The sequence below is a fragment of the Oculina patagonica genome, chromosome 7 (assembly GCF_052425735.1).
Source record: "Oculina patagonica isolate OP01 chromosome 7, crgOcupat, whole genome shotgun sequence".
Taxonomy (NCBI): Eukaryota; Metazoa; Cnidaria; class Anthozoa; order Scleractinia; family Oculinidae; genus Oculina; species Oculina patagonica.
Window position 1 is genome coordinate 5,050,181 of NC_135764.1, and position 266,281 is coordinate 5,316,461.

General features: G+C 39.6%; 13 protein-coding genes and 1 pseudogene across 21 annotated transcripts; 5 read left to right on the top strand and 9 right to left on the bottom strand.

Annotated features, from left to right (window-relative positions):
• Positions 1-801: 801 nt before the first annotated feature.
• LOC144659655 (uncharacterized) lies at positions 802-48,298 on the bottom strand. 4 transcript variants are annotated; one of them, XM_078520144.1, is made up of 7 exons: positions 48,198-48,298; positions 47,935-47,994; positions 15,772-15,873; positions 13,850-13,954; positions 6,358-6,430; positions 1,383-5,885; positions 802-1,068 (listed from the first exon to the last, which is right to left on the bottom strand). In XM_078520144.1, exons 6-7 carry the CDS (start codon positions 5,852-5,854, stop codon positions 1,044-1,046), a joined length of 4,497 nt encoding a protein of 1,498 aa, XP_078376270.1. In that variant the 5' UTR covers positions 5,855-5,885; positions 6,358-6,430; positions 13,850-13,954; positions 15,772-15,873; positions 47,935-47,994; positions 48,198-48,298; the 3' UTR covers positions 802-1,043. The 4 variants fall into 4 exon arrangements, with proteins under 4 accessions (XP_078376270.1, XP_078376267.1, XP_078376269.1 ...); XM_078520141.1 differs by lacking the exons at positions 6,358-6,430; positions 13,850-13,954; positions 15,772-15,873 and adding exons at positions 24,998-29,759; positions 30,230-30,291; positions 31,540-31,620 and having other exon boundaries at positions 1,383-1,575; XM_078520143.1 differs by lacking the exon at positions 13,850-13,954.
• LOC144660862 (uncharacterized) lies at positions 35,218-46,479 on the top strand. The gene is made up of 13 exons (XM_078521590.1): positions 35,218-35,388; positions 35,488-35,538; positions 35,970-36,044; positions 36,137-36,223; positions 36,467-36,552; positions 36,746-36,812; positions 36,927-36,986; positions 37,085-37,129; positions 43,116-43,174; positions 43,296-43,354; positions 43,468-43,538; positions 43,665-43,727; positions 43,816-46,479. Exons 1-13 carry the CDS (start codon positions 35,218-35,220, stop codon positions 44,629-44,631), a joined length of 1,710 nt encoding a protein of 569 aa, XP_078377716.1. The 3' UTR covers positions 44,632-46,479.
• Positions 48,299-50,008: 1,710 nt separating the features above from the next.
• Positions 50,009-78,124, bottom strand: LOC144659658 (uncharacterized). Its single transcript, XM_078520150.1, has 7 exons — positions 78,040-78,124; positions 77,776-77,836; positions 69,242-69,347; positions 61,424-61,510; positions 57,876-57,937; positions 52,875-57,385; positions 50,009-52,332 (listed from the first exon to the last, which is right to left on the bottom strand). The coding sequence occupies exons 6-7, from the start codon at positions 57,344-57,346 to the stop codon at positions 52,308-52,310; spliced, it is 4,497 nt and encodes a 1,498-aa protein (XP_078376276.1). The 5' UTR covers positions 57,347-57,385; positions 57,876-57,937; positions 61,424-61,510; positions 69,242-69,347; positions 77,776-77,836; positions 78,040-78,124; the 3' UTR covers positions 50,009-52,307.
• On the bottom strand, positions 50,009-112,518 carry LOC144659661 (uncharacterized). Its single transcript, XM_078520154.1, has 10 exons — positions 112,414-112,518; positions 112,151-112,210; positions 106,543-106,644; positions 104,342-104,453; positions 90,570-90,635; positions 89,499-90,185; positions 87,286-89,199; positions 85,510-87,251; positions 81,562-82,211; positions 50,009-51,619 (listed from the first exon to the last, which is right to left on the bottom strand). Exons 6-9 carry the CDS (start codon positions 90,144-90,146, stop codon positions 82,193-82,195), a joined length of 4,323 nt encoding a protein of 1,440 aa, XP_078376280.1. The 5' UTR covers positions 90,147-90,185; positions 90,570-90,635; positions 104,342-104,453; positions 106,543-106,644; positions 112,151-112,210; positions 112,414-112,518; the 3' UTR covers positions 50,009-51,619; positions 81,562-82,192.
• Positions 61,832-64,869, top strand: LOC144659660 (uncharacterized). Its single transcript, XM_078520153.1, has 4 exons — positions 61,832-61,904; positions 61,990-62,148; positions 62,229-62,369; positions 63,000-64,869. Exons 1-4 carry the CDS (start codon positions 61,893-61,895, stop codon positions 63,582-63,584), a joined length of 897 nt encoding a protein of 298 aa, XP_078376279.1. The 5' UTR covers positions 61,832-61,892; the 3' UTR covers positions 63,585-64,869.
• On the bottom strand, positions 66,047-69,512 carry LOC144660863 (uncharacterized). Its single transcript, XM_078521592.1, has 8 exons — positions 69,448-69,512; positions 67,820-68,149; positions 67,663-67,739; positions 67,398-67,554; positions 67,195-67,269; positions 66,798-66,896; positions 66,377-66,568; positions 66,047-66,221 (listed from the first exon to the last, which is right to left on the bottom strand). Exons 1-8 carry the CDS (start codon positions 69,510-69,512, stop codon positions 66,170-66,172), a joined length of 1,047 nt encoding a protein of 348 aa, XP_078377718.1. The 3' UTR covers positions 66,047-66,169.
• Positions 79,657-165,806, bottom strand: LOC144659656 (uncharacterized). 3 transcript variants are annotated; one of them, XR_013571941.1, is made up of 8 exons: positions 165,726-165,806; positions 165,460-165,520; positions 164,063-164,168; positions 162,674-162,760; positions 160,305-160,369; positions 155,004-159,787; positions 153,711-154,517; positions 79,657-81,391 (listed from the first exon to the last, which is right to left on the bottom strand). XR_013571941.1 is itself a non-coding variant. In XM_078520147.1 (7 exons), exons 6-7 carry the CDS (start codon positions 159,746-159,748, stop codon positions 154,493-154,495), a joined length of 4,764 nt encoding a protein of 1,587 aa, XP_078376273.1. In that variant the 5' UTR covers positions 159,749-159,787; positions 160,305-160,369; positions 162,674-162,760; positions 164,063-164,168; positions 165,460-165,520; positions 165,726-165,806; the 3' UTR covers positions 152,303-154,492. The 3 variants fall into 3 exon arrangements, 2 of the variants coding, with proteins under 2 accessions (XP_078376273.1, XP_078376272.1); XM_078520147.1 differs by lacking the exon at positions 79,657-81,391 and having other exon boundaries at positions 152,303-154,511; XM_078520146.1 differs by lacking the exon at positions 79,657-81,391 and having other exon boundaries at positions 152,303-154,517.
• On the bottom strand, positions 118,561-119,707 carry LOC144660865 (uncharacterized). Its single transcript, XM_078521594.1, has 2 exons — positions 118,660-119,707; positions 118,561-118,576 (listed from the first exon to the last, which is right to left on the bottom strand). Exons 1-2 carry the CDS (start codon positions 119,298-119,300, stop codon positions 118,561-118,563), a joined length of 657 nt encoding a protein of 218 aa, XP_078377720.1. The 5' UTR covers positions 119,301-119,707.
• On the bottom strand, positions 133,572-138,225 carry LOC144659659 (uncharacterized). The gene is made up of 2 exons (XM_078520152.1): positions 135,674-138,225; positions 133,572-134,822 (listed from the first exon to the last, which is right to left on the bottom strand). The coding sequence occupies exons 1-2, from the start codon at positions 137,719-137,721 to the stop codon at positions 134,804-134,806; spliced, it is 2,067 nt and encodes a 688-aa protein (XP_078376278.1). The 5' UTR covers positions 137,722-138,225; the 3' UTR covers positions 133,572-134,803.
• A 4,765-nt stretch (positions 165,807-170,571) lies between the features above and the next one.
• On the bottom strand, positions 170,572-181,154 carry LOC144659657 (uncharacterized). 2 transcript variants are annotated; one of them, XM_078520149.1, is made up of 5 exons: positions 181,076-181,154; positions 180,803-180,856; positions 176,532-176,593; positions 171,325-176,027; positions 170,572-170,642 (listed from the first exon to the last, which is right to left on the bottom strand). In XM_078520149.1, exons 4-5 carry the CDS (start codon positions 175,986-175,988, stop codon positions 170,624-170,626), a joined length of 4,683 nt encoding a protein of 1,560 aa, XP_078376275.1. In that variant the 5' UTR covers positions 175,989-176,027; positions 176,532-176,593; positions 180,803-180,856; positions 181,076-181,154; the 3' UTR covers positions 170,572-170,623. The 2 variants fall into 2 exon arrangements, with proteins under 2 accessions (XP_078376275.1, XP_078376274.1); XM_078520148.1 differs by having other exon boundaries at positions 170,572-170,648.
• A 1,259-nt stretch (positions 181,155-182,413) lies between these two features.
• Positions 182,414-199,631, bottom strand: LOC144661776 (protein adenylyltransferase SelO, mitochondrial-like). Of its 2 annotated transcripts, XM_078522604.1 has the most exons (19): positions 199,190-199,631; positions 197,766-197,904; positions 197,143-197,176; positions 196,498-196,609; positions 195,639-195,762; positions 194,407-194,522; positions 193,865-193,968; positions 191,189-191,312; positions 190,784-190,832; positions 190,657-190,691; positions 189,986-190,096; positions 187,520-187,606; positions 186,704-186,830; positions 185,835-185,902; positions 185,405-185,447; positions 184,657-184,700; positions 183,966-184,032; positions 182,865-183,068; positions 182,414-182,834 (listed from the first exon to the last, which is right to left on the bottom strand). In XM_078522604.1, exons 1-18 carry the CDS (start codon positions 199,531-199,533, stop codon positions 182,889-182,891), a joined length of 1,908 nt encoding a protein of 635 aa, XP_078378730.1. In that variant the 5' UTR covers positions 199,534-199,631; the 3' UTR covers positions 182,414-182,834; positions 182,865-182,888. The 2 variants fall into 2 exon arrangements, with proteins under 2 accessions (XP_078378730.1, XP_078378729.1); XM_078522603.1 differs by having other exon boundaries at positions 182,414-183,068.
• A 5,174-nt stretch (positions 199,632-204,805) lies between these two features.
• LOC144661073 (uncharacterized) lies at positions 204,806-224,418 on the top strand. The gene is made up of 21 exons (XM_078521779.1): positions 204,806-205,064; positions 206,274-206,394; positions 207,629-207,700; positions 209,619-209,690; positions 210,197-210,268; positions 210,713-210,784; positions 211,150-211,221; positions 212,136-212,207; positions 213,375-213,446; positions 215,940-216,011; positions 216,457-216,528; positions 216,893-216,964; positions 217,863-217,934; positions 219,162-219,233; positions 220,289-220,360; positions 220,674-220,745; positions 221,459-221,548; positions 222,076-222,153; positions 222,496-222,570; positions 223,271-223,323; positions 224,243-224,418. Exons 1-21 carry the CDS (start codon positions 204,806-204,808, stop codon positions 224,416-224,418), a joined length of 1,860 nt encoding a protein of 619 aa, XP_078377905.1.
• LOC144659964 (uncharacterized) lies at positions 222,679-229,542 on the top strand. Its single transcript, XM_078520497.1, has 6 exons — positions 222,679-222,786; positions 223,271-223,473; positions 224,243-224,368; positions 225,587-227,146; positions 228,131-228,477; positions 229,168-229,542. Exons 4-6 carry the CDS (start codon positions 225,655-225,657, stop codon positions 229,276-229,278), a joined length of 1,950 nt encoding a protein of 649 aa, XP_078376623.1. The 5' UTR covers positions 222,679-222,786; positions 223,271-223,473; positions 224,243-224,368; positions 225,587-225,654; the 3' UTR covers positions 229,279-229,542.
• A 4,165-nt stretch (positions 229,543-233,707) lies between these two features.
• Positions 233,708-262,843, top strand: LOC144659963 (uncharacterized; annotated as a pseudogene). Its single transcript, XR_013571997.1, has 27 exons — positions 233,708-233,826; positions 235,887-236,027; positions 236,678-236,914; positions 237,519-237,639; positions 238,302-238,373; positions 240,174-240,245; positions 240,631-240,702; positions 240,821-240,892; positions 241,382-241,453; positions 242,804-242,875; positions 242,962-243,033; positions 248,438-248,509; positions 248,649-248,720; positions 248,824-248,895; positions 249,162-249,233; positions 249,375-249,446; positions 251,195-251,266; positions 252,223-252,294; positions 252,802-252,891; positions 253,424-253,501; positions 254,080-254,154; positions 255,924-255,998; positions 256,887-257,089; positions 258,288-258,413; positions 259,245-260,805; positions 261,510-261,895; positions 262,296-262,843. The product of XR_013571997.1 is annotated as an uncharacterized LOC144659963 (transcript).
• Positions 262,844-266,281: the final 3,438 nt, after the last annotated feature.

The following is a 266,281-nucleotide window of genomic DNA, read 5'->3' on the forward strand; positions in this document are numbered from 1 at the left end:
GAGAAACTCAATTCATATGTACATTAAAGCCACTATTTTCTCACAAAATCTTGTAGATTGCGAGACTGAAGGATCGCGAAGCGAGGGAATTCTCCCTCACTTGTCTCGTGCGCGTCACGCGCGATGAAGACCCGCGCATCTCACATGATCTTTTGTGAAGAAATCAAGAGGCTGTCGCCAGCCTAAAATACAACATTTAGACTAAACTTCTATTAACCGTTGTACTGTCAAGACTCTGTCCTTCTTGGGAAGAACGTTTTACCAGAAGTCTAAAAATACTTCTGATTTACAGTAAAAAGCACACTTTCAAATGTCTTTGACAGCTTAATCGCCTGCAACAAAAGACTCTTCAAACAAGCAACCTAAGCCTTGTTAGAGTTGCAGTTCTTGGTGTTATCTTTTCAGTATCCCAATGCCTTTAATTTTACGTGAGGAAACAATTTTCTTGAATTTCTCATGTCGCTATAGGATCGTGAAACTTGAACCCATGAAAAGCGTAAACTGTGACAGTTTTGAATAGCCTTGTTTTCAGAAATTGTGTACTAACAGCCGCACAACGTGGCAATGGTAGGCGGCAAGGAGGATCAAAGGCTCATTCTGCAAGAGGGGCGAGGGGCGGGGGCAGGTCTAGAAATATTAGAAAACTAGGTTACTGTTTCAATTTAAAGCTAATGAAAAGCAAATGACACACTTTGTGACTGTGCCTAAAAGTTTGCACCCTTCTGGTCTACCCTTCTCTCCTCCCCTCCATCCATTTTTTTTTTGCCCACTGCTTTCACATTCCTTTGTTTCCCCCCCCCCCCCCAAAACATTGATGTAATGAATCCTGGCTCACATGGCTGGTCAAAACTACTAAAAAAGGTTTTGTCATAGAAAGCAATCCTTCGTGTATTTGGAAAGAAACTTAGTTTTGTAGGTTTTATGCGTTCCGCGACACGCAATTCACTCCTCGCAAAAATAAAAGGCATTAGGATACTTGATTTGATACTACGGCATCGTCCAGTTAGCGGATTCCCGATATGTCAACCAACAGTATATACTTTTCACTCTTGAGGCTTGATCCCATCGCTAAAAAAAAAAAAATTAAAAAGTAAAATAAAAATATAAGAACACACTATGTTATTTACAACATGCAGGTTCAATGATGCTTACCAGAAATTTAAGAAATCGCAAATTTCTTAGCATTCTTAGCAAAATAAACTGGTTAAGGTTATCACAAAACTGACCACTGGGGGTGGGGGTGAGAAGGGAAATGTTGCAAGTGTGATCAAAACCACATGCCAGGTGTTAATGAGAAGCTCATGTGTGCTGAAATACGGGCTATCTCGAAACTGAACAATTTTCAACTTGGTGTTTTTTTATTGTTTCTAATAACAGCTCACTTTTTGTTCCTCCTGCTGCTTTTATCTTGTGGCAACTTCACATGAAGAAGTTTGAAACTGTGTTTGGAATTTCTAAGGCCCATGGCGACAAGACGCTTAAGAGGACAGGCTGCTAAACTGCACACTTCGCTTTCCATGGTAATTTCACTTAGCAGTTCACCGAACTTGACGTTAAACAGTCGAAGACATTGACCTCTGGATATATCAAAAATGCTGATAACGCATTCTTCGTTACTGACGAACTTGCAACAGGGTTCAAAGTTAAGATGGCAACCAGATGTGCATAACGTATGAAGTATTCTCCCTGAAACTGAATCGAGGACGTAAGGGGCTATGTAGCCTGGATGGTCAGCTTTAGATTGTCCAGCAACAACACAATACTGTTCAGTAGGAGAAAATGTGTTGCACCGAGAAAAGGGTTCCGTATCATATGGTTGAGATATTTTCCAGAGTACATCTTCGCCACACTGCATCTGCAACTCCTTCCTGGCTATCACTTTGGTTATCACATGACATTTACTGTTACATGCAACAAATATTCCAAGAATACTGATTGTTGACACAATGTCTTCATTAGTTGTATCCAGAATGATCACTTCCCTACTGCACCACACTTCACAGGCCACGCGTTCTTCTGATATGGGGATTACACGACTGATGTTCCTCATGTCAGTCCAACTTCGGATGCACTCAGACAACTCAAAATTCCACAGCTCTAAGGTGCCAGGTCTTGTTCTAAATAGAACACCTGCTCTTACAGCTACAAAAAAAGTAGCAAAACTTAAATTATATATGAAATCAACGCTTTTCTCAGCACTGGTCCTCCCACTCGAAATGTGCCAAGCTGTAAGTGTTGTTTGAGCAAAATTTTGTTCGGTGACAACATAAAGAATGTCACTATCCAATGAAAATACTACCTCCTTCACAGCAGTCCTTGAAAATCCTTTTTTGTCTTTCGTTAGTTCGTCGGGGTGCAACATCTCTATGACACTACTACAAGAAGAAACCATCAGTAAAGATTGTTTATTTAGTACAAACGCAAGTTCCGGCCTCCACGAAAAGGAACTCCGGTAAGAGAGAGAGCAAAACAGATCTCCTAATAAAAAGCCAGTGTCACTGGAGGTTTCGTATTCCCAAGGGTAATAACGGACTCTGTCTGTTAAAACACCTAACGAAAAGTTGTAATCATTTTCCATGTTGACGTGTAAACAAAACAGTTCGCAGTCGTCGTCACTACCCATTTTAGAATGTACGCAAAAAAGGAATCGACCGTCAGGAGAGAACTTAATCATTCCACATTCTTCTGAAGTAGTAGTCCAGGCTAGAGCTTTAAAACCATCCAGTACATCAACCAAACAAATCACACCAGAAGGGTGGGAAATTGCCAGCAGCCTTTCAGCGTGAGACCAAGCAAAAGATAAAATATCTTCAATGAAGGTGAAATGGGTAATCTCTGATCCATCTGTCAGACTCCAAATGATAATTGATTTAGCATTGCCGACGCAATCAGTTAGCATCTTGGTCTTGTCTGCAGAAATTGAACAAACCGAGAAACGGCACTTGCTGGAAGGAAAAAGTGGTTTCAGGTCTCCATTGATAGTATAGGCATGGCTAAGGATTCCTGGTAAGACAAGGTGCTTAGTAGGATGAAAAACTACCGAGCGATAATAGGTCATGACATTAGATGACGGACCCGTTCTATATGGTTTATAGTCAGGGGCAGTGGCGTCAAAGTCCGACACGCAGTGGTAATCTTTCCTTACCTTGACATGGCGTTTCCATAGCTGCTTCCCAGTATGGAGTGACCATAACTGAATCGTGTCATCTAGGCATTCACAAACCATGTAGTCTAATTGGGGTGAAACGTCAAAACAAACTACTTCAGCTGAACATGGAAACTTCGATTGAACAAGCACTTCCAGATCGTTCTTGTGCACAAATTCCATATATGGAATTTCAGAATATCTAGTCTCCAAGAGTTTTAATGCTTCAGAAGACAGCTCAGGTCCTCCTTCATTCAATAAGGTTTGAAAGATGGCGTGAGGAAGTTTTGTTAATGTGCTTATATGCTTCCTTATCAGATACAACAAAGTGCCAGTTGCTTTCTGCCATTCTCCATTCAACCGTTTCACACCCTCTTGCTTTTGAACGCAAAGAATATCTTCAGATGCTGTAACACCCACGCACAGCTTTGCATACACTAGCTCTAAGTCCAAACAATATTTCTTAGCAACGTCCTCAAGGCTGCATACTCTCGCATCCTCTTCCAGTTGTAGCATGTGTTGAACGCCATGCTGCAGAGCGTACTTTGTAGTGTCAACAAAATGTGCAGCGTCAACGCCTTTTCGTTTGACATCATCAAGTTCATCAATGCAGAGTTTAGAAAGGACATGATGGCCTTCTTTTTCGTCTACACTGAAGTGGTGCTGTCCGTAGTTAGACTTTTCAATCAACCAGTCTTTGACCGACTTGTGAAAAAAGTGTATACGGCCATCTTGGACAGGCAAAAGCGCCGAGACACAACCAATTGCCGCATTTACTTTTCGCTGAACAGCTGATGACAAATTATCTGACAGCAACAATTTAGAAACAAAACCCAGTGGTAATGGCTCTCTTGCAGCTGCGACTGCACTCAGGAAATTCATAAATTGTTCTTCGGTGACCTTAAGTTCCTTACAAAGTTCAGTCTCCAGGCGTTTGAAATATGAGTGGTAAACAGACGAAATACCTGATGGTAAGGTGCTGTCCAGCAGTTCAGGAGTTAGGAGTGGTACTTCTTCCTTTATGAAATCTACCAGGTAATGAGCATATAACATGACTCCTTCTGACTTTTCAACCAGCACTTGCAAGATGATTTCTTGATATTCAGATTGCAATACATTGCCAAGATGCATTTTAAAGCAAAGGTGAATATCCTTTAAGTTCTCTTCAACGTTTGGCTCCAGCTGCAGAGGCTGCAAGCGTTTCAGATTTTCTGCTATGTTTATTTCCGGTCGTGTTGTCACCAGAAAACGGATCCAAAGTGGAAGAGTTTGGAAGTAATTGCTAATCACATCAAGCAGCTCGTTGCGTCCTTGGTATTCACTCTCATCTAAGCCATCTATTACCAGGAGATACGTCACACCAGGGTCATTTAGGCTGGTTAGAGGTTCCTCAAGGAGTAATTCAAACAGATCCATCACTTCCATGTCGTTGATTTCTAGCCCCAGGTTTCTAGACAGCTTTTCCACAAGAGCTTTCTTGTAGTCTGGCAGAAAATCAGCAAGGTGACTGCCTAAGGACTGAAGCATCACTTTGGGATTCCTGTGGCGTGCCCTCTCATGCTGACAAAAGTGGCCTCCTGCTAGCCTCCCAGCTTGTAGCAGCTTTTCGCACATGGCCGCTGCGACCACTGACTTCCCCATTCCAGGAGTTCCACTAATCACCATCACACGATTTGCGGAACTTGTGTCATCCAACCAGCTCTGGACTTTTGCGAAGATTGACAAGCGGGTTCCCTCTACATATCTTTTTGCGTGATGTCTTACGTTTTTCAGGAAATCAATCTTTGCTAGATTCTTGAGGATTTCATCTCCTCTGTGCTTCAATCTTTCTCGTTCCAGGTTTTCACTCTTCTGCTGAAATCGCAGTTGCAAAGTTTCAAGACGCTCACTCACACCTTCTACTATGGCCTTGGTCTCTTGAATTACCTTCTCTGTGTTAGTTTGGCCTTGACGCATTTCTTGAATTACACGGCTGTCATGGAGTTGAGTTTGACGAGCTTCCGTAACAATGTCATGTGTTGTCTTCTCGATGTGGAGTACTTCTAGTTGGGTCTTGTGTACTTCATTAACAGTTTGTTGTACTTTGGTCTGAGATTGACGCACGTCCTTAAGCTGTGACTTGTTATCCTCTTCACTGTCAGCCCACTCAAGTAACATGTCAATATAGTCTTCCTCACCACAACGCTCTGCCTTCAGTCTGTCAATTTCGGCCTGATGGAAACCAAGAGCAACAAGAACAGCACTTATTTCAAGCCACAGAGCAGAGAAACTCGATGTGTTAACACCAGTAGTGGTGACATGGCCATACAACTCATTGCGGAAACACTTAATGCGAGCAAGGTTTGCCTCAAGAGAGGTGTCACTTGGGGGTGGCTTAGAGTGCCAAAATGATAGGGGACGGTATAGTCCGCAAATGTTGGTTAGAAGCAGGAATAACAAGGTTATATCAAATGTGTTGGAGTCAGGAGCGGCTCCACTGGGTGGAAACATAAGGCCCCACTGAGGTCTATGCAAAACTCTCTTCCTTAAGAGATTGTTCAGGGTGAGATAGTTTGCATTGAGATCAGCCAACAGATTTGCTGGGGGATGATATCGATCGAAAACCGCCCTCAGAACTGTTGTTCCACCATCAATGAGAAGTCTGCTGAGCTTTGCTCCATTTGTCTTCTCTACAGAGCTGGCCAGAGGTGAAGGTGCAGCAGCTGCCATCTTAATCCAAAGTACAAAGTAACGATTAGTCCTCCAGTTGTACCTGTTGACATAAAAAAAGCATTTTACATATGAAGCATATTAACAATATTATTTAAAGGCTGGAGCGTAATTGTCTTATTAAATCTAAGCCATTTTGTTGGCCTCTCAGTCACAACATTTGCCTGCAGTGAACTTGGCTCATTCTCACTGACTTTCTTCTGATTAACGATAATATTATCTACAGTTTAGCATCAGATTGCTGTAAAGCCGTGGCTACAGCTAAAGTCTTTTACATGCCTATCAAGTGCGACTGTTCCTGCATTTATAGGGTCGCAATGCATACAGAGACTTTTGTTGCTGCAGCTGTAGGGTATCACTCAGGAAGGTCTGTTATCAAATTTCACTAGTTTTCCCCCGTTATGTTTCCACTGTACTATTTTTGCATCAAATTTCTTTAGTACTGTTTAAGATGCTATCAACAGTAACCAAGTTAACATATGAAGTAATGCGTTTTTATAAACAATTATACCAGTGACCAATGTTCCTCCAGATAGTCAATTCTCTGTCCTTTCATGTCCATCTGATCCCCTTTTCCTGAAATCAAGATTACATGATGTTAACACAAGGTCTAAAGTGTTCATATAGCTAGATTCAACAGTAAATACCAGGAAAATGGTGTGATATAAATAAAGCCCAGAACTTTGGTTGAAAACAGTAGGATACCAATATAAATAGTACAGCTGTAGCATGTAATGCCCCATATCAGTTAGAGCTGACTGCCATGCTTGCTGGAATTCCCAGGGCCAATGTGGTATGGTTAGACTATGTGTCAATTTACATGTACGTCAAAACTGTTTGTGAGTATCTGAAGCTACAATGGTCTATCTCTTTACTATCTACCTCCCCTACCCCACAGGCTTACAACAAAACATAATTATAGTCTGGGCTCTACCTCCAAAATGTAGTACAAACCCCGACCCCACCCCACCCCACCACAAAACATAATATGGGCTTTACATCATTCAAAATGACCTCCCCCACCCCACCCCACCACAAAACATAATATGGGCTTTACATCCAAAATGTAATACCTCCCCCACCCCACCACAAAACATAATATGGGCTTTACATCCAAAATGTAATACCTCCTAATCCCACCACAAAACATAATATGGGCTTTACATCCAAAATGTAATACCTCCTAATCCCACCCCACCACAAAACATAATATGGGCTTTACATCCAAAATGTAATACCTCCCCCCACCCCACCACAAAACATAATATGGGCTTTACATCCAAAATGTAATACCTCCTAATCCCACCACAAAACATAATATGGGCTTTACATCCAAAATGTAATACCTCCTAATCCCACCCCACCACAAAACATAATATGGGCTTTACGTCCAAAATGTAATACTTCCCCCACCCCACCCCACCCCACCACAAAACATAATATGGGCTTTACATCCAAAATGTAATACCTCCCCCATCCCACCCCACCACAAAACATAATATGGGCTTTACATCCAAAATGTAATACCTCCTAATCCCACCACAAAACATAATATGGGCTTTACATCCAAAATGTAATACCTCCTAATCCCACCCCACCACAAAACATAATATGGGCTTTACATCCAAAAAGTAATACCTCCTAATCCCACCCCACCACAAAACATAATATGGGCTCTACATCCAAAATGTAATACCTCCCCCACCCCACCACAAAACATAATATGGGTTCTACATCCAAAATGTAATACCTCCCCCACCCCACCACAGAACATAATATGGGTTCTACATCCAAAATGTAATACCTCCCCACCCCACCACAAAACATAATATGGGTTCTACATCCAAAATGTAATACCTCCCCCACCCCACCACAAAACATAATATGGGTTCTACATCCAAAATGTAATACCTCCCCCACCCCACCACAAAACATAATATGGGTTCTACATCCAAAATGTAATACCTCCCCCACCCCACCACAAAACATAATATGGGTTCTACATCCAAAATGTAATACCTCCCCCACCCCACCACAAAACATAATATGGGCTCTACATCCAAAATGTAATACCTCCCCACCCCACCCCACCCAACCACAAAACATGATATGGGCTTTACATCCAAAATGTAATACCTCCTAATCCCACCCCACCACAAAACATAATATGGGCTTTACATCCAAAATGTAATACCTCCCCCATTCCCATCCCACCCCACCCCACCACAAAACATAATATGGGCTTTACATCCAAAATGTAATACCTCCCCCATCCCATCCCACCCCACCCCACCACAAAACATAATATGGGCTTTACATCCAAAATGTAATACCTCCCCCACCCCACCCCACCCCACCCCACCACAAAACATAATATGGGCTTTACATCCAAAATGTAATGACACCGCTGAAAAACGTTTGCGCATGTGCAGAACTTTTGAAAGATTATAAGGGAATGACTGAAAATGTGAACATTTTGGCGATTTTTAAGGAAACCCCTGAATATTTAAGGTCAAGATTTTAACTTAAGGTACATTCTTTTATGTTCTTTTACCTCTCAATTTCCAGTTTGATAATTTTTCTTCCAATTTTTGCTATAAGCATCGGAAGTTCGTACGCTCGGGCTAAAATTTTGTCATCGATGGAACAGTCTCCGCACGTAAGTGGATCCTGAACATGTTGCTCATTTGTAAGAAATCCCTAACATATCTAACGCTGATATTAAAACTATAGTGACACCTTACCTTGGTTGTGTTAACGCTAGTTTCTTATTTGTCGATCTTTCTTCTACTATCTGCCACACATCTCGAAAGTTCGCAATACACTGTTTAAATATCGATCTTTCTGAACGCCGGAAATGGCCCACGTTTTACTTGTAGGTGGCATCATCATATTTAAGGTTGAAATTCAAACCAGTAGATGTATCATTTTGTGTTAAGTTAAACTCTTGTTTCCACCCACAAAGTTTGTCTTCTAAATATTTTTATCAACACAATCAGCTTGCATGTTAGCTGAGGGCTGACAATGTGCGATTGCAAAGTACATCGATCGTCCTAGGCCTTAGTATACCGTAGAATTCCGGTTATAAGCCCTGGGCTTATACAACTTCGTAAGGGTTTTTGGGTGGGCTTATAAGCGGAGGGGCTTATATTCGGGAGGGCTTATAAGCGGAAGGAAAAAAACGTTTCGAAACGAGCCTCGGGAGTGTTGATCGAAATACGTTTTTAAGTTAAAAACGCACAAAAAAAGCAACATTTAGCCCTGTTCAGTACTGTCATCCGGTAGAGGGGGGCTTATATCCGGGGGGGGGGGGCTTATAACCGGATGTATTTTTTTGTTTCCAAGTTGATGGGCCTATAACCGGGGGGGCTTTTAAGCGGGGGGGGCTTATAACCGGAATTTTACGGTATCTAAAATTAATATAAAAATACCGGCTCATTTTCATATATTTGCCAAAATACTGTTTTCTACCCCGCTGATCTTTCTTCTTTGTTGCCTTACAAGCTTAAAACGTTTGCAATAAAGATCATTTAAAAGTATTCCATTACATTCGAGTCATTATATTGCTCCTAAAAACTATGCTTGTAGTATCCTGTATTTTATTTTCAGTAGCTGAGTTTCATAAAGCTCTAATAAAAACACATTGTACTTACTTTCCTGCATAACATGGAATAATAAAGAGAGAGAGAGACTGTTTCTTGCTTTTAGGAGCAGAATATTAAAACAGGCATTACTTGTTTTGCTTGGGAATAACTTAACTTATATTTAATTTGATCAATGTTTCCCAATCAATGGTCAACATGAATAAGGAAAAACTGTCATCGCTCACAAAAAAAATTGTCTTCATTTTGATTTCATGGTCATTTTGATTATTATGAGATTATAATTAGCAAGTCTTTTATTTTCATGATTCATTACATATTATTATACCTTGTAATAACAAAATAATACTTATCATTTTCAGGTCAGTTTAAGTTTTGCTTTATGCTACCTTAAAAAAACTAGCTAACCCTAACCTCAACATATACTTACTGTTACAGTATAAACCTATAATTTTGGAAAACTCAGTTGTGTTACAAACTTGCTCCCAGCTAAGTATTGGCATTCAAAGGAAAATAATTATTGTAGAGTTTGATTTTACTTTTGTAACTTTTCAATGAGGTTGTTAATATTTTTGGTTGTCCTTAATTTACTATAAAGATAATATAAAATGCTACTAAGCATAAGCAGTGCAGAAGAATTTTATACAAGAGAAGTAAAACCATGATTGATGTTTACATTATCCAGGATCATTGTTTATTTTTTTTGTCTTTCAAAGGGCATGGCATTTATATGTTGCTACTGTTATCCCTACTCCACAAGAAAAACTTAGAAAGGATCCCAAAAGTATGACCTCTTTTGATCTTCATCTAATATTCTAGCAGTCATTATCCAATTGGACAGCTCTCAGATGTCTTATAATAGGTGTAAGTCTGCATGAAAGGATCTGAGTAATTGAAATCAGTCACTCATTTGGGTTTTTTCTTGCTTTAAATATAACCATAATAGTTATATAGATAAACTGCACTTGTAATTTCTACAGCCGAAATTATGGTATTTGAATGCTATTTTTTAGTAAGGACAAATCTATTATGTGCAATTTTTTTACAAATCTGATGAACAGTCCCTTCATGAAAATAAAACACATTGAACTCATATGCATATGCATGCTAGCTTGAATTCAATAATGTAAATAACTTTTTCACAAATAGTGTGTTTTTCTCCAGAGTCAGTTATCATTAAAAATGCTTGCCATCACGTTTCTTATCCACTTGTGTTTCTTCTGAGTGAACATTTCATGAGGCACTGGAATTATTTCTGAATGTTTATAATGCAACCAATTAATCTGTGGCAAAGTAAAACTCCAAAATAAAGTAAATCACAGTCAAAGCGAACCTGAATTGTTTATTTAAAACAGTAAACAACATTGGTTCACCACTGGTTTCTTCCAAAGTAAATCAGAAACTGTCTAAAATGGCTGCAATTCATTGATTATCAGCAGTTGTAAAATATTCTTACTAGCATTCATGTCATTCATAAATAACAAATTTCACTGTTAATGTTATAACCCACACTGTGATGATTGATTAATGATTTCATTTTCGACGGGGTGACAAATACACTGATCAGTTTTGCTTCCCATAAGAAACTTTATAAATCAATAACCATATATAACATACTCAAATCTAGAATGTAAAAATCAATCAATCAATAAAATAAATAAGCTTACATCAAGCAAACGATATTCCAAAGTAGTGAAGTACAACTAGTCAATTATGTCGTTTAGTGAAAACGGGTGAACATCATTGTGGACATTTCTCGTTACGCTGGAAGGTGTCCTGGCAAATACATCACTCAGTTGCTTCTGTTTTCGGTGTATAAAAAGCAACAAACGTCCAAGATGGGAACTGCAGACTGAAGCATAATTTTAGCTAATTTTGACCGCGCCGCACGAGTTATCAGAGTGATTTGTCACCTAAAAATTCTGCTCCAGATCTTCAATGGTAATTTTCTCTTGTGCTCTCTGGACCAAACAAATCCAGAAGTTAAATTTCAATTATAATGCTACCTTTTCCATGCTAAACTCCATAAAATTCGAACTGTTCAGAAACGAAAATCCCTTTGTTTTCATTCCAGAATCGTGACATTGCAGGCATGCGCAGTGCGTTTTTCAGCGGTGTCAATGTAATACCTCCCCAACCCACCACAAAACATAATATGGGTTCTACATCCAAAATGTAATACCTCCTAATCCCACCCCACCACAAAACATAATATGGGCTTTACATCCAAAATGTAATACCTCCCCCACCCACCACAAAACATAATATGGGCTTTACATCCAAAATGTAATACCTCCCCAACCCACCACAAAACATAATATGGGCTTTACATCCAAAATGTAATACCTCCTAATCCCACCCCACCACAAAACATAATATGGGCTTTACATCCAAAATGTAATACCTCCTAATCCCACCACAAAACATAATATGGGCTTTACATCCAAAATGTAATACCTCCCCCACCCCACCACAAAACATAATATGGGCTTTACATCCAAAATGTAATACCTCCTAATCCCACTCCACCACAAAACATAATATGGGCTTTACATCCAAAATGTAATACCTCCCCCACCCCACCCCACCCCACCCCACCACAAAACATAATATGGGCTTTACATCCAAAATGTAATACCTCCCCACCCCACCCCACCCCACCACAAAACATAATATGGGCTCTACATCCAAAATGTAATACCTCCCCCACCCCACCCCACCACAAAACATAATATGGGCTTTACATCCAAAATGTTATACCTCCCCACCCCACCCCACCCCACCACAAAACATAACATGGGCTCTACATCCAAAATGTAATACCTCCCCCACCCCACCCCACCACAAAACATAATATGGGCTTTACATCCAAAATGTTATACCTCCCCACCCCACCCCACCCCACCACAAAACATAATATGGGCTCTACATCCAAAATGTAATACCTCCCCCACCCCACCCCACCACAAAACATAATATGGGCTTTACATCCAAAATGTTATACCTCCCCACCCCACCCCACCCCACCACAAAACATAACATGGGCTCTACATCCAAAATGTAATACCTCCCCCACCCCACCCCACCACAAAACATAATATGGGCTCTACATCCAAAATGTAATACCTCTCCCACCCCACTCCACCACAAAACATAATATGGGCTCTACATCCAAAATGTAATACCTCCCCCACCCCACCCCACCACAAAACATAATATGGGCCTTACATCCAAAATGTAATACCTCCTAATCCCACCCCACCACAAAACATAATATGGGCTCTACATCCAAAATGTAATACCTCCCCACCCCACCCCACCACAAAACATAATATGGGCTCTACATCCAAAATGTAATACCTCCCCCACCCCACCCCACCCCCACCCCACCACAAAACATAATATGGGCCTTACATCCAAAATGTAATACCTCCCCCATTCCATCCCACCACAAAACATAATATGGGCTTTACATCCAAAATGTAATACCTCCCCCACCCCACCCCACCACAAAACATGATATGGGCTCTAGGTCCAAAATGTAATACCTCCCCCACCCCACCCCACCACAAAACATGATATGGGCTCTAGGTCCAAAATGTAATACCTCCCCCCACCCCACCCCACCACAAAACATGATATGGGCTTTACGTCCAAAATGTAATACCTCCCCCCACCCCACCCCACCACAAAACATGATATGGGCTTTACGTCCAAAATGTAATACCTCCCCCACCCCACCCCACCACAAAACATAATATGGGCTTTACATCCAAAATGTAATACCTCCTAATCCCACTCCACCACAAAACATAATATGGGCTTTACATCCAAAATTTAATATCTCCCCCACCCCACCCCCACCCCACCCCACCACAAAACATAATATGGGCTTTACATCCAAAATGTAATACCTCCCCCCACCCTACCACAAAACATAATATGGGCTCTATGTCTAAAATGTAATATCTCCCCAACCCCACCCCACCACAAAACATAATATGGGCTCTATGTCTAAAATGTAATATCTCCCCAACCCCACCCCACCACAAAACATAATATGGGCTCTATGTCCAAAATGTAATACGTCTAATCCTACTCCACCAAAGAATGAAGACAAACAAACCAAAAATTATGGGCCACACTACAATGGAAACATTGTCACCTCCATGTGCAGAATTTGTCAACATATCTACTGAAGATAATATTCCCACGGCTTTTGTTATGTTATGACAGGAACTTTTCACAGAAGCCCCAAGCCAGAGAAAAATGCCTAAATTTACATGTATCTGATTTCAAATATCACAACAATGTGGATAACCAAAAAAGAATGCACCAGTTGATGTTTATTCTAGATTCCAGTACCTTAAGTTTACTTTAAAATAATCCATACCTGCAGTTCAAATTGTTATATCATCAATCTTATTTTCACTTTGTATATCACAGCTTGGCCATGGAACCAAAGATGAATGAATGTACATGTAATTTTCACAAGTGCCTGAAGAAATCAAAATGTAAAAAGGTAAATGTCAAGTCTGCATTGGGCCAATGTGATCCCTCATGCTGGAGCTTATATCTTGGGTTTCCATAGCATTTCCATAGCATGTTTATTCTGCTTGGATGGGCTGCTAGTTTAACTGCAGGGGTACCAGGAACATTGAATTCACCAGTACCCATTTATACACCTGGATGGAGAGAGGCATTGTGAGAGTAAAGTGTCTTGTTCAAGAACACAGCACAATGAATCTGGCCGGGAATCAATTCTGAACCCCTCAATTCCAATAATAGAGTCAAAAAGCAAATCCAGTAATAACCAAGTTTGAGCAAGCCTTAAAAATATATTGTTTGATTGTAACAACGTTTCAGATATTGAAAATGACTTTTCAGACTTTTCATAACCAGTCTCCTCTACTAACTATGTTCAGACAAAAAAACATTTTTCTTTTTTTAAAATTCAAAGGTCGCCCTCGAATCACAAAAAAAATTAATAAGCGCCACAGCGTTTAATCGAATAAATACGGTAGTTGTCACTGTGGGAATAAATCAATATCTACTGAATGCCATAATTTTGGTTGTTTGACCACTGAAATTGGTTGACATTTTCACAGAAAGGTCCTATACATGTATAGCTAAGTTTGTATTTGTGACAATTTGCTTGAATCAGTATGGTTTGCTTTTTCTTGGCTATCTCTATTGTAACACATGTTAATAAATGATCAGCAGACACTGGCTTGTGATATTTGACGAAAACCATTGCATTTTTGTGTTGTGGTTTCAATTTAACTTTGGTTTAAAAATTTTCACACCGGTTTGATTTCCTTTTTCTTTTGGTTTAAAAAATTGTAAACCAAAGATAAATTTAAACCACAACATATACAACTGAACACAGAGTTCATGTTTGTGTTCTTGATCCAATTACTTGAATTTTTTTTGTTTCTGAATGATTCTGTGAATGGTTTTAATTTTGATTCAATCACTTGTTGGTATTTGATTCCATGTGATGAATGCTTATCACAGCACCTCTTACATCCCCAAGAAGGTCAGGAGCCTTATAAACAAAGGTGATTTGAAGTTTTGGATTGAGAGCTGCTCTAATCTTTTCACCTAGGATGACCAGAGCACCAATGGCAAGTATTTTTTTTGTGGGTGAATTAATTTAAATAGGGATTTTTTTGTGAAGACAAACTAAAGTGCCTTTCTTGGGGTGGCCTTGGCATATTTCTGCAAATGAAGTACAAAGGCTACAAACGAACATGTTTTGCTGTTGTTGGTGTTGCTTTACAATGCATATGTGGTATTTTAAAAACTGGTTACACAATAATCTGCAAAGTATCCCGTGGTGTATCCAGGCTTTATCGCTATTGGAATTCCCTTTTCTGTAGTGTATTTTTGATTTCGCTTGTGACTTGTGGATTTTAAATGTGACGTTCACTGGGGTAATTTGACAACGGATTTTTTGGGGGAGTTATTTATGGTCCAGGGATTTTTTTTGGGTATTGTCGGAAGACATAGGGATTTTTTTGGGTTCTGGTTTTTCCCTCCATTCGATCATCCCCGTCATTTACAATCCAGAGTACCCCCCCCCCCCCCTGGGCAATTGACATCAGCATAAAGGGAGATTCAAACCTACTGCTACAGAGGTTGTCTTCTCTCGCTCACTTTGAATTCTACAACAGCTTTTTCACAGAGTATTCTCTCTTTCCAGCAGAGAGAAATGTTTTCTATGTCCAAGACAAATATCAAATGTGAAAAACCTGCTGGTTGATCTAGCCTAATTGCAGATTTGTACCTAAAGTTTACCAAAATAATTCCTACCTGCAGTTTGAATGACTACATCATGAATCACCACAAATTATTTAACTTTGAATTTCACAGCTCAGGACCAAAGATGTAATATTTACCACAAGTGAAAAATACCTGAAGAAAAAAAACAGTAATTAGAAATATATATTTTAATTTCATCTTGATAACTTATAAACATATCATATATTAATTCTTTTAGCTCTAAGAATGATTTCTATGCAAAATACAGAGTCAGACATACAGGCAAAAGGATGGGGGTGGGGAAGGTTCCATCAGGACGATCACAAAACTAACTCATTGTCCCCAGACTTAATATTAAAATCAAAGACCTGAGTGTATGAGAAGATGTAAGCTCAAGTCTGGTATAGAATGTGACTATATTTAACAGGAACAATTTTATAATGATTGCACGACTACCCTCTTGGAAACAATAAATATAGCTTTCCAATTCTAAAGTTGTTTTAATTTAAAACTTGCTTTTTTCAGCAAAGAGGACTTAATTTTTTTGTCCAAGGCGATCAAATGTGGAAAATCTGCAGCTGAACTTCATGGGCTTGATTCGTACCTAAAATTTATAATTCCTACCTGCAGTTTGAATTACTACGCCGTCAATTACATTTCCACGTTGAATTTCACAGCTCAGGACCTGAAACAGATGACAATTATACACTCCCAGGGGGGGTACTCCGGGATCCAAGTGACAGGGATGTGCGAAGGATTTTTTTGGAGTCGAAATTTTCGATTCCGGGATTTTTTTGGGTAGGAGAATTTGGCAGGTATTTTATTGGGTGACTTGATTTAAATAGGGGATTTTTTTGGGTATTAAAATCAAACTAAAGTGCCTTGGCGCGGCCTTGGCAATTAAGGGGCAATTTGACTAGGGATTTTTTGGGCGTTTTTTTTGGTCCAGGGATTTTTTTGGGTAATGTCGGGAGACTTAGGGATTTTTTTGGGTCCTGAGTTTTGCCCCCATTCGATCATCCCCGTCACTTTGATCCCAGAGTACCCCCCCTGGGAATACACTGAAGGCAAAAAATGTTTTGCACAAAAAACCCGAAATCAATATTCGATCGAGCAAAGCGGAAGTGAATAACAGGAGCTGCCTGAATGGTCCTTCAAAAAATGCATGTCACGCAAAATTTTAGCCAAATTTCAAGGGTCTCGTCGTCTTGATTTTTTTCTTTGACGCCTTCTCGGAGACTCGATTTCTTTTGCAAGGCTAAAAGGCTCTCAAAAGGTCTCGGGCTCGCAGAAAATATAGCAGTCATGTCGTCTCGCAAAGTCTTCGACATCCCTCATTAATGATCCAGAAATCAGTGTTCAAACAAACAAATAGAAACCTTGTATTACAGTTAAAAAGTCCCAAAAAACGATTTACACTGTATCTTCCTGAACGTACCTTGTTGCTGAAACCAGATCTACAGAAATTTTCAACTCAGCAAACAGCAAAACAACACCTCAAGTTAGAATGCAAAGCTATTAGTATGTGAAAGTAAACCCGCACAGAGATCTGGGACCGACCCAGAATCCCCGGGGCCTGGAAAAAATCAGGAATGGCGCTGGAATTTGAACCTTTTGAAGTGTGGAATGATGTCCATGGGGTGATGCATGATAGTTTCGCGAATACAATGCAATGCATTTTATTTCAGTAGTGTCGCAGCTCTCGAAACTTCTTTTTTGACTGGTGTTTATAGTGTAGTAACTGTGTTTAGGAAAAAATACCATGCCAGATATATAATCTCGTACCCAGATGTCTACTTACCACGGTAGTACACATCTAGTCAAGTGCGTTAAGTTCGTCAATCTGATTGGTTGATGAAAAGCTTCAGCATTTGCGCGCGGATGATGCAAACTTTGTTTCGCACGCGCGCACCGTACGTTAGCTAGTAAGAAAATATTTGGATTCAAAGGCTTTTCTAAACACGCGTTCGGGTTTGAACGTTAATAATGCGAACTAACTACAGATACAGTTTGTAGTCCAAGCTTGTAAATACAAAATGTTTTAAAAAGACGATAATTCGTGGGTAAAAAGATGAGTAAAAAAAAATTGCAAATCTGACGCGTACAGCTATCCTGTACGCGTCAAACACAGCGCGCGCTTTTCCCCGCCGTTAATTAATATAAAGGCTGGTTTGAGTGTTTTAATTTAGGAGCAAAACCAAAGTGGCGGCCTCTTTTTCTTCCCAAATCTATCTCAAGATTGTGTTACTTGTGTTTCCTTCTATAGGAAAGACGTTCATGAGCTATTTACAGTGGCCAAGGGAGCTTTTTATCTACTCAATTGCCGAGCATTGTCGCGTCGTGTGTCAGATTTCTGACACATTTGACGAAACTGTGACGCGTAACTGACCGGCACACGTCACAAATCACAGTGGTAGAGTAACAATACAGAGAGAAAGAATAGAGACAGTGCTATAAGTGGGCATAAAGTAACAAGCACTTACACCTCCAGTGAGGTCTGTATCAAAACAAGGTCAAACGTGCCGCAATTGTGTGGGGAAAAGTTCCTTATAGTGTCTGAAGGTTTGCATATCGAGAAAACGCTGCGGAATGCCCTTGGGGCTCTGTTGCGTGGTAGTGGTTGTGTAAATGATTTGAAAAAATCGGCAGATTAGTTTTTGGAAGCAACGCATATTACTCGGACATTACTAAAACATTGTAAGGCGAGGAAACTAGTGCAAGCGCACCTTAATTAACAGGAGGGGTTTACGAAAAGCTGGGGGCAAGATTACAAAAAAATGGCGACACGCAACGACAGTCTTGACAGAAACATGTGCAGAAACAGAAATAGTTCTGTTGGCATTGATACATTCGCACAGAGAACGAGACCTAAAGCATCTTAAAAAACGTACGTACCTCTTCTTTGCTTTAGACAACCACGTTAATTGCAGTCGCTGGGTTAGTTAGTGTCCAACATTTTCAGCATGTTATGAGTCATCCAGGAAACATCTATGCGGCTTTATGTGCTCCTAATCGATCAAGCCCACGAACAGAAAAAAGCCAAAGTCAAGAACACTGGAGGGGTTGTGGAGCTAACGGAGAACCCATCCCGTCTAATAGCGCACTATCAAAGAATCTGATTGGGAAACGGCAATACAATTCAATCACCCGACCATTAAGAGGAAGTCTTTTGTCAGCAAATTAAATCAAAGCAAGCGGGCATGACGTATGCCGGTATATCAGTAGCCAGCAACGTAAAGGCGACCTTAGCATATTTTTCGCCCATAAAAACCACGCTTTTCCACCTTTTATACGATTATGACAATTTGGACGTCGAGTCTACTCAAAGTAACGCAAGATACCGGGAAAGTGAAGTGTTTGACGGTAACGTCCTGATTTACAATCCTAGCCAAACGTTACACAATTGTTTTCAGAGTATTCAGAACAAATCTTTCTGCCATTTCTCAGGCGGGAATTGAAAACTGTCAATTGAGTGGAGGTAGTGTAGGATCGCAGTGTGCCAGACAGAGCGAGGAATGGCACAAAGGAGAAATATAGGCCTGGTGCTCAAGTAAAATTAAGTCCCCTATATGAAAGAACTGGAATGCCTTCTTCACGGTACAAAAACCAAAGATGAGTAGTTAAACTTTATTTCTAAAGATGGGACTCATGTTGAATGAGAACAATCAAAAGAAAGGGAATGGCACAAAAAGTACTTCGGTAGTTGCAAAGGGTAGCGACAAATTGATGATGGACTTCATTTATAAACATGTATAAAGAAGCGGATATCAGAGAAATAGTTTGTTTGTTAAACGCACTTGAAAATGGGCAGAGCAAAATTGAAATTTGAACAGTGGACACGGATATTGGTCTTGATGTTGCTGCACTGGTTGACCAATGCATTAATATACAAGGGGTAGTCTCTGCGAGTAAACTGGCATATCGGTGACGCGGTTTGGAATTGGAACATATTTTCTGAGAAGTCAATTACAATTCTTTGGAAATTTAGGCATGGAGCAATAAAAGTCAATTCCTGCTTTTAACGTCTTTTGTTAGGCTGCGATACAAATTTGTCCTTTTTGTGAAGCCTTTCCTTACTTAAAACAAAGCAAGTTCGTTACAGTTAGCTGTTCTTCAGCACACTCAGAAACTAAAGATAGATTGACAGTAAACAGTAAATAGTAAACCGGATTACAATTACATTTTTTTTAAAAATCTATTTTTTAACAGGAAGTAATTTGTTTTTTATGATGCTTTGTTAACAAAATTCAAAGAGCTGCATACCAGGCTGGGGTTTTGGCCGTGAGTACAGAGACAGAATAATAAATTATTCACTAAAAACCTGAAGGTGGAAGTGGAAAGAAAAGAGTTTGCAATTAAGTCAGCGCGTGGCAATTCCGGAGGAGGCAGGAATAGCGTTCAAACAGCCCCTTAAAATCAAGCTGTTCCTCAAAGTGTAGCTGGAGTGTGCGTTTTCCATCAATTTGATAAAAGTATCACAAAAAAGGTATCTTAACACTATCCAGACCAGGGTGGCGGAAAGTGCCTGCGCCGACTTTGAACGTTTCTAACTTTTTCAACATTCAACCAAACACTGCCAAACTTTGCAACTTTATCTAAAATATATTTGGCAATAATTTGAAATTACAGGTTGTTGTGTCAGAGACATGATGTTGCCATGGAAACGGCATTTTGAGAGATATGTTTTACCAAATTTGCAATTTTTGTGTTTTTATAGATGAAAATTAATTTTAATGCAGTTATTTTCACCTTTTGGGCAATTTTTTGCACCATTTTATGGTTTTCAATACTTTTTAGTAATTTTTGGCGGTTTTGTTACGTTTTGGAAAATTTTTCAAAACCAAGAGTGGCAGATCGAAGATAACAAATAAGGTGTCGATTTCTCGCGATCCATGTTCTTGGAGCATTGGATTTTCTTAAAGCTCATGCTTCAAAGACTACGTGTGCCAAATTTGGTTCTTTTGTCCGGCGTGTAACGATAATTTTGCTAACCCGCTAGACTATTAAGGGTATTCACCTTTTTTCAAAATAGCGGCTGAAAACGGAGAAGACCCTGGGGACGAGGTTGTGCGCATACTCCGTAAAAGAGAATTATTCTCGGGTTTCTCGGGACTACCCGTAACTCCTCGCGGAAACGAGCAAAATAAAATACATTAACATAAAAATAATTAATTTAATTTATGAATTTTGTTTGGCGCGGCAAAAGCACGACATTTTCGGGCAGCCAATTTACATTCCCACACTTGAAAGATATATAAAAGTGTGTCAGGATAATGGGTTAAAACATTTCGTTGAAAGTTTTAAGCTAGCCCTAACGACTTAACATTTGAGTCAAAGCACTAGCTTCATCACATCTGTAACAGCTTTGTTTCAAGCCTTAGGCTGGATTCACCGTGCGCAAACAGTCGAGCTATGGAGAATCCTAACTTCTGGTCACCCTCGCCAATTTCTTTCTTACTTCAAAATGATTGTATCTGAATCAAACTGCGGGGTAACACAAAATTTGCGAGAAGATTCGAACATACATGAGAAATCAGTTAGACTTTTTAAACATAAAGTTATATTTCCATTTTTTTTCGCGCTGGGGGGGGGGGGGGGGGCTGTAGCCTATATTAGATTATAAAATTAAGGTTCATAAACTTTATTACCGTCAGATTATGCTCATCAAATTCGCCAAGACGATGAAATCACCTTTAAATTGGTAAAGTACACTTGACCACCAACGTAATACAATACTTTCTTTTTAAAATTATCGTTTTTTTATTAAAATTTAATCGACGCTTTAGACTAAACGATGACTATTTTTCAAATATCACATGAAAAAATACTTTATCATGTCACAGGCTTACCGTTTTCTGTCTGTGTGGTTACAAGCTTTTAACATTTCAAAATTTCTCATAAATGTCTTATAATTCCCTCAAGGCATTATTTAGTGTTGTGCATATTTAACAAAGTTGGGTAAAAATACGTCTCAATTGTTTCCCATTGTTGCATGGTTTTGGTAACGATTTAAAGGCGTAAGACAAGGTGAAGTATTCTTGACCTTTGAAAACCCTGATGTTCACAATATCCGTAACTTTAATGGGAATATTATATCTTATTAGAAGCCTGTGACCACACAAACATAAGGGTGGTGAACCTGTGGTCTGCTTGTCGCTGTAAAACCTCGGTGTACGGAAACGTTTCGTAACAAACGTCTGTTCTATAAAGCCTATATTAATTGCATTTATCAATTTCTTTATACAAATTGCCTAATTGCATTATGTTTTTTCTTTTGATATTATACAAGTTCAAACTTTTGAACAGAATTTCATCCATGTCATTAAAAGCAACTAGGGATGACCTTTCTTATTGCCACAATAGCGACAGAATAATTCTATGTACACATTACACTGGATTCTGAGTTTATTATTCTTTACTTAACAATACAACATAATTCGAATCAGAAAATAACTCGGCAATTCGGACATGCTAAAGTCAAGGTCATTTTAGCTGTTGACAAATGTATTTGAACTTAGATTCAACCTTCTCTTTTGCAAACAAATTAAAATACTCGTCTTTTCAAGCATTACAAGGCTGTTTAATGAAGACGAATAGTTCTCGTTTCCAAACGAATTTTTAATCTTATACTACAAGGAAAATAAAATAATTATGAAATTGCCAGCACTCCAAAGGTTCCTCAATCAGCTTCTCAAGAAGACATCTGGATGCAAAATTGTCACGAATATTCTCACATACTGAGAGCATCAACACTCTGTTGCCATTCTCTTATTTAAACATCAGCTTCTACATTTTTGCGCAGGTTTTTTTCGTCTCATTCTCGAATTTTTAAAATTTGCGCTTAACATTTAATGTAACCAAATCTTAACAATCTTTATTTCAACTTCGGAGTTCGAAATATGTTTTTTTTACGCCACTACCGGCGAACATGGCGCAACTACTTTATATTTAGACTCAAATAAACTTAAACTTCTATTTAGCAAATAGAGAAATTCATTTCATATTTACAAGAAAGCCCCTTTGTTATTCTCTGAAAAACGTGTCAAGAGCGGTAGAACAAAGAATCGCACGCGAAGAGGGACGGTCATTCTCTCTCACTAGCCCCGAGCGCACGCACGCTCGCTCCACGCGCGATTCTTCCGTCCCGCGCACCTTGCACGATCTTTTAAAAAGAAATGACGAGGCTGTCGACAGCCTAACATATGACATTTTTACTTAGTCTATTAACAGATCTATCTACAAAAAACCTACTTTTTTTAAGAAAACAAGGTTTTACCAGAAGTAATAATATACCTCTGATTTTACAGTGGCACATCTACAATGTCTTTGACAGCTTGGCTGAATTGTACAAGACATTGGTAGCAGAAGAGTCCTGGAATAAGCAACCTAAGCCTTGTTAGCATTACAGTTCTTGTTATTATCTTTTAATATCCCAATGCCTTTTATTTTAAGCGAGAAAATAATCTTCGCCATTTTCCCGTGACGATATAGGATCGTGATCGTAAAAATTAAACCCGCGAAAAGCGTAAACACGAACAGTTTCGGAAGAAGATTTAAATTGTGTGTTAGCAGATGCACAACATGGCAATAATTAATAATATAATAATTTATTAATTTATGTTGCACTTTTTAACATATAAAATGAGCAAAAGCGCATTACAATATTAAAACTTAAAAATATTAAAATATACTAACTATATACACATTATTGACAAGATCTAAGAGTTAAAAAAGTTAATTAAAAAAGATATGTTTTAAGACGAGATTTAAAAATAAAAATAGAACTAATATTACGCAGGCTAGCTGGAAGCGCATTCCAAAGTGTAGGCGCAATGACACTAAAAGATCTGTCAAATCTGTCAAGACTTTTTAATTTTCCTTTCTGGGTGCACTAAAAGCGTGCCTGAATTTATAGAGCTGCGCAGTGAATAACGTGCGTGCTTTCTAACCTTAATTAAGTTACTAATATAAGTTGGAGCCATGCCATTAAGAGCCTTAAGAGCCATTAAGAGCCTTAAAAGTTAAGCAATCGTACGAAGGTTCATCCTGCTAGGGCATCAGGAATTTTTTGCAACTCTGGAATTGCGCTCCAACTTAATGAATGGTAATTGACACAATTTTCTAAACACTGCCTCTAAAGAACAAGTGGCTCTGCTTTAGCCTACAAAGTTCACACCCTTCCGGTCTCCCCTTCTCTCTGCTCCCATCCCGGTTATTTTTAGCTACTGTGTTCACTTTTCTTTTCTCTTCAAAATATTGAAGTAATTATTCCTGGATCAAATCAACTAAAATGGTTTTGTCCTACATGGCAATCATTCGTGTATTTTGCAGTATACTTTGATTTGTCGGCTTTTAGGCGTGCCACGGTACGAAATTAAATCCTAGCGAAATTAAAAGGCATTAGGATATTTGATCAGATACGACTGCATTGTTCAGTCAGCGGATTCGTATGATATACCAACCAGCAGTCTACAAATTTCACTCTTGAAGCTTGATCCTGTCCCTTACAAAATGGAAATGTAAAATTAAAATATGAAACCAATTAGCTGTATTTACAACATGCCCGTTCAGTGTAGTTTGTACAATGGGGCGGCACAGAAAATAACAAACCAAAAAATAATTGATGTATGGCTCCTGATGTAACAGGCCATTATACACGTGTTTAGACAATAACCGAGCTATTGCGCGCGTTGTGATTGGTTGATGCCTGTCATCTATTAGAGTACAGACGCACAGATGACGTCACGGGGTGGTGTGACTCGCGCGCGTGATCAGAGTTCATAATCCAAATCAGTGCTTTCGGCAAAGTTTTTCAAAACTCACGCGGCCACAACCGAACAAAAAGTTCTGCTAATTTATAAATCTACAGTGACAAACAATCCGACAAGTGTTGTTTACCATTCGAAAACATTTCACGATGCTAGTCAAGAGTATCACGAAACTGACCGCCCGGGGTTAGTTCTTGCAAATGTGATCAAAACCGGATACCAGGTGTAATGAGAAGTTCATGTACGTCGCTATGCGGATTATATCGGAACTTGACAATTTTGTGCGTTAGTTTGTTTTCTTTGTTTCTTAATAACAGCTCACCATTTGTTCTTAACGCTGTTTTTCTCTCGCGGCAACTTCACCTGAAGAAGTTTGAAACCGTGTTTGGAATTCTGGAAGCCAACAGTAACAAGACGCTTACGAGGGAAGGCTGCTAAGCTGCAAACTACGCTTTCCATGGTAATTTTACTTAGCAGGTCACCAGACTTGACGTTAAACAGTTGAAGACAATAACCTCTGGATACATCATTCATGTTGACAACGCACTCTTCGTTACTAACAAACTTGCAATCAGGATTAAAGGCACGCAGGCGACCAGATGTGCATAACGTATGAAGTGTTCTCCCTGAAACTGCATCAAGGACGTAAAAGGATGCTAAGTAATCTCGAAAGCCTGCTTCGGGTATTCCACCAACGACAAAATACTTTTCAGAAGGAGAAAATGTGTTGCAGTGAAGGCAAGGAATCGTTTTAAAGGGTTTAGATATTTTCCAGAGTACATTTTCGCCACATTGCATCTGCAATTTCCCGGTTCTCTCGGTGGTTATCACCTGACATTGACTGTTACATGCAACAAATTGCCCACGAATGGTGATTGTTGACACGATGTCTCCACTGGTTGTATCCAGAATGATCACTTTACTGCTGTCCCGTACATCACAGGCCACGCGTTCTTCTGACATGGGGATTACGTGTCTGATGTTCCCTATGCCAGTCCAACTTCGGATGCACTCAGACAACTCAAAATTCCACAGCTCGAGGGTGCCTGTAGTTGTTCTCAATAGAACACCTGCTCTTACAGCTACAAGAAAACTCTCGAAACCAACAGAATAACTGAAACAAACTCTTTTCTCAGCTTTGGAGCTCTCATTTAAAATGTCCCAAGCCAAAAGTATTGATTGAGTTGAATGTTGTTCAGTGACAGCATACAGAGTGTCACCATTCAATGAAAATACGACTTCCCTAACAGTAGTCCTTGAAAATCCGCCTCTGCCTTTTGTCAGTTCGTCAGGGTCCAACATCTCTACGACACTACTACAATAAGAAACTCTCAATAACGAGTGCTCATTTAGTACAAACGCAAGTTCCGGCCTCGATGTATAGGGACCTCTATTGAAGGGAGAGCAAAACGGATCTCCTACTAAAAAGCCAGTATCATTGCATGATTCAGATTCCCAGGGGTGATAATAGAGTTCGTCTGGTAAAACATCTAAAGAAAAGTTGCAATCATTTTCCACGTTGACGCGCAAACGAAACAGTTCGCAAATGTCCGTATAAAATGTATGTATTACCGAATGCATACAAAAAAGGAATCTACAGTCAAGAGAGAACTTTATCATTCCGCATTCTTTAGAGGTTGCCATCTCTGCTAGAGTTTTAAAACCATCCAGCACATCAACCAAAGAAATCGAACAAGGAGAGTGTGAAATTGCTAACAGTCTTTCATCGCGAGACCAAGCAAAAGATAAAACATTTTTATCACAAGCGAAATTAGAAATCTCTGACCCATCTTTCAAACTCCACATGACAATTGATTTAGCATTGTCTGGGCAATCAGTTAACATCTTGGTCTTGTCTGCAGAAATTGAACAAACCAAGAAACGGCACTTGCTTGAAGGAAAGAGTGGTTTCAGGTCTCCATCAAAGGTATAGGCATCGCTAAGGATTCCTGGTAAGACAAGGTCCTCAGTAGGATGAAAAACTACTGAACGGTAAAATGCAATTACACCTGGAAACAGCCTTAAAGATGTTCGAGCAATCCTATTTGGATCATTTAATAGTACCGTAATTTTTGTTACTATGACAGGTTTCGTCCACAAAAGCTTGCCTGTGTGAAGAGACCATAGCTGAATCGTGCCATCCTGACACTCGCACGCCATATAGTCTAACTGGGGTGAAACGTCAAAACAAACTACTTTAGCTGAACATTCAAACTTGGATTGAACAAGTACTTTCAGATCTTTCTTGTGCATAAATTCCATATATGGAATTTCAGAATATCTAGTATTCAAAAGACGTATCGCTTCAGGAGACAGCTCAGGTCCACCTTCATTCAACAAGGTCTGAAATATGGCGTGAGGAAGCTCTGTTAATGTGCTTTTATGCTTCCTTAACAGATGCAACAAAGTGTCAAGGGCTCTCTGCCATTCTTCAAACAAGGTTTTCACACCCTCCTGGCTTTGGACGCAAACAATGCCTTCAGAGGCCGCTGTAACACTCACACACAGTCTTGCATACACTAGGTCTAGCTCCAAACAATATTTCTTAACAACTTCTTCAAGGCTGCATAATCTAGCATCCTCTTCCAGTTGCAGCACATGTTGAACACCGTTTTGTAGAGCGTACTTTGTAGTGTTACCCAACTGTGTGGTGTCAACGCCTTTTCGTTTGACATCATCAAGTTCATCAATGCAAAGTTGAGAAAGGACGCGATGGCCTTCTTTTTCGTCTACACTAAAGTGGTGCTGTCCGTAGATAGACTTTTCAATCAACCAGTCTTTGACCGACTTGTGAAAAAAGTGAATACGACCGTCTTGAACAGGCAAAAGTGACGAGACACAACCAATTGCCGCATTTACTTTTCGCTGAACAGCTGATGACGATTTACCTGATAACAACAATTTAAAAACGAAACCAAGTGGCAATGGTTCTCTTGCAGCTGCCACCGCACTGAGAAAGTTCATAAATTGGTCGTCAGTGATGTTAAGTTGTTTACGTAGGTCAGTCTCCAGACGCTTGAAATATGAGTGGTAAACATCCGAAATACCTGATGGTATGGTGCTGTACAGCAGTTCAGGAATTAAAAGTGGTACTTCTTCCTTTATGAAATCTATCAGGTAATGAGCATATAACATGACTCCTTCTGAATTTTTAACCAGTGCTTGCAAAATGCTTTTTTGATATTCAGATTGCAATACATGGCTAAGCTGCTTTTTAAAGCAAAGCTGAATGCTCTTCAAGTTCTCTTCGTTGTTTGGTTCCAGCTCCAAGGGGTTCAAACATTTAAGCATGTCTTCGATGCTTTCTTCAAAGACAAGATGAATGTCCTTCAAGTTCTCTTCGTTGTTTGGCTCCAGCTCCAAGGGGTTCAAACATTTAAACCTGTTTGCGATGCTTTCTTTAAAGACAAGATGAATGTCCTTCAAGTTCTCTTCGTTGTTTGGGTCTAGCTCCAGGGGGTTCAAACATTTAAGCCTGTTTGCGATGTTTATTTCAGGTCGTGTTGTCACCAGAAATCGAATCCAAAGTGGAAGTTTTCTAAAGTAATTAGAAATCACCTCTAGAAGCTCACTGCGCCCTTGGTATTCACTTTCGTCTATGCCATCTATTACCATGAGATACGTCAAACCAGGGTCATTCAAAGCGGTTAGAGGTTCCTCAAAAAGCAATTCAAACAGATCTTTCACTTCCATGTCGTTGATTTCTACCCCCAGATTTCCTGACATCTTTTCCACGAGAGCTTTCTTGTAGTCTGGTAAAGAATCAGCAAGGTGACTGGCTAAGGACTGTAGCATCACCTTAGGATTCCTGTGGCGTGCCCTGTCATGCTGACAAAAATGGCTTCCTGCCAGCCTCCCAGTTTCTAGCATCTTTTGGCACATTTTGGCCGAGATTACAGACTTCCCCATCCCTGCAGTCCCAGAGATCACTATCACACGATTTGGGGAACTTCTGTCATTTAACCAGCTCTCGACTTTTGCAAAGATCGGTACACGGGTTCCCTCCACATATCTTTCTGCGTGATATTGCATGTCTCTCAGGGAATCAACCTTTGCGAGCTTCTTAAGGATTTCGTCTTCTCGATGCTTTTCTCTTTGTCCTTCCAAATTTTCCGTTCCCTGCTTTAACTGTTGTTGCAAATCTTCAAAGCTTTTTATAACTGTCTTATGGCCTTCCTGCTGACACTTCTGAAGTCTTGCAACACCTTTCTCTGTGTTCCGACACATTTGTTGAATTGCTCTGCTGTCGTCAATTTGAGTTTGACGAACGTCAGTTACAACTTGATGTGTTTTTCTGTCGATCTGATACACTTTTTGCAGCTTCATGTTGCTATCTTGAATTGCTTTACGATCTTGAAGTTGGCTCTTGCGAACTTCATCAATAGTTTCTTGTGTTATGGTCTGTAACTGATGTACTTCTTCCAGCTTGCCCTTGCCATACTGAAGTATTCCACAATCTTGTAGTTGGTTCTTGTGTAATTCATCTACAGTTTGCTGTGTTCTGGTCTGTGTTCGATGTACTTCTTCTAACTTGCGTTTGCTATCCTGAAGTATTTCACGATCTTCTAGTTGGGTCTTGTGTACTTCCTGGACAGTTTGCTGTACTTTGATCTGGGATTGATGCAAGTCCTTCAGCTGTGACTTGATATCCTCTTCACTGTCAGCCCATTCCAACAACGCGTCAATATAGTCTTCCTCTCCACAACGCTCTGCCTTCAATCTGTCAATCTCCGCCTGATGTAAGCCAAGAGCAACAAGAACAGCACTAATTTCCAGCCACAGAGCAGAGAAAGTTGGTGTGTCAACACCGGTAGTTGCCGCATGACCATACAACTCATTGCGGAAGAACTTAATTCGAGCAAGGTTTGCCTCGAGAGAGGTGTCACTTGGGGGTGGCTTAGAGTGCCAAAATGATAGGGGACGGGATAGTCCACAAATGTTGGTTAAAAGGAAGAATAACAAGGTTATGTCAAATGTGTTGGAGTCTGGTGTGGCTCCACCGGGTGGGAACAGTAGGTCCCACTGAGGTCTGTGTAAAACTCTCTTCCTTAAGAGATTGTTCAGGGTGAGATAGTTTGCATGGAGATCAGCCAACAGATTTGCTGGGGGGTGATATCGATCGAAAATCGTCCTCAGAACTGTTGTTCCACCATCAATGAGAAGTCTGCTGAGCTTGGCACCATTTGTCTTCTCTACGGAGCTGGCCAGAGGTGAAGGTGCAGCAGCTGCCATCTTAATCCAAAGTACAAAGGATTAGTCCTCCAGTTGTACCTGTATGACATCAAAGGAATTTACTGAATTAAATAGTTGGTGCATAATACTCTTATCCAGTTCAACCCATTCTTTATTAGGTCTTTTCACATAGAACATTTGCCTACAGTGAATTTGGCTTTCATTGAGAAGACTCATTCTCACTGACTTTCGTGTGATTAAGGATAATATTATATCTACAATGTAGCATCAGAGGTTGTAAAGCTGTGGCTATAGCTGGAGTCCTTTACGTGCCTATGCAGTTCGATTTAAGTTCCAGCATTATAGGGTTGCAATGCATGCAGAGACTCTTGATGCTGTAACTGTAAGATATTACTCAGGGTGGAAAATTATCAAATTTCACTACTCTTTTCTTGTTCTTTTAGCGCGGAACTCGCTGTATTTATTTTTGCATCACATATCTTTACTTTTTAAGATGCCATCAAAAGTAACCAACATATGAAGTAACCAGTTTACGTAAACAACCATACCAGTGACCAATGTTCCTCCAGATACTCAATTCTCTGTCCTCTCATGTCCATTCCCACTTTTTCTGAAATCAAGAAAGTACCAGGAAAATGGTGTGATATAAATAAAGAACAGATCTTTGGTTAAAAGCACCTGGATACCAATATAGATAGTACAGCTGTAGCATGTAATGCCCTACATCAGTTAGTGCTAACTGCGGTGCTTGCTGGAATTCCCAGGGCCAATGTGGTATGGCAACAGGAAGACTAGGTGTCAATTTACATGTACTTCAAAACTGTTTGTACCTAATTTATCTGAAGCTACTTTGTTTTATTCAGGTTAAATAGAGAATTTACCCTTCCAGAGTGAAAGGAGGCACGGTGGCAGTTAACAATCCTGAACCCTGTGCAGGACAGAACCCAAACCTTTTGATCCAGAATATTGATACCCATTTGGTCACCATACCACCTGCACCAGTCTAAAGTCCTGTATATTCCACCTTTACATACATGTATTCACCAAAATTAAGCTCAACTACTATCTACCTTCTCCATCCCACCCCACTAATACCTCCCCAACCCCACCACACAACATATGGGCTCTCATTCAAAATGCAATACCTCCCCCACCCCACCCCAAAACATAAAATAGGCTCCAAAATTCAATACTTCTCCCACCCCACCCACCACAAACAAAATATGGGCTCTACATTCAAAATGTAATACCTCCCCCCACCCCACCCCACCCCACCCCACCCCAACACAAAACAAAATATGGACTCTACATCCAAAATGTATTATCTCCCAATCCCACCCCACCAAATTATGAAGACAAACAAACAAAAAGTTATGGGCCACACCAGAATGGAAACATTGTCAGCTCCAAGTGCAGAATTAGTCGAAATACCTAGATAATATTCCCACAGCTTTTGTTATGTCATGATAGGAACTTTTTACCAAAGCCCAAAGCAAGGAATAAGACCCTTTTTCTCAATATAATATCATTTTTCTGTCCAAGCCAAATATCATAATAATGTGGAAAACTAAACTTAAAGGATGCCCTGACATCGACTAGTCTGTAATGCAGCTGAGAATTTCTGTTTAAATGCCCAACCCCAGGGCATTTGTGAATGTTAAAAAAAGTCACTAAACTTCAATAAAATATTGTAAGAAGTCCATTAACATGGTCAAAAGTCCCCACTATGGGCAAACAATTGCTGTCAAATCCCCTGCCTCAATGCCCGGCCTCCTGCCCCCAGTGTCTTAACATTCATTTTGATAGGTGCATAACACATAGATTCCTACCTTTAAATTTACTTTAAAATAATTCATACCTGCGGTTCAAATTGTTGTATCATCAATTACATTTTCACTTTGTATACTTGGAACCAAATATATTCACCAATAAAATGTACCTGAAGAAATCAAAAGGTCATTGAAAAGATTAACATTATGTCTGCATTGTGCCACAAAGAGGTGTCAAGTGGCGGTATTTGTTGATGGCGTTTGCTGGAGTTAAAACAACTCCCGTGAAAAAGGTTCCCAATTCAAAGTCTTCGTTGTCGTGTCGGTTATGTGAAGCTGGTGTTGTGTGCAATGGCGGTTATTACAGCCTTGTTTCGGAAAATGCACAATCTGTCTGTAGGGCCGCATATCCTTTGTAAGAAGTGCGACCGACGAATAGAAAAATTCGAAGCTACAGTAAAAGAAATAACAACTTTTGAGTGTTAACATGACTGTTACAAAGAAAATCTTGCCTGCTGGAAAATGAGAATACGCGTTCAAAGCGCTATTCCAGTAATTTTAAAAAACGTCTCATGGTTCGTCGACAGAGTTCACTAACTGGCGCCCTGTTGAGGAGACTAGACCGCCAATTCATCCTTTCGGCGAATAAAATTTGAAATTCCATCTAAATGCTCGGCGCTTAGATTATCAGCACCATTAGCTTGCAGAACAGGCGGTTTATTTTGCGGGTTCCGCGAAGCAGCTTCCTTTAGATCTTTGTCGAACATTTTCGCAATCTTTAAATCTTCGGAATCCCCCATTTCGGCGGCACTTACTATAAAAACCTCAAGACATTTCACAGGCGTCTTTCGATTTCACGCAGTGTTCGCTATATTTATACACCAATTACAGTGTTGGTTAGATTAAAAGACTCATGGGAGGCCATAAGAAGCCAATCAGCTTTCTAGTCCAGATTCTGGACTAAACTGATATAAACAGGCTTGTCATTGGCTCGGCGCTATCAAAGCAATAGCGCTCTGTTCCAGAGGTTTTTCGCGCGGGTCACAATAAAGACATGACTGACACCGGAAACCGCGCAAGAAAAACCTCTGGCACCCAGGGTAAGAAAGGCATTGTGAGAGTAAAGTGTCTTGCCCAAGAACACAACAACTCTGGCCAGAAATCAATTCTAAACCACTCAATCTGGAGTCCAGAGTACTAATCATTAGGCCACCACATCTCTCATAAACAAAAAGTAAAAAAAAAAACATAATAAAAAATAAATAAAATTTGATAACATACTTGGGTTTTAGAGGTTTCCACTTTTCTATTTCTCAACTTAACAAATCTGAACAGCATTCATAATGCAGTGGAAATGAGCCATAAGGCAATAAGCAAAACAATCTCTGGTAGCCATGGTTTCTCACTTCCATGCTTGAAGATCAAAACAAGACAAAAAACTGCTGGACAATGCAACCCAAGAACTCACATTACCATGATCACCAAACAGAACTAAACAAAAGAGGTTATAAATTTAAAACACGAAAATAGCTTTAAACAGCTCTCTTCTAATCAAACAAAAACATACAACACTTAAAACGGACAACCAAATCTTTAGCAGGGCAACTTAACTCAGGGGTTAGGTTGTCCGGCATTTCCGATAAGGACAACCTGGTTTGTTATAATTTCGAGCACTGTGATCAGTGTGAACTGTCATTTTAAACTGGATGCAGATTTCCTAGGACAATCAATGTGTGCCCATGGAAGATGTATGCTTCTGAAATCATCAGGAATGTAGTTTACAATTGCACTGTTAATTTTTTGGTAGAATATATCCTCTGCTTTCAGATGCGTTCTCATCACGTACATTATGCTTTAGGCAAAAGAAGAACTGCTTCAATGTGCAATTTTTGTTGAACTAGCTAGCTATTGTAAGCTCAAATGATTTTGGCTAGGGTATTTTTTGACGAAAAATAAATATGTACTGATATTTTAATTATATACAGTACCGCTCAAATGTAAGTTGACAGTCTCGACTCGATCCTCGAGACTCGATCCTCGACACTCGAGACTCGATCCTCGAGACTCGAAACTCGAAATGTTCGAGTTTCGAGTCTCGAGTATCGAGTCTCGAGTCTCGAGGATCGAGTCTCGAGGATCGAGAAACAAGCCGGTCTCGAATATTCATAACTCGAAAGGCTTTCGAGGAAACGATTTATTTCTCGAGGAAAGAACAAAAGCCGCTCGCACCTCATGTACAAGTGTATCGCGTCCAAATTCAGCGCATGAAATATAAACCTTCCCCGACGTGTAACATTCGACAGTAGGATATATTCGCGCCGATCGTAATTACGTTTACTTACTTAAAAGTACTGACACAAACTCGTCCTTGAAAGCCGTGATCGACGAATTAAATTTAGAAAAGGACGTGAAAAGAACTTGTAGTTCAAACTTGTGCTATCCCTTGTCAACCCGCCGTAAGTCAGCGTAAGTGCATATTTTCAACCACGAAGATATTTAAGTTATTGGTTTACAAGTTCATCCTGAGTTTTCGCAAATAAAACTACAAATTTAATTTCTTTCACAAAATGTTCTGTAATTCAGCATCTGAAGCATTCGATGCGAAACGATTTAAATGTCACGAATCTTGTAAGCTGAGCCGTAGAATTGCACCGACAAAATCGCGCAAGCAAGTTTCAGCAACTTTCAGAAGCCTGAATTTCAGACCTGGCTGAAGTTGTCTGCCAATTCACTGCCAATTCGCTATCTGCCAATTCGACCGGTTGAAGTTGTCTGCCAATTCGAAATAAGCATCGAAAGAAGAAACTATACATTAGGAACAGTTAAATAACATTACCTATTGACCAAAAACATCTTTTACGTACATTTGAAGCCTTTAAATTTGCGGCAAACTCTGTCTGAACTCTTATACAAGACGCCTCATATCTGCTCTGTTTCGGTGTTAATGATTTTTTACTTGGCTTTTCAAACTTGGAATATTTAGCATCATTTTAAAGCTTACCGTCTCAACAGTTCATCTCAATGTTTTCTATACCCATCTCAACGCAATAAATGGCGAAAAACACTCGCGAAAACCGTGTATTTATCAATTCACGCACTCTACATGGCATTTCCGGAAGTCAATAACTTATCACGTGACATTTCAATCGTCAACTGCGTGATATATTTTTAAAGCTTACCGTCTCCACAGTTCATCTCAATGTGTTCTATACCCATCTCAACGCAATAAAATGTCGATAAACACTCGCGAAAACCGTGTAGCTATTAATTCATACACTGTACCATGGCATTTCCGGAAGTCAATAACTTATCACGTGACCTTTCAATCGTCAACTGCGTGATATATTTTTAAAGCTTACCGTCTCCTCAGTTCATCTCAATGTGTTCCTTACCCATCTCAACGCAATAGATGGCGAAAAACACTCACGAAAACCGTGTATTCATTAATTCATACACTGTACATGGCCTTACCGGAAGTGAATAACTTATCACGTGACATTTCAATCGTCAACTGCGTGATATATTTTCAAAGCTTACCGTCTTCATAGTTCATCTCAATGTGTTCTATACCCATCTCAACGCAATTAAATGTCGAAACACACTCGCGAAAACCTTGTAGCTATTAATTCATACACTGTACATGACCTTACCGGAAGTGAATAACTTATCACGTGACATTTCAATCGTCAACTGCGTGATATATTTTTAAAGCTTACCGTCTCCACAGTTCATCTCAATGTGTTCCTTACCCATCTCAACGCAATTAAATGTCGAAAAACACTCACGAAAACCGTGTATTCATTAATTCATACACTAGGCACAAAGATGATTCCGCAACTCTTGTTAATGCAAGCGGTAGAATCGTTCGCAACTTCTCATATGAGGAAATTCGACGTCTCGTTGGCAAACCGGGCAAGACAAGAGAACTAAACGGCTTTGTAAGACTAAACGTTCATTTGTCATATCGGATATTGAATGAAGATGAAATTTGAAATTGCAAGATTGTGATTATGATGTCAATTTATGTTTCCTTTCAGGTAGTAAATGGTTATTTAGAAATACTCGTAAGAGACTACAACCTTTACACGGTAAGCTTTCCGCACAGACACTTGTAAATTTAAAATTCAGTTGACTCTCTCTTTCTGATGTAGAAAAACAGCCGTTGGTGAAATATGAAGTTTCTCCATCCATTACGTCTGTAACTAAATTCCCCCAAAAGGTAAACCGAAAAAAAAAAACGGATAGAGGACGCTTCGAACTTGTCCAAACTTCGAAGTACTTTTTTGTTTATTTTGCACTCACGACCAAAGGATTTCAGCTGATGAGCTCAAAATGGACAGTGCACAAGATAAGCGACAGCATTTTTTTTTTTTTTTGCTCGGACTTGCGTTATCATTCGGTCTTAAGAGCGCGCATAAACTGTATTCAGCCACAGTAAAGTAATATGTCTCGCGAAGGCTGCTAGTAAGCAATCCGGACGGTACTGAGAATAACCGTAGAGCCATTTGTTGTGTTACAGTTCGATGACACAGAAAAGTGTGCATTGGTGACCAGTTACCAATTCTCCCAACTTAGAACGAACGAAAAGGATGGGGTAGGCAAAACTTTCAATTGACAATTGCAATCATTTGGAAAAAAAAATTAAATGGAGTAATAAAATGTAAATACTTTATGCAAATATTGCAGAGCATACCTTCTATGAATCTGGGGGATGAGAATAATGTGTTTGTTGTCGTACATTTGCCCGGACCTCCAGCCCACTGGTGCTTACTGGTAGGGATGACAAGCTTTGTGCATTTATGATATTGTTTCTTGATATTTTAAAAGGATAATAACTTTTTTTTATTATTGAGAGATAAATCTCCATTGGTACTAAGAATTGCCGACATGTCCAGAAACTGTTCCCTTAAATGCGAAATAATAGGTTTAAATAGGTTGTTAATATGTTTAAATGGCAAAAAAAATTAACTTTTTAAGGAAATGAAATATTACGCTCTGTTTGGTTGTACTTTTTAGTACATCTGCAGGAAGGAAAAACGCATGGTCTACTTGGATCCTTTGGGAATCGGACTACAATCATCGCAAGCGTTTCAGGTCGCTCGGTATGTACCAAACTGGTCAACAACATTTCCCTTATTTTTTTCCTATCTTTTTTATTTTTTTGTCTGTTTTACTTTGATGTATCTATGACGTGGGTAGCCATACTAACTGATATTTCTGAAGCTTGAATTTCTGTGAGAATCTCTATAAATATATGTTGCGGGACTATTGAATAACGTTGCGCAACCATTTTAGAGTGTTCGCCGACAGTGGACATAAAGAAGATGTGGACTGGAACGCCTGGAGAATGGAAACATTAACGGTAAGAATGTCACTGTAATTGGTAACTCTGATTGTTGTAAACTTAAGGGTTTAAAACCACTCTGACAAAAACTGTAGTAATTGACAGAGACAACTGTTATTTAATTTCTTACAGGATAAAGGCATTTTACCAACTCAAGAAACCAGCAATGATTGCGGAGTTTTCGTATGCATGGTAAGCTTCCCGAATAATTAAGTAGAGATGTTTTACGAAATTGATGGAAAATAAAAAAAATATATTGGTAATTAATATTTTGTTTTGATCTCTACTAGTATGCATTGTGTTTAATCCTCGGAGGAGAGTTTGAATTCTCGCAGGTAAATTGCAACATTGCTAATTAAGAGAATGTCTCCTTTAGATCCACAAACTTAATTTGGCTCAGTAAATAGAATTCGCTCAAAATCCCTCCAGTAATTTCTTATTATAAGTAAGTAACAAATATGGAATTAGACTGGAGAAAAATTGTTTTCTTTATGAAATCTGGATGAAAACCTTTTACACCTTCTGGTGGCCTCGATGGCCATTGGCCGGATCGTGAAATTTGGTAAAGTCCAGCCATTCGCTCTAATACAAATATTGCAGCTACATCGCTTAAATACCGATACTTGTGAACATCAAGCCTTGGCCTTTTAAACTGGATAAACCGCATTGAACAACTTTGCTTATCAAGGAAGAGACGAGGATCTAAAGTTTGGCTATTTTGGATGTTAAAGGCCAGCTCAAATTTTCCTTAACTTTATGTAGTAAAATATCAAAAGTGGCTCGTACTCACAAGTTAAACTGCATATCAGCGGCAAGCTCCATCCTTCCGCTCTGAGAATATGTAAAAATATTTGGCCGTTCTCTACTCCTTCGGTTGTTGACAAGGGGCGAAACAATTGCTACTCGGCGGATTTCGTCATGTTGTCATCTTAACAATTCGAACCAACTTCAGTACCAAAAAGACGAGAATTTTGTTAAATCACTAGTACATTTATCTCGCAGTGAACGAAGAAATCACCTTGCAATCCGCTTTTATCTGAACGGAAATTATCACGTCGAGATAGTCCATTTTACAGCAACTTTTACAGCAACATATCGATCTTCTACTGTCAGCCATCTTGGTTTTAACATCCGCTGACCAGTTTAGTCGGTCAGTATAAAACACGGACTGCGGACTACGGACTACGGACTACGGACTGGGTATAAAACACGGACTACGGTATAAAATGCAGACTAAGCATGCAAAATGCTACCAAACGTGACCTGATGTTAAAAATAACTAGAAGCAAGGCTGAATAAACTGAGCATCAAAGTTGTCTCACCTTCTCGCTTAGCTCGATAAAGTTAGCCTTTTTCCTACAGAAAGCCTGCTCGTAGATTACAGCAAAGTACTGTCAAAACACATTAAAATCCCTCCAATTGTGAGGAACTTAAAATTTGTGTTTGTTTCATTCGCTTTAGTCTTTGATTCTTGGATCGGAGTTGCAGTGGAGACTCGACTCAAAACTTAATATAATGTTGTCGATTTCCTTACAGATAACTCGAACCTCCTGCTAAACTCGAACTTTCTCCGATCCTCCAGGTGTTTTTTCCCTAATAATTTAGTACCCTTGCTAACTCGAACTCCCGATATCTCAAACGTTTTTCGATCTCCTTAGTTAGTTATCGTTATTCAACTGCATATCTGGCCAGCCTCAAGCGGCAGGCACGTGGGAGTTTGACAAACAACCCTAATTTGCATGACAATGAAAACCGGGTTGCCAGTAGAATTTTTTAACTTCTTCAGTACTTGAAATTTCGTACCTCTTTTTTGGTATTACAGAAGTCCGAGGGGTGTTGAATAAGCGAATGGCGAAACGTTAAAACAAACCGTGTGTTAGTGTAGCGAAAACAAGCAAAATTCGGCAAAATTCGTACGTGTCTGCCACGTGAAGCCAGACGATAATCCTCTCAACATTCGAGTTTGGAACCGGAGTTTTGAATCGCAAAATCGAGCTGCCGTTTTCAGTCTGTGTCCGAGCCAAGTGGCCCATACAGCCGGAGCTTATCCCGGTTTCCGTAGCATTAAGCGACTAGGAGTGTTGCTACTCCCCCTGGATGGGATACTAGTCCACCGCAGGGTTACCCCCCAGCAGTAAATTCGCCGGTACCCATTTATACACCTGGGTGGAGAGAGGCACTGTGAGAGTATTGCATGCAGCCTCTTTTCGATTCTTGTTTCAAGTTTATCCGTGGCTCCACCCGATTTTTTTTTTATTTTCCTTGAAATTTAAAACTTAACGTTTTGAGCTCATTTGCATAAATTCATAAAAGTTGTTCTGCAATGTTCCCTTTCGTAAGCGGTCAACTAGATTTTTCAGGGGCTGTCCGTCGCTATTTTGTGCAGGCCTTTATCAAATATGTATTACCCATAAGGCAAATTGAAGAAAAAGTCACGCGATTTCCAGGTTCCCTAAAACTAGCATCCCACGCAGTCCTTTTTTACTGACAAAAGAAAAAATGCGGCGGTTTAAGGCTTGAAAAAATTAATTATAATATCCTAGACATGGGTGGATCTAGTGGCGTTAGATTGGGTGGCTAGCCACCCCCTTGATCCAAAAATTAACAGAAAAACATGAAAAATATAAAGAGAGTGAAACTCGATAAGGTGTTTATAAGGTGAAGGGATATTTTGCTCAGTATCAGTACAAGTGTCCTAGGTTGAACGCCCGTCTATTGTGAGTTAAAGCAAAGCATTGTCCGTCGGTGGCATCTTCTCAATGAACGTTCTTAAGACAGAAAAGTTCAAGCTTAGTTTGGTTAAGGAACAAGGACGAACTCTCTTTGTCATAAACGATAATAACCAGCCGTTCAGTTTTTCGGAAGTGCTCACAGTCGGCATCAAAGGACTCAATCGCATGGGAGGTTAAAGAGGGAAGTGTTTCTGTTTTCTCTTTAAATGCCTGTCAAGTCTGCCCTTTCCCCTAAATCTGGATGTGATATTACAACCAGACAAAGCGTGGAACAAGGCAGAGAGCTTTCTAGGTACAGATGGAGAAATCGTAACTGGTTGTGTACTTATACCTGGTTGGTTCTCAGTTGGAAACTGGAGGAGACTGATGCCGGTAACAAGAAAAGAGCCGCTTTTTGAAGGCTGTCTAAGGCACCAACAGTGAACAGACCTTTCGCAGGCAAGGGATACAACTCCATCCTCGTCAAAGTGCTCGCACTCTTCAAGTTGTGTGACCCTGACATAGGAAATAGAAATTTCCAGCTGGTGTAAATGCTGGATGATCCGCTTGCATCTCGTCAATCTATGCATGTTCAGGTCAATGTAGACAGGCAGAGGCGGTTCACGCTCCCTAAAGTGCCTTGTTTCTGTATCGGATTCCTTTGATTTTTTTCTATGTGTTGTAGACAATAGGCTGATCAACGGTAAGGCATGCTTTGGACTCGTGCTTATCTTTCTTTTTCAAACCGTCTCCATTGAAAATTAAGAACATTAAGGTTTTGAGGCTAGATGGTAACGACGCTTCTTGACTATTCTCTGGAAACGATCCATAAATTTATATGCCTCATTGCTGAAAATGTATTTTCTTTTTATTGAAGCTGCCGTAGCTTGACGAAAACCTTATGCGACCTCTGTGTAATCTCGTTTCTTCAAGGCTTCTTTAAGCATGTTCCGCTTCCCTGGGCGGCCACAAACTACAAGCGCATAATTACCATAATAAACATTTTAGATTACTGCATCTAAAAGTTGAAATTTTAGCGAAACCTTCAACAATGTCTTCAATTTATATATATTTTTACAACATTTAAGCATAGAACTGCAAATTACTTACGGAGTAGAGGAATATTTGCTTCTGTCCAACTGTCATTGCATCAATTCAAAATGACGTGGTAGCGGTGCTTGAGAGTTTGTTCGTGGTAAAAAACGTTTAGCAAATTTTGCAAATTGCAAGAAAAAATTCAGGTGGAGCCACGGATAAAATTATTGAATAGTCATTAAAGAATCATTCTGCAAAGTTTGGTGCTTTTATCAACCATGTAACGATTTCTCCAAACATTTGCGCTAAGCGACCTGACTATACGTTTTCGACAGTAAAAGGTAGCTTTTCACGTTGGTGATTTCCCTCAAGGTTTCTTCTCTTTTATTTTTTATTTTTTTTAGTTATCTCACGTATTGACGCTATAGATATCCGAAGTAGTTATTTGTCTAGACGGAGAGAAAAAATTCAAGTTGAAAGAGTGCAGATTGAGCATTGCGTCTTCTTTTGAAAACCAAGCAGTTGTATATGTCGCAAATCCAATATGGCGGCGGAAAGCTCGCAAGTAAATTCTCGGAATCTCACCGTATATTTCTCAGAAAACATCCAGTGGAACGGACGAATGTTTTGAAGGCGAACTAGTCAAATTTCAAGAACGATGCGAGCGTTAATTAAGGTAAGCCTCTTTTTTCACAGATACCGAGCAGAGCATTTTTGAGAGAATGCAGTGCCGTAGCAAGGGTAAAATAACTGGGGGGCACGCGAGCGCCGGAGGCGCTAGCCGCTAGGGGGGTGTGGGGGAATGCACCCCCCCCCCCCAGAAAATTTTGAAATCTAGAGGCTTGGAAATGCTATTTCCAGCGTTCTCCAAGAGCTATTTGTGATTTACGCAAATCGCAAAATTATTTTCTTCCTACACTGTCTCAGCAAACCAATGCACATTGAAGAGAGTATAACACTTGCAACGTCAATTACAAAATAGAAAACCGACTGTCTCTGTATCTTGAAACCAGCAAATGTTTCACTTGTCAGAGTCATTATAGTGAGTTCGTAGTTATCAAACTGTCTGAGTTGCCTTAGAGACAAACGTAGACTTCATCGGCAGGTCGTTTTTTGAAAACTTCCCAAAGTTTAGTTCGTTTAGTTTATTTTTTAGCTATTTAATATTGTTGTGCCTCACCCTACGTACGTTAAAAAATGAAAAGAAGTACAAATGTTATTGTTTCAAACCTTTTGGGAGATAAAATTTTATTTTCAACATTTCATACGGGTCTGTTTTTACTTTTTGGGAAAAAAACTGTTGGGGGGGGCACGACCCCCCCCCCCCGGCCCCTCCCCTTGCTACGGCACTGGAATTGTATTTATCGTGAAAGAAAAAATAAATTTTGATTTCGCTGTGAATCTTGACGAGCAGTTTGTGTGCTTTTCTTCGTGCCGACTTCAACAACCGTCGATAAAAAAAGTCGTTGTTTCTAGCCGTGGTTTGCATGTAAACGTATTTTATATGCTCAGTCCGCATTTTATACCGTAGTCCGTATTCTATACCCAGTCCGCAGTTTGAGTCCGCATTTGTGTTTATACCCAGCCCGTAGTCCGCAGTCCGCAGTCCGCAGTCCGCAGTCCGCAGTCCGCAGTCCGCAGTCCGCAGTCCGCAGTCCGTGGCAAAGTCCGTGGTGTTTTATACTGACCGACTAAACTGGTCAGCGGATGTTAAAATCAAGATGGCTGACAGTAGAAGATCGATATGTTGCTGTAAAAGTTGCTGTAAAATGGACTATCTCGACGTGATAATTTCCGTTCAGATAAAAGCGGATTGCAAGGTGATTTCTTCCTTCGCTGCGAGATAAATGTACTAGTGATCGAACAAAATTCTCCTCTTTTTGGTACTGAAGTTGGTTCGAATAGTTATGATGACAACATGGCGAAATCCGCCGAGTAGCACTTGTTTCGCCCCTTGTCAACAACCGAAGGAGTAGAGAACGGCCAAATATTTTTACATATTCTCAGAGCGGAAGGATGGAGCTTGCCGCTGATATGCAGTTTAACTTGTGAGTACGAGCCACTTTTGATATTTTACTACATAAAGTTAAGGAAAATTTGAGCTGGCCTTTAACATCCAAAATAGCCAAACTTTAGATCCTCGTCTCTTTCTTGATAATCAAAGTTTTTCAATGCGGTTCATCCAGTTTAAAAGGCCAAGGCTTGTTGTTTACAAATATCGGTATTTAAGCGATGTAGCTGCAATATTTGTATTAGAGCGAATGGTTGGACTTTACCAAATTTCACAATCCGGCCAATGGCCATCGAGGCCACCAGAAGGTGTAAAAGGTTTTCATCCAGATTTCATAAAGAAAACAATTTTTCTCCAGTCTAATTCCATATTTGTTACTTACTTATAATAAGAAATTACTGGAGGGATTTTGAGCGAATTCTATTTACTGAGCCAAATTAAGTTTGTGGATCTAAAGGAGACATTCTCTTAAAGATAATAAGAACAGGTATAGAGGCAAAGAACACAAATGGTAGAGGCAAAAACTCATTTAATTCTCTTTTCCAACATAACTTTCGTCCACAGAGGGATATAAAAAATCTCCGACTGCAGATGGCTCATGAGATATTGGAGGGAAAGATATCGTTAGTATGAATTCCTTTGAATAAAAGATTGTCATTACTAAAATCATATGAATGATGTCAATGTCATTTGAATCCATCTTGTATGATATTAATTAACCAGCTCATCTCACTCCTATAACAGGTTTCACAATGCAATAAGATTTGGTGACAAACGACCTTTCTGCCCGCATGGCGAAATGGGTAAGATTAAAAAACAACTTGCATTAAGCAAAAACTAATGACAACAAGGAGGTGACTAAATATTTGTTAACGAAATTAATTACACTTGATGTATTATTATACGGAATCCACAGTGATGGCAGAAACTATAGAACCCTACCAGCAGAGTAGAAAGATGCAGCTCAGGCGTCGCTCAAAGTTAAAGGTAGGTAATTAATGCTTTAGAAAACCGAGCATAAATGGAAGAAGCTGCACTGGGGCGCGCTATTTCACTTGTCACTCTACTCAACTCAATAGCTTCATGTACTGATCTCAGTTTCTATTTATTTAGAAACCACAGCCATACTCCCCATCATCGTCTCCAGATACGAACGAGGCAAAGACATCAAAGCAGGTGTGCGTTAGTTTACGTTATAAGTGACACACACTTTGAATTTTGAATTTTTTGCTAAATGAATGAAAAACATGTATTTTGTGAACAGCTGAAAAAAAGAAAACGGGATGACGATTACGATGATGAGCACGATGACGACGACGATAAAGAAACGAACAAAGGGGACTTGGCAGCAAGATTCAAAAAGATGTGCAAGTCCATAGAGAATGACGATGTCATTCTGATACCTGACGACGACAGCAACCAAGAGCCGGTGAAAAACAAAGGAGCGGATGATAAAAGGCAAGAGAAGGACAAGGCTGAAGTTAAGACGATTGTCTATGAAGTGACGCCCCAGATGGTTGAAGAGAAAGTAACGGCCATGAAGGGATATCTGCTGGATATAGCTAGTGCCCCGCCATCCGAGGATACTCCCCCTCCTCATTTAGAACGCCACCAAGCCTGGTTGTTACTTGGCGGTTACCAGAAGTGGTACAAGGACCTGGAAACGTTCACACTGGGCGGTGATACATTTTCATATGACATAATACCTGATGTGATGCGCCTCATTAATGATATGTTCCAGACACAACGAAAACCAACAGTTGGCTTTACACCACTTATGGCATGTATGGACACCTTTCTCAAGTACGACTTTCCCGATTTCGTCCTAGACAAATGCTATTATGTCACTCACGTTTTGACGTATGAAGCTTTGACAAAACTAATAATGGATATGGAGGACTGCTCCTATGAGGAGGCAACTGGTATTGGTCTGGACATAGGTGAGCCAACTAAAACACCGTATGGGCTCGAATGGAACAGGCTGATTAAAGAAAGAAATGAAAGACGGGAGCTGGCCAAGCGGAGACAGAGCAAGAGGAAACAGCAAACACCTAAAAGGCGCAAAACCCTAAAATTGTAATTTCAATTCTTTAGCATCTGGGCCAGGTTGTTCGAAAGACAATTAACGCTTACCCAGGATTAAAAGATGATCGAGATTTTATTTCTCTTGTTTTAAAGGGTTTTTCATTGCTAATGTTTTGTTAACTTTGCGATTGGTCCACATCAAAACCGGGGAACAGAAAATATCAGGAGAAAACCTCAACGAAATGTTATTAAATTAAATATAATTTCACGCTGATGCTGGATTAGCTTAATCACGCTGTGAACAACCGGACTCTGATTAGTAAATTTCAACGAAAATTATACTGGGTAAAGAACACATTGAGATAAACTGTACAGAAGCTTTAAAAATATACCACGTATTTGACGATTTCAATGTCACGCGATAAGTTATTGATTTTCGGAAAGGCCATGAAGAGTGCATGAATTGTCGCGAGTGTTTTTCGACATTTTTTGCGTTGAGATGGGTATAGAACACATTGAGATGAACTGTGGAGACCATCAGCTTTAAAAATATATCGCACAGTTGACGATTAAAATGTCACGTCATTAGTTATTTGCTTCCGGTAAGGCCATGTAGTGTTTGAATTAATGAATACACGGTTTTCGCGATTTTTTTGACATTTACTGCGTTGAGATGGGTAAGGAACACATTGAGATGAACTGTGAAGACGGTAAGCTTTAAAAATATATCTCGCAGTTAACGATTGAAATGTCACGTGATAAGTTATTCACTTCCGGTAAGGCCATGTACAGTGTATGAATTAATGAATACACGGTTTTCGTGAGTGTTTTTCGCCATCTATTGCGTTGAGATGGGTACGGAACACATTGAGATGAACTTTGCAGACGGTAAGCTTTAAAAATATATGACGCAGTTGAAGATTGAAAGGTCACGTGATAGGTTATCCACTTCCGGAAAGGCCATGGTACAGTGTATGAATTAATAGCTACACGGTTTTCGCGAGTGTTTTTCGACATTTAATTGCGTTGAGATGGGTAAGGAACACATTGAGATGAACTGTGGAGACGGTAAGCTTTAAAAATATATCACGCAGTTGACGATTGAAATGTCACGTGATAAGTTATTGACTTCTGGTAAGGTCATGTACAGTGTATGAATTATTAGCTACAAGGTTTTCGTGAGTGTTTTTCGACATTTAATTGCGTTGAGATGGGTAAGGAACACATTGAGATGAACTGTGGAGACGGTAAGCTTTAAAAATATATCACGCAGTTGACGACTGAAATGTCACGTAATAAGTTATTGACTTCCGGAAATGCCATGTAGAGTGCGTGAATTAATAAATACACGGTTTTCGCGAGGGTTTTTCGACATTTAATTGCGTTGAGATGGGTATAGAACACATTGAGATGAACTGTGAAGACGGTAAGCTTTAAAAATATGTCACGCAGTTGACGACTGAAATGTCACGTAATAAGTTATTGACTTCCGGAAATGCTATGTAGAGTGCGTGAATTGATAAATACACGGTTTTCGCGAGTGTTTTTCGCCATTTATTGCGTTGAGATGGGTATAGAAAACATTGAGATGAACGGTTGAGACGGTAAGCTTTAAAATGATGCTAAACATTCCAAGTTTGAAAAGCCAAGTAAAAAATTATTAACTCCGAAACAGAGCAGATATGAGGCGTCTTGTATAAGAGTTCAGAGAGAGTTTGCCGCAAATTTACAGGCTTCAAATGTACGTAAGAGATGTTTTTGGTCAATAGGTAATGTTATTTAACTGTTTCTAATGTATAGTTTCTTCTTTCGATGCTTATTTCGAATTGGCAGACAACTTCAACCGGTCGAATTGGCAGATAGCGAATTGGCAGTGAATTGGCAGACAACTTCAGCCAGGTGAATTTCAGACGTCTCTTTCTGGTCGCTACTGAAATTCAGACAAAAGTTTTCGTAAATAAAACCGGTTCTTAAATTTGAGTTGTAAAAATTCTGTAGACGGCAAACGAAACATTCCACGTGAAAAACATCGAAGCCGTGAAGCCTTCCGTAAATAAATGGCAAGACAGACTCATGTCGCGCCATTGCGTCTAGCTTGAAATGAGCGTGTTTTATTTTTTGTGAATTTGGCATCAAATTCTGAAAAACCTAAATTCTTCTTGAATGAAACTTGTCTTCATTTATAACACAGATATCGGCGCTAATTATTATTACAGCTTTAGAGAAGTTATACAAATTTTTCTTTTTTAAAACGGCGCAGTTATAAAAGTTGGCAAAATTTGCATATGTCAAAAGTAATTGGAAACCTTTCGAATAAACTCCAGCGTAAATAAATGTAACACAACGCCGCACGCAAGTATCCGATTTAGATTCTTTCATACACACGTAACTGCGTTTTTCAAAAGAAAACTAAATAACAGAGTGAACTTTAAGGTTAAATATTTGCATCCTAAATCATAACACAAAGAATCGTATGCGTGACATTGAACACGTGCTTCATGTTTGTCCTAAGATCGCCTGAACGCAGGTTGTATTTGTCCATGTTGATTCGGCGGGACCGCGCTAACTCCAACTCGGTTACTTCTGGTTCAATTTGCCCTCAATTCATTCACTATCGACGGTTTCGAGCTCCTATTTCGAACATTTTGGGACGGTTCGAAATATTAAACGACCAAGCGCGAGTTGTTACAGCAGAGATGAGTAGCCGGAACGCTGGCTTCGACCATAGTACAACACTCGAGAGTGCGGCCCGCTTGAGCAATTTTATTCTCGAGGAATCATTCAAGCGACAAGCTCATTATTTTTCTCGACTCGAGACTCGAGGATCGAGTCTCGAGGCTCGAGGATCGAGTCTCGAGTCTCGAGGATCGAGGCTCGAGGGACTGTCAACTTACATTTGAGCGGTACTGTACATGTTTTGCAGGAAGTGTTTACGGTGTTGACATGGCAAAAAAAAAAATCCATTTTTGGATTTTGCGTTTCTTTGGTAGCAAAGTATCTGTGCGATCAGAGACTCAAAACAAATCTTGGATTCTTCCAAAGAAATGCACCCATACCTAAATGATGGTCCCCAGTCTTATTAAAACCAAAGACCTGAGCTAGATGTGCTGTGTGAGAAGTCTGGTGTAGAATGTGACTTCTTTCTTCATCAATTTAAATTAAATAGCAACAATTTGACAATGATTGCACGACTTCCTCCGGAAACAATAAATATAGCTCTCGAATTTTTACATTGTTCTAATTAAAAACCTGCTTTTCTAGCAAGGAGGATCTATCTTTGTCCAAGGCGATCAAATGTGGAAAATCTGCAGCTGAACTTCATGGGCTAGATTCGTACCTAAAGTTTACTAATTCCTACCTGCAGTTGGAATTACTACGCCGTCAATCACATTTTTACTTTGAATTTTACAGCTAAGGCCTGAAACAGATGACAAAAATACACTGAAAACGAAGAATATTTTGCACAAATAACCGAAATGCACTCGCGAAAATTCGATCGAGCAAAGCGGAAGTGAATATCAGCTCATTTAATGAACCAGAAATCAGTGTTCAAACAAACAAATAGAAATCCTGTGTTACAGTGAATAGCTCCCGAAAAACGATTTATCATCCTGGACTTACCTTGTTGTCGAAACCAGATCTACAGCTCTGCAAAGCTGGGAAATTTTCAACTCGGCAAACAGCAAACAACACCTCGAGTTGGAATGCAAAGCAAAATGAAAGTACATCCGCACAGAGATCTGGGACCAACCCAGAATCCCCGGGGCCGGGACACAACGTCTGGAATGGCGCTGGAATTTGAACCTTTGAAGTGTGGAATAATGTCCATGGGACGATAAGTTTTGTAAATACCATGTGCCTTATTCTTACTAATTTTCGCGAATTCAAAATTAATACGCGCGAAAAAAACATTGCGCGAAATTTAAACATGCGAAAATTAATACCATATGTTTGGAACTGCAACTGTCCCTCCTTGAAAATATCTTTCCGTCTTGTTTTCGACTAGCACCCTTCCTCTGATTACCGTTTTCTTCAGCTAGTTACATTGAACCAGACCCTTGTATATTTCCAGTAGTTCCTTAGTCATTGACGACTGATCCTAAAAACACTGACAAAATCGCAAAATTTAATACATTTTTACTCTTATTTTTCCTGCAATCGCGAAAATTAATACTCGCGAAATTCGGCTTTAGTACGCGCGAAAATGAGTAAGAATAAGGTATGTCATTTCAGCAGTGTCACAGCTCTAGTAAACTTCTTATTTCATTGGTCTTTATATTAAGTGTAGTAGCTGCACTGTGTTCAGGGCCAAGGGCATTGCTTCAGTTCTTTGCTTGTTGACTACTAATCTCGTCCCCAGGGCGTTTTTTGATGGGTTTAACATGATTAGTTTCCCAAGTGAAGACTGGGTCAGGAGTTATTACTGGAGGGAGTTGCAAGTATTGGAAAAGTTAGCGCTGATATTTAAAAGTTGTCTGATCAGTCTGTAATAATTTATGCGCGTTTAAGAATATCGCATGGTAAGGAACCTAGTTTAGGCGCTAAAAGTTGGCAGAACCTCTAGATACGCTACAAAGGCAAGCAACCCAACACTACCTAGACTTTTGGACGTACCATCAATTCTTTCACAATAGTTTTGAGGAGGGAATTGAGGTACAGCCATGTTCGATCATAAAGTTGTCATGTTTAATGACGAGGATGGCTTTGATCATCTAGTTGAAAAAAATAAATAATCAGCAAAACAAATTAATATAAAACAACAAAAACCATGCTCGTCTCATGTTGAACAATTCATCTTCATTAACAAAAACTACGTTAAGGAAGTAGACCCAGTGAAAATTAATGTATTCAAGCCAATAATGAGATTGCTTATTTACTCTCAGCGGTTGACGGTAAAATAAACATTGCCAACTTTGTACCTCTCCAGTTTAGTGTCTTGCTAATCGATACAGGGGACGTAACACTGTCCATGCGGTCTAGGCTACGCATCTTAAGTCTCTTACTTCCTTTCGCATGTTTACCCGTAGACAAGCTTGCTCAGGCAATCGCGCTCTTTTAAAAATTTAAGATTACGGGCAGACTTGAATGAACGCCTATAAGACCATGCAGATGAGGTGGTGCTCAATTCACCCCCCGGCAATGTCTTTCATTTAACCAGAAATATTCCATGCTGATAACGTAGTTCTACAGATTCGTACAGTGTCTCTGATTGGCCGATACTCACGCACGAAAATAAGTAAACGCCAAACAGCCAATCAGCGACACTGAACCATCTCTGTTTTACTGCGACGTCAAAAGAATGGCTTTTATAGATTATTTCATTAAGGTTCATAAACTTTATTACCGTCAGATTATGCTCATCAAATTCGCCAAGACGATGAAATCACCTTTAAAATGGTAAAGTTCACTTGACCACCAACGTAATACAATACTTTCTTTGTAAAATTATCGTTTTTATTAAAATTTAATCGACGTTTTAGACTAAACGATGACTATTTTTTAAATATTACATGAAAAAATACTTAATCATGTCACAGGCTTTCCGTTTTCTGTCTGTGTGGTCACAAGCTTCTAACATTTCAAAAGTTCTCATCAACGGCTTATAATTCCCTCAAGGCATTATTTAGGGTTGTGCATCATGATTTAACAAAGTTGCGTAAAAGTACGTCTCAATTGTTTCCCATTGTTGCATGGTTTTGCTAACGATTTAAAGGCGTAAGACAGAGTGAAGTATTCTTGACCTTTGAAAACCCTGATGTTCACAATATCCGTAACTTTAAAATAGGAATATGATATATTATTAGAAGCCTGTGGCCACACAAACATAAGGGTGGTTAACCTGTGGTCTGTTTGTCTTTGTAAAACCTCGGTGTACGGAAACGTTTTGTAACAAACGTCTGTTCTTTAAGCCTATATTAATTGCATTTATCTACTTCTTTATATAAAATGCCTAATTGCATTGTTCTTTTGTTGATATTATACAAGTTCAAACTCTGAACAGAATTTCATCCTGATTGATTTCATACATTCATGTCATTAAAAGCAACTGAAATGATCTTTCTTATTGCCCAATGGCGATAGAATAACTTTATGTACACATTACACTGGATTCCGGGTTAATTATTCTTTACTTATCAATACAACATAATTGGAATCAGGAAATAACTCGGCAATTCTGACGTGCTACAGTCAAGGCCATTTTAGCTGTTCACAAATGTATTTGCACTTAGATTCATCCTTATCTTTTGCAAACATAATAAAAGTACTCGTCTTTTCAAGCATTACAAGGATGTTTAATGAAGACGAATAGTTCTCGTTTCCAAACGAATTTTTAATCTAATACTTCAAGGAACTAAAAAAAATTATGAAATTGCCAGCACTCCAAAGGTTCCTCATTCAGCGCCTCAAGAAGACGTCTGGATGCAAAATTGTCTCGAGTATTTTCACATACTGAGAGCATCAATACTCTGTTGCCATTCTCTTATTTAAACAACAGCTTCTACATTTTTGCGCAGGTTTTTTCGTCCCATTCTCGAATTTTTAAATTTGCGCTAAACATTTAATGTAACCACATCTTGAATATTTTAAGTTCAACTTCGGAGGTCGAAATAAGTTTTTTTACGCCACTACCGGCGAACTTGCCGTAACTACTTTATATTTAGACTCAAATAAACTTAAAACTCTATTTAGCAAAATGAGAAATTCATTTCATATGTACATGAGAGCCTCTTCGTTATTCTCAGAAAATCGTGTTGAGAACGGGAGAACAAAGAATCGCACGCGAAGAGAGACAGTCATTCTCTCTCACTCGCCTCGCACGCACGCTCCACGCGCGATTCTTTCGTCTCGCGCACCTTACACGATCATTTATGAAAAAATAAAGAGGCTGCCGACAGCCTAAAATATGACATTTTGACCTATTTACGGTTTACCAGAAGTCATAAATATACTTCTGATTTTACAGTGGCACATCTACAATGTCTTTGACAGCCTGGCTGAATTGCACAAGACATTGGTAGCAAAAGAGTCTTGAAATAAGCAACCTAAGCCCTGTTAAGCATTACAGTCCTCGTTATTATCTTTTTATTACCCCAATGCCTTTCATTTTAAGCGAGAAAATAACCTCCACCATTTTCCCGTGACGCTATAGGAACGTGATCGTAAAAATTAAACCCGCGAAAAGCGTTAACAAGAACAGTTTCGGAAGGAGATTTTAAATTGTGTGCCAGCAGATGCACAACATGGCAATCGTAGGCGGCAAGATGGATCGAAGGCTCATCCTACTAGAAGGAGGGGGTTCAAGAACTTCTGAAAACTAGGACTAGCGCTTCAAGGTGAAGCTAATGGATGACAAATGACACAATTTTCCAAACACTGCCTACGAAGTCCAAGTGCTTTTGCCTTCGAAGTTTACACCCTTCCGGTCTCCCCTTCTCTCCCCCACCCCTCCCCCGTGATTTTACCTACTGTTTTCACAAGCCTTTTCTTTTTGAAATGTTCATGTAGTCGTTTCTGGCTCAAATGGCTGGTCAAATCAACTAGGAACAATTTGTCCTACATAGCAATCATACCTGTATTGAGCAACATACTTTGTTTTGTCGGTTTATATCCGTACCACGGTACGAAAGTAATCCTAGCGAAAATAAAAGGCATTAGGATATTTGATCAGATACTACTGCATCGTCCAGTCAGCGGAGTCGTCTGGAAATTCCTGCCAGCAGTCTACATTTTTCACTCTTGAAGCTTGATCCTGTCCCTAAAACAATGAAAAAGTTAAATTAAAATATGAGACCACATAATTGTAGTTACAACATGCCCGTACAGTGTAACCTGTACAGTGGGACGGCCAATCAAAATTGTTGCCATGTTTGTGTTTGAAGTCTCTGAAAAATGTCTCTGGAATGTCTTTGAAGTCTCTGAAAATGGTGAGAAAATCTCGAGTGTTGCGGGCCACTGTAATGAGTAGTTCTCTACTAGAAGCAGTTATAATAATAATACGTTAATGACAAGTAGGAAATGACAAACCAAAAAATAATTTCTTTTCTGGGCCAGTCACACAGGTATATAAAAGGACCAAATATGAATGGCGCTTGCCAAAAATGTAAAAAATCTGAACGAAACTCTTTTAAGTTTTTTGAATAATTTTTAGCAACATATCTATTTGGCTGGGGTGGAAAGAGGGGGCGGTGGGATGGGCGATTTAGGTCAAGAGTATCAGGAAACTGACTACTGGGGGGGGGGGGGGGGAGTTGTTGCAATTGTGATCAAAACAAATGTATGTCCTAAATAACAGCTCACCTTTTATTCCTCCCGCTGTTTTTATCTTGCGGCAACTTCACCTGAAGAAGTTCGAAACCGTGTTTCGAATCCTTAAGGCCAATGGCAATAAGACTCTTACGAGGGCAGAGTGCTAAGCTACGCACTGTGCTTTCCATGGTAATTTCACTTAGCAGGTCACCAGATTTAACGTTGAACAGTCGAAGACAATAACCTCTGGATACGTCATCAATACTGACAACGCACTCTACGTTACTCACAAATTTGCAATCAGGGCTTAGGATAAGCCATTTACTAGAAGTACATAACATGTGAAGTGCTCTTCCTGAAACTGCATCGAGGACGTAAAGGACTACGTGACCTCGATACTCAGTTTTGTTTCGTCCACCAACTACACAATACTGTTCAGTAGGAGAAAATGTGTTGCAGCTAAGAAAAGGAATCGCATCAAAAGGCTGAGATATTTTCCAGATTACATTTTCGCCACAATACATCTGCAACTCCTTCCTGGTTAACCCTGTGGTTATCACCTGGCATTTACTGTTACATGCAACAAATTCCCCATGAATAGTGATTGTTGACATAATGTCTCCACTAGTTGTATCCAAAATGATCACTTCACTGCTATCCCGTACTTCACAGGCCACTCGTTCTTCTGTTATGGGGCTTACACTTGTAATTTCTCTTACGTTAGTCCAACTTCGGATGCACTCAGACAACTCAAAATTCCACAGATCTAGGGTGCGCCTTCGTGTTCTTAATAGAATACCTGTTCTTACAGCTACAAGAGAACTTTGGTCATAAATGAAATAATCGTAATTAACGTTTTTCTCAGTTTTGGCCCTTCCACTTGAAATGTCCCAAGCCACTAGTAGTGTTGTTTGAGTTGACAATTGATCAATGACAAGATATAGAGTGTCACCATTTAATGAAAATACGACTTTCCTCACAGAAGTCCTTGAAAATCCGTCTCTGCCTTTCGTTAGTTCGTCAGGGTGCAACATCTGTATATCACTACTACAATAAGAAACACTCAATACAGATTGTTTATTTAGTACAAACGCATGTTCTGGCCTCCATTTTAAGGAACCGCTTTTAAAGGAAGAGCAAAACGGATCCCCGAATAAAAAGCCAGTCTCACTACACATTTCATATTCCCAGGGGCGATAATGGACTTCGTCTGGTGAAACGTCTAACAAACAGTTAAAATAATTTTCCACGTTGACGTCTAAACGAAACAGTTCGCAGTTGTCGCCACACATTTCAAAATGCACACAAAAAAGGGATCGACAGTCAGGAGAAAACTTTATCATTCCACATTCTTCTAAAGTTGTAGTCCAGGCTAGAGTTTTAAAACCATCCAGTACATCAACCAAACGAATCGAACCAAATTGGTGGGAAATTGCCATCAGCCTTTCATCGCGAGACCAAGCAAAAGACAAAATATCTTCAACGAAGGTAAAAAAAGTAATCCCTGATCCATTTTTCAAGCTCCATATGACAATGGATTTAGCATCATCTGGGCAATCAGTTAACATCTTGGTCTTGTCTGCAGAAATTGAACAAACCGAAAAACGGCACTTGCTTGAAAGAAAAAGTGGTTTCAGATCTCCATCAGTGGTAAAGGCATGGCTAAGGATTCCTGGTAAGACAAAGTCTTCGGTAGGATGAAAAACTACTGAACGGTAAAATGACATGGCATTAGATGACGGACCCGTTCTATATGGTTGATACTCAAGGAAAGTCTCGTTAAAGTCTCTTACCCAGTCGTAATGTTTCGTTACCTTGACATTGCGTTTCCACAGCTGCTTACCAGTATGGAGCGACCATAGCTGAATCGTGCCATTTTGACATTCACACACCATGTAGTCTAATTTGGACGAAACGTCAAAACAAACTACTTTAGCTGAACATGGAAATTTGGATTGAACAAGCAAATCCAAATCCTTCTTGTGTACAAATTCCATATATGGAAACTCAGAATATTTAGTATTCAAAAAGTTTAATGCTTCAGAAGACAGCTCAGGTCCTCCTTCATTCAACAAGGTTTGAAAGATTGCGTGAGGGAGTTCTGTTAATGTGCTTATATGCTTCCTTAACAGATACAACAAAGTACCAATTGCTTTTCGCCATTTTCCATTCAACGTTTTTACACCCTCTTGCTTTTGGACGCAAAGAATATCTTCAGATGCTGTAACACCTACGCACAGCTTTGCATACACTAGTTCTAAGTTCAAACAATATTTCTCAGCAATTTCCTCAAGACTGCATAATCTCGCATCCTCTTCTAGTTGTAGCATGTGTTGAACACCATGTTGCAAAGCATACTTTGTAGTATCAACAAAATGTGCAGCGTCAACGCCTTTTCGTTTCACATCATCAAGTTCATCAATGCAGAGCTTAGAAAGGACGCGATGGCCTTCCTTTTCTTCTACACTGAAGTGGTGCTGTCCATAGTTTGACTTTTCAATCAACCAGTCTTTGACCGACTTATGAAAAAAGTGAATACGGCCATCTCGAACAGGCAGAAGTGCCGAGACACAACCAATTGCTGCATTTACTTTTCGCTGAAGAGCTGATGACGATTTTCCTGATAACAACAATTTAGACACAAAAGCCAGTGGCAATGGCTCTCTTGCAGCTGCGACTGCACTCAGAAAATTCATAAATTGGTCTTCGGTGACCTGAAGTTCCTTGCGTAGGTCAGTCTCCAGACGCTTGAAATACGAGTGGTAAACAGACGAAATACCTGACGGTAGGGTGCTGTCCAGCAGTTCAGGAGTTAGAAGTGGTACTTTTTCCTTTATGAAATCTACCAGGTAATGAGCATACAACATGACTCCTTCTGACTTTTCAACCAGTGCTTGCAAGATGATTTCTTGATTCTCTGTTTGCAATACATGACTTAGCTGCTTTTCAAAGCACAGATGAATGTCCTTCAAGTTCTCTTCGTTGTCTGGCTCCAGTTCCAGGGGGTTCAAACATTTAAGCCTGTCGGCGATGTTTATTTCAGGCCGCGTTGTCACCAGAAATCGAATCCAAAGTGGAAGCTTTCTAAAGTAATTAGCAATCACCTCTAGAAGCTCATTCCGCCCTTGGTATTCACTTTCGTCTATGCCATCTATTGCCATGAGATACGTTACACCAGGGTCATTTAAGCTGGTAAGAGGTTCCTCGAAAAGCAATTCAAACAAATCCTTCACTTCCATGTCGTTGATCTCTACACCCAGGTTTCTTGACAGCTTTTCCACAAGAGCTTTCTTGTAGTCTGGAAAAGAATCAGCAAGGTGACTGGATAAGGACTGAAGCATCACTTTGGGATTCCTGTGGCGTGCCCTGTCATGCTGACAAAAATGGCTTCCTGCTAGCCTCCCAGTTTCTAGCATCTCTTGGCACATCTTGGCTGAGATTACAGACTTCCCCATCCCTGCAGTCCCAGAGATCACCATTACACGATTTGGGGAACTTCTGTCTTCTAACCAGCTCTCGACGTTTTGTAAAATCAGCACACGGGTTTCCTCTACATATCTTTCTGCGTGATGTCGTACGTCTTTCAGGGAATCAATCTTTGCTAGATTCTTGAGGATTTCATCTCCTCTGTGCTTCAGTCTTTCTTCTTCCAGGTTTTCACTCTTCTGCTGAAATTGCAGTTGCAAAGTTTCAAGACGCTCACTTACACCTTCTACTTTTGCCTTGGTCTCTTGAATTACCATCTCTGTGTTGGTTTGGCCTTGACGCATTTCTTGAATTACACGGCTGTCATTGAGTTGAGTTTGACGAGCTTCTGTAATAACGTCATGTGTTGTCTTCTCGATGTGGAGTACTTCTAGTTGGGTCTTGTGTACTTCATCAACAGTTTGTTGTACTTTGGTCTGAGATTGACGCAAGTCCTTCAGCTGTGACTTGATATCCTCTTCACTGTCAGCCCACTCAAGTAACACGTCAATATAGTCTTCCTCACCACAACGCTCTGCCTTCAATCTGTCAATTTCTGCCTGATGCAAGCCAAGAGCAACAAGAACAGCACTCATTTCCAGCCACAGAGCAGAGAAAGTTGGTGTGTCAATACCAGTAGTGGTGACATGACCATACAACTCATTGCGGAAAAACTTGATGCGAGCAAGGTTTGCCTCAAGAGAGGTGTCAATTGGGGGAGGCTTAGAGTGCCAAAATGATAGGGGACGGGATAGTCCACAAATGTTGGTTAGAAGGAGAAATAACAAGGTTATATCAAATGTGTTGGAGTCTGGTGCGGCTCCACCGGGTGGAAACAGTAGGTCCCATTGAGGTCTATGTAAAACTCTCCTCCTTAAGAGATTGTTCAGGGTGAGATAGTTTGCATTGAGATCAGCCAACAGATTTGCTGGGGGGTGATATCGATCGAAAACCGTCCTCAGAACTGTTGTTCCACCATCAATGAGAAGTCTGCTGAGCTTGGCTCCATTTGTCTTCTCTACAGAGCTGGCCAGAGGTGAAGGTGCAGCAGCTGCCATCTTAACCCAAAGTACAAACGGTTAGTCCTCCAGTTGTTCCTGTTGACATAAAAAAGCATTTTACATATGAAGCATATTCAACAATATTATTTAAAAGCTGGAGCGTAATTGTCTTATTAAATCTAAGCCATTTTGTTAGGCCTCTCAGTAAGAACATTTGCCTGCAGTGAACTTGGCTGTCTTTAGAAAGACTCATTCTCACTGACTTTCGTGTGATTAACGATAATATTATCTACAGTTTAGCATCAGATTGCTGTAAAGCCATGGCTACAGCTGAAGTTCTTTACATGCCTATTTCAAGTGCGAATGTTCCAGCATTTATAGGGTCGCAATGCATACAGAGACTTTTGTTGCTGTAGCTGTAGGGTATCACTCAGGAAGGTCTGTTATCAAATTTCACTAGTTTTCTCCCGTTATGTTTGCACTGTGACTATTTTTTTTGCATCACATTTCTTTAGTACTGTTTAAGATGCGATCAGCAGTAACCTAGTTAACATATGAAGTAATGAGTTTTCATAAACAATCATACCAATGACCAATGTTCCTCCAGATAGACAATGCTCTGTCCTTTCATGTCCATCTCCACTTTTCCTGAGTTCAAGATTAAATGATGTTAATACAGGGTCTACAGTGTATATGTAGCCTGATTCAACAGAAAGTACCAGGAAAATGGCGTGATATAAATGAAGCCCAGACATTTGGTTAAAAGCACTACAGCTGGATACCAATATAGAAAGTAGAGCTGTAGCATGTAATGCCCCATATCAGTTAGTGCTAACTGCCATGCTTGGTAATAATAATGATGATGATGATGATGATGATGATGATGATGATGATAGTGGGTGGAATTCCCAATGTGGTATGGTAGCAGGAAGACTACAATGGGTGCCAAAAGTGTTGAGCCACTCAGAACTTTCGGAGTACCTTACAGAAAATTACCCCTCACCCCTTTGATATTATCCCCTCCCCAAAACAATGTTGGATTTGCTTTCTACAAGACTTGCCTTGTTTATGTACTGCATTGAAAAGGGGGAGGGGGAGTGGTTCACAAGCTGCACCAGATTTGAAGTGAAAAAATAAAACGGTTAAAATTTGTATTCATTTCAACTGTCTCAAGGACTTTTCGCACTTATTGTTGGTGTCAATTTAGCTGTACTTCAAAACTGTTTGCACCTATCTAAATAATTATGAGCAAAAGGTTTGGGTTCTATCCTGCTCAGGGACTAGTACAAGATTGTTAAAATAATCTTGTACCCTGAGCAGGATACATGTAGAACCCAAACCTTTTGTTCCATACAGTAAAAACCTGCATGTAAGAACCTAGGGATTTAAGAACCTTCTGGCAGAAATTTGCTTTTTTAATACCCCAAAATATAAGAACCTGTTTAGCCAAACAAATTCCAACAGATTCTTATATTCTTATATTCTTATATTCTTTAACTATTTAATTTATATTTTTTTTTTACCAAAAACCAAAAAGGTGATGTTATACTTATATACAGTACTGTATCATTGATCAATTAATTTGGCAACAAGGGTACATTAATAAATATTAATAATGAGGAACAGACCAGATTTTATACTATTTTCTGATAATCAACAACAATGTCTACTCTGTAGAAATTAAGAACCTAATTAAGAACCTACTTAGCCTAAACTGTCAATAAGTACCCCATAATACAAGAACCTGTTTTGCCAAACTCTGAAAAAAGTAGGTTCTTACACACAGGTTTTCACTGCAATTGATACCCAATTGGCCACCATAATAACTGCACCCACTATATACATGTACCCACCACAATTAAGCTTTACTATCTACTTCCCCTATCCCACCCCACAATAAAACATAATATGGGCTCTACCAAAATGTATAAATACCTCCCCACCCCACCCCACCACAAAACATAATATGGGCTCAACATCCAAAATGTAATACCTCCCCCCCCACCCCACCGCACCACAAAACATAACATGGGCTCAACATCCAAAATGTAATACCTCCCCCACCCTACCCCACCATAAAACATAATATGGGCTCTACATCCAAAATGTAATACCTCCCCACCCCGCCCCGCCACAAAACATAATAATTTTATGGGCTCAACATCCAAAATGTAATACCTCCCCACCCCACCCCACCACACCAGAAAACATAACATGGGCTCAACATCCAAAATGTAATACCTCCCCCACCCCACCCCACCACAAAACATAATATAAGCTCTACATGTGTACATCCAAAATGTAATACCTCCACCACCCCACCCCACCACAAAACATAATATGGGCTCGACATCCAAAATGTAATACCTCCCCCCACCCCACCCCACCACAAAACATAATATAAGCTCTACATGTGTACATCCAAAATGTAATACCTCCCCCACCCCACCCCCACCACAAAACATATTATGGGCTCTACATCCAAAATGTAATACCTCCCCACCCCACCCCACCACAAAATATAATATGGACTCTACATCCAAAATGAAATACCTCCTCCACCCCACCACAAAACATAATATGGGCTCTATATCCAAAATGTAATACCTCCCCTCCCCACCCCATCAAATAATGAAGACAAACAAACAAAAAATTATGGGCCACACCAGAATGGAAACATTGTAGGCTCCAAGTGCAGAATTAGTCAACAAATCTTTTTAATATTCCCACAGCTTTTGTTATTTTATGATAGGAACTTTTTACAGAAGCCCAAAACAAGAAACGAGCGGTCCGTACGGACAGTGTAGTGTTTGAGAAAGTTGTCACGTGACTCGTCACCAGTCTGGCAATTGTTAGACGAGACACGTCTGTCACGTTCTTTGAGAACGTGATCTGTCTAAAGAAGAATTTCACCCAACTCGTTGACAGCGGTTTTTCATATCTTGCAGTAACTAAGGGAGGTAGTTAATGGCATCACTTACCAAACTATTGATTTTGTTAAAATAAAAACTTAAGCACATCACCTCAGTGACTTAAGAAGGTAGCTTACTTACTTAAAATAATTCGAGTCATCCTGCCACGTTCTTTGATAACGTGATCTGTCTAAAGAAGAATTTCCCCCAACACATCAATTGACAACGGTTTTTCAGATCTTGCAGTGACTAAGGGAGGTAGCTAGTTAAATGGCATCACTTAGCAAACTATCAATTTTGTTTAAAAAAAATTAAGCACATCACCTCAGTGACTAAAGAAGGAAGCTTTTGCACAGAAAATAATTCAAGTCAGCCTTGTGACTTTTTTCCGTATGAACTTGCTACCTGGCTGACGTCACAGCAAGCTCAAATTTTAATCACTCACTGCTAGCTAGCGTGATGTTTATCCTTTATAAGTTTTAAATGTCCTCTCATTTTACTTCCGGTATCTCCGGAATCCATTCTGTTTGCATGATTACTCGCGTGAATCTGTTGCCATCTCATTGAGTTGGGCACTGGCTATAAGTTTTTTTATCAGTTTATTTTGGTGCACTACATTTATCTTATGTTGCGATGACCTTTTTCCCCTAAATTAACTGCCCAGAGCTCAAATTTTAATCTCTTACTGCTAGCTTGCTTGACGTGTATCCTTTCTAAGTTTTAAATGTCCTCTCATTTACTGCCGGTATCTCCGGAATCCACTTAGAAGTCTTACATCAAGTATTTTGTTTACGTTATTACTCGCGTGAATCTGTTACCATCTCACGGAGTTGTACACTGGCTGTAAGTTTTTTTATCAGTTTGTTTTGGTGCAGTACATTGCGAGTACCTTTTTTCCCTCAATTAATTGCCCAGAGCGCGTTCGAGCCTTGTCGCAAATTTTTTAACCCATTGCTTCAGAACAATAACAAGCCTGTTCCCGTCTAATTTGCATATGCATGTCTACGTGCTTGTTCCACTTGACCGCGCAATTAAAAGTTTACGTCTGGCGTAGCGTTCGCTTTCCCACTAAACTAACTCCATTAGTGTAGTGTACAAACACTACACTAAAAAGACCCTTTTTCTCAATTTTATATGATTTCTCTGTCCAAGCCAAATATCAGAATAATGTGGAAACCAAATTAAAAGGATGCCCTGACATCTACTTAAAAATAATTCATACCTGCAGTTCAAATTGTTCTATCATCAATTACATTTCCACTTTGTTTATGACAGCTTGGAACCAAAGATATTCACCAGTAAAAAGAACCTGAAGAAATCAAAAGGTAAAAAGATTAACATTACGTCTGCATTGAGCCAATGTGACCCCTCTCGCAGGAGTAAATAATGAATACCTTGGGTAAATTTCTATGGCATTAAGCGACTAGGATCATTATTACTCTGCTTGGATGTGATGCTACTCCATCGCAGGGGTATCCCCAGCATACTAACCATTAGGCAACCACACCTCTCATAAACAAAAAGTAGAAAAAAAAACAATAAAAAATAGAATAAAATAATTATGATAACATACTCGGGTTCTAGAGGTTTCCACTTTTCTATTTCAATCTCAACTTAAAGGATCAGTATCATGAACTGCCTATGTGCGAGTTTCGTCGCGTGCGTTTTGAGATTATCGGCCGTCCGCCATTATGGATTTGTCGGTAAGTGGAATTATTTTGCATGTATTTTGGATTTCATTAACTCTATGTTAAACATCTCGCTCATAATTTATTATTTGCGTGTTAGGAAGCATCTTCTGCCCCTTCAGCTGGCTGCAAATGCAAGAGTGCTTGCAGTACAAAGCAAAAAGAGAACAGCAGCAGAGGATGCCTCTGCAAAGGAAGAAATGTTCTTTGTGGCAGCAGCTGCAAATGTGGCACAAGTGCTAAACCTTGCAGGAACAAGGTATGTTTACAGTCCAAAATTGCCCGAATCTATAATCAGGCCAATTTAGTTTCAATTTTTCTGTTCCTTTCGGTTTTTAGGAATCGCTGGATAACACATCAGCAGGACTGGCTCCAAGAAGAGCTAGAGGGCGAGCAAGAGTCGATGGTTTTCAGCTTTCGAATTCATCGAATGCTGCCACCGAAGAGCAGCAACGACTCAAAGAAAACTGCGACGTAAAGGTATTTCATTCTGACTTGTACGAGCTTGTATTTACTGTCGCTTTGCTGCAACGCTGAGTGATTTTTGTTGTTGTAAAAACGAACAATTTCGGGCAAGTTATGCCACATGTGCGAATGTGAATTGCGTGTTGATCACGCAACTGATGCCATGACGCTGAATTTCTACACATTACCACATTGACCCTGCTCAAAATAACAAAATAAATTTTGCCTTTATGTTCCTCTTATCTTATTTGATGTCCAGATGTGGTTCTGGGAGTACACATTTACTCACTAACCCCAAGTGTTTTGATATAATATTGATATAAACCATAAACCGATTTATTTTTGTTATGGATAAGTCTGCTTCTTATATAACTGATGATTGATTAAAGTGCTTTTATTAAAACGTTTGTAGGACTTCTTTGGTTGACTGGATGAGGATATGGTTGAAAAATTACCATTTTTAGTGTACGAGTATACTAAAAATATATAAAGTATCCTATAGTGTATGAGTATACATTTACTCACTAACCCCAAATGTGTTGATATCAGAGAACAAGTTATTTTTTTTTTTACGGATAAGTCTGCTTCTTTTTATTTATATAACTGATGATCAAATTAATTGCTTTTCATTTTAAATGTTTGTAGGACTTCATTGGAACATTGGATGGAGATATGGTTAAAAAATTAGCTATAAGAAGTCTTCAGAGGGGGGTAGGGAGTATGGATTACATCCATACTCTCCTTATCATGGAAGATGATCTCAATGAAGAGGTCATCGAGGACGCAGAGATGGCCGACGAAGTTAATACAGGAAGTGGAGCCACTCCATCAGCAGAACCAACAGCAGGCAACAGTGATCCTGGTCCATCAGGAAGTAACGCAGCTCCTGAATGGTGTGTGTGTGGTCATTGCAGGTCAATGCCACAAGAGATCGAAAACAAATGCTGTCGTCAGAGGATTTGCATTTCATCAACTGCCCGGTTCCACAAACTGTGCTTAGACCAGGATGTGCTGCAGCTCTCAATTCGCAACACAGGTGACATTCAGAATGACAGGGAGGACAGTAGTACACGGTCCTTCCGCAAGGCTGCCTATAGGCAATACATCTTGGCCCGACATGGGCATCTAGGAAAGGGCAACCGACGTGTGTGCCCTTCATGCGTTGTTTTAAAAATCAGGGCACAATACCCCTCAGTCACTGGTATATATATGGGTTATAGAGAGCATTAGGTTATGTACTGTCAGGGAAGAGGGGATTGATTTCATTCCCCTCTGGAACATATATTCAGAAGCTAGAAATACATTTACTGCAACAAAATTTAGAACCATCCCCTTCTTAAACCCCAGAAGTTACCGATTTCTCATCAGTATTAGCTTTGTGCCAGTACCAATAGAAAGGAAAATTGCATTAGTTTGATTATTTACAAATCCAAATTATTGCATACCCAGTGCATGCAAAATTGATCAATTGATCTTTACTGAATACATTTTATATTGTGACAACTTCTGGGGCTAATTTATAAGAATGAAAAATCCTAATTTTTCATATTTACTGAATGACATGCTTTATCTGTCATCTGTATATATTCCAGTGACTGCCATGATAGCCCCCTAATTCAGGATACCACTTGTACTTGTTTATTTTTCACTAGTTGTTAATGGTATAAATGTGGATAGCACACATTTGTTTCATCACACTAGATGTGTGCCATAAACAGCATTAACAAATGATAAGGGATTATCAAATTATACATTTTTGCTATAGTGATGTCATTCTTACTAGGTACAGAATGTTTCTAAAAAGAGTTTAATCTACTCGGACTGCTTTTTTTGGAAGCGGATTTTTTATTGATTGGGTAGTTGTTTTCAAAGAAATCTTGTTCTTAGAGTGATTTCATTTAACCCATGAAACAATATCTACCAGTTTGTGCATAACAGTCAAAAGTAAACAAAAGAAAACAATGGAATTAGTGCCCAATAGTATCTAAAAGTGTAATGTAACTATTTCACGGGTTAACTGAAATCACTCTATAAAAGATGCAGATTACTTCAGACTTGTTGGAAGTAGTTGAGTCACAAGTGTAGTTGAAATTTCATTTTTACACACTGTATGGAAATGAACAGTTGTTTTGTTGCTCGTAATAAAGTTATTCTGCTTCTAGGTGCAGAAAATTATAAAACAGGAATTTACCTTGAAACTTCTCCTTTGTTACAGTTTACCTCAGATTTACTAGAAGCATGTTTTTTTTTACAATCATAGCTTTGATTATTGAAAAGCAAACGAAGATCTGGCATTATTGTTTACCTTATTGTTATTGATTTCATCATTCACCAAACTATCACTAGCCATTCACACATATTGAACATTAATGAACTACATGATAAAGTATACTGTTTCAGGAATAGAAAAACAAACAGGTAATTAATTTATGTGTATACATGTAAGATAGGTACCCTTTCTTTAAACAAGTTTAAAATCTTCCCAGTGCTTTATATACATATTTGCATGCCTTGAACTTACAAGTACAACCACTGCTAATTACAGCAGTTATAAAAAAAAATAAAGTTCAAAGTTCCTTTCAAAACCATGAATGAGACTAATGTGCTTAGTATCAATGTTCCATAGGTGAAGGGCTGTTGTCTTTGCCTTTTTCTTGTTCTACGGTTTTGGAGGGCAAATTGAACCTGCTGCGCCGTTTAATTAACTCGGTCGAGGGCGGTGGGGGTATGGCAGCAATGGTAGGGGCCAACAGACGTGGATCACTAGCATTGAGAGAAACATTTCTAGTTACAATGTCAATATCCTCCATCCTAGCATGTAAGATTCTGGCCATGAGAACTGGTATGTATTCGTATCCCTTCTCAGCCTTAATTATCCTCAGGTCCCACTGTTTTGTACGCTGGTTATACTTCCTGGATACAATCTGTTCTCCAGTCTTGCTCTTGGCAGTTGAGAGACTCAGATGAAAGTTCCAGTCTATTGCTGCCAAGTACTTTCTGACCCTGTAAGCTCTGTAACTAATGCCAGAACAAAAGAAATAGAACAATCAACTGATGTAAAAAAATGTACACCAAGACTCTTGGATAATTATATGACATTTTTTGTGTTCACTGGAAAAATTTGTCTGTTACATGAAAAAACTTTCAAACTATGTCTAATGATCACTTTGCCTGAGGTGGGAAACAGCATTTTGAAACACAGTACTTGAACAGCTATACATGTTTCCTGAAAGGACTTTTTTCTACTATGTTGTATACAATGCTCATTCAGAGTTTGGTGTCCAGTTAAAATAGTTTGCATGCTGACTATTATGTTACTGTGATGTACATTTCTACTGGTGTTGCAGCAAAATCTATGAAATCAAAGAAACATGCATATGTAAATGTGTACCTGAATGCTGTGCTCTTTGGCGTGTAAACCAGGGACAGGCTATTTGCACACTCAATGCTTCCTGTGTGTCTGCAACAAGTAACAAGGAAGAGAATGATTGTGTAATTTAAAAAAAATATATACCTCACTGTTTTCATAACTTTGGCACTCCCTCTGAAAAAATAAATTTCTCTAATGCATTACAGTTCAAGTTATCTGCATATGAACTGCATGCACAGTTTTCATGAAACAGTCATACCACACTTCATGCACTGTAAAAGGATAAAGGTTGATGTATCTTACCTGAACCTTACATAGTACTTGAAGCTTTCAAGCAACTCCTTGTTGAGCACAATGTTTTGCAGTTCTTTAAAATTCTTGTCACGTCTGTCAAACCAGGGGAGGTCAGGGTCGTGGCTTTCTTCTTCGTGATCACACTGACCATCTAGCCACTCATGGGAATCGCAGACATGATGAAGGAGGCCAATCCACTTGTCCTTTGGTATGTACAAAGAACCAAAAACAATTGATATAAAAATGAGCTAAACTACAGAATACAGGGCCATTTTTGAAGTTGTATAACTGAAGTGGTGGCTCGATGGCTCGTCAGTGAATTAACTGAGAGAATTTCTAAGCTGAGATAAATGCATACCTATTGCATGAACAGTCAAAGTATCTTTGCATGGAAAAAGCAGCTGTGAAGTTCGACTTGTGAAAGTGGGCAGGGTTCACTGATAAATCACTCTCCCCAATGGAATCCTCAACCTTGTCCTCACCCACACTCTCCTTGTCACCAATATTTTCTTCAAGTTCCAAATTCTCTTCATCTTCACTGAACGCCACGCTGTGTAATACAGTTATCAGTGGAATAAATGATCACAAACTATATTGTGACGTGCAACAGAGGGATATGATTTATTTTAAGACTTATATTTATATTTGGTTGACAAATTTTCAAAGGGATTTGTATTTTATTTTTTACTGTTCCATATTCACTTTCACAATCTGGACTAAAGAGACACGACAACAAACACATAGCCTATATAGTCTTCAGAGCAGATACAGTAACTTACTTCGAAATCTCACAAATATCTGACTCCTCATCACTGCTGGTGTCAATAGCATTCTCATCATTTAAATCCTGAATTGCAGAATTGTAGAGTTCCAGGTAGCTAAAGAGACAAACAAGATGCAATAAATTTCCTTCTCAGCAATAACATGTATTCTAAATCAACCACAGCAGCAATGACAACTGAATAAATTTCTTCAACTATATAGTCAGTGAGCCCTTCATGAACTCGGAAAAACAATTCCCAATACAACTGTGCTGAATGACAGGTGGCATATTTTCCTTCCAATATGTTCCTGTTCAACATCATGCATTCTTTAAAATTTCCATACATGCACTTGTTTCACAAAGCATGGTAAAAACTAAAACAGAAATTGGTTGTTTAATTTCCTCGTACATACCTTACATTATTTTCACAAGTTAGCTCTTCTGTGTCATCAGATAACTCATCTTCAGAGAACATGGACGAATTAAAACTGAAATATTTTTGAAAAAAGAGAAGTGAGCTGATAAAAAATAACAAGAAAGTGATGGTAGCATGCAAAGTGTAAATTTGTGCAGTTAGACTAAAACGATTCGCCAGGGCGTTTCAAAGTTAGCTTACCTGTTTTCTCTGTTGCAATCATCGGGTTTAGGAGAACCACACGAAGAGTCTAATCCACCACTGTCATGAACTTGACAAGCTATGGGCGATTCAGTGGCTGATTGAGTGACAAACTGCACTGCATTTGAAGGCTTTACAGGAGTGGAGGTCTGCGGCCCTGTGTATTGGAAATTGACCGAAAATTAGAATTATACACCGGGAGGCACGAATGTTCACCGCTTGGTGTTTTGTATAGAAGACAATTCAAAACAGAACCTTTTCCTACCAGCAATTGTTGTTGACTCCAAGTGAGCTTCAGGTTTGTTCAACACGCGTTCGGATCGCAAATCACCTTGTATTTCCCTTCAGCAAAGAGATAAAGTTCATTAGAAAAATTAATCAGGTTTAGAAGGTACTAAACGAAACAATTATGTTAAGCTTACCTTCTACGGTACTCTAATGACAACAAATGTGCCGCGAATTCACTGTCGCTAGCAGTTTCGTATCCTGCCACGAATTTGGCCTGAATCCACGATTTAAAAAATGTTTTTCTCCAAAGAAATTCTTTTATGTGCTTTTTCCCACTCTCTCTTTCTTTCCTTGGCACTTTCAAAGGACCTTTTACGGCCAGAATTATCTCGTCGACCGCCGCGGCGGGAACCTCCACTTGTCGACGCCATTTTGAATTTCGCAAGTTATCTTTTGAAAACGTCTGCCAGACGTTTTCAAAATGAGAGCCGCTGCTGACGCATGCGTAGTTCGTGAGACGGTTCCTTTAACAAATCTGAACAGCATTCAAAATGCGTGAAAATGAGCCATGAAACAATGAGCAAGAAAGCCATGGTTTCTGGCCTCCATGCTTGAAGATCTGACCCTCAGACACTGACTAAAAGATATTTTAGCAGCTACGCAAATCAATTTGATTGATTTGCATGATTGTAACTACTAAGGAGAAGGTGACTACATTTTGTCTAGTGAGGGCATGAGGCGAATTTTCCACTCACTACAGGGGACAAGCTGTTTTGTTTTTGTAAGAAACAATGTTTATTGGGGCCTTGGCCAAAAGATATTGCTAGTGGTTTTACACTCACATATTATGACAAGAAAATGTTCTCAAGCAGCGCTTTGCAGATATCTTTTTTTTTCTGTTGCTCAGAAAAATATAGGCCTTGTTCAGCTAGAGTTGTGTGATGCTGGGTTGTATATGTTACCTTATTATAGGAAATTAACGCTTGTGTAAATTAAGGTATTTGAAATTAACGCGACTTAAATTAACGTGAATCGAAGGAAATATTACTTCCCAATAAATGAAATTAATGCGAAAGAGAGGGCAACATTTCAAAATGAAGGAAATTAACGCGAGGTACACAAAGAAAAACACTTCTTGAGACAACAGGAACAAGTTTATTTCAGCACTAGGTGTAAAATCCGAGACGGAAACAATGTTCGTGATACTAAACCTAAACGTATGGGTTGAGCGAAGAAATCTGACCGCTTCGAGCGTCCACCCTGAAAAAATAATGCTTTTTCCTAGGAGATTAGAACGTCTGGAATGTATCGAAAAATGGGGCCAAAATAATGGAAATTAAGTTTGCCGAAATTAACGCTCCACTTAATTAAAGGCGCGGAAATTAACGTTAAAATTAATGCGACTTAAATTAACGTGAATTTTTGAAATTCGCGTTAATTTCATGAAGCGTTAATTTCCTATAATAAGGTAAGTCAAGTCTATTGCCAGATGTTTGAAAACAGTTGTCACTGCAGTGATGGTCGTTTGCCCACTTAAATTGCTCAGGCATTTCACAGAAAGGTCCTATACCTAAGTTTTGTACAGTGTACCTAAAGTTTACAAAAATAATTCTTACCTGTAGTTTGAATGACTACATCATGAATCACAATAAATGATTTCACTTTGAATTTCACATTTCAGAACCAAAGATGAATGTAATGTTTACCGCCAGTGAAAAATACCTGAAGAAATAAAAAAGTACCAGTTAATGTAATTCTGAGGAATATTTTTTATACTAATATCTTGTTTTCAAATGAACATATCCATGAAAACGTTTAGTACCTCTTATAATGATTTCTGTACGCGATGACGTAATTGTCATGGGACCGAAAGTGTTTCTGGGACATGTTGAATGTTGTTCTTTTGTATGAGAAGCCATATTGAAATTTCGTACGAAGTGAATCCTTCGAATCCTTGTAATCCTCGTGATATTGAGTCTGAGACAGCTGTAATCTTAAGGAGTAGAGCCTATAGAATCCAGAATAAATACAGTCCGGAAGGAATTCTTGTACATGGCCTTAGGAGCCGGATGGAAACCGATTGAAACGAGTCTTGCAAACGAGTGGTGAGTCAAGCTGAGTTGAATTTCTGTGCTATTCCGCAAATCTCATCGAGGAAAAAATGGCTGAAGAACTTTCTAGAAAGCGAAGGACGCGTGGAGGTCACAGGTCCACCGCAACCCGTATTATTACGTCTGCAATCGAAGTCCTCGCCACAGGAGACTTGTCAGAAATCGCCAAGCACGCGGTCAAGCTGAATCAACAAAAGGCAAGCCTTCAGGCGAAACGGACCACTCTTCGACAACTCGACATGGAAATTTTGGCCCTTGTGGACGAAGAGGAAATCGAAGCCGAAATAGAGCGGGCAGATTTGGTCGAGGAAAATATCCAGCTGGCTATAGCTAACATAGATCACGCCTTGTCATCAAATGTAAACACAAATGGTGTTGTTGCGAATCTTCCCGCGCAACCAAACGTGCCAGCAAGCACGCCGACAGAAGAAGGTCCGGTGAGAGCTCCAGAAGGTCAAAACGAGAATGGTTCATCGCCTCCAAGTGCTTTAGGTCAAAATGGAAATGGTTCCTCGCCTCCAAGTGTGTCAGGTCAAAACGAGAATGATTCCTCGCCTCCGAGTGCTTCAGGTCAAAATGAAAATGGTTCCTCGCCTCCAAGTGCTTCAGGTCAAAACGAGAATGGTTCCTCGCCTCCAAGTGCTTCAGGTCGAAACGAGAAAGGTTCCTCGCCTCCAAGTGCTTCAGGTCAAAACAAAATGGTGCCTCACCTCCAAGTGCTTCTTTGGCGGATTCTTCAGCGTCAACACCGATAAAAACACAAGTCAAACTACCGAAGTTGGAACTAAAGAAATTCGACGGCGATCATAGTAAGTGGATTTCTTTCTGGGATACCTTTGAAGCCTCAGTACATAAAAACGAAAGTCTTTCTGCCATTGATAAGTTTAATTACTTAATTTCGCGTCTTGAACGGTCAGCAGCTGAAGCAATTTCGGGTTTGACTCTAACTGCATCGAATTATGACGAAGCAATAGAAATTCTGAAAGGTAGATTCGGCAATAAGCAGCAAATAATCAATCGTCACATGGAGATTTTGCTGAACCTTGACACTGTAACATCTCACCTTAACATGAGGAGCTTACGGAAGCTCCATGACACTGTTGAATCAAATGTCAGAAGCCTAAAGTCACTGGGAGTTCCTCGTGAAACATATGGTGGGTTACTTTCGTCCATCTTGATGATTAAACTACCACAAGACTTTCGTCTTGTTATCACTAGAGAAATGGGGAATGACGACTGGCAATTGGACCAGCTTCTCGCGATCTTTAAGAGGGAACTAGAGGCAAGAGAAAGAGCTGGGGCACCCTCTGTGAATGGAAATCAGTCTTTGCCTCCTAAGCCTCCTAATAAGAACAAAAAGGATCCAGGAACAACACACAGCCTCTTTAATGGCAATGCTTATGGTCCAACATGCACTTACTGTAGAGGAAAACACCCATCAAAGGATTGCAAAACAGTGATCGATGTACTAGCTCGGAAGGATCTTTTAAAGAAGTATGGAAGATGTTTTGTGTGCCTTCGGAAAGATCACATAAGCCGCAACTGTCCATCCAAGTCCAAATGTCATAAGTGTAATGGAAGGCACCATGACAGTATCTGTCAAAGTAATTTTAACGTAGTGCCACCAACCTACCCTGCACCTACAGTGTCTACACCAGTTCCAGAACAGCAAGGTCTAACAGTGCAACCAGGTACCAATTCTGTGGTCTGTTACTCGAATTCTTCGACACCAGTGTTACTTCAAACGGCTCAGGCTATTGTTTACAATCCTCAGCGACCAGAGTGCAAGGTCAAGGCTAGAATCATCTTGGACAGTGGTAGTCAGCGCACCTATTTGACAGACAACCTGAAGAACATTCTTCAATTACCAGTGTTGGAAAGGAAACAAGTCTCAATTAAGACTTTTGGATCCACAGATGAGAGAGTTGAATTCGTGGAAGTTGCATCGCTGGGGATCGAGCTGAAAGGGGGACCCAATCTGTCGTTGTCAGCCTTTACTGTGCCTCTGATTTGCCAACCTTTGCAGGGTCAGTCTGTTGAGCAAGTGGTGAATGACAATGTCTGTTTTTCAGGTCTAAGTCTAGCTGATTATTGTGCCGAAGGGGAAACTCTCAATGTTGACATTTTGGTCGGTTCAGACTATTATTGGAATCTTGTGACTGGTCACACCATCCGAGGAACTCAAGGTCCCACAGCTATTCATACCAAACTAGGATGGGTACTCTCAGGCCCTGTGTGTCACGGAGATCCTGGAAGTCAGCAAAGCAGCAATCTTGTGGAAACCCACATCCTAAAATGTGCCACTGATGAAGTTCCCTATGAAGGCCTGCAAGGAGAGTTAAAGAAATTTTGGGACTTGGAGTCTCTCGGCATAAAGACTCCCAGCATTCATGAAGAATTCCTAGAGAAGTTGACGTACAGAGGAGACCACTATCAAGTTCATCTCCCGTGGAAGGCTACACACCCACCGCTCCCTGATAATTACGAGTTAAGCCAGCGAAGGCTAAGCAGTTTGTTAAGTCGACTACGCAAGGAGCCCGACATCCTGAGAGAGTATGACAGTGTCATCAAAGACCAAATCGAGAGAGGAATTGTGGAAGTTGTTGACAAGGAGGCCAAGCCAGAGTCTGATCGCATACATTACATCCCTCACCATGCGGTCATCCGGAGGGACAAGTCAACCACAAAGTTGCGAGTCGTCTACGACGCCTCAGCAAGGTCAAACGGAGCGTCATTGAACGAGTGTCTACATGCTGGTCCTCCACTCGCACAGAACATCTTTGACATCATGTTAAGGTTCCGTAGTTACAGAGTTGCGCTTGTCGGAGACATTGAGAAGGCTTTCTTAATGGTTCACATCGCTGAAGAAGACAGGGATGTACTCCGGTTTCTGTGGGTCAAGGACATTGATAAGGCTGAACCTGAAGTTGTTGTTCTGAGGTTTTCACGGGTTGTGTTTGGTCTATCCTCGAGTCCATTTTTGCTGAATGCCACTATCCAGCATCACATAGGACAATATGAACAGTGTGATCCTAGCTTCACACAGAAATTTCTCGAGAGTATTTACGTTGATGACTTGACCTCAGGCGACGGTGATGTGAATCGCACCTTTGAGCTTTATGTGAAGTCCAAATTGCGTTTGAAGGAAGCGGGATTCAATCTGCGAAAATTTGTCACCAATTCTGAAGAGCTGCGTGAGAGAATTAAAATAAATGAGAGGTCAGCTTCAAGGAGCGAAGAAGCTCAGTCGAAAGAGGCTGTTGGCAGGAGTCAGATTGCTGAGACAGTGATGGCAGATGGACACAAGGTTGAAGAGGAGGACATGACCTACTCAAGGAGCATCTTGGGAACTCCAGTCATTGAAGACCCTGGCGAGCAAAAGATATTAGGAACCCTGTGGAACTTTCACAATGACAACCTCGTATTTGATCTCACAGAGACTGCTTCCTTGGCAAGGAAAGTAGAGCCTACAAAGAGAAATGTGATCAGTACGGTGTCCAAATTCTATGATCCTCTTGGTGTTATTTCCCCAATCACTATCCAATTCAAAATCTTGTTTCAAGAGCTGTGCAAGGAAAAGAGGGACTGGGATGACCCACTAGAAGGTTCTTGCAAGTCAACCTGGCAAAGACTTGTGGCCCAACTACAGGATGTAAAACCCTTCACCCTTCCCAGATGCTATTACACCGACATAGAAGGGGAAGTTGTCACGAGTGAACTTCATGGGTTCTGTGATGCATCTGCAAGGGCGTATGGGGCGATTGTCTATCTGCGCATTGTGACCACACATGGCAACTACACCAGATTTGTAGCTTCAAAAACACGAGTAGCCCCTCTCTCTAACCAGACCATAACGCGCTTAGAACTGCTGTCGGCCGTCGTTCTCGCTAGACTGATGCGCAGCGTTAAGGAAGCTCTTACTTCTGAGATAGAGATTAGCAAGTTGGTGTGTTGGACCGACTCAAAGGTAGCCTGGTATTGGATTGTACAGAGTGCAAAGGAGTGGAAACAATTTGTGCAGCATCGGGTAGATGAGATAAGGAAGCTCGTACCTGCAGAGTGCTGGAACCATTGCCCTGGTTCAGACAACCCAGCGGACATACTCTCCAGGGGTATGGGTTCTCGTGAACTAGCGGCTAGTACCTTATGGTGGAATGGGCCAAAATGGCTAATTGATCCTGAGGGGTCTGAGGAAACAAACAAGTTTGACGAGGAGTTGCCTCCAGAGGAGTGTCTCTCAGAAATGAAAGCAAAGGATCGAAAGGCGGAGTTGGTTGGAGACCTCTCTGCATTAACTGTGAACAGTCAATCGACCTCACTGGATAATGTCATTGATTGCAGAGCATTCAGCTGCCGTGAGCGCCTCCTACGGGTCACCGCTCTGGTTTTCAAATTCATCAGGCTTCTGAAGGCGAAACGTAGAGGAACTGACGAGAAGCCAGAGGTAACCAGTGCAGACATTGAGGAAGCGGAACTGTGTTGGATAAAGGAAGTTCAGCGATCGTTGAAGGATAAGGACAAATTCAGGTCTTTGAAACAGCAGTTGAACTTGTTCGAGGATGAAAGGGGAGTTGTGAGATGTCGAGGGAGACTCGGAAACTCTGATCTGGCGGATTCTGCAAAGTACCCCATCTTACTTGATGCCAAACATCATCTTACCACCCTCACTGTTTGGAGCTGTCACAGAAAGGTCATGCATGGAGGTGTTAAGGAGACACTTGCTGAACTGAGATCAACCTTTTGGATTGTTCGAGGTCGCTACTTCATCAGAAAGTTGCTGTTTGGCTGTACAGTTTGTAAGAAGTTCCAAGGGAAACCCTACAAGACACCACCTCCTCCACCCTTACCTAGTTGCAGAGTTAAGGAGGCCCCTGCATTTACCTACATCGGATTGGACTATGTTGGCCCCCTCTATGTGAAATCTACAAGTGAGAAGGACCGAAAGGTGTGGATTTGTTTATTCACATGTTGCATAACAAGAGCAGTGCATCTTGAGGTTGTTCCAAACCTAACTGCCCAAGCATTTTTGAGGTGCTTTAGAAGATATGTTGCTCGTAGGTCAATGCCTTCCTTTGTGATATCAGACAATGCTAAAACCTTTAAGAGTGCCTCCAAGGAACTCGAGAAGATAATGAATGACCCCAGTGTGACAAGGCACTTCACCCAGGAGAGGATAAAGTGGTCATACAATCTGGAGAAGGCCCCATGGTGGGGAGGTTTCTATGAACGATTAGTCAAATCACTGAAGAGTGGTCTCAAGAAGACAATTGGTCGAGCTAAACTCACACAGGATGAGCTTGTGACTGTCGTTGCAGAAGCCGAAATGATTCTAAATTGCCGACCGATCTCCTATGTCTCAACTGAAGATCTAGAAGAGCCCCTCACTCCTGCCCATCTTATCATTGGCCGGAGAATCAACGCTCTTCCTGAGGTAGACAGCCCACAAGATGAAGACTTTGGAATTTCGCAAAATGACTTGAGTAGGAGAGCAAGACATCTAAACATGATTCTGGGCCATTTCTGGAAGAGATGGAGAGCAGAATACCTACTTGAGCTGAGAAATGCCCATTGCCGAGTTAAGAGAGCAATTGGATCGAGTTTGGTCTCTGTAGGTGACCTGGTTTTGGTCCATGATGAAGGACATCCGAGATCCCATTGGAAATTGGGTAAAGTGGAACGGATCCTGACAAGCAAGGATGGACAAAATCGAGGTGCTGAGGTCAGAGTCAAAGCGAAGAAGTCAAAGAGAACGAGTCTCTTGAGAAGGCCCCTACAATTACTGTACCCACTGGAAGTGAGCTGTGCTGCCAGTGAAACCGCCCAGCCGGAGCCAGTACTAGAACCGCGAGAGCAGTCAGCACGAGGGCTAGTGAGAGGAAACCGAGAACGGCGTAAGGCCGCAGTTGAAGGAGAACGATTAAGACGAAGGTGGATTGCAGAATTGCAAGATGAACAATGAACATTGAACTATTAAGTTTACTATGAACGTTGAACATTGTTTGTTGTGTTTTCATATTTTTTCTTGTTCGCTAATCTGAGGACAGTTTGTCTATTAAGGCTAGTTTGATCAGTTGATTTCAACAGAGTGAACTGTTGACCATTCTATCATGGTCAACCGGGGGGAGTGTACGCGATGACGTAATTGTCATGGGACCGAAAGTGTTTCTGGGACATGTTGAATGTTGTTCTTTTGTATGAGAAGCCATATTGAAATTTCGTACGAAGTGAATCCTTCGAATCCTTGTAATCCTCGTGATATTGAGTCTGAGACAGCTGTAATCTTAAGGAGTAGAGCCTATAGAATCCAGAATAAATACAGTCCGGAAGGAATTCTTGTACAGATTTCTAAGCAAAATACATACACTTATTCTATATTCATTTAAGTCAGACATACAGGCAAAAGGATGGGGGCAGGGGAGGTATCATCAAGAGAATCACAATGTGGATTCTTGTATCCAATAATAGATTTGGCAGTTCTTTACTTAAATCTAAAAAAGGATCATGGATCTGAAAAATCCAATCTCCAAGTGAATTGATAAGGTCAAATCTAAATCCAGAATGTTAGGAGGATTTTAATTTGGGTTCTGTGCATTTTTTTGGGATAGGATTCGAAAAATGTACAATTCCAGCAGCAGTTTTTGCTGTGATAATTAAATCCTGTACACTATTTGTAAGTCACCTTTCAATATGCTAAGTTAAAGAGTCTATTTTGATTAATGTTCAAAAATGATTAATTATAAAAGGTAAAGCCCTGGCCAAACGGCAATGCAAGTAGACACAAGTTGAAAACTTGCGTCTACTTGCGTCTCCATCTGGCCAGGCCTTGTGCACACTTGCATTGACTTGCGTGCACTTGTGTTGACTTGCGTTCAGGTTGGTCGAGATCAAATTTGCACTTTATATGCAACGCAACACAAGTCAACGCCAACTTGTGTTGGCCACCCAACACAAGTCAACGCAAGTCTTGCTCTTTACTTCAAATACTGAATTGCAGTGCATAGCATTTTAAATGTTTTTTTTGCAAACTTGCGTGCACTTGCGACTAAACTTGTGTGTCTGTTTGGCCACCCAACGTAAGTCTGTACGCAAGTTCAACTTGCGACTACTTATGTCCACTTGCGTTACTGTTTGACCAGTGCTTAACAGTAGCTTGATCAGTGTGAAGTGTCATTTTAAACTGGATGCAGATTTCCTAGGACAATCACTGTGTGCCCACGGAAGCTGCATGCTTCTGAAATTATCATCACGAGTGTAGTTTACAACTGCATTGTCAATTTTTTTTGTAGACTTCTTCGCTTTTAGATACGTTCTCGCCACATTATGCTTTGGGCAAAAGAAGAACTGCTTCGACGTGGAATTTTTGTTGAACTAGCTAGCTATTGTATGCCGAAATGATTTTGACTAGCTAGCAGGCACGGCAGAGCTAGGGGGGTTAGAATTTCCGAAAAAATAAAGACTTACTAAGAGAAAAGTCTTTTAAGCCCCCCCCCCCCCCCCACTTGGAAAATTGCTCCGCCGTCCCTGGCTAGGGTACCTTTGACGAAAAATCGATATGTACTGATATTTTAATTATATGTCCTGCAGGAACAGTGTTTACAGTGTTGTCTGACATGGCAAAAAAATCAATTTTCAGATTCTTTGTTTCTTTGATAGCAAAGTATAGGTATCATGTGATCTGAGACTCAAAATCCAATCTTGGATTCTTCCCAAGAAATGCACCCTTACCTAACTGATGGTCCCCAGTCTAATTTAAAACCAAAGACCCGAGCTAGATGTGCTGCAGTATGAGAAGTCTGGTGTAGAATGTGACTTATTTCTCCATTTATTTAATAGAAACAATTTCACAACGATTGCACGACTTCCTCCGGAAACAATAACTATAGTCCTCGAATTTTGGCACTGGCCTAATTAATTGTTCTAATTAATGACCTGCTTTTCTAGCAAGGATGATAATATCTTTGTCCAAGGCGATCAAATGTGGAAAATCTGCAGCTGAACTTCATGGGCTAGATTCGTACCTAAAGTTTACTAATTCCTACCTGCAGTTGGAATTACTACGCCGTCAATCACATTTTCACTTTGAATTTCACAGCTGAGGACCTGTAAAAGATGACAATAATACACTGAAAACGAAGACTATTTTGCACAAAAAAACGAAATGCACTCGCGCAAATTCGATCGAGCAAAGCGGAGGTGAATAACAGCTCATTCAATGATCCAGAAATCAGTGTTCAAACAAACAAATAGAAACCCTGTGTTACAGGTAATAGCTCCCGAAAAACGATTTATCATTCTGAACTTACCTTGTTGTCGAAACCAGATCTACAGTTCTGCAAAGCTGGAAAATTTTCAACTTAGCAAACAGCAAAACAACACCTCGAGTTGGAATGCAAAGCAAAATTATTATGGTAGTAAACTCGCACAGAGATCTGGGACTTACCCAGAATCCCCGGGGCCGGGGCACAAAGTCTGGAATGGCGCTGGAATTTGAACCTTTTGAAGTGTGGAATAATGGATGTTCATGGGATGATGAGTTTTGAAAGAACCATGTACCGGTATTTCACAGCAGCTCTCGCAACTTCTAGTGTCATTGGTCTTTATAGTGTAGCAGCTGCACTGTGTTCAGGATTAAAAAGCATTGCTTCACTTCTTTGTTTAAGGTACGAAAATAATCGAGAAAATAATGAAAGGACCACTGACTTGTACAAACAGCAGTGAAGCCGGTGAAGCCGGATCTTGGCGCAAGTTAGGATCAGCAATATAAAGTAAAGTGATAAACTAAATGCACTGATATATTTCGAGGTTACTTGATCAGTCTGAAATATTTAAGATGCGTTTACGAACACCCCATGGTAAGTAACCTGGTTTAGGCGCTAAAAGTCGGCGGAACCTCTACGCTTCCGAGGGAAAGAGCGCCTGATCGCAGGTTTCAGTGTTGCTTTATCAAACAAACTGATACAACACCACCAAGGCTAGTGGACGTACCAACAATTTACAATAGTTTTGAGGCTGGAATTGAAATACATGTAGCCAAGTTCGATCACAAAGGCGTCATGTTTAATGTCAAGGATGGTTTTAATCGATCTAGTTAAAAAAAAAAAAAAAAAAAAAAAAAAAAACAATCAACAAAACAAGGTAACACAAAACAACAAAAATACCTTTAGGAGAACGACCTAGTGCAAAAAATGTATTAAAGCCAATAATGAGATTGCTTGTTTGCTCTCGGCGGTTGACGGTAAAATAAACATTGGCTTTTTGTTTCTCTTTTTAGTGTTGTTTATCGATATAGGGAACATAACACTGTCCATGGGGTCCAGCTTGCGCATATTGTCCCTTACTTCTGTGCGCATGCCAACTTGTGGACAAGCTAGCTCAGGCCTTCTGGCTCTAAAAAGTTCAAGATTTATGGGCAGACTAGACTTGAACACCTGAAAGACCGTGGAGAAGCAGTCGCACTTAATTCATCTCCCGGCAATGCCTTTCATTTGACCAGAAATATTCCATGTTGATAACGTGGCTCTACAGATTCGTACAGTGTCTCTGACTGGCCAATACTCGCACACGAAAATTAGTAATCGCCCGGCAAACAACCAATTAGCGACACTGAACGGATCACTGTTTTACTGCGTCAAAGGAACGGATTTTCCAGATTATGAAATTGAGGTTCATAAACTTTATTACCATCAGCTTTTGCTTATCAAATTCGCCAAGACGATGAAATCACCTTTAAATTGGTAAAGTTCACTTGACCATAGCCTGCGTAGCAGGCGTCTGTGTAGTTTTTAGCGCGCGATCGCGAGTGTAGTTTTTAGCGCGCGTAAAAGAGTGCGCGATCGTCTTTCGCGTTTCTCCCATACGCGCGCTAGAAACTAACGGCGCCTGCCACGCAGGCTAACTTGGCCACCAACGTAACACAATACTTTCTTTGTAAAATTATCGTTTTTATTAAAATTCAATCGACGTTTTGGACTAAACGATGACTATTTTTCAAATACTACATGAAAAAGTACTTTATCATGTCTGTCTGTGTGGTCACAAGCTTCTAACATTTCAAAAATTCTCATCAATGGCTTATAATTCCCTCAAGGCATTATTTAGGGTTGTGCATATTTAACAAAGTTGGGTAAAAATACGTCTCAATTGTTCCCATTGTTGCATGGCTTTGCTAACGATTTAAAGGCGTAAGACAGAGTGAAGTATTCTTGACCTTTGAAAATCCTGATGTTCACAATATCCGTAACTTTAAAATAGGAATATGATATCTTATTAGAAGCCTATGACCACACAAACATAAGGATGGTAAACCTGTGGTCTACTTGTCTCTGTAAAACCTCGGCGTACGGAAACGTTTCGTAACAAACGTCTGTTCTATAAAGCCAATATTAATTGCATTTATCTATTTCTTTATACAAATTGCCTAATTGCATTGTTTTATTTTGATATTAAAGAAATTCAAACTTTTGAACAGAATTTCATCCTGAATGACTTCACCCATTCATGTCGTTAAAAGCAACTAGAGATGATCTTCCTTATTGCCACAATAGCAACAGAATAATTTTATGTACACATTACACTGGATTCCGGGTTAATTATTCTTTACTTATCAATACAACATAATTGGAATCAGAAAATAACTCGGCAATTCTGACGTGCTACAGTCAAGGTCATTTTAGCTGTTCACAAATGTATTTGCATTTAGATTCATCCTAATCTTTTGGAAACATAATAAAAATACTCGTCTTTTCAAGCATTACAAGGATGTTTAATGAAGACGAATATAGTTCTCGTTTCCAAACGAATTTTTAATCTTATACTTCAAGGGGAAAAAAAAATTATGAAATTGTCAGCACTCCAAAGGTTCCTCATTCAGCGCCTCAAGAAGACATCTGGATGCAAAATCGTCACGATTATTCTCACATACTGTGAGCATCAATACTCTGTTACCATTGGCTTATTTAAACATTAGCTTGTACATTTTTGCGCAGGTTTTTTTTGTCTCATTCTCGAATTTTTAAATTTGTGCTTAACATTTAATGTAACCAAATCTTAACAATCTTTATTTCAACTTCGGAGTTCGAAATATGTTTTTTACGCCACTACCGGCGAACATGGCGTTACTACTTTATATACCTGATTGAAGAATCGTTGTGACCCATGGAAAGCATCAACCATGAACGATGCGACCAAATGTTAACTGGGAAGTCGGAAAAATAATTGTTGTCTTTGACAGAATACGTATGATAATAAGACAGGTTGCATAGATTCTGCTCCTAAGGCTCTCAAATAAAGAAAATGTCTTGTTTTTCAATAAAAGGAATATTACTAAGCTACCCAGAATACCATTGGGTCATATCGTTCATGGTTTATGCTTTTCACGGGGTCAACGTTTCTTCATTTAGGTATATTTAGACTCAAATAAACTTAAACCTCCACTTTGAAAAATAGAAATTCAATTCATATGTACATGAAAGCCTCTTCGTTATTCTAAGAAAATCGTGTTGAGAACGGGAGAACAAAGAAAGAGACAGTCATTTTCTCTCACTCGCCGCGCACGCACGCGCGCTCCACGCGCGATTCTTTCGTCTCGCGCACCTTACACGATCTTTTAAAAAGAAATGAAGAGGCTGTCGACAGCCTAAAATATGATATTTTGAACTTATTTCTATTTACCGATTTATTACAAAAAGTCTACTTTTTTTAAGAATAACGGTTTAACAGAAGTAATAAATATACTTCTGATTTTACAGTGGCACATCAACAATGTCTTTGACAGCCTGGCTGAATTTCACAAGACATTGGTTGAGAAGAGTCATGGAAGAAGTAACCTAAGCCTTGTTAGCATAACAGTTCTCGTTATTATCTTTTTAATACCCCAATGCCTTTTATTTTAAGCGAGAAAATAATCTTCGCGATTTTCCGGTGACGCTACAGGATCGTAATGGTGAAAATTAAACCCGCGAAAAGCGTAAATACGAACAGGGAAGAAGATTTTAATTTGTGTGCTAGCAGACGTACAACATGGCAATCGTAGGCGGCAAGATGGATCGAAGGCTCATCCTACTAGAAGGAGGGGGTACACGAATTTCTGCAAATTAAGACTAGCGCTCCAAGGTGAAGCTAAGGGATGGCAAATGACACAATTTTCCAAACACTGTCTACGAAAACCGAGTGGCTCTGCCTTCGAAGTTTACATCCTTCCATCTCCCTTTCTCTCCCCCTCTGCCGTTATTTTAACCTGATGTAATCGTTTCTTACTCAAACGGCTGGAACTATTTGTTCTACATGGCAATTATTCATGTTTGGAGCAACACACTCTGTCTTGTCAGTTTATATGCGTACCATGGAACGAAATTAAATCCTCGCGAAAATACAAGGCATTAGGATGCTTGATCAGATACTTCTACATTGTCCAGTCAGCGGAGTCGTCTGGAATTTCCAAACAGCAGTCTTCATGTTTCATTCTTGAAGCTTGATCCTGTCGCAAAAAAGTAAAATTGAAAATTAGGAATTACAACACGTTCAACCGGGCGGCAAGTCTAAATAGTCAGCAAGTAGTTTCCTACGGGTAAACTGGTAACTAGTAATTGAAGACTACTTCTTCAAGCCGCCATGTTTGTGTTTGAATTCGTCACTCTGAAAATGGTGAGAAAATGTCGCGTGTTGCGGCCCACTGTAATGAGAAGTACTCACATGCCGTTACATTCAAGAATACCTACGGATAAGGCCACCATATGAAGTAGATAATGAGACAGAAAAGGAAAAAAAAAACATTTACCTTATAACATGAAATTTCCGCGACACGTTATTTTCGGGAATTTCGCGATTTTAAAAAATTCGCGAAATTAAAGTGACGCGAACAATAAGTTGCGCGATTATAATAAACATGACGCGAAAATTAAGTGACTCACATTATGTCAATAATCAAGAATGAGTTTAGGGAGTTTAGTATGTACCACTGAAGAAAGGAATTTTCAATGTAAATGGATGCCGTGGTCAATTGACTCAAGAACAATAACTCACGTACAAGCATGAACTGCCTGTGAACATTGTGTGAACTACACCGTTGTTACTGTTGATATTTAGTCATGCCCTTGCGATTTCGCTGTCAAACCTTTACTGTAGAGTGGGTTAAACGAAATGATTTTTGGGGGGTTCTAGCTCCCCGACTATTAATTTTGACGTTATTGTATCTTAAGTCGTTCTATTTAATTCAATCACATGTCAAATAATATTGCCAAGGAAATGCAAATCGTGTCTTAGGGCCTGTTTATATGGAGGAGAGTTGTCCCTGGTAGAAGGGCTACCCTCTCCCCCGAGCTATCTTTTGCCGAGCGTTTATATGAAAAAGCTGTCCCTGTTGACCGAGCCAAAACTTGGCCCTCTCGGTTCAAAAGACTGGCGAGAGTTGTTTTGAAACATCTATTATGTCTGCCTTTTTTAAATAAGGAACGCTGAAACATCGACCACGACCATTTTTTGGACAAATTTACCGCCGACTTCGATTTCAATGTATCTGCAATTTTGTTTTGGTCGACTGCAGCGTTTGCGCATGCTCTGTATGTGTCAACTTGTCCCTGGTAGGCGAGGTGAAAATAACCAAACTGTTTATATGAAAAAAAGTTGACTCGCTCCCCAGGGTCACCCTACCTTCAAAGCGAGTGACCCTCCACCCAGGGTCACCCTGCCCCCCGAGTCAACTTTGCAATTTCTCATATAAACAGTTCGCAGCTATTTATTAAGAAACTTATGAAATGTTCTCTCGCCCGGGGTGGCTCGGTATGGAGGGTAACCCTCCTACCAGGGACAACTCTTCTCCATATAAACAGGCCCTTACTCAAAAACGTGAAATTAAAGTGACTTACCGTATTTTCTCGATTAAACGTCGGACCTCGATTAAACGCCGGGTCCAGGCGTTGCCGTTTATGACTTAAAACATTATATCCGTAACATTTACTTGTTCCCATGTTGTTCATATATCGTTTCGGTTCTGTTTGTCACAAATTTTCATTGCATCCTGCAGTATGCAATACTGTAAATCTTGGTAATCATCATCCTCGGAGACCCAGGGACAGTTTGTCGGGGCAGGACGATTGGAAAAATCATTCCGCCTTGACAAATTGGAACTAGGTATCGAAGGATAGGTAATAAAAAAATCAATTTGAAAAAATTACAGAGAGTTTCACTTCGTTAATTAACGCAGGGCCCCGATTAAACGCCGGCTTCAAATAAACGCGGGGTCCACCAGGCCAAGTTTAAAATAAACGCCGGGGCGTTTTTATCGAGAAAATACGGTAAATAAAATTTTTCCCTAAAATCGTGAAATAAACGTGTCGCAAAACTTTCATGTAATAAAAGTGCCGCTTTTAGCGTAGCTAAAGCGGAGCAACCATACCCATGGAAAATATACAGAACCATGCTTTTGGTTTTCCATGGTCATCTTGGCTAGCGGCATGGTTGGGCGCGGACGCGTACGTGCGTACGCGAGTCGCGAAAAATGGCGGCCATAGTTTGATGGTAGAAAGCGTAAAGCAAGAAGGCCGTGTAAAGGCGGGCTTTAAAATTTATTGGGATTTGAAAAGAAAAACAAGAAGCAAAGAAACAAAATGTGGCTGACAATAACGTGGAGAAAGTAATCGACCGCCAAAAAGTGGACGTTGAGAGCCTTAATCGATCGATGACTTTGGTGTCTATCTGTAAAGCCAGCATCGTACATGAAGGAGCATTCGAAAGCTAAATCGGGTTGATATAATAAACAAACCATTTTATTGCTACGGGGTAAAAAAAGAAAAAAAAAAAAGAAGAAAAAAAATTAACCCCTCTGGGATTTGAACTCACGACCTCCCGCGCCGCATGCTGGCACCTTCTCGGCGATTGAGCTAATCGAATATATCCTATATCAATGTATAGATACTGTGGGGTCTACTAAACTGCTGCGAAACTAAAACGGAATCGCAAAATTATTTTCTATTGCTAGAAAGCAGATATCTAACTATACTCTAAAGTAATTTTTCGTGCCTTGAATAATGACATTTGCCCTGCTTTTAGATTATTTTTTTGTGTACCACAGACATTCAGTTTAACCGTAACGATTTAAATAAAGCACCGTAAACATTAGAACTTTGGCCGCTTATTCACTAGAATGAAAACATTGTAAGCTCCAGCGAAAATTAAATAAATGGGGAGCTCCGCTGTTAGGCTTGCCTAAATCTACATATATTATCGGCTATTTCGCATGTTTATAGAAGGACCAAATATAAATGGTGCTTACCAAAACTTCAAGAAATCGCAACAAAACCCTATTAACATTTTGAATAATTTATTGGCAAACTAAATATCTGTTTGGTTGGGGTGGACGGAGGGGGTTGGTGGTGGGGTAGGTCATTAAAGCCAAGGGCATCATATAGCCTGCGTTGCCGGCATTCAAAGGCGAGGGAGAAGAGAAATCGAGCGCGAAGCGCGATCACGGGAAAGGTGTGTGTGGAGGGGGGAGGGAGGGAGGGGGAAGGTCCCCCACTCCCCCTCCCCACTAACGCGCTTCGCGCTCGAACTCCCCTTCTTCCTTTCCTTCGAACGCCTGCCACGCACGCTAAGAGTATAACAAAACTGAGCACTAGAGGTAAGTGTGATCAACACTATATACCTGGTGTAATGAGAAGTTGATGTATGTCGAAGTTGATGTATATCTCCAAACTAAACAATTTTCATGTTGGTGTGTTATTTTAGTTTTGTGCGTTATTTTAATTTGTTTACTTTGTTTTTTAAGAACAGCTCACCTTTTGTTGTTCTTGCTCTTTTCTTCTTTCGGCAACTTCACCTGAAGAAGTTTGAAACTGTGTTTGGAATCCTTAAGACCAATGGCAATAAGACGCTTTCGAGGACAGGCTGCTAAGCTCCACACTTTGTTTTCCATGGTAATTTCACTCAGCAGGTCACCTGACAGGACGTTGAACAGTCGAAGACATTGACCTCTGAATAGATCATCAATACTAATAACGCACTCCTCATCACTGACAAACTTGCAATCAGAGTTACAGGCAAACCAACTACGAGATAAACATAACATATGAAGGGTTCTCCCTGAAGCTGCATCGAGGACATAAAGAGCTTCGTTACCTTTCTCGTCTTCGTCACCTTCCTCGTCATATTCCGGTTCTCCACCAACTACACAATACTGTTCAGAAGGAGAAAATGTGTTGCAGCTAAGAAAAGGAACCGTATTAAAAGGCACAGTTATTTTCCAGAGTACATCTTCGCCACATTGCATCTGCAACTCCTTCCTGGTTACCCCTGTGGTTATCACGTCACATTTACTGTTACATGCAACAAATTCCCCATGAAAAGTGATTGTTGACACGTCTCCACTAGTTGTATCCAGAATGATCACTTTACTGCTGTTCCGCACTACACAGGCCACTCGTTCTTCTGTTATGGGGATTACACGACTGATGTTCCCTATGTCAGTCCAACTCCAAAGACACTCAGACAAGTCAAAATTCCAAAGCTCAAGGGGGTGGCTACTTGGGTTACATGTAAATAGTACACCTGCTCTAACAGCTATACAAAAACTGCCAAAACCACCAGAATAAATAAAATCAACGCTTTTCTCAACTTTGGACCTCTCACTTAACACGTCCCAAGCCATCAGTGTTGTTTGGGTTGCACGTTTATCAGTGACAACATAAAGAATGTCACCATTCAACGAAAATGCGACGTTCCTCGCAGCAGTACTCAAACATCCGTCTCCATCTTTCGTTAGTTCGTCAGCGTTCAACATCTCTATGACGCTACTACAAGACCGAACCCTTAATAAAGATTGTTTGTTTAGTAGAAATGCAGAATCAGGCCTCCACTCAAATGAACGTTTTTTAGAGGGAGAGCAAAACGGATCTCCTAATAAAAAGCCAGACTCACTACACGTTTCATATTGCCAAGGGTAATATTGAAATTTATCTGGTAAAACATCTAACGAAATGTTGCATTCATTTTCCGTGTTGACGTGTAAACGAAACAGTTCGGAACTGGAAATCCAAAAAGACAATTCTACAAAATGAACACAAAAAAGGAATTTACAGTCAGGAGAGAATTTTATCATTCCACATTCTCTTGGCTCAGTCGTTTGTGCTAGAGTGTTAAAACCATCCAGTACATCAACTAAACGAATCACACCAAAAGGGTGGGAAATTGCCAGCAGCCTTTCATCGTGAGACCAAGCAAAAGATAAAATATCTTCAATGAAGGTGAAATGAGTAATCTCCGATCCATCTGTCAAACTCCACATAATAATGGACCCAGCGTCATCCAGAGAATCAGTTAGCATCTTGGTCTTGTCTGCAGAAATTGAACAAACAGAGAAACGGCACTCGCTTGAAAGAAAAAGCGGTTTCAGGTCTCCGTCAATAGTATAGGCATGGCTAAGAATTCCTGGTAAGACAAGATCCCGAGTAGGATGAAAAATTACCGAACGATAAAATGACATCACATCAGATGACGGACTCTTTCTGTATGGTTCATACTGAGGTAAGTCATCATCAGTCTACGAAGTAGTAATCTTTCTTTACCTTGACACGGCGTTCCCACAGCTGCTTTCCACTACGGAGTGACCACAGCCGAATGGTGCCATCTTGACATTCACACACCATGTAGTCTAACAGAGGCGAAATGTCAAAACAAACTACCTTAGCTAAACATTGAAACTTGGATTGAACAAGCACTTCTAGATCGTTTTTTTGCACAAACTCCATATATGAAATTTCAGAATATCTAGTATTCAAAAGGTTTAATGCTTCAGAAGAGAGCTCAGGTCCTCCTTCATTCAGCAAGGCTTGAAAGACGGTGTGAGGAAGTTCTGTTAATGTTCGTATATGTTTCCTTAACTGATACAACAAAGTGCCAAGGGCTCTCTGCCATTCTGTAAACAACACTTTCACACCCTCTTGCTTTTGGATGCACAGAATGTCTTCAGAGGCCGCTGTAACACTCACGCACAGCTTTGCATACACTAGTTCTAAGTCTAAACAATATTTCTTGACAACTTCCTCAAGGCTGCATAATCTATTCTCCTCTTCCAGTTGAAGCATGTGTTGAACACCATGTTGCAGAGCGTACTTTGTAGTGTCAATGAATTGTGCGACGTCAACGCCTTTTCGTTTCACATCATCGAGTTCATCAATGCAAAGTTTAGAAAGGACGAGATGGCCTCCTTTTTCGTCCACACTAAAGTGGTGCAGTCCATAGTAAGACTTTTCAACTAACCAGTCTTTGACCGACTTATGAAAAAAGTGAATACGGCCATCTTGAACAGGAAGAAGTGCCGAGACGCAACCAATTGCCGCATTTACTTTTCGCTGAACAGTTGATGACGATTTACCTTGCAGCAGCAACTTAGAAACAAAACCGAGAGGCAATGGTTCTCTTGCAGCTGCCACCGCACTCAGAAAATTCATAAATTGGTCGTCGGCGATGTCAAGTTCTTTACGCAGGTCAGTCTCCAGACGCTCGAAATATGAGTGGTAAACAGACGAAATACCTGATGGAAAGGTGCTGTCCAGCAGTTCAGGAGTTAGGAGTGGTACTTTTTCCTTTATGAAATCTACCAGGTAATGAGCATATAACATGACTCCGTCTGACTTATTAACCAGCGCTTGCAAGATGATTTCTTCATACTCCGTTTTCAATACATGGCTTAGCTGCTTTTCAAAGCAAAGCTGAATGTCATTCAAGTTCTCTTCGTTGTTTGGTTCCAGCTCGAGGGGGTGCAAACATTTAAGTCTATTGGCGATGTTTATTTCAGGTCGCGTTGTAGCCAGGAATCGAATCCAAAGAGGAAGTTTTTTAAAGTAATTAGCAATCACGTCTAGTAGCTCATTGCGCCCTTGGTATTCACTTTCATCGATGCCATCTATTACCATGAGATAGGTTACACCAGGGTCATTTAAGCTGGTAAGAGGTTCCTCGAAAAGCAATTCAAACAGATCCTTTACTTCCATGTCGTTGATCTCTACCCCCAGATTTCTTGACAGCTTTTCCATAAGAGCTTTCTTGTAGTCTGGTAAAGAATCAGCAAGTTGACTGGCTAAGGACTGTAGCATCACCTTGGGATTTCTGTGGCGTGCCCTGTCATGCTGACAAAAGTGGCTTCCTGCTAGCCTCCCAGCTAAAAGCAGTTCTTGGCACATCTTAGCTGATATTACAGACTTCCCCATCCCTGCAGTGCCAGAGATCACCATTACACGATTTGGGGAACTTCTGTCTTCTAACCAGCTCTCGACTTTTTGTAAGATCAGCACACGGGTTCCCTCTACATATCTTTCTGCGTGATGTCGTACGTCTTTCAGGGAATCAATCTTTGCTAGATTCTTGAGGATTTCATCTCCTCTGTGTTTCAGTCTTTCTTCTTCCAGGTTTTCACTCCTCTGCAGAAATTGCAGTTGCAAAGTTTCAAGACGCTCAAACTGTCTTATCACCTTCTACTTTTGCCTTGGTCTCTTGAATTACCTTCTCTGTGTTGGTTTGGCCTTGACGCATTTCTCTGAATTACACGGCTGTCATTGAGTTGAGTTTGACGAGCTTCTGTAATAACGTCATGTGTTGTCTGCTCGATGTGGTAAACGTCTTGCAGCTTTATGTTGCTATCTTGAATTTTTTCACGATCTTCAGTTGGCTCTTACGAACTTCTTCAATATTTTCTTTTTTATGGTCTGGGACTATGTACTTCTTCCACCTTCCCCTTACTTCTAGTACCTTCTAGTTGGGTCTTGTGTACTTCATCAACAGTTTGCTGTACTTTGGTCTGAGATTGACGCACGTCCTTCAGCTGTGACTTGATATCCTCTTCACTGCCAGCCCACTCAAGTAACACGTCAATATAGTCTTCCTCTCCACAACGCTCTGCCTTCAATCTATCAATTTCTGCCTGGTGAAAGCCAAGAGCAACAAGAACAGCACTAATTTCCAGCCAAAGAGCAGAGAAAGTTGGTGTGTCAACACCAGTAGTGGTGACATGACCATACAACTCATTGCGGAAAAACTTGATGCGAGCAAGGTTTGCCTCAAGAGAGGTGTCACTTGGGGGTGGCTTAGAGTGCCAAAATGATAGGGGACGGGATAGTCCGCAAATGTTAGTTAGAAGCAGGAATAACAAGGTAATATCAAATGTGTTGGAGTCAGGAGCGCCTCCACTGGGTGGAAACATAAGGTCCCACTGAGGTCTATGCAAAACTCTCTTCCTTAAGAGATTGTTCAGGGTGAGATAGTTTGCTTTGAGATCAGCCAACAGATTTGCTGGGGGATGATATCGATCGAAAACCGCCCTCAGAACTGTTGTTCCACCATTAATGAGAAGTCTGCTGAGCTTGGCTCCATTTGTCTTCTCTACAGAGCTGGCCAGAGGTGAAGGTGCAGCAGCTGCCATCTTAATCCAAAGTACAAACGATTAGTCCTCCAGTTGTATCTGTTGACATAAAAAAGCATTTTACATATGAAGCATATTAACAATATTATTTAAAAGCTGGAGCGTAATTGTCTTATTAAATCTAAGCCATTTTGTTAGCCTCTCAGTCACAACATTTGCCTGCAGTGAACTTGGCCTATTCTCCTGACTTGTAAAGCCATGGCTGCGAACGTTCCAGCATTGATAAGGTCGCAATGCGTACAGAGACTTTTGTTGCTGTAGCTGAAGGGAATCACTCAGGAAGGTCTGTTATCACGTTTCACTAGTTTTCCCCCATTATGTTTGCACTGTACTATTTTTGCATCACATTTCTTTAGTACTGTTTCAGATGCTATCAACATCTATTTAACATATGAAGTAATAAGTTTTCATAAACAATCATACCAGTGACCAATGTTCCTCCAGATAAACGAATTCTCTGTCCTTTCATGTCCATCTGAGCCACTTCTCCTGAAATCAAGATTAAATGATGTTAACACAAGGTCTACAGTGTACATGTAGATGGATTCAACAGAAAATACCAGGGAAATGGTGTGATATAAATAAAGCCCAGACCTTTGGTTAAAAACAGTAGGATACTAATACAGATAGTACATCTGTAACATGTAATTCCGCATATCAGTTAGTGCCAACTGCCATGCTTGCTGGAATTCCCAGGGCCAATATGGTATGGTTACACTATGTGTCAATTTACATGTACGTCAAAACTGTTTGTGAGTATCTGAAGCTACTATGTTCTATTTTCTTTACTATCTACCTCCCCCATCCCACAGGCCCACCACAAAACATAATAATAATCTGGTTCTACATCCAAAATGTAGTAAAAAACCCGACCCCACCCCACCCCACCACAAAGCACAACATGGGCTTTACATCCCCCACCCCACCCCACCACAAAACATAATATGGGCTCTACATCCAAAATGTAATACCTCCCAACCCCACCACAAAACATAATATGGGCTTTACATCCAAAATGTAATACTTCCCCCACCCCACCCCACCCCACCCCACCACAAAACATAATATGGGCTTTACCATCCAAAATGTAATACCTCACCCCACCCCACCCCACCCCACCCCACCCCACCCCACCCCACCCCACCCCACCCCACCACAAAACATAATATGGGTTCTACATCCAAAATGTAATACCTCCCAACCCCACCACAAAACATAATATGGGCTTTACATCCAAAATGTAATACCTCCCCCCACCCCACCCCACCCCACCACAAAACATAATATGGGCTTTACATCCAAAATGTAATACCTCCCCCACCCCACCCCACCCCACCCCACCCCACCCCACCCCACCACAAAACACAATATGGGCTTTACATCCAAAATGTAATACCTCCCCCACCCCACCCCAACCCACCACAAAACATAATATGGGCTTTACATCCAAAATGTAATACCTCCCCACCCCACCCCACCCCACCACAAAACACAATATGGGCTTTACATCCAAAATGTAATACCTCCTAATCCCACCCCACCACAAAACATAATATGGGCTTTACATCCAAAATGTAATACCTCCTAATCCCACCCCACCCCACCACAAAACATAATATGGGCTTTACATCCAAAATGTAATACCTCCTAATCCCACTCCACCCCACCACAAAACATAATATGGGCTTTACATCCAAAATGTAATACCTCCCCACCCCACCCCACCCCACCACAAAACACAATATGGGCTTTACATCCAAAATGTAATACCTCCTAATCCCACCCCACCACAAAACATAATATGGGCTTTACATCCAAAATGTAATACCTCCTAATCCCACCCCACCACAAAACATAATATGGGCTTTACATCCAAAATGTAATACCTCCTAATCCCACCCCACCACAAAACATAATATGGGCTTTACATCCAAAATGTAATACCTCCGCTCCCCACCCCACCCCACCACAAAACATAATATGGGCTTTACATCCAAAATGTAATACCTCCTAATCCCACCCCACCACAAAACATAATATGGGCTTTACATCCAAAATGTAATACCTCCTAATCCCACCCCACCACAAAACATAATATGGGCTTTACATCCAAAATGTAATACCTCCTAATCCCACCCCACCACAAAACATAATATGGGCTTTACATCCAAAATGTAATACCTCCGCTCCCCACCCCACCCCACCACAAAACATAATATGGGCTTTACATCCAAAATGTAATACCTCCTAATCCCACCCCACCACAAAACATAATATGGGCTTTACATCCAAAATGTAATACCTCCTAATCCCACCCCACCACAAAACATAATATGGGCTTTACATCCAAAATGTAATACCTCCCCACCCCACCCCACCCCACCACAAAACATAATATGGGCTTTACATCCAAAATGTAATACCTCCCCTACCCCACCCCACCCCACCACAAAACATAATATGGGCTTTACATCCAAAATGTGATACCTCCCCTACCCCACCCCACCCCACCACAAAACATAATATGGGCTTTACATCCAAAATGTAATACCTCCCCTACCCCACCCCACCCCACCACAAAACATAATATGGGCTTTACATCCAAAATGTGATACCTCCCCTACCCCACCCCACCCCACCACAAAACATAATATGGGCTTTACATCCAAAATGTAATACCTCCCCACCCCACCCCACCCCACCACAAAACACAATATGGGCTTTACATCCAAAATGTAATACCTCCTAATCCCACCCCACCACAAAACATAATATGGGCTTTACATCTAAAATGTAATACCTCCCCTACCCCACCCCACCCCACCACAAAACATAATATGGGCTTTACATCCAAAATGTAATACCTCCCCACCCCACCCCACCCCACCACAAAACATAATATGGGCTCTACATCCAAAATGTAATACCTCCCCACCCTACCCCACCCCACCACAAAACATAATATGGGCTTTACATCCAAAATGTAATACCTCCCCACCCCACCCCACCCCACCACAAAACATAATATGGGCTTTACATCCAAAATGTGATACCTCCCAACCCCACCACAAAACATAATATGGGCTTTACATTCAAATTTTAATACCTCCCCCCACCCCACCCCACCACAGAACATAATATGGGCTCTACATCCAAAATGTAATACCTCCCCCACCCCACCCCACCCCACCCCACCCCACCACAAAACACAATATGGGCTTTACATCCAAAATGTAATACCTCCCCCACCCCACCCCAACACAAAACATAATATGGGCTCTACATCCAAAATGTAATACCTCCCCCACCCCACCCCACCCCACCCCACCCCACCCCACCCCACCCCACCACAAAACACAATATGGGCTTTACATCCAAAATGTAATACCTCCCCCACCCCACCCCAACCCACCACAAAACATAATATGGGCTTTACATCCAAAATGTAATACCTCCCCCACCCCACCCCAACCCACCACAAAACATAATATGGGCTCTACATCGAAAATGTAATACCTCCCCCACCCCACCCCACCACAAAACATAATATGGGCTTTACATCTAAAATGTAATACCTCCCCCCACCCCACCCCACCACAAAACATAATATGGGCTTTACATCCAAAATGTAATACCTCCCAACCCCACCCCACCACAAAACATAATATGGGCTTTACATCCAAAATGTAATACCTCCCCCACCCCACCCCAACCCACCACAAAACACAATATGGGCTTTACATCCAAAATGTAATACCTCCCCCACCCCCACCCCAACCCACCACAAAACATAATATGGGCTCTACATCGAAAATGTAATACCTCCCCCACCCCACCCCACCACAAAACATAATATGGGCTTTACATCTAAAATGTAATACCTCCCCCACCCCACCCCACCACAAAACATAATATGGGCTTTACATCCAAAATGTAATACCTCCCAACCCCACCCCACCACAAAACATAATATGGGCTTTACATCCAAAATGTAATACCTCCCCCACCCCACCCCACCACAAAACATAATATGGGCTTTACATCCAAAATGTAATACCTCCCCCCACCCCACCACAAAACATAATATGGGCTTTACATCTAAAATGTAATACCTCCCCCACCCCACTCCACCCCACCACAAAACATAATATGGGCTCTACATCCAAAATGTAATACCTCCCCCACCCCACCACAAAACATAATATGGGCTTTACATCCAAAATGTAATACCTCCCCCACCCCACCCCACCACAAAACATAATATGGGCTCTACATCCAAAATGTAATACCTCCCAACCCCACCACAAAATATAATATGGGCTTTACATCCAAAATGTAATACCTCCCCCACCCCACCCCACCACAGAACATAATATGGGCTCTACATCCAAAATGTAAAACCTCCCAACCCCACCACAAAACATAATATGGGCTTTACATCCAAAATGTAATACCTCCCCCACCCCACCCCACCACAAAACATAATATGGGCTCTACATCCAAAATGTAAAACCTCCCAACCCCACCACAAAACATAATATGGGCTTTACATCCAAAATGTAATACCTCCCCCACCCCACCACAAAACATAATATGGGCTTTACATCCAAAATGTAATACCTCCCCCACCCCACCCAACCACAGAACATAATATGGGCTCTACATCCAAAATGTAAAACCTCCCCAACCCCACTCCACCACAAAACACAACATGGGCTTTACATTCAAAATGTAATACCTCCCCTACCCCACCCCACCCCACCACAAAACATAATGGCTCTTTGTCCAAAATGTAATACCTCCTAATCCCACCCCACCAAAGAATGAAGACAAACAAACCAAAAATTATGGGCCACACTAGAATGGAAACATTGTCACCTCCATGTGCAGAATTAGTGTTTTGAAGACGCACTAAATTCACGCTTGTTGCTCGATTAAACCATTTATTCCAACTGAAATTGAATCTTCAGAAACTTAGGGCCTGTTTACATGATTCCGGAATGACTTTCATTCCGGAACGAGTTCATTCCATCCCCATACATTTCTTTGTATCTGTTTACATGATACCGAGACGAAAGTCAAGTCATTCCGGAATGAGTTCATTCCGGTTTTCATTCCGGAATGAAATTTTCGTTCTGGAATGACATTTCATTCTGGTATCATGTAAACACAAAACGAATTTCGTTCCGAGATGAAATCGCAACTCGAAAACCGCATACGGACTCCACAGTTTGAATTCAGAGCGAAAAAACGTAATAGCAATTACTGTTTAGCCCAAAGAAGCAGCTCTAGGATCAAATTACTCGTTTAAATTGCAGTTACGGCAATAAATGGGCACAAAAACAAGTTTGCGTGAAGCATGCGCCATCTTGTTTTGATCTCGCGCGAAACATGCGCCACCTTGTTTTGATCTCGCGCGAAAACCGCGCACGTGAAAATGCCTTTGGTTGAACGGGTCGATATGCTTGTCAAACAGGATCAAAATGTCGAGGAGTGATATTTATTTATCGTGTTGCCATATTTATGTCCACATTGCATTATATATATCCAAAGTGCAATATGTATGTCCAAAACTAATATATATATCCAAGAATCCGGCGACCTGTTCTCGTTGTGTATATTGCAATCAAATGATTTCACATATTTGGATACAGTTTCGATATACATATTTCGCGGCCTTTTCTCGATATATATATTTCATGCGTTCTATTTCGGTCAGTATTGCATGTAAGTCTACATGACCTGTCCCACATCCCGCAGCAAAACAATATGGCGGCTCGGTGGATACCAAACATCGATTCCTTTTTCGATTCTCTGGTGGGAGTCATACGAGGAGCAAGAAATCACTTGTCAACCAACCAAGCCGACAGTGCAGAATTCTGGTGTCGCAGACTTGACGATTATGAACGAACTGTGAGGTTGTTGTTAGCTAGAGTGATGGAATCGCGGCCCGATCAAGTTAATTTTGTGCGAGATTTGGCGTTGTTAATGGATACAATGGGAAATCTTAGAGAAGCGCTTGATGCTCGAAGTTTTCGTGGACAATTTGAAGTCGAAGGACAAGACGCTGTTCAAAATCTTTCCGCTGTAGACCTGACACTCAAATTAGAATGCTCAGAGAGGAAGGATTTCGATGGGCTGATGTGGCACGTTTATTGGGAGTTTCTCCAATAACTTTACGAAGAAGAAGAGTAGAATTTGAAATGCCTCTTGGCAACAACTTTGATGACATTCCTAATGACGTGCTGGATAATCTAGTAAGTGAATTACTTCATAGAACACCTCAGGCAGGGATGCGAGACAGGTCATGTAGACTTACATGCAATACTGACCGAAATAGAACGCATGAAATATATATATCGAGAAAAGCCCGCGAAATATGTATATCGAAACTGTATCCAAATGTGTGAAATCATTTGATTGTAATATATACAACGAGAACAGGTCGCCGGATTTTTGGATATATATATTAGTTTTGGACATACATATTGCACTTTGGATATATATAATGCAATGTGGACATAAATATGGCAACTCGATAAATAAATATCACTCCTCGACATTTTGATCCTGTTTGACAAGCATAGGTCGACTCTGTCATGTAAATGCAGAACGAACTTCATTCCGGAACGAGTTTCGTTCCGGAATGAAAGTCATTCCGGAATCATGTAAACAGGCCCTTAATATACAAAACAATTTTAAAACCGGAAAATCAGGTTGTCAATCCACAGGCATCAATCAAGTTGTGTCTGTACAAACAAAACCGCAAACGTGACTTGTGTTACATAACAAAAATAAAAACGTGACTGTCCGCAACACTCCCCCTAGTTGCTCACCTCAGTGTGAGTCAACTACATTCGTTTTGAAAACTAAGACTGTATCTGTCATCGCAATGTTCGATGTTTATAAATGTTCGCGTTATTTACAAGCATAAAAAAATGTATATCTGTACACAGTAACATTTAAGCTTCTCAGTTCAGTTCAAGATTTCACCTCGAGTGGAACCACATGTTGAATGGGTCGTCGTAATCGTTGAATTGAACTGCTATTTGTGCCCGTAACTCTAACTGAAACTGCTCGCACTTTTCCATCTCGGCCAGGGTGCAATTCCTCTACTTTCGCCAGCTTCCAGAAACTTCGACGAACGCTGTCATTTTTGAGAATAACAATGTCCCCAACTTTGACTCCTGTAACGCTATTGTCTCCATTTAGCCGTGCGTTCTTGATAGCATGTTCTCTTAAACTCGTTAAATATTCATTTCTCCATTGGCGAGTGAATTGTCCCAGCAAATGTCTATGATGTTTAAGTCTCTTCGTCAGAGAATCGTAGGTACTGGTGATTTCGAAGTGTTGACTATTCGGGGTTGTTGTAACTCTTCGACCATAAATCAAATCCGATGGAGTTAAGGGATATGAGATGGAATCCTCGTCGTCGTACACATACGTCAACGGTCTTGCGTTGATCAGCCCTTCTATTTCAGTTAACAGCGTACTCAGCTCATCGTAGGTGAGGGTAGACCTTCCAATGGTCTTTTGAATAGGAGACTTTACGCTGCGAACGAGCCTTTCCCAGTAGCCTCCCCACCACGGCGCCTTTTCCACGATAAAGTTCCATGTGATTTGATTATTGGTCAAATATCGCCAAACTTCCGGTGATCGTACTGATTTTCGAATGTCCTTGCTTGCGAACTTGAACGTTTTAGCGTTGTCAGATTGAAGATTAGCTGGAAGTCCCTTTCTGCTGGTGAATTTTCTGAAAGACAGAAGGAAATCTTGGACTCCAAGTCCGCGGGTCAACTCTAAGTGCACTGCACGCGTTGAAGCGCATGTAAATAAACATACGTAAACCTTGATACATTCAGCGTTATTGGCGTTTTCCTTTACGTAGAATGGCCCAGCGAAGTCGAGTCCAACATTAGTAAAAGGTGGGTCGTCTGAGACTCGGGTGTTTGGAAGGTCAGCGAACGGTGGTGGTTTGCATGGAGCTGCATCGAAACGTCGGCAGACGACGCAGTGACGAATGATTTTCTTAACTGTCTCCCAACCGCGTAGAATCCAGAACCGTTCTCGTAGGGTTGCAAGCGTGTCCCTTATCCCAGAATGCTTGACTAAATCGTGAATGTGTTTTACAGTGAGATTGGTGAAGGCATGCTTGGATGGTAAAAGTATCGGAGTTTTTGTAGAAACCGATAGAGGAGCATTTGAGATCCGTCCCTTGCACTTGATAATTCCATCGTCGTCGAGAAACAGTCCAAACTGTGAAACACGTGTAGGTGGCGTTAATTTCGGATCCTTTCGCGTTAAGAAAGCAAGTTCATCAGCAAATGACGAAGCTTGAACCGATTGTAACCACAGATTCTCGGCGTTCTTCAATTCGGCGGTTGTTAAATCTTCGAACTCTCCTTTTCGGTTTTCAAGTGTTCGGTTCTTGAGTTTGTTGATGAACTTGATTACATATGCGGTAGCCTGCGTGGCAGGCGTAAAAAGGGGAGGGAAAAGGAGAGGGGAAAAGAAGGGGAAGAGGGGAAGGAACGCCTGCCGTAAGAACCCGGTATTTTGCATAACGCCCACCAATTTATCGGTAATCCAATTCAGTAACTGTCAATTAACTGCTAGGATGGTAACCAATTAGAACGAAACGCACGCTTATTAGACACGCAGGAATTTCCGTTTCCCGGGACTCCGGAAGCGCATTGTATTTTTGTGCAAAGTAGAAAATCTCTTGATAATAATATTTATTTACGAAATCTACAAGGCAAGAGAGTCCAGGAACAGTTCTAGCAGATTGCTGTTCTTCGATTGGATTTCCGTTACTTAAATGCCAAAGTTTGTCATAACGCGTTTGCAGAAGTTGCGGCCGCAAAATACGAAATGCTGCGGAGTTTTATTATTTTAGCAAAACACTGTAATTTCCAGAAATGCCACTGCTTTCCCGGCGGCGAATTGTGAGTCAACGGTCAAAGAAATCAGCACCAAACGTCAACTTCCAACTGCGGTTACTCTGGAACGAAAGCAAGGAAAAGAGCCTACAACAAAACCAGATAAACAGTTAACGGAGCGGTGCAATTCAAGGAAGTCGCTGCAGTTTTATGTTGAAAGTGCAATTGGGGAAATCGAATACACAGCTGAAGGTGAAAAGGCGACAAAGGATCAAGGTCAAGATCATCGCTCGATAATTTGGACAAGTCAGCCGCAGGGTAGCCCAATGATTCCAAATCCTAGAGCTGATCTTCGATAATGCTCTTCAGTGGCGAAATAACGACAATCGCTGCATTATCGCACTGATTTTCTTTTAATATTTCGTGGTTCTTTGCACACACAAACATTTGATAAATGAAACTCTTGCAGTAACCATTAGGCAAAACCGCCAGGACATCTCTTCCTGACAGCAGATTTTTGCTCCGGTTTAAAAAGCACTTGCTAATACGTCCATGACCGCTGCCATCTTAGTTGTTTGTGAAATAAAATTGTGAAACTTGCATTTTACAATACCCATTGTTTCCTAGCCAATCAGAATTTTGCGGCCGCCAGCGGCCGCAGAAATGAACAAAAGGGGGTTCTTAGAGCAGGCGTCCCTTCCCTTTCCGCCCCCCCCCCCTTCCCCCTCCATTTTTCCCTCTCTCTCTCTCTCTTCCCAACTCCCCCTCCCTCCCCTTTCGACGCTCTGCTACGCAGGTTACAAGGGAATGCGTTACATCTGGTACGTTTTTGACTGCTTCCTGTAAAATTTCTTCGTTCAATGGTTCCGTCTGAGAGGTTTCAGGCCATTCAGTCTCGGGTCGATAAAGAAAACTCGGACCGTTCCACCATGTATTGCTGTCAGAAAGTTCTTTCGCTGATAGTCCTCGTGAGGGTAGATCGGCAGGATTTAATTCTCCTGGACAGTGCCTCCATAAATCTTTGGGAGTTAAACGTCGAATTTCTTCTACTCTTTGAGCGATGTACTGCTTCCATACTCTTTCATTTTTGATCCAGCAAAGAGCGGTTGTAGAATCACTCCAGAGAACGGTAGGGTATTCAGCTCCAACAGACTTTAACTTGTTAACAAGACGGGCCAAAATTAATGCTCCTAGTAACTCCAATCGAGGAATTGTCTGACTTTTGATAGGAGAAACTCTCGATTTTGAAGCGACCAATTTAACTTCGACTCGACCATCGCTGTACGTGTTTCGAATGTAAACCACCGCGGCGTAGGCGCGTTCTGAAGCATCACTGAAGCCATGTATCTGAATGGTTACTGGTTGTCGCGAGAAATAGCATCGAGGAATACGATAGCTGTCAATGAACTTCAGATCTTGGAGAAACGATTTCCATCGGTTAAGCAAAGTTCCTTGTAATTCGTCGTCCCAATTTGTTTTGTTGATACAAAGTTCTTGAAACAAGATCTTCATCTCTATTGTTAGAGGCGTCAAAAAGCCCATGGGGTCGAAGATCTTGGCCGTAACCTTGAGAACAGATCGCTTGGTGAGAGGAAGTGAACTCGCAAATGAGCAAAGGTCGGAAAAACTGAAGAACATTTCGTCAGTGAGAGTGTTCCAGTTCATTCCTAGAATTTTAATCACTGTATCCTCGTTGTCAGAAGTCGCTGAGTCACAACCAACACTCGATTTAGCGAATGATTCGTCATCTTCTTTGTTGACATTCATGACTTCCTGTTGTGTGTTTGTTGATCCTGGTGAACTTTCAAATTTCGGAATTTCCATTTGTAATTTTCTCGAATTGGATCGCCACTTTCTGAGATTGAATCCTCCACTTGACATAACTTTCTTGCATCTCTTGTAAACAGCGAGACCTCTTTCCTCGTCTGACTCCCCCGTTAACAGGTCGTCCACGTATAGAGATTGTTCCAATAATTCAGCAATTTCGGGGTCACTTTGTTTGTTGAGCTGCAAGTGATGCAAGATTGTCGCACCCAAAATAGCAGGCGAGGGGCGTAACCCAAACACCAGCCGTGTGAACTTGTATTGTACAATCTGCGACTTATCGGAAGTTGGGTTTCCAAACCATAAAAATCGAAGAAAGTCTCGATGATCCTCTTGAATTCCCACCATAAGGAAGGCCTTTTCAATGTCAGCTGTGATACCGACAGGGTTTTTCCGAAAGTTCGCTAGCATATTGAAAACATGTGGAATGTGATTTGGCCCAGTTTCAAGGCAATCGTTGAGTGACTTCTCTTGTTTACCAGATTTCGCAGATCCATCGCACACAATTCGAACCTTCGTAGTTTCACGATCCTTTCTTACGACTGCATGATGAGGCAAATAATGACTTTGCGCAGCGTTTTTCTCGTTTGAATCTTCGTTCGGCACTTTCTCGATTATCCCCTTGGATAACTGGTCTTGAATGATTTTGTCATATTCTGCTAATAACTCCGGGTCTTTGCGCAGCTTGTGATGTAAGGATCTTAGTCGAGATTCGCACAACAGATAGTTGTCGGAGGATAGCGGCAAACAATCTTCTTTCCACGGTAATTTGACTTCGTATCGGTCTCCGCTCCATGCAACATCGATTTTGAATGATTCGTCGGTTTCGGTTTCAGGTTGAGCCAAATCCTTAATGCCAATTGCTTCAGTCTCCCAAAAGTCCTTTAGAGTGTTCGTGAGAACGTCGTCTTCGTTTCGGGCAAATAGAGCGTCATGGCCTTCGATTATTAAATTTGAATGCGAAACATAACTTCGATCGAGTGTTCCATTGACTGGACCGGACAGCAGCCAACCGAGCTTGCTTTTTACAGCAATAGGACCTTCGTCTCCTCGTCTTGTCTCCCCCGTTACAAAATCCCAGTAATAATCGCAGCCGATCAGCATATCAATCGAACCTTCGGCATCATACGGCTCATCCGCTAGCTCCAATCCATCCAAATGCGGGTAGTTTACTGAGACCTTGCCAGGCAGAGGCGAACAAATAACGGGGAATGTCAGAGCAGAAATGTTAATGGCATCATCGCTTCCTGAAGACTTTCGTATTTGTAAATTCACCACATCGCAATTCTGCTTCTTGTACCTTGCTTCTCCAAATGTGTTAAGGTTGAGCTTTTCCTTTTGTAGAGGCTTCAGTTGTAACCTTGATCGCAGATTATCTGTAATGTACGACCGCTGGCTGCCATTGTCGAATAATACACGGATTGTGGTCGATTTTGTTCCCTCGTCGTTTGTGGCGATCGCAGTGGCCGTTTGCAACAAAACACTTCCCTTGTTACTGGACGTCGAAGTTGTTAACTGAGTTGTTGGGGTTTCTGCATTAGCCGTGTTGACTCGTGTGGCGTTACCATGATTTTGAACTTGTGTCTCCGGTTCGCTTTGAGGCGAATTTTCCTTGGGAGTTGGTGGCTGAGAATTCAGTGGTTCACCGGGTGATTGTGCTTGACAAATCGATTGATGATGCCTTCGCTTGCAATTTCTACAACTCTTGTCGCACTGATCAACTAAATGTCCCTTCTTCAAACACATAAAACACCTTTTGTCGCGTCTAAGAATGTCTCTTCTGGCGTTGATATCTGTTACCTTGTTGCAAGAAGCTGAGAAATGTCTTTCAGTGCAGTAAACACATTTGGGAACAGTCGATTCTGGCTTTGAAGTGGCACCAAAAAAGGCTCCAGCTGTCGGCAACGGAGGTTTGGGGGGCGGTGGACGCTTAACTTGCTCGGTCGCGGCCTTTATCTTCTCGCTAATCTCTCTCGCTTCAATTTCACTTTGTATAAGATCAAGCAAGGACTCGATTTCCCAAACGTCTTGAGACGTATTTCTCGCCACTTGTACGCGAATTTCGGCAGGAAGTTTCGCCATAATGATTGGAATAAGTAAGCTGCCATACTGATCCGACTTGACTCCCAGAGCTTCAAGTCCCCTGATGTTTACGCTTATTTTGTCGTACAGAAAACGAAGTTGGCCTGGTTTATCCACCGTACAGATGTTCAGTTTAAGAAGCTCTTCCATATGAGCGGAAATAAGCTGTTGCGGTTTGCCGAATCTCTTTTTCAAGATGTCCACTGCTGACTCGTAGTTTTCCTCTGTTACTGGCAAACCTTCAATCGCGCGTGATGCACTACCTTCTAATAACGAAACAAGATAGCTAAACTTGTCGACGTTTGTCAACCCAGGATTAGAATGAACTGCACTTTCGAACGTGTCCCAGAAGGTGCGGAATTGTGTAACATCTCCTTTAAACCTACGAAGTGTCAGTTTTGGCAATTTTGTTCGAGCCACTTTCGGAGTTTCTGTTCCAGTTCCCGAGTTTTGCTGCTGTAGTGATGGACTCGCTGAATACGATCCAGGTGGTGGAGGAGGAATGTAAACATCGTCCGTTCCTTGAGATCCTTGAGATCCTTGAGCGAGGTTAGAGGGTTCACTTGAACTAAGCAGGTTAATGGGCGTTGTTCCTTGTGAAATAGCTTCGATCGCATCCATTACGCGCATTTTTAAATCTTCAGCGTATTCGATTTCCTCTTCGATATCCTCTACCTTGCATACCGCAATGATTTTCTCGTCGAATTGATGAATTAATTCTAATTTTTCCTTTAGAATCCTTTCGATTCGCGCCAATTGATTCCTTGCCTGTTGATCGAGTGGATTTTCACCATGTAATATAGTGTCGGCTTTTCCGATAAGCTTTGTAACTACTCCCTTGTTACCCGCACGCGTCGCTCGCAGTCTTGGAAGTGGATCCTCCTTTGGAAGTTGATCTTCATTCGGCTCAGTTTGATCCCCTTTTGTCGATGTCATGTTTTCCCCAATGTCGTGAATCAGTGCCCCACGTTGGGCGCCATGTTTTGAAGACGCACTAAATTCACGCTTGTTGCTCGATTAAACCATTTATTCCAACTGAAATTGAATCTTCAGAAACTTAATATACAAAACAATTTTAAAACCGGAAAATCAGGTTGTCAATCCACAGGCATCAATCAAGTTGTGTCTGTACAAACAAAACCGCAAACGTGACTTGTGTTACATAACAAAAATAAAAACGTGACTGTCCGCAACAATTAGTCAACATATCTATTGTAGATAATATTCCCACAGCTTTTGTTATTTTATGACAGGAACTTTTCACAGAAGTTCCAAGCCAGAGAAAAATGCCTAAATTTACATGTATCTGATTTCAAATATCACAACAATGTGGATAACCAAAAAAGAATGCACCAGTTGATGTTTATTCTAGATTCCAGTACCTTAAGTTTACTTTAAAATAATCCATACCTGCAGTTCAAATTGTTATATCATCAATCTTATAATTTTTCACTTTGTATATCAGTACAGCTTGGCCATGGAACCAAAGATGAATGAATGTACATGTAATTTTCACAAGTGCCTGAAGAAATCAAAATGTAAAAAGGTAAATGTAAAGTCTGCATTGGGCCAATGTGATCCCTCATGCTGGAGCTTATATCTTAGGTTTCCATAGCATTTCCATAGCATGTTTATTCTGCTTGGATGGGCTGCTAGTTTAACTGCAGGGGTACCAGGAACATTGAATTCACCAGTACCCATTTATACACCTGGATGGAGAGGGGCATTGTGAGAGTAAAGTGTCTTGTTCAAGAACACAGCACAATTAATGAATCTGGCCGGGAATCAATTCTGAACCCCTCAATTCCAATAATAGAGTCACAAAGCAAATCCAGTAATAACCAAGTTTGAGAAAGCCTTAAAAATATATTGTTTGATTGTAACAACGTTTCAGATATTGAAAATGACTTTTCAGACTTTTCATAACCAGTCTCCTCTACTAACTATGTTCAGACAAAAAAACATTTTTCTTTTTTTAAAATTCAAAGGTCGCCCTCGAATCGCAAAAAAAATTAATAAGCGCCACAGCGTTTAATCGAATAAATACGGTAGTTGTCACTGTGGGAATAAATCAATATCTACTGAATGCCATAATTTTGGTTGTTTGACCACTGAAATTGGTTGACATTTTCACAGAAAGGTCCTATACATGTATAGCTAAGTTTGTATTTGTGACAATTTGCTTGAATCAGTATGGTTTGCTTTTTCTTGGCTATCTCTATTGTAACACATGTTAATAAGTGATCAGCAGACACTGGCTTGTGATATTTGACGAAAACCATTGCAAGATATATGTTGTGGTTTCAATTTAACTTTGGTTTAAAAATTTTCACACCGGTTTGATTTCCTTTTTCTTTTGGTTTAAAAAATTGTAAACCAAAGATAAATTTAAACCACAACATATACAACTGAACACAGAGTTCATGTTTGTGTTCTTGATCCAATTACTTGAATTTTTTTTGTTTCTGAATGATTCTGTGAATGGTTTTAATTTTGATTCAATCACTTGTTGGTATTTGATTCCATGTGATGAATGCTAATCACAGCACCTCTTACATCCCCAAGAAGGTCAGGAGCCTTATAAACAAAGGTGATTTGAAGTTTTGGATTGAGAGCTGCTCTGATCTTTTCACCTAGGATGACCAGAGCACCAAACCGAATAGGGTGACAAATATATCCACTGTCTTCACCACACAAATGGAAAAAGTCTCTGCATGAACAACTTCCCGTGTCTCCTCCACTTAAAAAAAATGGAAGATATGCACTTGATTACCTGATTGGCTCTTTCATTTAAATTTTGAAACATTTGACAATTGGCCCCAGGGGGGGGGGTACTCTGGATTGTAAATGACAGGGATGATCAAAGGATTTTTTTGGGCTTGAAATTTTTTATTCCAGGATTTTTTTGGGTTAGAAAATTTGGCAAGTATTTTTTTTGTGGGTGAATTAATTTAAATAGGGATTTTTTTGGGTATTAAAGACAAACTAAAGTGCCTTTCTTGTGGTGGTCTTGGCATATTTCTGCAAATGAAGTACAAAGGCTACACATGTTTTGCTGTTGTTGGTGTTGCTTTACAATGCATATGTGGTATTTTAAAAACTGGTTACACAATAATCTGCAAAGTATCCCATGGTGCATCCAGGCTTTATCGCTATTGGAATTCCCTTTTCTGTAGTGTATTTTTGATTTCGCTTGTGACTTGTGGATTTTAAATGTGACGTTCACTGGGGTAATTTGACAACGGATTTTTTGGGGGAGTTATTTATGGTCCAGGGATTTTTTTGGGGTATTGTCGGAAGACATAGGGATTTTTTTGGGTTCTGGTTTTTCCCTCCATTTCGATCATCCCCGTCATTTACAATCCAGAGTACCCCCCCCCCCCTGGGCAATTGGCATCAGTATAAAGGGAGATTCAAATCTACTGCTACAGAGGTTGTCTTCTCTCGCTCACTATGAATTCTACAACAGCTTTTTCACAGAGTATTCTCTCTTTCCAGCAGAGAGAATGTTTTCTATGTCCAAGACAAATATCAAATGTGAAAAACCTGCTGGTCAGTTGATCTAGCCTACATTCAGATTTGTACCTAAAGTTTACCAAAATAATTCCTACCTGCAGTTTGAATGACTACATCATGAATCACCACAAATTATTTAAATTTGAATTTCACAGCTCAGGACCAAAGATGTAATATTTACCACAAGTGAAAAATACCTGAAGAAAAAAAAAAAGAGTAATAAGAAATATATATTTTAATTTCATCTTGATAACTTATAAACATATCATATATTAATTCTTTTAGCTCTAAGAATGATTTCTATGCAAAATACAGAGTCAGACATACAGGCAAAAGGATGGGGGTGGGGAAAGTTCCATCAGGACGATCACAAAACTGATTGTCCCCAGTCTTTATATTAAAACCAAAGACCTGGGTGTATGAGAAGATGTAAGCTCAAGTCTGGTATAGAATGTGACTATTTAACAGGAACAATTTTATAATGATTGCACGAATACCCTCTGGAAACAATTAATATCGCTCTCCAATTCTAAAATTGTTCTTATTTATAACTTGCTCTTTCCAGCAAAGAGGATAATTTCATTGTCCAAGGCGATCAAATGTGGAAAATCTGTAGCTGAACTTGTTTGATGGGCTAGATTTGTTAACTAAACCACATAACAAGACAGTAGGCAGTGTTTGGGACAAAGGCAGCCTTTATTAATAATTATTACAATATAATAAATTAACTAATTTTCACAATATACAGTATATAACTATTATTTGAATATAATATAAGCTAATAAGTCAAATAACACTAAACACAATTTAACAGAGTGGCTGCTAATAAAATAGATAATGAAAACGAAGTAAAAAAAACTAAGAAAAAATGAAACGCCAGGGAGGGAGGGAGGGAGAAAAGGAAAAGCTGCCAATATGTGTAGTAGCCAGGTGTAACGTGTACTAGCAAGCTAAGCAATTGAGCAATAAAACTCGACCCTCTGTGCGATCCCTTTTTGTACCTAGCGTGTTTGTACTTTTACTAACGTTAGGCAAAACCCAACTAGTAGTTACAATTAACAGGTGATGGGAAATTACTAGTACTAAAATAAACTGCACGAGTTGCTTGGATCCAAGTATGATGCAAGACTGCCCATGACCCAAAACTGATGTTTGTTATTTAGAAGCACATCACCCAATAACCATCGGCTGATGTTCCCCCTAAACCACATAACAAGACAGTAGGCAGTGTTTGGGACAAAGGCAGCCTTTATTAATAATTATTACAATATAATAAATTAACTAATTTTCACAATATATATAACTATTATTTGAATATAATATAAGCTAATAAGTCAAATAACACTCCAAACCCAGAAGGAGAAGGTTGTGGAAGGAAAAATATGAAAACTAAACTGTGGAAAGTAATGTATTGGCAATAACATTGACAGACTCTAATCGAACAGACAGTGGAACCGTAAGGTAAAGTAGCACGGCATCGGAGTGCCAATCACCAAGGATCTTAATGAGCTCGACAGGCAACCCTGCACGAAAAGCGAAGGAGGCACCACCCCGCCGAAAAGAGTGACTGGCAAAATCTTTGGCTGGCAGCCCCAGAGCTTGGAGGATGCTTTGGAGGCGCCGCAGAAATCTAGAATAAGTAAAAACTTTGTAGGCAAGGGAGGTAGGATCAACCCACATAAAGGCCTGGGATTGCAAGGGAGGGTGTGTAACAAAGGAGAATGCACGTCTGATAGCTGTGACTGGGCAAAGGGGAGAACCCGGTATGAGAGGTAGGGGAAGTTGTACAACCCGTTCCCGAAACTGAATAGTTTTGCTCCATCGTATATCTATGAGAACACCGCAGGGAAAAAACTGGACATCTGACTGAAGGAGCTGCTGGGAAGGGTCAAATGAGCGCGAAGAACTAGCTAAAAGGTGGCTTTTCCTGAGCATCCCAAAAAAGGAGACCAAACATATTGCCCAGAAAGAGGCATCAAAACTGGAGCGCAGGTTAAGCTTAGTATGTATAAGATGAAGAATCTCTGGGGTGATGGGGAGCTTCTGAGAGGGTGGTTCTCCCTTAACCCGCTTGATACCGGTAAGCAAAGACTGGAGGGGCCAGTTGTTGGTTAAGGGGTTGGGCAAGTTGAATTCCTTGTGCAAAATACTAATAATGTTTAGATAATTAGGAATCGACGATGGCTTAAGTGACCGCGCTAGGAAGGCAGCATACTGACAAATATGGGTGGGTTCTGCTGGGATAGGGGGGTAACCCATACGCTGGCAAAAGCGGAAGTAGCTGTTGCGATGTGTACGATAAGTTGTCTTGGTGTTGGTAGAAAATGTATGTGAGCGATATAGGAAAATCTCATCTTCCAGCTGCTTGGCCAGTTGAGGGTCCAGACAATCTGCAACAAAGAAGATTCCTGCTGTTAAGAGACATGTGATGAGATAACAGGATGCTGTCCACTTCTGGTTGTGGTGCCAGTGAACATAGGTGCTGGTAAAAGGCCAAGCACTTGACAGGCTGGTGAAGGCGCGACACTGCGTCGGCAATAACATTAAGTTTACCCTCAATATGCCTGGCTGTAAATCTAAAATTGTAAATAGCAGATAACCAAAATAACTGCCTTAATGCATGCATAACTAGAGGATGGGCAGTTGAGCCTTTATTAATAATGTGCACAGCAGCCTCGTTATCACAGTAAATAATTACATGGTGGTTGGCCCAACTAGGGGCCCAGCGAAAAGCAGCAAAAACTTGGGCAAGAACTTCTTTGTAATTGATGTGAAGGTGTGCAAGCTCTGGGGAGTCAACTGCAAAGTTGTGGTACAGCCAGTCCCCACGGAAAAAGGCCCCTGCTGCTACTGGACAAGCATCTGTTTGCACATCAGTTGTGGGCTGCTGATGAAGGAAAGCGCATCTGCCATTGAAATGTGTCAGGAAGGAATGCCACCACCTAATGTCCTTGTGGAACTCTGGAGAGAGTCGCTTCTTTGCTGAGGAGGACTCCAGTGAATTCATCATATCGAGTATTCGTCGAAGAAAAGTTCGCCCTCCATACACCACACGACAGGCCCAATTAAGCTTGCCGGCAAGTTGCTGGAGTTGGTTTTTGCTGGCCCTGCGCCTGGTGAGGAACCGGGAGACAACTTGATGGAGTTCTGCCAGTTTTTTGGGTGGTAATGCCATTTCGCAGTGGTGGGTATCCAATTCCACTCCAAGGAACACAAGCTTCTGTGTTGGGCCAATGACCTTGCGCCAGCTGATTTGGAAGCCAAGGTCCTGGAGCAGCTTCAAAAGTACTGAGAAGGCTTCTTGGCATTCTGCCTTGGACTTGCCTATGACGAGAAAGTCATCTAGGTAGACAACAACTGTCTCGAAGCCACGCCTGGCCATCATGCGCCGCACGGACTGTGTCAGACGGTGAAAAATTTCAGGTGAGCTTTTGGCTCCAAAAGGAAGCCGAGTGTCGAAGAGATAGGTGGGGTTAGGTTGCCCTGAAAACTGCCACTGCAAGCCTGTTGCTGAGTAGTTGCTTTTGTGAATGGGAACCGATCTGTATGCATGCCTCAGATCAATTTTTGCCATGAAATAATTTGGTTTTAGCAATTTTATCGCGTCATCCAAAGTTTGAAACTTAAAGGATTGGCTAGTGATATAGTCATTAAGTGCCCGCCCAACAGGACAGGAGCAATCATGAATAAGGCGCACTTCCGAGGAATCAGGTTTAGGAATAGCTCCTAAGGCACTGACAATAGTAGGTTTAACATCGGTGATAACGTAGTTGCCCTCTGCAATCTCACCCAAGATAGTTTCCTCAACTGCCATTTTTTGCTCTGCACAAGTTGCTGATTTATAGTTGCCCTGGTGCGCTGGTACAAAATTGCAATCTACTGGAGCCAACTTAAAGCCATTGCAAATGCCATCAGAGAGGAACGCATGATCCTCATCGCCAATAAGTTCTGCCAGCCAAAGATTTTTGTTGAGGGGAGAGGCCAAAGGGAGTCAGCTGGATGTAGCTGAAGTCCCCTGTCCCTGGAGAGCCCCCCTACCACCCCCAGGGTGACTATGGGAGGGGTGTGATTGCCCGCATGCCCTACCATTTACCTTACGGTTGCATTGATGGGCAAAGTGACACTCATAAAGGGTACAGCCCTTTACCCGATTAAAGTTTCTACAAATAACTCTGCCATCTGAGCTATAGTTGGCAAAAACAGAAGGAGCTTGGGAAGTCTTGCCCAGGGCTGACTTAGGTGCTAATACTAATGGTTCTAATATTACGGTATGTAGATGATGGGAGTCGAAACTCCACGGGTAATTATACACTGCTTGTATATGACGAAATTCATCATCATATTGGAGGACAGAAGACCAACTAAATTTCGCACTTAACTCCATTATCTTAACAGTATATGCCAGATAATGCTGGACATCCTGAGGGGATGGCAGCTTACCACTACATAACAAATGGTGGAAAATTCTAGTGTTGCCTACTACCCACTGGGCGATAGAAATAGAATCTAACTTAGGCTTTTTGGGCCCAGAAGAAATGACCAGTTTCATGGTTCCTAAATCGGAAATAGTTCTGTCCTCAGTGTTCAAGACAATTTTGTCTATAAAATCGATTATTCTAAGGACTTTCTCACCCTTAGCGAGTTGAGCCGGCTTCAAGAACATTGCAGATTCCTGTGCTGCCAAAGGTCCGGTCAAAGGTCCATCAGGGTTCTGAGCAGTCCAGTTTGCCACCGAGTCCGCAGCCACGTCCGGGATAAGGAAACCGCCATTTTGGTGATTATGCTTTGTTTGCTGTCCCGCGATCAAAGCGTCCAGCGGCGTCTGTGGGATCGGTTTGGACTTCGTGTCCTTCGTAGCTCTTGTGTCCGCTTGTGTTCCATCCCACATGGCGTTGGGTGAAAGAGTTTTTGAGCCCGATGCTGGGTTAACCGGTGCGTCAACCAGGTTTGCCAGTCGCATCTCAGCCTGTGGGATGGCGTTTTTTAACAGTTCTACCCGCCTCTTCTTTTCGACGGCCTCCTCTGCCAATTTCAGTTGGTTCAACTTTGCCAAGAGCTTGGCTTCTTCGTCCCTGTCGTCCGCTTCGTCTGGTGTTTCAGCAGGCTGTACTGGTGGATTTTTTGCCGCACCAGGGTCAGACGGCGGTGTGGATTGTTTGTTCTCTCCTCCGTTTAACTGATCAGCCGAGGAGTCAAGGCCGGACGCGCTATCGTCGGCAGGCAAGCCTGTCGTTCCTGTGCAATAAGGTCCGGGGTCACAGAACGAGTGAACATTATGAGGCAGTTTGCAGCCCGGGCACTTCCGCGTTCTTTTCTCAGCATTCAGGTCAGTTGATTTGTCGTCGGTTTCACCCATTGCAGCGAAGATACAAAGAGTGAGAAAAGGAAAAGCTGCCAATATGTGTAGTAGCCAGGTGTAACGTGTACTAGCAAGCTAAGCAATTGAGCAATAAAACTCGACCCTCTGTGCGATCCCTTTTTGTACCTAGCGTGTTTGTACTTTTACTAACGTTAGGCAAAACCCAACTAGTAGTTACAATTAACAGGTGATGGGAAATTACTAGTACTAAAATAAACTGCACGAGTTGCTTGGATCCAAGTATGATGCAAGACTGCCCATGACCCAAAACTGATGTTTGTTATTTAGAAGCACATCACCCAATAACCATCGGCTGATGTTCCCCGTTTACTAATAATTCCTACCTGCAGTTGGAATTACTACGCCGTCAATCACATTTTTGCTTTGAATTTCACAGCTGAGGCCTGAAACAGATGACAAAAATACACTGAAAACGAAGAATGTTTTGCGCAAAAAACCGAAAGGCACTCGCGAAAATTCGATCGAGCAAAGCGGAAGTGACTAACAGCTCATTTAATGATCCAGGAATCAGTGTTCAAACAAACAAATAGAAACCCTGTGTTACAGTGAATAGGTTCCGAAAAACGATTTATCATTCTGAACTTACCTTGCTGTCGAAACTAGATCTACAGTTCTGCAAAGCTAGGAAATTTTCAACTCAGCAAACAGCAAAACAACACCTCGAGTTGGAATGCAAAGCAAAATATGCAAGTACATTCGCACAGAGATCTGGGACCGACCCAGAATCCCCGGGGACGGGGCACAAAGTCTGGAATGGCGCTGGAATTTTAACCTTTTGAAGTGTGGAATAATGTTCATGGGATGATGATCGAATGATGAGTTTTGCAAATACCATGCATTTCATTTCAGCAGTGTCGCAGCTTTCTCAAACTTCTAATTTCATTGGTCACTATAATTTAATGTAGTAGCGGCACAGCCACTGTGTTCAGGACTCAGGGCATTCGTTTCTCTTAGCCTGATGAGCCTTGGCACGAGAAAACGTAGGGCCCTCCGTTTTATCGTGCCAAGCCGGCTAAGAGAAACGAAAGGGCTATGTATATGGGGACGATAATGTTCAGTTCTCTGCTTGTTGACTATCCTCGTCCCAAGGGAAGGCTGGGTCAGGAGTTATTACTGGAGGGAGTTTCAAGTCTTGGAAAAGTTTGCGCTGTTTTTTAGAAGTTGCCTGATCAGTCTGAAATATTTTAGGCGCGTTTTAGGATATCCCATGGTAAGTAACCTGTTTTAGGCGCTAAAAGTTGGTGGAACCTCTACGCTTCCGAGAGAAAGAGTTCGTAGGTTTCAGTCGTAGGTTTCACGATAAGTGATCAAACATACTATTACAATACTGTGTTTACATAGAATTGTGGACGCACTAACAGTTCTTTTATAATAGTTTTGAGGATTGAATCGGGGTGAAGCCAAGTTGGATCATAAAGGCGTCATCTTAAATGTCGAGCATGCCTGATCATGAAATCAAAAAATTAACAAACAAACAAAAAAATAATACAAAACAAGAAAACAACCGTTTTGAAAATACACCCAGTGAAAATAAACAAAGACGAGTTAGGCAATAAGAAGCGTACAAATTTACTCTCGGTGGCTGACGGTAAACCAAACATTGCCGGACTTTGTAGCTCTCTTTACAGTCTTGCTAATCGATACATGAAACACAGCACTCTCCATGCGGTCTAGGCTGCGCATATAAAGTCTCTTACATTCGCGCGCATCTTAAACCGTAGACAAGCTTGTTCAGGCAATCGCACTTTTTTAAAAATTTAAGATTATGGGCAGACTTGAATGAACGTCTGAAAGACCATGCAGATGAGGTGGTGATTAATTCATCCCCCGGCAATGTCTTTTGACCAGAAATATTCCATGTTGATAACGTAGCTCTATTGATTCGTACAGTGTCTCTGATTGGCCGATGCTCGTGCACGAAAATTAGTAACCGCCAAACAACCAATCAGCGACACTGAACGGATCTCTGTTTCCCTGCGTCATTCCAGATTGTTAAATTGAGGTTCATAAACGTTATTTCCGTCAGCTTATCAAATTCGCCAAGACGGTTAATTCAGCTTCATATTGGTATAAAGGTCTCCGCACACGTGGGGACATGTCGCAGGGACATGTTGCAGCAACATGTAGCAGCGACAAAATCATGTGTTTTTCACACTGAAGGGACATGTAGGAGGGACTATTTTTCGGCAGTTTTGTCCCTGCGACATGTTGCACGAAGTTCAACGAGTTGAACTTCGTGCAACATGTTGCTGGGACAAAATGTTGCAGGAATTCGTGTTGCACGCGCCAAAAAATATCAGCACACACAAGGGGACATGTCGCTGCTTCATTTTCTTGGGTGTGTACACATTGTGATTTTGTCGCTGCTACATGTCCCCGCAACATGTCCCTGTCACATGTCCCTCAGTGTGAACAACACATAATTTTGTCACTGCTTCATGTCGCTGCGACATGTCCCTGCGTCTTGACCCCACGTGTGCGGAGACCTTAAAGTTCACTTGACCGCCAACGTTACAACATAAGTTTCTTTATAAAATTACCGTTTTTATTCAATGTTAATCGAGGATTTAGACTAAACGATGACTATTATTCAAAACATTTCATTTAAAACTTCTTTATCGTATTCACAGGCTTACCGTTCTCTGTCTGTGTGGTCAAAAGCTTCTAACATTTTAAAATTTCTCAGTAATGGCTATTATGAACATATAATTCCCTTAAGGCATTATTTAGGGTTGGGCATCTAAAATAGTTAATTAGAAAACACTGATACATCTAAATTGTTTTCTATTGTTGCATGGTTTTGCTAACGATTTAAAAGCGTAAGACAGAGAGAAGTATTTTTGACGTAAGTTAATTGCTTAATTCATACAACACCCTTCATTTGGAAACCCTGATGTTCACAATATAACTTAGGAATGTGATATCTTATTAGAAGCCTGTGACCACACAAACATAAGAGAGGTGAACCTGTGGTCTGCTTATCTTTGTAAAACCTCGGTGTACGGAAACGTTTCGTAACAAACGTCTGCTCTAATCTATAAAGCCTATATAAATTGCATTTATCTATTCCTTTTAAATATAAATTGCTTAATTGCATTATCTTCTTTTTTTATATGACACAAGTTTGAGTTGTAAAAAGGAATTTTATCCTGATTGATTTCATCATTTGTTATCTAAAGCAACTAGAGGTGATCTTTGTTATTACCACAACAGCGATTGAAAATTTTTATGTACACTATTCTTTACTTTTCAATACAACATAATTCGAATCAGAAAATAACTCGGCAATTCTGACATGTTACAGTCAAATTGATTTTAGTTCTTCACAAATGTATCACTCGTGCAAACATAATCAAAACATTCACCTTTGCAAGCATTACAAGGCTGTTTAATGAAGGGGAATAGTTATCATTTCCAAAGGAAAATCAAATACAGATCAATTGCCAGCGCTCCAAGAGAAGCTCATTCAGTGAAAGACATCATGTCACATCTCGAAAAGACGTCATGTTTTTAGATTCAAAATCGTCACCATTATTCTCAGTTACTTTCTTTCTGAAACATCAGCCTCTTTATTTTTGCGACGTTTTTTCGGCTCATTCTCGGATTTTGAAATTTTCCCTAACAGTAAATGTAACCATTTTTTGACTAACTTTAGTTTAACTTCGGAGCTCGAAATGTTTTAGTCACGCCACTGCCGGCGAACATATTGCAAATACATTATTTAGCCTCAAATCAACTTAAAACTATTATTCTCAGTACCGGCAATAAAACAAGAATATTTCCATAACAATAGATATCCCGCAATTCTTAGCGTTGTATATATTACCGCCTTTCTTTGTATTGTGTACATTTGTCAAACAACATCTCGGAGTAAAGACACCGACCCACCCACCCTACCCACGCCCCTGGCCATGACGCGGTGCACTACTTTCAATGCATGTGAGTATACCGCTGGACAGGGACCATTTTCACCCTTCCATATCTCATTGTTATATTCATGTGTATTGTAGGTAGTGAGAATATTTAACTATTAAGCAAATAGAGAAATTCATTCCATTTGCGCATGAAAGCCTTTTTGTTAGTTTGTTTGTTTTTCTCAGAAATCGTGTTAAGAGCGGGAGATCGAAGAATCGCACGCGAAGCAAGACAGTTATTCTTTCTCACTCGCCTCGCGCGTTCGCTCGTTCTGCGCGCGATTCTTACGTCCCGTGCACTGACCTTACGCGATATTTTGTAAAGAAATGAATAGGTTGACGGCGCTTACTAAAATATTACGTTTTGACCTATTGTCTATTTACAGATCTATTGCAAAGTCTACTTTTTTAGAAGAATAACGTTTTACCAGTAGTTATAAATATACTTCTAATTTTACAGTGGCACATCTACAGTGTCTTTGACAGCCTGGCTGAATTGCACAAGACATTGGTGGCAGAAGAGTCCTGGAATAAGCAACCTAAGCCTTGTTAGCATTACAGTTCTCGTTATTATCTTTTTAATACCCCAATGCCTTTTATTTTAAGCAGAGTTAATAGAGGGAGAAAATAATCTTCGCCATTTTTCCCCCTGACGCTATAGGATCGTGATCGTGAAAATTAAACCCGCCTAAAACCTAAACAAGAACAGTTTCGGAAGGAGATTTTAACTTGGGTGCTAGCAGATGCACAACATGACAATCGAAGGCGGCAAGATGGATCGAAGGCTCATCATTCTAGAAGGAGGAGGAGGGGGGGGGGGGGGTGGTCACGAACTTCTGCAAATTAAGACTAGCGCTCCGAGGAGAAGCTAAGGGATGGTAGATTACTCTTCCCCGGCGATGTCTTTCGACCAGAAGCATTCCATGTTGATGGCGTGGCCCTTCTGATTTGTACAGTGTCCGGTAAATGTCTCTGACTGGCCGATACTCACGCAAGAAACACAGTAATCGACAAACAGCCAATCAGCGACACTTAAAGGAACACTGTTTCACTGCGTCAAAAGAATGGATTATTAAATTGGGGTTCATAAGCTTTATTACCGTCAGCTTATGCTTCAAATTCCCCAAAAACGATAAAATCATCTTAAAATAGCGAAGCGCGCGAAGTAGTATAGAGGGAGTCACACAAATACCACCTCGAATTAGACGCTTTTATCGCAGCTGGAGTGCGTTTTTTGGCAAGTGTTAATGAGTCACGGTAAATTCCCCGACTTTGTTTACCCACGCGGAAAAAAACAAAATTTGCATACCATGTTCAGGCAAGCCCTTGACATGTTCAAACAAGCCCGTGACTGTCACGTCACGCTCTCAACGTAATTCGACAAATACCACACTGAATTAGACGGCAAGGAGTCATAATTGATATCACGTGCATTAAATCAAAAGAACAATAGTTGTGCACGTGTAAAACAATAGATTTTACATTCCAGAGTGCTTAGAACTCAGATTTTAAGCACACAGGAATGAAAACAACTTACTAACGTCTAAAAATATCATTCGGGTAAACCCCGGCACCCACGCACAAATTTGCATGCCGCTCGCGGCTTCATGTCAATTGAACATTTGCAGACATTGGAATATACACAAAGATGGGCCGAGGAAGAAAAGGAGTTTTGATAACAAGTGGGAAAAAAAAAGTTAAAAGGTTTATTGGACCCCCTTTACAAACTTTTCAACATAATAAAATTGCTAAAGAAAACAATCAAACAGTGATTTTATTGTCAGAAGAGGCGATCGCACAGTTGAAAACTTTTGACAAAGAGCTTGTCGCAAACCTCTTGACAGGAAATTGACTCTTTTAAAACTGTTTTTTTTTGTACGTCTTAATATTTACCGGTAATTATTAAATTTAACAAACCTGTTTTTGTATTTATTGCTCCGTTTTTATTTGAAATTGCGACCAAAATTTTGTCTCCTTTTGATGCTTCTAATGAAACAAGGTCCTGTTTTTGGAAATTAGAAACGGTTGGACTGAGTGTGGCTGACCCCCTTGCACCATTTTCTGTTTGAACCTTGATCGCCACCTGTACTTCATCATTTACAACATTATCATCTTTTTTACTTAAAATAAGAAACTGCCATTCTTCAATTCTTCCATCAACGGGCATAATAAAGTAATTTAAATTAAAATTAAATTTAACCAAATAAAAAACAACAGAACTTGGGTGAAAATGGCCCCCAAGAGTAATTGTACCATTGGTTCCATCATAAAAACCGTTTATGACAAAATTTGTTATTTTTGGAAAATGGTTTTTTAACTCAAACCCATTCATATCAATATTCGTTTCAAGCACCATGTCTCCACTTGAAATAATGAAAGGCTTTTCAAAAACATCGCTTGGCACGTCCGCTTGATAACCCTTTACACCATAAGCAATCAAATAAGCTTGCTCACTTGCTTGTGACCCCGAGTAACCAGGATTGGTTATGTCAATAAAAAGTTTATCGTCACTGTTTGACGCATTTTTTTGTGAGTGAATGATTGTTCTCGTATATTTTGGCGTGTGATTGTTGAATCTTTTTGTATGATAATTGACAGTGTTACTTCCAAAAGGTGACGAAGCACTTAAACTCCAGTTAAGATCACTTTCTGGGAAGAAAAACTCAACACAAAGAGTGTAATCACCAGAGGGCAACCCGGTTAGGCCGATTTTAAGTCTTGAATTGAAACTGTTTCCAGATTTTACTAAATTAAAACGAAAAGCGCTTTCTTTGAGTAAGTGAACACCAGAGGTAAAATTCTCAACAACTGTTAATGAGTTAACATTTGTAACACCTTGAAAAGAAGATGCAGAAAAAAACAAATGTGAAAACAAATTTTCGTTTACTCCTGAAGAAATTGAGTGAGTTGAAACATACTTTTGCATTGAAACTAAGTTTACAGCGTCTTGGTCACCGACGGGATTAGCAAGCTGTTTGATTGAATGGTCGTTCATTACCAAATTTTGATTAACAACACCCATTTTTCCAGGGTCACCTTTTATGCCAGCGGGACCTTGTGGACCAGTAGGACCAGTTGGGCCGGCATCTCCTTTTGGCCCTTTTGTTCCAGCAGGCCCAGTATGTCCAGCAGGCCCTGTGGCACCAGCGGGCCCCGTTGGACCTGTTTCACCTTTTGGACCCGCAGGGCCAGCAGGACCAGTTGCACCGACGGGGCCAGCAGAGCCAGTTGCACCTTGGGGCCCTTGTGGACCAGCAGGACCAGTAGAGCCAGTTGGGCCGCTGTCACCTTTATCGCCTTTTTGACCAACGAAACCTCTTGAGCCAGTTGGGCCTTGGGGACCTTGAGGACCAGTGTCGCCTTTCGGGCCAGCGGGGCCAGTAGGACCGCGAGAACCTTGTGGACCAGCAGGACCAGTAGGACCTTGGGGGCCTTGGGGGCCAGTGTCGCCTTTATGCCCAGCAGGGCCAATCGAACCTCTTGGGCCAGGGGGGCCGGGAGGGCCAGTTGTTGAAGAGCTGTCTGAAGGATGACCTGTGTCTCCGTTGAAAGCACCCATTATATATATTCGTCAAAATTTTTTTTCGTTGTTTTTTTTGGCCTGTCGTGATACAAAAAAGAGAATTTTTTTTCTGTTGCAAGATCAAGCAGACTTCTGTCTATGCCGAGCTCATCAGCAATACGATTATTTTCTCTTGGAAGAAAGGAAAAAATGCAAAAATGGCTGCAGTTGTCACGGATATTTTTTGGAACTTTGAAAAAACATTGAGAAAGATAAATGACGCTGCATTGACGATGTCTTCCGTTTATAAAGTAATTGATGATTTCGTTTTGATTGCTTTCACAAACCATGTCGTCAAATATGACTATTTTTTGGTTGTCATCTGTGAGTTCTTCAAGAGGAATAACGGTGTTGGTTGCCTCAATAACTTCATAACCAGTTTCAGGATTGACTCTTTTTTCAAAATCGTCAAGAATCAACTGGTACTTTTCTTGATGAAGATTTTTTGCGCAAAGATAAATTTTGTCGTAAACCAAAAGCTCATAAAGCATGTGTAAAAGAGTGTTTGTTTTTCCAGAGTTGCTTGGACCACAAATAAGCATGCGAAAAGTGTCAGATGGCATGCTTGTATGCCCCTGTTTGAAAGCACTTTGCGAATAAAACTCAGGATCGTAATTCGGAATCTTCATTTTTTAGTCGTTATATATATACGCGAAAAGATGTCGATGAAAAAATGGCGAACACTTGCTGAAAAAAAGGCCGCTGTTGAGCAGCAAAATGAAAAAATACTTACTGCAATGAAAAACAAAGCGATTGAAAAAAAATTTGGACAGCTTTCAGGTGAGGAGGTATTTAAACCGCTGACACGAAGGTTTGACCGCGCCTTTACAGCGCAAAAAGATACTGAAGAAGTGCCAGACTATGCCTTAGATGCTTTTGATGCAATCAACCCATTTGATGGAGATTTCAGGCCAGATGAAGAAACACCCCCTGTAACTCCTCCTTTGACACCAGATGCAGAAACTTTTTTGCAGTTACCCGTACCTGACTATTCAATAGCTGAATCTGACCAAGATTTCGAAGACGACACCCCCGAATCAACACCACCACCAACACCAACATCATCACCGGTTCCCACTCTTGCAGAAGGGGAGGATGATGATGATGATGATGCAACGAAAGGTGGTGTTGATGATGATGCAACAAAAGGTGATGATGATGCAAAAGAGGGCGATGCCGCAACGCCGCCACAAGACTTGTCTCAGTCAGTTGAACGCGCCAAATGGGGGACACCACAAAATCCAGGAATTCAGGGATCAGAATCAACTGATTTGCAGGTGCTGAACAGCATGTTAACGAAAAATAAAGACAACCCCGACTATGTCGTGAAAAGCCCGAAATCAAAATATCACGGTTACACTATTCCAGACATACAAAAAGCCCGAGACGCAATTTTAGAAAGAAGGGGAGAAAAGAAAGCAAAATCTTCTTTATTTTCTGAAAAAGAACCCCCGGATCAAGAGGGGAGCGGTGTTGTTGATGTTAACGACCTTGTTGACAGACTTCATATAAGCCTCGGGTCAATTGATGCAGGAAACACTTCAAAAAAGTTGCGCAGACAAATAGTTTTATTGCTGCAAATGTTAACAAAACAAAAAGCGCTGACAACAAAAGAAGCAAAAAAAATTTTTGATATGTATATAGGATGAAACATCTTAACCTTTTGCTTAACTCTTCGATTGCAAAAAAAAATGATGCAAGAAATGAACCTCATGACTTTAAAATTCACTTTACACCCCCAATTGTTTTGGACCCTTCAAAGAGGTACAAAGCGGCAATGAACGAGCTTGTAACAATGAGCTATTCTTGGTACAATGTTTCAGAAAAATATAACAATAACAAATTTAAATGGAAGAAAAAAAGTGACTCAGACTGGATTGATGTTACCATTCCTGATGGAATGTATGATTACAAAGACTTGAACGACGCTTTTCAAACTCTTACAGGAAAAACTGATGATTCAAAAGACATTTTTGAACTTTATTTTTATACCACGACATACAGAGTCACAATTTTGATTGCAAATGATTACGAGCTTGATTTAAGAGAAGGTGATTTTTCAGATCTTATTGGTTTTGAAAAAAAAATCTTGAACGATGCAAACAACGTTGGCGATCATGTTCCGAACTTGACGAGAGGGGTAGACTGGATTTATGTTCATTGCGACCTTGTTTCAAGAGCTGTTGACAACATTGAAGACGATGTTTTGTACACGTTGTCAACATCGACTCTTCAAATATCTTATCCATTTTCGAAAGAGCCCCGTCGACTCTTGTGGCATCCAGTTAACAAATACCGAATTAACTCGATAAGAATCAGAATCAGTGACGGACTTGGAAATGACCTTTTTTTGAACGATCAACCTGTCGCTTTGAGCATTTTTATTGAAGAGGAAAAATGATTTTTTGAGAAAAGTATAGGATGAACCACCCAAGCGAATGGACGAGGTTTTACGACAGAGGTCACTACAGATATCGGCACAAAGGAACCGGAGTCGTAAGAGATACTTTATTGTCTATCGGTAAACGATTTGCAAAAAGTGGGAAAAAAAAGGCTGAAGAGGCAGCCAAAAAAGCTGCTGAAAAAGTCGCTGAAAAAGCTGCTGAAAAAGCAGTTGAAACTACCAAAAAAGTTGCAGAGCGCGGCGCGGAAAAAATTCAGCAAGTTTTGAAAAGAAAAAAAACTCTTCCACCTGATTCTCAAAAAAAATCAACTGTGAAGAAAGGACTTAACCAAACTTCGAGACAAAAGCTTGAAAATATTTTGAAAAAAAAAGAAGCAACTATGGAGAAAGGACTCAACCAAACGTCGAGACAAAAGCTTGAAAATATCTTGAAAAGAAAAGCAGAGATGAAGGTGAACCAAATCATTTCAAAAAATTAATTTTTTTTGTGGATAATATATACACCTGGTTTTGGAACGATGTTCAGAAGCGAAAAGTTTTTGGAAAAAACTGAGTTCATGAGATTTGGGTTAGACAAGCCCATAACAATTCCTGGAAACGATCAGTTCCAGGCAAAAAGTGGCTACAAATTTTCTGTGACTGACAGAGACAACTGGTTCGACTGGTACAACGCTTACATCCGTGCAGATTTTGCATTCGAAGTAAAAGCAGATGGGACGGCTGTTGCAGGAGCCACACAATCAGCGCCGATTAATGGATCTTTTTCTTTAATAAATAAACTTGTGGTAAAATCTGCGGGAAAACCTCTTTATAACGTTGACAACGCTCACAAGCTGATATTTATCAAAAACTTGTTGGATTTTTCCGATGACTATTCCAGAAGTGTGGCAAAAAGCCAGTTTTGGTATCTTGACACGGCAAATGATGACCGAACAGCAGCAGCCTCAACAAACGAGGGAGCTAAAGCAAGAGGGGCGTTAGCCCACGGGGGTTTAACGGTTAACACTATCATTCCTCTCAACAGGTACTCTTTTTTTGAAGAGCTTAGTGACAAGCTTTTGCCTCCAATGCCGCTTGAGCTTGAAATACAACTTCAGTCTGATGAAGAACTGATTTGGCAGAACAACAACACAACACACAGGCGAATTGTTGTGAAAACCCTTGAGCTGTGGGTTCCAATGCTTCGGTTTACGAGCGAAGGGCAAATGCTTGCAAATGAAGACTTTTTAAAACCAAGAAAGTGGACTTACATGAGTGAAATGGTGGAGCCCAGCACCAGCCAAAGCGCTGCTTTCGGAACTTGGCAGATAAGTCCTGGAATTAAAAACGCAAAGCATGTCTTCATCTTTATCCAGCAGACCCGAAGGGTAAACGCTTTTACCCAAAACCCGTACTTTTTTGACACTTTTAACATTGACGGAGATGACTCAGCAAAGCTTGCTACTTGCAGGCTGCAGTACGGTACTTCCAAGTTTTATCCTGAGCTGGAGTATGACGAAAATTTCAAGCTGCGAATCCTCAACGACGTGATGAATTACCGTTACCGAACAAATGATTACAATACAGGAGTCCAGCTACAGCCAACCAACTATAACACACTTTACCCTTTGCTTTACTTTGACCTTCGAGAAAACAAAGATAACCTTACAAACGACCCAAAGCAGCTGATTTTTCACTACAGGCTGAATGAAGCGGCAAATGCCCATGATTACACGATATTTGCTGCTATTATGTATGAAAGCGAAATGGTTCTGAAGCAGGTGGGCAACGAACTGGTTATTGTCTAAATTTTTTACAAAATATATATACGATGTCTTCTTACTACCCACACAAGGTCGCGCTTTCTGAGGGCCAAAAAAACAGCCTCGCCAAGGCGTTTTTGAACAAAACATCAATCACGCTAAGACTGAAGTACGAAGACATTACGGGAAAAAATGGAGACTCTTTGCATCTGACCTCGCGGCAAATTAAAAAAATTCAAAAAGCCGTTAGCGAGAAAAGGGGGGTTGATCTGAAAATGAGCAAAACGCAGATTAAAAACGCAGTTAAAATCATCAAAACCGCAGTTCTTGGTAAAGGGTTGCAGGTAAAACCAAAAGGTGGAAATGGTATGAGGGTCCAGCCTGCGCCTGCGCTTGCAAATGTGATGCGGCGGCCGCCTCCATTCATTGGAACTTGGGGAGAAAAAAAATGAATTTTAAGGACGTTCCTTTAACTGATTTTGACCTGTTTGCGTGGTGTGATCAACTCAAAATCCCGATAAAAGGTGTTTTTTCAAGAAACGAATTTTTGCCAAAAAATCACTCTCCCTGCATAATCAACATGGACGACTTGGGCGGCCTTGGTACTCATTGGGTTTGTTGCTTTCGAAAAAGCGAAAAAGAAAGCTATGAGTACTTCGACTCTTTCGGTTTGCCCCCACCCGCAGAATGGGAAAATGAGCTTGTTCTTGAAGGAAAAAAGAGCTTTTTGCGAAACAACAACCAGATTCAGTGGGAAAAAAGCGTGCGGTGCGGTTACTACTGTTTGCTTTTTTTGAACGAACGAAACAAAGGGCGGTCGTTTAAGAAAATTCTTGAAATGTTTTCTGGCGATTTGTTGAAAAACGAAGCTGTGGTCAAAAAGTATTTTTTGCATCAAGTATAAAATGGAGGTGTATTGCGTTAAAGAAAGAAAGTTTACTCCCAACGTGCCCGGCAGTGAAAAAGTGGTAATAACCAAAAATGCCCGAAAAATGTTGAAAGCCAAGTGCGAAAGCTGCGGCATCACAAAAACAAGGTTCCTTTCGAAAAGCCAGAGCCAAGGAGGCGCTTTAGCAAGGCACAAGACACGCTTGGTTGACAAAATCGCCGAGGGAGCAAGCATGTTTTTGTCTGGCCCCTCTCCCTCGTTTGCAATGGCAGGTGCGAAACTTGCGGGGCAAGCATTCAAAGGAGTGAGCGACAATGTCAAATATTTTCGAAGAACATAAATTAAACAAAAAAAGACAAAAAAAAAATAAATGGAAATTCAAAAAGTTTACTGCGTGAAAGAAAGGCGTTGCACTTACAACGAGCCTTATACCAAAAGAACTGCGATAAACATCGAAGGTCAAAAAATTCTTGAAGCAAAATGCATCAGTTGCGGCATAAAAAAGGTTGTTCGTTATGACCCGGTAAAAGGTTTTTGGACTCCTAAAGGCGCTTGGAAAGCCAAGCAAAAAACAGAAATTTTTTCTCAGGTATATAAATGAAAGTCTATTGCGTAAAAGAAAGACAGTTCACTCCCAATGTGGAGGGAAGCGAAAAAATCGAGATAACAAAAAATGGCCGAAAAATGTTAAAAGTGAAATGCGCCAGTTGCGGAATAACGAAAACAAGATTCGTTTCAAACAAAACGGGGGCAGGTGTTGACATTCACAAAGCCATCGGCAAGCTACCAAAACCAAAAAAAGGTTGGACTCTACCAGGTCACAACTACACTGGTCCCTACAATCCTCTTGAAAAGCAGCTTACATACGACCCGAAGACCGGAAAGATATTGAAAATCATGCAGAAGCCTACCGGGGCGACAGACGCAGTCGCGATGCAACACGACGTTGATTATTCCGTGTGCGAAGGAAAAAAAGACGTGAAAGGTTGCAAACATGCTGCAGACAGAAAAATGGTGAAGGCGCTTGATGCAATTCCCAAAAACAAGCGCCAGTGGGGGCACACTTTGGCAAGAAACACTATCGCGTCAAAGCAGAAGGTCGGCTTGGGTGTCGGTGAAACGATCGACAAAAAGGTCGGTGAGAAAATTCCTGGTTTTAAGCAGGCTCAAGATCTCGGCATGTTGTTAACAGGAGCTCTCGGTGGAGATAAAAAGCTTCTTGAAAAATATTGGTCAGGAGACATAGCAAAGGGCGCTTTCAACACCAAAACGGGGTTTTTCAGCAAAAAGTTTTGGACTCACCCTTCAGAAAACCAAGACCCTTCTTGCTCAGCCACAGTTTATAACAAAAAAACAGGAAAATGGGTTAATCATTATTGTGATTAAATCAAAAAAATTTTTTTGTCTTCAAGTATAATGGCCCCCGCAACCCAATACAGACAAGCCGAAATCAAGGCAATGAAACTGACCTTGGAAAATCAGCAGGCCCACTACGAAAAGACTTCCGCCAAATTCAAGCGCTGGCATACTCGCTGTCAAACAGCTTGCGCTTTAACGGGCGGTGCCGCGACGATTCTTACCGGCTCAGGTCTCGCAGCTTCGCTTTCCGCTGTCGGCATTGTCGTTGGCGGGCCTTTGATTGGAATAGCAACAGTTTTTTCTCTCACTTCAACTTCTTTGGGCGTCACTGTCAAGTTTTTCTTGCAAAAAGCAAAAAAACACAAAAAAATACTTTCACTTGCGGAAGAAACTCTGTTTGCAATCAACTCTCTCACTTCTGCGGCCCTTGAAGACGGACAAATTTCTGACAAAGAATACCAAGAAATCGTCAAAAAGTACAGCGCCTTCTCTTCGAAAAAAACAAAACTGCGTTACTCAAATCACACTGACAGCGCTCGCTCCCACCAATCTTGAAAATGTTTTTCGGCAGTTTTTTTCGTTTTTTCATTTTTCGTCAAATTTTTCTCCAGCTTTTTGATCATTTCTTCTTTTTTTGGCCAAGAATCTGGTAGCTTTTTAAAATAAAAATACAAAAAACATGTGTAGTTAATAGGTCTTTTTTTTTGGCAGTCTTTCACCACGTTTGCCAAAAATCGCAGCCTTGATGGATCAAAATCTTGCCAAACAATACCGTTTTTTGTTAAAACTGTTTTCAAATATGACAAGTTCGCTTTCGGCGCAACCGACCTTTTTTCTGTCTTTTCCAGGTATTCGAAACCGTGGGGTTCTTGAAAAACGATTGGTTCAAAAGTTTTCTTTTTCGCAACAAGAAACAAACAAAAATTTTGGATATCTTTTTTTGTCAATGGTTTTGCCCCGTAAAGCACACCATAAGGGTCATCAACAAATGGTTTTTTGTCTTTTAGCCACTTGAGGCTTAAAGATTTGACAAAGTTATAATAAATCGTTGTCATATTATCACTAAAGCCTGCAAGGGTACAAGTGCAATCAACGAAATTTTTTTTTTCTTCCATGTTATATTAAGTCTTTTAAGTTCAAATGGAAAATAATAAATTGGAGGCACGTTACTACAGCCCTCAAGGATACTGGAAAGGAATTTCTGCAATAAAAAAATTAGCCCAAGCCGCAAAGGTTTCCGAAGATACTGCAAAAAGGTGGCTCGGAAAACAAGCTTTTTGGCAAATCTACCTTCCCGCACCACGATACGTTCCTCGTCCAAAGTTTGATGTATCTTCTCCCAACGCGGTCCACCAGGCGGACCTTCTTTTTCTTCCTCATGACAGATTGCCGCGAGGGCGAAAAGTTTACAAATACGCGTTGACTGTTGTTGACGTTGCCAGCCGTTACAAAGAGGCCGAGCCTTTGACCTCAAAAGATTCAACTGAGGTTGCAAAAGGTTTTCGGGCAATTTACAGGCGTAGTGCACTGAAATGGCCACAAATGCTGCAAGTTGACCCCGGGCGCGAATTTATGGGCGCTGTTACCAAAGAAATGGAAAATCAAAAAACAGCTATTCGACGCGGGCGTGTTAACATTCACAGAGATCAGGCCATTGTTGAACGTTTCAACCGCACACTGGCAGAGCGCCTGTTTGGTTATCAGTACAGTGTCGAGTTGACCCTGCCATCTGGCCAGCGGTCGACAGCGTGGGTTAAGAGGCTACCCGAAGTTATTGCCGCTCTGAACAACGAAGTTACACGGCTGACGGGCAAAAAACCCTCAGAAGCTATTAAATTAAAAGCCGTTGCCGCCAAGCCGTCGACTCCTTATTTGAGGCCTGTTGGTAAAAGCGAAAAAAAGCTCCCCTCCTCCGTGAATGTTAGATATTTGTACCAGCCGGGTGAGTTAGAAGGTGGCGGAAAACGTGCCACCGATCCAATCTGGTCTTTAAAAGTCTTTTCGCTTGAAAGAGCTGTAATGAAACCGAACGAACCTGTTTTGTATTACTTGCAAGACGGCCCTAAGCGTGGCTTTGTGCGCGAGGAGCTGCTCGTAGTACCTCCTGATACCGCCCTTCCACCAGTCAATGCCAGCTAAACGTGATATTCAATCGGTTCGGTATGTATTCCATCTTCAAGCACCCAACGTTTGTCGTAATAGGCGCTCAAACCCAGTTTTTCCTGCTCGTAAGTTACCATTTTTCCTTCCTTCATACGGAAGCCTCTGTTTGTTGCCATGTCCTTATGACCATTCAGAGCGGCCTTAAATCCTTGCCATCTTATTTCGTTTTGCGTCTTGGACATCCCCTTAGTGCTGAACTTCTTTTTTTCACCTTCTGGTTCCTCAATAAAATAACACTTTGAGCAGAGCGCAATCATCCGGCTGCCCGTACACTCTAGCTTAAAGAGCCCTGGTGTGCGGCCGCTCCACTTATCCCAAGCCAGCCATTGTTTTTTTTGGGCCTCAAATTCTTGTGTTAGCTCAGGTTTAACGATGTCCTCGAGCTTCGAAGCAGAAATGGCCATGTAACAACTGTCTGTGTCCATCTGAATTAGCTCAAAGTCCTTTCTATCAACATACTTATCCAAAAAGTCGTAGTAAAATTCCAAAATGCGCAGCTTTGCCAACTGGTAAACAGCGATCCCAACTTGAAAAGGCCTGCTGATTGTTATTCTTGGCTTGCGGCTTTCCAACTCGTACGCTTGCCCGATTTCATCTAAGTCACTAAAATACGCACTTCGCAGGGCTCTGTCAACCACTTTCTCATCTTTGGTGTATATCACATTCATTTGCCGTTCTAGTGCCTCGATCAGCTTCCCGTATGGAGTGTTTCCAAACAGCTTAAACACGTCAGCCAGCAAGGCCTTGCTCTTATCAACATCACCTGTTCTCCGCGCCTCTGTCACTTGTTCCACAAACCAGGCGAAGATCTTTTTCGGTTGATAGTCAATCGTTCGGTAAACCGCCGTTATCTCTGCCCCGTGTTCCACATACCAGCGCAGCAGTGGAGCATACAAAAGAATTTTTTTGGCTGATAGGGCCCCAACGAGCTTTTTACCATCTCCACGATTTCTTTTTGTTTTTTTCAAGTATTCATACATGTGTTGTGGAACGGCTTCGGCTGGCACCTCTTTGTTGAAAAAGAATGGCGGCATCTCTTCAAACTTTTTCCACAAATTTTTTGGAATTTCTATGTCAACTTCCGCAAATCCAAACCATTTGGGTATATGAGAAGGGTTTTCTCCTTTCAAGTTTTGCATAAGGGCATAGGCAGCAAAGGTTTCCATTCCTGTATAGTACCGAAGTTGTTCTTTTCCGCATGGCATGTCTTCTAACATTGTTGACAAATAGAGGGCATTTGCGTCGTAGCCAACGATGTTTTTGCACAATTTTGCTTTTTCGAACTGGTGGTCTCTTATCTTTGTGACGTCAACTTCGTGGTACCTTGTGAATACTATGCTCGGTCCTCCAACAACAGCCCCTTTCAGCATATAATACGCTTGTTTGCTCGGGCTGTACATTTCTGCTCCCCTCTCAACCGACCCACGAAGCAAGTAATGCAAACTCACGCCTGGAATGCTGACGGCGTCTTTTAGGATGTCAACACCCTTTTCAGTGTAAAAAGCTTTCATTTTTTCTAGAGCTTCTAGGCCGGGAGCCACATCAAGGTTATTGTAATAGCGAAGCCAATCTGCAAAAGTTCGCATTCCCTTTTCTCGAAACAGTTTTTTACAAGCTTTCCATTCTGAAAGTTTTAGCACAAAAGAGTTTTTCAACTTTGAATACCAAGCAAGATAATCTGGCAACCCTGGGTAGTCAAGCTTCTCGGGGGAGTCAAACCACTCATAAGGAAACCACGATTTCGTAGCCTCACATCCGTATGCCTTAACCCACTTTTCATAGCTTGTTCCTGGCCCAAGGTAGTTGATAATGTCAAGGAAACGGAAGCCCTGAGTGAGCAAGAACATGATTTTGTTACAGTTTTTTGCCACTCTGACTTTGCCCGTTGTGTCAGCAAGGCGGTCTGCAAAGTTATTTTTGATCAGATTCAGATCGTAACTGCCAGAGTTGAACCCAACAACAGGTACCTGGTTGCACCATTCCTCAATTTTTTGTCGCTGCGCTTTTGGAAGCAGGCCAACGTCTTTTGGCATGAATTTCGCTCTTACTTGAGCCCGGATGTTTTTTCCGCGTCTCTCCAGCTCTTCCATAAACTTGCGGACCAGCTCCGCGGGGTCTCTTTCACAGATGTGGGTGGGCTCTCTTTCAAGGGTGTCACCGATGCTTACCGAGATTGGCACGTGTGCGTTTTCGATCGTGAGTGTTGGCGTTGGTTCCTTTCTCTGATTATTGTCGCCATACGCCTCGAAATCGTACAAAATCGCGTGCGGGTAGCTTTTTGTTTGCGCCCGCGGTGTATCAACAACGATTTTCCTTACTTCGCACGCCCAAGCCTCGATCACGCGGTAGCCGGCCCTTCGTAGCAATCTTGTACGTTTCATTGTGGCTTTGAACCTGTCTTCGCGTGTTTGGTCGTTGCGGTCAATGATTTTGTTACGATCTTGCGGGTAACATTTTCGACACCCGTGCCAGTGGCAGCCGTGGTATTGAAATACAGTTTTGGAAATAGGGTCGTACCCGTCGACTGGTGCGCGCTCAACCCAACGCTCGCCACCATGTCCGCACATTGCGTGGTGAATGTGAATTTTCCGCCGCTTGGCTTCTTGGTCAAGCCACCGAAGCGATTCTTTGGAAGCTTGATGGTTTGGATAGAAAGCCTTCTCAAAGCTTGTCTGCGGTTCTTCAACCTTTTTGCCCGGGCAATCAATTATTGTTTTTCCTTGGCTGCAAGTTTGATAATGCCGTTTAAGGTTACAAACTTTTGTAAATCTCGCGTTGCAATGGGCGCATGCATACGTATTGGCTAACCTTTTAATATCCTTAATGACAAACGCGTGCCCTTCGAAAGTGCCGATTGTCAGAATGTTCTTCAGCACAGCTGGAGGGTTTCTTTTTAGGTGCCATACGACTTCCTCATCTTTTACCCTCACAGGCTCATAAACTCGGATGCCGAGCCAATCAGAAAAAGCGGCACCCTGATTCAGATGCCTTTCAACTTTATCTAATTCATCAAGAGATGTTTTTGGACAGTCGGTCGGCACAGTTTCGAGTTTGAAGAAACTCTTTGCGAGACGACGGGCTGCTGCTGTGCTTCGATCAATACGCGCTCCTTGGTGCACAGCAATACAACGCCATAGACACAAATTATCAAGATAGGTATCTAGCGCAACCATCGACCGGCCATGCGCAAGGTTGCGAAGCCAGTCTGGTAAAGGGCCTGTGCCTAACAGCGGTTGTCGGTCAAGCACAACCTTTACATCAACATTAAAAAAGCTTTCAAACTTCCACTTTGTAGAAGGTCTTTTAATATTGTCAGGAGCCAGGCGTTTTGTCTCCTGTTCGGTCAACCATTTTTCCGCTGCAGAAAGCTTATTAATCCAAGGTGAGCCTTTGTTAATGTAGTAAACAATGACCGTATCATCTTCAATGTTGCGCAACTGATACGAGTAAACATGCCTGATATAAAACGCTGTGTTTACATTTTCTCGAATTTTTTCCATAAAGTTTGGTGTAAGGTCTTTTTCCAGACCTCTAATGAAGCGCCATCGAATAAAACGCCGGCCACTATTTTCCTCCCCCTCGTCTTCCGCGACATCAAGAAGGTTTAAAATCTCATTCTGATAATTTGTTACCACCCAATTTTCGTGTGGTACAAAAGGATCAAATTCATTTTGAATGTTCTTCCTTTTTTGCTCCTTCTTTTCTTTGTGACGAAGTCGCTGAGGGGGTTTTGGGTGATACTTTTGTGCAAGCAACGGTTTTAGCAAACGCTTTTGCACTTCAAGCGGGATCGGCTCATCCAGTATATTACGGACAACTTCACGAAGTGGGCCCGACATTTGAGGCATTCGCTCAATTTGTCGCTCAACAAACTTGTCAAATTGACTTGCTTTGTTCGCGGTCAACAAGGTCTTGCTGAAAGCCATGTAACTAAAAAGCACAAATGTTCAATTGACATGAAGCCGCGACCTGAACATGGTATGCAAATTTTGTTTTTTTCCGCGTGGGTAAACAAAGTCGGGGAATTTACCGTGACTCATTAACACTTGCCAAAAAACGCACTCCAGCTGCGATAAAAGCGTCTAATTCGAGGTGGTATTTGTGTGACTCCCTCTATACTATTCGCGAGGTCCAAAAATAAAATGCAAATGATTATACCCCCTCTACGAGGCTCAGAAAACATCAGCGTGTTCTGAAAGAAATAGTGGGAATCTAAGCAAAGTTATCGTTTGCAACAAGTGTTTTAGAAACACCGGCTGCTTTAGAAAGTTTTTTTAGGAAAATCGTCCGCCATTGCGGTCTGTTTGTCTGAGTCTTGTCTGAATCATGACGTCACTCGCGCGCTTCGCTGTTGTTATGAAGTTCACTTGACCACCAACGCAACACAATAGTTTCTATACAAAATATTCGTTTTTATTCAATTTATTTGAGGTTTTAGACTAAACGATGACTATTTTCAAAATATTTTATTAAAAACTTCATTATAGTATTCTTTCTCGTATTCTCTCGTTCTCTGTCTGTGTGGTCAGAAGCTTCCAACATTTTAAAACTTCTTAGTTATGGCTACTATGAAAACAAAATTTTCTTCAGGCATTATTTTGGGTTGCGTATTTTTGATAAGGTTCCTAAAAATACTTCTAAATTGTTTTCGATTGTTACATGGTTTTGCAGACGATATAAAAGCGTATGAAGAGAGAGAAGTGTTTTTGACCTAAATTTGTTGTTTAAATACTGCATTGAGTCTGAGTTTTTTTAATTTTTTATTTTAACCTGTGGTCTACTTGTATAGAGGTAAGAAACGTTCCGTAAAAACATGTTCCATAAAGCCTAAATAATCTACATTATGTTCTTTTTTAAAAATTATACAAGTTCAAACTTTGAAAAGGATTTCATCCTGATAAATTTCATATATTGATTTCTGATAAAAGCAACTAGAGGTGATCTCTCTTATTACCACCATTGCGACATAATTATTTTGTGCACATTACAGTGGATTCTAAATTAGTTTTTCTTCACCTTACAATACAACATAGTTCGATAACAGAAATTAGCACGACAATTGTAACATGCTTCAGTCAACTCGATTTTACAATTCAAAATATTCGCCTTTTCAAGCATTACAAGGCTGTTTAAGGGCCTGTTTATATGGAGGAGAGTTGTCCCTGGTAGGAGGGTTACCCTCCATACCGAGCCACCCCGGGCGAGAGAGCTTTTCATACGTTTCTTTATAAATAGCTGCGAACTGTTTATATGAGAAATTGCAAAGTTGGCTCGGGGGGGGCAGGGTGACCCTGGGTGGAGGGTCACTCGCTTTGAAGGTAGGGTGACCCTGGGGAGCGAGCCAACTTTTATCCATATAAACAGTTTGGTTATTTTCGCCTCGCCTACCAGGGGCAAGTTGACATATACACAGCATGCGCAAACGCTGCAGTCGACCAAAACAAAATTGCAGATACATTGAAATCGAAGTCGGCGGTAAATTTGTCCAAAAAATGGTCGTGGTCGATGTTTCAGCGTTCCTGATTTTAAAAAAGCAGACATAATAGATGTTTCAAAACAACTCTCGCCAGTCTTTTGAACCGAGAGGGCCAAGTTTTGGCTCGGTCGACAGGGACAACTTTTTCATATAAACGCTCGGCAAAAGATAGCTCGGGGGAGAGGGTAGCCCTCCTACCAGGAAAACTCTCCTCCATATAAACAGGCCCTAAGAAGACGAACAGTTCTCGTTTCAAAAGACATTTTTTTATCTCCGAACTACAATTAAAATAAAATAATTATCTAATTGCCAGCACTACAAGAGTAGCTCATCCAGCACCTCAAAAAGACATGTTTGGATTCAAAATCTTTACGATTATGCTCAGTTACTACTGGCAGTGTGTACACTTCATTTTTGGCATCCTCTTACTGAAACATAAGCTTCTACATTTTTGCGCACGTTTTTCGGCTGAACTGGCTTGGATTTTGAAATTTTCCCTAAATGGTAAATGTAACCACATCTTGACTATCTTTAGTTTATCACATGTACATGAAAAGCCTCTTTGTTTTTTGTTTGTTTCTCTTTCTTTGCGGAAAATCGTGTCGAGAGCGGGAGACAGAAAAATCGCGCGCGTAGTGAGATGGTAATTTCTCTCACACTAGCCCGCGCGCACGCTCGCTCTGCGCGCGATTTTTCCGTCTCGTGCACCTTACACGATCTTTCGTAAAGAAATGAAGAGGCTGTCCACAGCCTAAAACATGATATTTTGACATTTTGTCATTATGTTTATTCACAGATCTAATTCAAAACTCTGTACTTTTTTTAGAAGCATAGCGTTTCCCAGAAGTCATAAAAGTACTTCTGATTTTACAGTGACACATCTACAAATGTCTTTGACAACCTGCCTGCACCTTGTTAAAGAATTGCACAAGACATTGGTAGCAGCAGAGTCTCAGAATAAGCAACTAAACTTTGCTAGAGTTGCAGTTCTTGTTATTATTTTTATATACCCCAATGCCTTTGATTTTAAGCGCGAATCTTGATCGTCAAACTTGACGACCTGTAAAAAGCGTAAACACGAAAGTTTCGGAAGGAGGTCTCAATTTAGTGCTAGTTGATGGCAATCGTAGGCGGCAAGATGGATCGAAGGGTCATCCAGCTAGGACGAGGGGGTTCACGAAAGATAATGGATGGCAAACGACACAATTGTCCAGACCCTGACTACGAAGATTCTGTGGCTCCTACTGCGAATTTTAAACCGTTGCAGTCAAATCAGTGAAACAGGTTTTGTCCTACATGACCTCCATCAAAAATTGAGCAAGATCTCTGTTTTGTCCGTTTTATGCGTACCACGGCACGAAACTAAATCCTCGCGAAAATAAAAGGCATTAGGATACATGATCAGATTCTACTGCATCGTCCAGTCACCGGATTTGTCTGGAAATTCCAACCAGCAGTCTTCACTTTTCACTCTTGAAGCTTGATCCTGTCGCAAAAAAGTAAAATTAGGAATTACAACACGTTCAATAGGGTGTAATAACAGCACTAAAATTCGAGGTCAACTAGAGATCCTAACCGAGTTCGTACAACAATTCAACTGATGCTATCACAAGTTTCTTAGAATGGTAATTAACCTAGAATTTACATATATTACTTAAAAGCGTGAACTCGCAGGAATTGCACACATTATGACATAGGGCGGCCAATCTAAAGATTCAGCAGGTGGTTTCCCGCTGGTAAACTGGTAACTAGAAATTGAAGACTCCTCATTCAAACCGCCATGTTTGTTTTTGAACTCGTTACCCTGAAAATGGTGCGAAAATGTCAAGCGTTGCGGGCCACTGTAATGAGTAGTACTTACATGCCGTTACTTTCAAGTTTACTTGCGGAAAAGGCCACCATAAAAAGACGATAACGAGAAACAAAATAAAAGAAAAATAATAATAATAATTGCTTTTTTAGTTCACTACACGTTTATAGACCAAATATAAATGAATTTTAAATGGTGCTTTCCAAACATTCAAGAAATCACAAACAACCCTTTTATAATTTTTGAATCATTTCTAAGCATAAGAAATAATGTTTTTAACCGTGTTTAAATAAAGATACAATTTAATTTGGCTGGGGTGGACGGAGGGGATGTTGGGATGGGTGATGCAAGTCAAGAGTATCACGAAACTGACAAAGAAATGGGGGGGGAGGTTTTGCAAATGTGATCAAAACCACATACCAGATGTAACGGGAAGTTCATGTTTGTCGAAATACGCGATCTCAAAACTGAAAAATTTTCAACTTTTAAGCCTTTTTTGTTTACTTTTTTTCTTAATAACAGCTCACCTTTTGTTCTTCCTGCTGTTTTTATCTTGCGGCAATTTCACATGAAGAAGTTTGAAACCGTGTTTGGAATCCTTAAGGCCAATGGCGATAAGACTCTTACGAGGACAGGCTGCTAAGCTGCACACTTCGCTTTCCATGGTAATTTCACTTAGCAGGTCACCAGACTTGATATTAAACATTCGAATACAATTACCTCTTGATACATGACAAATGTTTATAACGCACTCCTCGTCACTGAGAAACTTGCAATTATGTTGCTTTGTGTAAAACTTGTTATAAGACGAACATAACATGTGAAGTATTCTCCCTGAAACTGCATCCAGGACGTAAAAGTCTTCAATACGGCATACATGTACATCTTCAGCATCGTCATTGCCATCATCAAAATAGTCCTCAATATGGCGTACGTCTTCAGGATCGTCATCGCCATCATCAACTCTGGGGTTTCCGGCAACTACACAATACTGTTCAGTAGGAGAAAATGTATTGCACTGCAAAATCGGACGGAAAGGCGGAACTATTTTCCAGCGTACAACTTCACCACATTCCATCTGCAGTGAATAAGTTGTATCTGAGATCAGCTTTGTGGTTATCACCTGACATTTACTGTTACATGCAACAAATTGTCCACGAATAGTGATTGTTGACACGTCTCCACTAGTTGTATCCAGAATGATCACTTTACTGTCGCTGTACCAACTTACACAGGCCACCCATTCTTCTGATATGGGGATTACACTTGTAATGTACCCTATGTCGGTCCAACTTCGGATGCACTCAGTGAACTCAAAATTCCACAGCTGTAATTTTGACTGTTTGTCGAAGTCTGCATACATGTATGGAAGACACAGAATACCTTCTCTAACAGCTGTAAGATGGCAGTCAGCCACATCAGCTTTAGTGCTTTCTACAGCTTTGAATTTCCCTCTTGAGATGTCCCACGCTTTAAGTGTCATTGCAGACGCATCCGTTCCAGTGACCGCATGAAATGTGTCACCGTTCAAGGAAATTGCGACTTCACTGCCCACAGTGTTTAAATGTCCATCTGTAGACAATGTATCTTTCATGAGTTCGTCACGATACAACAACTTCACGACATTAGCCTGATTAGCGTGAAAGGGTAAATTCAATACAGATTGCTTATTTAGCACAAACGCAAATGCCGGTGTCAAAGCACTACTTTCAGATGGATAGCAAAAAGGATCTCCCAATAAAAAGCCGGTCTCAGAAGACGATTCAAATTCCCAAGGGTAATAAGATACCTCGCAAGAAAAAACATCCAACGAAAAGTTGGACTGATTTTCTACTTTGACATGTAAACAGAAAAGCTCATTGCAGTTGTCATAATACTCATACCCAGCTAAATGAAGACCGAAAAGGAATCGACAGTCAGGAGAGACTTTTATCATTCCACATTCTTTTGAAGGCTTTGTCTGTGCTAGGGTTTTAAAACCGTCCATCATATCAACCAAACAAATCGAGCCAGAAGGGTAAGTGGAAATTGCCAGCAGCCATCCACTACAAGACCACGCAAAAGATAAAATATCTTCTTTCCAGGCGTAATGAAGAATCTCTGACCCATCTGTTAAATTCCACATTATTATTAACTTTGCATTGTGTGGGCAAACAGTTAGCATCTTGGACTTGTCTGTAGAAATTGAACAAACCGAGAAACGGCACTCGCTTGAAGGAAAAAGTGGCCTCAGTTCACCTTCAAAAGTATAGGCCTGGCTCAGGATTCCTGGCAAGACAAGGTCGTCAGTTGGATGAAAAACTACTGAGCGGTAAAATGAAGCGCGAGAGTCCCTTTGATCTCTGTCTTCAAATGGCATACAGTGATAAACATCCCTGTAGTAGTCTTTCCGTACCTTGGTCCAGCGTTGCCATAGATGCTCGCCAGTACGAAGCGACCACAAATGAATCGTGCCATCTCGACATTCACACACCATGTAGTCATGCTGTGGTGAAACATCAAAACAAGCTACTTCAGCTGAACAGTGAAAGCTGGTTTGAACAGACCCATCCAGATCCTTGTCCAAATACTCCATATACGGAATTTCAGAGTATCTCGTCTCCAAAAGTTTTAATGCTTCAGAAGACCGTTCAGGTCCACCTTCATTCAACAAGGTTTGAAAGATGGCGTGAGGAAGTTCTTTTAATGTGTTAATATGTTCCTTAACAGTAGTAATAAAGTGCTGAGGGCTGTATGGCTTTTTCCAAACAACGCTTTCATGTCTTCCTGCTCCTGGAAGCAGAGAATATCTTCACATGCCGCTGTAGAGTTGACAAGTAGTTTCGCATACACTACTTCTAAGTCCAAAACGTATTTCTGTATTACTTCTTCAACGCTACATACTTTGGCATCCTCTTCCAGTTGTAGCATGTGCTGAACACCATGTTGCAGAGCATACTTTGTAGTGTCACTGAAGTCCACACCGTGAACGCCTTTTCTTTTCACATCATCAAGTTCATTTATGCAGAGCTTAGAAAGGACGTGATGGCCTTCTTTTTCGTTTACACTGAAGTGGTGCTGTCCATAGATAGACTTTTCAATTAACCAGTCTTTGACCGACTTGTGAAAGAAGTGAATACGACTGTCTTGAACAGGCAGAAGTGCCGAGACACACCCAATCACCGCAACCACCTTTCGCTGGACAGCTGATGACGATTTACATGTACCTAGCAACAACAATTTGGAAACAAAACCGAGTGGCAGAGGCTCTCTTGCAGCTGCAACCGCACTCAGACAATTAATAAATCGAAATACAAATTGGTCTTCCTGGTCTTCGGTGATCTTCAGTACCTTACGTAGGTCGGTCTCCAGACGCTCAAAATACGATTGGTAAACAGATGAAATACCTGATGGTATGGTGCTGTCCAGCAGTTCAGGAGTTAGGAGTGGAACTTTTTCCTTTATGAAATCTACCAGGTAATGAGCATATAACATGACTCCTTCTGACTTTTCAACCAGTGCTTGCTTGCAAGATGATTTCTTGATTCTCTGTTTGCAATACATGGCTTAGCTGCTTTTCAAAGCACAGATGAATGTCCTTCAAGTTCTCTTCGTTGTTTGGCTTCAGCTCTAGAGGGTGCAAACAATTAAGCCTGTCTGCGATTTTTATTTCAGGTCGTGTTGTCACCAGAAATCGAATCCAAAGTGGAAGTTTCTTAAAGTAATTGGCAATCACGTCTAGTAGCTCACTGCGCCCTTGGTGTTCACTTTCGTCTATGCCATCTATGACCATGAGATACGTTAAACCAGGGTCATTCAAGCTGGTTAGAGGTTCCTCCAAAAGCAATTCAAACAGATCCTTCACTTCCATGTCGTTGATCTCTACACCCAGATTTCCGGAAAGCATTTCCACAAGAGCTTTCTTGTAGTCTGGAAAAGAATCAGCAAGGTGACTGGCTAAGGACTGTAGCATCACCTTGGGATTCCTGTGGCGTGCCCTGTCATGCTGACAGAAGTGGCTTCCTGCTAGCCTTCCAGTTTCTAACATCTTTTGGCACATCTTGCCTGAGATAACAGACTTCCCCATCCCTGCAGTCCCAGAGATCACCATCACACGGTTTTGGGATCTTCTGTCATTTAACCAGCTCTCGACTTTGGTAAAGATCGACAAACGGGTTCCATCGACGTAGCTGTCTGTATGACGTCTTACATCTTTCATCGTGTCAATCTTCGCCAGTTTCTTCAGGAGTCCATCTTCTTTGTTCGTTTCTCTCTTTCCTTCCAAGTCTTCCACTTTCTGTTCAAATGTCTGCTTCAAATTTTCCAGACGCTCACTTACGTCTTCTACTTTTGACTTCGTATCTTGAATTGCTTCAAGCTGAGATTGACGAGATTCTGTAACAACGTGATGTGTTGTCTTCCCAATGTGGAGAACTTCTTTCAACTTCCAACGGTCTTCTATCTGGGTCTTACGTACTTCACCAACAGTTTGCTGTGTTTCGGTCTGTACTTGATGTACTTCTTCTAGCTTCAATGTGCTGTCCTGAAGTATCTCATGATCTTCTAGTTGGGTCTTGCGTACTTCATCAACAGTTTGCTGTGTTTTGGTCTGCACCTGATGTACTTCTTCTAGCTTCACCTTGCTATCCTGAAGTGTTTTACTATCCTCTAGCTGGGTCTTGTGTACTATATCAACAGATTGTTGTACTTTGGTCTGAGATTGACACACGTCCTTCAGCTGTGACTTGATATCCGCTTCACTGTCTGCCCACTCAAGCAACACGTCAATATAGTCTCGTTCTCCACCACGCTCTGCCTTCAATCTATCAATTTCTGCCTGTGGCAGCCCAAGACTACGGAGAGCAGCACTAATTTCTCGTCACATAGTATTAAACTTTGGTGTAGCAATACCAGTAGTGGTAACATGACCATACAACTCATTCCGAAAATACTTAATGCGAGCAAGATTTGCCTCAAGGGAGGTGTCCCTGGGGTGTGGCTTCCTGTGCCATCCTCCAGGGGGAGAAGAAAGTCCACAAATGTTGGTGAGAAGGAGGAACAGAAGAGTGATGTCGAAATTCTTCGAATCTGGGCTGACCCCTCCAGTTGCGAACAGTTTGTTCCACTGAGGTCTATTTAAATACCCATCTCTAAGGAGGTCGTTCAGAGTACCATAGTGGCTATTGAGGTTAGTGGCCAAATGTGCTGGGGGATGATAACGGTCAAAATGATTCCTCAGAACTCTCGTTCCACCATCAATGAGAAGTCTGCTCAGCTTGGCTCCATTTGTCTTCTCTACAGAGCTGGCCAGAGGTGAAGGTGCAGCAGTTGCCATCTTAATCCAAAGTACAAACGGTTAGTCCTCCAGTTGAACCTGTATGACATAAAAAGCATTTTACATATGAAGCATATCAATAATATATATTACATAAATCGCTCGGGCATAATTGTCTGGTTAAATTTGTGCCATTTAGTTGGCCTCTCAGTCACAACATTTGCTTACAGTGAACTTGGCTGTCATTGAAAAGACTCAATATTTCTTACTGACCTTTGTGTGATTAAGGATAATATTATTTCTACAGCGTAGCATAAGAGGGTTGTAAAGCTGTGGCTATAGCTGGAGTCTTTTATGTGCCTATGAAGTTAACTTTATGGTCCAGCGTTATGGGGCCGCAATGCGTGCAGAGACCTTTGTTGCTGTAGCTGTAGGGTGCCGCTCATGGTGGTCAGTAATCAAATTTCACTTGTTTTCCCTCGTTATTTTAGCAATGTATTTTTGCATCACATTTCTTTAAATCGTAAGATGCTATCAAAAGAAACCTAGTTAAGAAAGTAAATTAATAAGCTTTCATAAACAATCATACCAATGAACAATGTTCCTCCGGATATTCAATTTTCTGTCCTTTTATGTCCATCTCCAATTTTCCTAAAGTCAAGATTAAATTATTTTAAAACAATGCAGGGTCTGCAGTGTACATGTAGCTGGATTCAACAGAAAGTACTAGGTGAATGGTGTGAAATGAATAAAGCCCAGACCTTTGTTTTTCTTGTTTTGTTTTGTTTTTTGCACTAAAAAGCTTTATTGGTGTAAGTGCTTACAGTACAAGAAAGCAATAAACTAACAACAAGCAAGAAAAAAACGAAATTCTAAAGGTATTTACGTGCGTTATAATTACTTTTACATACAGTGCATACATTTATACAAGGATACAAGCTAAAGAAAACGTAGAAATAGTAGTATTAAAAAAAGATAACATACATGTATTTATGAGAAAAAAAAAGCTACAAAAGATTTTCATTAATACTCCATTTTCTGTAAATGCTTATACAATGAAAAACTATGCTTCGAAAGTTTTCTGTCACTCCTAAAAGAAAAACCTAATATACAAAGAGAAATCGCAATCCAAAATAACAAACTGCCTGAATGCCCAGACCTTTGTTGCTGTAGCTGTAGTGTGCCGCTTATGGTGGTCAGTAATCAAATTTCATTAGTAAAAATAAATAAAATTGAAATAATAAATGGGAATTTACAGTGGCATTCTTCCACATCTCATAGTGGCTCTTCTTGATTCCACTATTTCCAGATCGAATTGGAAATTGGCAGTGTTGGCTTTTTGGAGGTAGGAAAACTGGAGAACGTGGAGAAAAACCCTTGGAGCAAGGACGAGAACCAACAACAACTTCCCTTATTATTTTAGCGAGTGCTGTATTTTTGCATGACATTTCTTTACTATAAAATACTATCAAAAGTAACCTGGTTAAACAAATAAATTAAAAAGCTTTCATAAACAATCATACCAATGACCAATGTTCCTCCAGATAGTCTATTCTCTGTCCTTTCATGTCCACCTTCACTTTTCCTGAAATCAAGATTAAATGATTTTAATACAGGGTCTGCAGTGCAGTTATGTAGCTGGATTCAAAAGATAGTGCCAGGAAAATGGTGTCATATAAATAATAAAGCCCAGACCTTTGGTTAAAAGCAGCTGGATACCAATATAGAAAGTACAGTTGAACCCTGGTAACTTGAACTCTGAAGGGAAACGAAAAACAGTTCGAGTTAGCGGGGTTTCGAGTTATCGGGGTCGATTGAATATTTAATTTGCCAAGTTAATAATTGACAGTTAATCGATTTTTCAGCACTTTAGTACACAGTACAGTGCAAATTAAACTTATCTCGTCAGAAACTCTAACACGACCATACATTCTTATGAAGAGTGGGAAATGACTGTCAGATATGTAATCTGTTCGTTGCTCTAATTAAAATCAAATTGCTGTAGTGTTAAGAAGAGTTAATGGGACATTTCAATGGGCAACCGTGGCGAGTTGCAAGAACCAGAATTCGAGTTATCGGGGCAAATTTGACCCAAATTGTGATCAAGGGAAACGAAAGTTAGTTCAAGTTAGCGGGGTTTTCGAGTTATCCGAGTTCGAGTTAACCGAGTAAAAATGACTGAAAAGTGGGGTCAAATCCAAGGGAAATGGAAGTTTGTTTGAGTTAGCGGGGTTGTTCGAGTTATCCGAGTTCGAGTTACCGGGGTTCTACTGTATACAGCTGTAGCATGTAATTTCCCATATCAGGTAGAGCTTGCCATGCTTGCTGGAATTTCCAGCCCAGTGTGGTATGGCAACAGGAAGACTAGGTCTCTGGTTACTTCAAAACTGTTTGTACCTAATTTATCTGAAGCTACTTTGTTTTATTCAGGTTAAAATAGAGAATTTACCCTTCCAGAGTGGAAGGAGGCACAGTGGCAGTTAACAATCTTGCATCCTGAGCAGGATAGAAACTCAAGCCTTAATTGAACCATAATTGATACTCACCCATAATTGATAAGCAGAAGAAAAAAATGTTTTGAAACGAGCCAACGCAGTATGGTTCGAAAAACGTTTTTATGTGAAAAAGTCACAATAAAGCAACATGTAGCCCTGTTCCGTTTTGTCATCCACCAGAGGGGTTTTATATCCGGAGGGGCTTTTAACCGGATGTATTTTTTGTTTCTGAGGTTGAAGGGCATATAACCAGGGGGGCTTTTAACCGGAATTTTACAGTATCTACTAGATAATATTCTCACAGCTTGTGTTTTGTCTAGGAACTTTTTACAGAATCCCCAAGCCAGATAAATTTTTTTTTCTCAATGTTATGTAACTTCTGTTTTCAAGCCAAATGTAACAATAATGTGAAAACCAAAAAAAAGCTGGCTGATATCTAGTCTAGATTCCTACCTTAAGTTTACTTTAAAATGATTCATACCTGTGGTTGTATATCACAGCTTGGAACCAAAGATGTACGTGTAATATTCACCAGTAAAAAGTACCTGAAGAAATCAAAACGTAAAAAGGTTAAGATTGCATTTGCATTGGGCCAATGTGGCCCCTTTTTGACGGAACTAATATCTTAGGTTTCCATGGCATTAAGCAACTATAGGATCCATTATTATTGTGCTTGGGTGGTATGCAACTCCATCGCAGGGGTTTAAGCCCCCAGCATTAAATTTGTTGGTACCCATTTATACACCTGGGTGTAGAGAGGCATTGTGAGAGTTAAGTGTCTTGCTCAAGAACACAACACAATCAATTCTGGACCACTTGATCTGGAGTCCAGAGTACTATAACCATATTAGGCCAACACACCTCTCATAAACCAAAAAAAAACAACAATAATAATAATAATAATAATAATAAAAATAATAATAATAATAAATAAAATATGATGACATACTCGGGTTCTACTACTAGAGGTTTCCACCTTTCTATTTCTCAACTTAACAAATCTGAACAGCATTCATAATGCTGCAGTGAAAATGAGCCATATGAGGCAATGAGCAAGAAAATCTCTGGTAGCTATATATGGTTTCTCACTTCCATGCTTGAAGATCTTACCCTCGAACACTGACAAGAAAATATTTTAGCAGCTATGCAAATCAATTTAATTGATTTGCATGAGTGATTGCAACTACTAAAGAGAAGGTAACTACAACACTGTACATTTGTCGGGTGAGGGCATGAGGTGAATTTTCCACTCACTACAGGGGACAAGCTGTTTTGTTTTGTAAGAAACAATGTTTATTGGGGCCTTGCTTAACAGATACTGCTAGTGGTTTTATACTCACATATTATGACAAGAAAATGTTCTCAAGCAGCACTTTGCAGATATCTTATTTTTTCTGTTGCTGTGAAAAATATAGGCCTTGTTCACAGTTGTGTGATGCTGGGTTAATGTATATGGTCAAGCCTATTGCCAGATGTTTGAAAACAGTTGTCACTGCAGGAATACCGTCAAGATCCATGTATAAGCCGCTCCTTTTTACTGGGGGGTGCTGCTTATCTACGGAAACTTCTCTGGTTGAAGGTCTCAAAGCCCTTATTAATATTCATAAAAAAAACTCCTCAAGGTACAAATCATATGAATCGTATGAATTAAAATTTCATCGAGTGTTTTGAAGTGATAATATTGAAAAAATGATATCAAGAGAGCATCCGAGTTCAAGATATTGTGAACTCAAACTAAAAGGGAGGTATGACAAGTGAAATTTTGCTTTCATTAGCCTTTAATTTATTCATAATTTATTAAACATTGCAACAACCGCCGTGTCGGTGTTTTGAATCTGTGCTTGTTTGCCCTTGTTTGTTTACCAAAAGAACTCTACTTGAACTTCAAACTTTATTGTCTGTATTTTTTTTCTTTGAAATTTGAGCTTCCAAATTGGGGGTTCGGCTAATTATCTACGGGTGCGGATTATACACAGAACTTTTTATTTTTTTTTTTATTTTTTTTTTATTGAGAACAACAAATTTTCTTACAATACTAACAATACTTACAATACCACAAATTACTTAAACAAAACTAACATTACTTACAATACTAACATTAAGTACATTACTTACAGTTACTAACAGTACAAGAAAACATTGTTAACAATACTGACAATACCTTATATCCTAATAAAATACTGGTGTTACCTACCATATTAACATTACAAAACTTACAATACTATCTAATTTACAATACTGTATTTGCTTATTACTTATTTAAATCTACATATATATTTCTCTCTTTTTTTTTTTTTCTTTTCTTTTTCTTTTGTTTTTTGCTATGCTTTCAGTGATACTAACAATGCCTCATGCCACAATTACAGTGCAAAAAGGAAAAAAAAAAAAAAAAAAACAGCAGAAAAACTATGCATATATACAAATAACAATGACGCTACAGCAACTACTTAGTAAAGGAAACAGTCGACAAAAAAAAAAAAAAAAAAAAAAAAAAAAAAACTACATAATGGCTAGACGGATCTATAAATAAATTTCACATTTGAAAAAAAACTAAACCAACACTTGGTTTACAGAAACTAGATTGGTGGATAAATCAAACGGATAAAACATGGAGATAATTTATAGGGAAAAAAGTGTAGAGGAGATTAACAGAGAAACATCTTCCACTTGTTTGTGAAGGCGGTCAAACGATTACTATGCAAAGCTATTTGTTTTTCAATTTGAATAATGGAATTCAACTTACTCAAGAAAACAGACAAACAAGGAGGCGCTCCGCCTAATTTCCGGGAGTAAAGATGATATCTCGCAATTAGAAGCACAAGATCAACGGCTGTGTTAGTCGGGATTCTTAACAGCCCCATCAAATGGAGATCTGTGAGAACAAACTCAGTCCCAAAGCCCTTTTGAAAGAGAAATTGTTTAATATCTTCCCAAAAACATTGCGTTATGGGACAGTTCAAGAAAAGATGAATGATAGTCTCTGTTTGTTTTGCACAGAAGCAACATTTATTTGAAGGTATAAGATTGATTCTCTGCAGAAAATCATTCGTGGCAATCCTCCGATGTAAGAATTTAAAATGGAAGGTTCTTAATTTGGTGGACGCCGTACAATTAAAAGCAATTGTGTATGCTACTTTCCAGTCTACCTCACAGTCGTTCTGAACATGAAGGTCTCTCAGCCATTTTACTTGGCTTCCAATGGGTGGGATTTTTTCTCTCTTTAAAAGAGAGGTATACACAAAATGATTGATCTTACTCTTAGAGGTAAGATCAGCTAAAGATACTCCTTTCATAATGTTATTGTCTGGCGTCTGAGGATTATGTAGCTTCCTTATAAATGACCTTATAGCTGAAAGAACGGCAAATGATTCAAACCATTTTAGCTCGGGGAACTTAATCCTCAGCTCGTCGTACCTAAGCAGGGTGCCATTCTCGTCCAATAAGTGGGAAATTTTGCAAATTCCGTGGTTGAACCAATGTTTATGGAAAACGGGTCGGTCGTTTATTCGAATAAGAGAATTGTACCAGATGATCTGGTCACCAACATTTACATCAGTGATGTCAGTGACATCCGTAAAATGTAACTCTGCCCAGGCTTCCAGTACCTCTTGGACGAAGGGGTTACAGACCCCTAACGTGGGGATGTCGTCTTTGTGAAGATTGCAGGTGAAAATATCCCTTCCTCCATGCTTTTTAAGACTGTCCTCGAAAACAAATTTCCATTTCCCATCATTTGTCGGATCCAGGTATTTTTGGATCCAGGAGACTTTGAGAGATTGATTGAACTTGTTTATATCAATCATTTTTAGGCCGCCCTCCTTGTAATCTTTGGTTATAAATATCCTTTTAACCTTATCTCCTTTACCATCCCAGAGAAAATCGAAAAACATTTTATTGACTTTTTGTAATGCTTCTACGGAGGTGGTTAGCGGCGTTAAAATATAGACCAGTTGGGAAACCAGGAGACTTTTAATGATGGTAATTTTTCCGATTAAACTGAGCCTCCTAAACTGCCATGATTCAATTACACTTTCTATCTTTTTGATCCTTACCTCGTAATTGCAGCGGAGCATTGTCTTCCTGTCTGTTGCAAACCAAATTCCAAGTGCAAATACTTTTCCTTTCACCCAGGAAATTTCCGATTTGTCACATTTTATTGGTTCTCTTTCTTTTGCTGAACCCACCCATAGCACTTTTGTTTTCTCGTAATTCACCTTGAGCCCAGAGATTATGTGAAATCCGTCCAAGACTGCAACTGCACGAAGAAATGAGCCCTCAGAACCGTCGAGTATTAAGGTTGTATCGTCGGCATATTGGCTTAGTTTGTGTTCTACTTCATTCGTTTCAAACCCCTTTATGTCTTTATCCCTTCTTATAAAATTGGCTAGTATCTCAGCTGCTATTATGAACAAGTATGGGGACATCGGGCAGCCTTGCCTGACCCCTCTACCTAAGATGAAATGCTCTGAGACCCAACCGTTGTTTTGGATGGCGCTGGAGACATCTTTGTAGAAAAGCCTGAACCAGTTCACCAGCGAGGGCCCGAAACCGAAGTGTATGAGAGCTCGTTCTATAAAAGACCACTCGATCGAATCAAACGCCTTTTCGAAGTCTACAAACATCAGGAGACCGGGTTTATTCGTATTATCCGCAAAGTTTATTATTCCATCAATTAGTAAAATATTTTCAGCGATGGAGCGTCCTTTTAGGAAGCCGCTCTTGTCATTGTCAATAATTTTTGGAAGTACCCGTTTAATTCGATTTCCAATCGCCTTAGCTACACAGAACTTTACAGTAAATCAATATCTACTGAATGCCATAGTTTTGGTTGTTTGCTCACTTAAATAGCTCAGGCTTTTCACAGAAAGGTCCTATACCTAAGTTTGTACAGTGTACCTAAAGTTGACCAAAATAATTCTTACCTATAGTTTGAATAACTACACCATGAATCGCGAAAAACTAATTTACTTTTAATCCCACATTTTCAGGACCAAAGATGAATGTAATATTAACTGCCAGTGAAAAGTACCTGAAGAATTAAAAAAGTGCCAGTTAATGTAATGAAGAATATTTTATTTAATATGTTGTTTTCAAATGAACATATCCTTGGAAACTTTTAGCTCTTATGATTTCTAAGCAAAATACAATACACTATATTCATTTGAGTTAGACAAAAAGGCCGGCAAAAGGATGGGGGCAGGGGCAGGGGAGGTACTGTCAAGGGAATCACAAAACTTAAGGGTGCAGATCTTTGGGAAAATCCATATCTGGATTCTTGTATCCAAAAACAGATTTTGTGCTTCTTTACTAAAATCCAAAAAGGATTATGGACCTGAAAAATCCACTCTCCAAGTGAATTGATTAGATCAAATCTAAATCTGGTATGTTAGGGGGATTTTAGGGTTTGTGCACTTCTTTGGGATAGGATTAAAAAAAAAAACATCCCTAGCAGTCTTCGCTGTGAAAACCCTGTATACTATTTGTAACACCTTTCAATACGATAATTTGAAGTGTCTATTTTGATTAATGTTCAAAAATGATTAATTATAGAAGGTAACAGTTCATTGATCAGTGTGCACTGTCATTTTAAACTGGATGCAGATTTCCTAGGACAATCACTGTGTGCCTACAGAAGCTATATGCTTCTGAAATCATCATGCATGAGTGTAGTTTACAATTACACAGTTAATTCTTTTTGCGGAATTCTCCGCTATCAGATGCGTTCTCATCACATTATGCTTTGGGCGAAAGAAGAACTGCTTTGACGTGCGATTTTTACTGAACTAGCTTTTTATCATGAAATGATTTTGGCTAGGGTACCAGCCTCCACGAAAAATTAATACCTACTGATATTTTAATTATATGTTCTGCAAGAACAGTGTTTACGTTACGCCAGTGTCATGGCAAAAAAAATCCATTTTCAGATTCTTTGTTTCTTTGGTAGCAAAGTATAGGTATCATGTGATCTGAGACTCAAAATCCAATCTTGGATTCTTCCAAAGAAATGCACTATTAAACTGATGGTCCCCAGTCTTATTAAAACCAAAGACCTGAGCTGGATCTTCTTGGCTAAATTGCAGAATACCCCGCAACTAAAGCTGTTCCGCGTAGCCACCGAAAATGGCTACGCGGACCGTCCGATCAAACGCTACTGGGAACGAAAGTAGTAAGAATAATTTTCTCACTCGTCAACGTGTTTTAAATCGCTAACTTAAAATTTTTGTCGGGTGTATTTTCAGTTCGCGGTGAGGTCCACTTGAGTTTGCTCGCGGTTAGTTTCACTCCGGTGTGCTTGTGGTTAGTTTCACTCTGGTTTGCTTGCGGTTAGTTCCACTCTGGTTTGCTTGCGGTTAGCTCTTATTTGTTTGTAAGGGAAGCACACTAAAACTAACTAAAGCCGTTTGTTCGAAGGTCGAAAGCTATTGCCGTTCAACAACATTCATTTTATACGAAACAGGACGAGGTAAGATTTTGACAATTATCGATTCACTGTGTTATTAACTTTGTAGTTTCTCGTTGTTCGTCACAATTTTGAAACACAAATAGTTTTATTTGCTTGATGGCATAGACAAACGTTTGTGAGTGATTTTTTCGTGTTATGAATAAATTTCGACTGCGTAGACGCGTAGACGCGTAGCCACTTTACTAGAAAACTTCGAGAGTTATGGATAAATTTTGACTGCGTAGACGCGTAGCCACTAACCTGAGTATCAGGCCTTCCTTAGGGGAGGGGGGGGGGGAGGGTAGGGAAGGAAAGAGGAGAGGAAGGCCTGACACAAACGCTTTGATTGGGTCATGTCAAACATCCAGATTCTGGATGTGGCGCTGATTGGGTAATTCACAATGGGCCCTGACGTCACACCACCGGAAATAAAAATTTCATAACGGCGTCTTCAATGAACTGATGTCCACGCGAACGAACAGTGAGCGAAAACTTCGCTCGACGTTATTCAGCGTTATTTCAGTGTATTTATGGAAGGCGACGAATTCAAAACGGCTCGTAAAGGCGCTCTACAGTTTTTCCTGGAATTAGACGTAATAGAGGACAGAAATTATGCCTCGAAAGCTGCTTGTGAAACGGAAAGTCGACGTCCTCGGAGTTTTAGCAAAATAAAGGTGACGGGCCTACGTTTGTGACATCTGTACCCTTGCCGTTCTGTGTTAAATTCGGTTTTTCGACGTAATTTGCTTCTCACTTTTTTCTGAGGGGCACTGTTTTATTTAGAGGCATTATGTATTAAATAGAGCCGTAAGATTGTGGCCAAGGAAATGTCTAGAGGTCATTGCATAATTGTCTGCGCTGCGTGGTTTCCTGTTTGTTTCACACTTCTTTGCCACATGTTTTGCTAGCTTGTTTTTGCTCAATTCTATTTGTAAGATATACTTTAAACTCTCGAAATTTTCGCCGTGTAAGGACGAAGAAAAGGGGCGAAGAAAGTCGGCACTTTTCTTTGGAGACATAGCAGTGCCTGGAAACGGTGCGAGTCTATATCAATCAAGCCGTTTCTAAGAAAGACGTCAAACCAAAGTTTTGTTTTCTCAGAAAGATTTAAATATCAATGACTGCGTGCGTGTGAAATGCAAATAGTGGCGGTGTTTGCGTTTGATGATTTACGCCGCTGAGATGTTTTTGGCATTCTCAGCCAGATTTCTCATCTAATATCTCACGTCACCGAGAATGTTTTGGCGGTGTGGAATAACAAGCGAAAAAATTTGTCACGGTTGAAATTTAACAACCAAAAAAATGGGAAATAATTTCAGAACCATTGGAGTTATTTTTACTTAGTATAACTCACAAGCTCTACTTTTGCCAGACTGGACACCGTTATCACTGTCTGTTGTTTTGATATCTGGCAAAAGGAACAATCAAAATGCAAATAGCTATTGTGTTTTGTGCACGGCCAAGACCAAATTATGCAAACTAAACAATGAACTATGTCAAGCTATTCACTACGCCCTTAGCAACCATTCGATAGCTGCTGCGCATTCTCGGTTGCCCGGCACCGCTATGTCGCCTTTTTGAGTCGCGTAACAAAGGAAGTTTCTTTCCCCCCCTGCATGTACCTTATTCTTACTAATTATTGCGATTTCAAAATAATCGCGAAATTTAATACGTGCAAAAAAACATTGCGCGAAATTTAAACACGCGAAAATTAATACTCGGGAAATTCGGCTCCCAAGTTCTCGCGAAATTAAGTACGCGCGAAAATTAGTAAGAATAAGGTATTTCATTTCAGCAGTGTCACAGCTCTCGTAAACTTCATATTTCATTGGTCTTTATAGTAAGTGTAGTAGCTGCACTGTGTTTAGGGCCAAGGGCATTGCTTCAGTTCTTTGCTTGTTGACTACTAATCTAGTCCCCAGGGCGTTTTTTGATGGGTTTATCATGATTAGTTTCCCAAGTGAAGGCTGGGTCAGGAGTTATTACTGGAGGGAGTTTCAAGTATTGGAAAAGTTTGCACTGATATTTAGAAGTTGTCTGATCAGTCTGAAATAATTGATGCGCGTTTAAGGAAACCCCATGGTAAGAAACCTGGTTTAGGCGTTTAAAGTTGGCGGAACCTCTACGCTTCCGAGCGAAAGATCGCCTGATCGCTGGTTTCAAGATACGCCAAAAACCAATAGAACACTACCTAGACTTGTGTCACGTTTAATGTCGAGGATAGTTTTGATCATCTAGTTGAAAAAAAAAAAAAACAATCAGGAAAACAAATTAATATAAAACAACAAAAACCATGCTCGTCTCATGTTGAACAATTCATCTTCATTAAAGAAAAAATAGGTTAAGGAAGTAGACCCAGTGAAAATTAATGTATTCAAGTAGGCAATAATGAGATTGCTTATTTACTCTCAGCGGTTGATGGTAAAATAAACATTGCCGAACTTTGTACCTCTCCAGTTTGGTGTCTTGCTAATCGATACAGGGGACGTAATACTGTCCATGCGGTCTACGCTGCGCATCTTAAGTCTCTTACATTCCTTTCGCATGTTTACCCGTAGACAAGCTTGTTCGGGCAATCGCGCTCTTTTAAAAATTTAAGATTACGAGCAGACTTGAATGAACTCCTAAAAGACCGCGCAGATGAGTTGGTGCTCAATTCACCCCCCGGCAATGTCTTTCATTCAACCAGAAATATTCCGTGTTGATAACGTAGCTCTACAGATTCGTACAGTGTCTCTGATTGGCCGATACTCAGCGCACGAAAATAAGTAAACGCCAAACAGCCAATCAGCGACACTAAACGCATTTCTGTTTTACTGCGACGTCAAAAGAACGGCTTTTATAGATTATAAAATTCAGGTTCAAGAACTTTATTACCGTCAGATTATGCTCATCAAATTCGCCAAGACGATGAAATCACCTTTAAAATGGTAAAGTTCACTTGACCACCAACGTAATACAATACTTTCTTTGTAAAATTATCGTTTTTATTAAAATTTAATCGACGTTTTAGACTAAACGATGACTATTTTTCAAATATTACATGAAAAAATACTTTATCATGTCACAGGCCTACCGTTTTCTGTCTGTGTGGTCACAAGCTTCTAACATTTCAAAATTTCTCATCAACGGCTTATAATTCCCTCAAGGCATTATTTAGGGTTGTGCATCATGATTTAACAAAGTTGCGTAAAAATACGTCTCAATTGTTTCCCATTGTTGCATGGTTTTGGTAACGATTTAAAGGCGTAAGACAGAGTGAAGTATTCTTGACCTTTGAAAACCCTGATGTTTACAATATCCGTAACTTTAAAATAGGAATATGATATCTTATTAGTAGCCTGTGGCCACACAAACATAAGGGTGGTTAACCTGTGGTCTGTTTGTCTTTGTAAAACCTCGGTGTACGGAAACGTTTTGTAACAAACGTCTGTTCTAAGCCTATATTAATTTCATTTATCTACTTCTTTATACAAATTGCCTAATTGCATTATGCTTTTTCTTTTGATATTATACCAGTTCAAACTTTTGAACAGAATTTCATCCTGAATGATTTCACACATTCATGTCATTAAAGCAACTAGAGATGATCTTTCTCTCTTATTGCCACAATAGCGACAGAATAATTTTATGTACACATAACACTGGATTCCGGGTTAATTATTGTTAACTTAACAATACAACATAATTGAAATAAGAAAATAACTCGGCAATTCTGACGTGCTACAGTCGACGTCATTTTAGCTGTTCACAAATGTATTTGCACTTAGATTCAACCTTCTCTTTTGCAAAAAAAAATAAAATAATCGTCTTTTCAAGCATTACAAGGCTGTTTAATAAAGACGAATAGTTCTCGTTTATAAAGGAATTTTTTTATCTTAGAACTGCAAGGAAAATAAACTATTTACTAAATTGCCAGCTTTCCAAAAGTTCCTCATTTAGCGCCTCAAGACGACGCCTGGATGTAAAATTGCCACGACTTAATATTCTCACATACTGAGAGCATGAATATTCTGTTGTTATTCTCTTATTTAAACATCAGCTTCCACATTTTTGCGCAGGATTTTTCGTCTCATTCTCGAATTTTGAAATTTGCGCTAAACGCTAAATAGTTAACATCTTGACAATCTTTAGTTCAACTTCGGGGTTCGAAATAAACTTAAACCTCTATTAAGCAAAAAGAGAAATTCAATTCATATGTACATGAAAGCCTCTTTGTTATTCTCAGAAAATCGTGTTGAGAACGGGAGAACAAAGAATCGCACGCGAAGAGACGCGAAGACTCTCGCTCCACGCGCGATTCTTTCGTCTCGCGCACCTTACTCGATCTTTTACAAAGAGGCTGTCGACAGCCTAAAATATGATATTTTGACCTAATGTCTATTTACAGAGCTATTACAAAAAGTCTACTTTTTAGAAGAAAAACGTTTTACCAGAAGTCATAAATATACTTCTAATTTTACAATGTCTTTGACAGCCTGGCTGAATTGCACAAGACATTGGTAGCAGAAGAGTCTTGGAATAAGCAACCTAAGCCTTGTTAGCATTAAAGTCCTCGTTATAATCTTTTTAATACCCCAATGCCTTTTAGTTTAAGCGAGAAAATAATCTTCGCCATTTTTCCGTGACGCTATAGGATCGTGATCGTGAAAATTAAACCCGCGAAAAGCGTAAACACGAACACTTTCGGAAGAAGATTTTAAATTGTGTGCTAGCAGATGTACAACATGGCAATCGTAGGCGGCAAGATGGATCGAAGGCTCATCCTGCTAGAAGGGGCGGGGGTCACGAACTTCTGCAAATTAAGACTAGCGCTCCAAGGAGAAGCTAAGGGATGGCAAATGACACGATTTTCCAAACAATGCCTACGAAAACCGAGTGGCTCTGCCTTCGAAGTTTACATCCTTCCGTCTCCCCTTCTCTCCCACTCCGCCGTTATTTTAACCTGATGTAATCGTTTCTTACTTAAACGGCTGGAACTATTTGTCCTACATGGCAATTATTCATTTTTGGAGCAAGATACGGCTTATAGGCGACCACGGTAAGAAAAATAAATTCTCGCGAAAATAAAAGGCATTAGGATACTTGATCAGATACTACTGCATCGTCCAGTCAGCGGAGTCGTCTGGTAATTCCAACCAGCAGTCTGCACTTTTCACTCTTGAAGCTTGATCCTGTCCCTAAGAAAATGAAAAAGTAAAGTTAAAATATGAGACCACATAATTATATTTTCAACATGCCCGTACAGTGTAGCCTGTACAATGCTGTGGCCAATCTAAAGAATGGGCAGGTAGTTTCCGGCAGTAAACTGATAACTAGTTAATTTAAGACTCCTTATTTAAGCCGCCATGTTTGTGTTTGAACTCGTTACTGTGAAAATGGTGAGAAAATGTTAAGTGTTGCGGGCCACTGTAATGAGTAATACTCGCATGCCGTTACTTATAAGTTTACCTGCGGAAAAGGCCATTATACATGAAGACCAAGTACGGATGGCGCTTGCAAAAAATTCAAGAAATCTCAACAAAACGCTTAAGTTTTTTTAATGACTGGTGTGATACCAGGTGTAATGAGAAACTCATGTTGGTCGAGATCTGGGTTATCTCAAAACTGAACAATTTTAATGTTGGTGCGTCATTTTCTTTACTTTGTTTCTTATAACAGCTCACCTTTTGCTCTTCCTGTTGTTTTTATCTTGCGGCAACTTCACCTGAAGAAGACGGAAACCGTGTTTGGAATCCTTAAAGCCAATGGCAATAAAACGCTCACGAGGGCAGGCTGCTAAACTGCGTACTTCGCTTTCCATGGTAATTTCACTAAGCAGGTCACCAGACTTGACGTTGAACAGTCGAAGACAATAACCTTTGGATACATCATCAATGCTGACAACGCACTCTTCGTCACTGACAAACTTGCAATGAAGTTTAAGGCTTAAGTAAACCAAGCTACGAGATAAACATAACATGTGAAGTGTTCTTCCTGAAGCTGCATCGAGGACGTAAAGGGCTACCTTATCTTGATAGTCAGATTTGGGTATTCCACTAACTACACAATACTGTTCAGAAGGAGAAAATGTGTTGCAGTAAAGAAGAGGAATCGCATCAAAAGGTTTAGATATTTTCCAGAGTACATCTTTGCCACATTGCAGCTGCAATTCCTTCTCGTGTATCCGTGTGGTTATCACCTGACATTTACTGTTACATGCAACAAATTTCCCATGAATAGTGATTGTTGACATAATGTCTCCACTGGTTGTATCCAGAATGATCACTTTACTGCTGTCCAGTACTTCACAGGCCACTCGTTCTTCTGATATCGGGATTACACGTCTGATACCTCTTATGGCAGACCAACTTCGGATGCACTCAGACAACTCAAAATTCCACAGCTCAAGGGTGCCGATACTTGTTATCAATAAAACACCTGCTCTTACAGCCGCTGCTAGAGAACTGGCAAAATCAATGCTTTTCTCAACTTGAGACCTCCCACTTGAAATGTCCCAAGCCATTAGTGTTGTTTGAGTTGCATCGTGTTCAGTGACAACATAAAGAATGTCACCATTCAATGAAAATGCGACGTCCCTCACAGCAGTCCTTGATAATTCGTCTCTGTCTTTCATTAGTTCGTCAGGGTGCAACATCTCTATGACACTACCACAAGAATAAACCCGCAATATAGATTGTTTATTAAGTACAAACGCAAGTCCCGGCCTCCATTGACATAAACCTATTTTAAAGAAAGAGCAAAACGGATCTCCTAATAAAAAACCAGCCTCACTACACGTTTCATATTCCCAGGGGCAGTAATGAAATTTGTCTGGAAAAACATCTAACGAAAAGTTGCAATCATTGTCCATGTTGACGTGCAAACGAAACAGATCACCGATGTCGCTATCCATTTCAGAATGTATACAAAAAAGAAATCGACAGTCAGGAGAGAACTTTATCAATCCACATTCTTTTGAAGTAGTAGTCCAGGCTAGAGTTTTAAAACCATCCATGATATCAACCAAACGAATCGAACCAAAACGGTGGGAAATTGCCAGCAGCTTTCCATTGTGAGACCAAGAAAAGGATAAAATAGCTTCATTCCAGGTGAACTGAGTGATCTCTGATCCATCTGTCAAACTCCACATGACAATAGATGCAGCATTGTCTAGGCAATCAGTTAGCATCTTGGTCTTGTCTGCAGAAATTGAACAAACCGAGAAACGGCACTCGCTTGAAAGAAATAGTGGTTTCAGGTCTCCATCAATAGTATAGGCATGGCTAAGGATTCCTGGTAAGACAACATTCTCAGTAGGATGAAAAACTACTGAGCGATAAAAAGTCACAACGTTAGATGACGGATCAGAGAAAAACGTATCAAAATCCAACACGCGGTAGTAATCTTTCTTTACCTTGGCATGGCGTTTCCATAGCTGCTTGCCAGTACGGAGCGACCATAACTGAATCATGTCATCGTGACATTCACACACCATGTAGTCTAATTGGGGCGAAACGTCAAAACAAACTACTTCAGCTAAACATGGAAACCTGGATTGAACAACCACTTCCAGATCCTTCTGCACAAGCTCCATATATGGAATTTCGGTATATCTAGTCTCCAAGAGTTTTAATGCTTCAGAAGAAATCTTAGGTCCTCCTTCATTCAACAAAGTTTGAAAGATGGCCTGAGGAAGTTCTGTTAATATGCTTATATGCTTCCTTAACAAATGCAACAAAGAGTCAAGGGCTCTCCGCCATTCTTCACACAACGCTTTTACACCCTCTTGTTTTTGGACGCAAACAATGTCTTCAGAAGCCGCTGTAACACTCACACACAGTTTAGCATACACTAGTTCTAAGCACAAACAATATTTTTTAACAACTTCCTCAAGGCTGCATACTCTCTCATCCTCTTCCAGTTGGAGCATGTGTTGAACACCATGCTGCAGAGCGTACTTTGAAGTGTCAACAAAATGTGCGCCGTCAACGCCTTTTCGTTTTACATCATCAAGTTCATCCATGCAGAGCTTAGAAAGGACGTGATGACCTTCTTTTTCTTCTACGCTAAAGTGGTGCTGTCCGTAGTTAGACTTTTCAATTAACCAGTCTTTGACTGACTTGTGAAAAAAGAGAATACGCCCATCTTGAACAGGCAGAAGTGCCGAGACACAACCAATTGCTGCATTTACTTTTCGCTGAACAGCTGATGACGATTTACCTGACAGCAACAATTTAGAAACGAAACCGAGTGGCAATGGTTCACTTGCAGCTGCCACCGCACTTAGAAAGTTCATAAATTGGTCGTCAGTGTTGTTAAGTTGTTTACGTAGGTCAGTCTCCAGACGCTTGAAATATGAGTAGTAGACAGACGAAATACCTGAAGGTAAGGTGCTGTCCAGCAGTTCAGGAGTTAGGAGTGGTACTTTTTTCTTTATGAAATCTATCAGGAAATGAGCATATAACATGACTCCTTCTGACTTTTTAACCAGCGCTTGCAAGATGATTTCTTCATACTCCGTTTTCAATACATGGCTTAGCTGCTTTTCAAAGCAAAGCTGAATGTCCTTCAAGTTTTCTTCGTTGTTTGGCTCCAGCTCCAGGGGCTGCAAACATTTTAGTCTATCGGCGATGTTTATTTCAGGTCGCGTTGTCACCAGAAAACGAATCCAAACTGGAAGTTTCTTAAAGTAATTAGCAATCACGTCTAGAAGCTCATTGCGCCCTTGGTATTCACTTTCGTCTACGCCATCTATTACCATGAGATAGGTTACACCAGGGTCATTTAAGCTGGTTAGAGGTTCCTCGAAAAGCAAATCAAACAGATCCTTTACTTCCATGTCGTTGATCTCTACGCCCAGGTTTCTTGACATCTTTTCCACAAGAGCTTTCTTGTAGTCTGGTAAAGAATCAGCAAGGTGACTAGCTAAGGACTGAAGCATCACCTTGGGATTTCTGTGGCGTGCCCTGTCATGCTGACAAAAGTGGCTTCCTGCCAGCCTTCCAGCTAAAAGCAGTTCTTGGCACATGATAGCTGATATTACAGTCTTCCCCATCCCTGCAGTCCCAGAGATCACCATTACACGATTTGGGGAACTAATATCATTTAGCCATCTCTCAACCTTTTGTAAGATCGGCACTCGGGTACCCTCTACATATCTTTCTGCGTGGTATTTCATGTCTTTCAGGGAATCAATCTTTGCAAGCTTCTTAAGGACTTCATCTTGTTTGTGTTTTTCTCTTTGTCCTTCCAAATTTTCAGCTCTCTGCTTTAACTGTTGTTGCAAAGCTTCAAAGCCTTTTTCTTGGGTTCTTAATAAAACACCGTGAGACTGACTGATTTCTTCTACTGTGGACTTCGTATCTTGAAGTGTAGTATGGACTTGGTGCAATTTTTCTATACCTTGCTCTGTTTTCTGACACATTTGTTGAATTGCTCTGCTGTCGTCAATTTGAGTTTGACGCACATCGGTAACTGCTTGATGAGTTTTCCTGTCGATTTGATAAACCTCTTGCAGCTTTATGTTGCTTTCTTGAATTGTTTCACGATCTTCAAGTTGGCTCTGACGAACTTCGTCAATAGTTTCTTTAGTTATGGTCTGGAACTGATGTACTTCTTCAAGCTTGCCTTTGCTATACAAAAGTGTTTCATGATCTTCTAGTTGGGTCTTGTGTAATTCATCAACAGTTTGCTGTGTTCTGGTCTGTGCTCGATGTACTTCTTCTAACATGCCCTTGCTATCCAGAAGTATTTCACGATCTTCTAGTTGCGTCTTGTGCACTTCCTCAACAGTTTGTTGTACTTTGGTCTGGGATTGACGCAAGTCCTTCAGCTGTGACTTGATATCCTCTTCACTGTCAGCCCACTCAAGTAACACATCAATATAGTCTTCCTCACCACACCGCTCTGCCTTCAATCTGTCAATTTCTGCCTGGTGCAAGCCAAGAGCAACAAGAACAGCACTAATTTCGAGCCACAGGGCAGAGAAAGTTGGTGTGTCAATACCAGTAGTGGTGACATGACCATACAACTCATTGCGGAAAAACTTGATGCGAGCAAGGTTCGCCTCAAGAGAGGTGTCAATTGCGGGAGGCTTAGAGTGCCAAAATGATAGGGGACGGGATAGTCCACAAATATTGGTTAGAAGGAGAAATAGCAAGGTTATATCAAATGTGTTGGAGTCTGGTGCGGCTACACCGGGTGGAAACAGTAGGTCCCATTGAGGTCTATGTAAAGCTCTCCTCCTTAAGAGATTGTTCAGGGTGAGATAGTTTGCATGGAGATCAGCCAACAGATTTGCTGGAGGGTGATATCGATCGAAAACCATCCTCAGAACTGATGTTCCACCATCAATGAGAAGTCTGCTGAGCTTGGCTCCATTTGTCTTCTCTACAGAGCTGGCCAGAGGTGAAGGTGCAGCAGCTGCCATCTTGACCCAAAGTACAAACGGTTAGTCCTCCGGTTGTTCCTGTTGACATAAAAAAGCATTTTACATATGAAGCATATTCAACAATATTATTTAAAAGCTGGAGCGTAATTGTCTTATTAAATCTAAGCCATTTAGTTGGCCTCTCAGTAACAACATTTGCCTGCAGTGAACTTGGCTGTCATCAGAAAGACTCATTCTCATTCTCATGACTTTCATGTGATTAACGATAATATTATCTGAACTTAGTAAGACTATATTATTATTATCTAGAGTTTAGCATCAGATTGCTGTAAAGCCGTGGCTACAGCTGAAGTCCTTTACATGCCTATCAAGTGCGAATGTCCCAGCAGTGATAGGGTCGCAATGCGTACAGAGACTTTTGTTGTTGTACCTGTAGGTATCACTCAGGGAGGTCTGTTATCAAATTTCACTAGTTTTCCTCCGTTATGTTTGCACTGTACTATTTTTGCATCACATTTCTTTAGTACTGTTTAAGATGCTATCAACAGTGACCTAGTTAACATAGGAAGCGATGAGTTTTTATAAACAATCATACCAGTGACCAGTGTCCCTCCAGATAGACAATTCTCTGTCCTTTAATGTCCATCTGAGCCACTCTTCCTGAAATCAAGATTAAATGATGTTAACACAAGGTCTGCAGTGTACATGTAGTCGGATTCAACAGGGAAATATACCAGGGAAATGGTGTTAAATAAAGCCCAGAACTTTGGTTAAAAGCAGCTAGACATCAAAATAGATCATACAGCTGTAGCATGGAATGCCCCATCTTTTTTTTTTTTTTTTTTTTGATCGTCTTCTCTTTTATTCGTTTATTTTTTTTAATTTTTTTTTAATGCATTTACACACAAAAAAAACATACAGTACTTAAACGATACTTACAATGAAATTTTTTACACAAAGAAAGAAAAAAAAATTACAAAGATGAATTCCGTAAGTACAGTGGAGTAAGTACATTCAATAATAATGTAATGCCCCATCTTAGTTAGTGCTAACTGCCATGCTTGGTAATGATGATGATGAATTCCCAATGTGGTATGGTAGTAGCAGGAAGATTAAAATGGGTGCCAAAAGGTTAAAATTTGTATTCATTTCAACTGTCTCAAGGACTTCCCGCTTATTGTAGGTGTCAATTTAGCTGTACTTCAAAACTGTTTGCACCTATCTAATTAATTATGAACAAAAGGTTTAGGTTCTATCCTGCTCATGGACTAGTACAAGACTGGTAAAACAATCTTGTACCCTGAGCAGGATACATGTAGAACTCAAACCTTTTGTTCCATAATTGATACCAATTTGGTCACCAACTGCACATACTGCATACATGTACCCACTAGAATAAAGCTTTACTATCTACTTCCCCTATCCCACCCCACCATAAAACATAATATGGGGTCTATATCCAAAATGTAATACCGTCCCACCCCACCTGAACAACAAATCATAATAATCATAATATAGGCTCAACATCCAAAATGTAATACCTCCCCACCCCACCCCCCCCCCCCCACACCAAAAAACTATTGGGCCAACCTGTAATACCTCCCCACCCCACCCCCCCCCACACCATAAAACATAATGGGCTCAACATCAAGTAAACCCCCCACCCCACCCCCCAAACAAAAACTCGGGCCAACCAATACCTCCCCACCCCCCCACCAAATATTGCCTCTACATGTGTATATCAAAAGTAACAACCTCTCCACCCTACCCCACATAAACATAATATGGGCTCTACATCCAAAATGTAATACCGTCCCACCCCACCTGAACAACAAATCATAATAATCATAATATAGGCTCAACATCCAAAATGTAATACCTCCCCACCCCACCCCTCCAAACCAAAAAACATAACATGGGCTCAACATCCAAAATGTAATACCTCCCCCACCCCTCCCACCTCAAAACATAATATGGGCTCTACATGTGTATATCTAAAATGTAATACAATATACCTCTCCACCCTACCCCACCATAAAACATAATATGGGCTCTACATCCAAAATGTAATACCGTCCCACCCCACCTGAACAACCCCACAAACCACACCCCATCAAAGAATGAAGACAAACAAACAAAAAATTATGGGCCACACCAGAATGGTAACATTGTAGGCTCCAAGTGCAGAATTAGTCAACAAACATTTTTAATATTCCCACAGCTTTTGTTATTTTATGATAGGAACTTTTTACAGAAGCCCAAAACAAGAAAAAGCCCTTTTTAAGCGATGACGTGTAACTGATGACGTCATCGCTTTAATGCAGGCGCCGATTGACAGGATCCGTTTAGCGCAATCGAACAGAAATCAAGTTTAACTTAATAACAAGAAATCACCGCGTAGAACACAAAGTAAAATACTCCCGTGCAGTAAGAATGGCACACTCCAATGTATAAACGAAAGAGACTAAACTTTATATGATGGGATCTATTAGATTTATTAGACAGAAATTTCTACATCTTAGAAGATACAGGGCCGCTGTGAGCAAGAGACAGTTTGACCTTTCTCGCAGCTTAAAAGCTTAAGCTCCTGCGTATCGTATGTCGTTTATCGCAAGTCACGCTATAATATAACGTAATCTTTGTTGAGACAACAGAGGGAAATCTAAAAAAAAAATTAAAATATAAATAAAATATTACTGTTGTACAATTGAGCAAATCTACGAAGAAAATGTATTTTTAACTTTGCATCCTTGAGCTGTGAATTCATAACGACTGTATTTTTTGAATTCACCAGATCCTAACTATGCTATTTATACAATCACTAACATTGGTTCTTAGGTTTAAAAAACGTAAGCTGCAGTTGCCAAATATCAGAATAATGTGGAAACCAAATTAAAAGGATGGCCTGACATCAAGTCTTCACATAGATTCCTACCTTTAAGTTCACTTTAAAATAATTCATACCTGCAGTTCAAATTCTTCTATTATCAATCACATTTCCACTTTGTGTTTGACAGCTTGGAACCAAAGATATTCACCAGTAAAAAGAACCTGAAGAAATCAAAAGGTAAAAAGGTTAACATTACGTCTGCATTGAGCCAATGTGACCTCTCTCGCCGGAGTTAATAATTAATATCTTGGGTTAATTTCCATGGCATTAAGCGACTAGGGTCATTATTACTCTGCTTGGATGGGATGCTACTCCATCGCAGGGGTACCCCCAGCATACTAACCATTAGGCAATCACACTTCTCATGAACAAAAAGTAGAAAAAAAAAACAATAAAAAAATAGAATAAAATAATTATGATAGCATACTCGGGTTCTAGAGGTTTCCACTTTTCTATTTCAATCTCAACTTAACAAATCTAAACAGCATTCAAAATGCGTAAAAATGAGCCATGAAACAATGAGCAAGAAAGACATGGTTTCTCACCTCCATGCTTAAAGATCTGACCATCAGACACTGACTGAAAGATATTTTAGCAGCTACGCAAATGAGTTTGATTGATTTGCATGATTATATTACAGTCGAAGCTCAGTATTACGAACTCAGTATTTTTACATCCGAGCGACATTCCCGAGCGGCGGGACACAGAGAACAGACTTCTTTGTTTAGCCCCGAAGTGGACAGCCCAAAGAATCCCACCCCGATCTAACATCACTCGCCATCATCACAATGACACAGACAGACCAAAGTGGTTTCCTCCGTGTGCTGAGGGTGCTGTCTTGGGGAGGGGCAGGGATTTTATGGAGGGTGTCGGAGAGTTTGACTGTACTACTAAGGAGAAGGTGACTACATTTTGTCGAGTGAGGGCATGAGGTGAATTTTCCGCTCACTACAGGGGACAAGCTGTTTTGTTTTGTAAGAAAAAATGTTTATTGGAGCCTTGGCCAAAAGATACTGCTAGTGGTTTTATACTACTTATGGCCAAAGCCCTAAGTGGGCATAGGGCCGGAGGGGTTTTATAATAATAATAATAATAATAATAATAATAATAATAATAATAATAATAATAAAATTTTTATATATAAACAATAAAAAAAAAAAAAAAAAGTCACATATATATTATGACAAGAAAATGTTCTCAAGCAGCGCTTTGCAGATATCTTTTTTTTTTCTGTTGCTCAGAAAAATATAGGCCTTGTTCAGCTAGAGTTGTGTGATGCTGGGTTGTATATATATGTTAAGTCAAGCCTATTCCCAGATGTTTGAAAACAGTGGTCACTGTAGGAATAAATCAATACCTACTGGATGGTCGTTTGCCCACTTAAATTGCTCAGGCTTTTCACAGAAAGGTCCTATACCTAAGTTTTGTACAGTGTACCTAAAGTTTACCAAAATAATTCTTACCTGTAGTTTGAATGACTACATCATGAATCACAAGAAATGATTTCACTTTCAATTTCACATTTCAGGACCAAAAATGAATCTAATATTTACCGCCAGTGAAAAATACCTGAAGAAATAAAAAAGTACCAGTTAACGTAATTCTGAGGAATATTTTTAATTAATATTCTTGTTTTCAAATGAACATATCCATGAAAACTTTTACCTCTTATAATGATTTCTAAGCAAAATACATACACTTATCCTATATTCATTTAAGTCAGACATCCCAGGGGAGGGGGGTGGACTCGCTTTTGAAAGTGACGGTGCTCGTTATCTCACTTGGGGGTGTAAATTTTGGATTTTTGGTCTCGCTTTGGGTGTTCCAGGCAAAACGCCAACATTTTTAGCCATAATGGTCTCGTTTAGGGTTACACACGACAAAGTATACTTCTAAATATAAATCCTCTTTTTAGAATTTTGTTATCTTTTAGGGGTCTAAAATAGCTTGAGCCACGCACAGATTGGTCTCTTTTACGACGAGCATACAGGCAAAAGGATGGGGTCAGGGGTCAGGGGAGGTATCATCAAGACAATCACAATCTGGATTCTTGTATCCAATAACAGATTTTGCACTTCTTAATAAATACTTAAATCCAAAAAAGGATTATGGATCTGAAAAATCCAATCTCCAAGTGAATTAATAAGGTCAAATCTAAATCCAGAATGTTAGGAGGATTTTAATTTGGGAACTGTGCATTTCTTTGGGATAGGATTCGAAAAAAGAGCATTCCCAGCAGTCTTCGATGCGTTCTCACCACATAATGCTTTGGGCGAAAGAAGAACTGCTTCGACATGTGATTTTTGCTGAAATAGCTTTTGTATCATGAAATGATTTTGGCTAGGGTACCTTCCACGAAAAATAAATACCTACTGATATTGTAATTTAATAAGCTTATATGTTCTGCAGGAACAGTGTTTACGTTATGGCGGTGGGCATCATGGCCAAAAAACAAATCCATTTTCAGATTCTTTGTTTCTTTGGTAGCAAAGTACAGGTATCTGTGTGATCAGTCAGACTCAAAATCCAATCTTGGATTCTTCCAAAGAAATGCACCCATACCTAACTGATGGTCCCCAGTCTTATTAAAACCAAAGACCTGAGCTGGATGTGCTGTATGAGAAGTCTGGTGTAGAATGTGACTTCTGTTTGTTTAATAGCAACAATTTGACAATGATTGCACGACTTCCTCCGGAAACAATAAATATAGCTCTCGAACTTTGACTTAGTTCTAATTTATAACTTGCTCTTTCCAGCCATGCAAAGAGGATAATTTCTTTGTTCAACGCGATCAAATGTGGAAATCTACAGCTGAACTTCATGGGCTATAGATTCGTACCTAAAGTTTACTAATTCCTACCTGCAGTTGGAATTACTACACCGTCAATCACATTTTCACTTTGAATTTCGCAGCTCAGGGCCTGTAACAGATGAAAATAATACACTGAAAACAAAGAATGTTTTGCACAAAAAACCGAAATGCACTCGCGAAAATTCGATCGAGCAAAGCGGAAGTGAATAACAGCTCATTTTGATGATGCAGATATCAGTGTTCAAAGAAACAAATCGAAACCCTGTGTTACAGATAATAGCTACCGAAAAACGATTTATCATTCTGAAACTTACCTTGTTGTCGAAAACAGATCTACAGTTCTGCAAAGCTGGGATATTTTCAACTCAGCAAACAGCAAAACAACACCTCAAGTTGGAATGCAAAGCAAAATGAAAGTAAACCCGCACAGAGATCTGGGACCGACCCAGAATCCCCGGGACCCGGGGCACAAAGTCCGGAATGGCGCTGGAATTCGAACCTTTTGAAGTGTGGAATAATGTTCATGGGATGATGATCGAATGATGAGTTTTGCAAATACCATGCATTTCATTTCAGCAGTGTCGCAGCTTTCTCAAACTTCTAATTTCATTGGTCACTATAATTTAATGTAGTAGCGGCACAGCCACTGTGTTCAGGACTCAGGGCATTCGTTTCTCTTAGCCTGATGAGCCTTGGCACGAGGAAACGTAGGGCCCTCCGTTTTATCGTGTCAAGCCGGCTAAGAGAAACGAAAGGGCTATGTATATGGGGACGAGAATGTTCAGTTCTCTGCTTGTTGACTATCCTTGTCCCAAGGGAAGGCTGGGTCAGTAGTTATTACTGGAGGGAGTTTCAAGTCTTGGAAAAGTCTGCGCTGTTTTTTAGAAGTTGCCTGATCAGTCTGAAATATTTTAGGCGCGTTTTAGGATATCCCATGGTAAGTAACCTGTTTTAGGCGCTTAAAGTTGGCGGAACCTCTATGCTTCCGAGAGAAAGAGTCCGTAGGTTTCAGTCGTAGGTTCCACGATAAGTGATCCAACATACTAATTCAACACTACGTTTACATAGAATTGTGGACGCACTAACAGTTCTTTTTATAATAGTTTTGAGAATTGAATCGAGGTGAAGCCAAGTTGGATCATAAAGGCGTCATCTTAAATGTCGAGCATGCCTGATCATGAAATCAAAAAATTAACAAACAAACAAAAAACTAATACAAAACAAGAAAACAACCGTTTTGAAAATACACCCAGTGAAAATAAACAAAGACGAGTTAGGCAATAAGGAGCGTACAAATTCACTCTCGGTGGCTGACGGTAAACCAAACATTGCCGGACTTTGTAGCTCTCTTTACAGTCTTGCTAATCGATACATGAAACACAGCACTCTCCATGCGGTCTAGGCTGCGCATATAAAGTCTTTTACATTCGCGCGCATCTTAAACCGTAGACAAGCTTGTTCAGGCAATCGCACTTTTTTAAAAATTTAAGATTATGGGCAGACTTGAATGAACGTCTGAAAGACCATGCAGATGAGGTGGTGATTAATTCATCCGCCGGCAATGTCTTTTGACCAGAAATATTCCATGTTGATAACGTAGCTCTACAGATTCGTACAGTGTCTCTGATTGGCCGATGCTCGTGCACGAAAATTAGTAACCGCCAAACAACCAATCAGCGACACTGAACGGATCTCTGTTTCCCTGCGTCAAAAGAATGGATTTTCCAGATTGTTAAATTGAGGTTCATAAACGCTATTTCCGTCAGCTTATCAAATTCGCCAAGACGGTTAATTCAGGCTACGTTTACACGGACACGGTTATCAATCGACACGGTTTTATGACCTCGAAACCGCATCGAAAACGACACGGTTTCGAAGTGTTTACACGGAGCCTATTTAACGATTTTCCGACTGTTTTCGAATGTGATTGTATAAGCAAGCGCTGCTCTCTATGCTTGTTTCACCATGTTTACCCTTCGCAAGCCAGCCAGTTCGTGCCAAAATACATGGCCGTTTTCAAATCGATGCGGTTTCGCCGTTTTTGACCGTTTACACAACAACGAAACCGCATCGTTTTGAAAACGCTCCACTTTTAACAGCGTTTTCAAAACGACCCGGTTACAGTAGTGGTCTCGATCGGTGCCGTGTAAACGAAAGGCGTAACCGCATCGCTTTCGATGCGGTTACAAATTAAACCGTGTCCGTGTAAACGTAGCCTCAGCTTCATATTGGTATAAAGGTCTCCGCACACGTGGGGACATGTCGCAGGGACGTGTTGCAGCAACATGTAGCAGCGACAAAATCATGTGTTTTTCACACTGAGGGGACATGTAGGAGGGACTATTTTTCGGCAGTTTTGTCCCTGCGACATGTTGCACGAAGTTCAACTCGTTGAACTTCGTGCAACATGTTGCTGGGACAAAGTGTTGCAGGAATTCGTGTTGCACGCGCCAAAAAATATCAGCACACACAAGGGGACATGTCGCTGCGACATAACCCGCTTCATTTTCTTGGGTGTGTACACATTGTGATTTTGTCGCTGCTACATGTCCCCGCAACACGTCCCTGTTACATGTCCCCTCAGTGTGAACAACACATGATTTTGTTGCTGCTTCATGTCGCTGCGACATGTCCCTGCGTCTTGACCCCACGTGTGCGGAGACCTTAAAGTTCATTTGACCGCCAACGTTACAACATCAGTTTCTTTATAAAATCATCGTTTTTATTAAATGTTAATCGAGGATTTAGACTAAACGATGACTATTATTCAAAACATTACATTTAAAACTTCTTTAACGTATTCACAGGCTTACCGTTCGCTGTCTGTGTGGTCAAAAGCTTCTAACATTTTAAAATTTCTCAGTAATGGCTACTATGAACAGGGTTGTGCATATTTAAATTGTTAAACAAAAAACACTGATACATCTAAATAATTGTTTTCTATTGTTGCATGGTTTTGCTAACGATTTAAAAGCGTAAGACAGAGAGAAGTATTTTTAACCTAAGTTAATTGCTTAATTCATACAACACCATTCATTTGAAAACCCTGATGTTCACAATATAACTTAGGAATGTGATATCTTATTAGAAGCCTGTGACCACACAAACATAAGAGTGGTGAACCTGTGGTCTGCTTATCTTTGTAAAACCTCGGTGAAACGTTTCGTAACAAACGTCTGCTCTAATCTATAAAGCCTATATAAATTGCATTTATCTATTCCTTTTAAATATAAATTGCCTAATTGCATTATCTTCTTTTTTTATATTACACAAGTTCGAGTTGTGAACAGAATTTCATCCTGATTGGTTTTTTCATTTGTTATCTAAAGTAACTAGAGATGATCTACGTTATTACCACAACAGCGATAGAATACTTTTATGTACACTGGATTCTAAGTCAATTATTCTTTACTTTTCAATACAACATAATTCGAATCAGAAAATAACTCGGCAATTTTGACATGCCACAGTCAAGTTGATTTCAGTTCTTCACAAATGTATCACTCGTGCAAACATAATCAAAACATTCGCCTTTGCAAGCATTACAAGGCTGTTTAATGAAGACGAATAGTTATCATTTTCAAAGGAAAATCAAATAATCAATTGTCAGCGCTTCAAGAGAAGCTCATTCAGTGAAAGACACCATGTCGCATCTAGAAAAGACGTCATGTTTTTAGATTCAAAATCGTCACCACTATTTCTCAGTTACAACTGGCAGTATGGATACTCTATTTTGTCATCTTCTTTCTGAAACATCAGCTTCTAAATTTTTCCGACGTTTTTTCGGCTCATTCTCGGATTTTGAAATTTTCCCTAAACGGTAAATGTAACCATATCTTGACTAACTTTAGTTTAACTTTGGAGCTCGAAATGTTTTAGTCACGCCACTGCCGGCGAACATAGTGCAAATACTATATTTACCCTCAAATCAACTTAAACTTCTATCAAGCAAATAGAGAAATTCATTCCATATGCACATGAAAGCCTCTTTGTTTCTTTGTTTGTTTTTCTCAGAAAATCGTGTTAAGAGCGGGAGATCGAAGAATCGCACGCGAAGCAAGACAGTTACCTTATTAATGGAATATAACGAGGCACTTTAACAACGCGAACAAAATTAACGCGTAATAAAATTAACGCGAATTTAGGAAAAGTTCTGGTCAAATGCTTATAGTAAAAAATTTAACACACATAAAATTAACGTGAATTTTTAAAATTCACGTTAATAACATGTATTGTTAATTTCCTATAATAAGGTATTCTTTCTCACTCGCCTCGCGCGTTCGCTCGTTCTACGCGCGATTCTTCCGTTTTGTAAAGAAATGAATAGGTTGACGGAGCCTACTAAAATATGACGTTTTGACCTACCGGTTTTGTCTATCTACAGATCTATTAAAAAAAGTCGACTTTTTTTTAGAAGAAAAACGTTTTACCAGGAGTCATAAATATACTTCTGATTTTACAGTGGCACTTCTACAATGTCTTTGACAGCCTGGCTGAATTGCACAAGACATTGGTAGCAGAAAAGTCTTGGAATAAGTAACCTAAGCCTTGTTAGCATTACAATCCTTGTTATTATCTTTTTAATACCCCAATGCCTTTTATTTTAAACGAGAAAATAATCTTCGCCATTTTCCCGGACGCTATAGGATCAGGATCGTGAAAATTAAACCTAGGAAAAGGGTAAACACGAACAGTTTCGGAAGGAGTTTTTAAATTGTGTGCCAGCAGATGCACAACATGGCAATCATAGGCGGCAAGATGAATCGAAGGCTCATCCAGCTAGAAGGAGGGGTTCACTAACTTCTGCAAATTTAGACTGGTGCTTCAAGGTGAAGCTAAGGGATGGTAAATGACACGATTTTCCAACCACTGCCTTAGAAGACCAAGTGGCTTTGCCTTGGAAGTTTCACCCTTCCGGTCTCCAATTCTCTCCCCACCCCCTGCCCCCTTATTTTACCTACTGTTTTCACATTCCTTTTCTTTTTGAAATATTGATGTAGTTGTTTCTGGCTTAAACGGCTGGTCAAATCAACTAGCAACAATTTGGCCTACATGGTAAGCAAGGTTCTTTGTTTTTGTCGGTTTTTATGCGTCCCATGGTAGGAAACTACATCCTCGCGCAAATAAAAGGCATTAGGATATTTGATCATATACTACTGCATTGTCCAGTCACCGGATTCGTCTGGAAATTCCAGCCAGCAGTCTACACGTTTTACTCTTGAAGGTTGATTCTGTACCTAAAAAAATTAAAAAGTAAAAATTAAATTTGAGACCAAATAGCAACATGCCCGTACAGTATAGGTTGTAAAATGGGAACAGGAGGAGCTGCGGTGGTGCATGCGCAGTTGCAAACACTTTTTGCACGATAAGAAGTGAATGTTTCGAATGTTTACATTTTTTTATGGCCCTAGTTTAACCTCTTCATACCAGCTTCTGAGCTATATCACTTTGTATAAAGGACGGCAAATTAGACTTTTTCAAACCCATGGTTAGTAGACATATTGATTTGAGGTTTAACGATGGCAAACTGCGTCGAAGAACGAGGAGAAGAGGATTTTAGACAATATGGCGGCCGCTGTCATCGAAAGGGCAGTTGATTCCTACCACGCTATAAAGCCTAAGGGAAATTCTTTCACTTACATACGCTAAAAGGTGAGGTAATATGTCTTCAATTTTGTATCGTTGGTCATACTATGCACATCGATTACACGAACTCGTGAATACTTTTGCCTTTAAAACCCCTCAATCGCCGTAAACCTTGGTGATTGGGAAACACTTCTGCGAGTGTGATCAAAACCGGATACCAGGTGTAATGAGAAGTTCATGTATGTCGAAATCCGGGTTATCTCAAAACTGAACAATTTTCAACTTTGTGCGTTATTTTGTTTACTTTGTTTCTTAATAACAGCTTACCTTTTGTTCTTCCTGCTGTTTTTGTCTCGCGGCAACTTCACCTGTAGAAGGCTGAAACCGTGTTTGGAATCCTCAAAGCCGATGGCAACGAGACGCTTACGAGGACAGGCTGCTAAACTGCACACTTCGCTTTCCATGGTAATTTCACTAAGCAGGTCACCAGACTTGACGTTAAACAGTCGAAGACAATAACCTCTGGACTCATTATCAATACTGACAATGCACTCCTCATCACTGACAAACTTGATATGAGGGTTAAAGTCAAACCATCTATGAGATGAAAATAACTTATGAAAGGTTCTCCCTGAAGCTGCATCGAGGACGTAAAGGGCTGCGTTACTTCGATCATATTTTGGTGTTCCACCAACTAAACAATACTGTTCAGTAGGAGAAAATGTGTTGCATCGAAGAAAGGGAATCATATCAAAAGGCGGAGATATTTTCCAGAGTACATTTTCGCCACATCTCATCTGCAATTCCATCCTGGTTCTCTCAGTGGTTATCACATGACATTTACTGTTACATGCAACAAATTCCCCATGAATAGTGATTGTTGACACAATGTCTTCACTAGTTGTATCCAGAATGATCACTTTACTGCTGTCCCATACTTCACAGGCCAATCGTTCTTCTGATATGGGGCGTACACGTGTAATGTCTCTCATGTCAGTCCAACTTCGGATGCACTCAGACAACTCAAAATTCCACAACTCTAAGATGCCAGTTCTTGTTCCAAGTAGAACACCTGCTCTTACGGCTAAAAGAAAACTTAAAAAATCAGAAAGAATACTAAAAACAACTCTTTTCTCAGCTTTGGACCTTCCACTTGAAATGTCCCAAGCCATAAGTACTGATTGAGGGGCATCTTGTTCAGTGAAAACATAGAGAGTTTCACCATTCAATGAAAATACGACTTCCCTCACAGCAGTCCTTGAAAATCCGTCTCTGTCTTTCATTAGTTCGTCAGGGTGCAACATCTCTATGACGCTACTACCAGAAGAAACCTTTAATGAAGATTGTTTGTTTAGTACAAACGAATGTTCTGGCCTCCATTTTAAGGAACCCCTTTTAAAGGAAGAGAAAAACGGATCCCCGAATAAAAAACCAGTCTCACTACACGTTTCATATTCCCAGGGGCGATAATGGACTTCGTCTGGTAAAACATCTAACAAACAGTTAAAATCATTTTCCACGTTGACGTAAAAATGAAACAGTTTGTAGTTGTCGCCACACATTTCAAAATGCACACAAAAAAGGGATCGACAGTCAGGAGAGAACTTTATCATTCCACATTCTTCTGAAGTTATAGTAGTTATAGTTTTAAATCCATCCAGTACATCAACCAAACGAATCGAACCAAAACAGTGGGAAGTTGCCAGCAGCCTTTCATCGCGAGACCAAGCAAAAGACAAAATATCTTCATCGAAGGTAAAAAAAGTAATCTCTGATCCATTTTTCAAGCTCCATATTACAATGGATTTAGCATCGTCTGGGCAATCAGTTAACATCTTGGTCTTGTCTGCAGAAATTGAACAAACCGAAAAACGGCACTTGCTTGAAAGAAAAAGTGGTTTCAGATCTCCAGCAGTGGTAAAGGCATGGCTAAGGATTCCTGGTAAGACAAAGTCTTCGGTAGGATGAAAAACTACTGAGCGATAAAAGGTCATGACATCAGATGACGGACTCGTTCTATATGGTTGGTACTCAAGGAATTTCTCGTTAAAGTCTCTTACCCAGTCGTAATATTTCTTTACCTTGACATCGCGTTTCCACAGCTGCTTGCCAGTATGGAGCGACCATAACTGAATCGTGTCATCTTGACATTCACACACCATGTAGTCTAAATGGGGTGAAACGTCAAAACAAACTACTTTAGCTGAACATGGAAATTTGGATTGAACAAGCAAATCCAGATCCTTCTTGTGTACAAATTCCATATATGGAATTTCAGCATATCTAGTATTCAAAAGGTTTAATGCTTCAGAAGACAGCTCAGGTCCTCCTTCATTCAACAAGGTTTGAAAGATTGCGTGAGGGAGTTCTGTTAATGTTCTTATATGCTTCCTTAACAGATACAACAAAGTACCAATTGCTTTTCGCCATTTTCCATTCAATGTTTTCACACCCTCTTGCTTTTGGACGCAAAGAATATCTTCAGATGCTGTAACACCCACGCACAGCTTTGCATACACTAGTTCTAAGTCCAAACAGTATTTCACAGCAATTTCCTCAAGGCTGCATAATCTCGCATCCCCTTCAAGTTGTAGCATGTGTTGAACGCCATGTTGTAGAGCATACTTTGTAGTGTCAACAAAATGTGCGCCGTCAACGCCTTTTCGTTTCACATCATCAAGTTCATCAATGCAGAGCTTAGAAAGGACGCGATGGCCTTCATTTTCGTCTACACTAAAGTGGTGCTGTCCGTAGTTAGAATTGTCAATCAACCAGTCTTTGACCGACTTATGAAAAAAGTGAATACGACCGTCTTGAACAGGCAGAAGTGCCGAGACACAACCAATTGCCGCATTTACTTTTCGCTGAACAGCTGATGACGATTTACCTGATAACAACAATTTAGACACAAAACACAGTGGCAATGGCTCCCTTGCAGCTGCGACTGCACTCAGAAACTTCATAAATTGGTCTTCGGTGACCTGAAGTTCCTTGCGTAGGTCAGTCTCCAGACGCTTGAAATATGATTGGTAAACAGACGAAATACCTGATGATAAGGTGCTGTCCAGCAGTTCAGGAGTTAGAAGTGATACATTTTTCTTTATAAAAACTACCAGGTAATGAGCATATAACATGACTCCTTCTGACTTTTCAACCAGTGCTTGCAAGATGATTTCTTGATACTCCGTTTGCAATACAGGGCTAAGCTGCTTTTCAAAGCAAACGTAAATATCCTTCAAATTCTCATCGTTGTCTGGCTCCAGCTCTAAAGGGTGCAAACAATTAAGCCTGTCTGCGATGTTCATTTCAGGTCGCGTTGTCACCAGAAATCGAATCCAACGTGGAAGTTTCTTGAAGTAATTAGCAATCACATCAAGCAGCTCATTCCGCCCTTGGTATTCACTCTCATCGATGCCATCTATTACCATGAGATAGGTTAAACCAGGGTCATTTAAGCTGGTAAGAGGTTCCTCAAAAAGCAATTCAAACAGATCCTTCCCTTCCATGTCGTTGATCTCTACACCCAAATTTCCTGACAGCTTTTCAACAAGAGCTTTCTTGTAATCTGGCAAAGAATCAGCAAGGTGACTGGCTAAGGACTGTAGCATCACCTTGGGATTCCTGTGACGTGCCCTGCCATGCTGACAAAAGTGGCTTCCTGCCAGCCTCTTAGCTTGTAGCATCTTTTGGCACATCTTGGCTGATATTACAGACTTCCCCATACCTGCAGTCCCAGAGATCATCATCACACGATTTGGGGAACTTCTGTCATTTAACCAGCTCTCGACTTTTGCAAAGATTGGTACACGGGTTCCCTCTACACATCTTTCTGCGTGATATTCCACATCTTTCAGGGAATCAATCTTGGCAAGCTTCTCAAGGATTTCGTTTTGTCGGTGCTTTTCTCTTTGTCCTTCTAAATTTTCAGCTCTCTGCTTCAACTGTTGTTGCAATGCTTCGAAGCCTTTTTCTTGGGTTCTTAAAAATACGCCATGAGACTGACTGATTTCTTCTACTTTGGACTTTGTATCTTGAAGTGTAGTATGGACTTGGTGCAGTTTCCCTATACCTTGCTCTGTGTTCTGACACATTTGCTGAATTGCTCTGCTGTCATCAATTTGAGTTTGACGAACATCAATGACAACTTGATGTGTTTTTCTGTCGATCTGATAAAGTTCTTGCAGCTTCATGTTGCTATCCTGAATTGCTTCACGATCTTGAAGTTGGCTCTGACGAACTTCATCAATAGTTTCTTGAGTTATGGTCTGGAACTGACGTACTTCTTCCAGCGTGCCCTTGCTATCCTGAAGTATTTCACGATCTTCTAGTTGGGTCTTGTGTACTTCATCAACAGATTGTTGTACTTTGGTCTGAGATTGACGCACGTCCTTCAGCTGTGACTTGATATCCTCTTCACTGTCAGCCCATTCCAGCAACGCGTCAATATAGTCTTCCTCACCACAACGCTCTGCCTTCAATCTATCAATTTCTGCCTGATGCAAGCCAAGAGCAACAAGAACCGCACTAATTTCCAGCCACAGGGCAGAGAAAGTTGGTGTGTCAACACCGGTAGTTGCCGCATGACCATACAACTCATTGCGGAAAAACTTAATTCGAGCAAGGTTTGCCTCAAAAGAGGTGTCACTTGGGGGTGGCTTAGAGTGCCAAAACGATAGGGGACGGGATAGTCCGCAAATGTTGGTAAGAAGCAGGAATAACAAGGTTATATCAAATGTGTTAGAGTCAGGTGTGGCTCCACTGGGTGGGAACAGTAGGTCCCATTGAGGTCTATGTAAAACTCTCCTCCTTAAGAGATTGTTCAGGGTGAGATAGTTAGCATGGAGATCAGCCAACAGATTTGCTGGGGGGTGGTATCCATCAAAAATCGTCCTGAGAACTGTTGCTCCACCATCAATGAGAAGTCTGCTGAGCTTGGCTCCATTTGTCTTCTCTACAGAGCTGGCCAGAGGTGAAGGTGCAGCAGCTGCCATCTTGATCCAAAGTACAAACGGTTAGTCCTCCAGTTGTACCTGTATGACATCAAAGAGATTTATTCAATTAATATAATTATTTTAAATAGCTGGTGCATAATATTCTTATCCATTTGAGTCCATCCTTTTTAAGGCCTTTCACTTAGAAGATTTGCCTACAGGGAATTTGGATGTCATCAGAAGGACTCATTCTTACTGACCTTTGTGTGATTCAAGAAAATATCATATATACAGTGTAGCATCAGAGGGTTGTAAAGCTGTGGCTATAGCTGGAGTTCTTTACATGCCTATGTAGTTTAATTTATGTTCCAGCATTAAAGGTCGCAATGCGTGCAGAGACCTTTGTTGCTGTAGCTGTAGGGTATCACTCAGGGTGGCAAATTGTCAAATTTCACTAGTCTTTTCTTGTTACTTTAGCACTGTATGCAATGTATTTATTTTTGAATCACATTTTTTTTACTACTGTATTTTTAAAAGATGCTACATGTATCAAAAGTAACCTAGTTAACATAAGAAGTAATAAGCTTTCATAAACAATCATACCAATGACCAATGTTCCTCCAGATGGACAATTTTCTGTCCTTTCATGTCCATCTCCACATTTCCTGAAATAAAGATTAAGTGATTTTAACACAGGGTCTAACTACAGTGTACTTGTAGCTGGATAATTTCAGCAGAAAGTACCGGGAAAATGGTGGGACATAAATAAAGCCAAGACCTTTGGATGAGGGCAATTTGGCATTCTGTTAAATGTGATTACCTTATTGTCACTTAATTTCGCGGGAACTTAATTTCGCGAAGATAGAACTGGCATATTTCGCGAGACTTAAATTTCGCGATTTTGCCAAACAAACACGAATAAAGGAACTAAATTTCGCGAAAATTTTCAAAACACTGGTCTACATTAAAAACAGTAAGTCTAAAATTGGCACAACTGATTTTAATTTTTCACAGCAATAGTTTCCAATGACACTGAACAAAACCATAAAACAAAACGAAACTTAAAACAGTTTGACATGTTCCTTTGTAACAAAGAAGTGCTAGTTTGACAACTGTACCAAGATAATTATGTAGTAAACTGGCCTAAACGTTGATAAATCATAACAAATTATATAGAAGGGTATTAAAGTTTGCGTCGTTATTTTTCGCGAGAACCTTTTTTCGCGGGTCTTTAATTTCGCGATCTTTTTAAAATTGTGAAAATCGCGAAAATTAAGTACCGCGAAAATAAGTAACAATAAGGTTAACTAAACTCAACAATGATATGGTGTGTTGTTATTGATCTATCACTTTAAATGGTATCAATATAGATACCATTTAATGGTTTATTACATCCATTTTGAAATCCCTGGTGATCCTTGCAATCTGATTGGCTGTCAGGAGTGCGATTTATTCACGAATCGCACTATTTTTTGCTCCAAATCGCATCTTTTTTCCAGCCAATAAAAAAGGAACAGAAACAACCAATCAGATCTCAAGGCCTGCTTAAATTAAACAAACAAATTGCAGGAAAATTGTAGTAGAAAGAAAGCCATTGTGTTTTTTTAAGTGAATTTTTAAATTTTGTTTCCAAAATCTTTAATACCGTAATGATTTGATTTAGCACCCTCCTTTCTAATAAGCGCCCCCTTTCGAATAAGCGCCCCCCTTCGAATGTGTTTTTGTTAATAAGCGCCCCTATTCCAATAAGTGCCCCAATTCTAATGAGCGCCCTCATTCTTATAAGTGCCCCTATTGTAATAAGCTCCCCCTATTGTGGATAACTGCCCCTACTGAAGTCATCGACGTCAAATAGATAAACGCATGAACATTTACCGTACCGTACATGTATATATTTGCTGCTAAAATGAACAGTTCTTTTAAAAGTAGCTGAACTTTCAACAATTTGCTACTGTTACAGTTTCTGTCATTGTTAGTTATCTTAATACTTATTAAAGTTTTGTTTTGAATGTTTGGTTGTTTCTCGAAAAATTTAATAAGCGCCCTGTCCCGAATCATTATAATCATGGTGGAGACCGATTAGGAGAGTTTCAAAGGAAAAGATTGCTCATTCGTGGCAGTATGGTTGAGAAAGAAAGGGATAGAAAAGCTTTGTTTTATATTTGAAGGTATGTAAAGCCGGAATGCAGACAGGATTTATGAAAAGCTACACAGATAAAACAGTTATCTGTTTAATTATTAATTTTTCCCAGGGGTGGGGACATTTGATCACTGAAAATGGGCTTGCAGTGCGGTCAGTGTAGAATGCAGACTGCAGACTGCAGACTGCAGACCGAGGGTAAAATGCAGACTGCAGACCTGGGGTATAATGCAGACTGTGGGTAATGTAACAAAATACGAGTCACGAAGCCTTTTCCCTTTGGCTCAAAGTTCGAAGGAATGTATGTCAGACAACGTTTCGCATGAGCGAACATGTGAATGGACTGGCGATAAATAAATTTTATGCAAGCACAAATCAGTGTTCAAATTTTACTTTTTATACAGACCTAACCTTGCGAAACTTCAATAATCATTTCAAGTCTTCTAAATCTGTAAACCAGATGAAACTGAACAGTTTACAGCCCTTTCAGCCTGTGCTCTTTCGGAAATTAATTTTGTATGCACACGACTACGGACGTCATGTCATTTGTTTACCGCTTGCTGAACATAAAAGTTTTGTACCTTTTTATTTTGTTATATGGTGTTTTATTACAACGGTTAGCGAGCAAAGCCTTTTTATATCACTTAACTGCGGAAGGGTTTAATCTGCGCCAGTTAAAAACAATTGAAAGAGCTGTGGCCGTGGAATAATTTGATCCCTGAAACGTGACCTTGCTCCAGGGGGGGTACTCCGACTTGTAAATGACGGGGATGATCGAATGAAGGAAAAACTCAGGGTCCAAAAAAATCCCTAACTCTTCCGACATTACCCAAAAAAATCCCTGGACCAAAAATAACCCCTAAAAAAATCCCTTGTCAAATTACCCCTAAATTGCTAGGAGGGGCAATAACGCTCGTGTTTGTTTATTCATCATACCATAAATACGCCAAGGCTGTGCCAAATCACTTCAGTTTGTTTTTAATACCCAAAAAGATCCCCTATTTGAATCAAGTCACCCAAAAAAATACTTGCCAAATCTTCTTACCCAAAAAAATCCCAGAATCGAAAATTTCAAACCCAAAAAAATCCTTCGATCATCCCCGTCATTTATAAGCCGCAGTACCCCCCCTGGGTGTGTCGGTATGGTAAAAAATTTACTTTTCTAAATGATCCGTAGACCATTCAGTTTCATCCGGTTTTCAAACGTAAATCAGATTGTAAACTAAAGTTTAAGGTGGCTCGACCCAATTTTTTTTAAGTGATACCTATCAACTTTGAAACCCTCATACTTAAAAGGTATTAATGTCAATGACATATCTACTTTATCACATGGATTACACATAGACTGAACTACAATATGATATAAGTTTTTGGGAGATCGAAATGAATATCACGTGACAATGACGTCACACAGGTTCTTGCTCAGAATCGAATTTTAGCCCGTAACCACAATTTGTCTCGAGATCCTCCACGCTACGTATACCTTGGGTGTTTGCATTCAGCTCTGCTGAGTTTCATCGAAATCTACAAGGGCCATCCCAATAAAATGTTTCGTTTCCCATCGCCCGACCGACCCATTTTTTTCGAAAAGTAAAAAAAAAAAAAAAATTCCAGATTCACTAGTTAAAGAAGCAAGTACTTCAATTTGCAAGCACACAATCTTGTTTTATTAACAACGATTGGTATATGATGTCTTTGTCTATAATAAACATCGATACTACGTTATTTAAAGACTGTTTAGACATTTGATAAGGACGAACGAAAAGACCACGTTTTCGAGTTGACTTTGTAATCAGGCTTTCTTACTTAGCAGCCCGGCCTTCTGTGGAACCCAAGTGTTTTTTCTTTCTTTTCTTTTTTTGCCCGACCGACCGACCCATCATCACAAAAGACAGGGCGATGGGAAACGAAACATTTTATTGGGATGGCCAAGAGGAATTTTGAAATATCTTGGAATTTCTTTTTAGATGGTATAATTTATGCGTAAAATAAAGACAAGACTTCATATAAAGAAATTTGCTTCTTTTTTTATGTTTAATGAGAGGCTTTAGCCTTCATTCCTTTTAAAAATGTCTCATATCTGATATCCAAACCCTAAGAAGTAGGTAGACTTGCGCGATTTAAAAAAAATATGAAATATATGAATCATAGTGAAGCTCAATGTTTAGCTCTATTTACCAATTTTACGCCTACTTTCGCGTCGATGAATTTTCACCAAAATTTTTCAGGGTGGCAATTGATCAGTACACTAAACAATCCCTGAATTTCATGCTCATTGAAAACTTCTTAGCCACCTTAAGTGTCTTAAAAATTTTTAAAATGCCTTTGCTGTATCGGAAGAGTTAAATTTGATCAAATTTGTGTCGGCATAAAATCTACATCTGCTACATTATATATGACATCGCCGGTTTATTTACTCGTGCGAAGCGTTGTCTGACGTACATTCCTTCAAAATTTGGAAAAATGGCTTTCTGACTCGTATTTCGTTACTTTACCCTCGGTCTGCATTTTACTTCTAGTCTACAGTCTGCATTTTACCCCCGGTCTGCAGTCCCACAGTCTGCGTTTTACACTGACCGCTTGCAGTGTGGCATTTGAACGGATTTTTGGCCCAGGGAGGCAGAAATTGAACGCAATTTTTTCAAAATCTATATGCCCGGGGAATTACCCGGGGGAGATGTTGAACTTTCGATTTGACATGATACATTAAGTTATATTTGGGATTCAGTCCTACCTGCATATCTGGACCAATTACTGAATGTTGATCCCCATTCTCACAGCTCAGGACCTGCAACAGACGACAATAATGAACTGTGTTTTCACGGCAAAACTGACTCCTGAATGCTGCAAAATATAATTAAGATGCACTCGAAAAATCGATCGAGGAATCGAAAGCGGAAGTAAGTTACAGCGGTTTATATGATTTGTCAGACAAACACAGAAATACTAAACTTCAATTCCTGTTAAAAATAGCCAGAAAACAAATTACTTTAACGAACTTTAATACCTCGTTGCCGAAAACTGAATAAACTCTTCCTGCTGAAGCTACAACAGATCTACACAACTTTGCAAACAGCCAGCACTCCTCATGAAGGAATGTAGATGTAAACGCGCACAGAAATATGGGATTTACCCAGGTCCCCGAGAGGTAAGAGGCAGAATGGCGTGAACCTGTGGATTAGGTAGCGGATTGGTAGTGGAATGTGGAAAGAAAAAAAATGGGCGAACGAACAATTTTGGTCTCTTGCGCTTACAAGGACAGCAGATACGAATGAACGCATTTTTAATATGTTTTAGTTAAATTAAAAAAAAAATGAAATAAAAACTTAAGGAAAGAGAGCTTTATTCCGTCTCGTCAACAATATACAGTGAATCTTAACTACAGCGCTTATTAGCCTGATAAGCGTGATTTGAAGCTTGAATTAAGTTAAGAATTAAAACTCCTCGTTTTAGTTGTATTGTTGTAAAATGAAGTTTATTATGCCATAAAACTCAAACGAAAGGTGCAACTTTTGTCAGAGTCCTTTTCTTTCAGTATTTTTTAGCTTGCCACCTCCAAACCTTGCCGTCAGTGTCCGCGCTCAGTTCGGATATACGGGAATTATAAAGAAACCCAGTTAAATAAACAGCGCGAAAGCAAACTTCACCTACCTTCACGTCGACTTGAAATTCTCGACTTCGCCGTCAGCAGGAAAGCCTTCGAGCGAGGTTAAAACAGCAAACAGATCGAGAAATCTTTGGAAAGGTTCGGTTTTATTCAAACTTAATTTGTTTCCCATCGGAAAATGCACGATGAACCAAAAGTGTCCGGACCAAGGGCTGCCGGATCTAGCGCCACATTCTGTAGTTTGCTTTATGTTCACAGGCTCAGAAAACATGGTGTCTCAGAGAAATGAAAGCCACTACATCCGGACGGGCCTTTATTGACCTTTATTGTCACGTGCTGTTCCCATCGTGGCTCTGTAGCTCAGAAGAAACCCAAAAAACTTGGGTTTGAATCCCACCTGAACCGCTGCATTTCTTCTCTCTCTTCAGTGGTCAGGATTGATAATATCTTATTATTTATCTATTATGTGGTGTTGCCACAGGCATTAGTTTTCAAATTCCACCTTCAAGAAATATATATTTTTTTCTGACCATTTCCTGACGTGTGGCAACTCTGCGTAAAAACGAGGTTCTTTTAAAAGAAAATGGGATAAGTGAGTTTTTCTTCAGAGCCAGAAGAAAGTGGCCATAATAATCTGGTAATCAAAAGATTGAGTCCTACTCAAGCAGTACATACTTACTTGAAAACAAAGTTTTAATTATTATTTTTCCTACAAAAATTCATACATTATATTAAATAAACTACATCTCATATACTTTTTACATTTCAAACCTTTTACATCGGGTACAAACGGCCAATTTTATGGTTTTTGTTTGTACCGTCATAAGCTGCAAATGACTCATGCAGCAAAAGGTGTCTCAAAATAAAATTCATAAAGATCTGTCAGTCTATCCCAGCAATGGCTCATTTGTTTGTTGTGAGTTTCATGTTGACCAATTGCTTGTTGTTAGGCAAGCGTTTGGTCCGATAGGCGAAGTGCGAAATATACGATCAAAGGCTTTAGATTTAGACATCTAATATCCCCTACCCGGGGTAGGGGGGGGGGGGGGAGGCTGGCTGAGCAAAAACCATGTCAAAGGGGAGGGGACACTTGCCAGAAAGTTTTAGCAGAGCGTAAGACCGCTGGCCTCCGGAGTTGACAGACACGTTTTGAACACGTCGTTTGCAAAACAGATTTCCCGAGGAGAAACATTTCAGAAACGATTTACGAGGATCACGTAAGTCTCATATTGAGCTCGTTGTCCGGCGGTTTATCGAGATATGGTTCGTTTATATCAGAGACGTTAAAAATTGTCGTTTTCTTGGTAGTTGAGGCGGTTTGATAGAAGCTGGCTTCTTTATCTTCAACATCTTCACTGTATGGTTTTTCCAAACGCTTTAGTATATTCTGTACCTGCAAAACAATAACGAGAGATTGTGTTAAAGAAAAAAAAACCAACGGCCATAAAAAAACTTGAACAAATTCTGCAACTTTCGATCTTATTCAGAAGAACACAATTTGGAGGGCGGTGTAACACTGTCCAGACTCGGCCTCTAGAATTTTATGGGATGAGACCGGACACCAGCATATCAGGCGCCTTTGGCAGCCGCTATCCGTCCACTGATGTATAAATGATCTCACCCCACCACCCAACCCATAGAATAGAACAGACCACAACACCGGGAACTCCATGCCCTTCTCTTTTCGATAAGTGTGTAGGTTCTTTACGTCCCCTGCTGACTGTAACACTGAAGATGCAGGAGACGGGGCCTATGGTTTATCGTCCTTATCCGAGAAGACTAAAACGTCTAACCATTTGCAGATGTAATTACAAAGGCAGCACGTTGTGATAAGTGATAATCAAAAAAGCAAGCACTATGTTTAAATACTCATACTCGTTCTCCGATCTGAAGGTGCCTAATTTCACACGCGTGGGTAAAGCTTTTTATCCCAAGCTCCAAATGTGAACTCTCCTTACTGACGCAGGACTGCTAATGGAGCATAAGACCGCCGACTGAGCTGTACTACCCAACGCCATACATTTCTTTTAATGTTAGTTCTGAAAATTTGGTGGTACATTAAGACTATTTTTTTTAGTTGATAAATCTCGTTATTCTCATTACCAGTCTGTTTAATAATGTATGAATACTGTAAGGAGAAATTAGCTGCTGATAGTTTAATGTCACCCTTTCCCCCTGCCCCTCCCCCTTGCATTTCTAATGCTCGTTTGATTGTTTCCAACAGTATTTTCTTGGTAAGATTATTCCAGCCCGTCCTGCCGGATTTAACTGTTGCTAATGAACATCTTACCACAGAGTAGTCTCCTTTTTCTGCTGCCTGGATAGCTCTCTGAGCGATGTAGTTTCTCAAAACAAAACTGAAAAGAAAACAGCGAGTTTCTCAGCATTCGAACAACAACGTTGTCAATTTTTAAAAACCTGCTTAATATTGTAAAACTTTAGAAAAATGCTCAGTTGAAAAACTGAAACTTCACACGAATCCTTCTCTTTCAGTGAACGTTCTTTTACCCCCTCCCCCTCCCCCACTCGAGAAACCCATCTGTTTTTATATCAGAAATCGGAGGAGACAAGTGGCACGTTACTTCGGTTTCTGTATCGTGAAGCTGCTAGATGGATCGCTACAACCCCCTCTCCCCCCAGTATTCGGTAGTTCATCGCGGCTTTCCCTCTCCCCACCTCACCTCCCTCCTGTATTTTTTCAGGTTGTTCTGACATTTTTCCAGTACAAGAGAAGCTCGGTTAAGAGTAAGGTGTCCCGCCTTAGAACACAACACAAATGACCCCGGCCAGGGCTCGAACCCGAATCGCTCGATTCGGATTCCACCCCTCTAATCATTAGGTCACCGTGCGCCTCCAACACAACAAACTTATTAACTTTGTCAGTTTCCACATATTTTGTAGGGGTTTCCCCTCTACTGTCTCCATGAGAAAACAATTCAAGAAGTAAATCAGAAATCAGAAATAACAAGTTCTCTCTCTACCTTGGGTTGTTTGATTTCATTGTCTTGACTCGTTCTTGGTTTACCTGTACACGTAAGGATAAAAAAGGGGAGACTCTTTAAACTTATACAAAAGGAGGGTGCCATTAGTTCAAGACCAAAATTTAATGCGGCAAATACTTCTCTCGGAGCCCTCAACTATGAAGCCTTTCGGATCCTGTACAATGAATATCGTGGTAAACACGATGGCTACTTTCTCGGCAGATGAACTGAGTCGACGTTGACGAAGAGTTCAGTTGCGATTATAATCAACCAGTAACAAAACATTACAGGGTCCCCTATCTTTTTTTGTGAATTGTGATTGAGGTTTTTTTTGGTGAAGTTTTTGTTTTTTTTTTTTTTTTTTTTTTTTTTTTTTTTTTTTTTTTTTTTTTTTTTTTTTTTTTTTTTTTTTTTTTTTTTTTTTTTGGAATCCAAGCACTTACGAAAATGTACGAGCACTACGTAAGCAGTCACGTTGGATTGCCGACACCAGGATACGTCAGCATGTTGCTAAGTGACTACGCTGAAAACAACCGCGGGCTCACTGACACAAGATCCCGAGTAAGACAACGCCTGACTGAATTTTCTGAGATTCCAACATTAGGAGTCATACTTAGTTGTTGACTTATGTATTTGCAGAGTCACTAGCTCCCAGTGGAGCTAGTACTGTATCCCATTGGAGGAAGTACTGTGTATTTTCGCTAGAGTGACTTTGAATATGCTGAAACAAACAGCTTACAATATTTACCTCCTCGGCATTTAGTTGGTCGCATTCCTGATTAAGACGAATTCTACGTGGATGCAAAGAAAGAACATGCAATCAAATAGAAGAATATTAAACTCACTAATTCGCCATTGTAAATGCAATCCTGTGACTATACATTTCATTTATTTGATCAGGGGATTTTGGGAAATTAAACTTATAGTTTTATTTCCTGAGGCACATCATATTAATGAAGAAACCGTATTTTTTAAACCACCTTGCAAAACAGAAACAAAACATCTAGCTTACGTACACCTTGTATCCGTATGATCGTGCTTAACAATGGGACATTTCGTTAGAAAACCGCCGTTCTATTACTGCATCTCTAAACATTTGGAGAACATGTTTCCGGCCTACCTAAGGCCTCATTTTAGAGCAAATTTTCTGTAAACAACAAAGCTTTCGTTTCACTCACTTGTATTTCCTGATCCACTCCGTCCATAACACTCTGTCGTTCTTTTCCTTTTCTTCTTGAGTTGACCTCTGAATTATAACACGACGATACACAAAAACAAAACATAAAAAACAAAAGCTGACGAAAATCACCTGTACATCGTTACTGTTTCTTTAGTTAACTTGTAACTCCTTCATTTTTATACCAAATAACAGTCAACCAATCAAGAAAACGTTTTACGCGTATTCCTTCCTTTTGGGTTTGTTGCTAAATTTAATTTGAACAACTCGTTTAAAAAACTCTTGCACAGTGAGAGTGGCTTTTCAACAATCAGCGGGAAAGAACCAGAACTTATCACAATTAAGCTAACAGCGGTTTCATATTTTCCCGCGCTGCCCTGTGGTTACAGATTTTTAGTCCACAGACCTTCTATTTTCGCATTACAATCGTCGAAGACACACATTAAACAAAATAAAGACCGCAGGAGGGAGGGGTGGGTAAAGAGCAGGGCCGGAGAAGGCTTCTCCCGCCCTTGTAAAGAGAAAGTCGCTCTCGCAATCACAACTACAACTAAGGAAGACCCAGATTTATGGTGCATGACACCAGTGAGATTTTTCCCGCGCTTTCCACAGACAAGTGGCAACATTTTTTCCCGCCCTTGCCGCCGGTTACTTCCTTTCCCGCGCTTGACTTATAAGAATTTAAAACATCACGCTACAATACCACACCAGTCGTAAATAGAGAGAGAATTGGAATAAAGGTACTTTGATGTACTGGCAAATTAATGTTATCAAAACTTTTAGTTGTTTCAAGAAAATTTTAGAACCCAGAGAAGGGAGAATTAAAATTTCTGGTAGTAAACGATTCATATTCATAAAAAATAAACTGACCCTCAGTTGTTCAACTTTCTTCCGGCGTATTTCATCTTGCAGTTGGTGTTTTCCAGCTTCCATTTCTATCTGGGCTATCACATTTGGACTTGATTTCCACACGTCTCGACTCATTTCCATCATTTGACTACAAAAAGGTTATGAGAACAGAAAGCCGTATCGAACATCACGTTCCTATGTATTCTGAACAGTGGTGTTTAAGGTGATTCCAAAGTATTGCATTGCGCATTCTTACTGCGCAATTACGCGCGTGATTAGTACCACGCCTGATTAGTACCAGTACCACAACTGGCATAAATAGGGTAAGATTGGCCCAACATTCTTCTTTTGCGAGCACGATGACCTTTCCTTTTTATGCTTGCATTCATGGAAAGTTTAAAAAAATCTAGTGACAATTTTTATTTCTAAGGAATCAACTTAAACTTTATCCTAAACTAACTACGATTTAAATTTAGTGATTTTTGAACTTAAGTAGAAGTCTCCGTCCTTCCCAGGAAAAACTCTTCCCACAACTTAAAAAAATAGGCCTGTTTTGCACCACACAGTTCACTAGAAATTCCGGCAATGTTTGAATCGACGTGCGCTTCTATTTTTTACTTTACACTTTGATCTTGTCACATATTTCCAAACAGCTTGATTTTAATGTTGTAACCAGGCGAGTTTCGATCTATGTTAGTTACGACTTTCATTATCGTACAATGCATATTGCAAGAACATCAAATTAAAAAAAAAACTTAAATGCAGGATAAATACAACGAAGCGCATAAATGAAGAATGAGTATACAGGCTAGCTTATGTTTCTGTTTTCAAACTCACCTCCACTCTACAACTGCTGAATATGCTGTTATCATTCCTTGGAGTGAAATGCACTGGGACACTAGGTATTCAATAACGTCTTCATCACTGGAAAAAAAAGATAGTATGGCATGAAAACGGTGATCTTAAGGGTCAGCTTTGTATGAGAAAAACCCGCACCTTAGCTTTGATTGACAAAACATGTTTTTGCTCCGAGTTGTAATTGGTGTGTTACTCTCTCCCACGCTACAAACCGGAAGCCACATGTCCATTGCCCTAAATTTCTGACTGGTATATTCCGATATTAAACGAAAAATACCAAAATTACAGTCAGGAGTTGACATTAATCCTCTTTATAAATTCTGACGCTGACTTACTTGAGCGTAAACAACGCTCATAATGTACTCAAGACGTTTCGACCGAGAATCTTCGGTCTTCTTCGGTTGTTATCATGGCATAAAAAACGGCTTTTTAATGGTTTCACATTGTACGCGCGTGCGAGTGACTAATACAAATACACGAGAACGCTGCGCGAGACTATGAACATTATGTAAGTGACTTATATACATCAGGGATGTCTATGTGTTCATTTCCCGCATTCTGGTCCCTCTGCGAATGCCACGCTTCTAGGAAAAGCCTCTTGTGGTAATCGCCTGACTTGTCCACCACCGCTGCATGATTGAAATCCATATCATGGCCAAACGTGTTCGCGTGTTGCGCGATCTTAGAGTTTTTGTCGCAAACACGGACTGCTCTTTGATGTTCTTTAATTCGAGTAGCTAACGCTCTGTCCGTTTGTCCATAATAGGTAAAATTGCAGTCAAGGCAGTTAACTCTGTAAACTACACATCTAGACTGGAATGCTGTGAGTTTGTCCTTCGGTTTGGGGAAGCGTGTGCGTAACGTGTTAAGTAGTTTAAAGCCAACTTTGACCCCGTTGTTGCGTAGAACTTTTGAGATTCTTTCAGTTACGCCTTTCACGTAGGGTAGAACAACAAACGATGTTGCGGCATCATTTGGAGTGTCGCTGCTGTCTGAGACACGACGATTAGCTTTGCGATGAGAATCACAACTCTTGATAAACCGATCAGTGGTGAATACACTCCTTGAAAGAGCGAAAAATATCCCATCAACAAGCGCAGGGAAACGCAAAGAAAAGGAGCATGTGGTTAAAGTCTTGATGAACAATAACTATCCAATGCGGTTTATCAAGAGTTGTGATTCTCATCGCAAAGCTAATCGTCGTGTCTCAGACAGCAGCGACACTCCAAATGATGCCGCAACATCGTTTGTTGTTCTACCCTACGTGAAAGACGTAACTGAAAGAATCTCAAAAGTTCTACGCAACAACGGGGTCAAAGTTGGCTTTAAACTACTTAACACGTTACGCACACGCTTCCCCAAACCGAAGGACAAACTCACAGCATTCCAGTCTAGATGTGTAGTTTACAGAGTTAACTGCCTTGACTGCAATTTTACCTATTATGGACAAACGGACAGAGCGTTAGCTACTCGAATTAAAGAACATCAAAGAGCAGTCCGTGTTTGCGACAAAAACTCTAAGATCGCGCAACACGCGAACACGTTTGGCCATGATATGGATTTCAATCATGCAGCGGTGGTGGACAAGTCAGGCGATTACCACAAGAGGCTTTTCCTAGAAGCGTGGCATTCGCAGAGGGACCAGAATGCGGGAAATGAACACATAGACATCCCTGATGTATATAAGTCACTTACATAATGTTCATAGTCTCGCGCAGCGTTCTCGTGTATTTGTATTAGTCACTCGCACGCGCGTACAATGTGAAACCATTAAAAAGCCGTTTTTTATGCCATGATAACAACCGAAGAAGACCGAAGATTCTCGGTCGAAACGTCTTGAGTACATTATGAGCGTTGTTTACGCTCAAGTAAGTCAGCGTCAGAATTTATTAAGAGAATTAATATTCCGATATTAATGCGAATTTTCCTGCCCTTGGCTTTTTAAAGTTCCAAACGGTCACATGTTCTTTGCCTTTATTTCTGATTGGTAAATCTAATATTTTTGTGACTCTTTCCCGCACTACAGCGTTTGCCACTCTTGAAAACTTAACATTCGCTTTTTTCACGATCCCATAATACATCTTGTTTACCCCCCAAAATTTTTGCATAAGCATTGTTTTCAATTTCTCTTGGGACGATTGTACGTCATTGTAAATCCCAAGAGAAATTGAAAACAATGCTTATGCAAAAATTTTGGGGTAAACAAGATGTATTATGGGAACGGTGAAAACAGCAAATTGTCTCCAATTGTCCTTATTATAAACAGAGTGTACCGTTCTTCAAGGACAATTGGAGACAATTCGCTGTTTTCACCGTTCCCATAATACATCTTGTTAACCCCCCAAAATTTTTGCATAATAAAACGTCAAAGACATCATTTCTGAATATGGCAGAATACAGTAAAAGAGTAACTAGTGATAAGCAAGAGGCAGTTCAACCTCAAACCTTTCAGTTGACGAGCAGTTTGTGGGTGTCACTATGCTAAGACATCTGAAGGTGTTAGTAAAATCAGCTCCCGTCTTCTCCATGGTGTCGAGAAGAGTTGTGACAAGGTTCCTGTCAACGCAATAGACATAAGAGTGTTTCTGCATGAGCCTGAGGAAATCTTAACTGACGACCTGACTGACTGACCAACTGACCGATTGACTGACTGACTAACCGACCATCCGACCGACCGACTGACCAATTGACCGACTGACTGACCGACCAACCGACTGACCAATTGACTGACTGACCGACCTACCAACTGTCTGACTAACTGATCGACTGAACAACTGACTGACTGACCGGGCGGCTGACCGACTGTGACCGATCAACAGATCCACCGACCAACCACGTGAACCTTCCATGTGCACTTATATACTTGTTCGCTTGTCCGTCTCTCTGTGACTTACAACGTTAGAAACTGGCTTAATCGTGACACTGGTGGGCCGAGGGTGGCCTGACAACTGATGTACCAAAATCTAATCCAGAGGATGGAGGAGGGGAGAAGAGGGGGAGAGGAAGCAATATCTTACTCCTCCAATCCCTACATTAAGAGCAGACTTGGAACTTTAACCTTGATGATCCCATAATCTTAGCCGAAATAGGAGAAATCAAGATATCAATTCACTTACTTATCTGAAGGAAGATCTTTCTTCAACAGGCCAAGCTGAAACATTCAGAAATCACCGAGTATTCATTAATTTAAAGCATTTCTGTAGAAAGGCAATAACCTGTAGATAATTATCTAGGAATACTTACTTTCAGCTTCATCTTGGCCATGAAACACTTTTGGAACTCACAATCAAATCTGATACGAAGGACACATTAAATCACCTTATGTTTATAATATCTCGCGTTCAAATTTGAAGTAGTTTACTAACGGCAGTTAGATATTAAAAATCATTGCCACTGGAACAACAAGTCTTGTTATGAAACATTATTGTTCAACAAAATGTCACGATGATGAGACATGGTCAAAGTCACAGTTATCCTTTACTCGTCGTAACAGTCTGCAATGTACGTAAGTTGCCAAGATTTGCGCAATGTCTTACAAAGAGCTGCATAACGATGAGCATGTATCAAGGCTTGCACCCTCAGTTCAACACGTGGATAGAGCAACAAAACAGTCCAACTACAAGTACATACACAAGGAAAAACACTTACAAATCTTCTAAAGCAGCTCTAGATTTTTGCAGAGGCAATGCATCTTGAATAGCCTCTGCTAGTTTCAGCAAATTCCATTTACATAGATCAGGTTGGTTCTTAAATGAGTTTCTTCTTCGGGCATCTACATAAAAAAGAAATATCTGTCCATTCACTTGACTGCACCGTTGTAAAAATTTTTACCGCGATCGCGCCGCGATTGTAAGTGAGCGCGATCGCGCCGCGATAACCGCGATGACCGCAGCGCGATGACCGCGATCGCTTATTTTTAGACCTTACCTTATTATAGGAAATTAACGCTTCGTGAAGTTAACGCGAATTTTAAAATTCACGTTAATTTGAGTCGCGTTAATTTTTGTTAACGTTTATTTCTGCGCCATTAATTAAGAGGAGCGTTTATTTCCGCGACCTTAATTTCCATTATTTTGGCCCCATTTGTCGATACATTCCAGACGTTCTAATCTGCTAGGAAAAAGCATTATTTCTTCAGGGCGGACGCTTGAAGCGGTCAGGTTTCTTCGCTCAACCCATACGTTTAGGTTTAGTATCACGAACATTGTTTTCGTCTCGGATTTTACACCTAGTGTTGAAATAAACTTGCTCCTGTTGTCTCAAGAAGAGTTTTTCTTTGTGTACGTTGCGTTAATTTCCTTCATTTTGAAATGTTGCCCTCCCTTTCGCGTTAATTTCTTTTATTGGGAAGTAATATTTCCTTCGATTCGCGTTTATTTAAGTCGAGTTAATTTCAAATACCTTAACTTACACAAGCGTTAATTTCCTATAATAAGGTATTTACTATCCCGTAGACCACACACATGGCGAAGATGTCCCGAGAATATTCCCGCCTTTTCCCGCAACGTGTCGTGAACTGAGCGTTACGATTGGCTGCCTTAGATCACGTGGGACATAGTACACGCCATCCCTCGCGCAGAAGAAAAAATTTATTTTGAGTTGGAGAAGAGTTGGAGTGCTTCTCACAATCAGGACTGGAAAATGTGTTTTTGGCTGCTTTTGTTATAGACTTGAGTTTAGAATCGACCTAACTTCACGGAAAAGCTACCCTGTGGAAACTGCTGGAATGTGCTTGTTAATTCGAGCGACAGCTTGTTAATTCGACAGCGCTATCTTGTGAGATTCGTCACGGACTTGTCAGTGATAGAACTACAGCTGAGCTGTGTTTTTGAAAAAACTAACAAATTCGAACAGTGAAAGGAGAAACACATTTTGAGTAAGGACCATTCAATGCGAAGTTGTACCTGTTGATGCTTGGGACGTAAACTTTGTGCTTATTATTGTATTGTTATTTGATTTGCTTCGGGAAAGAGTGCTGCAGGTGATTGAAAGATAGTTCGCTCGTTTGGTAGATCACATCATTGCATCTTCCTACGTTTTAGCCTGAGGAAAAGGTTAGTTGCCTTTATTATTGTATTTGTTGTTTCGTTCAAAACATTTTACAAAAGAATGTTCACTTTTTTGCTTTTTGCTATTAAAAGCACACGCTCTCTGGCCTGTGCGACCATTGTGAAATATATGTGCTTGGTAGCAATACTATGGCCATCTTTTTCTGCAAGCTTCTGTAAATAAATCATGCTGTTTTGATACAGAACCAGTGTGTTTGTTTTGTCGGTATGCTGTGTGTGTCGGTATGCTGCAAAACTGTGGCCATCCAGGCGCGATCTCGGCGCGATTCAGGCGCGATCCCAGCCCAATCGCGGTGCGATTCCCGGCCCATCGCGCCGCGAAGTGGGAATCGCGGCGGCCAAAATCGCGGCGCGATCGCGGTAAAATTTTACGTACGTACGTTCACTGCATGCATGAAATCAAGTTAATATTGACAGAGAAATATAATATTTGGTTTTCCATAATTACACATTCTGGTGTGTGGTAACCGACAAGTCTTTTAAAGGATGACAGGCATGTAAAACAATTCCTGTGTTGTTTAGTTTGTCAGGATAGATTTTGGGGGATTTGTTTGTTTATCGATGTTTTGATTTTTCTCAAATTTGGAGAGATGGTACATTAAATCACCAACGAGTTTTATAAATCTGCGAGCCATGGTGCAAGCCATGTGAGCCATGCGAGCCACTCAAGGCTGCTTTTTACGTCTGTTACGCCACACTGACCAAGAAATCCAAATCCAAATCCAAATCCAAAGTTTGTATGCTATGAGCATAAATATATCACTGTATGATAGTGTTGCCCCAACCAACAAATAAAAGCTAACCGCAAGCAAACTGGGGTGGAACTAACCACAAGCAAACCTGTGTGAAAGCTAACCACATGCAAACTGGAATGAAAATAACTGCAAGCAAACCGGAGTGGAGCCAACTGCAAGCAAAAAGGTGCGGAATTAACCGCAAGCAACTGAAATGGAGCTAACCGAAAGCAAACCTGACAATCCAGCCCATAATTCCAACTCAAAAATTTAATTTCACATCCAAGACCAATAAGAAAAGAGGTTTGCAAAGCGAGGTGAGCTGGCATTTTTATAATTTTATTAGTCGCGGCTCGCATGCCTCATTTGGCTCGCATGGTTCCCATGGCTCACATGGTATAGCTCGCTGGCTTGCAGATTATGCAGACCCATCACCGACCATCACCAGTCATAACCAGGCCTGATATACAAGTCAGTGTTACAAGAATAATGTAATAATACATGTATATAATTCCACTTACCAGATGCCTGACTTAAATAATTTGGATCGTAATAATCCAGAAATCCAAAAGGCCCATAGTCAATAGTGAAACCAATAATACTCATGTTGTCTGAATTGAGAACCCTACAAAAACAAATGTTTGAAAAGTAGGAGTTAATATAGCCTGCATAGCAGGCGTCTGTTTACGTTTTTTAGGGTTTTTTAGCTTAAAAGAATGCGGGATCGCGAGGAAAAAATGGAGGAGGTCTCCGCAAAAGGATCTGCAAACCACATTACTTAACAATGTTTCATTCCCTTACATAATTTCCCTTTATAACTCTCCTGCATTTTATTACATGTATTAAATGTATTAACACATCTCCTCTAGATCTGCCCATCCCATCCCAGCCCCTCTCTTCTGACCATGGTTCATCAGATAGATGCACCCTCTCTCCCCCCCCTCCCCTCTAAAATCTTACTTCATAGACAGGCCAAAAAAGGTCTCCAAGTTAAGTATCTATAATGTTAAAGATAAAATGTTAACTGAAAAAAACAAGTTTGTAAATTGCAATACTGCCTCACCCATGACAGAAACCAACACACTGCCAATCAGCCACAAGACGAGCCGTTAACAATGTCAACTCCTTGTAGAAGGCAAGATAATCTTCTTCAGGATTCTGGTTGTCCTTGTTAGAAACCTATCACAAAGTAAAAAAGAAAGAAGTAAATTGGGACCTTACCCCTAATAGTTTGTTATATCGGGGGGCTTATAAGCTTAATTAAAAAAAAAAAACGTTTCAAACAAGACATGGCAGTGTTGATTGAAATACCCCTTTTTAAGTTAAAAAGTCATAATAAAGCAACATTTAGCCCTGTTCAGTTCTGTCATCCAGCAGAGGGGGCTTATATCCAGGGGGCTTAAAACTAGATGCATTTTTTTTGTTTCCAAGTAGATGAGCCTATAATCAGGGGGGCTTATAAGTGGGGGCCTATAACCAGAATTTTACAGGATTTCAAAAGGATTTTAACAGGGTCTTTCATATATCCAAACTTAAAAATAAAAATAAATAAATATGTATTTATAGTGGTCATGCACTTAGCTTCATATCTCAACGAGATAGCTAGTTTACAAGCATGCCACTGAAACAGAGGAAACAAATAATTTATAAATGAACATAACAAGGTTAAAAATCCCAACTGGCAGGAGGCAGACCAGTTAGCTATCTATAAAGCGTGATTAAGGATTTGAACTCGGGACAACCGAAAAACAAATCCAGCTAGTGGCAAGGGCAGGCCTCGAACCGGTGACCTCCAGATTACAACACCAGCGCCCTAAACCACTCGGCCGCACGCTTGCCTCCTTGACAATGTGAAATTGCTACCCTTTAATATACACAATCTTTGACAAAAGTTTTTGACACATTGATTTCGCTCTGCCGTTTTTATGGCAAATTTACCACTAGTTTCTAAATTTAATGACTGCCTGCTAAAATACCCCCCTACCCGCATCCAATGTTGTAAAATTGTAGCAAAGGGCAGCCTCCTAGAAACAAACTAGGACACATTGATAAGGGGAAGGGGGCTGGAAAAGTGTGGCAAAAGGATGAAATTAGTCCAAATAACAATAAAATAGGGCCTACATTGAGTCAACACTTTTGTCAATGATTGCAGGTCTCCAACCTAAAAAAAGGAGCATCCTCGTATAGGAAGTACCGCCTCCTGGACACCCTAGAAGCCCCCCAAACACTACATTGCTGTGAGACTGTTAATTTACTCTATATTGACTATAATTATTTATTCATTAGAAGACATACTTGAGGATAGAAGTTCTTGATAGTGTAACCAAGCAGCTGATGAAGAATGTCAACTCGTCCAGCGCTTGGGCCTTGATAACCAGTCAAGGGGTCAGTTTCCTTAAAAATCTCAAAAGAACCAAACCTAACAAGGTTTGCATTGAGATAACAATAATATTATTCCTAGCAAAAACATAGGAACATAGCCATTAACTTAACCATTTGGCAGCACAGGCCACTAACTAATGGGTTCATTTGTTTAAAAGGCTGGAGGACAGTGGGTGCAATCATGAGAAACCTGGGCTTCACTAGTTTAGTAAGCTTGACTTTCGGCATAAATTAACTTAGAATATATTCAAACAGTGGAAAGTATTTTTGGCATGCACTAATTGGCTAGTCAAACTCCCTGAAGATATCCTTTGCTATTCACCTCTGAGAAATTCGTGCGCAAAAACTGTATTCATTGACAGGAATTAACTAGTCAAAATCATCCTTTCGGTGGATATTTAACTTGCCATCGCAACTCAGTAAACATCAACCATTAGTCACCTCCAGTTCGGTTAAGCGGATAGCGTATTTGGCACATAATATCCTTTGCTATATTCACCTCCGAGCAACTCACATGCGAGATAATTGAAATCGTTGCAGGAGAAAAGTCAAAAATCATCCTTTTGGGCTTATATATTATCTCACTGTTTTAGACAACTAGTCACCTCTAGTCAGTGTTGGTGAATAGTTGTTAATTATTCCTGATTATTTTGACAACAAAATTAATAAAAATTATCTCATATATTAGCAGTAAGCTTGAATACCAACTCCTTCACTCATTATTAAATAATCTGAGCTTGATTTACATCGTATTTGCAAAGGTCTGCTGTACCTTAGGAAAGTTGGTGCAATTCTTAACACCAGAGAGGCTCTTTCTTTGGTCACAGTTCCAGTGTAATCCTTATCTCTGTCAACTATGGTATCTGAGGTCACACAGCAGCCAGCTGAATTCAAATACCATGCACCTCTGAATCAATACTAACTTATAATAATAATAAAAAGCTCTAGAAAAATATAAAAATGGATATTTACAAATAATAATTATAGGTTCAAATGTACCTTAAAAATAAAATAATTAAACAGCCTGCTTAAAAAGGTACATTTTAAAATGTCTCTTAAAAATGTCAATGGAAGCACTCGATCTGAGTTCTTGTGGAACTGAGTTCCAAAATCTTGGGGCCGCCACAGCAAATGCTCTTTCTCCAGAATGGACCATAAATATAAATCAATAGATTACATGTACCCGTATAGGTTACTCCAGAAAAAATTCCACTACCAACCCCTACTCCCCCCCCCCCAATGGAAGGGCACATTTTTAACCCCACTCCCACCTGGATGTCCAAAAGCATCATACCCCTGTCCCATCTGGATTTCCATTAACTTTTTGGAAGTCCTAAATTAAACTTGATGGAATATAAGAGCATGTTCAGAAGATGACTTTTTTTAAATTTGTTAGTTATATTTAAGTTGCTCTTACCTCTTGTGGTTGGTATTCCCAGATGATACATGGCCTGTTATATGAAACAAATGAACAGAATAAAACAATTAAATACTAAAAAAATAATGAGTCAATCTGTTTGATACTTTCTGTGTTTTTTTTGCTAAAGATAAACTGTTAAATTGTGACAATCAGATAGTGAATCAGACATTTTTTACAATGTGTAAGAACTGGTGAAAGAAATGAAAAGAAAAGAAATCTGCGCAACTACTTTTGTTAAACTTTACTGAGTAGTTGCAAAGAATGCTTTTTAAATCAGGCTTATTCAAGGTTTGACCCATGACTTTTTTACCCATGGCACTTTGCTACACGTATTTAGTCCAAATGTTCAATCAATAAGCTACAGTATGAATCCTGTGAAAACTTGTCAACTGCATTCTGCACATCGTTATTTCCCATTAAAAAATATAAAAAACGCACCAGTCCCCAGGGGTTTCTTTAGGGTCTCGGCTTATAGCCAGGGTCGGCTTATAGCCGAATAAATACGGTACTTTAATAATATCTGGTTTATAACATTTGCACCAATCAAACAGGTTCCAATACTTGCACTCCGTACAACACAAAACATTCTAAACCCGCATTGCAATGAAACACAACCCTACCTCACTGCACAAGAATTCTCGAATGGAAGACCTCAAGACTTTTCGTCCATCCCTGTGATTAGAGAACGGAGTCAGTCCTGTTCCTTTCAACTGGATTTCCCACCTTTCATCTTTAGAATTTAAGATTTCACCAAGATACCTACACCAAATGAGAGAGACGGAGAACAAACCAGTAAATTATGGTAATGTCACATAATATATAAAGACATGTAAGCCCCTATAGCAAAGGAGAACAATCTGGTAGTGGCTCACAGGGATGTAGCTAAGAGCCAGCTATAAGCTAATTTCACCAATTGAAAGAGAGATTATCACCAGCTGAAATTTTTCACAAAAAGGCAAAGACTTGGGGTTAAATTTTGAAGGTATCAGTAAAGACCAGAACAGCTTTTCATTGACCTGGCTTAGTTTTTTTTTCTTGGCTACATCCCTGAGCTCAACCTGTTTTGACCCCTAAAATTAAAAGGTACCATTTTTCACTGTCTGGTTGTTCTAGACTGCCAATACAGCTGGCACAACAGCAAGCTTTTTTTATACAACCCTAAATAAAAACTTGACAGCTTAAAGATGAATTACAGTCCGTACTGGGCAATCTCGGCTGCAATGTTTATGTGAGCCTCACAAACAAAGCAAAACTAAAAATTACGTGACAAACTTACCTGTTTCTTCATTATTAACGCCAGATATCCTTGCAGAACAAATAATATCAAGTAGAAGAACCTTGACGCTATTTTTAAACCGACGTTTCAGCTCATCGGAAATTCTTGAACGATGCGAACTGTAATGGCGGACTAAAAAACTTCATGTATGCTGTCAACGAAGTGTAACGTTTCAACGAATTCAAAACAAAAACGAAAACAAACCCCGAGTCTGCGCAGTACGGACTGGAAATCAGCTTTAAAATATTGGCTGTTAAGTGAGACTAAAATCCAAAATTTACAGCCCTAAAAATTGAGCAATACCCCTCTCCTCCTGAGCATGACTGGTGCCATGGGTCGATCAATATCATTTTATTAAAATAACCTAATGACCTGGAAACATCAAATTTCAAATCAAATATTAAAAAGTAACAATGAAAATTGTGTAAAAATTGTGATGGAGTTGACTCTTGTGAGCAGCCTGGGCTCCAGCACTGGTCAGGGATGTGCCTCACTCCCTCTTGCTGTATTAAAATCAGAACTTGCAAAATTAAAAAATGCTTGGGATAACCCAGCCCCCTCAGAAATGACTTTCAAAACCCTCCAGAAAATGTCATCCAGGGGTGGATATAAAAAGGAATGGACCAATAGGTTGGGTTGATGGGGAGAGGGGGGGGGAGAGATATAAATACAGCCAGTACGTCATGCTACTGAAACCGGAAATAAACGCCAGTTTGATGGCAACTAGGCTCCATTAATAACGTGAAGAAATTCCTACCAACTACTTACATAGCTGCGCCATCCCCCAGCTGACCAGAAAAATACCCCTGCTGATGTCCGCAGTAGCAATGAGCTGCTGTCTGGCTCCCACGAAGCAGTTTGTTTCCACTCATGTACTGCACAAACTCGGCTCTGTTGATCTCTGATTGCGGCAAATCCAGGAGAGACAAGGCATCCAATGAGTAGCTCACCAATGAAGGATTTTCAACTGGTGTAGGTTCTACGAGAGTGAAACAGGCAGCTTCGACTTGTCGTATGACATTTTGGGTTTCCTTGTCGATTGGAAGAGAGCGAAGCGCAAAGTTGTTTAAATTCAATGTCTCTAGAGTTGCCATCAGTCCTCGACGTAGCATACCAGTGATTAAGTTGTCATGTTTTAACAGATGTCATTGTCTGTGATGTAGTTCAAGGCAATGAACTGACCTCCATTTTGGACGAGCACAACGTCTGGTATAGCCTGCGAACGCAGACGTATTTCCGGCTGTCGTTTCTCTCCGCCGAAAAACGACAGCCGGAAATACGTCTGCGTTCGCAGGCTACGACCGGTTTCCGACTGGTTTGGGTCGTGTAAGGATCCGGGGCGGTGGTAACGGGATTGGGGAGGGGTGGGTTGCTTGGGAAAGTACTTGTCGAGTTTTATTATTTATATATATTTCTTTTGGACACGGATGGAAGAACCTTTTTTAGAAAAAAAAACCTTTCCTCCTTCGCCCCTGTCATTTGAGTATGAGTGTTGATTGAGTATTCAGAATCACAAAACGAACAGCTTTACGGCTGGCATGGTTTAATTTGCGAAATTTTCGACATCTACATCTACATAAGTTAGGTCGGTAAAAATCGTGGTTAATATTATTATTGTTAAATTAACTGTTAAAAATAAATTCATGAGAATTTAAAACTTGCTAAAACACAGAACGAGTATAAAAGGAGACAGAGACCAAGAGGTGTCTACCGTATTCCCTTTGAGGCAGTTTCAGACAGCAATAGTTCTTGGAAAGTATGAATACAGTTACTAGAGTGAATTCGTGTAACCCGTTTTTCATATGCTAATGTGCTGTGTAATATTCTAATGGCCTGTACAGGAAAACAGAAAATTAAACTTGACTGTAACACAATTCTGTGCGCGAAATTCATTTTGAGGAGCTTTAGCAAACCACGATGGCAATCAACTTTTGTTTCGCAAACAAGGTTTAACGAGAAGGAAAATAGCTGTGCACGTGTTCTTGGCAAATTTGTTTACCGTCTTCTGATAAACAACAAGGAGAAAAGATGCAATTGTGTGTGATTTGAACCAGACCGATAACCTTTTATTATTTTTTTTTTGTTTTAAACTAAACGTCCGCTTTATTTTGATTTAGGTTTATAAAGTGTTCAAAGAAGGAGGAAACACTTCCTGTTTATTTTGTGTCAAACAATTAAACTGATTGCTTTGAAGTTTTCTGACCACTCGTGTATTGTTTTATTGTACTCAAACATTAGAATATTTTGCGGCTCATTAGCATTTAAAAAACGGGTTACACGAATTCACTCTAGTGTCTTTGATATTTAAAAAACGTCCTTATTAGCTAAACTCAACTTGGTGGCTCCTTCTTGTACGGTCATCGAGGTGTTGGATCAAGAATTTTTAACTATCTACATTAAATCACACTGGATAATCATCGATCTAGCCTTTTTCCCTCTCAGTTCCAGCGCATTCCACTCACCCACTTTAGTGCCAGCAGTTCACAAACTGACATCATTATTTCAAAATTCAAGCGATCCGATTGAAGCGAAAAAAATTACAGTTTCAGAAAAACTGATGAAAATTTTCACTTCTTTTTTCTCATAAGGCTATAATTGTGCAATGATGGTTATAACACAAAGTGGCATCACAGGGAACCCATTCTGGACATTTCTGGACTCTGTACATGTTTAGGATACATCAAATATTCCATGGCAGTTTAATTTTGCTCAGTAGCTTTAGAATGGGCAGAACATGCGAAAAGATATTCACCCGCAGAAACAGCTACGGAGGTAAACATTTCTAATCTACTGTTGTTTAGTTTTTTAATTGGCTTTAGTTTCAATGTCAACAGAAAAAGAATGGACTAAACAATTATTAAAAAAATTGAAAGCCGGAAGGAACACATTTGTTCTGATATTTTCCTGTGAGGATCAATCACAACAGTAACTGATTAACGGAAAGCAACAACCCTCGGTCAGAATCTCCAATCCATCATTGAAAATTTAAACTTTGCCAGCAAAATCAAGCAGAAGTATTTCTCTAAATATTAAAGCTCTTCCCAGAACAATCAAATCTCATGCAGAGATTTGATTGCTTTTACAGCTTTTAGCTCTCAGTCGATTAGTCTATTTCACCACTTGCAGTCTATAAATAAAATCATTTTCTACAAAATTGAACAACAGATTGTTTCAGTTCAAGAGGCCAAGGTCGTTTCATAACGTAACAGCAACCCTTAGTTCACAGCACGCAGTGTCTAATTTACCGTGTAAGTATTTTGTCCTACCATTGTGAGAGTAAGAGATCAAACTATACTATCAGCACAAAAAAGAACATTAAGCAACATGGCGCTGTGTCTGTACCTACTCTTACCTTACGTTAACATATGGGATTCTGGCGAATCCAGACCTTCAGCTAAGGGGGGGGGGGGGAGGGGGGGGGGCTTGACTATGAATATTGAATTCTGCGAAGAAAATTCCGGCACTTCAAAGAAAACGCGCTATTTCCGAAAAAATAAGGGGGGCGGGCCCCGCGGCACTTCAAAGCGGATCCGCCACTGCTCAGTAGCCTTTCTTCCTCTCAGGTCCAATGTATCTCACTCACCCTCTATAGTGCTGTTGATAAGTTTTTTAATTGGCTTAAGTTTCAATGTCAACAGAAAAAAGGATCAATCGAATATAACTGATTAACCGAAAGCTACTATCCTTGATCAGAATGCTCCAGTTGACATAAATTGAAACTTTGCCAACATCAGCAGAAGTATTTCTCTAAATAAGCTCTTCCCAGAACAATCAAAATTCATGCAGAGATGTGATCGCTTTTAGTTCGCAGTAGAGTTTTCTTATTCATCCCTGCAGTCTATAAATAAAATCATTTGTAAAACAACATTGAACAACAGATTGTTTCAGTTGAAGACGGCCAAGGTCATTTCATAACAGCAACTCATAGATCACAGCACGCAGTGTCCAATTTAAGGTATAAATATTTTTTCCTACCATTGTAAGAGAAAGAGATCAAACTACTATTAACACAAAAAAGAAAAAACTCACAACATGGCGCAATGTCTTTATCACGTAAAAGCTTGTAACTTAGAGCTACTCAGCAGTAAGCTGTAGCAGTACTTTTTAAAAAGCTCTTTTTTCATTCGTTCGCGTTAATCTGAACTCATTTGTTCTTGCAGATGCGGCTAAGGTCATCGTTTTTGTTGTTTGTTTATTGGTTCGTTTGGCCAATTATGAAGAACTTTGCAAACGGTGACAGTCGTCCCCCAGTAAACAGCTGGAACTGTTTGAACTTTTCAAATTTAAACTACTTGAGCTACTTCAATTCAAACTACTTCAGATTCAGTCACATTCAAGAAAAACGCGGACTAAAGAAAACTTTGAGGTAATTTAAACCATAATTCACTATTTTGTTTGATATTTGTCAGTACTGCTTACATGTAAGAGAGTCAGATTCTGACGTTTCAGAGCCAAAATTGTTGAATGAATGGGAATTACTGCTTTGAACGTAATATAAAAATACAAATTTTGCTACTTGGTCAGTGATTTTTCGTTTTCTTCCGAGAAAATTGATTCTAAGTTTCGAAATGAGAAACATCTGGTATAAAGTAATTCCAAACCCTACGTAAAGTCCTCTTTCATTTTGCGAACACGGGAAAAGAGAATCCTTGCCGCGTCTAAACTGAGCTTTCGAGGACAATGATGCCGCCTTTGCTTTTAACATACGGTAGATAATGGGACCTCCTTGACCACTCACTAAAGTATACTATCCGCTTTTTTGTTCATCATTTTTTAAGCAAGGAAGCCTGAACTTGGGGTGCAGTTGATTTATAATAGCGAAGATGTAATAACAGGCTTATTCTGTTGACTTTTGAACCCTATTTTTTTCTAGCGTAAGGTGCCGCAGAACTCTGCCATTGAGTTTTCTCTTTTTAATTAAACTGTTGAAATACTCAATTCCTTTTTTCCCCTTCATAATTTTTTTGTTTATGCAGGAAAAGTTGTTCCATAACACTGGTGAAATGCTTGAGTGATCATGGACAGAAAATTAATTTGCCCACTGAAGATTATTTCTTTACTATTCGCGCTAATCTGGACTGTGGATGAAACTATCGGTTCCAATTCACCAGGTGAGAACACACTTTTTTACGTGGCATTTGTACAACAGAACGAAATTTGAACTCACGTCTCTCTGAATAGTAGTCAGCCGTGATAGTAACCGTGGTCCACAAGTAAAATCGACCATATTCCCTTGTTCCCTTAGAATCCTGGGAGAATCACAATAGAGGGGTTTCATCTGAGTGTTGGTCTTCACGTGAGCCCGGTAAACGGGCTGTCTCGGTTACCAGGACGAATTTTGCGTCTTTCATAAAGAAAAATTTAAGCCCGATTGACGAGGATAGAATTCAAGAAACGAAACCAAAATGGCGATACATAAAGTTGCATCGTTCGCGACTACCGTAGCTTTATCGACACTTGTAACTTTACTAATAACTTGTAACTTTACTAATAAAGCTAATTCACATATTTTTAGAGTGGAAACCGATACAAGTCAAAATTATGCCATTTTGACCGCCCATTTACGAAGGGGAAGCTATTTTCTCAAAAAAAGTTACATCCCGGTGAGCAGGCTGGAGTGTTCAAATGGGAAAATTTTCTTCCCGGTTGCCGTGATCTCGGTTGCATAAACCGAGATATCGGTAACCGGGCTGGCCGCCTCTCATATGAACACATCGAAATTTTTACAAATAAAATAGAAGTGAGCCGAGATCTCGGTCACTGGGCCAGCCCGGTCAACCGGAATCATATGAAGTGAAAGTTATTCGCGTTTCCTTTTGTTTTGCTTTACCCCAATGAAAAGTAAAAAAAAAGAAACAATGGCGACTGGCTCGTGGTCTCTTGCAAGTTTCCCCGTGCTTCATGCCGCGCATGCAATGTGTATTTTCTCGGGTTTGAATGAACGAATGAATGAATTAAATCTTTATTTTACCACGGTTAAAATATCAGTAATGTACAATAGAAATATAAAAATAAATTTCTAAATACTGGTTTACATATTTGCCGGTGGAGTCCAATGCCGGAAAACCACCTATTAATGCCTCTCTTGAAACTATTTAAGGAACTCGCAGTTCTTAGTTCTTTGCTTCTTTAGCAAGATCATTCCATAGTGAGGCACCGCTGTAGCTAAAGCTTCGCTTTAGGTAGTCTGTTCTTGGTTTCGCTAAGGATAACTTTAGGGTGGCGTCACGTAGATTATAAGACGAAACTTTGATTGTTTTTTGATTGGTTTTATTGGATTACTGGACGGCTTGTGGTCTTTTTGTCTTTTGTGATTGGCCAGAGTGTTCTTAGACTTTGGTGTTGTTATTTTACGACGCTCAGTTGAAAACTGCTCTAATTAAAATGTTGCTGTGGTTTAATATAGTTTCACCCAAGGTTGAATTATCAGCGTCAGTTTTCCGAGTGTTACCAGGCTACAGATTATCATGTTCAGCCACTGGAACCCCTCCCATATACACAGCAATGATAAGGAACGCAACAGTACTGGTTAATACAACAAGAAACACTGCGACAATAACATTATACACAGAAGGAAACTACACTTGTGTGGCCACCAGCAAGTATGGAACTGACGTGAAAGAAGTCTCGGTCATTTTTACAGGTTAGAAAACATCATATTTATTAAAAACTAGCAACGGTATATTGCAATTCCATCGTTTTGATTGGTTAACGGGCAATTGTATATGAGCTCATATACCATTGACCACAAATATGGTAGCCAATAGGCGTCAACGAAAACAGACGAGGAGCTTAAATATTGCAATTCTTTGGGCGTTTTTAATAAAACAATTATTCCAATTGCGCTTGTTGGATATGACATCTTTAAAGCCAACTCGGCGCTACTCGCTCGTTGGCTATCTTCCATCTCATATCCAACGCGCGCACGTGGAATCCACGCACGAATATTTCACCAGTAAATTGTCAGCGAGCATAGCCGAAAAGCTGTATCACACTACATAAAAAACTCAGAATCTGATTGGCTCTTCCACTGTTTTCTATTGTCTCTATTCGCTGATAGAACACGATCGTGCTACCCTTTTAATGGTTAATTTCTCTTGAATTTTTTGGTTTAAAACTACAATCCTTTAGAGTTTGTACAAAAACAATAAGACTACTCGCCCTCGATCGCTTTCTATAAGTGATAGTCAACTCGACTGCGCCTCGTTGACTATTTGCTCTTCGAAAACTCGAGCTTGTAGTCGGGAGTGTCACGCAATCATGCTGTATTCCACTTTTTCCGGAGTTCTTAGCAAGTGGGGCCGAGCATGATCCTTTGCGACCTTACTGCTTGGCGTGATTGCCTGCATAAAGCACTTTTCGCCCCTCCCTTCTCCCCTTACTTTTAGTTTTATCGTTTTTTAGCTCGGTTTTATTGAGGGGTTTTATTCACCGTTAATAAAAGAAATAAAGATTAGAATAGCTTAGATTACATTACACCTTCCTCACATAAATCTAAATTTAATTACATACTCTAAGCCACATCCACTTCTATTGGTAAGAAAAATCACAAAAACTCTTTCTGATATCATTTTGCCTGTTAACTAAAATCAGTCACAGATCTTAGTTTTGCATCATTTTAGGGGGAGCAGAAATATTTCTATTCGCTTTATGCTAAAAAAAAAAAAAGCAGGATAAACTCCGGCCCGATGCGCCACTAGGCTCAACGCAGACTTTAGGGAGCTTAGTCTCTGATCGACTGAGGGTTAACTAGATCCGACTAGACTAGAAATTCAGTCCTAACGTTTTCTTTACTCATTGCGATATCAGTCCTTGAAATTTATACTTGTACACTTTTCTTGTTGACGTTTAGATTGTGAACTGAACTGTTTTTATAAATACCTGCGTTGGTATTGGGACAATACGCTTTCTTGCCGAAATGTAACATCATCTGGAGACATCGAGAAATGTGCATCAGGGAACACAGAAAGAATGTAAGCAAATGTGTGATAAAGCTCGATTTCCGCCGCTCTCTCGAGTCCAGTCTTTGCTCCTCCTCCTCTTTTTGGGGAGGAGCGCGGGCTCATTTCCCGAACACGGGTGGTAATTGAGCCTAATGTGTGACAAAAATATTAAGATTGAATAATCAACAAGGAAGTCGAGTAATATTTATTTTAGTTGGACAAAAATCAAGTACCAGAATACAACAACAACAAACTTTTCACCCTTAATAATTAATTCCTCCACCGTTAATAATTTAAATCCTAATGCGTTATTTCCCATCCTTAATGAACGGTGAAGATGTAAGTAATTATCCGAAATAACATCAACAATTTCTTGTCAGAGTCTGAGAAAATGAATTTCAAAGTTTACAAGCTATAGGCAAAAGCTTACGTATAAGGTGTAATTAATTTTGGTAAATAGTTTTGTCCAATAACTACCCGAGGTCCTGGAACCCCAGTTGTTCAAAGGGTGGATAACACTATCCACCGGATAAATCACTATCCAGTGGATAGCGTAGTATGTTCTGTCGACACTTATCCATCCGGTGATTGGCGTTATCCACCCTTTGAACAAGCATGTCGGACCGGGTTTTGTTTTTATTAAATGGTTGATCGGGTGAAAGTGATGGGGGTGGTGAGGGTGGGAGGCCTGGGAGTAGATATGAGTGAAATTCTTTCTGAGCTAGTTAACGTGAAAAATTTAAATTGTCATAAAAAATAAGAAATAAAAATCCATAACGAAAGGATGCTTAAAACATTGGTGATTGTTTACCTAGATTATTTTAGTGTGACAGCTAGTCGTTTGGATGTTGCCATAGCAACAATGTTTTGACAGTAAGATCTACGCAAAATTTGAAATTTGTTCAGTTTAATTCGCCTTTGCAATCTTTCAGTGTGATAGTCGTAAAGGCCCGCTTCTTCTCATAATTCTTAAACTTTTTTGGAAAAGTTTCATTCTATTAACGAACTTGAGGTCCAGTATGACATCATGGAAGAATAACTAAAGATCTGACACAAGATAAGAGAAGGGGTTTTCATGATTCAAAGGTGAAATCGTCAGTTCCAAAATCTCAAAATTGAACATGCAAAATATACAGGGTAATTTGTCACCCAAAACAGTCATAGCTGATATGAGAAATGCATCGTTGTGTTCATATTTTGTGACAACAATGAAAATGAACAGTGTTTGTTGATTGGTTCTTTTAGAAAGTGTGTTTGCTTTCAGGAAGGTGCATTCAAGCAACTTGTCAGATCTTTCTGTTGGAACGTTTCTAAAACTCACAAATCTACAGATGCTGTAAGTCGTGTTGATTTTATTATTTGTTATTTATGTTATTTGTAACGTGTGGGCTAATTTTACTTGTTATTCCAAAGGTAAATTAAATTCTAGTCCAGTCCCTGAGCCCTCCTTTGCTCGCCACAATTCACGTAATATGACGAAAAGGAAACAGTTTAGGGAATGGGCTAAAGTTGAAGTCAATGAGTTAAAGCGATTTTCGATTGAATGTCGTAAAACCAAAACCAAAGTTATCACTCTGGCCAATCACAGATGTTACATAAAAACCAGTAAACCAAATCAAAACTTGAAGCGAATAAATGTAGCTGACCTGATGCGCGGGAAAACGTGTGCAAGCAAGTCACGATTGGTTTTGGTTTTACTTCTGATTGGATGGTGAGTGGTGCGTGTTTTTTTAACCAATCATTGAGCGTAGCGATGCAAAACCAAAGGAAATGCGAATTACTTTCGATACTCAAGTGAAAACCGCTCTAAATTGACTGAGTTTTATTCAATTAATATTGTTGATCTTGCTCAATGTGTGTTGATGCGACCGATATGGCTGTGCAATTTTATAAAAGCATTACCTGGGTCTGGCTGGAAAGTTTATTTTTGATGGAAATGAAATTCGCCTTCACCAATGCTGTTTACGGAATTAACGTTTTGAGCATCGTTGTCAGTGGTAAACAGTGAGGTTTTTGCTCCTTTGAATCTCAAAGTTTCCCGAGAATACTTGAAACGAAATCGAGAGAGACATCGATACTGGATGGAATGAAACTCTCTGTTCCCATGCGACCAGTTACTCATTACGTATCGGAAATATGAAAACAGTGGGGAACATGCAAGTCCTCAGTTTTAGTTTTTCTTTCCGATAACTTAAAGGCACAGTGTGTCTCTCTCCACCGCAGAGGCCTCTTTCGTGTTTCGTACGGGCTGGGAAATGGGGAGAGGTGAAAAGTAAGCGCGCGGTGCCTGGAGAGAATCGAAACGAATTCTTCCCGTCGTCCCCAGCAACTTCCCCTATTTTTCATTTTTCGTGTTTTTCGCCTTCCCCCACTGAAGGAGCCTCTGCGGAGGAAAGAGTGCACAGTGTCTAGGCTGATATATCGCATTCTTTTAAATATGGCCTGTAGCTTGCTATCAGAAACCTTGCTTGTAATTATCTTGAAATAGAAAGAAAAAAACAACAAAAGTGGTGAAAGCAAAGAAATATCAACTTAAAAATAATGATTAAAGGAATTTTGATTTTTGACATCCTGTCACAATTGCAAGATCAAATCCAACGAACTGCAATCCACTTCCATCCTTGTAATCCTGTAGTTCTTCCCCATAATACTTGTTCCATTTTGTTCTAAAGAATCTCTTTATGTTATGTAATGCTGCAGAGCGGAGCCCCATAACCATAGAAAATCCACAGAAATAGGAAAACCACGAACTTGAGTTTTCATGGTCATCACGGCTAGCGACACGGCTCGCGGGCGCGTACGTACGTACGTCGCCCACTTCAGAAAATAGATTATCCCAACCTCTTTGATACTGAGCAAACACGTTATGGTCAATTAACAGCTGTCAATACAAGGTGTCCGCTGACCAGTATCATTTGACCATATCACAGGCTCAGGTGTATATCTCATCTAGGTCATGTGTTTTTTAAAGTTGGCCGCTGACCGGAAAATGGTTTTTCTATTGGATCGCGGGCTTAAGTTTTTTTTTATGTCCACGGTAAGTGAATTCAGATATATAAATGAAGGGCAAAGTAAATTACCGTGGAGCTCCGGTTTTAGTCTTGGCTTAATCTATTTTATATATTTGGTGCTATTTGCCAATACAATATGTAAATTAGAAAAGAGAACATTAATAATCATTCGGGAGACTTCAATTAAAGGAGGTTTTCGTTGTCTATTATTAAGTTTCATTTATTTTATGTCATCTACCTCAGGGAGTTGTCTTCAAACTCTATTTCGTTTCTACCTCGTGGAATATTTTCCAACCTCATAAAAATAGAACGCCTGTAAGTTAAGATTACCGCAACAAACACACAACTGACAGCTAATAGCTGACATGTTAGTACTTAAAGACACTTTGTAACATTAAACAGGCCACAAGTACAGTCGAACATTTTTTAATACATAAGTCCGCCAAAGGAATAGGGAAGAGCGTCTTTTTAAGGGTCGAGGTGTCCGTATTACAGAGGTAATATATAATTCTTGGTCTCTTTCACCCTGAGTCAACTGCAAGGGACAAGAAAGGGTGCCCGTATTATGGAAGTACCCGTATTACAAAAGTAGAATTTATCTAAAGTTTGGTCTGTTTCGGACCGAGTCCTGAGCTGCCCGCAATAGCTATAATATATAGGTGTCCGTAAGGAGAGGTTCGACTATAGTTTTTTTCAGGGTTTACGACTGTTATGTTCATACCCCGATAAAGAAAGTTTAATATTATAATAGTATTTACTGAACTAGAATAATATAATTCAACTGGAATTCTAATGCAACTGCTATTTTCCTTTTTACACAGGGATTTGTCTTCAAACAATATTACTGTTCTACCTGACAGAGTGTTTACCAATCTTACAAATTTGAGACATCTGTAAGCAAAACCACAACCTTACATACATTTATTGGTAAACAACCTTTGAAAAAATAATGTAATCTTTTTCAATGTAAAAAGTTGTTAGTTGTTATTCAGCTTACTTTATTATGTTTTTTCATAGAGATTTGTCTTCAAACGCTATCACATTTCTACCTGACAGAGCTCTAGCCTATACGATAAATTTGGAAACATTGTAAGTGTAACGAGGGACGCTTTATTGCAACTCATAACAGGGACAGATCCAGAGTTTTTCTTTGAAAGGGGTGCACCACTAAGTAATGGCGCGACTGTTTTTTTCTCTTTTTGCAGATCATCAGTTGGATTAGGTATTCTCGGAGGGGGGGGGGGGGGGGGGTGCGCACCACCTGAACCCACCGCCTAGATCCTCCTCTGCACAACATAACATAAATTTAGAACATAATGCATTATGTATTTTCACAGAGATTTGTCTTCAAACGCACTCACATTTCTACCTGACAGAGTGTTTGCCTATCTGACAAATTTGAGCTATCTGTAAGTAAAATGAGGCATACTACACTGGAAACCTTGCACGAGTTCATTTTTATTAAGAAACAGAAAGGCGAGACGGCGACCCCTTGTACTTTCCAGGATTAAATCACGAATTGTACTCGAAGTCGTGCAATATTTCCTTTACTTTATTTTTTTCAACAGGGTGATCTGATAAAAAAATGTTTAAAATCACATTTAATTCGATCGTTTTCATTCGTTCTCGTTTTCATTGTAATTCGTATACAGTCTGTCAGCCGTTAGATCCACCAATATAAGTCAAATTCCAATTACCTTTTGTTAATTGATTGACAGGTTTCTGCATAGTAATAGGATAACGTCCATGTATTATGTATTTTATTTTGTATTAGAGATTTGTCTTCAAACGCAATCACATTTCTACCTGACAGAGTGTTTGCCTATCTGACAAATTTGAGATATCTGTAAGTAAAAAGAAGAGTACTACACTAGAATCCTTGCAAGAGTTCATTTCCATTAAGAAAAAGATGAAATAAGATAATAATTGAATCTATATATCATTTCACTCGTATAAATATTAAAAAGGGTTATGTATGTATGATCAGTATGATCAGCCTTGTTTGCAGATGTTTGTTATTTCATTTAATTGCTGATCAGATCTCTCAGTAAATCCTACGAATAGCAGCATTATTGTTTGCGGTCCCTTGCAGTTTTAGTCTTACTTTTACGTACTTTTGGACCGTAGATCTTTTAGATCTGATATGCTGTGCTTTTCTTTAGCATGGTTTTGTCCCTGCGCTTAAATGTGCCAACCACATTTAAGTTATTTTGCTTGCGAGACTCCATCGTGACACTTTGAATCTCTTGTCCCCCGAAACACGTGATGTGGCAACGCGTGATTCGGGGGACAAGTGAGTTCAAAGTACGGAACTTGATGCAGTGTACGGGTTATTGGGCAATTTATCTGCATTCGCTCTCTGAGTTGGGGTCATTCAGATTTGCTACACCGAATTGGTTTATGACGCAATAGTCACTGCTCTAGGCGGTGAATATAGCATCTCAAGGTTTGGCTACTAAGCCGTGCCACGTTTGCCATCCAGGCCAGTGAACATGGCGGCATTTGCTGAATGAAAATTTCTCTCATTTAAAAGAAATCACTCCAAGTCCTAGATATTAAAAACATTGGGCATTTTTAAAATTAACTACCAACTACCTTTTGGATCAGTATATCGCTCCGATTTTCCGAGAAACAGCATCATTTCAATATTTGCCCCTGGCAGGCAACGTGGAATTTGTATTATAATATGAAAACCATCATGGCAATATATAAGCTGATAAACTATTATTGTTTCTTTTGTTATTTTATGTGTTTTCACAGAGATTTGTCTTCGAACGCTATCACATTTATTGCTGACACAGCGTTTGTTAATCTTACAAATTTAAGAGTTCTGTATGTATGGGTCTACTTTGTTTACAGCCAACCCCACATAATTTATTGTAAAAAACAACAACAAATATAACGTGATTATTTCATCTAAAATGTTGTTTCTTATTATTTGACATTTCACTGTCACAGATATTTGTCTTCAAACGCAATTCAATTTATATCTGACGGAGTTTTTGCGGAAATGATAAATTTGGAAAACCTGTAAGTGGAACATCCTAGCTTTACTGCAATTTACATAGCCTGTGTTTCAAAAATTCGAAAAAGAAGCAATATGAAAACATAAAAATTGTGACATCTTATCGTCTTCTTTTTTTGTATAGAGCGCTTTTCACTTGAGTGTCGAAAGTTAATTGCGTTTGCTTTGGTTTTGCATTGCTTCGCTTAGTGATTGGCTTAAAAATCTCGCGCCACTTTCTCAGCCAATCAGAACTAAAACCAAAACCAATCGTGACTCGCTGGCGCACGTTTTCCCGCGCTTCGAATCGGCTTCATGTATTTGCTTCGAGTTTTGATTGGTTCACTGGATTGTCTGTGTCCTTTGTGATTGGCCAGAGTAATTACTTTGGTTTTGGTTTTACGACACTCAATTGAAAACTGCTCTATTTGTCTTCAAACGCAATTGTAGCTTTACCTGACGGACTGTTTGCCAATCTAGAAATATTGCGGACTCTGTAGGTGAAATGAACAAGTGTCGAGGGCCTGAATGTGGGTTCAAAAATCTCGGTTTTTAGTTAAACGTTCACCCCATTGGATGTTGCCATAGCAACAATGTTTTGACAGTAAGATCTACGCAAAATTTGAAATTTGTTCAGTTTAATTCGCCTTTGCAATCTTTCAGTGTGATAGTCGTAAAGGCCCGCTTCTTCTCATAATTCTTAAACTTTTTTGGAAAAGTTTCATTCTATTAACGAACTTGAGGTCCAGTATGACATCATGGAAGAATAACTAAAGATCTGACACAAGATAAGAGAAGGGGTTTTCATGATTCAAAGGTGAAATCGTCAGTTCCAAAATCTCAAAATTGAACATGCAAAATATACAGGGTAATTTGTCACCCAAAACAGTCATAGCTGATATGAAAAATGCATCGTTGTGTTCATATTTTGTGACAACAATGAAAATGAACAGTGTTTGTTGATTGGTTCTTTTAGAAAGTGTATTTGCTTTCAGGAAGGTGCATTCAAGCAACTTGTCAGATCTTTCTGTTGGAACGTTTCTAAAACTCACAAATCTACAGATGCTGTAAGTCGTATTGATTTTATTATTTGTTATTTATGTTATTTGTAACGTGTGGGCTAATTTTACTTGTTATTCCAAAGGTAAATTAAATTCTAGTCCAGTCCCTGAGCCCTCCTTTGCTCGCCACAATTCACGTAATATGACGAAAAGGAAACAGTTTAGGGAATGGGCTAAAGTTGAAGTCAATGAGTTAAAGCGATTTTCGATTGAATGTCGTAAAACCAAAACCAAAGTTATCACTCTGGCCAATCACAGATGTTACATAAAAACCAGTAAACCAAATCAAAACTTGAAGCGAATAAATGTAGCTGACCTGATGCGCGGGAAAACGTGTGCAAGCAAGTCACGATTGGTTTTGGTTTTACTTCTGATTGGATGGTGAGTGGTGCGTGTTTTTTTAACCAATCATTGAGCGTAGCGATGCAAAACCAAAGGAAATGCGAATTACTTTCGATACTCAAGTGAAAACCGCTCTAAATTGACTGAGTTTTATTCAATTAATATTGTTGATCTTGCTCAATGTGTGTTGATGCGACCGATATGGCTGTGCAATTTTATAAAAGCATTACCTGGGTCTGGCTGGAAAGTTTATTTTTGATGGAAATGAAATTCGCCTTCACCAATGCTGTTTACGGAATTAACCTTTTGAGCATCGTTGTCAGTGGTAAACAGTGAGGTTTTTGCTCCTTTGAATCTCAAAGTTTCCCGAGAATACTTGAAACGAAATCGAGAGAGACATCGATACTGGATGGAATGAAACTCTCTGTTCCCATGCGACCAGTTACTCATTACGTATCGGAAATATGAAAACAGTGGGGAACATGCAAGTCCTCAGTTTTAGTTTTTCTTTCCGATAACTTAAAGCCACAGTGTCTCTCTCCACCGCAGAGGCCTCTTTCGTGTTTCGTACGGGCTGGGAAATGGGGAGAGGTGAAAAGTAAGCGCGCGGTGCCTGGAGAGAATCGAAACGAATTCTTCCCGTCGTCCCCAGCAACTTCCCCTATTTTTCATTTTTCGTGTTTTTCGCCTTCCCCCACTGAAGGAGCCTCTGCGGAGGAAAGAGTGCACAGTGTCTAGGCTGATATATCGCATTCTTTTAAATATGGCCTGTAGCTTGCTATCAGAAACCTTGCTTGTAATTATCTTGAAATAGAAAGAAAAAAACGACAAAAGTGGTGAAAGCAAAGAAATGTCAACTTAAAAATAATGATTAAAGGAATTTTGATTTTTGACATCCTGTCACAATTGCAAGATCAAATCCAACGAACTGCAATCCACTTCCATCCTTGTAATCCTGTAGTTCTTCCCCATAATACTTGTTCCATTTTGTTCTAAAGAATCTCTTTATGTTATGTAATGCTGCAGAGCGGAGCCCCATAACCATAGAAAATCCACAGAAATAGGAAAACCACGAACTTGAGTTTTCATGGTCATCACGGCTAGCGACACGGCTCGCGGGCGCGTACGTACGTACGTCGCCCACTTCAGAAAATAGATTATCCCAACCTCTTTGATACTGAGCAAACACGTTATGGTCAATTGACAGCTGTCAATACAAGGTGTCCGCTGACCAGTATCATTTGACCATATCACAGGCTCAGGTGTATATCTCATCTAGGTCATGTGTTTTTTAAAGTTGGCCGCTGACCGGAAAATGGTTTTTCTATTGGATCGCGGGCTTAAGTTTTTTTTATGTCCATGGTAAGTGAATTCAGATATATAAATGAAGGGCAAAGTAAATTACCGTGGAGCTCCGGTTTTAGTCTTGGCTTAATCTATTTAATATATTTGGTGCTATTTGCCAATACAATATGTAAATTAGAAAAGAGAACATTAATAATCATTCGGGAGACTTCAATTAAAGGAGGTTTTCGTTGTCTATTATTAAGTTTCATTTATTTTATGTCATCTACCTCAGGGAATTGTCTTCAAACTCTATTTCGTTTCTACCTCGTGGAATATTTTCCAACCTCATAAAAATAGAACGCCTGTAAGTTAAGATTACCGCAACAAACACACAACTGACAGCTAATAGCTGACATGTTAGTACTTAAAGACACTTTGTAACATTAAACAGGCCACAAGTACAGTCGAACATTTTTTAATACATAAGTCCGCCAAAGGAATAGGGAAGAGCGTCTTTTTAAGGGTCGAGGTGTCCGTATTACAGAGGTAATATATAATTCTTGGTCTCTTTCACCCTGAGTCAACTGCAAGGGACAAGAAAGGGTGTCCGTATTATGGAAGTACCCGTATTACAAAAGTAGAATTTATCTAAAGTTTGGTCTGTTTCGGACCGAGTCCTGAGCTGCCCGCAATAGCTATAATATATAGGTGTCCGTAAGGAGAGGTTCGACTATAGTTTTTTTCAGGGTTTACGACTGTTATGTTCATACCCCGATAAAGAAAGTGTAATAATATAATAGTATTTACTGAACTAGAATAATATAATTCAACTGGAATTCTAATGCAACTGCTATTTGCCTTTTTACACAGGGATTTGTCTTCAAACAATATTATTGTTCTACCTGACAGAGTGTTTACCAATCTTACAAATTTGAGACATCTGTAAGCAAAACCACAACCTTACATACATTTATTGGTAAACAACCTTTGAAAAAATAATGTAATCTTTTTCAATGTAAAAAGTTGTTAGTTGCTATTCAGCTTACTTTATTATTTTTTTTCATAGAGATTTGTCTTCAAACGCTATCACATTTCTACCTGACAGAGCTCTAGCCTATACGATAAATTTGAAAACATTGTAAGTGTAACGAGGGACGCTTTATTGCAACTCATAACAGGGACAGATCCAGAGTTTTTCTTTGAAAGGGGTGCACCACTAAGTAATGGCGCGACTGTTTTTTTTCTCTTTTTGCAGATCATTAGTTGGATTAGGTATTCTCGGAGGGGGGGGGGGGGGGGGGTGCGCACCACCTGAACCCACCGCCTAGATCCTCCTCTGCACAACATAACATAAATTTAGAACATAATGCATTATGTATTTTCACAGAGATTTGTCTTCAAACGCACTCACATTTCTACCTGACAGAGTGTTTGCCTATCTGACAAATTTGAGCTATCTGTAAGTAAAATGAGGCATACTACACTGGAAACCTTGCACGAGTTCATTTTTATTAAGAAACAGAAAGGCGAGACGGCGACCCCTTGTACTTTCCAGGATTAAATCACGAATTGTACTCGAAGTCGTGCAATATTTCCTTTACTTTATTTTTTTCAACAGGGTGATCTGATAAAAAATGTTTAAAAACACATTTAATTTGATCGTTTTCATTCGTTCTCGTTTTCATTGTAATTCGTATACAGTCTGTCAGCCGTTAGATCCACCAATATAAGTCAAATTCCAATTACCTTTTGTTAATTGATTGACAGGTTTCTGCATAGTAATAGGATAACGTCCATGTATTATGTATTTTATTATGTATTAGAGATTTATCTTCAAACGCACTCACATTTCTACCTGACAGAGTGTTTGCCTATCTGACAAATTTGAGATATCTGTAAGTAAAAAGAAGAGTACTACACTAGAATCCTTGCAAGAGTTCATTTCCATTAAGAAAAAGATTAAATAAGATAATAATTGAATCTATATATCATTTCACTCGTATAAATATTAAAAAGGGTTATGTATGTATGATCAGTATGATCAGCCTTGTTTGCAGATGTTTGTTATTTCATTTAATTGCTGATCAGATCTCTCAGTAAATCCTACGAATAGCAGCATTATTGTTTGCGGTCCCTTGCAGTTTTAGTCTTACTTTTACGTACTTTTGGACCGTAGATCTGATATGCTGTGCTTTTCTTTAGCATGGTTTTGTCCCTGCGCTTAAATGTGCCAACCAGTTATTTTGCTTGCGAGACTCCATCGTGACACTTTGAATCTCTTGTCCCCCGAAACACGTGATGTGGCAACGCGTGATTCGGGGGACAAGTGAGTTCAAAGTACGGAACTTGATGCAGTGTACGGGTTATTGGGCAATTTATCTGCATTCGCTCTCTGAACTGGGGTCATTCAGATTTGCTACACCGAATTGGTTTATGACGCAATAGTCACTGCTCTAGGCGGTGAATATAGCATCTCAAGGTTTGGCTACTAAGCCGTGCCACGTTTGCCATCCAGGCCAGTGAACATGGCGGCATTTGCTGAATGAAAATTTCTCTCATTTAAAAGAAATCACTCCAAGTCCTAGATATTAAAAACATTGGGCATTTTTAAAATTAACTACCAACTACCTTTTGGATCAGTATATCGCTCCGATTTTCCGAGAAACAGCATCATTTCAATATTTGCCCCTGGCAGGCAACGTGGAATTTGTATTATAATATGAAAACCATCATGGCAATATATAAGCTGATAAACTATTATTGTTTCTTTTGTTATTTTATGTGTTTTCACAGAGATTTGTCTTCGAACGCTATCACATTTATTGCTGACACAGCGTTTGTTAATCTTACAAATTTAAGAGTTCTGTATGTATGGGTCTACTTTGTTTACAGCCAACCCCACATAATTTATTGTAAAAAACAACAACAAATATAACGTGATTATTTCATCTAAAATGTTGTTTCTTATTATTTGACATTTCACTGTCACAGATATTTGTCTTCAAACGCAATTCAATTTATATCTGACGGAGTTTTTGCGGAAATGATAAATTTGGAAAACCTGTAAGTGGAACATCCTAGCTTTACTGCAATTTACATAGCCTGTGTTTCAAAAATTCGAAAAAGAAGCAATATGAAAACATAAAAATTGTGACATCTTATCGTCTTCTTTTTTTGTATAGAGCGCTTTTCACTTGAGTGTCGAAAGTTAATTGCGTTTGCTTTGGTTTTGCATTGCTTCGCTTAGTGATTGGCTTAAAAATCTCGCGCCACTTTCTCAGCCAATCAGAACTAAAACCAAAACCAATCGTGACTCGCTGGCGCACGTTTTCCCGCGCTTCGAATCGGCTTCATGTATTTGCTTCGAGTTTTGATTGGTTCACTGGATTGTCTGTGTCCTTTGTGATTGGCCAGAGTAATTACTTTGGTTTTGGTTTTACGACACTCAATTGAAAACTGCTCTATTTGTCTTCAAACGCAATTGTAGCTTTACCTGACGGACTGTTTGCCAATCTAGAAATATTGCGGACTCTGTAGGTGAAATGAACAAGTGTCGAGGGCCTGAATGTGGGTTCAAAAATCTCGGTTTTTAGTTAAACGTTCACCCCATTTTTCAGATATCATTTAATTTTGCAGCTGATCTTAGTTATCAGTCAAATAACTTATCGTTTGTCAGAACACAATTTGAACAATTCTTAGCTATTAGTAAAACTCCATTTAGACCTCCATTGACTTTTCCTGTACATGCGTAGATTAGTTGCATGGGAAAAAAAACATGTTGATGTAATAATTCGATCGAAAATTGTCAAATTGAAAAGTTGATCAAAAAGTTGTAAGCTAGTATTATTTCCCTTACTGCAGTGTCTTTTTTTACACAGAGAATTGTCTTCAAACGCCATAACATTTCTACCTGACAGAATTTTTGCCAATTTGTTCACTTTGCACGACTTGTAAGTGAAACGAGGCACGCTCTACTAAAAACGTGTATGGGTTTGGACTCATGAAAAAAAGAAAAATAATGAAATATTTTAATCTCAAAAGTTGTTGTTTTGTTTATTTTCAGTTCACTGATTGTATTTTGTATTGTTACAGAGATTTGTCTTCAAACGCTATAACATTTCTTCCCGACAAACTGATTGCTAACCTGAAACATTTGGGCACGTTGTGAGTGAAGCCAAGAACCTTTTAGAACAAACTTCCATGAAAGAAATGAAAAGGATGAAAAACAAACCTTATAAAATATTTTAAACTAAACGCTTTTGAAATATAATCATTCCACTTATTGCATCATTGTCGGTGTTGGTGATTTTTGAATGTCACAATAACTGACATCTTTGTTCGCGTCAAAAACGCCACAAAAATATCAGGTTTGAGTAAAAACTCATTGGTGTCTTTTTGGAAATACGTGAAACTGACTGGTTCTTCAGTTGTTTTTTATTCGCTGCTAGAAAACAAACGAGCAAGCGTCGCTTTTAAAAGGAACAATTATTCTTGATTTTCGGCTTAAAAGTACATAAAATTGAACGTTTTGGACTGCAATTTCTTTGAGTTTACACTACAACATTTAGACTACTCGCCTTCGTTTTCTATGAGTGACAGTCACCTCGGGTGTGCCTCGTTGACTATTCGCTTACAGAAAACTCGGGCTCGTAATCTAGTTGTTAAATAAGAACTGATAGAAAGAAGTGTTGAATGAAAATTTTAGCTTTGTATAACAGTTTGCACAACTGCGTTATTACGAATATAATTGTGAAAAAATTAAAGAGTTCAGTAGCCGCCATGTTTGTGTACCTCTGTGGGGCACCAATATGGCGGCCATCAAGATGTACATTAAACAACGATAGATTCTACCATCCATATCATTCGCTTTCACTTAAAAGGCAAAAATTCTTTATCTCAGACAAAGACCCGTTCAAAAGCTTACGCCATTGTAATCAATAGGGCCCTGATGAATGAACAATAAAACGAAAACACTAAAATTAAAATCACTCCATTACATTACATCTACGTTTGTCTAAATGGTGTTTTTTTTTTCATGTGTGAAATATATATGTCGAAAAATTCCTAGAAGCTAAGGATAAACATGTAAGATTTAAAAACCACCAATATTCTGTAGTCGTATAACGTTATGTTTGTAAGTGTGCAATAATATAGTAAAAACTATCGAAAATGAATGAATTGCTCACCTCGTTATTTATTTAGTATCTTTTCTATAATAGGGATGTTTCTCACAACGAAATTCAATACTTGCCAAAAGATTTCTTTTGTTGTTTGCCCTTTTTCAAGTTTCTGTAAGTATATTCTGTAATTATGTAGCAAGTTGTAGCATCTCAGAGTAAATACCATTCACAAAACTGCAAAATGAACTTTAAGTTGGTTTTGGTATCCCCCATCCCTAGCTTGTACTTTCCAGGGTTAAATCACGAATTATACTCGAAGTCGTGCAATTTCCTTTACTTTATTTTTTCACAGGGTTATCTGATAAGAAACTCTTCTTTATAAAAAACGTTATATAAAAAAAAAACATTTTATTTGATCGTTTTCATTCGTTCTCGTTTTCATTGTAATTCATATGCCAATTACCATTTGGTAATTGATTGACAGGTTTCTGCATAGTAATAGGATAACGTCTATATCAAATGAGACCTTTGCAAGGACCACCGGTCTTATTTATCTGTACGTATAATAAAGAATGAGTGTCACGAGTTTGTCTTTTATTCATTCTGAGAAACAAAGGCGGATTCAGGAATTTTTAATAGGAGGGTCCAAACTTGAATTGTAAAATAGTTTGAAACTGTTTTGCAGCATATAACGTCTGTTCTTCCTCGCGGTTACATATGGAAAAAGAATGCATTCGAGCCTAGTGGCCCATCAGGCCGAAGTTTATCCCGGTTTCCAAAAGAGGAAGCAACTAGGATTATTTCTACTCCCCTTGGATGGGATGCTGGCTATCGCAGGGTTACCCCCAGCATTAATTCGTTTGTTCCCATTTATACACTTGGGTGAAGAGAGGCACCGTGAGAGTCAAATGTCTTGCCTAAAAACACAACGCAGTGGTCCCGGCCAGGGCTCGAACCCGGACCACTCGATCCGGAGTCTAGCGCACAAACCAGGTCTCCACTCGTTGGTGAAGATGTCGGCACGTGTAACCGACATACCCTTCACCACACAGGTTACACTGAAAATTATACACTACGCATTGTTGATTCACAAAGGGCAGGCTTATCTTCCCTCAGTTTGATTTCGTCCTTGTTCTTGCGACTTGTGTACACGGGACTGATCTTCAGGCTGAGGTCTCCAAGTTGTCTGCGCACTGAGTTTGCAAATTTTGTTCAAAGTAAAAGTATTTTACGTTTTCTCAACACGCCATGTTTTCTACAAATTCTTAGATTTCTGAATGGAAACCAATTAGAGAAGATTCCATATAGAGCCCTTTTTAATGTCAATCCAATGGCTAGCATGTGGTGGCCTCATATACTGTGAGTATTAAAGCTCAGTATGCCATTGGGTGAAAAGGTGACTTGCTTCATTTTTTTAGTCTATGAGATCAGGGAATGGATATCAAATCGGACGCGATATATTGCCTGAAACCCATCATTCCTACATCCGAGTTTGTACCACGTGATGTATTGTCCAATAAGTGTGCAACGGAATTAATCGGTGGGGTTATAATTAACAATTATGCACTACTTTCACCGACACTAAGGTGAATAATGTTTTCAGAATATATCACACAAGCTGAATAAAATAGCGGCCAAAACATTTCTTTCGGTATCCGAAGCAAAACGCGCTGCCATTTTGTTTCTCTTCAGCTGTCTCTTCGGCTGCTCGGAGGTGAATAGTACTTTGCCAATCACCTCCGAGCTAACCAACCAGAGCTCGCGAGAAGTACTATTCACTTGTGTTGTATAATTTTGTGTCACTTAAATGACAGAGAATATTGTATCAAATGGTCAGTGAATTCCATGTCCTGATGTTTACATTATTTTTGCTCTTATCGTTTAAGAATGTTCTCGGACAATCCTATAAAGACAATCGAACCAGAGGCATTTAGATGGGGCAGTTATGGTTCGGGAATGGAAGTGTAAGATACATTTTTGTAAACCTTTTGTATTAATATAACTGAAAATACTGGAACCAGTATTGCGATCGGTATTGGACATTTATGAAATAAAACGGTTCTTAAGCCGATCTGGTTTTTTGGAAACTACATTTTCGGTGACTTTCCTGTTCACCTTCATCAGAGTTCAATAGTTCGTTTGTGCTACTTGAGGTTAAAATACGGTATAAATATACAGCAAAGACAGACATTATCACTTAAACCAAAGTTTATTTTCTCATGTTTTGACATTTAGAAGCCTTGCTCAAGGCCATAAATACCAATTTCAACCTAATAACTTGTCTCTTTGTTATATCTTTACAACAGATATCTGCTGCGGACGAAACTCAAGATATTGAGCCTGGATTCCTTCTTTGGCCACAGTTTTTATGATTCTCGAATGTGACGTATTTTTCTGTTATAGAAATGCTGAAAAACACTGCACTGATAAATATAGACGAAATATCTTCTTGATAACAGTACTATGATTTATTAATAACGGTTCTACTGATTTATGCCGTCAATATTCTATTGTTTTTTCAGGCTTATAAAAAACAGGACAATTGCAAAAGTGATGTATGTCACAGCCCCTCAAAGGACAAATGTCACGATACATCTGTAAATATATCCGTCCGTCAAATGAAGTCAGTGAGCTTCTGTCAATAAACTTGCGTGTTTTAACAAGACACACCTTCATTCCAAAAACGATCGATACCTTGCAGGTTTTTTCCCGGTCCCAATAAGAGTAATATGTAACCAATTAGATTGTCTCAATTCTATGACGTACATGTTTGTTGATACTTTATGAAAATTGAAATCTTTAACATGAAAATTGTGCCAAAATGGCAAATAAGATAAACCGCGCAACATTAAAAAAAAAAATGGAATTCAGCCTAATAAATTCGAAATATATATGTTACATAGCTGAGGTTGGTTACATCAACCTTTCAAATATTTTAAAGTACTCTCATAAAACATATATCTTCTTGAAATATATCTTCTAAAATACATATCTTATTCGGCAACAGAGGTTATTCACACAAAAATAAGCGTGGGCAGTTATTGGGATCATTTTGTTAAAGCCTTTATTGTTATTTTGCAGAAATCCTATCAATTCCATGGCAGAAGCTATTCACGTTCCCGAATTCGTTGAAAGTGCAGCCCTTATTTCTGCTCTGCTAGCTTCGGGCTTCAGATCGATACCCAACATTTATCCATTTTTTACTACCTTTTGACCATGCCCCGTGGGCACATTTTCCAATTCATCTGACAGAGGAGTTGATAAATGCACAACGTGTCCCCCAGGTACGTTTTAAATAATAGATAAACAAATATAAATAATGAATGGGAATTTGCAGTGGCATTTCCACAGAGTGGTTCTTCATCCACTGTTCCTTGATCGAATTGGGAATTAAAAGTGTTGGTTTTTGTAGACGATAAAAAACTGTAGAGTCAGGGGAAAACCTCGAAGCGAGGAAGTGAACCAAAAACTAACTCAAACCACATATTACGCCGAACACGGGTCACATTAGTGGAAGGCGAACACCACTGCGCCACCACTCCCCCCCTTTTTATGTTCTTTGCATCTTGCATAGATGACATAAGAATTATTAGTACGTCGTATAGTGTGATCGTCCCGGTGAGAGTAGTTCTGTGAAGGACTGTTGTTGGTGACTGACATTTCGACAACCTGAGCGGAAGTCATCTTCGAAGTCAAGTGAAATGTTGTCGTCAGTCGTTGGTGTTATAAGTCTGGACCGTTTAGTTTAGCACAGTTTAGCCGTGGCGTTATTGGCTGTAAGACTCGTGTAAAGTTTGTCAACAGTAATTGGTCACTTTCGATCCATCTATTGTTAGTCAAATTAAGTCGTTTCCTTCCATCTATTGTAAGTCAATTTAAGTCGTTACATGATTATCTTCTTTAACATGGAAGCACTTGCTTAGCTAATACAGTCTTGGTGCATGTACCAGTCACATCAGCTTATTCCCTGGCATGGCACAGTAATATGTTATCGTGGTTACCAATTTTTGGTATATTGCGTAATCACGTAGTCCATAATGATTCTCTTTTCAGGAGGATTTTACTCTGATGATATCGGTTACGTGGCCAAAAGCTGCAAGAAATGTCCTAATGGATCATTTGTTGCATTTGACAAAGCACCAGGAACACGAAAGCAAGATTGCAAGTCCTGCCCTGAAGGTAACAGTAAGAGTTTTTATGTGATAGTTATGAAACTTTGCTTTAAATAAAGGATTATACTTTCTTGTTAAATACAATTCCTTTCCTTATCACATAAGATGGCGTGACTATAGTATGCGTTATATTACATTAGGTGTTAAATTCCTGCCATACTTTCCTGTATTAAGCTTAAATGTTGTTTGAAAATTCATAAATTGTAAAGACGTTCAGTGGGCACACTGAGTTAGATAAGAGGTAAACGCCAACAAATTTAAGACACCACATGAAGATTATCCAGTATTATCGGGAATGAACTTAGTTTATCTTTCCATTTCTACTGAGGAATCCGAAAACTGAATTTGAAACAAAACGGCAAATTGAGCCAATGGGTTCATGAGAATGAGAATCAAAATCGACTTTTGTCGACCTGAAGGGCTCAAGTTTGTGCCATGTATATTTTTATTTGTTTAATCCTCAAAAACCATTCATCCAATTAAAAGAAAACCTGGTGACCAATAATTTCTTCTAAATTACGACTAATATCTCAGAGAATTCGCAGAAACCTGGCTGCCAGGTTATCGCTTGAACTCGGGCGTAGCCCGAGTTCAAGCCTAGCCAGCAACTTTAACTCGAGGGAGCTTAACGTCAACCATGGTATGGGGACCTTGCCCAGGCACTGGGCTATCTGCTGGTGTCCAGCTGGCGGGTAGCCGTCAAAAGCTGGGGGGAGGGGAGGGTGTCATTTTTGACCGCTTGGCCTAGCTTGGTTCCGGCCCCTTTGAGCAATTTTGTGTGAACTTGGAATGCACCTGTGTAGTCTGTGAATATTTTGAATGACACCGGTGCAGGCTTCCCTGTGTAGAAGGCACCCGGCCGGTTTTGCAGCTGCCAGCTGAGCTCCTGGGGTGACAACCTTCTAGCCTGGGGGGAGGGCTGGGAACTTGTACTAGCCCCGGGCTGTTTTGGGCCTTGGGCGCCAGGTTCTTGGAAAATCGAACATATATATTTAGTGGGAGAAAATTGGCCTAGGTCTTGACGATACGTATTGAGCACATGGAAGACTGTACAGAAAAGAGCAATAGAATCCTCACCCAGTTCAATACATAGAGAATGCTTTAGACTGAGCTCTCTGTTTTTTTCTTTTTGTTTTTTGTTTTTGCCTCATGGGCCTTTTTAGATAGAGACTAGAAATAGACGTGTAATAAATATAAAGTAAAGGCAATTTTAAATGCTCCACAGGAACAGAAACGGAGGTCTTCGCTGGATTCCGTGCTTGCAAATGTTTGGAAGGATTTTATCGAACCCATATGTTTGAAAAATGTCAGAAATGTGTACGGGGACTGAAATGCATAGATGACTACGTTTCTTTGAAATCTGGCTATTGGTGGGAATGGCGCAACCAGACACGTAAAGATCGCTATAGACATTTCATCGCAAATCTCCTGAGGTCTTCACCAGCATTAGATGATTCTAGCGTAAAATACCCGTTTCCGATACCAACGCCTTACAAGTGTCCAAGAGAAGAGTCTTGCAAAGGTGGGTTAGATTCTCCATGTGAGACTGGATACGAAGGCCCACTTTGTGCAGTGTGCAGTTCAGGATACTATAAACAATTGCAAGCATGCAATCAATGTCCATCAAAGAGGTGGATTGTGGGGCAGTTGTCGATCGTTGTGGCCGCTGTGCTGATAATCGGTGCCGCTTTGACGTCGATGAACAAAAGGCAAAATAAAAGAGGGAAAAACCGACCTCTGATAGACATGTTTTTATCCAAAATGAAAATCGTAATTGGCTTTTATCAGGTCACTTATGGTTTACTGCAAACATTCTCCTATATAAAGTGGCCAGGATCCTTAGAGGCTATCGGCAAATATTCAGAAATACTTCAGATGGATGTACTTCAGATAGCACCCATTAACTGCCTTTTCTCGAAATTTCGCGTGGATGCCTTTGGGAATTTGCTTGCGATGATGTCAATAAATGCTACGCTCATTGGCTCTTCTGTTATTGCTTACGCAGTGCAAAAGGTTATAATCTTTCGAAGTCAAGGCGTGCAGAACGAGGACAAAACAAGTAAAATCTCACGGACAAAAGAGATTGTGTTGAGGAATTTGTTTTTCTTCTTGTACGTTACTTACCTGGGCACGTGCGTCAAGACAGCCAATGTTCTTCCACTTGCTTGCCAGACACTTTGCCAAGACAAAAAGGAAAATTATTGTGACAATTACATGAAAGCAGATTACAGCATACAGTGCCAAGGTACAAAGTACAATCATTGGCTCATCCTGGCATACGTTTCTGCCGCTTATATCGTTGCCCTCCCGACCTTTTCGTTCATCGCCCTTTGGAGACAAAGAAGAGAATTACTAGTAGCGGCAGACGCCAACGCGTTTCAGACTGCAGGTTTTGGCATGGCAATGATCTTAGGGTTGCGTTTTCTCTTTGAAAACTACAACCACCTTTCGTGGTATTGGGAGTTAGTTGAAATGTCTCGTAAAGTAATCCTTACATCTGGTCTGATTCTTGTGGGCCAAGAGAGCAGGTCCTACATTGGCTTGACATGGGCCATCGCTGGGATGTACGGAGTACTCTTCTCCTGGATCAAGCCTATAAAAGACGTCACTGAGAACAGATTAATGACAGTGTCCCTTGCCGTTACTGTTGTCAACTTGGGTGTTGGAGCCGTGAGTAGAATTCCTGCAGAGAACATATCAGCCTCCGTCGACAAGTACACGGATGCGGTCTTATTCAAAATACTGATATTTGGAGCAAATACTTCGGTGATTGGCTTACTTCTTGGTAAGATAACAGTGTTACAGAACTTGAATTGGCTTCTTTTGACTGCCTCGTCCCCAGTCGCTCGCGATCGCTGGGGGAAATGCTAGTTAATTATTGAGGAAAGCGGGGCGAAGGGAGACGCGCTTCGCGCTCGCTCCCAATCCTCCTACTCGCGCTACGCGCTCGCTCAAAATCCTCTCTCTCCATCGGCCTTGGAAAAGCCTGTGGAGGAGGCAGTTCTTTTGATATATAAAAATTCAGCTTGGTAGTGAGGCCTAGAGGACACAAACAAAAGGCGTGTTTATTCATTTCTTTTGTTTGTGTCCTCTAGGCCTTGTTATCAAGCTGAACTTTAATAAATCAAAAGTAGTCTATTAAATAGCATTAAATTGAAGAATTAAAGCGAAGCTTTTCAAAGCTAACCCGGTCGGAAAGTTGTGGGTAGAGGGATGGGGAAGAATAGCTGAAGTTGATCCTTATAAGTTAACTTATAAGTAAACTTATAAGTTTCCGTGCTACATAGCGTCAAGGAATATTGTTTCTCCCCTTGCAATTAGAAGGAGAGCTTAATATCATGTCGCAGGCTACTTCCCAATATTTTTTTAAGGTTTCCCCGCCAACTATTACTCTTTATCTAATGGCAAACCCGGGCAGAGAAAGATCCGTTGTAAGCAGACAGTTTGAAGAAAGAAAGATTGATCAAGAGCACAAATTTTTGATTCTCCAAATTATAGAATGATTGTAGGCGATTTCTCTTGATTCGTGTCAGATCTTCTCTAATTTACATGCATCAAAAACGTTCACAGCAATTTTAATATTCAAAACAAAGTTCAACTGTTTCATGTTGAGTATGAATGTTCCAAACATATGTATCGAGAGCAATACATACCCTCGATCGGTCTAAACCCCAGGTGAAACACACCGAAATTTAAAAACTATTCTTTAAAAAACTCAGTATTCTTTGGGTTAATGATAAAATTAATGACACACTTTGCTTCATTTCAGCTCAATATATTGTGTTCCTATATCGCTACTTGAAGGATTGGCGAAAAAATCCACAGTGGTCTTTTTCGTGCTGTCTGGGTATGCTTCTTCCTCTGAACGACTTGCATGGCGAAATGCACTGCTTAGTGGAAGCAAGCGTTCATAAGACCCAGCTGCAAACCGGGCACATGAATAATCCCAACGGACTGTCTGGTGGAGCTGTAGATCTCACGCATGGAAGAGATCAGCAAGTTGGTGTAAAGACAATAAAGCAACAGGATGAAAACTGCAAAGATTCCGAACAAAGCGACACAAGACTTCATCAAGGGACACAAACAGAGCTGTGCTCGATTCCGAGTGAAACTACTGTAAGTGCATTAGCTTGCATTGCCCAAACAAGTCTTCAGTGTAAATTTTTTATATTGAGGACGCTCGCTAATAGAACACCCGTTTGTGTTATTCACGATGACATGATTTCACCCTGAAGCATTCGGTTTTTTTTTTTACAAAATGTGATAACTAAGATTCTCAAGCTCATTAATAATTCATCAAGTTAATACAAAGAAAATCATAACCGTAAAGAAGGTTAGGATACCTGGTCTTAATTAACATAGATTTTTTACGATTTTATTTCTCCCTTTACCCCGAAATTTCTGTTTCGTTCGAGAAGATATATCAAGGACTGGAGACAGTGTTTCATCGGCCATCCAAACACCTCGAATTCCGTCAAAATACTCCGCTGCGCATCGTATTTTCATCCCTCTTTTCGGTGTTTGGATTTCCCGATGAAACACTGTCGCTCGTGTTTGATATATTACTCGACTCTTAAGACTATGAAACATCTATGTAGAAGTGCTCACAACTGGCGATAGGTCTACAAAGCGAACAACACAGGAAATTTAAAAAAAAGTTTCTTTTTTGTATTTCTAAGTTTGTAGACTCTTCAGTTCATTTAAAAATCAGGCTTCAAATTTTGTTTTATAAAATGTAATTTGTTATCCCTTGAAGTGTCATATTTATAATAATGTAAGATCATGTCAATTTTTGTTTTTTATCAGGTCGCAGCACTCCACTCCATTTCAGCGGCCACGGATCGTTGTACCAACAAGAGTAAAAGTAATAGCACTGGAAATAGAGCCGGGAAAGAAGTAACCATGTGCCGGCTTTGAGACGCGCCCTTTGTCAAAGAAACGCGAATCAGCACAGTATAGAAAACTAAAAATACCAAATAGTTATTGTAAGAAAACACAGTATTTGAACTAGTGATCGGTATTTCTTGGAAACTTTGCTGTTTTCTTTTCGGAACCCTAGTACACTAGTAAATGCTATTTCTGAGTACAGAGGAAAAACAGTTCTAGAAGAGAATCTAAAACTTTTTTTGGTAGAACGAATATACAAGTTGTTTTAGTTGTAGTTTAAGACCCAGTATGGGAGGCGCGGTGGCCTAATGGTTAGCGCGCTCGGCTCCAAGTCGAACGGCCCGGGTTCGAGACCTGGCCGGGGCGCTGCGTTGTGTTCTTGGGCAAGACACTTTACTCTCACAGTGCCTCTCTCCACCCAGGTGTATAAATGGGTACCGGCGAACTTACTGTTGGGGGTAACCCTGCGATGGACTAGCATCCCATCCAGGGGGGAGTAGCAATACTCCTAGTCGCTTAATGCTACAGAAACCGGGATAAGCTCCGGCTGTATGGGCCACTTAGGCTCGGAAAAAGACATTAAGATCCAGTATTAGCTTAGTCGCTCAGTGGCACAGTTGTAGCTCAGTTGTAGTTAAAGGTTCTTGGAGCTCATTTAAACTTCGCCCACGGCGCGGGCTTAAATGAGTCTGAGTGGAGCCAAACGTTAACGTATTTGCGCCAACAACTCCATTCGTATATCATGGCTGGTTAATTTCATAAGAGTGTCCCTTGTTAATTATAACCGAAAAATATACATTTATCATATGTCACTACTTTTAAAATTTGTCTTACCTGAATATAATCGCGAACTTTCGCGCGCTACTTACGAAATTTGTTCTACCTTTGCTAAATGCTTTCACTTTGCTTCACATGATTATCATATAAGAAAAGCATGATCATGCTTTCCTTGACTTCTAGATTCTTTCCGACAAATACAACAGCTGTACATATATGTTTTAATTTAGTCAAGAGAAGATTTTTTTAATTGAGATTTGCACGAAGATAGTTTCTTTCCTGTGTTGTGTGTATTCTTTTATGTCGGCGGAGAGATCTTGAATCACTGAGACACGTGTCACACTGTGTGCATCTAAATGGCTTATCTCCTGTATGTGTTCTTTTATGATGCTGGAGATTTCCTGCTCTGCTGAAACACTTGTTACACTGTTTGCAAGTAAATGGCTTCTCTCCTATATGTGCTCTTTTATCTTGCTGGAGGAGATGCCTTGCTGTGCTGAAACGCTTGCACGTTGTTTGCACGTAAATGGTTTCGCTCCTGTGTGTATTCGTTCATGTTCCTCGAGATACCCTGCTCGGCTGAGCACTTGCCACACTGTTGGCACGTATGAGACTTCTTTTCTTTGTGCATGTCTTCTCGTTGAAGTTGGTTAATTTGAGTAAATAACTTGTGTTCCTAAGATTCCGTACCAAATACAACTAAGTTTCCTGATTCGCAGAATCGAACATCGTGGCCTAAGCTGTATATCTTCAGGACTGAAAAACAAGACTGACATCCGTATTCCATCAGTTGACAGTTATCTGAAAAGAAAAGTCAGTCTCTGTGTTTTTGATTGTCTACTTGGAAATGCGTGTACTCCTTTTAAGAACTATTTTAAAAGAGTTAATCACAGTGTCAATACGAGGAACAGATTTTCCTCTATCGAACTGCCGAAAGTGAAGCTAGAGTTTGGCCGGCGGAGTTTTTCGTTTTTAGGAGCCTCCGTTTTTAACAGTTTACCGTCGGACATGAGAAATCTGAACTCTAGGCTTCTATTTAAACAAAAAGTTAAAGAACATTTTTATTTGTAATTTTTATTCATAAGCTTTTATATGTTTTTGACTACTGTAGTTTTCAATTGACATTTTTAAACTTTTTTACCTTTTTAAATTTTTAAAATCTTACAGGACCCCTAAGATAACAGTACTCTCAAGTACTGATGGGTTAATCCTGTTAAAAATATTCGCTTATTATTATTATTATTATTATTATTATTATTATTATTATTATTACGTAATGGCAATGGTATTAAGTAATTACTGAAATCACAAGTGTCATAAATTACTGAAAACCCTCGAATAATTATCCCTTTCCCCCTTTGCATTTGGTGGAAATATATATTCTCTTACTTATTTATTAAACATATTATTATTAGCCAACCAAAACGCTTCATTTTGGTCAGGTAGAAACGAATTTAAAGCCGTGTGTAAAATGTTTCTAAATCTGCATATTCATGAGGCAAGACGAAAACATGGAGATCAACAAATATGTTCAATCGCACATTTTTAGGTTCATAAATTGAATTAAGCTTATCTGCTTTTAACGTTGAATGTGACGGTGCAGTTATTAAAGTCACCAAAACATAAACGTATGTGAAGTATATTTCTTTACTTTCCAATCAATATAATACATCTTTTTAAGGTGCAACCTCAAAAAAATTGGCAGCCATCTTGGTCAAGCACAACGGAATGCCGGTCACCTCGCCGTCAACCAACTTGCCACCAAGAGAAGTCACCTCGGCTCATGGATTAAAGAACGAGGAATACACCAGTTTTGGTGGCGAGTCGGTTGGTAGCGAGATTGCTTGGTGGCGAGGTGACCAGATACCGGACGGACTGGGCCGAGTAAGGATCTGGAGGAACGGAAACGGGATTGGGGAGGGGTGGGTGCTTGGAAAAGTACTTGTCACAGACCAAAAAAAGACTTCAGTTATATGTAGCCCCCATCTCAGACGTAATAGTTGTATTTTTTTTGTTAAAACACGTGCAAGATATTTTTTTAAAAAAATTTTAAAAAAATTTCCTCCTTCGCCCCTGTCATTTGAGTATGAGAGTTGATGGAGTAATGACAATCACAACACGAACAGCTTTACGGCTGTTTTTGTAGAATTTTTTACAACTATATAAGTTAGGTGGGTAAAAAAACTTACGTTATTACACCGTATAACAATATGGGATATTAAATATAACAATGTTATATCGAATAGTACATGGTAAATAAACCACTGAATGCAATGGTGACACGACATATCTTCACGGTCTGGCAAGGACCTGTACGCATACACACAGCATATTTCCCGTGGAGTGGCCGCCATGGACAGCTGTTTTGTCCTTGTTGTATCCATTGCATTCAGTGGTTTATTGTATGGTAGTTTTATTTTGTTTAGTTACCTTAACTGAACAGGAAGTGATGTTTATTTCGAAGCAATATAGTACAGAACATTAGAGAAAAGAATTATCCGCAGAAAAGGCTACGGAGGTTAAAAAAAAGAATGGTTTTCGAACTTATTTTTGATTGGTTTTTAATTGGCATTAGTTTCATTGTCAGCAGAAAAACGGCGACTGAACAATTACGATAAGATAGGTCAAAAAGTGGAAACATTTATTCTGATATTTTCCTATCAGAATCAATGGCATACTATAACTGGTAACATTGTTTTCTTCGAAAAAATCGAAAGCCGGTATCCTCGATCAAAATGCTAATTAAATGTAATGTAAATTGAAATGTTGCCAGTATCGAGCAGCAGTAGTTCTTTAAATAAGCTCTTCCCAGAACAATCAAAATCCATGCAGAGATTTGATTGCTTTTAGTTCTCACTGAAGCAGTCTGACTCTATAAATAAAATCATTTGCTACAAAATTGAGCTACAGATTAGTTCAGTGCAAGAGGCTTAGTTCATTCCGTTAAAGCAGTCCTTGATTAACAGCACGCATTGTTTAATTTTCGGTGTAAATATTTTCTTCTACCATTCTAAGAAAAAGAGAACAAACTCTTTCATCGGTGTATTAGCACAAAACAGATAATATCACAACATGGCGCAATGTTTGTATCACCTAACATCTTACAACTTTAATCTATTGAAAGTAGCAATACTTTATTGTTAAAAGCTCTATTTTCATTCCCTCTCGTTAAGGGTGCAGTCTTACGAGCATCATGCTTAAAATGACTATAACAGTCCGCTGAAGTAACAAAAGAGGTATTATTTAACTATTATTCACCGAAGTGGAGGTAAATATCCACCACATTCACCGACGTTGAGGTGAATAATTGTTTTAGTATATACCACACAAGTTTAATAACTAGCGGTCCAAAACATTACTTTCGGTAAAAAAAAAGCGACGCGCGAAGGTAATTTGTTTCTCTTTAGCTGCTCGGAGGTAAATATTACTTTGCTAATCACCTCCGAGTTAACCAATCAGCGCGCGCGAAAAGCACTATTCACTTGTGTGGTATATATCAACATAAAGTTATATAGGCATGAGATTTCATTCAAAAGTTTAAAACGTCTGGCAGACGATTTCGACTCTGCCTATGTGTCTTGGATAAATCGTTAAAAACTAATTATACTTTGTTCTTCTTTGAATGATTCACTTAATATCTTCACCTTGGTGTTCCCTGCGCATCTTGTGAATGAGCGAAGCTATTTTATAGTCATAATTTAAGCTCCGTTGTGGCCACAAATGCATCAAATTCACCACGATACTGCCCCTTTTATCGGCGCTCTTTTGTTCTTGCAGATGGGGCTTGTTGTTTTACTTTTGGTAAGTTTGGACAGTTATGAATAACTTGTCAAACGGTGAAGCTCGTCCCCCAGTAAACAGCTGAAAAGGTTTAAACTTTTGAAATTGAACTTGAATCTTCTTCAGCTTTAAGCATATTCAAGAAGAGCGTAAACTAGAGCAACATTTGAGGTAATTTAATCCGTAGCTAACTATCTTTTATTGATACAGTATTTGATAGTTTCGCATAAATATAAGAGAATCGAATCCTGTCATTTATTGGAGCCAAAATTGTCGAATGTCTAGGACTCATTGTAAAAAACATTATACAAAAATACAAATTTGGCTACTTGGTGATGTTTGCTTTTTTGCTGAGAATTTGATTCTAAGTTTCGAAATGAGAAACATCTGCTAAGAAGTCGAAACGCTACGTTTTCATTTATTTAGCGAACACGGAATTGTTTTTATACCTAATCGTACCTTTTTGGTACGCTTCGGCGGCATATCAGGCGAGTTTGGTCAAGCCATGGTTCGTATTTTGGCGAGACGCAGTCGAGCCAAAATACCCATGGTGAGACCAAACGAGCCTGATATGCAGCCGAAGCGTACCAAAAAGGTACGATTAGGTATTTACCGTACCCAAATTCAGCCTAAACTCCGGTTATATTTATCGCTCTGTTGATGCCATGCTTGCAAGGTACGTACTGCAAATTGTGTTGACTTGGTCTTCAACACTTTTACCAAGTTCTTCTTCTGCCTTATTTTTCACTCGTTTGTTTAGAGTTTCATTCTCTAAATTTTCAAAATCAAAATTAAGTGAAAAATTTAGAAATTCAGACTCCATTTTTCAGTCTGAATGTCTCAGTACTCATCGGCAAACATCGCGCAATTGGCGAGCGCGAAGTTGGCGGGAACGTTTTTCTCTTTTTACGACCGCTAAACACCGCTTAATTTAAATTACGAAGTTCTGTTTTATTGGTAAACCTCTTTTCAATTCATCGTACAGTAACACTTCTTTACTTCAAAGTGACCGTGATATGGTGGCATATCACGTCAGTGACTTGATATCGTAGGATATCAGGACAGTAGATCGCGCTTCTGATTGGCTACTTGCGAATTTGGGTACGGTAATGTAAGAATATTGTCACTCGACCCTTCCCGTATATAAGTACTAAATGTAGTTGTTAAACGCTGCGAATGAATTTTTGCTTTTCTAGAGACTTGTCAATCCGATAAGCAACAATTGAAGTTTAGGAAATGTTTGAGCGAGTTTGTTGTTCTCAGTTATGAGATACCAATGTTTCATGAGAATCTTTTTAAGATTCGGAGTAGCCGGGTTGAAAATAGTGACAAATGGCAAAACATTGTTGGATGTTGCAATTTTGTTTTGTAACGCCCCAGTAGATCGTGATGAAAAGTTTACTTCGGCTAAGATTTTCTCGGGGTAACCATACTCAAGTAATCGAGTCTGAAAACCCAGTTTTCGTAATTCGAAAATTTCTTTAACTGAGTTTGTTCTCAGTAAACGCAGGGCTTCTTCTATGATAAAACCCTTTCAACGCTAAAAGGTGACATGAAGCGAAGTGTGTATATCGAAAAATTTCTGTAGGCTTGAAATGAGATTGAAAGTTTTGCCGTCGGTGTGCCGTAGTCCTTTGAAAACTTCAGTGTCAAGATGAAATTTCATGCGAGAATTTGATAGTGGTGTGGGATAAATTAGTGAAATCGAAAAAGTCGTTGATTTCTTCATCGGATAAAGTCCACACTGAAAATATGTCATCGAGAAGTGGAAGTAGCTGTTTTTTGATGTGAGAAATAAAAATGACAGCGGAAGCTACGGCCATTTTGGTGTCTATAGCTATTCCGTGCTTTTGTTCATAGTGTTTGTTGTAGAATCAGTCTCATGAGGTCTCCCAAGAATGATGTTGGGATCGGAGGTTTCGAGTGATGATGCTCTTCTTAATATTAATACAAACAACACTTATTCCTTCCTCTTTAGGAATGTTAGTGTAGAGAGAGCAAACGTCTAAATTAACTAGAACCGCTTTGTCTGGAAGTGAAGTGTTCTCAATGAAGTTTATAAATCGTTTGTTTTTATGCAGGAAAGGTTCTTACATAATATTTGTGAAATGCATATGGCTGCGTGATCATGGACAAAAAATTAGTTTGCACGGTTAAAATGATTTCTTTTCTATTCGCCTTAATGTGGAATGTGGATGAAGCCCTCGCTTCAAACTTACCAGGTAAGCACACAATTTTAACGTGGCATTTGCACATCAGAACAAGATTTAAACTCAAATCTTTTTCTTAATAGTAGTCAGCCGTGATAATTCGTGTAAACGTATTCGTATTCAGTTAAGTCAGATCTCACATGAGATAGTCTATCGATAATATATAGATTAAGCCAAGCCTGTCAAACCAGTTATACAAGCAAAGGTAAAAATAGAAGATGACAAACCTGTCCACATGGTCGTAAGATAACTAGATTTCACAGCATGTGTTCATGGGTCTGTGATGCCACGCCCGTAAATGCATTCCTGCTCACGCTAATGATTCCTGCTCGAAAAAGGGGAGTATCCGGTGCGCCCTATACTACTGGCCAGAATGACTACTTGGGTTTTAATCTGTGCGTTATGATTTAACGATTCTTAGTAAAAATTACTCTTTAATCAAAGCTGATTAAAATATACCGTGTTTTCTCGATTAAACGCCGGGCCCCGATTAAACGCGGGGTCTCCAAGGTAGGGTGGTAAGTAAGTTTTTGTTTTTTTTGGGGTATTTTTTTTGTTTTTGGAAATATATTTTTTAAAAATATTTTAAAAATTTTTTAAATTTTTTTTTAAAACAAACCCCCCATTACGGGGGGGGTTATATATATATTTTTTAAATATAGTTCTACCCAAAGTTGAGTTATCAGCGTCGGTTTTCCAAGTATTACCAGGCTACAAACTGTCTTGTTCAGCCACTGGGACCCCTCCCATATACACAGCAATGATAAGGAACGCAACAGTACTGGTTAATACAACAAGAAACACTGCGACAATAACATTAAATGAGGATGGAAACTACACTTGTGTGGCCACCAGCAAGTATGGAACTGACTTGAAAGAAGTCTCGGTCATTTTTACAGGTAGGAAAACATTGCATTGAATGGTATTACTGCACAGATAAGATTCGCGGATATTTTACGAGTAACATGTCAGCGAGCAATAACCGATAGCTGTGATCTCACTGCATGTAAAATGGGCGTGTCCCGGAAACATGCTGCATTGCACTTACCCCGGAGTTTTTGGCAGGAGGGGTCGAGCATGACTCCAATCGGACAGCACAATGTGAAATCTCGCAGCTTGACAGGATCGCCTGTAGGAAGCACTTCTCACCTCTCCCTCCTCTGCGTACTTTTAATTTTAACGTTTTTAGCTAGGTTTTTTGCACACTAGATATAAAAAAATATAATAGTTTAGATTAGAATGAATAATTTTCACTGCACGTATCTTCGATTACATATACTTCATACTAAGTTACTGACAGACCATAAACAAGCTCCTTGTTACAAGTTCCAGTCTGATGGGCAACTAGGCTTGAACACAGATTTGACAGAGCTTAGTCTCCAATCAACTGATCACGAGCGTTACTTAAATCCGACTTGACTAGAAATTTAGCCCTTACACCTTCTTCACTTCTTGTAATATACATGAAATTTATACCTATACACTTTTCTTGTTAACCTTTAGATTGTGAACTTAACTGTTTGTATTATAACCTGGGTTGGTACTGGGACAATACCCTAACTTGCTGGAATGTGCGATCACCCGGAGACATCGAAAAATGCGCATCAAGGAACACAGAAAAAATGTAAGCCAATGTGTAATGAAAATTATTAAGTTAATAATTGAGTTTGTTTTATGTTTTGATCCCCTGCATTTCAGACTGGATCTTGTTTTACCAGATCGATCTGGGCTATATGTAATGAAGGGGGAAAGGCCTGGAGTAGATATGAAATGAAATGTCCATGGCTCCTTCATTCGTGTTAGCTTAAAGAGAAAAGTTTAAATTGTAATATGACATAAATAACACAAAACAATGGTGAATATTTTTCTCGATAATTGTAGGGTGACTGGTACTTGTTTTGGGTGCTTCCATAGCAACTATGTTTTGTTTTTGTTTTGTTTTTGTTTTTTGTTCTGTTTGTCGTAGCAACCTTCCAGCTTTTCTATGATAGTCGTGAAGGACTACTTCTACTATTTCTAATTATTTGGAAATGCTTTACTTTCATAACAAGCTTGAGATCTCATCATAAAAAATAAACAACGATTCAGGTGTTTCACGATTCAAAGATTAAATTGCTCGGCCTAAGAGCTAAGAAATTATACAAAATTTATTTACAGGGTAATTGGTCACCCAAAATAATTAAAGTTGATAGAAAAATGCACTATTGTATTCATGTTTCTTTTGACAACGATAAAAATGAACACTGTTTCCTGATGTGTGCTATTAGTAAGTTTATTTTCTTTCAGAAAAGTGTTTTCAAGCAACTTGTCAGATCTTTCTGTTGGGATGTTTTTTAAAGTCAAAAATCTACTAATGCTGTAAGTCGGATTGAATTGCTTAATTATTACTTTTATTTCTTACGTTTGAGCTCATTTTGCTTTAGATCATTCTTAAAGGGACTACGACACGGGGATCTGGCAATTTTTGGACTTAACTGTTCTGAAATTAGTAGTAACCCAAAATAAACATAATCTTTGAACCTTTAACCCTTTCAGTGCTGAATTTCTCCAAAAACTGGTTTTTTTTTACCGTTAAACTGAATTTTTGATGCTACGATCCTGGATTTCCCTTAACTTTACTTAAAAAGCACTTTTCCACAATGCAGCAAGATTTTGAGGAAGATTCCATTATAAAATGTACAAAAATGTACTTTGTATTTTTTTTTTTTTTTTTTTTTGCGAAATCGTTTCCATTTTTTTTCTTGCTCCTTTTCCTTTCGTTTCTCTTGGCTTTGTTATTTCCACTTCTTTCTACTGTATTCGTCCTTCCTTTAGACCAAAAAAGTTTTGATAAAAACATTGGTAAACCCTGTCAAGAGGACCTCGATCTTTTACAGGTGTTTTTGCCTTTTTAAGCACCGATTTTGCACTAAAAAGTGATTGACTTTTTCTCGATTAGCTCTGTTAGGATGCGACCGATACGCAAAGTGAATAGTTCTTTGAAAAGTTCAAACCTAGCTCTATCAGATGCTTATCACCAAAATCTGCTGACTTTTAAATTAATGACGTCACAAGTGGTTCATTGACTGCTCCTCCAAATGTCGACAAAAGTCGACTTTAGCACTGAAAGAGTTAAAGGAAGATATAATCTTAACTTTCGGATAGAAATCAAGCTACGGCTATAAATAGCGAAATTTCTTAGACGCAAAGAAACAACTTGCAAACGTTTGCCTAACTTTTTCATATTGCAATCTGTTTCTATCCGAGCCATCAGCCGCCAAAGATGCTCGTTAACAGTTTCAGTGCTCTGATATAGCAATTTGTTAATAAAAATGGACTATTGTTTTTGAGTTTCCTACGACACAAATATAAATTTTGGCTGTTCAAACATCTGTTTAAATCCGTTACATAGTCCCTTAGTTTTAGTTGAAAGGTTGTCCAGTCCCCGATCTTTCTCTCTCTCTCTCTCTCTCTCGCTATAAGCACTCATATAGGACGAGGAAGAAAGAGTTTAGAAAACTTACATCGTTTTATGTGAATGAGTTACTTCCACCTTATTTTAGATTATAAGTGTTCTTTATCCTGCGCAGTGTTACGCCTTTGCTGGTGTAAGCAATATTCCTTTGTTACTACAAGAAGAGACATTATCTGGGTCTACCTAGACAGTTAAACAAAGTTATTTGCAACGTAAAATGTTTGAGCCTCGTTGCTCGTAGTAAGTAGTGAGTTTTTGCTTCTTAAATCTCGAAGTTTCCCAATATTTATTAAGAAATAACCGAGAGAAACATCGATATTGGAAGAAATGAAGCTCACTATTCCTACTCGAGCAGTTAGGGGTCTAAATGGGGAGGGGGGAATATCAATTCCGATTTCTCAGGCCAATTTTGCACAAATCCCATTTCCGTGCTAACTGTTTTCCCGATTTTTCAAATCCCAGACTAAGTTATTTTGTTTATTTGTTTGTGACTACCAGTTCCAGTGAATCACTGAATCCCACTGGTAAATATGCCCAAATTCCACTTCCCATTTTACCCCTTCAAGCCTTTCAGTTATGATTAATGTCTCATTACGTAGTTTGGGGAACAAATCTTTAGCTGTAGTCCCTCCTTCCGTTGTCTTAACCCAAGGAAGTTTTCGTTATTTATTATTTATCGTTTTTATTTATGTTATCTGCCTCAGGGATTTATCTTCAAACTCGGTAACGTTTTTGCCTCGCGGAATATTTTCCACCCTCACATATATACTATACCTGTAAGTGAAGATTACAGCTAAATGAATGGTGACATGTTAACACCCGAGAACACTTTGTGACAATGGACAGGGCACAAGTACAGTCAAAACCCACAGACACCAAAGGAAAAGGGAATAGCGTTCGTATTGTGGAGGTGTCCCTATTACCGAGGTAGAGTTTGTATGAAGTTTGGTCTCTTTCAGACCAAGTAAAATGCCCGTCTCAGGGAGTTGTTCGCATTTTTTAGTGTCTATAAGGAGAGGTCCGACTGTAGGTTGTTTTAGTTTTATGGCTTGTATGTACTGGCCTCCCTAGGTAAAAAGTTTAACAGTATGAAAAAATTTAGCAAGAGTGATAAAGCTCAAGTGGTATTCTAATAAAACTGCTATCTTCCTTTTCATACAGAGATTTGTCTTCAAACATTATTACAGTTCTACCAGACAGAGTATTTGCCAATCTCACAAATTTGAGATATCTGTGAGTAAAACCATAACCGCACATACGTTTATTGTAAAAAAAACTTTAATGCAATCTTTTTAATGTAAAAATTGTTTCTTGTTATTCAGCTTACTTAATTATGTATTTTTTTTTACAGAATTTTGTCTTCAAACGCTATCACATTTTTACCTGACAGAAGTTTTGTCCATACGATAAATCTGCAAGTGTTGTAAGTGAAACGAATGCTTTTCTCCAACATAATACATGTTTTTGAGAAAGGTTGTCAAAAAAGCACAAAAGTGCAGGCGAAAAGACCAAAAGGTTTTCTGGGTATTCACTAGAATTTCATAAATTAGCTTAGGAAAAATGAACAAGTTTGTATTTTTTCAGGTGAGGATGTTGTTTTTCCCTCAAGAGGCCTTACTGTTGCATGTCTTTGAATTTGAAAATTTTTCTTAAATTGGCTTAAAGAACCTTGTTTCCACATGTCTGAAGAGAAAGAAAACGTGCAATTCGCGTTTGCCATGTCGTTATATCTCGTGAGTACTGTATTCCGCACGTGCAGTAGCTTTCTTCTTCTTCTTCTTCTTCTTCTTCTTCTTCTTCTTCTTCCATACCACTTTTCGGTATTTTCGCGTGCTATTTCGTGCTTTTCTCTCGAAACAGTTTCAAACTAGTAACATGTACTCAAAAAAAATAGCATTATGTATTTTCACAGAGATTTGTCTTCAAACGCTATCACAATTCTACCTGACAGAGTGTTTGCCTCGCTGTCAAACTTGATATATCTGTAAGTTAAACAAGGCACGCTGTGCTGAAAGTTTATTCTCATAAAGAAAGGAAAAAAATATATCATAATAATTGAATCTAAAAAGCGGCTATTAAATATCCTTTCACTCGTATTAACATTCAAATGTTTTGTCCCCCACTCTGTTTGAAATAATGCCTGAATTCAAATTTTACAGGAAAAGGAGGAAATAACATTTAATAGTACAAAAAGTGAAAAAAAATTATTGCTTTTAAGTTTCCCGCGCACCGCCATTTTGGATTTTATAACGTGTAATGGTTGATTGTTTCACACAAAAGATCCTCTGATTTCTGATAAAGCGTACTCAAGAAGCTTATGGTTCTTTCGTGCTTAGTGTCCTCCTGCGTGCATCCAAAACTCAAATTAATATCAATGTAGTACGTTGTGGCGTTAACCATTTGCAAAGTGAGGCGTAAGCACATGAACAAAAACGTTCCTCCGTTAGTTTTGCCACGCAAGAAAGAGTCACTCGTAGTAATTAGGCTCCATTTCAACAATGTTAACGTTTTAAAAAGCCATGTTGTGTTCGATTTGGTGGACATGGCCAGCAACGTTAGTGTTGAAACAACAACAAGTCGGGATATTGTACAAACCACAAGTAACCATTTAAAGCTTTTTTCCACGCCCAAAAAACAAAACATTTTGTACCGTTCAAAAGCAGGCAGTTTGTTCACTTTTGTGCAATTATGTAATTATGTGCTTTTTTCCCACAACCTCAAATCTCAAAACAGCTGTTTAACAGCTTTGTTTCACTTACAACTCTTCCAGTTGAAAAACAGTGTAATTTTGTCTACTGAGGCCAAAAAAAGAAAGGCGGTTGAAGAGTCGCATTACGGAGCATAATAAGGCAGTGTCAATTTTCGACCACAACACTAAAATTGCACACCACCAATTTGAACACAACATCGCTTCCGAGAAAATTAACGTTGTACTAAGCGGCAAACTGTCACAAGCGACTCTTTCTTACACCCGGTCCTCTACGGTAGAACCAAACGCTGTAAGCGATCACACATCATATTAGGGAATTTCAAATGCATCGCACGAACGTAAGAGATTCACAAAGCTACGACTATTGGTGACTCACACAAGCCTAATAATAGTGAAAAGTTTCGCCAGTGTATGTAAAAGTTTTTTGTATTTGAACGAAAGCTTCGTATAGCGTGTATTAACGAACTCGCTATTATTACTGACGAAGGCTTAAGAACTAGCCAAAACATCCAATATTAATAAATAGAGTCAGTCCCAACCCTTTTAAAGTCAATATATCAACGCGTGACTATATGTGTTTAATATTTAAACATCATTTTTACTCGTTTCTTTATGTATTCACAGGCATTTGTCTTCAAACGCTATTACTCTTCTTCCTGACAAGGTGTTTGCCAATCTGAAAAGGTTATCGACTCTGTAAGTGGAATAAAGCACACTGCAGTGAAAACCTTACGTGGCTTTTCTAATCGTTGTTTTACTTATCGCAATATTTATTTTTAAAGGGAACTGAATTCAAACGAAATTACATTTATACCTGACAAGATGTTTGCCAATCTGACGAATCTGTTTACTCTGTAAGCAAAGCGAAGGGTATGGTTTAATAATTATGACCGAAAACCCAGCATAATTTTATATCCAAATGAAAACATTATTATTATCATTATTATTATTATTATTACTACAATAATTTTTAGAAAGATTTAAATAAAACATTATTATAATAATAATTATTATTTTTTTGTTACTTTTTGTGTTTTCACAGAGATTTGTCTTCGAACGCTATCACATTTATTGCTGACACAGCGTTTGTTAATCTAGCAAATTTAAGATATCTGTAAGTAAAAAAAGCAACCTTCACAGAGTAGCTCTACTATGTTCACAACAAACCCTGCATGATGCATGGTAAAAAATGCGATGCTGTAATTTGATCTAAAATGTTGTTTCTTAATTATTATGTCACATTTCACTGTCACAGATATTTGCCTTCAAACGCAATTAAATTTCTATCTGACAGAATTTTTGCGGAGATGATAAATTTGGTGGAGCTGTAAGTGGAATATACTTTACAACAATTAACATCGTCAAAAGTCTGAAAACGAAGCAGTGTGAAAACATAAACAATTGTGACATACTGTCATCTTCTTTATTTTATGTATTTTTTGTTTTGTTTTTTTTTTCCACAGAGATTTGTCTTCAAACACTATTATAACTTTACCTGACAGACTGTTTGCAAATCTGACAAATCTGTTGAAGCTGTACGTGGAATGTTCAAGATCTTAATGGGGGTTCGGAAAATTGAGTTATAAGTTAAAATGGTATCCCATTTTTCAACTATCACAACATTTTGCAGATGATCTTAACTATCATACAAAAAACGCGTCATTTTTCAGAAGACCAATTCTCAGCTATTAGTAAAATCCCATCTACACTTTCATTGTTATTACAATTACTGTTAGAAATATTAAAATAAAATATTATTATAACAATAATTATTATCTCTCTTGCTACTTTTTGTGTTTTCACAGGGATTTGTCTTCAAACGCTATCACATTTATTGCCGATACAGCTTTTGTTAATTTGAGAAATTTAAAAAATCTGTAAGTAAAAAAAGCAACCTTCACAGTGTAGAACTACTATTTTCACAACAAACCCTACGTGGTGTATTGTAAAAAAAAAACAAATGTAATGTGGTAATTTGATCTAAAATGATGTTTCTTATTATTTCACATCTCACTGTAACAGATATTTGTCTTCAAACGCAATTAAATTTCTATCTGACAGAATGTTTGCGGAGATGACAAATTTGGTGGAGCTGTAAGTGAAATATACTTTACTACAATTAACATCGCCAATGTTTCAAAATTCTGAAAACGAAGCAATGTGAAAACATAAACAATTGTAACATACTGTCATCTTCCTTATTTTATGTATTATTTGTTTTATTACAGAGATTTGTCTTCAAACAGTATTATAGCTTTACCTGACAGACTGTTTGCAAATCTGACAAATCTGTGGAATCTGTACGTGAAATGTCCAAGATCTGAATAGGGGTTCGGACAATTGAGTTATTAGTTAAAATTGTATCCCATTTTTCAACTATCAAAGCATTTTGCAGATAATCTTAACTACAGTTGAACCCCGGGTAACTCGAATTCTGAAAGAAAACGAAAAACAGTTCGGGGTACCGGGTTTTCGAGGTAACCGAGTACATATGACTGAAGAGTGGGTCCGAGGGAAATAGAAGTTAGTTCGAGTTACAGGGATTGTTCGAGTTATCCGAGTTCGAGTTACCGGGGTTCTACTGTATCATAAAAAACCCCCGTCATTTTTCAGAAGACAGTTACATTTTGACCAATTCTCAGCTATTAGGAAAATCCCATCTACACCTTCATTGTTATTACAATTATTGTTAGGAATATTAAAATAAAATATTATTCTAATAATAATTATTATTTCTTTCGTTACTTTTTGTGTTTTCACAGAGATTTGTCTTCGAACGCTATCGCATTAATTGCTGACACAGCGTTTGTTAATTTGAGAAATTTAAGAAATCTGTAAGTAAAAAAGCATCTTCACAGTATAGCTCTGCTATGTTCACAACAAACCCTACACAATGTATTGTAAAAAATGTAATGTGGTAATTTGATCTAAAATGTTGTTTCTTATTATTTCACATTTCACTGTCATAGATATTTGTCTTCAAACGCAATTAAATTTCTATCTGATAGAATTTTTGCGGAAATGATACATTTGGAGGATCTGTAGAACATCCTCTTCTGCATTACAGTCAAAACACCTCAAGCGTTCCTATCAAAGGTTAATTAATGAATTTATTAATGGAAATTAGATTTCATTCTTTACCTTATTATTCCATTCTTGAATTGAATATTGCAATGTTCAAACGGTGACTCAATTCAAAACTCGAATGTTGATTGGATTGTTGTCTGGCTTTACGCGACAGGCACGTGGGAATTTGGTCTGAATTTGCATAAACTAGTCGACCGTCAATTGTCACACATGGTGTTTTCTCATGTTTTGTTCTTCACTTGCTTTTTAACCCTTTGATCATACCAAACGAGAAGCAAGACATTTTGGTGCACTGAAACGGCACAAAAATACTACTAGCAGAAGAAAAAGTGTGAAAAATGTCGTTGACCCATTTAATGCAAATTAGGGAACTTTTTTCAAATTTTGACGTGTCTGACGCATGAATGAAATCACCATTCCAGTTTTGAATCGAGTCGCCGTTTGAACATTGAAATATTCAATTCAAGAATGGAATATTGAAGCAGAGAATGAAATCAAATTTTTATTAATGAATTCATTAACTCACCCTTGATAGGAACGCTTGAGTTGTTTTGACTGTAACATTGTCTGTGTTTCAAATTTCTGTGAAAGAAGCAGTGTGAAACATAAAAATGTGTGCCATCTTAACATCTTCCTTATTTAATGTGTAATTTGTTTTCTCACAGAGATTTGTCTTCAAACACTATTGAAGCTTTACCTGACGGACTGTTTGCAACACTGACAAATATGTGGAATCTGTAAGTGAAATGTCCAAGATCTTAATGCGGGGTTCGGAAAATTAAGTTATTAGTTAAAATTTTATCCCATTTTTCAACTATCAAAGCATTTTGCAGATGATCTTAACTACAGTTGATCCCCGGTAACTCGAACTCTGAAGGGAAACGAAAAACAGTTTGAGTTAGCGGGTTTTCGAGCTAACCCAGTAAAAATGACTGAAAAGTGGATCCGAAGAAAATAGAAGTAAGTTCGAGTTAGAGGGGTTGTTAGAGGTGTCCGAGTTTGAGTTACCGGGGTTCTACTGTATCATAAACATAGGCACGCTAAGCGTGCAGGAGTTATTTTTTCAATTTATGGGGTGGCTTGGGGTGAAACTGGGTGTTGTAGGGTTTTTTGGTTTTTTTTTGTTTTTTTTTTGGGTGATTGTCCTGTTGGGATGGTTTATGCCAAGAGTTGAGCTATTTGTGTATGGCAGCCCACGGAGTCACTTTTTGCACAAAATTTGCTTGCAAACAAAATAATTTTCACGTGCATTTTGATACATCAGAACTGTTTCATTCAATACGTAAATTTTCATCATTTAACTGAAAAAACAAAAACTAATTCAATTATCAAAATGTCACAAAACGGCACGTTCTTATTCTGTTTAAAGCGGTTATTTTGTTGCTAGCTTTCTAGTAACCATTTCCTTTCTTTTGTTTGTTACGGAATACTTTTGGCTTTTTGCCAAACACTGTAACATGATATTGTTGTTTTTCTCACTTTTGTAACATGACACCTTTGTTTTTTTAAAACGAACGTAACACGATACCCTTGTTTTTCTAGAAAAAAGCCACGTCTCCATATAGACATTGAACGAAAAGTACTATAATAAACGAAGTAATAAACGAATCAAATCAAAAACCACTTTCTTCGGGAAAGTTCTTTAAAGCGCACTACACCTGGAGTAATTGTTTCCTGTCAGAACTGTTCAACAAAGATTTTCGTTCATTCACAACGTAAATTCTATTCAACAAACAAGAACTAATTGAGTTATCAAATTGTCACGGAAGGGCACGTTCTTAGTCTGTTTTTGCTATCGATCGTAGTTGCTTTTAACAGCAAAGTTAATACTTGTACCGGTTCATTAAATGTTTGAACGAGATGTTTTACAGTTGATTTTTATAGTTTACTTTTGCCGCCCGCTTTGCGAAGTTTGTTGGGAAATTGGAAACTTTGTTATGAAGTTGTCAATTACGTTGCGAGTTTTGCGAATATAATTGCGAACTTCGATACAAAGTTCCTAACTTCGGCCCGACTGAACTTTTCAAGTTTGGTAGAGGAGAAACAAGACATGTTGCTCGAAAGTCAGCGATTTCTGAACTTGATGATTTTAGAACTGGTCAAGGAAGGTTCAAGTAGCTTGAAGTGCAAGACAACGTTTCGCATCAGCGATCACACAAGTGATTTGCCGATAAATAAATTTTATGCATGTAGAAATTTGGTCAAATTTTAACTTTTCTGTATGAAAACACATATTTAACGATTTCTGTAAGGCATAATCTTCACTGTCTTCAATTTCAAGTCTTCTGCGTTTGTAAACCGGATGAAACTGGATGGTTTACCCATATATAAAATTGATTTTAATCGAAGCCGACGCGACGCGATTTGTTCGAGACATGTTTACCGCTCGCGGAACATAAACGTTTTTCATTTTTATGACATTTGTTTCCAACAGTTTAGCGTAGCAAAGCCCTTTTTGATAACATAATTACAGAATGTTTTAATAAATTCGGGCCGAAGTTGGGAACTTTGTATCGAAGCTCACAATTTGATTCGCGAACTCGCAACCTATTTGGCAACTTCGTAACAAACTTAATTTCCCAACGAACTTCGCAAAGCGGACGGCAAAAGTAACGACAACATTATTCTTCAAATCTACATTGTGCAAATGTTATATGTAATTTTTACTACGGTCAGGAAAGCTAGCCTCTCCAAACGTACGCTCGAATAAGAAGAATAAAAAGTTAGTGTTGGGCCTTTTGCTCACGGCGTGTGCGTTGTAAGTAGGGGAGCGTTACGAAAAACGTTTTTAATCCAGGGTTAATTCACAACTCACCAATTCCGCCTCCTACAAATCTAAAATCTTCGAACGAAATCGCTCACTACAACTGTGTCAGATTGCTTCCCCCTTATTAACTACAATTTGATTGGTTCTGATAGTACCTGAAATCTGATTGGTGTGACAAACAAACATACTTCACTGACCCACTGACTGACTGAATGATTACACGGGAACATCATGCCGACTAAGAGCTATTTTTGAAAAAATAACTCAAAAACGCGTCATTTCTCTGCTATTAGGAAAATCCCATCTACACCTTCATTGTTATTACAATTATTGTTAGAAATATTAAAATAAAAATATTATTCTAATAATTATTATTTATTTTGTTACTTTCTCTTTTTTCACAGAGATTTGTCTTCGAACGCTATCACATTTATTGCTGGCAAAGCGTTTGTTAATATGACAAATTTAGAATATTTGTAAGTAAAAAGCAACCTTCACAGTATAGCTCTACTATGTTCACAACAAACTCTACATGATGTATTGTAAAAAATGTGATGTGGTAATTTGATCTAAAATGTTGTTTCTTAATTATTATTTCACATTTTACTGTCACAGATATTTGCCTTCAAACGCAATTACATTTCTATCTGACAGAATTTTTGCCGAAAAGATAAATTTGGTGGAGCTGTAAGTGGAATACACTTTATTGCAATTAACATCGCCTATGTTTCAAAAATCTGAAAACGAAGCAATGTGAAAACATAAACAATTGTTGTTGTTTTTTTCACAGAGATTTGTCTTCAAACACTATTGTAGCTTTACCTGACAGACTGTTTGCAAATCTGACAAATCTGTTGAATCTGTACGTGAAATGTCCAAGAGTTCTAAATGGGGGGTTCGGAAATTTGAGTTATTTGTTAAAATTTTATCCCATTTTTTAACCATCAGAACATTTTGCAGATTATCTTAACTATCATACAAAAAACGCGTCATTTTTCAGAAGACAGTTACAATTTGACCAATTCTCAGCTATTAGTAAAATCCCATCTACACTTTCAGTGTGCGTAGGTTATTGCGCATGAAAAGAAAGCATCACAACTTCATTTACAGCATTGCGTCTTTTTACAGAAATTTGTCTTCGAACGCCATTAAAGTTCTACCTGAAATAATTTTTGCCAATCTAATCACTTTGAACAACTTGTAAGTAAAACGAGGAATCCTTTATAATTACTGCAACCTTGTATGGGTTTGAAGCCATGAAAAAGGAAAATAATGTGATAATTCAATTTCAAAAGTTGTTGTTTATTCTGAATACATTGATTGTATTTTGTATTGTAACAGAGATTTGTCTTCAAACGCTATAACATTTCTTCCCGACAGAATGATTGCTAATCTAATAAATTTGCTCACGCTGTAAGTAAAATGAGGAACCCTTTAAAGTGTATGACACGAAACTTTCATGGCTGTTTTCTTTCGTTGATATGCTTAGATAAAGGATTCATAGTTAAAATTTGTCCAAAAACAATTTACGTCATTTTTTGCCTCCGAAACGTCGCACTCTAAGCCATCTTGAAAATTCATCAAACAAGTAGACGTCACAAAGGTGACGTGACGTACCTTTTGGCCGCGCGTCGCTATTACAAAAGGTACGTCACGTGAACGGAAGGGGGGATCAGTCGTAACTGAGAGCCCAAAAGGGGGGATCACTGAAAATTTTGGCAGGATTCAGATGCGGGACCACTCAAATCTGTTTGGATAATGCAATTTTGACAGCATACAAAATAGATGCGCTCTTTCTACTGGGATATGATTGCATTTGCAGTCTCAATTTGTTCTAACACGACTTTATTTAAAAAACGGAAACTGTCACACTGGGGAATGTGCACATTTCAATTTATATCTAGGACGTTGTGTGTTTTTAAGTATAATATAATGAGGGCCACTAGTTTCTCAGTTTTTAACTGTAAAGTGTTTTTACCCCCGTTAAATAAAGTTATTATTATTATTATTATTATTATTATTATTATTATTATTATTATAACACTTTTAAATCTTTCCTTTAAAAGCGTGCTTAGCTAACATTCATCTTTGAACCATAATACCTGATAACTGAAACATTGTGAAATAGCATGTTTGCTTAAAGGAGCAATGTCACGGCAGCGGTCTACGTAATTTTTTTGATTACTTCCAAACGGAAGGAAACCTCACAATAATAGTTTTCTAACATAGAAAAACAACAAAGGAGTAATAGAAATGCGAAAATAACCGAGGTTGGTTTCGACTGACGAAGATTAGGACGGATTACAACAACAAACTTGAAAAAACTTGCCAATTTTTTCAAGATGCGTTTTCCGCGACGTAGCTGCTTTAAACATGAAGCATTTGTCGCCTTTCCTGGAGATTGATCTGCGCTCTTGTAAACCTGTAGGAGCGGACTGAGGATCCGGGTACAGCGTTGTCTTTGTGCTTTTTCTAAATAGGCGAACTCATCGCCTTCGAATGCAACTCTTTATTATACCTGAAATGAACTTATTAATGTTTTGGCACACTACCGCATTTCTCACTCTTTAGAAAAATATTTGCTTTGTTTGACAGCTCCTCTATCTTATCAAGTTTAGCGCACAGCGCATTTGCTTTTGTTCAAGCAGCTAGTTTCTGAAGCCAGATTACTTGTGACGAAACACAGACTCGTAAATCTGTTGGCTATGCTGTTAAAACAAACTTTAATTTCGTGGAGTGTTGCTTTGGCAGAAGATATTTTTGCCAGGGCCCCATAACTGGTAACTGAATATGGGCGCAAAGACATCGAGGGGGGGGGGGATCACGAAAGTAATCAATAGTAATGAGGGGGGATCACTTCATGGAATAACGTTTAAAGGGGAGATCACCTAAATTTAACCATGTTTATCCCAAAATCCTCCGCCCCCCCCCCCCCCAGGCGATAAATAATGACCGATCCCTAAAAATCTGAAGATATTACACCAACCGTTAAAAACTGAAATGAACGTTACAAATGTTAACACAAGAATGTTAAAACTAAAATGTTTAAAATGTTAAAAATTTAATAAAACTAAGTGCATGATATCATAAAAAGAAAACAGTATAAAAGATGTAGGAATTACGTAGATTTGTCACCTTTGTATTCTTTTTTTTTATGATAGAGATCTTTCTCATAACAAAATTCAGTATTTGCCAAAGAATTTCTTTTGTTGTACGCGCTTATTCCTTTTTCTGTAAGTATATTCTGTAAGTATGTTGGAAATAGGTAGTCTGCGTTTGAGCCTATTAGGCTAAGAGACCGGAGTCACTTTGAGGGAAAACGTTTCGCTCGAAAACAAAATCATGCAGTGGTCACTTCCTTGGCCAAATTGAGGCTAATAGGAGGGGAAGGGAAAGGCGGGACGGCGAAGAAGTTATCAACAAAGAAAAACAGGAGAAAACGCGAGAAGCCCCTTGGGGACTGAGTCTAATTATGCCAGTTCTTTGCAGCGTTATGAATGCTGCTTACTGGTTAGGCAGATCAACTTCTTTCATAATATTCAGCCAAATCAGCCGAAATCTGTTTCGCCGTGTGTTTTAATACGACGCCTGCACAAAGACCTGCTGATACGCGTTATTTATCTTGCTTGTTTTTCAAGAAAGGTTTATGACGTCATATTTCTTTGGTAAATCCGCCATCTTATATTTCACTCTTTTCTTAGAAGTTCAGAAGTGTTCAGAAAATTATTCAAAATCACCCAAATGCAGATGGCATGTGAAAATACACTAAATAAATCCTGCAATAATGCTTGAGAAAACTGGAAAAAATGAACAAATATGTCAAGGAGAGAAATTTGGCTAAACCTGCATGTCAAAATGCGGTTGCCAATGTAATATCAATGGACGCATAGTTGACAAAACACAATCTTCGTGAGGGATCGAAAGTTGTAACATCACAGAGTAAATCTTAAATTCAAAATTGCAGATTTAATCTAAAACTTGGGTGTTATCCCTCACCTCTGGTACGTTTTTTTTACTCGATCTTGTGCAATTTTCTTTACTTTATGTTTTCACAGAGTAGTTTGGTCGTTTTCATTTGTTCTCGTTTTACTCGTATTATATATGTATATGTGTACAGTCCGTCAGCCAACTGGAAAGATACACAAATAAGTAACATGTCAATAAAAACTTTTGGTAATAAAATTTACAGGTTTCTGCATGGAAACGAGATAACTTCTATATCAAACGAGACCTTTGCAAGGACCAATGAACTTCTTTATCTGTACGTGTAATGAAGAATGCGGATCCAGAAACTTCTCTTTAATGGTTCCAAACTATTGAATTTGTTTTTCAGCTAAATACTTCTGCCCTGTCTCCCGGTTATCTATAAGGGACTGTGCAATTTTTACCTGGCGATGAAGGGCGGGAAATGGGTAAAATACGGCTTAAAATAAGGTCGCAACCCCCTCTTGTACTAAGGCTGTGTTCCCGAGTACGTTTCTCGCTGGGCACTAGTGTGAACATATAAGTAAAAATTGATTAGAGCCATCCCTCATTTCATGATAATATTAGGTTACCCTCCTCCCCCGCTTCCTTCCAGTTCCCCCAATATCTTCCTCAGGCACAAAACTTCTTCAAATAACTTTTCAACGAATAAGGTCTCATCATCGGAATCACTTGACTCCGATTTTAAAGTTGTCCAAGTTGTGTCGTCTTCACATGTGTTGTTTAAAAATTCATCATAAAAAATTACTTCCCTTGATCTTTCCCATGTTTTACAAACTCATAGATTCCTGAATGGCAACCAATTAGAGAATATTCCATATCGAGCCTTTGTTAATGTTAATCCGGTACCTGTTCCGTGGCGGCCTCATATACTGTGAGTATTAATAATCAGAACATTGTAGGCATTTGGTGAATGCAGGTATAACATACTGCAATCATATTTATGTAAGGTCTAATGATCAGTATTACATTGCGCAACCTTACTGCGCAGTATTTATACCTGTGATAAGCGCTCGCAGATAAACAAATAAAGCAGCGTTTTTTTCTAGATTTTTTTAATACAGCGCCGCTCGCGAGCGAGATAAATCGTCGTTTTATTATCCAGATGAGGTGACCTATTTGTTATTGCATTACATTGGTCTTCAAGTAATTCTGAACTCGCTCTTCCTGCGCCTGGGTTCAACCATAATATAGGGCACCGGAGTACACAAATATATTGCGCTTGAGCCCAGATTTTCCACGCAGTAGGGATTTCACTACCCAGACAAAAAATAGGCTGGTATTTGGGCAAAATTTGGACTGGGAAATGGGATTTGGTATCCCCCTCCCTTCAGGACCCTCGATCTACTTACAGAAAAAGATGATAATTTCACGATATTAAAACATTTTTGCTCTTATTGTTTAAGAATGTTGTCGGACAATCCTATAAAGACAATCGAACCAGAGGCATTTAGATGGGGAATTTATGGACAAGGAATGCATTTGTAAGCTATAGATTGTAGGTTAAAATTGTAACTATGGTCGAATTACAAGACAAGATGAATGTCACTCGGGATTCAAGTGACGGGGATGATTGAATGGGCACAAAAATCAAGACCCCATAAAATACCTAGCAATAGAGTCATATTCTCTTGATCCTTAGGGCTTCCAACAAACCCAAAACAATTCCTGGACCAAAAGTTTACCCAAAACAAGTCCATGCCAAATTCCTAACCCTTAACTTTCAAGAAAGGGGAAATGATATAGCACAGAGAAAAACATTAGAAACTGAACGCTCATGTTTGTTACCGTCTAAATTTATCTTTCCGTCATATGGTAGTCATTTACTAACCTCAAAAAATCCCAGAATCAAAAATTTCAAACCACCAAAAAGTCCTTCGATCATCCTCGTCTACTTGAAATCCTGAATATCTCCCCTGGGGTCACTGATAATTTTATGTTGAAACATGCCAAACCAAAGTTTGCCTTCTGAAATTGTGACATTAAAAACCTCGCTCAAGACCATAATTACTATTTTTAACTATTTTATTATTTTTAATCTATTTTTTTGCTTTTGTTACAGGTATTTACTGCGGACGAAACTAAAGAAATTGAGCCTGGATTCCTTCTTTGGCCACAGTGTTTTTGATTCGCGAATGTGACGTATTTTTATATACTAAAAATGCTTCGAAATACAGCACTAATAACGTTTTCGCACACGTGGCCGACATCTATGCAAATTAATTGGAACAAAAGAAGTGTTTACATATTATGCCGGTTAAGAAAAGACTTCTAATCCCACAGGATTGGCTTGGTACTAGGGCTTTCCACAAGTTGCTCGGCAACTTTTTGGCAACTTTTCATATTTTGAGCAACTTTTTCCCCATAAAGCAACTTTTTTCCTTTCGAGCAACTTGTTGCATTTTGAGCAATTTCTAGACCGAAGATCTCCGAAGATTGACCGAGTGTTGTCCTAACGCCATACGAACGCTTCAGAAGATTAACGAAGACTGTCGAAGATTTTCGTGAAACATCCGAAGACGTTTCGACTTTCGACTCATTCCCCATTAAAACGTTCAAAATCGGTCAGCAAACATGACGTCATCGATATTTTCACAATTTTTCTTAGTAAAAGAAATCCTTGTTATACAAAAAAGTTGTTTCATTTAAATGTTATTTAGAGGCTTCTGTTGCAGCGACATTGCATGAAATTGCTTAAATATCTTACCTTCAAAGGAAAATAAGCATATATTTGGAGAAATTTTCTTTATAAAAAGCAGCATTTGGAATTTTGGGGGACAACTTTCGAGCAACTTTTTTTTATCTAAGGAGCAACTTTCGGGCACCTTTTTCAGAAATTTCGAGCAACTTTTTGAATAATTTCGAGCAACTTGTGGAGAGCCCTACTTGGTACAACAACATTTTTTTGCATTGTTTTGGACCACCAATATTGCCCGTGACGTCATGAGAAAACGCTTTATAAATAAAGACGAAACATTTTATTGACCACAGCACTATGATTTGTAAAACAGCTAATAGTACTGCGCAATCAAATTCGGTACACGTATGGGCGTGCACCATAATCCAAAAGTGCATTCTGAAAATATTTTTCTTACGCGAATTTTTTTTCACCGGCAATGTTACAAAAAATTGGTTCATTCTTTTAGCTGTGCGCTATAAAGTTTCTTTTTTTATTATTATTTTTGGATTGAGTTAAGGAAGTTTGGAGAGCACGCATCTCTTTTAAAGGGGCTCTACTACGACACGATTTCATTCAGTGTACGACACGAAATAGGCTCAACACTTCGGTAAAGTTTTTACCTTTCAGTCCTGGTCTTTCCTTTGATAAGTGAAGTCATTGCATAGGAGTTCCAGTAAATTGTTGATTTACATTGGAAGCTAAGCTAGTTTTATTTAGCACTTGACTCACGTGCTGTTGAAAATCTCAAGTTGCATTTTACGTAGAAGTCTTGATGACAACTGTGGAGCCGTAAACAAGTACAATGTAAACCCTTGCTTCGTTCGACTTGCACAAGGCGTATAATTTATTCGAGAAAAGATCTTCCTATAAACCTTAATTGCTGTCATAATTTCCCAGGATGTAAAGACGACTTTCGGAAATCTTCGAAAGAAAACTCCAGTTGATTTTTACTTAAAGCAGAATTGAATAAAACAGTATTCCATTCGCCCTTTTTGGATACGAGAGGTTGTAACCACCTCGGAGTAGACGACGGGCACTCGCAGCTATAAAACTCGACTTAGCTGAATGCAACTGCACACGTCATCTTATATACGCACGGCCGTGCGAAGATAGAGTTAAAGACCATGTTGGCTCAGTGGGAATTAGATAGGGCCACATCACGTGCGCTATGCTATATAGTAGTGAATTTATAATGGCTTCTGTTGACATCCTATTGTTCTTTTCAGGCTGATAAAAAACAGGACAATTGCGAAAGTGATGTATGTCACAGCACCGCAAAGGACGAATATCACAATATATCTGTAAATATACTCCGCCAATTCTATTTTGTTTCCACGTATAGTCAGTGTCATTTTTGCCTTAAATTTATGAAGTAAACTTGGAAGTCAGATACCTTGCTATTTTTATCACAGCTAGGGTAATATGTAGCCAATCAGATTGTCTCGTTTTTATGGCGTAGATGTATTTTAATACTCTATGAAAAAACGCCGATTTTGAAAGCAGTCAAGCGCATCGAACCGTAGCCGCCCAGTAAACCTTTTAAGCGTTTAATAAGTTCAAAAAATGATCAAGACATATAGATTTAATTATAGTGTCTGATACCAAAAAATTGCATATCTATTATGTAATTGATCCATATGTCTTGATCAAAAAATGATCAAGACATATGGATTTAATTATAGTGTCTGATACCACAAAATTGCATATCTATTATACGTTTGTAACAAATATCGCTCCAAAGTAGTTATGCCGAAATGGTAAACGAGACACATGATATAATTGGCTATAGTTCTTAAGCAAAGGAATCAAATTTAGCAAATCAACTCAACCGTTTTAAGATCGCTCAATCAAACTTACTACGGTTGCTTTGATTGGCCAGATTTCCTTTGTTGAAGATCTAGCCAATCAAATCATGTGTTTCCAAAGCTACTTGTTTCCCGTGCGCCTGGCTCAGCCTGCTAAAAACACAAGAAGCATTTCATTAAACGAAAATAACATAGGTTATATAGCAATAAAGAGGTTGGTTCAATTAATTTCTCTTATACTTTCATCAAACATGCACCAGTTGAAATAACTGTCTTCTTGTACTTCTGCAACAGAGGTTATTCAGGTTAAATTAATTACGACACAAAATAGCGTGGACAGTTGATTGGGTTCGTTTTGTAAAAGAGTGTATTATTATCTTATAGAAATCCTATCAATTCCCGGGCAGAAGCTATTCACGTTTTCGATTTCATTCAACGTGAAGTTATTATTTCTGCTCTCTTGGATTCGGGCTTCAAAACGATACCTAACAATGATCCATCTGTTACTACTTTGTTACCATGCCCCCTGGGCACATTTTCCAATTCTTCCGACAGAGGAGCTGATGAGTGCACAACGTGTCCCCCAGGTATGCTTTAATTTTCTCAGCATCCGGGTTTTTATTTCGTATATATATCATAAGACCAGTGGGGAGGGGATGCAATTTCAAATACATTCTCTTAAATGAAATCTGAACGATGATCTCACAACTTGCAAAGCGATCATCGGTACTATAGTTAGCGGAGACCTCTAAGGCACATAAGCAGATCCTCTCATTCGGAACTTGCCAAAAAACAAATTCAACAACAACAACATAGCGGCTAGTGTAAGATTTCGGTTCCTTTTTATGGGAGTTTAACAGGTTTTCTCAGTTGCATCCTAAGAGCAGTGAAAATGTCTCCGGGCCGGAAAGGTTCTTTAATCAATTTGAGTTGTTTATTGTTCAATCAAACCACAGAGCAAATGGTAACATGACAATCGAAATTTACCCGTGCGCGATTGAGCTATTGTTCCTGCCGTATTGTGTCGAGGTTGTTTGTTGACTTGGTCGTTCTTTGTTTTACGCCATTGGTGAGCCCAACGAGCGTTGAAAATCTTAGACTACTGACTGATTTGCATTTCAGCGCTAAAACGTGACGCGAAATCACAAAATTCTGCGGAACAATGACTGAATCCACGGCATCGTTGTCGTGGTTGCTATGACTGCCATTTCGCGGGAAAATATGGCCTGCTGCAGCACCGTCAAAAAAACGCTAACTTGGACGTGAATTGATCGCGTTGCGTTGTGAGAGTATCGTTATTTTCCTTGGGGAGGGAGGGGTTATTTTTTAAGATCTTTTGAGAGAGGGGAGGTGAAGGCGGTTGTTATATGATACATCATTTTGGGTACATATAAAAAGAATACGACGGTTTTTAATTGATTTATTGCTGGTTAATAACACATTTTCATAAAATAGCAATAAAAATAAGTACATGTGGCAGATGAATACCTGTAAAAGCGTAAAGTTGCCTTGTTTGTAAATACTCATGACACTTACAAACTAAGGAAGGAGGTAAAGACGCTTAAATAAAGGGGAAGGGGCGCTTATTAAAAAAAAATTACTTTCAGGCCGGGGGCTTATTGAAGGGAAGGGGGGAGGAGGTTAAAGGGAGTTGGGCAAAATAGAGCTTTGCGGTTACTTCATCTAGCGTAGGAACACGTACTTAGCGAGTCTTCGTGAACCTTTAAGTCACAACAGATAATTTTTGACATGTCACGTCACAGTTAAAACGTTTTGCCTTTTTAGGTGGATTTTACTCTGACGATATCGGTTACGTGGACAAAAGCTGCAAAAAATGTCCTAATGGATCCTTTGTTGCATTTGACAAAGCACCAGGAACACGAAAGCAGGATTGCAAGTCCTGCCCTGAAGGTTAAATTTGAAATATCGACTTGGTTGTTATGAAACTTTGCTAATTATAAAGTAAACGTTTACATGTTTTGGTTTAATACAAGTCCTATTAGGTAAGACGGCGTTAAAAATCACGAAATATAAAGACGTTTAGTGGACAGAATGAATTAGATAAGAGCTATATGCGAACAAATGTACAGCACCACATGTTTATTCAAAGGAAGATTATGATGTATTATATATCGGGAATAAACTTAGTTTCTAGTTCCATTTCTACTGAAGCTGCGTTTGCTTTAGAGCACAAAAAAAGGTTAGAAGTTATCGGTCATCCTAAAGACGCTGATGAAAGGGAAGAAAATGATAGAGAACAACTGGACTTTTATCAAAATCTTCTTTTTTCAATTTAAAGGTCTCATGTGTAGTCTAGGACTCCGCAGGCGTATGTGTGTAGGCTAGTTTGTGTCATGCATCTTTTAATTTGTTTAATTCTTTAAAATTATCCAATTTAAATCCAATTGTGATCTATAACGCCCTCTTAAATACCACTTATACATTTTACAAAAGAAGAAGAAGAATATTGGCCTCCGTCTTAACAATACGGATCAAACATACAGTGGTCTGATTTGGAAAGACTGCGGGAAATTCTCCCCTAGGACGGTATCGAGCACGTTTGTTTCTATTACACGTCCTAATAATTCGAAAAAAGACATGTGGGATTTTAACAAGGTGCCAATATTAAGAAAATCCTTAGGACCGAGCTCTCTGGTTGGTTGATATTTCTCTTTGTTAGCCTTCCCAGCTTTCTTACTGAGTCATGTGATACCTACATATCTGTTTTCAAATGTTCAACAGGAACAGAAACTGAGTTCTTCGCTGGATTCCGTGGTTGTGAATGTTTGGAAGGATTTTATCGAACCCAAATGTTCGAGAAATGTCACAAATGTGTACGAGGAATGAAATGCAAAGATAATTACTTTTCTTTAGAATCTGGCTATTGGTGGAAATGGCGCAACCAGACACACAAAGATAGCTACAGAGATTTCATCGCGAATCTCCTAACACCTTCACCAGCATTAGATGCTTCTAGCGTACAATACCCGTTTCCGATACCAACGCCTTACAAGTGTCCAAGAGAAGAGTCTTGCAAAGGTGGGTTGGATTCTCCATGTGAGAGTGGATACGAAGGCCCACTTTGTGCAGTGTGCAGTTCAGGATACTATAAACAATTGCAAGCATGCACTCGATGTCCATCAAAGAGGTGGATTGTGGGGCAGTTGTCGATCATTGGAGCCACAGTGTTCATAACTGTTGTAGTTTTGATGTGGATAAACAAAAGGCAAAGAAAAAGGGGAGAACATCGCTCTCTGGTAGACATGTTTTTGTCAAAACTTAAAATCGTAATTGGCTTTTATCAGGTTACCCAAGGTTTACTGCAAACATTCTCCTATATAAAATGGCCAGGATCCTTAGAAGTGATCGGCAAATATTCAGAAATTCTTCAGATGGATGTTCTTCAGATAGCACCCATTAACTGTCTTTTCGCGCAACTTAGCGTGAACGCCTTTGGAAATATGCTTGCGATAATGTCAATAAATGCTGCTGTCATTGGCTTTTCTGTTATCGCTTACACAGTGCGTAAAGTTATACTCTTACGAAGTCAAACAGTGCAGAATGATGAAAAGCCAAGTAAAATCTCACAGACAAAAGAGACTGTGTTGAGGAATTTGTTTTTCTTCTTGTACGTTACTTACCTGGGTACGTGCGCCAAGACAGCCAATGTTCTCCCACTTGCTTGCCAGACACTGTGTAAAGACAAAGAAGAATCGTTTTGTTACAATTACATGAAGGCAGATTACAGCATACAGTGCCAAGGTACAAAGTACAATCATTGGCTCATCTTGGCTTACATTTCTGCTGCCTATATCGTTACCCTCCCGACCTTTTCATTCATCACTCTTTGGAGACAAAAAAGAGTATTATCAATTGCAACAGACGCCAAAGCGATTCAGGCTCCAGGTTCAGGCATGGAAATGACTCTCAGGGTTGCGTTTTCTCTTTGAAAACTACAACCATCGTTCGTGGTATTGGGAATTGGTTGAAATGTCTCGTAAAGTAATCCTCACATCTGGTCTTATTCTTGTGGGCCAAGAAAGCAGGTCTTACATTGGCTTGGCATGGGTAATCGCTGGGATGTATGGAGTTCTCTTCTCCTGGATCAAACCTATAAAAGACGTTACTGAGAACAGATTAATGACAGTGTCCCTTGCCGTTACTGTTGTTAACTTGGGTGTTGGAGCCGTGAGTAGAATTCCTGCAGAGAACATATCAGACTCGGTCGACACGTACACGGACGCGGTCTTATTCAAAGTACTGATATTTGGAGCAAATTCTTCGGTAATTGGCTTTCTTCTTGGTAAGATAATAGTGTTACAGTACAATGATTTAAGAAAATAATAAAAATAATATAAAGAATATAATATAGAATTAAAGCGAAGCTTTGTAAAGCTTACCCGGTGGGAAAATCTTGGGTAAAGTGATGGGGAAGGATGTAAGGCGAATAGCTGAAGTTGAAGTAAACCTACCTTTTTTAATATTAATTTACCTCAAATGTCAAACGTAGTGCTTCTTCCTTTGGAGAAAAAGCTTGACAGCGTATCACAGGCTTCTATTCGATATTTTTATTTTGGTTCCCCAACAACTATGAGACGGCATCCAATTGCACGCCGGGGTTGTGGGAAGCACCGTGGAGTAAGCGTTGTGCCTTAACTGAGACATACCCACAATAAGTGGACAGTTCTGATAAAAAAAAATATGGATGGAACGCGTGCTCATATTAAAATCTTAATTACGAATAATAGCAGGTGATTTGTTTTTAAAATTCCATGTCAAATCTTCTCTTAATTACATACATTTAGAACGTATTTATCCAAACTAATATTCAAAAAAGAAGTTCAACTTTTTCATGTAGACTGTTTTATACATTTGTATCGAGAGAGATATACGCCGAAAACCCGTGATACGACTATTGGAAGAAATCCCCGAAGTCCTTTGGGTTAAATAATGAAATTAATAAAATATCACACTTCTTCCAGCTTTTCACTTTCTCGTTTATTCCAGTTCAGCATATATTGTTTCTATATCACTACCTCAAAGAATGGCGCAAGAATCCACATTGGTCTTTTTCATGCTGTCTGGCTTTGCTTACGCCTCTCAACGATTTACAGGGAGAAATACACGGCTTTACGGAGGCGACCGATCATAAGACCCAGCTGCAAACCGGGCACATTGACAATCCTAACGGAGTGTCTGGTGGAGCTGTAGATTTCATTCTTGGAGGAGATGAACAAGATTGTGAAAAGACAATACAGCAACAAGATGAAAACTGCGAAGATTCCAAACACAGCGACACAAGACGTCATCAAGGGACACAGACAGGGCTGTGCTCGATTCCAAACGGTCATCTCGTGGTACACGAGCCCAGGGCCGAACAAAGAAAAATTTCTGTGAGTATATTGCCCAAACAAGTCTTCAGTATAAACTTTCTTTTATTACTAACACTAACAATGTCTAAGGACGCTCGCAATAACAAAACACCCGTTTGCGTTATTCACGATGATATGATTTTACCCTGAAGCTTTTGTTTTTATTACAAAATGTGAGAACTAACATTGACTTTTAAGACTATAGAACTTCTCTGAATTGAGACTTAGAAGTGCTCACAACAGGCCATAGGTTGTCACAGCGAACAACAAAAGAAATTTTATAATAAGCTTCTTTGTTTGTATCAATAAGTTTGTATGACTCTTTAGTTCATTTCAAAATCTAGCGTCAAGCTTGTTTTCTCTAATGTAAGTTGTTATCCCTTTGAAATCATATTTATTTCTTGTTGTCTTTTTTTTCAAGTCGCGGCACTCCATTCCAGCAGTCACGGTTCGTTGTACCAACAACAAGAGTAAAAGTAATGGCACTGGAAATTGACCCGGGAAAGAAGTAATCCCGAGCTTTGAGACGAGCCCTTCGTCAAAAAAAAAGAAAACAAGAAAAGGGTAGAAAAGTAAAATACCAATTAGTTATTGTTAGAAAACACAATTATTTGTAATAGTGATGTGTATTTCAAGGAAGCTTTTCTGATTTCGTTTCTGAAAGCTAGTAGACAAGTTAATGAAGTATATACTCAAACAGTGGATAGCGTTTCTGGGGCGCGCTGATTGGCTACTCAAACGCCGAATATCCTGTGCTATTAAATTCACCTCAGAGCAACTCGCGCGCGAAAACTGTACTCTTTAACGGAATTAACTTGTCAAAAATCATCCTTTCAGGCTATTTTATCTCACTGTTTGAGTATATACTAAAACAACTATTCACCTCAGTGTCGGCGGCTTGTGGTGGATATTTTTTAGTATAGAGAATAAATGGTTCTTCAAGAACTTTTATTGTTAGATCGAATATACAGGTTGTTTTAAACTAGTTGCAGTTTAAGACTCAGTATCAGCTTAGTTGCTCAGGCTCAGCCTAAGATGAGCCTGAGTGAAGTCAATCATTTATTTACGCCAACAACTCTGTTGTTATATTATAGCTTGCTTTTTACATTAGTTTCTTCCTTGTTATTGAATACCGAAAAATTAGAAAAGCACGAGTAATAAATTCTTCCTAACACATCCAACAGCTGTATGTCTAAATTTAGCCAACAGTAGGTTTTTGTAAAGGAGATTTGCACGAAAATGGTTACACTCCTGTGTGTGTTCTTCTATGCCCCTGAAGACTTCAAGCTTGGGAGAAACACTTGTCATAGTGATTGCACATAAATGACGTTTTTTTCTTGTGTGTATTCGTTTATGTTCCTGGAGATTTCCTGCGAAGGTTAAACACTTTTATTATATAAACATCAGTGAAATACAAGGAAATCTTTCGCGCGAAAAAATTTTTTTTCTCAGTAAAAATAATATTTTTTTTTTTTTTAAATTTTTTTTTTTTTTTTTTTTTTTCTTTTTTTTTAATTTTTTTTTTTTTTTTTTTTTATTTTTTTAAAATTTTCTTTGTCTCCAGGACAAGAACCAATAACAAACGCAACCCACATATGCACCGGGTACGGGAATTGAACCTGGGCCACATTGGTTCACCATTGCGCTATCCTCGTTCTCCAGTCAGACAGTCGGACCTCTTCAAGCCTTAACTAAAGTGACAAGAAAGGGTGTCCGCATTCTGCAGGTGTCCGTGTTACAGAAGTAGAATTAACTGAACTTGCGTCTTTTCGGAACAAGTGAACTGTTCGCAATTGGCCTTGTTCTAAACGAGCAGGGGACTGGGTACGAACATATTTTTTCTTGGTACGAATATTCAATATTGATTGAATTGAAAATGGGGCACGTCATCTGAAAGAGCATTGGAAAATTAGTAAATTTACCAAATTTGATGGTTATTGGTTTAAACACAAAGGCGTGGTACACTTTTAAAATAAGAGAGCTTAGTATGTATTGGAGGACGCCTGTCCCTCCAATTTATACTAAGTGTACCATGCCGTTGGGTTTAAACCAATAACCGTCAAATGTGGCGAATCTACTAATTTTTGGATGCTCTTTCAGATGACATGCCCCATTTTTCAATTCAATCGATATTGAATGTTTGTACCCAGTTCCCTGCTCGTTTAGAACATGGCTTATAGGCAGATGTTCATGTTTAGGACGTGTCAGAAAGAAATGATCGACTGATATCCCCCTTTTTCGAACAGCGAGGTTGGGCTAAAAAAATTGTCAACCTGAAATAATGACTACAGTAAAATGTGGAATCACTAATAGGCTTCTGGAAAGGGAAACGAGGCCCTCGCGCGCTGCTTATGGAATTATTTCATACATTCTTCTATATGCTATCAATTTGTTTCATATGATTATCGTAATGTTTAACAAGAAGAGCATGACAACTCAATTCTTCCTGACAAATCCAACAGATTGATGTGTCAACCTGGCCTGGAGTGGGGTTTTGTAAAGAAGATTTGCACGAAGATGGCTCCACTCCAGTGTGTATTTTTTTATGTCGTTGGAGATTTCCTGCTATGTTGAAGCACTTGCCACACTGTTTGCACGTAAATGGGTTCTCTCCTGTGTGTGTTCGTTTATGTTGCAGGAGATGTCCTGCTTGGCTGAAAGACTTGCCACACTGTTTGCACGTAAATGGCTTATCTCCTGAGTGTGTTCGTTCATGTTGCTGGAGACTGTCCTGCTTGGCTGAAAGACTTGCCACATTGTTTGCACGTAAATGGCTTCACTCCTGCATGTATTCGTTTATGAACCTTGAGATCTGATGCTCGGGCAAAGCACTTGCCACACTGTTTGCACGCAAATGGCTTCTCTCCTGAGTGGATTAGTTTATTTTTCTCCCTTTTTCTCTTTTTTTTTTTTTTTTTTTTTTTTTTTTTTTTTTTTTTTTTTTTTTGTTGCTGGAGATTTCCTGCTCGATTGAAACACTTGCCACACTGTTTGCACGTAAATGGCTTCTCTCCTGTGTGTATTTGCTCATGTCGCTGGCGAGCTCCTGCTTGGCTGAAACATTTGCCACACTGTTCACACGTAAATGACTTCTCACCTGTGTGTATTCGTTTATGACGCTGGAGATTTCCTGCTTTGCTGAAAGGCTTACCACAATGTTGGCATGTATGAGTCTTCCGTCCTTTGTGTGGGATTTCCTGTTCTTTTTGTTGCTGGGATTGGCTAGTTTGGTTAGATGACCTGTTTTCACGAGCTTTCTTACCAGCCATTCTATTGTTGGACAGAACTAAGTTTCCTGTAAAGTAATGGAAATCGTATTTAGTAATTAAAACACAGTCACACTGAGCTCTCAATTCAATTGTTTTTTTCGCAAAAAAACGTAGTATAAAGGAGATATTACAGATGGCTTATAAAATTACCACTTAAGTTGAATTTTGGAAACAAACAGTCGAACACAAACAATGTAATAACCTTAACCAAGCTGGTTTTGACTGTGTGGCTTGCAGAACTAAATGAAGTTTAACCTGACTGAGCATTACTAATCAGAGGTTTGTAAAAGCAAAGTGTTCCAAACTTCAAACCACAAATTTAATGGAGGGAGTTTTTTATTAAACAAAATTGGCAATTTTTTAGTCATGTAACTCGTTTTGGAAAAGTCTTCTTTGCCTTTGGGAATCTCAAACATTTTCTGCCACACATACTGTAAAACTCCGGTTTTAGGGTCACGGCTTATAAGTTGCCTTGTAAACTTAACCTCACAAGATTATGACTCTGAAATAGTGCCGAAGTATTGTATTTATCTTATCAAATTTTTTGTAATAAAACAAAACTTGGTTTTTACAATGATTACACTTCTTGGCCTTGCCTCTTTTCTGTTGTATTCAAAACTGTCAGATGGTTCTGGATTTATCCAACTTCGTATTAAGTATTTTTGGGTGTGCTTACAAACGACGGTACCATATATATGAGGGCAGCTAAAAAAGTAATAAAAAATAGTCTTTGGAAGCCACTCTGAATATACGTTTTAATTTGCACTCCACCTGCAAACCTAATGATTATTTCTATCTGAAATACAGGGTGAATCAATTGGGTTATTAAGTTAGTATGGAAGCGTTAAGTGTTCAAGGCTTATTTTTTAAAGGACTAACATATACAACCGCAATTGCTTTGTTAGCAAACAGATAGGATTATAGCCAGTGGGACTATATGTGTGGGAGAAAGGGAGGGAAGGTATAATCAGTGGCATTACATCGGAAAAGGAGAGAGCCTAATACAGTGCTGCAGTGCCATTTTGCAGATAAGTCTTCAAGGACAAGATAAGAGAACAACTTAGTTGTCGAGTTCAAAAGAAAGCAAGCCGCTCAGAAATATTATTGACTTGCATCATAAGCCCGCAATGCGTAAAAA

What these genes read in the sequence shown, in the direction of transcription:
- LOC144659661 (XM_078520154.1), bottom strand. Translation starts at nt 90,146, where the DNA reads ATGGCAGCTGCTGCACCTTCACCTCTGGCCAGCTCTGTAGAGAAGACA. An exon ending in TACAGCAAACTGTTGATGAA is followed by an intron (nt 89,200 to 89,498) that starts GTACACAAGACC and finishes CAAAAGTAGAAG; the next exon opens with GTGATAAGACAGTTTGAGCG. An exon ending in GCCGTGTCAAGGTAAAGAAA is followed by an intron (nt 87,252 to 87,285) that starts GATTACTACTTC and finishes GATGACTTACCT; the next exon opens with CAGTATGAACCATACAGAAA.
- LOC144659655 (XM_078520141.1), bottom strand. Translation starts at nt 29,720, where the DNA reads ATGGCAGCTGCTGCACCTTCACCTCTGGCCAGCTCCGTAGAGAAGACA. An exon ending in TGATGTATCCAGAGGTTATT is followed by an intron (nt 1,576 to 24,997) that starts GTCTTCAACTGT and finishes ATATATCCAGAG; the next exon opens with GTCAATGTCTTCGACTGTTT. An exon ending in AGCAGCAGGAGGAACAAAAA is followed by an intron (nt 1,069 to 1,382) that starts GTGAGCTGTTAT and finishes TTTTTTTTTTAG; the next exon opens with CGATGGGATCAAGCCTCAAG.
- LOC144659660 (XM_078520153.1), top strand. An exon ending in CTAAACCTTGCAGGAACAAG is followed by an intron (nt 62,149 to 62,228) that starts GTATGTTTACAG and finishes TTCGGTTTTTAG; the next exon opens with GAATCGCTGGATAACACATC. An exon ending in AAGAAAACTGCGACGTAAAG is followed by an intron (nt 62,370 to 62,999) that starts GTATTTCATTCT and finishes AAATGTTTGTAG; the next exon opens with GACTTCATTGGAACATTGGA.
- LOC144659656 (XM_078520146.1), bottom strand. Translation starts at nt 159,748, where the DNA reads ATGGCAGCTGCTGCACCTTCACCTCTGGCCAGCTCTGTAGAGAAGACA. An exon ending in AACAACAGGAAGAGCAAAAG is followed by an intron (nt 154,518 to 155,003) that starts GTGAGCTGTTAT and finishes TCATTTTCTTAG; the next exon opens with GGACAGGATCAAGCTTCAAG.
- LOC144660862 (XM_078521590.1), top strand. Translation starts at nt 35,218, where the DNA reads ATGTCGAAAAACACTCACGAAAACCGTGTATTCATTAATTCATACACT. An exon ending in GAACGAACGAAAAGGATGGG is followed by an intron (nt 36,045 to 36,136) that starts GTAGGCAAAACT and finishes CAAATATTGCAG; the next exon opens with AGCATACCTTCTATGAATCT. An exon ending in CTGCCCGCATGGCGAAATGG is followed by an intron (nt 43,355 to 43,467) that starts GTAAGATTAAAA and finishes CGGAATCCACAG; the next exon opens with TGATGGCAGAAACTATAGAA.
- LOC144660863 (XM_078521592.1), bottom strand. Translation starts at nt 69,512, where the DNA reads ATGTCCCAGAAACACTTTCGGTCCCATGACAATTACGTCATCGCGTAC. An exon ending in GATTGCAACAGAGAAAACAG is followed by an intron (nt 67,270 to 67,397) that starts GTAAGCTAACTT and finishes AAAATATTTCAG; the next exon opens with TTTTAATTCGTCCATGTTCT. An exon ending in GATATTTGTGAGATTTCGAA is followed by an intron (nt 66,569 to 66,797) that starts GTAAGTTACTGT and finishes TGTATTACACAG; the next exon opens with CGTGGCGTTCAGTGAAGATG.
- LOC144659658 (XM_078520150.1), bottom strand. Translation starts at nt 57,346, where the DNA reads ATGGCAGCTGCTGCACCTTCACCTCTGGCCAGCTCTGTAGAGAAGACA. An exon ending in AACAGCGGGAGGAATAAAAG is followed by an intron (nt 52,333 to 52,874) that starts GTGAGCTGTTAT and finishes TCATTGTTTTAG; the next exon opens with GGACAGGATCAAGCTTCAAG.
- LOC144659659 (XM_078520152.1), bottom strand. Translation starts at nt 137,721, where the DNA reads ATGGAGTATTTGGACAAGGATCTGGATGGGTCTGTTCAAACCAGCTTT.
- LOC144661776 (XM_078522604.1), bottom strand. Translation starts at nt 199,533, where the DNA reads ATGCTACGTCGAGGACTGATGGCAACTCTAGAGACATTGAATTTAAAC. An exon ending in ATGAAATCAAACAACCCAAG is followed by an intron (nt 184,033 to 184,656) that starts GTAGAGAGAGAA and finishes TTTTCTTTTCAG; the next exon opens with TTTTGTTTTGAGAAACTACA. An exon ending in AAAAAGGAGACTACTCTGTG is followed by an intron (nt 183,069 to 183,965) that starts GTAAGATGTTCA and finishes ATTGTTTTGCAG; the next exon opens with GTACAGAATATACTAAAGCG.
- LOC144659657 (XM_078520148.1), bottom strand. Translation starts at nt 175,988, where the DNA reads ATGGCAGCTGCTGCACCTTCACCTCTGGCCAGCTCTGTAGAGAAGACA. An exon ending in AACAGCAGGAAGAACAAAAG is followed by an intron (nt 170,649 to 171,324) that starts GTAAGCTGTTAT and finishes TAATTTTTTTAG; the next exon opens with GTACAGAATCAACCTTCAAG.
- LOC144659964 (XM_078520497.1), top strand. Translation starts at nt 225,655, where the DNA reads ATGTTTGAAAAATGTCAGAAATGTGTACGGGGACTGAAATGCATAGAT. An exon ending in GGTGATTGGCTTACTTCTTG is followed by an intron (nt 227,147 to 228,130) that starts GTAAGATAACAG and finishes GCTTCATTTCAG; the next exon opens with CTCAATATATTGTGTTCCTA. An exon ending in CGATTCCGAGTGAAACTACT is followed by an intron (nt 228,478 to 229,167) that starts GTAAGTGCATTA and finishes GTTTTTTATCAG; the next exon opens with GTCGCAGCACTCCACTCCAT.
- LOC144661073 (XM_078521779.1), top strand. Translation starts at nt 204,806, where the DNA reads ATGTTGCTGTGGTTTAATATAGTTTCACCCAAGGTTGAATTATCAGCG. An exon ending in CTGACAAATTTGAGATATCT is followed by an intron (nt 216,965 to 217,862) that starts GTAAGTAAAAAG and finishes GTGTTTTCACAG; the next exon opens with AGATTTGTCTTCGAACGCTA. An exon ending in CGTTCCCGAATTCGTTGAAA is followed by an intron (nt 223,324 to 224,242) that starts GTGCAGCCCTTA and finishes TTCTCTTTTCAG; the next exon opens with GAGGATTTTACTCTGATGAT.
- LOC144660865 (XM_078521594.1), bottom strand. Translation starts at nt 119,300, where the DNA reads ATGGGTGCTTTCAACGGAGACACAGGTCATCCTTCAGACAGCTCTTCA.